Source organism: Myodes glareolus, chromosome X (assembly GCF_982192425.1).
Source record: "Myodes glareolus chromosome X, mMyoGla1.1, whole genome shotgun sequence".
Lineage (NCBI taxonomy): Eukaryota > Metazoa > Chordata > Mammalia > Rodentia > Cricetidae > Myodes > Myodes glareolus.
Genome location: NC_142053.1, coordinates 116,076,741 through 116,365,098, shown reverse-complemented (window position 1 = coordinate 116,365,098; position 288,358 = coordinate 116,076,741). Strand labels below are relative to the sequence as shown.

Below are 288,358 nucleotides of genomic sequence, written 5' to 3'. Positions count from 1 at the left end.
TTCTACTGTTTTTGTATTTTCTGTGTCTTTCTACTTTTCTTACTTAACCTTTGCTTGTCCACATTCCCTTCCCTTCCTTTCTTTCCCGTACCCTTCCCATCCTTTCTTGTTGCCAATTACCTTCTCCTGTACCTGTCTTTTAACCTGTGTTTCTTCTCCTTTTATTTCCTTTCCATTCCCTCCTTCTTCCCTATATCACCTGCTTGTTATTCCTCTGCCCTTTAATCATTACATCCCTTTCCCCATTTCCTACTGATGCTCTATTATGAACACAGTTTTATCTGTGTTTTCAACTTTGTCTGTTTCCCCCCTTTCCACTGTATTTCTCTCCTCCCATTCTTAACATTTTATTTTATTTCAAGACAAAGAAGCCTTTCTCACATTTTTCACCCTACTAGATTTTTCTTATTCTTTTTTGTTTTTATTAATCTTTTTTTACCTCTCATGTTATCGTTAATTTTTCTTTATAGTTTGTATTGGTGTTTATTATTAATATGACCATCAGCTTCATTATTACTTTTATTTGACTTTACAGATAGGGCCTGTCCGTGTGCTTCTGGATTTCCTAGAAGTCATTGTGTAGACTAGGGAGTATGCAAAATGACAGACATCCTCCTAATTCTGCCTCAGGAGGCCTGGGATCCAAGTCCTCTGCTGGCATCCTGGCTAGATTTCCATTTTAAAGTCACTCCCATTTCTCCTTTCACAATTCTTTCCATATATCCCACCCTTTTTCTTTCTCTTCCACCTCTTTCTCTTTCCCTACTGCCTTCTTCCTTTTGTGCCTCTTCTCTGTCTGACCCCTTTCCCTTTCCCTTTCACCCTTCCCCCATACTTCCCACATTCCCACAGTTCCTGTCTTCTAAGATTGCTCCTCCTAGTCCAGTTGTTCCTCCCCTTCCCATAGGTTTATCCCTTCCTCACCCATTTCCTATCTGCCCCCTATTTGCAAAAAACCTCGTTTTATTTTTTCTGCTCTTCGGAAATACTTCTTCCCCCCGCCCCACAGCCTCTCATTTCACAGCCCTTTCCCATGTTAAAGGTTTCTTCCCTTGACCCCTCTGGAAGTAGGATGGGCATTTTTCCTTAAAAAAGAAAGAAAGCTCCAGCTCCCTCCCCCTCCCTCCAGGTCCAGGAAGGCGAGTATCCAAACAGACTGGATCCCCAAAATCCAGCATATGCAGAGGAAACAGGTCCCAGTGTCATAGTCAATGGCTTTTCAGAAAGACCCCGGGCCAGCCACAGTCAGAGAATCCGGCCAAATTCCGAGAATCTGGCTAGATCACGTCCTCGTTCAGTCCCAGTCCGACTGGCCCTGGTAAATTCTCATCAGATCCGTTCCCTTGTATCAGTGGGTGATAGCATCCCTCGCAGTACTGATTTCGTCTTTCATGTTCCTCCTCCTTCTGCTCCCCGTCCGGACCTCGGGGGGCTCAATCCGTTGCTCCAATGTGGGCCTGGGGGACGGAGGGGAAGGAGGGGGGGAGTGGGGGGAGTGGGAGGGTGTTGGGAGGGGGGGGCGGAAATGGAAACTTTTATAATTTAATAAAATTTACTAAAAAAAAAAAAGAATCCTGAAAAAAAAAAAAGAAAGAAAGAAAGAAACCCATGAGAAGGGTAGGGAAATTTCTTCATCTTCAGTCTCACTAAACGGTTCTCCTGTGCTTTGCACCTAACCGTTCATTGTAAATCTCTAGTAAGTTCTTATAGTATTCCTGCTACTCCACAGTCAGGTGGGTATTGGCGCTGAGTTCCAATTCCTACATTTCTCCCTACTTAGTAAGCTGGATGGGACCAGCTTCTGCAGCACAGGCTGTGGGCTTGGGCAACAAGCTCTGTGTTCGGCCCTGCCAGGAGGGGTTGATGTAGAATGTTCCTCACTTCCAGTTCCCAGAAGGCCCTGGTGCATTCTGTTTGGCACTTTGGGCCATTGTGAGGGCTGTTGCCCCGAGGTGCTCAGGCCCTTTGGGGTTTCTTGTCCAGCTTGTGGACTCTATCAGAGTTGTGGGCCCTCTCCATGGATGCTGAGTGCTGATTTTGGCCTAGTGGAGCTCTCTGCTCACCATGGCAGTGAGTAGAATGTTTGTTGAGATTCCTCCATGCCAACAGCTCTCTTTCTCCTGAGGAGTCTCACTTTAACCTTTCCTGTTGAGGGCTTTCTGGAACCTTCCTGTTAATCCCAGGGGTTGGACTCGGTGGTGTGCTTTCCCAAGTCGATTTTTAGTACATGTTTGAGTTGTTTATAACCATTCTTTTCATTCTTAGCAGGTTTTAAATGCTATAGCTGAATGTTGGGCTATATCAAGAGCAGTTTCTTTCCCTTGTTTTCCCTATCCATCCTCCTTTCCCCTTCCTCACTTTCCAAAACCTTTAACACGTCTTTAACCTCCCCTCCACTATGCCTAATTCCAGTTACTGTCTGTCCTTCCCAGGGCTTCCTCTGTCCTGTTCAGTCATCATTGCCTTCCTCCTCCCAGTCTATCTGCCCCCAGTTTCTCCCTGCCCAGCCCTCTCTGTCACTATCCCTTCTCCCTGTGTGTCCTCCTCCCCTGCTTTCCCCTGACCACCTCTATTCTGTCTTTCCAACCTCCCTTCTCCTTACCTGTTCCTTTCCATTTTTCTCCCTTCACATTTTCAGGCTTTCCAAGACTCTCTCTTTTCTTTTTCCCTCTCTCACCTTTTTGTCCTATTCCATTTCTGACTATGAATCTGTTCAGCTCCTTTACCTGTCTTCCCATTAGTGTACCCACCTTTCCTATACCTCCAGCCCTTTCCAGCTTACCCATTGCTTTCTGGTTTTCCACTTAATAATACCTGTTTCTACGTTTTTCATCTTCTTCATCTTTGAATCCTTTTACATTTTACCTTCTGTTCTTTTTCTTTCCCACCTTCACCTCCATTGTCATACCTTTACCCCTTTCCAGTTTTGCTATCTCAGCCCTTCTTCCAGATCCATAACAAATTTTCCCTTCACAGGTTTTTTTTTCCCTGCTCCCATTACCTTGCTTCTTCCTATTCATGCCCCACCTCTTCTCTTTCCCTTCCTCTTTCTCAGCACCAGTTCTCCAGTCCTTTTGTCTACCTTTCCCTTTTCTAAACTCTTTCTCCTTTCCAATGCTTTAAACTTTCTTTTCCTCCCCAGCCCTTTCTACCTTTCCTAACCTATCTTGTGTTAGTGTCTTTCCCAGCACGTTGTTTTTTCTAATCCTTTATCCTGTATTCTGTTTAGTACCCTTTTCCCTGTTCCTATTGCTGTCTCTCTCCTCAACCCCTGTTCTCTAGGTTCCTCTTCCAATTTCTGAGTTCTCTGCTTCCTCAAGCACCTTCCCCGATTGTACAGTTTTCCTTCTTCTGTTTTATAAATCCTTTCCAACTCCCTTCTCTTCTTCCAGTCTCTTTGCAGCTCCTTTTCATCTTTCCTTTTGTTTTCTTTTTTCTATTTCTGTAATTCTTTTTATTGATTTTTATTGACTTCTACATTTTTCTCTGCTCCCATCGTTACCTCTCCCCTCCCTTTCAACAGTCTCCCAAGGTTACCATGCTCTCAATTTACTCTGAAGAACTTGTTTTATTTTTTCCTACTACCCATGTTGGTTATCTCTCTCTCTCTCTCTCTCTCTCTCTCTCTCTCTCTCTCTCTCTCTGTCTCTCTCTCTCTCTCTCTCTGGTCCTCATTGCTGTCTAGGTTCTCTGGAATTGTGAGTTGTAGCCTATTTTCTTTTATTCATGTTTAAAAAACACTTATGAGTGAGTACATGTGATAATTGTATTTCTGGGTCTGGGTTGCCTCACTCAAAATGATGTTTTCTAGCTCCATTCATTTGCCTGCAAATTTCAAATTGTCATTTTTTTTCTGTTGTGTAGTACTACATCATGTAAATGTACCACATGTTCCTTATCCTTTTTTTCCAGAGGGCATTTAAGTTGTTTTCAGGTTCTGAATGCTACTGGGCTTTTACACTGGTATAAAGGGTCTAGGGAGTAGGGTACCACACTGGGTGGGTCGTCACTCACCTCTTGATCCTCTCTCTGTGTAGTTACAGCCTTCATTTCAGAGTTCCTCTGAGGTCTCAGGAGATAGGAGGGCTAGGGTCAGAGTGGGCCTTTAGCTTTTAGGGTCCAATTGATGGTATGGTTGTGTTTGATCAGCCTGTCTGTAGGACGATTCTATGCTAGCTTGCTAGAACAGCTGAGCCAGGAGAAAGAAGGGATCTGTCCCCCCCCCCCCCCGGAATAGAGGGCCTAGATAATGCGGTACCCTGCGTGGTAGGTGGTAACTCACTTCATCATCCTCCTAGTGTATTTTCAGCCTGTGTTTCAGAGTTTCTCTGAGGTTGCAGGGTATAGGAGGGTTAGGGGTAGAGTGGGACATGTACCTTATATGTTCTAATGGATGCGATGGGGGTGTTGGAGCAGCCTACCTGCAGGATCCTTGCCTACTGTCTAGCTAGAGAAGCTTAAGTAGGTGGGGTTGGTGCCCAGGACTTTTCCCTGGTTTTGAGGGCCTAGAGAGTCGGGCATCCTGCTGGGTGAGGTGGCACTCACTTCTTGGACATCTCCGTGTAGCTGCGGTCTGTTTATCAGAAGTTATCTGAGGTTAGGGGGACAGGAGGCATTGGGGCAGAGTGGGATAATTGTAGTGTATAAGATTCCATTGAAGAGATCTAGATCTCTTTATTTCAAGGGTGTACTTTTGGGTAGAAGTAATGTAGCAGACCATATATACCTGTTGGAATTGATGATCCTGGCAGGATCAGGTGTTAATAGTCTATATGTTTCCATTTTTTATAATATGTAAAGGATTATTTTTATCTCTGTTCTCATGTCCAGCACTGGAAAGTGCTACTATTAATGTATTTCAGTGGAAAGATGTCACATAGCCTTTGACTGTGGTATTATCTTGAGAGAGACCCTACTCATTAACATTGAATCTCTTGTTTCAGTTTTGTGTTGAATCAGTCCCTCCTCTCTATCCCTTACTTTCCCATCTCACCTTTCCTCCCTCCCTCCCTCCCTCCCACCGTCCCTGCGTCCCTCCCTTCCTTCCTCCCTCCCTCCCTCCTTCCTTATCTCTTTTCCTTCTCCTCCTCTCTCCCTCTCCCCCCCCCCCTCTGTTTTTCTTTGTCTGGGTGTGCTTGTAGGCATGTGTGAGAGAATGAGTTTAGTGTTTCCTTTATATGTCTGCTTCCCTTGGAATGCAAGCCTTTCTACTTATGCCAGGCATATAGGTTCCCAAGGACAGCTTCCTGGAGCTGGTTGTTTGAATCCACAATATAAATTTCTGATTAAACTTCTTTTCCAGTTTTTGTACCATGCATCTTTTTTTTTGAAGCAGTCTCCTTTTGTTTGTTTATTTATTTGTTGGATATATTAACATTTTTTCTCCAGTATCCAGATATTCTTGTCTGCATATCTGAGTTAAGGTCCTAATCCTTTTACCTTTTAATTTTGAGTCTGCGTCTTTTGAATTACCCAGGTCAGGCTTAAAAATGTTCTATATCTAATACTTGTGACATTTTCTTATTGTGTCTTTGGCAGGACTGACAGCCTTTATACTCTGTCCAGTGCCTCTGCAGTACTTTGACTTCAGGAGTCTACCACTCTGGCCACTGTGAAACACTTTTTTTCTATTTTTACTTTTTTTTTTTTTGGACTAGGACTTATGGGTTTAACAGTCCTCACAGTGGGGAAGTTTCTTCATAGTTCAGGGTGGCCTCGAACTCACATATATCCCCATGTTTCTGCTTCCTGAGTGCTGCATTAAGAGGGCCATTTTTGTTGTCCTAAGAGAATGTAGCTTAGAAACTGGCACCTGTGCTGGGCTGTCCTGACCTCATGGTTCACCTGCTGCCCCCTCCATAGTAATTCCATTGTAGGTGTGGGCAGCATGGCCCAGAAGTATTTATTGGTGCTGTTTGTCACCTTCATGTCTGGCACACATGCAGGCCTTGTTACCATCATGATTAAAAATATTTTTTATTTTGTATTTTTCTTAATCCCACTTGGACCTCTCTATGTTTTATATATGGTTGTTTTCTATATGTCATTACATATATGATGTTTGCTATGTGTCTCTGTGTAGTTCTGGGCTATGAGATGAGGTCCTGACACTTCTGAAGTGGTCCGTATTTGTCTCTTGGCTGTAGGAACGTAGTCCTGTGCTTGTCTTTTTGGGAAATAAACCTTGTTTGTTTAGTTCTCCACGGCATGGTGATAAATGTCAATTTCTGGGCTTTTGTTGTCCGTAGAAAATGGAGGGAATGATCCCCATTGTTGCATATTAAGAATATGTGAAGATGCTGAGAGAAAACTTAGATTAAGGAGATAGTCCGTTGAAAGAATATATCATTTCACCCCAAGTACCAGTCCTGCTGTAGGGGGAACACTGGGTGAAGTGTATACTCAGGTTATTCATTTCTTTGACAGTCACACGGTCTCTGAGTTGTTCTTCTACTTTCTCGGCATTTGTTCTGTTTGGATTTTTTGAGTCTGATGTGGAGCTGGCTCAGTTGTTTTACACCTTTCTCATTTTCTATGCCTTTTTCCCATGCAAGTGATATTGTATGAGTTCTTGGCAGGTGAATGGCATTTGTCAGGGTTTTTGTATGCTTTGCTCTTGAAACTTATGACTGTCTGTTTCCCATGCCCTATGGTTGGCTGTGTTTGTAAATGAATACACCATGGAATCAGGAGTTTCCCTCTTGAAAATACAGGCCCATATCCTCGTTATTATAGTGAAAGAACTCAGATTTCCGTGAATGCCAGAGCTTAAGGATTAGAGACCATGCAAACATGGAGGATGTGGCAGGACTCTTTAAAAAGGTCATTATAACAGGGGAATGAATAGTTCAGCTGATTGAATGTTGGATACGGTGTGCCTCTAGACTACGGGTCCCTTCCTAGCTACCTTTGGGAACTGAAAACTATGTTCCTTCATTTATCCTTGAGAGCAGGTCTCTTTTGTTTTCCCAGGTTAGGTCTTACATTGCTGGACTAAATCTATCCATCTCCTCCAGTCTTCCATATTTCTGGGATACAGGGTTCTTTGATATTCCCACATGTAAAGTTTCCCTTCAATTTTTGTGAAATGAAGCAAAGAGATCTACAGTTGTTTTTCAAAGTCTCAGGTTGTGTATTCAGTGAAATTTTATGTCAGACCTGTGTCAAATTCTACATCAAAGAAGCCGTTTTGTGAGTGTGGTTATTTATAGCTCCTATTTTATACCTTTTCTTGTCCCTTCAAACTTATGTATGCATATATGTATGTGTGTGTGTGAGTATGCATGTATGAGTGTATATATATATATATATGTGTGTGTGTGTGTGTGTGTATTTATATATGCATGATGTGCCCAGATTTTTCGGTGCTTGAGATATAGCCAACCCTTTTCCTTCTGACCCTGGTCTCTTTTTAACTTTCCCCATGAGCTCCAGCATTTCACATTTTTTGAATATTTCTAATGTATTTCATTCTTTTTTCATTCTTCAGACCCTATTGTTGCAATTGACTTGTCTGCAGCTTTCTCTGATACACAGATGTGCAGAGAACGAACTTAATTCCTGGTCTAACACGTAGCACACAGGCTTGACAAGTCCAGCAGTGGTCTGGAATTAGGCATCTATCAGGCAAGGAATCTTAGGTCTTGAGAACCCAGACCTTCCCATTATGAGAGACCATGCTTATCATTCCTGTGGACTGTGTGCACTCAGCTTGGGTCTCATTTGGAATATTCTTTGTTACTTTTGTGCATCATTACATGATCAACTTTCTGCTGAGTTTGTCCCCTTGTATGAGAATTTTTGCTGATAGTATCTCCTTTTTTCTTTTAGAAAAACTGGATCTAGAATGTAGAATTTCTTACTTTACCTGCTTGTACCAGCAGTCAGTTTGTGTAAGCACACTCTATCCCAAACTGTATTATCTTCTCTAACTTCTCATCCCCTGGTCATCTCTCTCTCAGGAACCTACCAGTAGGAAACACCCTTCTGATGAAGGACAACCGATTCCTCAATATGGACCGCAGACTACAGGAGGAGGAGGTGGTGCACATGAAGGAGGAGTAAGTATGGTGATAACATAGACAAAAGTAAGAGAAGCCAGACTGAGGGAGGGACTGCCTGAAGGAAGAGGCAGCAGGCTTGGATCAAAAAAAAAAGAAGGAAAGAAAGAAAGAAAGAAAGAAAGAAAGAAAGAAAAGGGAGAGAGAGAGAGAGAGAGAGAGAGAGAGAGAGAGAGAGAGAGAGAGAGAGAGAGAGAGAGAGAAAGACCCATGAGACAGGATAGGGAAATTCCTTCATCTTCAGTCTCCCTAAAAGTTTCTCCTGTGCTTTGCACCTAACTTTTCATTATAAATCCCTAGTAAGTTCTTATAGTATTCCTGCTACTCCACAGTCAGGTCGACATTGGTGCTGAGTTCCTATTCCACCATTTCCCACTTCTTATTAAGCAGGATGGGACCAGGTTCTGCAGCACAGTCTGTGGGCTTGGGCAACAGGCTCTGTGTTTGGCCCTGCCAGGAGGGGTTGATGTAGAATTTTCCTCACTTCCGGTGCCCAGAAGGCCCAGGTGCATTCTGTTTGGCACTTTGGGCCATTGTGAGGGCTGTTGCCCCGAGGCGCTCAGGCCCTTTGTGGTTTCTTGTCCAGCTTGTGGACTCTATCAGAGTTGTGGGCCCTCTCCATGGATGTTGAGTGCTGATTTTGGCCTAGTGGAGCTCTCTGCTCACCATGGCAGTGAGTAGAATGTTTGTTGAGATTCGTCCATGCCAACAACTCCCTTTCTCCTGAGGAGTCTCACTTTAACATTTTCTGTTGAGGGCTTTCTGGAACCTTCCCGTTAATCCCAGGGGTTGGACTTGGTGGTGTGCTTTCCCAAGTCGATTTTTAGTACATGTTTGAGTTGTTTATAACCATTCTTTTCATTCTTAGCAGGTTTTAAATGCTATAGCTGAATGTTGGGGTATCTCGGGAGCGGCTTCTTTTCCTTGTTATCCCTATCCATCCTCCTTTCCCCTTCCTCACTTTCCAAAACCTTTAACAGGTCTTTAACCCTCCCCTCCACTATACCTAATTCCACTTACTGTCTGTCCTTCCCAGGGCTTCCTCTGTCCTGTTCAGTCATCATTGCCTTCCTCCTCCCAGTCTATCTGCCCCCAGTTTCTCCCTGCCCAGCCCTCTCTGTCACTATCCCTTCTCCCTGTGTGTCCTCCTCCCCTGCTTTCCCCTGACCACCTCTATTCTGTCTTTCCAACCTCCCTTCTCCTTACCTGTTCCTTTCCATTTTTCTCCCTTCACCTTTTCAGGCTTTTCAAGACTCTCTCTTCTCTTTTTCCCTCTCTCACCTTTCTGTCCTATTCCATTTCTGACTATGGATCTGTTCAGCTCCTTTACCTGTCTTCCCATTTGTGTACCCACCTTTCCTATACCTCCAGCCCTTTCCAGCTTACCCATTGCTTTCTGGTTTTCCGCTTAACAATACCTGTTTCTATGTTTTTCATCTTCCTCATCTTTGAACCCTTTTATCTTGTTACTTCTGTTTTCTCCTTTTTCTTTCCAACCTCAATATACATTGTAATTCCCTCACCCCCTTCCAATGTTCCCATCCCTGCCCTCCTTTCCAAAACCATCCCCAGCTTTACCTTTCCAGGTTCCTTTCCCTGCTTTCATTACCTAGCTTCTTCCTATTCATGTCCCACCTCTCCTTCTTCCCTTCCTCTTTCCCCATCCTACAACTTTCCTTCTTCTGTTTCATGTTTTTATTTTCAACTCCCTTTCCCCTTCAAGTCCTTTTGCAGCTCCTTTTCCGCTTTCCTTTTTTTGCTAATCTCTACTTTTCTCTACATTTTCCCTACTTTAGATCTCTGTATTCTTTATGATTCCATTTTTTTCTATTTTTGTTTTTTTTTTAAAAAATATCATTTTCATTTTACATGCCAATCCCTGTTCCCACTCGCTCCTTTCCTCCAATTCTGTCATTTCCCCCCATCCCACTTCTATCCAAACCTCAGAAATGGTAAATCATATTGCTTTGTGGAATGTCCATGGTCTTTCCTACTGTGTCTAGGCCGAGCAAGGTATCTATCCAAAGAGAAAGGTTCCAAAAAGCCAGAACAAGTGGTGGGGATAAATCCTGGTGCTCATGTAAGTAGCCCTGCTGTCTGTCCCAGCGATATAACTGTCAACAGTCAACTACATTCAGAGGTTCTAGTTTGTTCCAATGCTGGTTCCTTCCTAGTACATGGGGCATTGGTGAGCTGCCATTAGCTCAGGTCAACTGTTTTAGTGGGTATCTTCATCATGGTCTTGACCCTTTTCAGTGCTTGAGAGATAGCCAACACTCTTCTTATTCTGACCGTGGTGTCCTCTTCCTTTGCTGCTTGAGCTCCAGAATTTTACCTGCCTGTACCAGCAGTCAGTTTGTGTAAGCATACTTGATCCCAAACTGTATTATCTTCTCTAACTTCTCATCCCCTGGTCATCTCTCTCTCAGGAACCTACCAGTAGGAACCACCCTTCTGATGAAGGACAACCGATTCCTCAATATGGACCCCAGACTACAGGAGGAGGAAGAGGAGGAAGAGGAGGAGGAGGAGGAGAAGGAGAAGTAGGAGGAGGAGGAGGAGTAAGAGGAGGAGGAGGAGGAAGAGATGCACATACAGGAGGAGTAAGTATGGCCATAACATAGAGAAAAGTAAGAGAAGCCAGGCTGAGGACTGCCTGAAGGAAGAGGCAGAAGGGTTGGGAGTACAATAGCATAGGACAGCAGGATTCTATAGAGCTCTTTCTCTTCCCTCAGGTGCTTCTGTTGCTTTTGTATTCTAGTTCGTGATGTGTATTGCTCAAACACTTAGAGTCTTTACTTTCAGTCAAGAAGTCTGCCTTTGTTTACCCGAAAATGTTTCTATAAATTTAAAGACATAAGGACATATACTTGAGAGTTTCAAGACAAAATATTTCCTAACAGGTTCAAATGAGTTTCATACTGATAACTTTGTGCTGTCTATATACATGTAAGATATCTTAGACCCATAGTATGTATATGATTTGAATGTTATTTGATACCTTTAGAAATGTGGTCGGTCTAATCCAAGACAAACAGTAATACACAGGAGAAACATAAATATTCTAAACAACAAGGAGATAAGGAAAGGAAACTGCTTAAGATCTTGAATTAGTTTTTCTTCGTGATGCCTCAAGGGACAGGGACAGTGAACCATTAAAATTAAAAAAATATAAATGTGTATATATAATTATGAACATACACACACGCTCGCGCACGTGCGCGCACACACACACACATATTACATTTGTAACATCACCTAAAATGACTTTTATCTGTATATTATTTACCTGGATTTGGAGAAGAAAATAAGTTATTTCTAGTTACATCGGGCCTCAGGGAAAGCCCCAGAGAGGCCTAGGTCTTAACAACCTCCAACCTAGTCCAGGGCATTCAGGACATTTCCATGATCAAAATCCCAATTCTTCTCCATCTTGTGGATTTTAAGTTGAAATATGTTCTCAGCAGTGGCCTAGGTCAGCTCTGTGACTGTTCCGTCACTGGGTGGGTTTGGAAGTAGTCAGTTGTCATGTGCTCTCCTCAGACTCTCAGACAGCTGGCTGGAGCACAGGCCTGAGTCTCCTGCACCAGGTCATAGCCATTCCTTTTAGTACTGGTGTCTTTGAAGAAATGAAAGAATACTGTTTCTGATATTAGCATTCTTACATGTTTAGATGATGTTAACATGTCTGTACAGAATTATCCTTATTTGAAATTCTGTCTGTAATTTATGCACTTTGAAAAACAGCCTGAGCTAGATACCATCCTGATAATGGAATGTCTTCTTAGATTATGAAAACCCTTTTGTGGGTATTTGTGATAACTCGTAGATTTTTGTTATTTTGTCTGCTGATGCTGTGGCATAGGCACCTGACTGTAGAAATCATATGTGACTGTTTCTGAGAGCTGTGTTTGCGAGTCACTGTCTCTTGTATAGCATAGGTTTAAAATGTATTCTAATGTGAGGTTCAATTTCTCCCAGGATAGAACATGTAAAAGATTTCATTGGTCTCTATTCTATTCTTTTGGTCATTGTTCCTGTCTGTCCAGAACTCAGGTAATTCCCTTTTCCCTGCTGATACTTGCCTCCGTGATCTGGATGGCACTGGCCAGCAGTGGTTGAATTTTTTCCTGCTCTTTTATTTTCTGTTCTTTCTCGTTTTCTTCCTTAACCTTTGCCCATTCACATTCTCTTCCCTTCCTTTCTTCTTCTGCACCCCTTCCTATTCTTTCTTGTTGCCTATTTCGTTCTCCTGTACCCGTTTTTTCACCTGTGTTCGATATGGGTCAATTTTCTTTGTTCTTCATGTTGAGAAACAGTTATGCCAGCACTATTTGTTGAAGATTCATTCTTTTTTCATTGTATAATTTTCCATTCTTTGTCAAAAATCAGGTGTTGTGGTTAATACCTGGATCTTCTATTCAGTTTTATTGGTTAACCTGTATATTTTCACGTCACTACCAAGCTGTTTTCATTACTATAGCTCTATAAGAGAGCTTGATGTCAGGGATGGTGATGCCTCCAGAAGGTCCTTTATTGTACAGGATTGTTTTGACTATCCTGGGTCTTTTGTTTTTCCATTTGAAGTTGAGTATTGTTCTTTTAAGGTCTGTGAAGAAGTGTGTTGGTTTTTTTGGGGGGGGAATTGCATTGAGTCTGTACATTGCTTTTTGTCGGATTGCCATTTTTATTATTTGATCCTACCTGTCCTAGAGCATGGGAGATCTTTCCATTTTGTAGTATCTTTTATAAATTCTTTCACCCAAGCCTTGTATTCTTGTCAAACAGGTTTTTCACTTTTTTGGTTAGTTAGTGTTACCCAAAGATATTTTGTGTTATATCTGGCTGTTGTGAAAGATAATATTTCTCTGATTTCTTTCTCAGGTTCATTTTGATTTGTATTTAGTAGGACTACTGATTTTTTGAGTTGCTTATATCCTGCCACATTCCTGAAGGTATTTATCAGCATTAGGAGTTCCCTGGTAGAGTTTTTGGGTTCACTTGTTTATACTATCTTATCATCTGAAAATAGCAAAAGTTTGACTTCTTCCTTTCCAATTTGAATCCCCTTGATCTCTTTTTATTGCTGTAGCCAGAATTTCAACATCTATGTTGAATAGATATTTAGAGAGTGGACAACCATGTCTTGTTCCTGATTTTAGTGGAATCACCTTGAGTTTCTTTCCATTTAATTTCATTTTGGCTGTTAGGAGCTGTATATTGCTTTTATTATGTTTAGATATATTGCTTGTATTCCTGATCTCTCCAAGACCTTCATCATGAAGGGGTGTTGGATTTTGTCAAATGCTTTTTCTGCATCTCATGAGATGATCATATATTTTTTCTTCCAGTTTGTTTATGCGCTGGATTACATTGGTTCACTGTCTTGGTCTACTCTTTTGGTTCACTCTGTGTAGTCACAGCTTGTGCTTCAGAGTTCTTCTCTTGGTTTCTCTGTGTGTGTAGCCTGTGATTCAGAGTTCCCCTGAGGCCGTGGTAGATTGGAGTCTTTGGAGGGGGAGTGGGTCTTGTAACTTACTGGATGAGATTGATGGGGTGGGGATATTGGAGGAGCCTACCTTTGGGCATCTCTGTGTATTTGCAGCCTGTGTTTCAGAGTTTCTCTGAGGTCTTGGGAGATAGGAGGTTTTGGGGACAGAGTGGGAGTTGTAGCTTACAGGGTCCAATTGATGGGATGGTGCTGAGGTTTTACCCCAGTATAGAGGGCCTAGAGTATGGGGTGCACCACTGGGAGTGTGGTCAGTGACCTCTTGGTTCTCTCTCTGTATCGATATAGCCTATGTTTCAGAGTTCCTAGGTCCCAGGGGATAGGACTTTTGGGGGCACAGTGGAACTTGTAGCTTACAATGTACAATGGATGGGATGGGAGTATTATTGGAGTCTACCTGCAGGAAGATTCCCTGCTGGCTTTCTAGAGAAGCTGAGGCAGGTGGGGGAAGGGGCCCAGTTTTTTTGCCCTGGTATAAAAGGATTAGCGAGTGGATACCCTGCTAGATAGTTGGTGTCTCACCTCATAATCGTCTCTGTGTATTTGCAGCCCGTGTTTCAGAGTTCCTCTGAGATTCTTGGAGATAGGAGGGTTGGGGCCAGAGTGGGCCTTGTAGTTTGGAGAGTCCAATTGTGATGGGATGGGAGTGTCAGATCAGCCCACCTTCAGGAAGATTGCCTGCTACCTGGCTAGACAAGCTAAGGCAGGTTGAGGAGGTTCCCTGTGATTTGCCCTTGTATGGATGTTTAGAGAATAGGATGTCTTGCCTGGTGAGTTGGTACTCACCCTTGCACATCTCTGTCTAGTTGCAGCCTGTGTTTCAGAGTTCCTTAGAGGTCCCTGGGGATAGGATTGATTAGGTCAGTGAGGGCCTTGTTGCTTACAGAGTCCAATTGATGGGATCTAGATCTCTGTATTTTTAAACATGTACTTTTTGACTAGAAGTAGTGTAGCAGTGAGTATATACCTGTTGCAATTGATGATCCTGGAAGGATCAGATGTTCTTAGTCTATCTGTTTCCACTGTTAACAATTTGTCAATGGTTATTTTCATTTCAGTTCTTATGTCCAGCGCTGGGTAGTGCTACTATTAATGGCTTTTAGTGTATAGCTGTCATATAGCCGTTTACTGTGGTATTATTTTGAGAGACCGTCCTCATTAACATTGAATCTCTTATTTCAGTTTTGTATGAATCTGTCTCTCCCCTTCATCCCTTACTTCCTGCCACCCTTGCCCCCTCCATTCCCTCCCCCTTTCTCTCTCTTTCTCTTTCTCTCTCTGTCTCTGTTTCTCTCTGTCTCTCTGTCTCTGTCTCTCTCTTTCTGTGTGTGTGTGTATTGTGTGAGTCTACGGTTTTTGTGTGCATTTGTGGGAGAATGAGTTTAATTGGTTTTTTTTTTTTTAATGTCTGCGTCTCTTGAAATTCAAGCCTTTCTACTCACTAGAGGCATATAGGTTCCCATGGACAGCTTGCTGGAGCTGGTGTTTTGAGTCCACAATATAAGAGTCTGATTGAACCTCTTTGCCAGTTTTTTTTTTTTTTTACCATGCATCTTTTTGCAGAAGCCCCTTGAGGTTTTTATTTATTTTTTCTTGTATACATTTATACATTTACAATTTCTTGCGTGCCTCTCTTAGTTAAGGTCCTGTTATTTTTTAAATTACAATTTTGGTTCAGCATCTTTTAAAATTACCTAGGTCTGGTTACAAAATGCTCTGTAACTAAACATGTGACATTGTTTTATTGTGTCTTTGGCAGGACTGAGAGCCTTTATACTCTGTCCAGTACCTCTGCAGTGCTGTGATTTCAGGAGCCTACCACTCTGGCCATTGTGGAAGATTTCTTTTTCTATCTTTATTTTTCCTTTCTTTTTCTTTTTTTGGGGGCAGGGGAGAAGAAGAGGGTTTATCTGTTTCACAGTCCTCGCAGTGTGGAAGTTGCTTCATAGTCCATGCTGGACTCGAACTTACATATATCCCCATGCCTCTGCCTCCCGAGTTCTGCATTAAATGAGACATTTTTGTTTTCTGAAGAGAGTATAACTTAGAAACTGGCACCTGTGCTGGACTGTCCTGACCTCATTGTCTACCTGCTGCGTCCTACATAGTAGTACCGCTGTAGGTTTGGGCCAAGTTTTTTCATGGTGTTTTTCTCCCTCATCTCTGATATTCATTGAGGTCCTGTTCACACCATCTTTTCTTAGTCATGCTTAGAAGTCATTATGTATTATATATCGTTGTTGTTTTCTGTATGTCCTTACAAATAGATGTTTGTTATGTGTCTGTGAGTAGTTCTGGGCTATGAGATAAGGGCTCTTTGATATTTCTGAGGCTTCTGTTCTTGTCTCTTTTAGCATGGAGACCTGTGCTTGTCTTTTTGAGGAAAAAAGAACCTTGCTTTTATTAGTCCTCCACATCATGGTGGTGAATGTCATTATTTGGGCTTCTGTTGTCTGTAAAAGATGGAGGGAATGATCCTCACTGATGTATATTAATAATAGGTGCACATGTTAAAAGAAAAATTCCATTAAGAAGACAATTCATTGAAAGAAACCATTATTCTATCCAAAGTGCTAGTCCTGGTGCACATGGGGAAACACTGAGTGAAGATGTACAGTCAGGATATCAGGCTCTGTGAATAAGATACAATGATGGGACTGTAATAGGTTCCATGGCCCTTGCACTTCCTCTGTGATAAACTGGATGGATGTGTGACTCAGTCTTGTTGGTTATTCAAAGATATGAGTTGTACAGGTTAGCAGATCTATCATGTGGTCCATACACATCTCCACATAGTATGTGGAGAGCTCATCAGATCAGGCTCAGCTGTGCTAATTTTCCAGCCATCAGCTGTCCACACTGGTCCTGTCTACACTGTGTTTTCATTTCTTTGACAGTCACACTCTCTCTGAGCTGTGCTTCTACTCTCTCGGTGTTTGTTCTGTTTGTGTTTTGTGAATTTGACAGGGATTTGGCTCATTTCTTTTAGCCCTTTCTCATTTCATAAGCCTCTTTGACCATGGAAGTGATGTTGTAAAGAATTATGCTAGTGATACCCTCTCACTTGCCACTATTCTGATGCCTTGTTCTTCATACATTTTACTTTTTCCTCAATAACCACCCGAGTTGCTGCTTCTGTTTTTCTGTCTTCTGTGCATCAGCCTATGAGTTCTTGACAGGTGAGTGATGTTTGTCAGGGTTTTTGTATGCTTTGCTCTAGAAACTTGTGACTGTCTGTTCCCCACGCCTTATGATTGGCTGTGTTTGTAAATGAATACACCATGGAATCAGGAGTTTCCCTCTTGAAATTACATGCCCATATCCTCCTTATTATAGTGAAAGAACTCAGATTTACATGAAAACCAGAGCTTAAGGATTAGAGGGGACCATGCAAACATGGAGGATTTTGCAGTACTCTGTGAAAGTGGTCCGGAGATCAGGGGAATATATAGTTCAGCTGATTGAATATTGGATACGAAGTGCCTCTAGAGTATGGGTCCCTTCCTAGCTTCCTGTGTGAATTGAAAACTATGTTCCTTCATTAGTCCCTGAGAGCAGGTCTCTTTATTTTTCTCAGGCTAGGCCTTACATTGCTGAACTAAAGCCATCTTCCTCCTCCGCTGTTCCAAATTTCTGGGATACAGGGTCCTTTGATATTCCCACATGAAAGGTTTCCTTTCAATTTATATGGAACGGAGTAAAGGGAGCTGCAGCTGTGTTTCAAAGTCTCAGGTTGTGTGTTCAGTGCATTTTATTTCAGACCTTTGTCAAATTTTACTCCAAAGATTTTTTGATGTTGTCATTTATAGCTGTTTTTATGTCTTTACTTGTCACTTAATACCTATATATGTATCTATAAATGGGTTCAATCAGTCTCTCCCCTCCATACTTCATCACATCCTTCATTCCTCCCTTTCTTCCCTTTCTCCTACTCTCTCTGTTTCTCTCTCTCTCTCTTGCTGTTTCTCTTTCTGAGTGTGCTTTGTCTGCATGTGTGAGAGAGTAGGTTTAGTATTTTCTTTATATGTCTGCATCTCTTGGAATACGAGCCTCTCTATTTACTGAAGGCATATAGATTCTTAAGGAAAGCTTCCTGGAAATGGTTCTTTGAATCTGTAAGTTTCTGTTTGAATCTCTGCCAGGTTTTGTAACATGCATCTTTTTGTAGATGTCCCGTAGTGAGTAATAGATTGAATAATTGTGAGTTAGTATTTATTGGCAATTACATTTTATAGATTCTTGTATATTGATACAAAGTTAAATTATATTGAGTATTGTATGCATGCATACTTCTACCTTGCTTTAAACATTTTTAATATATAGATATATATTTATCATATTGCAATGTACATTTCTACCTCTGATCAAGATACTTATACACTGTTTACATTTTGAGGTCATTGTCATCATTGGTGCACATTTGTTTATTGCATAATATTCTAAAATGAAGTCTTAGTCTTTAAGTTCTACAGGTAGTAAGAATTATAGATCAGTAGTCATCTATATGTTTGTCATATATTAGTATGACAAACATATAGTTAGACTAATCAAGTTCTTTAGATACATAGAGATTATTTTTTGCATAGATTGATAATCTTCAACCACTTTAAGAGCTGTGGAATATGGCATTTAAATAACATAGGGTTCTGTTGAAGTGAGATATGGTTGCTCTTGGCAAGAGAATGTTGATCACCAAAGATACTCCACTTGGCGCTTGTTTTCTTCTTGGCAAAACTGGCCTTTGGACAAGGAACTGCCCATGTCTCAACTGACAAGATACATGGTATCCAGAAACGGATAAGCAGGACTGTCAAATCTTGCCAAGATAGGGTAAGATGATTTTGAAAAATTTCCTGCCTCTGAAAATGTTATGTCAGTTATTCTAGGTCTTAGCTAAAGGTTGTTGCTTCAACATTGCAAATAAGACTTTGGGTGATTGCCCAGGTAGCCAGTTGTCCCTGTCATTTGTTGCACATTTTGGAAGTTGCTTTATTACCCTTCCTGCTTACTCAAGTAATATTATTTCCCTTGGACCTTCAGTGGGGTTGAAGACTAGATAGTTGTGGTTACTATCCTCTCATGACTTTGCCAAGTTATTTTTATACAATACTTACACTAGTTAGGATAGGATAATTATTGAATATATTTGTTCTTATTGTATATAATTTTGTATTAGGCTTAGAACTCTCTTATTTAAACAAAAAGGGGAGGTGCTGTTGGAAGTCTTACAGCCAATGGTTGCCTGCCCACTGGGGCGTGGCCTCTTATACTATATCTGCTGATGTAGAGCATGCATCTGGTCTCTTTTCTGGCTGCGGGATTCGGTTTCTGATCTCTGTTCAAGTTGAGGATTCTGATTTGTGAGTCTACCCATAAATAAGTATGTGTCTATTTCTCAATTCAGAGCTAGTGTTGGATTTTCTTTTTTCATCCCCTTGAGGTTTTTGTTTTCTTGTTTACATTTACCATTTCTTACATGCTTCACTCAGTTAAGGTCCTGTCTTTATTTTACATTTTAATTTTGAATCTGCATCTTTTCTAATTACCTAGGTCAGGCTTCAAAATGTTCTATATAAAAAACGTGACATTTTCTTATTGTGTCCTTGGAGAACTTAGGTTATTTATACTCTGACTGATGCCTCTACAGTGCTCTGATTTCAGGAGCCTACCACTATGTCCAGTGTGGAACTTTTCTATATTTTTATTTTTTAATTTTTTGTAAGAGTCGTTGCAGTGTGGAAGTTGCTTCATAGTTAAGGCTGGCCTTGAACTCACAGATATAACCTTGCCTCTCCCTCCCTGGTGCTAGATTAAAAGTTCCATTTTCGTTTTCCTAAAAGAATAAAGCTTAGAAATTGGCACCTGTGCTGGACAGTCCTGAGCTCATGGTTCACCTGCTACCTCCTCCATAGTAGTTCCATTGTAGGTGTGGGCTGCATGACCCAGAAGTATTTTTTCATGCTGTTTTTTACCCTCATTTCTGGTATGCATGCAGGCCTTGTTCCCTTACTCAAGCTTGGAATTCACTATGTATTATATATTGTTGTTGTTTTCTATACAGCATTACAAGTAAGATGTTTGCTATGTGTCTGTAAGTAGTTCTGGGCTATGAGATGAGGTTTTCTTGACAATTCTGAGGCATTTTGATTTTGTGTTTTGGCTGTAGTAACCTAGACCCGGGTTTCTTTTATTGGGGGAAAAAAACCCTTGCTTTTATTTGTCTTTCACTTCATGGTGGTGAATATCATTGTCTGGGCTTTTGTTGCCTGTAGAAGATGGAAGAAATGGTTCCCACTGTTGCATATTAATACGCAGAGCTGCTGAAAGAAAAAATAGTTTCAGAAGAAAGAAAATATTATTTCACCCCGAGTACCAGTCCTGATGCAGGGGGGAAACTGTGGTTGAAGGTGTACACTCAGGATATCAGGCTCTGTGAAGAAGATACAGCACTGGTGGACTAAAGCCATCTTCCTTCTGAAGTATTTCATATTTCTGGGACACAGGGTCCTTTGACATATGCCCATGAAAGGTTTGCTTTCAATATATATGGCATGGAATAAAGAAAGCTCCAGTTGTATTTCAAAGTTTCAGTGCCATTTTATTTCAGACCTGTGTCTAATTTTATTCCAAAGAAGCATTTTAAGAGTGTGATTATTTGTGTCTCCTTTTTTATCCCTTTTCTTTTGACTTGAAACCTATACATACACACACACACACACACACACACATATATGTAGTGTATATGTATATATTGATGTGTATGTATACATACACCACAAGCGTCAATTTTTTCAGCCAGCCCTCTTCTTTTGATCCTGGCCTCTTCTTCCTTTGCTACCTGAGATCCAGGATTTCAGACCCAATGTATTTATAAATATTTCTTTTGTATTTCTTTCTTTTTTCATTCTTCATACCCTGTTCTTGTACTTTGTCAGCAGCTTTCCTGAGACACAGTTGTGAGGAGAAGGAACTTAATTCCTGGTATTAAAGCAGGAACACACTTGAAAAGACCGGCAGCGGCGTGGAGTCAGATCTAATCTTTGGGTCCTGAGAACCCAGGTCTTCCCATCCTGAGAGGCCATGCTTATCATTCCTATGGACTCTGTGCACTCAACTTGGGTCTCACTTGCAATACACTGTGTTTCCTTTGTGTATCATTACTTGAATGACTTACTGCTAACTTCTTCCCCTTGTAGGAGAATTTTCACTGACAGCATTCCATTTTTTCCTTTCAGGAAAACTGTGTATAGCATGTAGAAATTCCTAGTAGTCATCTTGTGTAAGCATGCCTGGAACAAACTTTACTATCTTCTCTAACTTCTCATCCCCTGGTCATCTCTCTCTCAGGAACCTGTCCGTAGAACACGACCTGCTGTTTTAATAAGACAACCGACTTTTATATATCGATCCCAGACTACAGGAGGAGGAGGAGGTGCACATGCAGGAGGAGTAAGTATGGCCATAACATAGCGAAAACTAAGAGCAGCCAGGCCAGAGGGCCTGCCTGAAGGAAGAGGCAGAAAGAAAGGGCATCGAATATATTTTTAAAGTGTCTTTCCACCATTTGGAATTCTTCTGATAAGAGTTCTTTGTTTAGATCTGTGCTATCGTTTTCATTGGATTATTTGAATTTTGATGTCTAATTTATTGAGTTCTTTGTATATTTTTAGGTAAATCATCTGCTTGATGTGGGGTTTTGTGGAGATCTTTTCCCATTTAGTCAGCAGCCTGTTTGTCTTATTGACTGTTTCCTTTGCTTTTCAGAAGTTTCTTAGCTTTAGGAAGTCCCATTTATTTATGGTTGCTCTCAGAGTCTGTCCTCCTGGGGTTATATTTAGGAAGTGGTCTCCTGTGCCCATGCATTGAGGACTACTTTCCACTTTCTCTTCTATCAGGTTCAGTGTGGTCAGATTTATATTGAGGTCTTTAATTCTCTTGGACTTTTGTTTTGTGCATGGAGATAGATATGAATCTATTTTCATTCTTCTTCATGTTGACATCTGGCTATTCCGGCACCATTCGTTGAAGATACTTTATTTTTTGCATTGTATAATTTTAGCTTCTGTGTCAAAAATCAGGTGTTCATAGGTATGTGGATTAATATCTGTGTCTTATATTCAATTCCATTGGTCAACCTGTATGTTTTCATGTCAATACCAAGCTGTTTTCATTACTGTAGCTCTGTAATATAGCTTGATGTCAGGGATTGTGATACCTCTGGAAGTTCCTTTAGTGTACAGGATTGTTTTGGCTATCCTAGGTTTTCTATTTTTCCATATGAAGTTGAATTCTGTTCTTTTGAGGTTTGCAAAGAACTGTGTTGGGATTTTGATGGGAATTGCATTGAATCTGTAGATTGAGTTTGGTAGGATTGCCATTTTTATTATGTTGATCCTTCCAATTCAAGATTGTGGGAGATCTGTCCATTTTCTGGTATCTTCTTCAATTTCTTTCTTCAAAGACTTAAAGTTCTTGTCATATAGGTCTTTCACTTCTTTGGTTAGTGTTACCCCAAGATATTTTATGTTATTTGTGACTATTGTGAATGGTGATGTTTCTCTGATTTCCCTCTCAGCTTTTTATCATTTGTGTATAGGAGGGCTTCTCATTTTTTTTGCGTTGATCTTGTATCACTGAAGATATTTATCAGCTGTAGGGGTTCTCTAGCAGAATTTTGGGGTCACTTATATACACTATCATATCTTCTGCAAATAATGAAAGTTTGACTTCTTCCTTTTCGATTTGAATTCCCTTGATCTCCTTTTGTTGTCTTATTGCTATTGCTAAAACTTCAAGAACTATGTTGAAGATATATGGAGAAAGTGGACAACCTTGTCTTGTTCCTAATTTTAGTGGAATCACTTTAAATTTCTCTCCCTTTAATTTGATATTGGCTGCTGACTTACTGTATATTGCTTTTATTATATTTGGATATTTTTCTTGTTTCTCTGGTCTCCAAGACCTTTGTCATGAAGTGGTGTTGGATTTTGTCAAAGGCTTTTTCATCATCTAATGAAATGATCATATGCTTTTTTCCAGTTTATTTATATGATGGATTACATTGATAGGTTTTTGTATGTTAAACCAGCCCTAATGATTCTCTGAATTTCCTCAATGTCTGTTGTAATGTCCCCATTTTCATTTCTCATTTTGTTAACTTCATGATTTCTCTCTCTGCCTTTTGATTAGTTTGGATAAGGGTTCATGTATCTTGTTGATTTTCTAAAAGAACCAACTCTTTGTTTCATTGATACTTTGTATTCATGTCTTTGTTTTTATTTTGTTGATTTGACCCTCAATTTAATCATTTCCTGTCTTCTGCTCCTCCTGGGTGAGTCTGCTTCTTTTTTATTCTAGAGGTTTCAGGTGTGCTGTTAAGTCAATATTTTTATTGTATTTGTTTCTTTTTTCATGCTTCACACCCTCTTGCTGTACTTGACCCATCTGTGGCTTTCTCTGAGACAGATACACAGATGTGTGGAAAAGGAACTTAATTTCTGGTCTAAAACCAGGCACACAATAACAAAGCCAACAGTGGCCTGGAGTCAGACCCTATTGGGAATGGTATCTTTGGGTCCTGAGAACCCAGGTCTTCCCATCCTGAGGGGCCACGATTATCATCCCTATAACCTCTGTGCACTCAGCTTGGGTCTCACTTGCAATACTCTGTTACCTTTGTGCATCATTACTTGATCAACTTTCTGCTGACTTTGACTCCTTGTATGAGAATTTTTTCTGACATTATCCCATTTTTCCTTTCAGGAAAACTGTATATAGGAAGCAGAATTTCCTAATAAACCTGGGTGTACCAGCAGTTAGCTTGTGTAAGCATGCATGATCCCAAACTTTACTATCTTCTCTAACTTCTCATCCTTTGGTCATCTCTCTCTCTCAGGAACCTGTCAGCAGAATAGAACCTGCCAGTGTAGGACAACTGATTCCTCAATATATACCCCAGACTACAGGAGGAGGAGGAGGAGGAGCATATGCAAGTGTAGGAGGAGTAAGTATGGCCATAGCACAGAGAAAAGTAAGAGAAGCCAGGCTGAGGGACTGCCTGAAGGAAGAGGCAGAAGGGTTGGGAGTACAATTACATAGGACAGCAGGATTCTAAGGAGCTCTTTCTCTTCCCTCAGGTGCTTCTGTTGCTTTTGTATTCTACTTCTTTGGGTGTATTGCTAAAGCCCTTAGAAAGAGCCCTACTTTCAATCAACAAGTCTGTGTTTGGTTACCTGAAAATGTTTCAACAAATTTAAAGATGTGAGAACATATACTTGAGAGTTTCAAGACAAAATCTTTCCTAACAGGGTCAAATGCTCTTCATATTGATGGGTTGAGCTGTCTATGTATACACAAGATTGCTTAAACCCATAGTATGCATATGATTTGCCTCTAATCTGATTCCCTCATAAATATGTTTTGTCTAATGCATAGCAAAGAGGGGTACACAGGAGAAAAATTCAAATTCCACACAACAGAGAAAGAAGGGACTGCAGAAAAGAAAGCAGCTTAATATCTCAAATTAGTTTTTGTTCGTGATGCCTCATAGGACAAGAACACTAAATCATTAAAATTAAAATATGTATATATGTATATATTCTTATAAACATATGTATATTTATGTCTATATATTGTAGTTATGAGAGCATGTAAAATGACTCTTACCTGTATAGTATACACCTGGAATTAGACAAGAAACTAAGTTAATTTTTTCCTGCATGGAGCCTCAGGGAAAGCCCCAGACAAACCTAGCTCTTAACCTCCAACCTAGTCCATGTTCTTCAGAACAACTCTATGAGTAAACTCCAATTCTTACCCATCTTTTGAGTTTTATGTTTGAAATACGTTCTCAGCAGTGGCCCAGGTCAGCTCTGTGACTGTTCTGTCACTGGGTGGGTTTGGAAGTAGTCAGTCGTCATGTGCTCTCCTCAGACTCTCAGACAGCTGGCTGGAGCACAGGCCCGAGTCTCCTGCACCAGGTTATAGCCATTTTTTAAAAAGTGGTGTCTTTGACAAAATGAAAGAATGCTGTTTCAAATATTGGATTTCAAACACATTCAGATAATGTTAACCTATCTGTACAGAATGGTCTTTATTTGGTCTCCTGTCTGAAATTTATTTACGTTGTAAAGCAGGCATACAAAGATACCATCCCGAGAATGCATGTCTACTGAGATTTTAAAAAACGATTTTTTTTTTTGTATTTGTGATAACTTGTTGAGTTTTGTCATTTTGTCTGCTGCTGCTTCAGGAATAGGCACCTGACTGTAGAAATCGTATGTGACTGTTTCTGAGAGCTGTGTTTACGAGTGACTGTGTCTTGTATAGCATAGGGTTAAAACTTAATCTAAAGCGAGGTTCAGTTTCTGGCAGGATCGCATGCGTAAAAGATTTCATTGGTTTGTATTCTTGTCAACTCTTAATGCTGTCAGGATATTAAGGTTTGCATTTAGGACAGGTTTTGGTCAGTGATTTTTTTTTGCATCTCTGAGTCCTTGACAGTGTCCTAATGTGTATGTCAGCAGTTGAGGTCATTTACACTGCTTTATATGCTTTCTGATCCCCCACGGAGGCCTCTTGTTCTGCTCTCTTCGTCCACTCTGTGCAGCCACAACTGTGCTTCAGTGTCTCTCTCTTTGTCCTCTCTGTGTATGTGCAGCCTGTGCTTCAGAGTTCCTCTGAGGTTGTAGCAGAATGGAGTGCGTGGAGGCAGTTTGGGACCTGTTAGCTTGTAGCGTTCAGTTGTTGGGATGGAGCCCAGAGTTTTACCTTGGTCTGGAGGACCTAGACTTTGGGTTCCCCCACTAGATGGCTGGTCACTCACCACTTTGACTTCTCTCTGTGTAGTTACATTCCAGCCTGCATTTCAGAGGTCCTCTGAAGTTTTGGGGGATAGGAGGTCTTTTGGGGTTAAAGTGTAACTTGTGCCTTACAGAGTCCAGTTGATGGGATGGTTCTCTTAGAGCAGCATAAGTGCAGGAAGATTCCCTACTGGCCGGCTAGGGAGCTGAGGAAGGTGGGAGAAGGGGCCGGAGGTTTTGCCCTGTAATGGAGAGCCCAGAGAGTGGGGTACCCCACTGTATAGGTGGTAACTCACCTAATGATCCTCTCTATGTATCTGCAGCCTGTGTTTCAGAGTTCCTCTGAAGTCATGGGGGATAGGAGGGTTTGGGGGCAGAGTGGAACTTGTAGCTTACAGAGTCCAATTGATGGGATGGGGATATTGGAGCAACCCAACTGTAGGTAGTTTGCCTGCTGACTGGCTAGAGAAGCTGTGGCAGACAGTGGAAGTGCCTGGGGTTTTACCCTTGTATGTAGGTTTGGAGAGTGGGGTACCCTGCTGGGTAGGTTGGCACTCACCTCTGGGATATCTCTGTGTTGTTGCAGTCTATCTTTTAGTGTTCCTCTGAGGTCAGGTGGGACAGGAGGGCTGGGGGCAGAGGGTGACTTGTAGCTTACAAGGTCCCATTGGTGACATCTAGATCTCTGTATTTTTAAGGGTATACCCATGGAATAGTAGTATAGCTGAGGATATATACCTGTTGAAATTAATGATCCTCGTAGGATCAGGTGGTAGTAGTTGATCTGTTTACACTTTTAATAATATGTAAAGGATTATTTTTTTCTCTGTTTTTACGTCCAGCACTGGACAGTGTTACTATTAATGTATTTCAGCGCAAACATGTCACATAGCCTTCGACTGTGGTATTATCTTGAGAGACCGTCCTTATTCACGTTGAATCTCTTGTTTCAGTTTTGGGTTGAATCTGTCTCTCTCCTTCTTAGCTTACTTCGTGCCATCCTCCCTCCTTTTCTCCCTCCTCATACTCTCTGTCTCTCTCTGTTTTTTTTTTCTCTCTCTCTGTATGCATCTGACTGTGTGTGGTTTGTGTGCATGTGTGAGATAATAGGTTTAGTGGTTCCTTTATATGTCTGCATCTGTTAGAATGCAAGCCTTTCTACTTACAGGGGGCATAAAGATTCCTAAGGACAGCTTCCTGGAGCAGGATCTTTGAATCCATAATATAAGTTTCTGATTGAATCTCTTTGCCAGGTTTTGTACCATGTATGGTTTTGAAGATGTCCCCTTGAGGTTTAATTTTCTTGTGTGCATTTATAATTTTTCTACTCTGGAGGTTTTTATTTTCTTGTATACAGTTACAATTTCTTGCATGCTTCCCTTAGTTAAGGTTCTGGGTTTTTTTTTTACATTTTTAATTTGAATCTGTGTCTTTTAAAATTACCTAGGTCAGGCTTCAAAATGCTCTGTATCTAAAACGTGACATTTTCTTATTGTGTCCTTGGAGGACTTAGGTTGTTTATACTTTTACCAGTGCCTCTACATTGCTGTGATTTCATGAGTCTACCACACTGTGTAGTGTAAAAATTTATTTTCTATTTTTATTTTTTTTATTTGTTTTTTGGAACAGGGTTTCTCTGTGTAACAGTCCTTGCAGTGTGGAAGTTGCTTTTTAGTTCAGGCTGGCCTTGAACCCACAGACATCCCCATGCCTCTGCCTCCACAGTGCTTGATTAAAACGGCCATTTTTGTATTCCTAAGAGAATGTAACTTAATAACTGGCACCTATGCTGGACTTTCCTGACCTCATGGTCCACCTGCTGCCTCCTCCATAGTAGTTCCCTTGTAGGGGTGGGCTGCATGGCCCAGAAATATTTTTCATGGTGTTTTTGCCCTCATCTCTGGTATGCATGCAGGCCGTTTCCCCATCAGGTTTTGTTAAGCTGTTTGTGCTGTTCTTAGTCATGCTTAGAACTCACTGTGGATTATATACTTATATATATTGTTGTTTTCTATATGTTCTTACAAATAGTTGTTTGCTGTGAGTAGTTCTGGGCTATGAGATGAGGTCTCCTTGACACTTCTGAGGTGTTCTGTTTTTGTCTCTCAGCTGTAGGAACATAGACGTTTGCTTGATTTTTGGGTGAAAAACAAACCTTTGTTTTATTAGTTCTCCACATCATGGTGGCGAATGCCATCGACTGGGCTTGTGTTGTCTGTAGAATATGGAGGGAAAGTTCCCCACTGATGCATATTAGGAATACATGCAAATGCTGAAAGAAATAGTAGATTAATAAAACAATCCATTGACGGAAAATATTATTACACCCCAAGTACCTGTTGTGCTTCAGGGGGAAAACTGTGGTTGAAGGTGTACAGTTAGGATATCAGGCTCTGTGAACAAGATACAGCACTGGTGGACTAAAGCCATCTTCCTCCTCCACTATTCCATATTTCTGGGATACAGGGTCCTTGACATTCCCGCATGAAAGGTTTCCTTTCAGTTTATATGGAATGGAGTAAAGAGAGCTGCAGTTGAGATCTCTTCTGATAGCAAACTTCTGGCTGCTGGATTTGACAATTCCTGCATACATAGAGCTCTGGGGCTTACTATACAAAAAGCTGAAATCAGATCCCCACTTTGTGGACACATCTCATATCTGTCTCGCCTGTGACACTTTGGAGGGTGAGGAGAATGAAGAAGATAACACAGGCTCAGAGATGAAGATCCTGCGGGGGCACTGTAACCCAGTATACAGCACACAGTTGCTCGCAGACAACTCAGGGCTGCTCTCTTGTTCTGAAGATATGTGCACCAGGTACTGGGACCTGGTGAGCTTCACCAACACCGTACTGTATCAGGGACATGCCTACCCTGTATGGGACATGGATGTCAGGCCCCTACAGCCTGTATTTTGTCAGTGGGTCCCATGACCGTACTACCAAGCTTGGTCCTTTGATTGAATGTACCTGCTGAGGTGTATATGCAGGAAACCAGGCTGACATGGACTGTGTCAAATTCCACCCCAACTCAAAAGAGAGCTTCCTTTGTGTTTCAAAGTCTCAATTTGTGTACCAGCACCATTTTATTTCAGATCTGTGTCAAATTCTACTCAAAAGAAGCTGTTTTTTTTAAGTGTGGTCACTTATAGCTGCCATTTTATGTATTTTCTTGGCATTGAAAACCTACATATTTATATATTTATGTATAAATTGTGTTTCTAGCTGTGTGCATGAATATATAAAACATGCATCGATTTTTCAGTGCTTGAGAGATAGCCAACACTCTTCTCCTTCTGACGCTGGCCTCTTTTTCCTGTGCTTCCTGAGGTCCAGGTTTTCAGGCCAATGTACCTTTATAATTATTTCTTTTGTATTTCTTTCTTTTTTAATTCTTCCGACCCTGTTCTTCTACTTGACTTGTCAGCGGCTTTCTCTGAGACACGGATGTGCAGAGAAGGAACTTAATTCCTGGTCTAAAACTAGGCACACTCAAGAGAAGGCCAGGATGGCCTGGAGTCAGGCCCTAACAGGGACGGTATTTTGGGTCCTGAGAACCCAGGTCTTCCTATTATGAGAGGCCGTGCTTATCATTCCTGTGGACTGTGTGCACTCAGCTTGGGTCTCACTTGCAATGCTCTGTGTTACCTTTGTGCATTTTTAGTGGATCGACTTACTGCTGACTTTGCCCTCTTGTAATAGAATATTTGCTGACACTGTCCCATTTTTTTTTCTTTCAGGAAAACTGTATATTCAGGAAAACTGTATATAGGCTGTAGAATTTCCTAATAAACCTGCTTGTACCAGCAGTCAACTTGTGTAAGCACACTTAATCCCAAACTTTACTATCTTCTCTAACATCTCATGCCCTGGTCATCTCTCTCTCTCTCAGGAACCTGTCAGCATAATACAACCTGCCATTGTAGGACAACTGATTTCTTTTTATGGACCCCAGACTACAGGAGGAGGAGGAGCATATGCAAATGCAGGAGGAGTAAGTATGGTGATAACATAGAGAAAAGTAAGAGAAGCCAGGCTGAGGGACTGCCTGAAGGAGGAGGCAGAAGGGTTGGGAGTACAATAACATAGGACAGCGGGAGTCTATAGAGCTCTTTCTCGTCCCTCAGGTGCTTCTGATGCTTTTGTATTCTAGTTCTTGGGGTGTATTGCTAAAGCACTTAGAAAGATCCCTAGTTTCAATCAAGAAGTCTGCCTTTGCTTTTCTGAAAATATTTCCATAAATTTTAAGATATAAAAATATATAGTTGAGAGTTTCAAGATAAAATATATCCTAATATGGTCAAATGTGTTACATATTGATAGGTTTGAGCCGTTCATGTATACATAAGATTGCTTAGACCCCTAGTATGCATACGATTTGACTGTAATCTGATACCCTCATAAATGTGGTCAGTCTAATCTAAAACAAACAGGGCTACAGTGGTGAAAAATAAAAATTCTAAACCTAAGGGAGAAAACGAACTGAAGAAAAGGAAGCAGCTTAAGATTTCAAACCATTTTTTCTTTGTGATGCCTCAGAGGATAAAAACACTGAATCATTAAGTTAAAAAAACATGTGTGTATATATACTTACAAACACACACACACACACACACACACACAACCGTTATGAAATCACCTAAAGTATAGTACGTACCTGAAGTAGGACAAGAAACTAAGTTATTTCTCCATAGACTGGGGACTCACGGAAAGCCCCAGACACACCTAGCTCTTAACCTCCAATGTAGTCTGGAGTATTCAGGATGTTTCCATGAGCCAAATCCCAATTCTTATCTATCTTTGGGAAATATATTCTCAGCAGTGGCCTAGGTCAGCTCTGTGACTGTCTGTCACTGGGTGGGTTTGGAAGTAGTCAGTTGTCATGTGCTCTCCTCAGACTCTCAGACAGCTGGCTGGAGCACAGGCCTGAGTCTCCTGCACCAGGTCATAGCCATTCCTCCTTTCAGTAGTGGTGTCTTTGAAGAAATGAAAGAATGCTGTTTCTGATATTAGCATTCTTACACGTTTAGATGATGTTAGCCTGTCTGTACAGAATTATCCTTATTTGGTCTCCTGTCTGTAATTTATGTACATTGGAAAAAAGGGTTTAAAAAGATATCATCCCGACAAGACATATTTACTTAGATTATGAAAACCCTTTTGTGAATATTTGTGATAACTCATAGTATTTTGTTATTTATGTGATGCCTCTTTGGGAATAGGCACCTGACTGTAGAATATGTATGTGACTGTTTCTGAGAGCTGTGTTTATGTGTGACTGTTTCTTGTATTGCATAGGGTTAAAACTTATTCTAATGTGAGGTTCAATTTTTTTTCAAGAATAGGACATGTAAAAGATTCTTTTGGTTTGTATTGTAGTCATCATTTAATGCTGTCAGGGTATTAAGATTTGCCTTTAGGAGACCTTTTTGCTTGTCATTTTTTGCATCTCTGATTCTTGAACAGTGTCCTAATGTGTATATCATTAGTTTAAGTCATTTTCACTGCTTTATACACTTTCTAGTCCCCCTTGTCCCAGTGAGATCCCTTGTATGTCCTTTATTCGTTTCTTCATTCAGTGCTTCATTTGTTCACTGGTCCTGTCTGTCCAGAACTCACAAATTTTCTTTTTTCCTACTGATGTCTGCCTCCCATGAGCTGGATGCACTGGCCAACAGTGGTTGAATTTTTCTCCTGATTATTTATATCCTGTGTTTCTCACTTTCTTCCTTAACCTTTGCTTCTCTACATTGTCTTCTCTTCCCTTCTTCTTCTGCACCTTTCCCATCCTTTCTTGTTGCCTGTTGCCTTCTCCTGCATCTCTTTTGACCTTGTCTCCTCTCCTTCTGCCTCTTCTTCTACGTCCTTCTCCTTCCCTGATTCCTTCCCTGTAAGAACTGCCCATTCTTCCTTTGCCCTCTAGTCATTACATCCCTTTCCCTATTTCCTCCTGCTTTGCTCTATTTTGAGCACTGATCCATTTGTGCCTTCTTCTTTTTCATCCTTCCACATTTTCCAGTGTACCTCTCATCTCCCATTAAAAAATTTTAAACTGTGTTTCCATTTCAAGGCAGAAAAACCTTCATCACATTTTTTTCCTCTTCGGAATTTTTCCTTTCTTTTCTTTCCTTCCTTCCTTCCTTCCTTCCTTCCTTCCTTCCTTCCTTCCTTCCTTCCTTCTTTCCTTCCTTCCTTCCTCTCTCCTTCTTTGTTTCTTTTGTTTTTCATTCTTTCTTTGAATTTTTCTTCCTTCTTTTCATTCCTTTTTTCTTTATTACCCTTCTAGCCAAAGTTAGTTCTCTATTCTATTTTGTTTTGTTGATTATCATTAATATTATAATCATCATCATCATCATCATTTTTATTACTTTTATTTGCTTTTACAGATAGGCCTGTCCGTGTACTCCTGGATTTCATGGATGTCCTTGTGCAGACTAGGGTGTTCTCAAACGGACAGAGTTCCTTCTATTTCTGCTTCAGGAGGCCTCAGTTTCAAGTTCACTGATGGCATCCTGGCTAGATTTCCATTTTAAAAAGTCACTCCCATTTTTCCTATCACAGTTCTTTTTCTTTATTTCCCACCCTATGTCTTACTTTCCCACCTCTTTCTCCCTTTCTACTGCCTTTCTTCCATTTGTGCCTCTTCTCTGTCTGACCCCTTTCCCTTCACTTTTCATCCCTCCCCCATACTTCCCACATTCCCTCACTTCCTTCTTTCTCTTTTTTTATTGATTTAATTGAGCTCTACATTTTTCTTTGCCACCCCTCCCTCCCTGCCTCTGCCTTCTGCTTCAACCTTCTGTCATGGTCCCCATGCTCCCAGTTTACTCAGGAGAGTTTGTCTTTTTCTACTTCTCATTTAGATTAGATCCATGTATATCTGTCTCTCTTAGCATCCTCATTGTTGTCTAGTTTCTCTGGAACTGTGATTTGTAGGCTGATTCTCTTTGATTTATGTTTAAAAGCCACTTATGAGTGAGTATATATGATAATTGTCTTTCTGGGTCTGGGTTACCTCTTTCCATATGATGTTTTCTAGCTCCACCCATTTGCCTGAAAATTTCAAAATATCATTTTTTTCTGCTGTGTATTACTCCATTGTGTAAATGTACCACATTTTCCTTATTCATTCTTCAGTCAAGGGGCATTTAGGTTGTGTCCAGGTTCTGGCTATGACAAACAATGCTGCTATGAACATAGTTGAGAACATGTTCTTGTGGCAGATTGAGCATCCTTTGGATATATACCCATAAGTGGCATTGCTGGGTCTTGAGGAAGCTTGATTTTTAATTTTCTGAGACATTGTCATACTGAAATCCAAAGGGGCTTTACCAGCTTTCATTCCCACCAGCAATGCAGAAGTGTTTGCTTTACCCCACCACCTTTCCAGCATAAGTTTTCATCAGTTTTTTGGTCTTTGCCATTCTTACAGGTGTCAGATGGAATCTCAGAGTTGTTTTGATTTGCCTTACTCTGATGGCTAAGGATGTTGAACATTTCCTTAAGTATCTTTCAGCCATTTTAGACTCCTCTGTTGAGAGTTCTCTGTTAAGGTTTATACCCCCTTTATTCTTGGATTATTTCTGTTTTGATACTCAATTTCTTTTTTTCTTTCTATATTTTTGAGATCAGACTTCTGTCTGATGTGGAGTTGGTGAAGATCTTTTCCCATTCTGTAGGCTGCCATTTTGTCTTGTTGACCGTGTTATTTGCTTTACAGACGCTTTCAGTTTTGAGAGGTCTCATTTATTAATTGTTTCTCTCAGTGTCTTTGCTACTGGGGTTATATTTAGGAAGTGATTTCCTGTGCCAATGCATTCAAGTGTGCTTCCCACTTTCTTTTTCATAAGTTTCAGTGTTTTTGGTTTTATGTTGAGGACTTTGATCCATTTGGACTTTAGTTTTGTGTGTGATGATCATTATGGATCTATTTTCATTCTTCTACATGTTGATATCCAGTTATGTCAGCACCATTTGTTAAATATTTTTTTCTTTATCAACAATTATGTGTTCCTTGGTGCATGTAGTAATATTTGAGTCTTTGATTTGATTTCATTGGTCCTCCTATCTGTTTTTAGGCCAACACCAGGCAGTTTTTAGTACTGTACCTCTGTAGTAGAGTTTGAAATCAGGGATTGTGATGCCTCCAGAAGTTCTTTTTTTGCACAGGATTGTTTTGGCTATCCTCAGTTTTTTGCTTTTCCATATGAAGTTAAATACCATTCTTTTGAGGTCTGTGAAGACCTTTGCTAGGATTCTGGTAGGCATTGCATTGAATCTGTAGATTTCTTTTGGTAAGATTGCCATTTTTACTATGTTAATTCTATCTACCCTAGAGCATTGGAGATCTTTACATTTTCTGGTGTCTTCTTTAATTTCTTTTTTCAAAGATTTGAAGTTCTTGTCGTACAAGTCTTCCACTTTTTTGGTTAGAGTTACTCCTAGATATTGTATGCTTTTTGTGGCTATTGTGAAGGGTGATGTTTCTCTGATTTCTTTTTCAGTCCATTTATCACCTGTGTATAGGTGGGCTACTGATTTTTTGAGTTAATCTTTTATCCTGCTACATTACTAAAAGTGTTTATGAGTTGTAGAAGTTCCTTGGTAGAATTTTGTGTTCGCTTATGTACACTATCCTATCATCAGCAAATAGAGAGAGTATGACTTCTTTCAGATTTGTGTCCCCTTGATCTTCTTCTGTTTCCTTAATGTTTTGATTTTCTCTCCATTTAGTTTCATGTAGTCTGTTGGCTTGCTGTATATTGCCTTTATTATAATTAGATATGTTCCTTTTATCCCTACCAGTCCTGCTGCAGAGTGGGAAACACTGGGTGAAGATGTATAGTCAGGATATCAGGCTCTGTGCACAAGATACAGCGCTGGGAGTGTTATAGGTATTCCATCACCTTTGTGATAAACTGGACAGATGTCTGAATCAAGTCCTGTTGGTTATTCAAAGATAAGAATTGTACAGGTTAGCAGATCCGTCATGTGGTCTATCCACATCTACTATGTGGAGAGCTCATCAGATCAGGATCATTTATCCTTATTTTCCTGCCATCAGTTGTCCCCACCGATTGCATCTACCCCATGTTTTCATTTCTTTGACGTCACACTCTTTCTGAGTTGTTCTTCTATTCTCTTGGCATTTGTTCTGTCTGTGTTTTGTGAATTTGAATGGGAGTTCGCTCATTTGTTTTAGTCGTTTCCCATTTCCTAAGCCCGTTTGGCCATGCAAGTGATGTTGTAAAGAATTAAGATTGTGATACCTGCTCACCTGCCTCTATTTTGATGCCTTGCCTTGCATACATCTTTACTTTTTCCTCTATAACCACCCCAGTTGCTGCTTCTGTTTTTCTGTCTTCTGTGCTTCTGCCTATGAGTTCTTGGCAGGTGAGTGGTGTTTGTCAGGGTTTTTGTATGCTTTTCTCTTGAAACTTGTCTTTCTTCTCCTGGTCTTATAATTGACTGGGTTTGTAAATAAATAAACCATGGAATCAGGAGTTTCCCTCTTGAAAATACAGGCCCATATTCTCGTTATTATAGTGAAAGAACTCATATTTCCATGAAAGCCCAGAGTTTAAGGATTAAAGGAGACCATGCAAACACGGGGGATTTTGCAAAAGTGTGAAAAATTTCAGGAGATCATAGGAATAAATAGTTCAGCTGATTGAACATCGAATAAAGAGTGCCACTAGAGTTACCTGTGTGAACTGACAACTATGTCCCTTCATTTGTCCTTGAGAGCAGGTCTCTTTAGTTTTCCCAATGTAGGTCACACATTTCTTGACTAAAAGCTGTCTTCCTCCTCCAGTATTTCAGATCCTGGGCTACAGAATCTTTTGACATTTCCACAAGTAAGGTTTCCTTTCAATTTATAAAGATTGAGTAAAGAGAGCGACATTTGTGTTTCAAAGTCTCAGGTTGTATGTTCAGATCCATTTTATTTCAGACCTGTGTCAAACTCTACACGAAAGAAGCTGTTTTGTGAGTGTGGTTAATTAAAGCTGCTATTCTATGTCTTTTCTTTTCTTTTCTTTTCTTTTCTTTTCTTTTCTTTTCTTTTCTTTTCAAAACTATATGTATGTATGTATGTATGTGTATGCATCTATGAGTTTATGTATGTATATGTGTGTATGTATACATACATCACGTGATTTGATTTTTTTATTTGGAGTTGAGAGATAGCCAACTTTTTTTTCCTTCTGAACCTTGTCTCTTCTAACTTTCCCCTTGAATTCCAGCATTTCAGACCCAAAACATCTTAGAATATTTCTAATGTACTTCTTTCTTTTATCCTTTTTAAGACCCTGGTGTTGAACTTTACTTGCCTGCTGTTTTGTCTTTGACACAGATGTATGAAAAATGAATTTAATTCCTGGTCTAAAGCCAGGCACACTCTTGACAAGGGCAGAAGTAGCCCAGATTCAGGCCTTAACATGGCGGTGACTTAGATCCTGTGAACCCAGGTCTTCTCATCGTGAGAGGCAATGCTCATCATTCCTATAACCTCTGTGCACTCAGCTTGGGCCTCAGTTGCAAAACTCTGTGTTACCTTTGTGCATTTTTAGTGGATCGACTTACTGCTAACTATACCATCTTGTAATAGAATTTTTGCTGACACTGTCCCATTTTTCTATACAGGAAAACTGTATAGAGGCTGTAGAATTTGCTAATAAACCTACTTGTACCAGCAGTCAGCTTGTGTAAGCATGCCTGATCCCAAACTTTACTATCTTCTCTAACTTCTCATCCCCTGGTCATCTCTCTTGCACAGGAACCTGTCAGCAGAATACAATTTGCCATTGTAGGACATCTGATTCCTCTTTATGGACCCCACACTACAGGAGGAGGAGGAGCATATGCAAGTGCAGGAGGAGTAAGTATGGTGATAACATAGAGAAAAGTAAGAGAAACCAGGCTGAGGGACTGCCTGAAGGAAGAGGCAGAAGGGTTGGGAGTACAATAGCATAGGACAGCGGGATTCTATAGAGCTCTTTCTCTTCCCTCAGGTGCTTCTGTTGCTTTTGTATTCTAGTTTGTGACATGTATTGCTAAAGCCCTTAGAAAGAGCCCTACTTTCAGTCAACAAGTCTGCCTTTGGTTACCTGAAAATGTTTCAATAATTTTAAAGACATGAGAATGTGTGGTTGAGAGTTTCAAGACAAAATCTTTCCTAACAGGGTCAAATTTGTTTCATATTGATGGTCTTGAGCTGTCTATGTAGACACAAGATTTCATAGACCTATAGTATGCATATAATTTACCTGTAATCTGATACCCTCATAAATGCGGTCAGTCTAGTCCAACACAAACAAGAATACACAGGCAAAAATTAAAATTCTAAACATGAGGGAGACAAGGGATTCAAGAATAGGAAGCAACTTAATATTTCAAATTATTTTTTCTTTGTGATGCTTCAGGACAAGAACAGTGAATCATTAAAATTAAAAAAATATATTTTGTATATATACTTATACATATATGTACATGTATTACAGCTACAAAATCATGTAAAATATCTCTTACCTGTATTGTATTTGCCTGGATTTGGACAAGAAAGTAAATTATTTCTCCATGGATTGGGCCTCAGGGAAAGCTCCAGACAGGCTTAGCTCTTAACAACCTCCAACCTAGTCCAGGGTATTCAGGACATTTCCATGAGCAAAATCCCAATTCTTACCTATCTTTTGGGTTTTACGTTGAAATATGTTATCATCAGTGGCCTAGGTCAGCTCTGTGACTGTTCTGTCACTGGGTCTGCTCTCCTCAGACTCTTAGACAGCTGGCTGGAGCACAGGCCCAAGTCACCTGCCCCAGGTCATAGCCATTCCTCTTTGGCGCCTTTAAAGAAATGAAGGAATACTGTTTCAGATACTAGCATTCTTACATGTTTAGATGATGTTAACCTGTCTGTACAGAATTATCCTTATTTGGTCTCCTGTCTGTAATTATTCACGTTTCAAAACAGGCTTAAAAAGATACCATCCCAAAAATGTGTGTCTATTGAGATTATGAAAACCCTTTTGAGATTATTTGTGACAACAAATCATAGAGTTTTGTTATTTTGTCTGTTCCTGCTTTGGGAATAGGCACGTGACTGTAGAAATTGTATGTGCCTGTTTGTGAGAGTGGTGTTTACAAGTGACTGTCTCTTGTATAACTTAGAGTTAAAACTTACTCTGAAGTAAGTTTCACTTTTTCCAAGGAGAGAACATGTAAAAGATTCAGTCGATCTGTATTCTCCTCTATTCTTAATGTTCTCAGGCCTTTTTTAGGTTTTCTGAAGCTCTCCCATATTTTGTCCCTTTCCCACGTTCCTGTCATATTACATTTCTAACTGTGGAACTGTTCAGCTCCTTTACCTTCTCCCAATCATTTATTCACCTTTTCTATTCCTCCTTCCCCTTCCAGCTTAGCCACTGCTTTTCTGTTTTCCACTTAACAATACCCATTTCTATGTTTTTTGTCTTGCTTATCTTTAGAAAACTTTTACCTTCTTCCTTCTGTTCTTTCATTTCTCTGTCCCACCTTAACCTCCATTGTAATTCCCTCTGCCCTCCTTTCCAAAACCATCATCACCAGTTTTCCCTTCACAGGTTCCTTTCCCTGCTCCCATTACCTTGCTTCTTCCTATTCATGCCCCACCTCTTCTCTTTCCCTTCCTCTTTCTCAGCACCAGTTCTCCAGTCCTTTTGTCTACCTTTCCCTTTTCTAAACTCTTTCTCCTTTCCAATGCTTTAAACTTTCTTTTCCTCCCCAGCCATTTCTACCTTTCCTAACCTATCTTGTGTTAGTGTCTTTTCCAGCACGTTGTCTTTTCTAATCCTTTATCCTGTATTCTGTTTAGTATGCTTTTCCCTGTTCCTATTGCTGTCTCTCTCCTCAACCCCCTGTTCTCTAGGTTCCTCTTCCAATGTCTGAGTTCTCTGCTTTCCTAAGCTTCTTCCCCATCCTACAGTTTTCCTTCTTCTGTTTCATGTCTCCTTTCCAACCCCCTTCTCCCCTTCCAGTCCCTTTGCAGCTACTTTTCCTCTTTCCTTTTGTTTTCTTTTTTATTAATTAATTAATTAATTAACTAACTAAAAAATTCCACCTCCTCCCCACCTCCCATTTCCCTCCCACTCCCTCAGTCTCCCTCTCACTCCCTCTCCAGTCCTAAGAGCAGTCAGGGTCCTCACCCCTTCATCCAGGTCTAGGAAGGTGAGCATCCAAACATACCAGGCTCCCACAAAGCCAGTCCATGCAGTAGAATCAAAACCCAGTGCCATTGTCCTTGGTTTCTCAGTCAGCCCTCATTGACAGTCACATTCAGTGAGTCCGGTTTGATCACATGCTCCATCAGTCCCAGTCCATCTGGCCTTGGTGAACTCCCATTATATCAGTCCCACCATCTCAGTGGCTGGACCCACTCCTCGCGGTCCTGACTTCGTTGTTCATATTCGCCCTCCTTCTGCTCCTCATTTGGACCTTGGGACCTCTGTCCAGTGCTCCAATATGGGTCTCTGTTGCTATCTCCATCCATCGCCAGATGAAGGTTCTATGGTGATATGCAAGATATTCATCAGTGTGGCTATGGGACAAGGCCAGTTCAGGCACCCTCTTCTCTCCTGCCCAAGGAACAAGCTGGGGACATCTCCTTGGACCTGGGAACCCCTCTAGAGTCAAGTCTCTTGCCAACCCTAAAATGGCTCCCTTTATTAAGATATCTACTTCCCTGCTCCCATATCCACCCTTCCTCCATCTTAAACATCCCATCACCCCAAGCTCTCCCCAATCCTCCCCTTCTCCTTTCTCCCTCCACATCTCCCCTTACACCCACCCCACTCCCACCCCCGTGGACCCAACTTTTGCTTGGCAATCTTGTCTACTTCCAATATCCAGGAGGATAACTGTGTGATTTCCTTTGGGTTCACCTTCTTATTTAGTTTCTCTATGATCACAAATTATAGGCTCATTGTCCTTTATTTATGGCTAGAGTCCACTTATGAGTGAGTACATACCATATTCATCTTTTTGGGTCTGGGTTATCTCACTCAGTAAAGCGTTTTCTATTTCCATCCATTTGCATGCAAAATTCAAAATGTCATTATTTTTTACCGCTGAGTAAAACTCTAAAGTGTATATGTTCCACACTTTTATCCATTCTTCTACTGAGGGGCACCAAGGTTGTTTCCAGGTTCTGGCTATTACAAATAGTGCTGCTATGAACATAGTTGAACAAATACTTTTGTAGCATGATTGGGCATCTCTTGAGTATATTCCCAAGAGTGGAATTGCTGGGTCCTGAGGAAGGTTGACTGCCAGTTTCCTGAGAAACCGCCACACTGATTTCCAAAGTGGTTGCACAAGTTTGCATTCCTACCAACAATGGATGAGAGTTCCCCTTACTCCACATCCCCTCCACCATAGGCTATCATCGGTGTTTTTGATTTTAGCCATTCTGACAGGTGTAAGATGATATCTCAAAGTTATTTGATTTGCATTTCCATGATCGCTAATGCAGTTGAGCTTGACCTTAAGTGTCTTTTGGCTATCTGAATTTCTTCTGTTGAGAATTCTCTGTTCAGTTCAGTATCCCATTTTTTAATTGGGTTAATTAGAGTTTTAGTGTCTAGTTTCTTGAGTTCTTTATAATTTTGGAGATCAGACCTTTGTCTGATGTGGGGTTGGTGAAGATCTTCTCCCAATCAGTAGGTTGCCTTTTTGTCTTACTGACAGTGTCCTTTGCTTTACAGAAGCTTCTCAGTTTCAGGAGGTCCCATTTATTCATTGATTCTCTTATTGTCTGTGCTACTGGGGTTCTACATAGGAAGTGTTCTCCTGTGCCCATGTGTTGTAGACTACTTCCCACTTTCTCTTCTGTCAGGTTCAGTGTGGTCAGATTAATACTGAGGTCTTTAATCCATTTGGACTTGAGTTTTGTGCATGGTGATATATATGAATCTATTTTCATTCTTCTACAGGTTGAAATTCAGTTATGCCAGCACCAATTGTTAAAGATGCTTTCTTTCTTCCATTGTATAATTTTAGCTCTTTTGTTGAAAATCAGGTGCTCATAGGTTTGTTGATTAATTTCTGGGTCTTCGGTTCGATTCCGTTGGTCAACCTCTCTGTTTTTGTGCCAATACCAAGCAGTTTTCATTACTGTAGCTATGTAATAGAGCTCGAATCAGGGATGGTAATGCCTCCGGAAGTACTTTTATTGTATAGGATTGTTTTGGCTATCCTGGTTTTTTTGTTTTGCCATATAAACTTTATTATTGTTCTCTCAAAGTCTGTGAAGAATTTTGGGAATTTTATGGGGATTGCATTGAATCTATAGATTGCTTTTGGTAGAATTGCCATTTTTACTATGTTGATTCTCCCAATCTAAGAGCTTGGGAGATACTTCCATTTTCTGGTATCCTCTTCAATTTCTTTCTTCAAAGCCTTAAAGTTCTTGTCAAATAGATCTTTCACTTCCTTGGTTAGAGTTACCCCAAGGTACTTTATGCTATTTGTGGCTATCGTGAAAGGTGATGTTTCTCTGATTTCCCTCTCTGCTTCTTTGTCCTTTGTGTATAGGAGGGCAACCGATTTTTTGGAGTTGATCTTGTATCCTGTCACATTACCAAAGGTGTTTATCAGCTGTAGGAGTTCTTTGGTAGAGTTTTTGGGGTCGCTTATGTACACTATCATATCGTCTGCAAATAACGCGAGTTTAACTTCTTCCTTTCCAATTTGAATCCCCTTGATCTCCTTATGCTGTCTTATTGCTATTACTAGAACTTCAAGCACTATAGTGAAGAGGTATGGAGAGAGTGGACAGCCTTGTCGTGTTCCTGATTTTAATGGGATGGCTTTGAGTTTCTCTCCATTTAATTTAATGTTAGCTGTCGGCTTGCTATATATTGCTTTTATTATATTTAGGAATGAACCTTGTATCCCTAATCTCTCCAAGACCTTTATCATAAAGGGGTGTTGAATTTTGTCAAATGCTTTTTTAGCATCTAATGAAATGATCACATGTTTTTTTTTCCCTTCAGTTAATTTATATGATGGATTACGTTGATAGATACTCATATGTTGAACCAGCCCTGCCTCTCTGGGATGAAGCCTACATGATCATAATGTATAATTTTTGGATGTGTTCTTGGATTCAGTTTGCCAGTATTTTATTGAGAATTGTTGCATCGATGTTCATGAGTGAGATTGGTCTGTAATTCTCTTTCTTGGTTAAGTCTTTGTGTGGTTTTGGTATCAGGGTGACTGTAGCCTCATAAAAGGAGTTAGGCAATGATTCTTCTGTTTTTATTTTGTGAAACACATTAAGGAGTATAGGTATTAACTCTTCTTGGAAATTTTGGTAGAATTCTGCATTGAAACCATCTGGTCCAGGGCTTTTTTTGGTAGAGAGGTTTCTGATGACAGCTTCTATTTCCTCACGATTTACAGGTCTGTTTAAACTGCTCACCTGGTCTTGACTTAATTTTGGTATATGCTATTTGTCTAAAAAAGTGTCCATTTCTTTCACATTTTCTAATTTTTTGACACACAGGCTTTTGTAGTAAGATCTAATGATTCTATGAATTTCCTCTGTGTCTGTAAATTTGCGTTTGATTAGTTTAGATAGGGGTGTGTCAATCTTGTTGATTTTCTCCAGGAATCAGCTTTTTGTTTCATTGATTCTTTGGATTGTTTTCTGTGTTTCTATTTTGTTGATTTCTACCTTCAGCTTGTTTATTTCCAGTCTTCTCCTCCTCCTCGGTGAATCTGCCTCTTTTTTTTTTTTTTCTAGAGCAGGTGTGCTGTTAAGTCTCTAATGTGTGCTTTCTCCGTTTTCTTTATATGGGTATTTAGTGCTCTGAATTTTCCTCTTCGCACTGCTTTCATAGTGTCCTATAGGTTTGGGTATGTTGTGTCTTTAATTTCATTGAATTCAAGGAAGACTTTAATTTTTTTCTTTATTTCTTCCTTGACCCATGGATGGTTCAGGTGTTGGCTGTTCAGTTTCCATGAGTTTGTAGGCTTTCTGGGGTTAGAACTGTTGTTGAATTCTAATTTTATTCTATGATGATCTGATAGTACACAGGTGGTTACTACAATTTCTTTGTATCTATGGATGTTTGCTTTGTTATCAATTACGTGATCAATTTTTGAGAAGGTTCCATGAGATGCTGAGAAAAGTATATTCTTTTCTGTTTAGGTGAAATGTTCTATATATGTCTGTTTGGTCCCTTTGGTTCATTACATCTGTTAGTTCTCTTATTTCTCTGTTAAGTTTCTGTCTGGTTGACCTGTCCATTGGTGAGAGAGGAGTGTTGAAATCACCCACTACTAGAGTGTGGGGTTTGATGTATGCTTTATGTTTCTTTTACATATGTGTGTTCTTTTATATTAGGGGTGTAGATACTCAGGATTGAGGCTTCCTCCTGATAAATTGTTCCTGTTATGAGTACAAAGTGTCCATTTCCATCTCTTTTGTTTGATTTTAGGTTGAAATCAATTTTGTTAGATATTAGTATAGCCATACCTGCTTGTTTCTTTGGTCCATTTGATTGGAAAACCTTTGCCCAACCCTTTACACTGAGGTAGTGTCTGTCTTTTTGTTTGAGGTGTGTTTCTTGTAAGCAGCAGAATGTTGGATCCTAATTTCGTATCCATTCTCTTAACCTGTGCCTTTTTATAGGTGAATTGAGTCCATTGATATTAAGTGATATTAATGACCAGTGCTTGTTAACTCCAGTTATTTTTTCTGGTGGTAGTGTTTCTATCAGTTGCTGGATGAAGTTCCTATGGTGACATTTAAGACAATCATCAGTCTGGCTCCTGGGAAAGGTCAGTTCTGCACTATTGCTTAGGGTCTTAGCTGCAGCTATCCTTGTGGAATCAAGGAATTTTTAGTGCCAAGGTTCTTGTTAAGCTCATAATGTCTCCCTTAATCTAAATATCTCTTTTTTTTGCTCTCCATTTCTGCCCCCTCCATCTCAACGATCCAATTCCCTCACATTTTCCTCACCATTCCCATTCTTTCCTTCCCTCTACTTTTGCTTTTCATCGCATTCCCATTCTTCCTGTTATGTTAGGAGATTTTGTCTATTTCCCCTTCTTAGGGGGTCTATATATGTTTGTATTAGGGTTCACCTTGTTTCTTAACTTCTCTAGAGATGTGTAGTATATGCTAGTTTTTCTATTCTTTACAGCCAGTATCCACCTATGAGTGAGTATGTACCATGTTCACCTTTAGGGTCTGGGTTATCTGTCTCAGGATTGTTTTTTTTTTAAGTTCCATTCATTTACATGCATATTTGAAGAGATCATTTTTTTAATGGCTGAGTAGTACTCCATTCTGTAAATGTACCAGATTTTCTTCATCCATTTTTCAGTTGGGGTCTATCTAGGTTCTTTCTAGTTTCTGGCTACGAAAAATAATGCTTATATCAACATTGTTGAACAAATTAATGTCCTTGTAATATGGTTGAGCATCCTTTGGGTATATGCCCAAAAGTGATATTGCTGGACTTGGTTCCCAATTTTCTTAGAAACCACCATACTGATTTCTAGAGTGGTTGTACAAGTTTGCATTCCCACCAACAATGGAGGAGTGCTTCTTTTACTGCACATCCTCTCTAGAATAAGATATCATTGGTGTTTTTCATGTTAGGCATTCTCAGAGGTATAAGATGGTATCTCAGAGTCATTTTGATTTGCATTTCCCTGATGGCTAAGGATGCTTAACGTTACTTAAGTGTCTTTCTGTCATTTAAAATTCTTCTGTTGAGAGTTCTCTGTTTAGATCTTTACTGTATTTTTTTAAGTGGATTATTTGGAATTTTTGTGTCTAATTTTTTGAGTTCTTTGTATATTTTGTTTATAAATCCTCTGTTTGATGTGGGACTGTTGAAGATCTTTCCCATTCATTAACCTGCCTTTTTGTCTTATTGACTGTCATTTGCTTTACAGAAGTTTCTCAGTTTCAGGAGGTCCCATTTAATTATTTTTGCTCTCAGTGTCTCTGCTACTTGTGTTATAGTTAGGAAGGGGTTTCCTTGCCCAGTTTTGAAGGCTATTTCCTACTTTCTTTTCTGGGGATAGGAGGGTTTGTGGACAGATTGAGACTTGTTGCTTACAGGGTCCAATTGATGGGATGGTTGTGTTACAGCAGCCTACTTGAAGGAATATTCCCTGCTGGCTGACTAGATAAGGTGAGGGAGGTGGGAGACTGGGACCAGTGATTTGCCCTAGTATGGAGTGTCTAGAGTATGGGGTACCCTGCCATGTAGGTGGTAACTCACCTCATGTTCATCTTTGTTTATTTTCACCCTGTATTTCAGAGTTCCTTTGAGGTTGTGGGCTTTAGGAGGGTTTGAGGGCAGAGGGGGACTAGTAGCTTATAAGATCCTTTTGATGAGATCTATATTGCTGTATTTAAGGGTATACTTTTCTGGTAGAAATATTATAGCAGAGAGTATATACCTGTTGCAATTGATGATCATGGGAGGATCAGGTTAATAGTCTATCTCTTTCTACTTTTAACAATTTCTTAATGATTATTTTCATCTCAGCTATTATCTTCAGCACTGGATAGTGCTACTATTAATGTATTTCATTGTATAGCTGTCACATAGCCTTTGACTGTGGTATTATCTTGTGGGACCATCCTCATTAACTTTGAATTTCTTGTTTCAGTTTTGGGTTGAATCTGACTCTCCATCCATTCCTTCCTCCATGCCTCCCTTCTCCTCTTACTTTCTGTCTTTTTCTGTCTCTCTGTTTTTCTCTGTGTATATATGTGTGGTTTTTCTTATATACATGTGTGAGAATATGAGTTCAGTGTTTCCTTTATATGTCTGCATCCCTTGGAATGCAAGCCTTTCTACTTATTGGAGGCATATAGAATCCCAAGGACAACTTCCTTGATCTGGTTCTTTGAATCCACAATATAAGTATATAATTGAACCTATGCCTGTTTTTGTACCATGCATCTTTTTTTATATGACCCCTTCATTTTTTTGTAGTATACAGTTACAGTTGTTCTACCCTTGATGTTTTTTCTTGTGTACATTTACAATTTCTTGCAAGCTTCTCTTAATTAAGGTTTTATTTTTTAATATTCAAATTTTGAATCTGTGTCTTTTCAAATTACCTAGGCCAGGCTTTAAAATGCTCTGTATCTAAAACATGTGACATTTTCTTATTGTGTCTTTGGCAGGACTGAGAGTCTTTATACTCTGTCCAGTGCCTCTGCAATACGTTGATTTCAGGAGTCTACCACTCTGGCCACTATGGAACACTTTTTTTCTATTTTTACTTTTTGTTTAATTTTTTAGAACAGGGTTTCTGTGTATATCAGTCCTCGCAGTGGGCAAGTTTCTTCATAGTTCAGGGTGGCCTTGAACTCACATATATCCTCATGCTTTTGCCTCCTGAATGTTGATTAAAAGGGCCATTCTTGTATTCCTAAGAGAATGTAACTTAGAAACTGGCACCTGTGCTGGACTGTAATGAGTTCAAGTCCACCTACTGCCTCCTCCATAGTAGTTCCATTGTAGGTCTGGGCTGCATGACCCAGAGGTATTTTTTCATGCTGTTTTTCACCTTCACGTTTTGTACACATGCAGGCCTTGTTCCCATCATGTTTTGTTAAGTGGTTTGTGCTGTTATTACACATGTTTGGAACTCAGTATGTATTTTATATTGTTTTTTTTTCTATAAGTCATTACAAATAAAATGTTCGCTGTCTGTGTGTGGTTCTGGACTATGAGATGAGGTCTTGACACTTCTGAAGTATTCTGTTTTTGTCTCTCTAATGTAGGAACCTGGACTCGTTCTTTTCTTTTTGGGAACCAACCTTGCTTTTATTATTCCTCCACAACATGGCGGAAAATGTCATTTTCTGGGCTTTTGTTGTCTGTAGAAGATGGAGGAAATGATCCCCACTGATGCATGTTAAGAATACATGAAGATGCTGAAAGAAAAATTAGATTAAGGAGACAGTCCATTGAAAGAAAATATTATTCCATTCCAAGAAACACTCCTGCTGCAGGGGGAACGTTGGGTAAAGGTGTACAGACAGTATATTGGGCTCTGTGAACAGATACAGCCCTGGGACAGTAATGGGTATTCCATGGCCCTTACACTTCCTCTGTGATAAACTGGATGGATGTGTGAATCAGTCTTGTTGGTTATTCAAAGATATGAGTTGTACAGGTTAGCAGATCTATCATGTGGTGCATACACATGTAGTATGTGGAGAGCTCATCAGATCAGGCTCAGCTGTGCTAATTTTCCAGCCATCAGCTGTCCACACTGGTCGTGTCTACACTGTGTTTTCATTTCTTTGACACTCGCACTCTGTCTGAGCTGTGCTTCTACTCTCTCGGTGTTTGTTCTGTCTGTGTTTTGTGAATTTGACAGGGATTTGGCTCATTTATTTTAGGACTTTCTCATTTCCTAAGACTCTTTGGCCATGTAAGTGATGTTGTAAAGAATTATGCTTGTGATACTGCTCACTTGCCTCTATTCTGATGCCTTGTTCTGCAAACATCTGTACTTTTTCCTCAATAACCACCCGAGTTGCTGCTTCTGTTTTTCTGTCTTCTGTGCATCAGTCTATGAATTCTTGGCAGGTGAGTGATGTTTGTCAGGGTTTTTGTATGCTTTGCTCTTGAAACTTGTGACTGTCTGTTCCCCATGCCTTCTGATTGACCGTTTTTGTAAATAAATAAAGCATGGAATCAGGAGTTTCCCTCTTGAAAATACAGGCCCATATCCCCGTTATTATAGTGAAAGAACTCAGATTTCCCTGAAAGCCAGAGCTTAAGGATTAGACCATGCAAACACGGAGGACTTTGCAGAACTCTATGAAAATGCTCCAGAGATCAGGGGAATGTATAGTCCAGCTGATTGATTTTTGGATCCGGAGTGCCTCTAGAGTGCTGGTCTCTTCCTAACTACCTGTGTGAATTGAAAACTATGTCTTTTGCTTTATCATCGAGAACAGGTCTCTTTAGTTTTCCCGGGCTAGGCCTTACATTGCTGGACTAAAGCCATCTTCCTCCTCCACTATTCCATATTTCTGGGATACAGGGTCCTTTGATATTCCCACATGAAAGGTTTCCTTTAATTTATGTGTAATGGAGTAAACACAGCTGCAGCTGTGTTTCAAAGTCTCAGGTTGTATTTTCAGTTCCATTTTGTCTTAGACCTGTGTCAAATTCTACTCCAAATAGGCTAATTTGAAAGTGTGGTCAATTATAACTTCTATTTTATGCCTTTTCTGGGTACTTTAAACTTATACATGAATGCAAGTAGGTATGTAAGTAGGGACATATGTATGTGTGTGTGTGTGTGTAGGTTTATGTTTATGTATACATATAAACTCATCCCTGCATTAATTTCTCAGTTCTTGAGAAATAAGGAAACCTGATCTTCTTCTGACCATGGTTTCCTCTTCTTTTGTCCCTTGATCTCCAAGATTTCAGGCGCAAAACATTTTTATGAGTATTTCTAATTTCTTTCTTTCTTTTATCATTCTTCAGATAAAAGAAGTACCCTGTTGTTGTACTGACTTGTCTGTGGCTTTCTCTGAGATACAGAAGTGTGGAGAAGGAACTTAGTTCTTGGTCTAAAACCAGGCACACTCTTGACAAGGCCAGCAGAGACGTACAGTTAGGTCCTAACAGGTGCAAAGTCCTTGGGTCCTGAGAACCCAGGTCTTCCCATTTTGAGAGACCATGCTCATCATTCCTATGGCCTCTGTGCACTCAGCTTGGGTCTCAGTTGCAATACTTTTTGTTACCTTTGTGTATCATTACTTGATCAACTTTCTGCTGACTTTGTCCCCTTGTATGAGAATTATTACTGTTAGTATCTCATTATTCCTTTAGGAGAACTGTATATAGGGTTAGAATTTCCTAATAAACCAGCAGTAAGCTTGTGTAAGCATGCCTGATCCCAAACTTTACTATCTTCTCTAACTTCTCATCCCCTGGTCATTTCTCTCTCTCAGGAACCTGTCAGCAGAATACAACCTGCCAGTGTAGGACAACCGATTCCTCAATATATATCCCAGACTACAGGAGGAGGAGGAGCATATGCAAGTGCAGGAGGAGTAAGTATGGCCATAGCATAGAGAAAAGTAAGAGAAGCCAGGCTGAGGGACTGCCTGAAGGAAGAGGCAGAAGGGTTGGGAGTACAATAGCATAGGACAGCGGGAGTCTATAGAGCTCTTTCTCTTCCCTCAGGTGCTTCTGTTGCTTTTGTATTCTAGTTTGTGACGTGTATTGCTAAAGCCCTTAGAAAGAGTCTTTACTTTCAATCAAGAAGTCTGCCTTTGGTTACCTGAAAATTTAAAGACATGAGAACCTATAGTTGAGAGTTTCAAGGCAAAATATTTCTGAACAGGGTCAAATTTGTTTCATTTTGATGGGTCTAAGCACAAGATTGTTTAGACCCATTGAATGTATATGATTTGAATGTAGTGTGATACCCTCATAAATGTGTTCAGTCTAATCCAAAACACACAGGGGTGCACAGGAAAAACTTTAAAATTCTAAACAAGATGGAGAGAAGGGACTGAAGAAAAGCAAGCAGCTTAAGATGTCAAATTATTTTTTCTTCATGATGCCTTAGAGGACTGAAACATTAAAATTAAAAAAAAATGTGTGTATGTATACTTACAAACATGTGTACATATATATGTATATATATATATATATATTACAGTTATTAAATCACGTAAAATGTTTCTTACTTGTATTGTATGTTCCAGAATTTGGCCCAGAAAGTAAGTTATTTCTCCATAATCACAACCTCAGTTAAAGCCCCAGACACGCCTAGCTCTTAACAACCTCCAACCTAGTCAAGGCTATTCAGGATATTTCCATGATTAAAATTCTAATTATTACCCATCTTTTGTTTTTTTATGCTTGAAATATGTTCTCAGAAGTAGCCTTGGTCAGCTCTGTGACTGTTCTGTCACTGCGTGGGTTTGGAAGTAGTCAGTTGTCATGTGCTCTCCTCAGACTCTCAGACAGCTGGCTGGAGCACAGGCCTGAGTCTCCTGCACCAGGTCATAGCCATTCCTCCTTTCAGTAGTGGCGTCTTTGATGAAATGAAAGAATGCTGCTTCAGATATTAGCATTCTTACATGTTTAGATGATGTTAACCTGTCTGTACAGAATTATCCTTATTTGGTCTTCTGTCTGTAATTTATTCACGTTGTAAAACAGGCAAAAAAGATCCATCCTGAAAATGCATGTCTACTTAGATTATGAACCCTTTTGTGGGTATTTGTGATAACTCATAGAGTTTTTTGTCATTTTTTCTGCTGTTGCTGTGACATAGGCACCTGACTGTAGAAATCATATGTGACTGTTTCTGAGAGCTGTATTTATGAGTGACTGTCTTTTGTATAGCACAGGGTTAAAATGTATTCTAATGTGAGGTTCAATTTCTCTCAGGATAGAACATGTAGAAGATTCTGTTGGTTCATATTCTTGTCAAGTCTTAATGCTGTCAGGATATTAAGGTTTGCCTTTAGGAAAGTTTTTTTGTCAGTGATTTTTTGCATATCTGATTCTTGGACCGTGTCCTAATGTGTATATCATGAGTTTCAGTCATTTTCACTGCTTTATACACTTTCTGATCCCCCTTGTCCCAGTGACACCCCTTGTATGTCCTTCACTTGTCTCTTCATTCAGTGGTTCATTTGTTCATTGTTCCTGTCTGTCCAGAACTCATTCATTTCCCTTTTCCATACTGATGCCTGCCTCTCATGAACTGGATGGCATTGGTCAGCAGTGGTGTAATTTTTCTCCTGATTTTGTATTTTCTGTGTCTTTCTCCTTTTCTTACTTAACCTTTGCTCATTCACATTCTCTTCTCTTCCTTCCTTCTTCTGTACCCTTTCTCATCCTTTCTTGTTGCCTATTTCCTTCTCTGCCACCTTTCTTTTCACCTGCATTTCCTCCCTGTATGCCTCTTCATCTGCCCGTTCTTTCTTTGCCCTTTAATTATTACATCCCTTTCCCTGTTTTCTATTGCTTGCTTTATTATGTGCCTTCCTCTTTTCCTCTTTCCCCCATTTTCCATTGTAGTTTTCTCCTCCCATTAAAAGCAATTTAAACCGTTTGCCCATTTCAAGGCAGGATAACTTTTCTCACATTTTTCCCTTCTAAATTTTTCCTTTCCTTTTTTTCTTTTCTCTTTCCTTCTGTCCTTCCTTCCTTCCTTCCTTCCTTCCTTCCTTCTATCCTTCCTTTCTCTCTTTTTTTCTTTCTTGTCTTTCAGGCCAAAGTTATTTTTCCATTATATTTTGTTTTGGTGATTATTATTAATTTCATCATCATAATCATTTTTATTACTTTTATTTACCTTTACAGATAGGCCTGTCCATGTTCTCCTGGAATTCCTGGAAGTTCTTGTGTAGACTAGGGTGCTCTCAAACTCACAGAGTTCCTCCTATATCTGATTCAATCCTGTGCTGGCAGCCGGGCTAGATTTCCATTTTAATACGTCACTACCATTTCTCTTTTCACAATTCTTTCCGTATTTCCCACTCTTTTCTCTCTCTCTTCCTCCTCTTTCTCTTTCCCTACTTCCTTTCTTCCTTCTGTGCCTCTTTTCTTTCTGACACCTTTCCCTTCTCCTTTCACCCCTCCCTCATACTTACCTACTTTCCTCACTTTCTTCTTTCTCTCTTTTTTTAATAGATTTTATTGAGCTCTACATTTTTCTTTGCCCCCCTCCCTGCCTCTGCTCTCCCCTTCAATTCTCTGCCATGGTTTCCATGCTCTCAATTTATTCAGGAGATTTTGTCTTTTTCTACTTTCCATGTAGATTAGATCCATGTATATTTCTCTTAGGGTCCTCATTGTTGTCTAGCTTCTCTGGGATTGTGATTTTAGGCTGAATTTCTTTGATTCATGTTTAAAAACCACTTATGAGCGAGTATATATGATAATTGTCTTTCTGGGTATGACAAACAATGCTGCTATGAACATAGTTGAGCACATGTCCTTGTAGCTCGATTAAGCATCCTTTGGTTATATGCCAGAAAGTGGTATTGCTGGATCTTGAGGATGTTTTTTTCCCTAATTTTCTGAGACATCACCATACTGATATCCAAAGGGTCTGTACCAGATTGCACTCCCACCAGCAATGGAGGAGTGCTCCCTATACACCACAACTTCTCCTGTGTAAGTTGTCTCATTGTTTTTGATCTTGGCCATTCTTACAGGTATAAGATGGAATCTCAGAATTGTTTTGGTTTGCATTTCTCTGATGACTAAGGATGTTGAGCATATCTAAGAGTATTTCAGCCATTTTAGATTCCTCTTTTGAAAGTTCTCTGTTTATGCTTGTACTCTATTTTTTGTTGGATTCTTTGTTGTTACGATTACCAATTAATTGAGTTCTTTGTATATTTTAGAGATCAGACCTCTGTCTGATGTGGGGCTGGAGAATATATTTTCCCATTCTGTAGGCTGCTGTTCTGTCTTGTTGAACATGTCCTTAAAAATATGTAAAGGATTATTTTTATCTCTATTCTTATGTCCAGCACAGGATAGTGCTACTATTAATGTATTTCAGTGTATATATGTCACATAGCCTTTGACTGTAGTATTATCTTGAGAGACCATACTAATTAACATTGAATCTTTTGTTTCAGTTTTGTGTTGAATCTGTCTCTTCCCTCTATCCCTTACTTCTTTCTTCTCTCTTTTCCTCCCTCCTTCCCTTCTCCCTTATATCTCTCGCTTCCTCCTCCCTCCTTCCCCCTTCTCTGTCTCTCTGTCTTTCTCTGTCTATGTGTGTGTTGTAGACATGTGTGAGAGAATGAGTTTAGTGTTTCCTTTATATGTCTCTGTCCCTTGGAATGCAAGCCTTTCTACTTACGTCAGGCATATAGATTCCCAAGGACAGCTTCTTAGAGTTGGTTTTTTGAATCCACAATATAAATTTCTGATTAAACCTCTTTGTCAGTTTTTGTACCATGCATCTTTTTTGCAGCAGTCTCTTAGGGTTTATTTATTTTTTGATACATTAACAATTTTTCTCCAGTATCCAGATGTTATTGTCTGCTTATCTTAGTTAAGGTCCTAGTTGTTTTACATTTTAATTTTGAGTGTGCATCTTTTGAAATTACCTAGACTGTAACTAAAACATGTGACATTTTCTTATTGTGTCTTTGGCAGGACTGAGATCCTTTATACTCTGTCCAGTGCCTCTGCAGTACTTTGTTTTCAGGAGTCTACCACTCTGACCACTGTGGAACACTTTTTTTTCTATTTTTACTTTTTGTTTAATTTTTTAGAACAGGGTTTCTGTGTATATCAGTCCTCACAGTGGGGAAGTTTCTTCATAGTTCAGGGTGGCCTCGAACTCACATATATCCCCATGCCTCTGCTTCCTGATTAAAAGGGCCATTTTTGTATTCCTAAGAGAATGTAGCTTAGAAACTGGCACCTGTGCTGGGCTGTCCTGACCTCATGGTTCACCTGCTGCCCCCTCCATAGTAGTTCCATTGTAGGTCTGGGCTGCATGGCCCAGAAATATTTATTGGTGCTGTTTGTCACCTTCATGTCTGGTACACATGCAGGCCTTGTTACCATCATGATTTTTAAGCTGTTTGTATTTTTCTTACTCACGTTTGGAACCCACTGTGTTTTATATATGGTTGTTTTCTATACATCATTACATATATGATGTTTGCTATGTGTCTGTGAGTAGTTCTGGGGTATGAGTTGAGTTCTCCTTGATACTTCTGAAGTATTCTGTTTTTTTCTCTTGGCTGTAGGAATGTAGACCTGTGCCTGTCTTTTTGGGAACAAAATCTTGCTCTTATTAGTCTTCCACATCATGATGATGAATGTCATTTTCTGGGCTTTCGTTTTTCATAGAAGATGGAGGGAATGATCCCCAGTGATGTATATTAAAAAAGGTGAAGATGCTGAAAGAAAGAAAGAGAAATGTTATTTCACCCCAACTACCACTCCTGCTGCAGGGGGAACACGGGGTGAAGGTGTACAGACCGTATATTGGGCTTTGTGAACAGATACAGCGCTGGGACTGTAACGGGTATTCCAATGCCCTTGCACTTCCTCTGTGATAAACTGGATGGATATGTGAATCATTGCTGTTGGTTATTCAAAGATAAGAATTGTACACGTTAGCAGATCAATGATGTGGTCCATCCACACATAGTATGTGGAGAGCTCATCAGATCAGGCTCTTTTATCCTTCTTTCCCGCCATCAGTTGTCCACACTGGTTGTGTCTACCCCGTGTTTTCACTTCTTTGACAGTCGCACTCTCTCTGAGTTGTTCTTCTACTCCCTCGGCATTTCTTCTGTTTGGATCTTTTGCTTTTGACGTGGAGCTGGCTCATTTGTTTTACGCCTTTCTCATTTCCTATGCCTCTTTAGCCATGCAAGTGATGTTCTATGAGTTCTTGGCAGGTGAATGGTGTTTTTCAGGGTTTTTGTATGCTTTGGTCTTGAAACTTGTGACTGTCTTGTCCCCATGCCCTATGATTAGCTGGGTTTGTAAATAAATAAAGCATGGAATCAGAAGTTTCCCTCTTGAAAATACAGGCCCATATCCTTGTTATTATAGTGAAAGAACTCATATTTTCATGAAAACCAGAGCTTAAGGATTAGAGGGGACCATGCAAACATGGAGGATTTTGCAGAACTCTGAAAATGTCGGGAGGTCAGGGGAATATATAGTTCATCTAATTGAATGTTGGATACAGAGTGCCTCTAGAGTGTGGGTCCTTTCCTAGCTACCTGTGTGAATTAACAACTATTTTCATTCATTTGTCCTTGAGAGCAGACCTTGTTAGATTTCCCAGGTTAGGCCTAATATTGCTGACTAAAGCCGTCCTATTCTTCAAGTATTCCATTGTTCTGGGATACAGGGTCTTTTGACATTCCCACATGAAAGGTTTCCTCTCAGTTTATGTGGAATGGAGTAAATAGAGCTTCAGTTGTGTTTCAAAGTCTCAGTTTGTATGTTTAGTGCAATTTTATTTTAGAACTGTGTCAAATTCTATTCCAAAGAAGCTGTTTTGTGAGTGTGGTTATTTATAGCTGCTATCTTATACCTTTTCTTGTCCCTTCAAACTTATGTATGTATGTATGCATGTATGTATGTATGTATGTATGTAAATATGCAAGTATGAGTGTATTATGTATATGTATATATGTGTGTATATGATGTGCACTGATTCTTCGGTACTTGAGGTATAGCCCACCTTATTTTCTTTTTGACCCCGGTCTCCTACTTTTCCCATGAGCTCCAGCATTTCAGGTCCAACACATCTTTTTGAATATTTGTTTCTTTTTGATTGTTCAGACCTTATTAATGCACTTGACTTGTCTGCGGCTATCTCAAAGTCACAGATGTGCGGGTAAGGAACTTAATTCCTGGTCTAACAAGTAGTACAGGCTTGACAAGTCCAGCAGTGGTCTGGAGTCAGGCATCTAACAAGTGTGGTATCTTAGGTCCTGAGAACCCAGGTCTTCCTTTTGTGAGAGGCCATGCTTATCATTCTTGTGGACTGTGTGCACTCAGCTTGGGTCTCACTTGAAATACTCTGTGTTACCTTTGTGCAGCTTTACGTGATCAAATTTCTGCTGACTTTGTATCATTGTATGAGAATTTTTGCTGATGATATCTCATTTTTACCTCTAGAAATACTGTATAAATGATGTAGAATTTCCTAATAAACCTGCTTGTACCAGCAGTCAACTTGTGTAAGCACGCCTGATCCCAAACTTTACTATCTTCTCTAAATTCTCATGCCCTGGTCATCTCTCTCTATCAGGAACCTGTCAGCAGAATACAACCTGCCATTGTAGGACAACCGAATCCTCAATATATACCCCAGACTACAGGAGGAGGAGGAGGAGGAGGAGGAGGAGGAGGAGGAGGAGGAGGAGGAGGAGGAGGAGGAGGAAGAGAAGCACGTGCAAGAGGAGTAAGTATGGCCATAGCATAGAGAAAAGTAAGAGAAGCCAGGCTGAGGACTGCCAGAAGGAAGAGGCAGAAGGGTTGGGAGTACAATTACATAGGACAGCGGGATTCTATAGAGCTCTTTCTCTTCCCTCAGGTGCTTCTGTTGCTTTTGTATTCTAGTTCGTGATGTGTATTGCTAAAGCACTTAGAAGAGTCTTTACTTTTAATCAAGAAGTCTGCCTTCTGTTACCTGAAAATATTTCAATAAGTTTAAAGACATGAGAACATATAGTTGAGAATTTTAAGACAAAATATTTCTTAACAAGGTCAAATGTGTTTAATATTGATGGGGTTGAACTGTCTATGTAGACACAAGATTTCTTAGACCTATAATATGATTTTGATTGAACTGTAATCTGATAGCCTCCTAAATGTAGTCTTTATTATCCAAAACAAATAAGGGTACACTGGAGAAAATTAAAATTGTATACAATAAGGGTGAAGGGACTGAAGAAACTGAAGCAGCTTAAGAACTAGAATTATTCTTTCGTTTTGATTCCTCAGAGGACAAGAGCAGTGAATCATTAAAATTAAAAAATATTTGTTTGTATATATACTTAGAAACATATGTACATATATATGTATATTTTACAGTTATGATATCACATAAAATGTCTCTTACCTGTATAGTATGTACCTGGATTTGAACAAGAAAATAAGTTATTTCTCCATACGTTGGAGACTCAGGGAAAGCCTCAGTCAGGCCTAGCTCTTAACAGCCTCCATCCTAGTCAAGGTTATTCAGGAAGTTTCCATGAGCCATATCCTAATTCATCCCCATCTTTTGAGTTTTAAATATCAAATATGTTCTCAGCAGTGGCCTAGGTCAGCTCTGTGACTGTTCCGTCACTGGGTGGGTTTGGAAGTAGTCAGTTGTCATGTGCTCTCCTCAGACTCTCAGACAGCTGGCTGGAGCACAGGTCTGAGTCTCCTGCACCAGGTCATAGCCATTCCTCCTTTCAGTAGTGGTGTCTTTGAAGAAATGAAAGAATGCTGTTTCAGATATTAGCATTCTTACACGTTTAGATGATGTTAACCTGTCTGTACAGAATTATCCTTATTAGGTCTACTGTCTGTAATTCATGTTGCAAAACAGCCTGGAAAAGATCCATCCCGAGAATGCATGCCTGTTTAGAGTTAAAAACCTTATTGTGTGTATTTGTGATAACTCATAGAGTTTTCTTACTTTGTCTGCTGCCTCTTTGGGAATAGGCACCTGACTGTAGGAATCATATGTGACCGTTTCTGAGAGCTGTGTTTATGAGTGACTGTCTCTTGTATAGCATAGAATTAAAACATATTCTAAAGTGAGGTCCAGTTTTTCCCAGGATAGATCATGTAATAGATTCTCTTGGTCTGTATTCTCCTCAACTCTTAATTAAGATTTGACTTTAGGAGAACATTTTTTCTGGTTTTGTTTTTGTTGTTTTGTTTTGATTTTTTTGCTTATCTGATTCTTGGACAGTGTCCTAATGTGTATATCATCAGTTTAAATCATTTTCACTGCTTTATACACTTTCCCCCTTGTCCCAGTGACACCCCTTGTATGTCCTTCACTCATTTCTTCCTTCATTGGTCCATTTGTTCATTGGTCCTGTCTGTTCAGAACTCACGAATTTCCCTTTTCCCTACTGATGCCTGCCTCCCATGAGCTGGATGGCAGTGGCCAGCAGTGGTTGAATTTTTCTCCTGATTTTGTTTTTTCTATTTTTTCTTCTTTTCTTACCGAACCTTTGCTCATCGACATTCTCTTCCCTTTTCTTTCCTGTACCCTTCCCATCGTTCCTATTGCCTATTTCCTTCTCCTGTCTTTCCTTTTCCTGTCTTTGACCTGTGTTTTCTTCCCTTCTGCCTCCCCTTCTATCTCCTTCTTGTTCAGTCATTTCTTCCATATATCATCTGCCCATTCTTCCTTTACCCTTTAATCATTACATCCCTTTCCCCATTTCCTACTGCTTGCTCTATTATGAGCACAGTTCCTTCTGTCCCTTCCCTTTTCCTCATCCCCCCCTTTTTTTACTGTATTTCTCTCCCTCTCCTCCTGTTAAAAAATTAACTTTATTTATTTATTTATTTATTAAAAATTTCCACCTCCTTCCCGCCTCCCCATTCCCTCCCCCTTTCTATTTCCCCCTCCCTTCCTGTCCAAAGAGCAGTCAGGGTTCCCTGCCCTGTGGGAAGTCCAAGGTCCTCCTCCCTCCATCCAGGTCTATAAAGGTGAGCATCCAAACAAACCAGGCTCCCACAAAGTCAGTCCATGCAGTAGAATCAAAACCCAGTGCCATTGTCCTTTCCTCCTGGATATTGGAAGTAGACAAGATAGCCAGGCAAAACTTGGGTGCATGGGAGTGTGGGGGGTGGATGTAAGGGGAGATGGGTAGAGAGAAGGGAGAAGGGGAGGATTCAGGAGAGCTTGGGGGAATGGAATGGGTGGGATGGTGTAACATGATGGGCCGGCTTGTTGGGGTTTCTGTCCCGCTGGGTACCCCACAGCCGGCACTCCCAAGGAAAATCACACACAGGACTCCATAAGGTCATAAACTGATTGGCCCATTAGGTCAGGCTTCTTGTTAACTCTTATAACTTATGTTACCTCATTATCTTTATCTACATTAGCACATGGCTCAGTACCTTTTCCAGCGGGGCAGCTTACATCTTTCCTCTCCGGTGGTCTGGGCAGAACTGCAGAGGAACCTCCCTGCTTCCCAGAATTCTCCTGTTCTCATTGCATCACCTCTACTTCCTGTCTGGTTTTCCCGCCTATACTTCCTGCCTGGCCAATCAGTGTTTTATTAAAATATGATTGACAGAATACAGACAATTCTCCCACACCAGGATGGAGGAAGGGTGGATATGGGAGCAGGGAAGTAAATATCTTAACTTTTTTTCTTATTTCCAGGCAGGAGAAACTTTCTCACATTTTTCTCCCTGCTAGATTTTTCCTATTCTTCTTTGTTTTTATTTGCCTTCTCATTTGTCTCTTCTGTTATTGTTAAGATTCCATAATATTTTGTATTGGTGTTTATTATTTATATCATCATCAGCTTCATTATTACTTTTATTTGACTTTACAAATAGGGTCTGTCATGTCCTCCTGGATTTCCCAGAAGTCCTTGTGTGGACTAGGGTGCTCTCAAACTGACAGAGTTCCTCCTATTTCTGCTTCAGGAGGCCCGGGATCCAAGTCCTCTGCTGGCATCCTGGATATATTTCCACTTTAAAGTCACTCACATTTCTCCTTTCACAATTCTTTCTGTATTTCCCCTCCTTTTTCTCTATCCTCCACCTCTTTCTCTTTTCCTACTGCCTGAAGGGGCATGGTCGATTGGTAGTTAAAAATTAACCAGACTAGCTTAATATAAAAGATTTATCCTTAATAAACAGAAGAAAAGAAAACTTACAAAACCAAGGTTCCAGCGATCTGAGAACACAGGGGGCAAAGAGAGGAAGCAAAGAGACTTCAATCTTTTATTTGTTGTGTGTGGCCCCAGGGGGGCACACCCTAAGCAGAATGTGATTGGCTGAGGTTCCCCATCATCTCCCCCTTTGTCTAAACAAGATTGAACTAAACCCAGTATAACCATATATAGTAGGAACAGATACCAAATATAAAATTACAAACAACAAACAATATTAAGCAAGAAACATATAACAAAAGTTTTACTAAGGAGTCTAAATAATGTAGAGGGTAACTACAACTATCTAATCTTCAACTCCATCAAAGTTTTAGCGTTGAGAAAATTCAAGGTTAATAAAGCATTGTGTAACCTATTTCTGGGGATATTTTCCACCCCCTTTTGTTTGTTTAACATATCCTTTATAGTTCGATTTGATGTTTCTATAACTGCTTGACCTGTAGGATTGTGTGGTATACATGTTACATGCTTAATATTGTAATAAGCAAAAAACTGTTTCATTTTCCTAGAGACATAAGCTGGACCATGATCCGTCTTTATTTGTGCAGGTATACCCATGATGGCCATAACTTCTAAAAAATGAGTGATTACTGAATCAGCTTTTTCTGAGCTTCAAACAGTTGCCCATTGAAAACCTGAATACGTGTCAATGGTGTGGTGTAGATATTTCAATTTGCCAAATTCTGCAAAGTGGAACACATCCATTTACCAGATTTCATTCCTTTGAGTACCCTTTGGATTAGTTCCTGCAGGCAGTGGTGTTTGGTTATAGAAAGAGCAAGTAGGGCATTTCTTTACAATCTCCTTAGCTTGCTGCCATGTAATAGAGAACTCTTTCTTCAAGCCTTTGCTATTGACGTGATGTTTTTTATGAAATTCAGATGCCTGCATCATGCCTCCAATCAATAATTGATCAATGTCTGCATTACTTTGTGCTAGAGGATCTGGCAGACCCGTATGGGATCGGATGTGTGTTATATACATAGGGCAGAGTCTATTCCTGATCATTTCTTGTACCTGGATAAACAATGAATTCAGTTCTATATCATCTGGTATTAATCAGCAGTTTCAATATGCAAGATAACTCTTTCAGCATATTGTGAGTCAGTAACTACGTTAAGAGGTTCTTTAAAATCCCTTAGCACCATAAGAATGGCATATAATTCTGCCTTCTTGACAGAATCATAAGGACTTTGTTCTACCTTACTCAATTCTTCTGATTTGTAACCTGCCTTCCCTGATTTATTAACATCAGTATAAAATGTACGGGCTCTGGTTATTGGAGCGTCTTTGAGGAAGAATCCAAGAAGTTCTCTTTATAAAGTTAAGCCTATTGCTTTTGGGATACTTGTTATTAATTTCTCCCAAAAAAATTAGCACAAGCTCTTTGCCATGGTTCATTGTCTTCCTAATAACTTTTTTTATCTCATCAGTAGTGAAAGGCACTATAATTTCTGCTGGGTCTATGTCTGCTAGTTGATGAAGTCTCAATTTACCTTTTATAATTAATTCAGAGACTTTTTCCACATACGTTTTTAATTTCTTACTTGGTTTATGTGGTAAAAAGATCCATTCTAAGATAATATCATCTCTCTGCATTAAGATTACTGTAGGAGAAATTCTGAAAGGCAATATGACAAGAATTCAACTAAGCTTTGGATTCACCCTATCCACATGTGCCTCTTGTAATTTTTCCTCAATCATTGTCAGTTCCTTTTCTGCTTCAGCTGTTAATTCTCTAGGACTGTTTAAACCTTTATCACCATTCAAGGTTTTGTTTAAATGAACTATTAGATCAGGTGTTATCCCAACAGCCAGCCGTAGCCTGGAAATGTCTCCTAACAATCTTTGGAAATCATTAAGAGTCTGTAACTGGTCTCTCCTAATTTGTGCCTTTTGGGTCTTAATTTTTTTGTAAACCTACTTTATAACCTAGAAAATTGACAGAATCTCCTCTCTGTATTTTCTCAGGAGCAATCTGCAATCCCAATTTAGGTAAAGCTATCTTTATTTCTTCAAACAGTCTTTCTAAGGTATCTATATTTGAATCAGACAACAGAATATCGTCCATGTAATGGTAAATGATAGACTATGGAAATTGTTTGCGTATTATTTCCAATGGCTTATTCACAAAATATTGATACAGGCTGGGGCTGTTTAACATGCCCTGTGGGAGGATTGTCCACTGGTACCTCCTAAAAGACTGAGAGTTATTATAAGTTGTTATAATAAGTGCCTTATTATAAGGCACTGTGAAGGCAAACTTTTCTCTATCTCCAAAGCTCCCAATTATGTTAGGAGATCTTGTCTATTTTCCCATCTTAGGGAATTTATATATGTTTGTATTAGGGTTCACCTTGTTTCTTAACTTCTCTAGAGATGTGTAGTATATTCTTGTTATTCTTTTCTTTACAGCTAGTTTCCACTTATTAGTGAGTAATACCGTGTTCACCTAGGGTCTGGGTTATCTGTCTCAGGATTGTTTTTTTTTAAGTTCCATCCATTTATATGCATATTTGAAGGTATCATTTTTTTAACTGCTGAGTAGTACTCCATTCTGTAAATGTACCAGATTTTCTTCATCCATTCTTAAGTTGAGGTGTATCTAGGTTATTTCCACTTCCTGGCTATGAAAAATAATGCTTATATTAACATTGTTGAACAATTGTTCTTGTAATATGATTGAGCGTCCTTTGGGTATATGCCCAAATGTTTGTATATCTTCTTGATTTTCTCAAAGAATCAGGTCCTTTTTCCCTTGATTCTTTTTATTGTTTTCTTTGTTCCTATTTTGCTGATTTCAGGCCTCAATTTGATTATTTCCTGTCATCTACTTCTCCTCTTTTTGTTGTTGCACTTTCAAGTTTGCTGTAAGTCACTAATGTGAGATTTCTCCACTTTCTTTTTGTAGGCTTTCAGTGATATGAACTTTCCTCTTAGCACTGCTTTTATTGTGTTTCATATGTTTGGGTACATTATGCCTTCATTTTTGTTGAATTCTAGGACATCTTCTTTTTTTTTTTTCTTTCTTTTTTTTCTTTTCACGATAGTGTTTTCCTGTAGCTTTGGAGCCTGTCCTGGAACTACCTCTTGGATACCATGCTGACCTTGAACTCACGGAGTTCTACCTGCCTTTGCCTCTGGAGTGCTAGGATTAAAGTCTTTCACTACCACTGCAGAGACTAATTTCTTTCCTTATTTCTTCTTTCACCCAGCATAGTAAATTGAGCACTGTTCAATCTTCATTAATTTGTAGGATTTCTGCAATTAATGTTGTTTTTAAATTCTAACTTTAAAGTATGGTGATCTGAAAAGTTTTTTTTTTGTATCTGTCAATGTTTAATTTGTTACCAAGTATTTGATCAATTTTAAAGAAGGTTCCATGAGGTACTGAGAAGAAGGTATATTCTTTTGTGTTTGCGCGGAAGGTTCTGTAGCTGTCTCCTAAGCCCATTTGAATCAAGACATCTGTTTCTCTCTTATTTCTCAATTAATTTTCTGTCTGGGTGACCTTTCCATTGTGGAGAGTGGGGTGTTGAAGTTTCCTACTCTTAGTGTGTGGGGTGTGATTTGTGATTTAAACTTTAACAATATTTCTTTTACATATGTGGGTGCTCTTGTATTTGTGGCTTAGATGTTCAGGATTGAGATTTCATCTTGATGGATTGTTCCTGTGATGTGGTATATATTGTCATATAAAGTGTCCTTCTCCATCACTTCTGATTGATTTTAGTTTCAAGTCCGTTTTTTTAGTGTTAGGATAGCTTATCTGCTTGTTTCTTAGGTTCATCTGATTGGAAAATCTATTCCTAACCTTTTATTCTGAGGTAATGTCTGTCTCTGAGGTTAAGGTGTGTTTCTTGTGTACAACAGAAGGATGGCTCCTTCTTTCATATCCACTGTCTTAGGTTGTGTCGTTTTATAGGTGAATTGAGTCCATGGCTATTAAGAGATATTAATGACAAATGATTATAAATTTCTGTTAATCTTTTAGTGGTGGTGTTTGTGTGTTTCCATTCTTTGGGGTTTGTTGCTATAATGTTGTCTGTTGTCTGTGATTTTGTGGGTGTATTCAGCTTCCTTGTGTTGAAGTTTTCCTTCAGGTACTTTGTGTAATGCTGGATTTGTAGATAGGTATTGTTTCAATCTGGGTTTCTCATGGAATGTTTTCTTTTCTCCATTGATTGTGATTGAAAACTTTGCTGAGAATAATAGTCTTGGTCTGAATGTGGTCTTGTAGTGTCTGCAGCAATCTGTCCATCACCTTCTCATTTCATGGATTCCATTGAAAAGTCAGGTTGAATTCTGATAGGTCTCTCTTTATATGTTACTTGACCTTTTTCATTTGCAGATCTTAATAGTCTTTATTCTGTATGTTTTGTGTTTTGATTATTATATGGCAAGGGGAAATTTTTATTTTGGTGCAGTGTACTTGGTGTTCTGTAAGCTTATTATACCTTCATAGTGATATCCTTCTTTAGGTTGGGATTTTTTTAATGATTTGTTGAGTATATTTTCTCTGCATTTGAGCTGGAGTTCTTCTCCTTCTTTTATTCCTATTATTCTTAGTTTTGGTCTTTTCATGGTGTGTCAGGTTTCCTGTAAAATATGCATCAAGAATTTGTTTGGTTTGATGTTTTCTTTGACCAGTGATTCTATTTCCTCTATAGCATCTTCAATACCTCAGATCTCCTCTTCCATCTCTTATATACTGTTTGTTGTGCTTTCCTCTATAGTTTCCCTTTGTTTACCCAGATTTCCCATCTCCAGAATTCCCTTATTTTGTGTTTTCTTTATTGCCTGTCTTTCAGTATTCAAGTCTTGAACTGTTGGACTATTTGCTTCTCCAGTTTGACTGTTTTTTCTTGGTTTTCTTGGATTTTTCTTTAATAGATTTTTTTGATTTCTTCCAGTTGGTGCCAACAGTGTTGTTGATTCTTGGTCCAATCCTAGCATTGGCTGTCTGTGTTTTGGGGAACCGTTCTTGGTCTGCTCTGTATTGTCAGTGCTTGTGTCTCATGGAGCCACTGAGGGCTCTCTTTACCTGCTCTCTAGGTCCACTTTCTTGGTCAGCTCTCTTGGTTTGCTCTTTGTGTCCACTCTGTGCATTCACAGCCTGTGCTTTAGAGTTCCTCTGAGGTCGCAGGAGATTAGAGTGCTTGGAGGCAGAGTGAGACTTGTAGCTTACTGGGTCCAATTGATGGGGTGGGGATTTTGGAGGAGTCTACTTCTTGGACATGTCTGTATTTGCAGCTTGTGTTTCAGACTTCCTCAGAGGTTGCGGGGGATAGGAGGATTTGGGGGACAGATTGGGACTTGTTACTTAGAGGGTCCAATTGATGGGATGGGGCCCAGGGTTTTACCCTGGTATGGAGGGCCTAGAGTTTGGGGTGCCCCGCTGGTTGGGTGGTCACTCACCTCTTCTCAGAGTTTCTCTGAGTTCCTGGGGAATAGGAGGTCTTGGGGGCAGAGTGGTAGTTTGCATGGTCCAATTGATGGTACGGTTGGGTTTTATAGTAGAGCAGCCTACTTGCAGGAAGATTCTCTGATGTCTGGCTAGATAAAGTGAGGGAGGTGGGAGATGGGAACCAGGTATTTGCCTAGTATGGAAAGCTTAGAATGTGGGGTACCCTGCCTTGTAGGTGGTAACTCACCTCATGTTCGTCTTTGTGTATTTTCATCCTGTATTCCAGAGTTCCTTTCAGGTTGTGGACTTTAGGAGGGTTTGAGGGCAGAGGGGGACTTGTAGCTTATAAGATCCTATTGATGAGATCTATATCTCTGCATTTAAGGGTATACTTTTCTGGTAGAAGTAGTGTATCAAAGTGTATATACCTGTTTCATTTGATGTTTCTGGGATGATCATGTTAATAGTTTGTTTCCTCCTTTAATAATATGTAAAGAATTATTTTCATCTTTATTTTTATGTCCAGCACTGTATAGTGCTACTATTAATGTATTTCATTGTATAGCTGTCACATAGCTTCTGACTGTGGTATTATCTTGTGGGACCATCCTCATTAACTTTGAATCTCTTGTTTCAGTTTTGGGTTGAATCTGACTCTCCATCCCTTCCTTCCTCCATGCTTCCCTCCTCCTTTTACTCTCTGTCTTTTTCTGTCTCTCTGTTTTTCTCTGTGTGTATATGTGTGGCTTTTGTATGCATGTGTGAGAGAATTAGTTTAGTGTTTCTTTTATATGTCTGCATCCTTTGGAATGCAGGCCTTTCTACTAATTGGAGGCATATAGAATCCCAAGGACAACTTCCTTGATCTGGTTCTTTGAATCCACAATATAAGTATATGATTGAACCTATGCCTGTTTTTGTACCATGCATCTTTTTTTATATGACCCCTTCATTTTTTTTGTAGTATACAGTTACAGTTGTTCTACCCTTGAGGTGTTTTTCTTGTGTACAATGTGTTACAATTTCTTGCATGCTTCCCTTAGATACAGTTCTATTTTTTAATATTCATATTTTAAATATATGTCCTTTAGAATTACCTAGGCTAGGCTTTAAAATTCTCTGTATCTAAAATGTGACATCTTTGTTTCCGTCCTTGACAAGACACATGGTCTTTATACTCTGACCAGTGCCTTTGTAGTGCTCTAATTTCAGGAGTCTACCACGCTGGCCACTGTGGAACACTTTTTTCTATTTTTACTTTTTGTTTCTGTTTTTGGAACAGAATTTCTCTGTGTTGCAGTCCTTGCCTTGTGAAACTTGATTTGTAGTCAGGCTAGCCTCAAACTCATAGATATCCCCATGTCTCTGCCTCCCTAGTGTTGGATTAAAAGAGCCATTTTTGTATTCCTAAGAGAATGTAACTTAGAAGAAACTGACACCTGTGCTGGACTGTCCTGAGCTCATGATCTGCCTGCTGCCTCCTCTATAGTAGTTCCATTGTAGGTGTGGGCTGCATGACCCAGAAATATTTTTTCATGTTGGCTTTCACCTCATCTCTGGTATGCATGTAGGCCTTGTTCCTATCATGCATGTTAAGCTGTTTGTTTTGTTTTAATACATGTTTTCAACTCACATGTATATATATATATATATATATATATATATATATATATATTGCTGTTTTTTTCTATGTATGATTACAAATCAGATGTTCGCTATGTGTATGTGAGTAGTTCTGGGCTATGAGATAAGGTCTTGACACTTCTGAGGTTTCTGTTTTGTCTCTTGGATGTAGGCACGGAGACCTGTGCTTGCCTTTTTGAGAACAAAACCTTACTTTTATTTGTCTTCCACATCATGGTGGTGAATGTCATTTTCTGGGATTTTGTTGTCTGTAGAAGATGGGAGGGGATGATCCCTACTGATACATATTAAGAATATATGAATATGCTGAATGAAAAACTAGATTAAGGAGATAGTTTGTTGAAAGAAAAATTAATCCACCTCAAGTTCCCAGCAGGGGGAACACATGGTAAAGGTGTACAGACAGTATATTGGGCTCTGTGAACAGATACAGCCCTGGGACAGTAATGGGTATTCCATGGCCCTTACACTTCCTCTGTGATAAACTGGATGGATATGTGAATCAGTCTTGTCGGTTATTTAAAGATATGAATTGTACAGGTTAGCAAATCCATCATGTGGTCCATACACATCTAGTATGTGGAGAGCTCATCAGATCAGGCTCAGTTGTGTTAATTTTCCAGCCATCTACTGTCCACACTGGTCGTGTCTACACCATGTTTTCATTTCTTTAACAGTAGCACTCTGTCTGAATTGTTCTTCTATTCTCTCAGCATTTGTTCTGTATATGTTTTGTGAATTTGACAGGGCTTTGGCTCACTTGTTTTAGCCCTTTCTCATTTCCTAGACTCTTTGGCCAAGCAAGTGATGTAAAGAATTATGTTAGTGACACCCGCTTACCTACCTCTATTTCGATGCTTTTTCTGCAAACATCTTTATTTTTCCCCCATTTACCACCCGAGTTGCTGTGTCTGTTTTTCTGTCTTCTGTGCATCAGCCTATGAGTTCTTGGCAGGTGAACGCTGTTTGTCTGTGTTTTTGCTTTGCTCTTGAAACTTATGACTGTTTCCATGCCTCATGATTGGCTGGGTTTTTAAATGATTACACCATGGAATCAGGAGTTTTCCTCTTGAAAATACAGGCCCATACCCTAATTATTGTAGTGAAAGAAATTATATTTCCATGAAAGCCAGAGCTTAAGGATTAGAGGTGACCATGCAAACACGGAGGACTTTGCAGAACTCTATGAAAATGCTCCAGAGATCAGGGGAATGTATAGTTCAGCTGGATGATTGTTGGATCCGGAGTGCCACTAGAGTGCGGGTCCCTTCCTAGCTACCTGTGTGACTTGAAAACTATGTCTTTTCATTTATCCTTGAGAACAGGTCTCTTTAGTTTTCCCAAGTCAGGCCTTACACTGCTGAACTAAAGCCATCTTCCTCCTCCACTATTCCATATTTCTGGGATACAGGGTCCTTTGACATTCCCGCATGAAAGGTTTCCTTTAATTTATGTGTAATGGAGTAAACACAGCTGCAGTTGTGTTTCAAAGTCTCAGGTTGTATTTTCAGTTCCATTTTGTTTTAGACCTGTGTCAAATTCTACTCCAAATAGGCTAATTTGAAAGTGTGGTCAATTATAACTTCTATTTTATGCCTTTTCTGGGTACTTTAAACATATATATGGGTGAAAGTAGGCATGTGTATAGGGACATATGTATGTATGTGTCTGTCTGTGTGTGTGTATGTATGTATGTATGTATGTATGTGTTAATGTATACATACACACTCACCTGTGTATTGATTTCTGTGTGCTTGAGAAATAAGGAAACCTGATCTTCTTCTGACCCTGGTCTTGTCTTGTTTTGTTCCTTGATCTCCAGGATTTCAAGCACAAAACATTTTCTCTGAGTATTTCTAATGTATTTATTTATTTTATCATTCTTCAGACCCTGTTGTTGGACTTGACTTGTATAAAGCTTTCGCTGAGACACAGATGTCCAGAGAGTGAAGTTAATTCCTGGTCTCAAGCCAGGTACCCTCTTGACAATGCCAGCAGAGGCCTATTGTTAGGTCCTAACAGGTGCAGTGTCTTTGGGTCCCGAGGACCCAGCTCTTCCCATTCTGAGAGGCCTCTGTGCACTCAGCTTGGTTCTCACCTGCAATGCTCTGTGTTACCTTTGTGCATCATTACTTAATCAACTTTCTGTTGACTTCGTCCCACTATAATAGAATTTTTGCTGACACTGTCCCATTTTTCCTTTCAGGAAACCTGAATATACAATTTCGCATTTCCTAATAAACCTGCTTATTCCAGCAGTCAACTTGTTTAAGTATGTCTGATCCCAAACTTTGACATCTTCTCTAACTTCTCATCCCCTGTTCATCTCTCTCTCTCTCAGAAACCTGCCAGTAGGAAACTACCTGCCAGTGTAGCACAACCGATTCCTCAATATGGACCCCAGACTACAGGAGGAGGAGGAGGATTTGCAGGAACAGGAGGAGTAAGTATGGCCATAGCCCAGAGAAAAGTAAGAGAAGCCAGGCTGAGGACTTCCTGAAGGAAGAGGTAGAAGGGTTGGGAGTACAATTACATAGGACAGCGGAATTCTATAGAGCTCTTTATCTTCCCTCAGGTGCTTCTGTTGTATTCTAGTTCATGACGTGTATTGCTCAAACACTTAGAGTCTTTACTTGCAGTCAAGAAGTCTGCCTTTGTTTACCCGAAAATGTTTCTATAAATTTAAAGACATAAGAACATATACTTGAGAGTTTCAAGACAAAATATTTCCTAACCAGTTCAAATGAGTTTCATACTGGTAAGTTTGAGCTGTCTATATACATGTAAGATATCTTAGACCCATAGTATGTATATGATTTGAATGTAATTTGATACTCTTAGAAATGTGGTCAGTCTAATCCAAAACAAACAGTAATACACAGGAGAAACATAAATATTCTAAACAACAAGGAGATAAAAGACTGAAGTAAAGGAAACTGCTTAATATCTTGAATTAGTTTTCCTTCATGATACCTCAAGGGAGAAGGACTTTGAATCATTAAAATTAAAAAATATAAATGCATATATATACTTATGAATGAATATATATATACATGTGTATATATATATATATATATATATATAACAATTATGAAATCACCTAAAATGACTTTTATCTGTTTATTATGTACCTGGATTTGGACAAGAAAATAAGTTATTTTTACTTACATTGGGCCTCAGGGAAAGCCCCAGACACGCCTAGCTCTTAACAACCTCCAACCTAGTCCAGGGTATTCAGGATGTTTCCATGATCAAAATCCCTGTTCTTCTCCATCTATAAGTTTTAAGTATGAAATATATTCTCAGCAGTGACCTAGGTCAGCTCTGTGACTGTTCTGTCACTGGGTGGGTTTGGAAGTAGTCAGTTGTCATGTGCTCTCCTCAGACTCTCAGACAGCTGGCTGGAGCACAGGCCTGAGTCTCCTGCACCAGGTCATAGCCATTCCTCCTTTCAGTACTGGCGTCTTTGATGAAATGAAAGAATACAGTTTCAGATATTAGCATTCTTACACGTTTAGATGATGTTAACCTGTCTGTACAGAATTATCCTTATTCGGGCTTCGGTCTGTAATTTATGCACTTTGAACAGCAGGCTGAAAAAGATACCATCCTGATAATGGAATGTCTTCTTAGATTATGAAAACCCTTTTGTGGGTATTTGTGATAACTCGTAGATTTTTGTTATTTTGTCTGCTGATGCTGTGGCATAGGCACCTGACTGTAGAAATCGTATGTGACTGTTTCTGAGAGCTGTGTTTACGAGTTACTGTCTCTTGTATAGCATAGGTTTAAAATGTATTCTAATGTGAGGTTCAATTTCTCCCAGGATAGAACATGTAAAAGATTTCATTGGTCTCTATTCTAGTCAACTCTTAATGCTGTCAGTGGTTTTTTGCATATCTGATTCTTTGACAGTGTACTACTGTGCATGTCATCATTTTAAGTCATTTTCACTGCTTTATATGATTTCTGATCACCCTTGACCCAGTGATTCATCTTGTATGTTGTTCACTCGTTACAATATTCAGTGGTTCTTTTGGTCATTGTTCCTGTCTGTCCAGAACTCAGGTAATTCCCCTTTCCATGCTGATACCTGCCTCTGTGATCTGGATGGCACTGGCCAGCGGTGGTTGAATTTTTTCCTGCTCTTTTATTTTCTGTTCTTTCTCCTTTTCTTCTTTAACCTTTGCCTGTTCACATTCTCTTCCCTTCCTTTCTTTTTCTGTACCCCTTCCCATCCTTTCATGTTGCCTATTTCCTTCTCCTACACCTATATTTTCACCCGTGTTTCACCTGTGTTAGATTTGGGCCAATTTTCTTTGTTCTACATGTTGAGAAACAGTTGTGCACGCCTTAGCACCTTACCATGAGCTTGGGGCGAGGTTCTGGGGGGTTAAACACAACACAACACACACACACACACACACACACACACACACACACAGAGATCTGGGTCATTCGCCAAGAATAGTTGAATGCCAAGTTTAATTTGCTTCTGCCAGGTTAATATATCTCTTTTCCCAGGAGAGAAGGACCCCCTCCCAGCCAGGAGTGAGATCACAGTGTTGAGAGCCTGGTGCCGAGTGGCTGGTACTTCCAGGCAGGGGGTACCAAGCTGGGAGCTGTGACAGACAGTTAAGGGAAGATTTAGGCGCTGTGGTAACCCTCTTTTGCAGATGAAATTACCATGCCAAAGACGAAACAAGGCTCTATGCTAATCCCCCAGGCTGGCAGAATTGAGCAGAGAAGTTAACAGGAAGCTAGGCTGGTTTAGCATAAACAGTTCTTGCATCCTGTGCTTTGGCCTTCAGGAGCAGGGGAAAAACCTGGGATCCAACAGGTCCCCCTATTTTATATAAAATATGATGACTAGGCCTGTCTTGGGCGTCAGGCAAACCCTTTACTCATCATGGGAGAGTGTCCAGGTCTAAACACATTCCTGTCTTAGGTTGAGGTAGCCCCCCAAAGAAACCTTACCCGTATTTGGCCCATTAGCCATACATTATCGAGTTTAGCCAGATTTACGTTGAGAGATACTCCGAGGCGAGTGTCAAAAAGACTTGCCACGTGGCAGCATTGACCTGAGTAGCCACTGACTCTGGCACCATGAGATCATGAAGATGACGCTCCAGCGCATACAAGCATTTTTAGTGGAGACTGTGCCTGCACAATCCTTAAAAAGTCTGTTTAGAATGGAGTCCTTTAAGTAAGGACTTCAACACTGGTGAAAAGAACCCCTGGAATAGCTAACTAGAATAAATGACAGCCAAATAGTAAATCTTGTATTCCAGGGTCCATGAGAAAAAAACAAAAAGCCTTTTTTTGTGACCAGCAGTGGTAAAAAACCTATACCAATCTGTAAAGATTAACTTCGGTATTCAATTGTAAATGTAGCTCAATTTGAATGACCATGGCATTTCAGCCTGTCCTGAGAAGATACCCACAGCGCCCAGAAGAATCAGCTGACAGGATAAAGAAAATAAAAGGAAAAACTGGTACCAAGCCGCTTCTGGCGGCTACAGCAATGACTGACAGATCAAGGGGAGGGTGCGGGGGAAGGTGGAGTCCATGCACTGGACCGCTTTAGCCAGCTTTTCAGTAACCCCACAGCTCTAGTTGGCAGGTCAGTGTCACTGGATCTCTCTCGCCAGTGTCTGTTGGACCTCATGGTTCTGTCCCGTCTTTAGGCCTCTGGGCAGGAGACTCCACAGCATGCACAGCACAGCATAGCGCAGCATGCATCAGTATCCAAATGGATGTCAGCGTTCCTTAAAAAGACACAGACAAAGCTCCTCTCCCAAATTAATGTATGAACTGGACCACATTATATTTTCTTGGCTAGGTGAGACATCCTGGGGAAATAATCCCCCTTTTTTGTTTATGTAAATAAGTCTTGAGTGTACGATGTATTTGTTTTATTATAGTCTGTTTTTGGAGACTATAGGGTATATCCGAAATGAGAGTAATAAAAAACGCAGAGCAAAATTTAGTAGACCCAGCGTTGATGTAGGCTGGTTTTGAACTTACAGAGATCTGTAGGTCTCTGTCTTTAAAGAGCAAATCCTACTGGCCTGCGCCATCACAGCCAGCCTTTTGTTTTGGGCTTAATAACCAACCCTTAAACGACTTTTAGAACTAGTTTTGCCTGGAAATTTTCCAGGGGCAGAAAACAATTACCTGAATTTTTTTTTTAGAATCTAACACGTTGAGTGTCATCATATAATCGGATAAAATTGTCATTTTATGGGGGCACATAGCCTCCCGACAGAAAATTTGTCAGCCTTTTATAGGCTAACCGTTTTAAGGCTGGTAAAGCTGAGTGTATATCTTTAAAAATACAACTCTAAGAAAATGGCTCTCCTGTTTTTTTTGTCTGGACAAACAATCTTTTTTTTTTTTTTTTTTAAAAAAAGAGAAAGCACCAGATCTTAAAACAGATGGTTGTGAGCCACCACGTGGTAGCTGGGAATTGAACTCAGGACCTTTGGAGCCATAGTCAAAGCTCTTAACCTCTGAGCCATCTCGTCAGCCCCTTTGTCAGGCAAAATTTTTTTGACCTTAGTAGCCGTGGTGCTCTGATCCCTGCCCGCCACTGCAGGCTACTGTGTCTGCCTCTGTTGTCCAGGATATGGGCCAAAGGAGAGCGCGGGGCGTGGGAACTGTTGCATTGTCTCCAAGCGAGCCCAGACGCGGGCGCGCATAGTTGGCGAGAACTGCCCACCATTTAGCCGCGGGGCCCAGTGGCCTTTGACCTGGCATGTTTAATCCTGAGGCCTTTTTAACCACTCCTGTGCCCAGCCCGTAGCCACCATGCCTTGGCCGTCAGCGCCCCGCCGCCGGAGCCCGCCAGGCGGACCGCGTCCAGCCTTAGCATGCAGGCTCATTAGCTGGGGTCGCCACCACTGCCCGCCAGCCCATGTGGCCAGCCCCTCTCAGCCATTTCATTTTTGCTTGCAACTCTCTCGCTCACTGGCTCTATGTGCACCGACTGCTGGCACTTTTGCCTAGCCCGACGTGGCTCCCTAGCTATGGCGAAAATTTTTGGCCCTGTTCCAGGGGCTTTGTGCACCTTGGCTGCATCGTGGCCTGCCCTTTTCTGTCTGAGCCGTCTGCCTCCGTGGGGCCCTCCAAGCTCTCTCTGCTAACTGTGCTCCTTCTCACGCCATCTGGCAGCCCGCCGCTCTGCTCTGTCTTTAGCAAATTTTAACTTTTTGTTTTTTTAAAACTTTTAATAGAACTTATAGCTATTGTTTTCTGAATCTCCTCTCATCCCGAGGCCCGCATTCCCATGAGCCATCCGCCATTTGCTAGCCGCCAGCTGCTCCGGGCTCTGTTGCCTTGGAAACAGACTCCTGCTGGGTGCTAGTCGCGCCAACTTGTTCTCTAGTAGAAATTAAAGCCCCCCCCCCCCCGCAAGTAAGAGCCAGGGACTGAATTCTCTTAAAAAATTAGGCATTTAATCACCTTATATAAAAGAAAACTCTCTTAAGGAACTCTCGTGTTGTCTACATTAAAAATATTGGTGCTCATTCTCTCCCAAAGACCTAACAATACCTGTTTACCTGGCCATTACTCTGGAGCAGAAGTTCCCGCACCCATTTGCCAAATCCTGGCCAATTCACCCTCGGTACTCACTTATTTACTTATAATGCTAGCCAGCCTCCTGAGGGTGACTCCACAGTTTCTTACCTTCCCAAAAATTTGCGGGTGGGTTCACAGACGAGCAGAATGCAGCTGTTTTTTCTCCGATCCCAGCAGAGCCTCCAGATGTTACACCTGGGTCTGTGCTCCCTCCTCCCGATGTGGATCACGCACCCTCCGCACCTTACCACGAGCTTGGGGCGAGGTTCTGGGGGTTAAACACAAGACACACACACACACACACACACACACACACACACACACACACACAGATCTGGGTCATTCGCCAAGAATACCTGAATACCAAGTTTAATTTGCTTCCACCAGGTTAATATACCTCTTTTCCCAGGAGAGAAGGACCCCCTCCCAGCCAGGAGTGAGATCACAGTGTTGAGAGCCTGGCGCTGGAACTGGCTGGTGGTACCAAGCTGGGAGCTGTGACAGACAGTTAAGGGAAGATTTAGGCACTGTGGTAACCCTCTTTTGCAGGTGAAATTACCATGCCAAAGACGAAACAAGGCTCTATGCTAATCCCCCAGGCTGGCAGAAATGAGCAGAGAAGTTAACAGGAAGCTAGGCTGGTTTAGCATAAACAGTTCTTGCATTGTGTGCTTTGGCCTCCAGGAGCAAGGGAAAAACCTGGGATCCAACAGTTTGGAAGTTGCTTCATAGTCCAGGCTGGCCTTGAACTTACATATATCCCCATGCCCCTGCCTCCTGAGTTCTGTATTAATGAGACATTTTTGTTTTCCGAAGAGAGTATAACTTAGAAACTGGCACCTGTGCTGGACTGTCCTGACCTCATGGTGTACCTGCTGCCTCCTACATAGCAGTACTGCTGTAGGTTTGGGCCGAGTTTTTTCATAGTGTTTTTCTCCCTCATCTCTGGTATTCATTGAGGTCCTGTTCACACCATGATCTTTTTAAGCTGTTTGGTCTTTTCTCAGGCAAGCTTGGAACTCATTATGTGTTATATATCGTTGTCGTTTTCTCTTTGTCCTTACAAATAGATGTTTGTTATGTGTCTGTGAGTAGTTCTGGGCTATGAGATAAGTGCTCCTTGACACTTCTGAGGTTTCTGTTTTTGTCTCTCTTCTTTTAGCACGGAGACCTGTGCTTGTCTTTTTGAGAAAAAAAGCCTTGCTTTTATTAGTCCTCTACAGCATGGTGGTGAATGTCATTATTTGGGCTTCTGTTGTCCGTAGAAGATGGAGGGAATGATTCCCACTGATGCATATTAATAATACATGCACATATTAAAAGAAAAATTCCATTAAAAAGACAGTCCATTGAAAGAAAACATTATTCCATCCAAAGTACTAGTCCTGGTGTGATTATTTGTGGCTGCATTTTTATGCCTTTTCTTTTTATTTGAAACCTATACACATATGTATGTATGTATGTATATATATGTGTGTGTGTGTGTGTGTATGTATACATATACCACATGCATCAATTTTTTCAGTGCTCAAGAGATAACCAGCCCTCTTCTCCTTCTGATTCTGGCCTCTTCTTCCTTTGCTACCTGAGATCCAGGATTTCAGACCCAATGTACTTTTATAAATATTTCTTTTTGTATTTCTTTCTTTTTTCATTCTTCAGACCCTGTTCTTGCACTTGACTTGTCAGCGACTTTCTCTGAGACACAGCTGTGAGGAGAAGGAACTTAAATCCTGGTATTAAAGCAGGAACACGCTTGAAAAGACCAGCAGTGGCGTGGAGTCAGATCTAATCTTTGGGTCCTGAGAACCCAGGTCTTCCCATCCTGAGAGGCCATGCTTATCATTCCTATGGCCTCTGTGCACTCAACTTGGGTCTCACTTGCAATACACTGTGTTTCCTTTGTGTATCATTACTTGAATGACTTACTGCTAACTTCTTCCCCTTGTAGGAGAATTTTCACCGACAGCGTTCCATTTTTTCTTTCAGGAAAACTGTGTATAGCATGTAGAAATTCCTAGTAGTCATCTTGTGTAAGCATGCCTGGAGCAAACTTTACTATCTTCTCTAACTTCTCATCCCCTGGTCATCTCTCTCTCTCAGGAACCTGTCCGTAGAACACGACCTGCTGTTTTAATAAGACAACCGACTTTTATATATCGATCCCAGACCACAGGAGGAGGAGGAGGCGCTCATGCAGGAGGAGTAAGTATGGCCATAACATAGCGAAAACTAAGAGCAACCAGGCCAGAGGGACTGCCTGAAAGAAGAGGCCGAAGGATTTGGCGTAGAATATATTTTTAAAGTGTCTTTCCACCATTTGGAATTCTTCTGATAAGAGTTCTTTGTTTAGATCTGTACTATCGTTTTCATTGGATTATTTGAATTTTGATGCCTAATTTATTGAGTTCTTTGTATATTTTTAGGTAAATCATCTGCTTGATGTGGGGTTTTGTGGAGATCTTTTCCCATTTAGTTGGCAGTCTGTTTGTCTTATTGACAGTTTCCTTTGCTTTTCAGAAGTTTCTTAGCTTTAGGAAGTCCCATTTATTTATGGTTGCTCTCAGAGTCTGTCCTCCTGGGGTTATATTTAGGAAGTTGGAAGTGGTCTCCTGTGCCCATGCATTGAGGACTACTTCCCACTTTCTCTTCTTTCAGGTTCAGTGTGGTCAGATGTATATTGTATTGAGGTTTTTAATCCATTTGGACTTGAGTTTTGTGCATGGTGATAGATATTGATCTATTTACATACTTCTTTTTTTTTAGAAAGTAATTTTATTAAATTATAAAAGTTTCCATTTCTGTCCCTCCTCCCAACACCCTCCCACTGCCCACACTCCCTCTCCTCCTCCCTCTTCGTCCCTAAGGGCAGTCAGGGTTTCCTCACCTGTGGGAAGTTCAAGTTCCTCCCCCCTCCCTCCAGGTCCAGGAAGGTGAGTATCCAAACAGACTGGATCCCCAAAATCCAGAATATGCAGAGGAAACTAGTCCCAGTGTTATTGTCAATGGCATATCAGAAAGACCCCATGCCAGCCACATTCAGAGAATCTGGTTGGATCATGTCCTCGTTCAGTCACAGTCCAACTGGCCTTGGTGAATGCTCATTAGATCAGTCCCCTTGTATCAGTGGGTGATCGCATCCCTCACAGTCCTGATTTACATTTTCATTTTCTTCCTCCTTCTGCTCCTCATTTGGACCTTGGGGGGCTCAGTCCGGTGCTCCAATCTGGGTCTCTGTTTCTATCTCCATCCATCGACAGATGAAAGATCTATGGTGATAAGCAAAATATTCATCAGTATGGTTATTGGCCAAGGCCGGTTCAGGCACCCTCTCCTCTGTCCAGAGAACAATCTGGGGATCTCTCCTTGGACCTGGGATCCCATATATAATCAAGTTTCCTGTAAACCCTAAAATGACTCCCTTAGTTGAAATATATTCTTCCCTGATCCCATATTCATTCTTCCTCCCTCCCCCCCATCCCAGTCCACCGAGTTTTCCCCAATCCTCCCCTACTCCCTTCTCTCTAACCCTCTCCCCTTCCAACAACCCTCCCATTCCCCCATGCACCCGAGGTTACCTGGAAGTCTTGACTATTTCCTACCTCCTGGCGGATAGCTAAATAATCTTCATCAGGTTCATCTTCTTATTTAGCTTCTCTAGGATCACAAATAATAGGCTCAAAGACCTTTAATTATGGTTAGAATCCACTTATGAGTGAATACATACCGTGTTCCTCTTTTTGGGTCTGGCTTACCTCACTCAGTAAAGCGTTTTCTATTTCCATCCATTTGCATGCAAAATTCAAGATGTCATTGTTTTTTTACCGCTGAGTAAAACTCTAATGTGTATATGTTCCACACCTTCTTTAACCATTCTTCTATAGAGGGGCACCTAGGTTGTTTCCAGGTTCTGGCTATTACAAATAGTGCAGCTATGAACATAGTTGAACAAATGCTTTTGTAGTATGTTAGGGAATCTCTAGGGTATATTCCCAAGAGTGGAATTGCTGGGTCCTGAGGGAGGTTGACTCCCAGTTTCCTGAGAAACCACCACACTGATTTCCACAGTGGCTGCACAAGTTTGCATTCCCACCAACAATGGATGAGTGTTCCCCTCATTCCACATCCTCTCCAGCATAGGCTATCATTGGTGTTTTTGAGTTTGGCTATTCTGACAGGTGTAAGATGATATCTCAAAGTTGTTTTGATTTGCATTTCCCTGATCGCTAAGGAGGTTGAGCATGACCTTAAGTGCCTTTTGGCCATTCGAAGTTCATCTGTTGTGAATTCTCTGTTCAGATCAGTACCCCATTTTTTAATTGGATTAATTAGGGTTTTAGTGTCTAGTTTCTTGAGTTCTTTGTATATTTTGGAGATCAGACCTTTGTCTGATGAGGGGTTGGTGAAGATCTTCTCCCAGTCGGAAGGTAGCCTTTTTGTCTTACTGACAGTGTCCTTTGCTTTACAGAAGCTTCTCAGTTTCAGGAGGTCCCATTTATTCATTGTTGCTCTTATTGTCTGCGCTCCTGGGATTCTGCTTAGGAAGTGGTCTCCTGTGCCTATATCTTGTAGACTACTTCCCACTTTCTCTTCTATCAGGTTCAAAGTGGTCGGATTAATGTTGATGTCTTTAATCCATTTGGACCTGAGTTTTGTGCATGGTGATATATATGAATCTATTTTCATTTTTCTACAGGTTGACATCCAGTTATGCCAGCACCATTTGTTAAAGATGCTATCCTTCTTCCATTGTATACCTTTAGCTCCCTTGTCAAAAATCAGGTGTTCATAAGTTTGTGGCTTAATACCCGGGTCTTCTATTCGATTCCATAGGTCGACTTCTCTGTTGTTATGCCAATACCAAGCTGTTTTCAACACTGTTGCTCTGTAATAGAGTTTGAAGTCAGGGATGGTAATGCCTCCAGAAGTTCCTTTATTGTATAAGATTGCTTTGGCTATCCTGGGTTTTTTGTTTTGCCATATAAACTTGATTATTGTTCTCTCAAGGTCTGTGAAGAAGTTTGGTGGGATTTTGATGGGAATTGCATTGAATCTATAGATTACTTTTGGTAGAATTGCCATTTTTACTATGTTGATTCTCCCAATCTAACAGCAGGGGAGGTCTTTCCATTTTCTGGTATCCTCCTCAATTTCTTTCTTCAAGGACTTAAAGTTCTTTTCAAATAGGTCTTTCACTTCCTTGGTTAGAGTTACCCCAAGATATTTTATGCTATTTGTGGCTATCATGATAGGTGATGTTTCTCTGATTTCCCTCTCTGCTTCTTTGTACTTTGTGTATAGGAGGGCAACCGATTTTTTGGAGTTGATCTTGTATCCTGCCACATTATTAAAGGTGTTTATCAACTGTAGGAGTTCTTTGGTAGAGTTTTTGGGGTCGCTTATGTACACTATCATATCGTCTGCAAATAACGAAAGTTTAACTTCATCCTTTCCAATTCGAATCCCCTTGATCCCCTTATGTTGTCTTATTGCTATTGCTAGAACTTCAAGCACTATATTGAAGAGGTATGGAGAGAGTGGACAGCCTTGTCGTGTTCCTGATTTTAGTGGAATAGCTTTGAGTTTCTCTCCGTTCAATTTGATGTTTGCTGTCGGCTTGCTATATATTGCTTTTATTATATTCAGGTATGATCCTCGTAAACCCAATCTCTCCAACACCCTTATCATAAAGGGGTACTGAATTTTGTCAAATGCTTTTTCAGCATCCAATGAAATGATCATATGGTTTTTTTCTTTCAGTTTATTTATATGATGGATTACATTGATAGATTTGTGTATGTTGAACCAACCCTGCATCTTTGGGATGAAGCCCACTTGAGCATAATGGATGATTTTTCTAATGTATTCTTGGATTCGGTTTCCCAGTATTTTATTGAGTATTTTTGCGTCGATGTTCATGAGTGAGATTGGTCTGTAATTCTCTTTCTTGGTTGTGTCTTTGTGTGGTTTTGGTATCAGAGTAACTGCAGCTTCTAAAAAGAGTTTGGCAATGATTCTTCTGTTTCTATATTGTGAAATACATTAAGGAGTATAGGTATTAGCTCTTCCTGGAAGTTCTGGTAGAATTCTGCATTGAAACCATCTGGTCCTGGGCTTTTTTTGGTAGGGAGATTTTTGATAACAGCTTCTAATTCTTCACGACTGACAGGTATATTTAGATTGTTCACCTGGTCTTGGTTCAACTTTGGTATATGATACTTATCTAAAAAAATGTCCATTTCTTTTACATTTTCCAACTTTGTGACATATAAATTTTCATAGTAAGATCTAATGATTCTCTGAATTTCCTCTGTGTCTGTGGTTATGTTCCCTTTTTCATTTCTGATCTTATTAATTTGTATGTGCTCTCTCTGCCGTTTGATTAATTTGGATAGGGGTTTGTCAATCTTGTTGATTTTTTCCAAGAACCAGCTTTTTGATTCATTGATTCTTTGGATTGTTTTCTGTGTTTATATTTTGTTGATTTCAGCCCTGAGTTTGATTATTTCCAGTCTTCTAGACCTCCTGGGTGTATCCGCTTCTTTTTTTTCTAGAGCTTTCAAGTGTGCTGTTAAGTCTCCAATGTGTGCTTTCTCCGTTTTCTTTAATTGGGCACTTAGTGCTATGACCTTTCCTCTTAGCACTGCTTTCATAGTGTCCCATAGGTTTGAGTATGTTGTGTCTTTATTTTCATTAAATTCAAGGAAGACTTTAATTTCTTTCTTTATTTCTTCCTTGACCCAGTGGTGATTCAGTAGTTGACTGTTCAACTTCCATGAATTTGTTGGCTTCCTGGGGGTAGCACTGTTGTTGAATTCTAACTTTAATCCATGGTGGTCTGACAAGACACAGGTGGTTACTAATATTTTTTTGTATCTGTGGAAGTTTTCTTTGTTACCCAGTATGTGGTCAATTTTCAAGAAGGTTCCATGAGCAGCAGAGAAGAAGGTATATTCTTTCCTATTTGGGTGGAATGTTCTATAAATATCTGTTAAGTCCATTTGATACAATACCTCTAATAATTCTCTTATTTCTCTGCTAGGTTTCTGTCTGATTGACCTGTCCATTGGTGAGAGAGGAGTGTTGAAGTCTCCTACTATTAGTGTCTGTGGATTGATGACTGTCTTGAGTTCTAGAAGTGTTTCTTTTACATATGTAGGAGGCTTTATATTAGGGGCATAGATACTCAGGATTGAGACTTCCTCCTGATGAATTGTTTCTGTTATGTGTATAAAATGTCCATCTCCATCTCTTCTGATTGATTTTAGTTTGAAGTCAATTTTGTTGGAAATTAGAATGGCTACACCTGCTTGTTTCTTATATCCGTTTGCTTGAAAAACCTTTTCCCAACCCTTTACTCTGAGTAGATGTCTGTCTTTGTGGTTGAGGTGTGTTTCTTGTAAACAGCAGAATGTTGGATCCTGTTTTCGTATCCAATCTCTTAGTCTGTGCCTTTTTATAGGTGAATTGAGTCCATTAATATTAAGTGAAATTAATGACCAGTGGTTGTTGACTCCGGTTATTATTATTTTTTGTTTGTTTGTTTAATAGAGTTTGTATGTGTCCCTTCTTTGAGTTAAGCTCGTGAAGGGTCGCTAGATGTCTGAGTTATTGTAGGCAGTGTTGGCAATGTTGGATTCCTTGGATTGTGATTTTCCTTCTATTACTTTCTGTAATGCTGGGTTTTGTTAGAACCCGCCTTCCAGTGGATACCCACACCCGATTTAGGCGCGTGCCTTCCCGAACTCGGGCCCACGAGAATGGATGATTGTCCTGAGGGTTTAAAACAGACACACACAAAAAGAGACCTTTGCTCATTTACCAAGAGTAAATGGCAACTTTATTAAACTCAAGTAGGGTATTTATACCAGTGGTCAACCGGGATCAAAAGGGCAAGGCCTCCTCCCATCCAGGAGCAGGAGGAGAAGATTAAAGGCCCCCGGCGCCTCAGGCAGAATCAGCTGGGGGAGGCAGGCTATGGGCCCACTGCTAGAACCTTGAATACAGGTGAAATCACCATAACAAAGAGAGCCAGGTTCTTGCTAAGCTATCCCCTCAAGCCAGTGGTAGTGCAGAATCTCCAGGGAGCCGGAGGTCACATGGTCCTGCGAATCGCCAGGAGAAGGGAAAAAGACCTTGGTAGCTACAGGGTTTGTGCCTACAAATTGTTTAAATTTGTTCTTATCCTAGAATATTTTGTTTTCTCCATTGATAGTGAATGATAGCTTGGCTGGGTATAGTAGTCTGGGTTTGCATCCATGGTCTCTTAGTTTCTGCAGTGCCTCTATCCAGGACCTTCTGGCTTTCGTGGTTTCCATAGAGAAGTCTGGTGTAAGTCTGATAGGTTTACCTTTATAAGTTACTTGACCTTTTTCCTTTGCATCTCTTAATATTCTTTCTTTAATCTGTATGTTTTGTGTTTTGATTATTATATAGCGAGGGGATTTTTTTTTTGATCAAGTCTATTCGGTGTTCTGTATGCTTCTTGAACCTTCATAGGAATATCATTCTTTAGGTTGGAAAAGTTTTCTTCTATAATTTTGTTGAATATATTTTCTGGGCCTTTGATCTGCAGTTCTTCTCCTTCTTCAATCCCTATTATTCTTAGATTTGTTTTTTTTTTTATTGTGTCCCAGATTTCCTGAATGTTTTGTGAAGAGAATTTGTTGAATTTGCTGTTTTCTTTGATCTGAGCATTTATTTTCTCTATGGTATCTTCAGACTCTGAGATTCGTTCTTCCATCTCTTGTATCCTATTGGTTATGCTTGATTCTGTAGTCTCTGTTCATTTACCTAGATTTTCCTTATCCAGCCGGCCCTCGTTTTGTGTTTTCTTCCTTGCCTCCATTTCAGTTTTCAATTCTTGAACTGTTTCCATTACCTGTTCGATTGTTTTTTCTTAGTTTCCCAGTGTATCATTCATGGATTTACTCATTTCTTCAAACTTTTTGTTATACTTCTCATCCATTTCTTTACTCATTTCTTCAATCCTTTTGTTGTACTTCTCATCCAGTTCTTTAAGGGAATTATTCATATCCTGTTTAAGGGACTCTATTGCTTTCATCATGGCATTTTTTTTCCAATTCTTCTGAATTAAGAGGTTCAAGTCCTTCTATCGTAGGGTCGTTGGGATCTGGTGATTTCATGTTGTTTTTTAGATTGTTGAAGGAGTTCTTGCCTTGGCGTCTGCCCATCTTTTCCTTCAACTGCTCTATATTGGATCTTCTGGTACCAGATCAGGTTCCCTTGTTGAGCAGGGACTTCACTGACAGAAAGTCTACCTTTCCTCAGGCAGTCTATTGAAACACAGGCACTCCCTCCTGCCGGGTTGCACTCACAGCCCTGGCCCAGCACGCAAGGGAGCAGCTGTGGGGAGATCTTGTGGCCCCAGGGGGAAGGGGGGAAGAGAGGAAGGTGTACCTGGATGAAGGCTGGGATGGGATTCGGGAGAGCTCCGCAGGGTGGAGCCACCACTGCAGGGCGACCAGAAAGTCAAGGAGGGTGGGGAAAGTCTGAATTCCTCCTAGCCGAAGCCCTCGGGCCAGGAGCAAACTCACCCCTCCTCCAATGGATGTCTGCTAGAAGATCACTGTCTCTTGCTGACCAGGAATGTGGCTGAGGTGATTCAGGGCCTGCCTGGCTGAAGGCTGGGATGGGATTGGGGAGAGCTCCGCAGGGTGTAGCCACCACTGCAGGGAGACCAGAAAGTCAATGGGGGCAGGGAAAGTCTGAATTCCTCCTAGCTGAAGCCCTCAGGTCAGGAGCAAACTCACCCCTCCTCCAATCTATTTTCATTCTTCTTCATGTTGACGTCTGGCTATTCCGGCACCATTCGTTGAAGATACTTTATTTTTTGCATTGTATAATTTTAGCTTCTGTGTCAAAAATCAGGTGTTCATAGGTATGTGGATTAATACCTGGGTCTTATATTCAATTCCATTGGTCAGCCTGTATGTTTTCATGTCAATACCAAGCTGTTTTCATTACTGTAGCTCTGTAATAGAGCTTGATGTCAGGGATGGTGATGCCTCCAGAAGTTCCTTTAGTGTACAGGATTGTTTTGGCTATCCTAGGTTTTCTATTTTTCCGTATGAAGTTGAATTCTGTGCTTTTGAGGTTTGTGAAGAACTGTGTTGCGATTTTGATGGGGATTGCATTGAATCTGTAGATTGGGTTTGGTAGGATTGCCATTTTTATTATGTTGATCCTTCCTATTCAAGATCGCGGGAGATCTTTCTATTTTCTGGTATCTTCTTCAATTTCTTTCTTCAAAGACTTAAAGTTCTTGTTTCATAGGTCTTTCACTTCTTTGGTTAGTGTTACCCTGAGATATTTTATGTTATTTTTGACTATTGTGAATGGTGATGTTTCTCTGATTTCCCTCTCAGCTTCTTATCGTTTGTATATAGGAGGGCTACTGATGTTTTTGAGTTGATCTTGTATCATGCCACATCACTGAAGGTATTTATCAGCTGTAGGAGTTCTCTGGTAGAATTTTGGGGTCACTTATATACACTATCATATCATCTGCAAATAATGAAAGTTTGACTTCTTCCTTTCTAATTTGAATTCCCTTGATCTCCTTTTGTTGTCTTATTGCTATTGCTAAAACTTCAAGAACTATGTTGAAGAGATATGGAGAGTGTGAACTGCCTTGTCTTGTTCCTTATTTTAGTGGAATCACTTTAAATTTCTCTCCCTTTAATTTGATGTTGACTGTTGGCTTGCTGTATATTGCTTTTATTATATTAGATATGTTCCTTTTTTTTCCTCTGGTTTCTCTAAGACCTTTGTCATGAAGGGGTGTTGGATTTTGTCAAAGGCTTTTTCATCTTCTAATGAAATAATCATATGTTTTTTTACAGTTTATTTATATGATGGGTTACATTGATAGATTTTCGTATGTTAAACCAGCCCTAATGATTCTCTAAATTTCCTCAGTATCTCTTGTAATGTCTCCATTTTCATTTCTCATTTTGTTCACTTCATGTTTTTTTTCTCTCTGCCTTTTGAATAGTTTGGATAAGGGTTCATGTATCTTGTTGTTTTTCTAAAAGAACCAACTCTTTGTTTCATTGATTCTTTGCATTCATGTCTTTGCTTTTATTTTGTTGATTTCACCCTCAATTAAATCATTTCCTGTCTTCTGCTCCTCCTGGGTGAGTCTGCTTCTTTTTTATTCTAGAGGTTTCGGGTGTGCTGTTAAGTCAATATTTCTATTGTATTTGTTTCTTTTTTCATGCTTCACACCCTCTTGCTGCACTTGACCCATCTGTGGCTTTCTCTGAGACGGATACACAGATGTGCGGAAAAGGAACTTAATTTCTGGTCTAAAACCAGGCACACAATAACAAAGCCAACAGTGGCCTGGAGTCAGGCCCTAATGGGAATGGTATCTTTGGGTCCTGAGAACCCAGGTCTTCCCATCCTGAGAGGCCACGATTATCATCCCTATAGCCTCTGTGCACTCAGCTTGGGTCTCACTTGCAATACTCTGTTACCTTTGTGCATCATTACTTGATCAACTTTCTGCTGACTTTGACTCCTTGTATGAGAATTTTTTCTGACATTATCCCATTTTTCCTTTCAGGAAAACTGTATATAGGAAGCAGAATTTCCTAATTTAACCTGGGTATACCAGCAGTCAGCCTGTGTAAGCTTGCCTGAACCCAAACTTTACTATCTTCTCTAACTTCTCATCCTCTGGTCATCTCTCTCTCTCTCAGGAATCTGTCAGCAGAATACAACCTGCCAGTGTAGGACAACCGATTCCTCAATATATACCCCAGACTACAGGAGGAGGAGGAGGAGGAGCATATGCAAGTGCAGGAGGAGTAAGTATGGCCATAGCATAGAGAAAAGTAAGAGAAGCCAGGCTGAGGACTTCCTGAAGGAAGAGGCAGAAGAGTTGGGAGTACAATTACATAGGACAGCGGGATTCTATAGAACTCTTTCTCTTCTTTCAGTTGCTTCTGTTGCTTTGGTATTTTAGTTCTTGGGGTGTATTGCTAAAGCACTTAGAAAGAACCCTAGTTTCAATCAACAAGTCTGCCTTTGGTTGCCTGAAAATGTTCCAATAAATTTAAAGACATGAGAACATATGGTTGAGAGTTTCAAGACAGACTATTGCAGAACTGGGTCAAATGTGTTTCATATTGATGGTTTTGAGCTGTCTATGTAGACACAAGATTGCATAGACCTATAGTATGCATACAATTTACCTGTAATCTGATACCCTCATAAATGTGGTCAGTCTATTCCAACACAAACAAGAATAGACAGACAAAAATAAAAATTCTAAACCAGAGGGAGAGAAGGGATTAAAGAATAGGAAGCAGCTTAAGATCTCAAATTATATTTTCTTCATAATGCCTCACAGGACAAGAACAGTGAATCATTAAAATTAAAAAATATATTTGTCTATATATACTTATACATATATGTACATATATATGTACATATATTACAGTTATGAAATCATGTAAAATGTCTCTTACCTGTATTGTGTTTGCCTGAAATTGGACAAAAAAGTGACTTATTTCTCCAAACATCTGAGCCTCAGTGAAATCTCCAGACAGGCCTAGCTCTTAAAACCCTCCATCCTAGTCCAGGGTATTCACAATGCTTCCAATAGCAAAATCTCAATTCTTCCCCAATCTTTTGACTTATAAATTTGAAATATATTCTCAGCAGTGGCATAGGTCAGCTCTGTGACTGTTCTGTCACTGGGTGGGTTTGGAAGTAGTCAGATGTCTTGTACTCTCCTCAGACTCTCAGACATCTGGCTGGAGCACAGACCTGAGTCTCCTGCACCAGGTCGTAGCCATTCCTCCTTTCAGTAGTGGTGTCTTTGAAGAAATGAAAGAATGCTGTTTCAGATATTAGCATTCTTACATATTTAGATGATGTTAACCTGTCTGTACAGAATTATAATTGTTAGTTCTCCTGTCTGTAATTAATCCACATTTGAAAGCAGGCAGAAAAAGATACCATCCTGAGAATGCGTGTCTATGGAGATTTTAAAAACCGTTTTGTGACTATTGGTGATAACTTGTAAAATTTTGACATTTTGTCTGCTGCTGCTTTGGCATAGGCACCTGGCTGTATTAATCCTATGTGACTGTTTCTGAGAGCTGTGTTTACGAGTGACTGTATAACATTGGGTTAAAACTTATACTAAAGTAAGGTCAATTTCTCCCAGGATAGAACATGTAAAAGATTCTGTTGGTCTGTATTTTCATCCACTCTTAATGCTGTCAGGCTATTAAAGTTTGCCTTTAGGATTTCTTTTTGTCAGTGCTTTTTGGTTATCTGATTCTTCGACAGTGTCCTACTGTGTGTATCATCAGTTTATGTCATTTTCACTGCTTTATATGCTTTCTGATCTCCCTTGTCCCAGTGATACCTCTTGTATGTCCTTCACTCATTTCTTCATTTAGTGGTTCATTTGTTCATTGGTCCTGTCTGTCCAGAACTCAGGTCCAGAACCCTTTTCTCTACTGGTGCCTGCCTCCCATGAGCTGGATGGCACTGACAAGCAATGGTTGAATTTTTTTCCTATTTTTTTATCTTCTGCATCTTTCTCCTTTTCTTCCTTAATCTTTGTTTTTCCACATTCTCCTCCATTTCTTTTCTTCTCCCACACCCCATTCCATCTTTTCTTCTGGCCTATTTCCTTCTACTGCACCTGTATTTTCACCTGCATTTCCTCCCCTTCTGCCTCTTATTCCAAGTCCTTCCTGTTCATTCATTCCTTCCCTACATCATCTGCCTGTTTTTTCTTTACCCTTTAATCATTACATCCCTTTTTCCATTTTCTACTGCTTGCTCTGTTTTGAGCACAGTTCCTTATGTCCCTTTCCACTTTCCACTGTATTTCTCTCCTCCATTTAAAAACTTCTTAATAGATTTTCTTATTTCAAGGTGGGAGAAGCTTTCTCACATCATTCACCTTTCTAAATTTTTTATATTCATTTTTGTGCTTACTAGTCTTTTTTGCCTATTGTTACTTTTAATTTTCTTAATATTTTTAATTTTGGTATTTATTATTAATATCATCATCATCAGTTTTATTACTTTTCTTTTTCTTTTACAGATAGGCCTGTCCCTGTGTTCCTGGATTTCCTGGAAGTACTTGTGTAGACTAGGGTACTCTCAAACTGACAGAGTTCCTCCTATTTCTGCTTAAGGAGGCCAGGGATTAAAGTCCTCAGCTGGACATCTGGCTAGATTTCAATTTTAAAGTACTCCCATTTCTCCTTTCACAATTCTTTCCGTATTTCCCACCCTTTTTCTCTCTCTTCCACCGCTTTCTCTTTCCCTACTGCCATTGTTCCTTTTGTGCCTCTTTTCTGTCTGACCCCTTTGTCTTCACCTTTTACCTTTCTCCCATACTTTTTCACATTCCCACATTTCCTGTCTTCTAAGATTGCTCCTCCTCCCTCAGTGTTTCCTCCTGTTCCCATACCTTTATTTCTTTCTCACCTATTTCCTCTCTGCACCCCATTTTTTAAGTACCTAGTTCTATTTTTTGTCTCTTTGGAAATACTTCTCTTCTCTCCCCCCACCCCGCTGCCTGTTATTTCACAGCCCTTTTCATGCTAAAAGTTTGTTACCATACACCTTTGTATGTATGGTGGGCATTGTTTCTTTTTAAAAAAAAACAAAAACATGAGAAGGGATATAAAAATTTTTTCAGCTTCAGTCTCCAGTAAAAGACATTCCAGTGCTTTTCATCTATCCCTTTCTTATAAATCCTGTGTAAGTTATCATAGTATCCCTGCTACCCCATAGACAGTGGGGTGCACAGGCCTGAGTTTCAGTTCCTCCATATCCCACTTTTTATTAAGCAGGATAGGACCACCGTCTGTAGCACAGGGTGTGGGCTTGGACAACTGGCGCTGTGCCCCAGCCCTGCCAGTAGGGGGCGATGTAGAACGTTGCTCACTTCCGGTTCCCAGAATGTCCTGGTGTCTCTTCGGCCATTTTGCAGGCTGTTGCCCCGAGGCGCTTAGGCCCTTTGGGGTTTCTTGTCCAGCTTGTGGACTCTGTCAGAGTTGTGGGCCCTCTCCATGGATGCCGAGTGCTGATTTTGGCCTAGTGGAGCTCTCTGCTCACCATGGCAGTGAGTAGAATGTTTGTTGAGATTCGTCCATGCCAACAACTCCCTTTCTCCTGAGGAGTCTCACTTTAACATTTCCTGTTGAGGGCTTTCTAGAACCTTCCCGTGAACCCCAGGGGTTGGACTCGGTGGTGTGCTTTCCCAAGTCGATTTTTAGTACATGTTTGAGTCGTTTATAACCGTTCTTTCCATTCTTAGTAGGTTTTAAATGCTATTGCTGATTTTTGGGATGTCTCAGGAGCGGTTTCTTTTCCTTGTTTTCCCTATCCATCCTCCTTTCCCCCTTCCTCACTTTTCAATACCTTTAACACATCTGTAACCCTCCCCTCTACTATGCCTAATTCCAGTTACTGTCTGTCCTTCCCGGGGCTTCCTCTGTCCTGTTCAGTTGTCATTGCCTTCCCCCTCCCAGTTTATCTGCCCCCAGGTTGCTTTCTTGCTGCCCAACCCCCTCTCTATCACTATCCCCTCTCCTTGTGTGCCCTTCTCCCCTGTTCTCCCGGACCACCTCTATTCTGTCTTTCCAACCTCTCTTCTCCTTACCTGTACCTTTCCATTTTTCTCCCTTCCTCATTTCAGGCTTTCCAAGACTCTCTCTTCTCTTTTTCTCTCTCTCACCTTTCTGTACTATTCCATTTCTGACTATGGATCTGTTCAGCTCCTTTACCTATCTTCCCATTAGTTTACCCACATTTCCAATACCTCCCTCCCAGTATCACCTTAACCATTGCTTTTCTGGTTTTCCACTTAACAGTGCCGTTTCTAAGTCTGTCATCTTGCTTGTCTTTAGAACCCTTTTACCTTGTTCTTCTGTTCTTTCATTTCTCTGTCCCACCTTAAACTTCATTGTAATTCCCTCTGCCCTCCTTTCCAAAAGCATCATCACCAGTTTCCCCTTCCCAGGTTCTTTTCCCTGCTCCCATTACCTTGCTTCTTCCTATTCATGCCCCACCTCTTCTCTTTCCCTTCCTCTTTCTCAGCACCAGTTCTCCAGTCCTTTTGTCTACCTTTCCCTTTTCTAAACTCTTTCTCCTTTCCAATGCTTTAAACTTTCTTTTCCTCCCCAGCCCTTTCTACCTTTCCTAACCTATCTTGTGTTAGTGTCTTTTCCAGCACGTTGTTTTTTCTAATCCTTTATCCTGTATTCTGTTTAGTATGCTTTTCCCTGTTCCTATTGCTGTCTCTCTCCTCAACCCCTGTTCTCTAGGTTCTTCTTCCAGTGTCTGAGTGCTCTGCTTTCCCAAGCTTCTTCCCTGATTGTACAGTTTTCCTCTTTCTTTTTCATGTCTCCTTTCCAACCCCCTTCTCCCCTTCCAGTCCCTTTGTAGCTCCTTGTTCACTTTCCTCTTCTTTTCTGATCTCCACTTTTCTCAACATTTTCTCCATCCTCTGATCCTCTCTGTATTCTTCATGATTTTATATTTTTTCTTTTTTAAAAGATAAAAACTGTATTTTTTCATTTTACAAAACAATCCCTGTTGCTGCTCCCTCATTTATTCCCATTTTCTCTACCTTCTCTTCCACCCCACTTCTGTACACTTCTCAGAGAAGGTAAGGGACATTGCTTTAGGAAGGTCCAATGTCCTCCCTATTATATCTAGGCTGAGAAAGTTATCTATTCAAATATAACAGGTTTGAAAAAGCCAGAACAAGCAGTAAGGATAAATCCTGGTGCCCCTGTCACTAGCCCTGCTGTCTGCCCCAGCCATACAACTGTTACCCACATTCAGAGGGACTAGTTTGGTCCAGTGCTTGTTGCTTCCCAGTCTGGCTGGAATTGGTGAGCTCCCATTAGCTCAGGTAAACTGTTACAGTGGGTATCCTCATCATGGTCTTTACCTCTTTACTCATATTTCACTCCTCCCACTCTTCAACTACACTTTGGATGCTGAGCTCAGTTTTCCACCTCAGGTCTCTGCCTCTATTTCTATCAGTTGCTAGACCAAGTTTCTATGGTGACATTTGAGACAATCATCAATCTGACTCCAGGGCAGGGTCAATTCTCCACTATTGCTTAGGGTCTTAACTGGGCTCGTCCTTGTGGATCCATGGGAATTTCTTTAGTGCCAGGTTTCTTGCTAGGCCCATAATGTTTCCCTCAATCAAAATATTTCTTTCCTTGCTCTCCATCTATGCCCTCCTCTATCTTACCTCCTATTTACTCAAGTTTTCCTCCCCACTCCTATTCTCTCCTCCCCCTCTTCTTTCCCCTCTCTTTTCTCCCCACTACCATGCTCCCAATTTTGTCAGGAGATCTTCTTTATTTCCCCTTCCCAAGGTGTCTATATATATTTTTATTAGGGTTCACCTTGTTACTTAACTCTCTAGCGTTGTGCACTATATGCTTGTATGAAGTTGAGTATTGATCTTTCATGGTCTTTGAATAATTGTGTTGAGATTTTGATGGGAATTGTATTGATGTCTGTTAGTTCTCTTATTTCTCTGTTAAGTTTCTGTCTGGGTGACCTGTCCATTGTGGAGAGTGGGATTGAAGTCACCTACTATTAGTATGTAGGGTATGATGTGCGATTTAAACTTTTAAACATATTTTACATATGTGGGTGCTCTTGATTTTGAGGCTAGAAGTTCAGAATTGAGACTTTATCTTCATGGATTGTTGCTGTGATGAGTGTAAAGTGTCTTTTTCCATCACTTGATTGATTTTAGTTTGATTCCCCACATTTTACTCTGAGATAATGTCTGTCTTTGAGGTTGAGGTTTTTTCTTGTATACAGCAGAAGGATGCATCCCCCTTTCTTATTCATTCTCTTAGCCTCTCTCTTTTTATATTTGAATTGAGCTCATTGATATTAAGAGATATTAATGACCAATGATTGTTAATTCCTGTTATTTTTTTTGGTGATAGTGTTTGTGTGTTTTCATTCTTTGGGGCTTTCTAGTGTGAGGTTGTCTGTTGCCTGTATTTTTGTGTGTGCAGCTATCTTCTTTGGATCAGAGTTTTCTTCAAGTACTTTGTGTAGTAATGGATTTGTATATAGGTATTGTTTAAATCTGATTTTCTCATGGAATATCTTCTTTTCTCCATCGATAGTAATTGAATGCTTTGCTGGGTATAGTAGTCTGGACTTGCATCCGTGATCTTTTCGTGTGTGCAGCAATTTGTTCAGGACCTTCTGGCTTTCATGGTTTCCTTTGTGAAGTCTGGTTTATTTCTGATATGTTTGTCTTTATATGTTACTTGAATTTTCTTTTTTTTTTCAAATGAATTGATTCCATACATGGAGCTTCATTGCTTGTTTCCACTGTTGATTTCTTTTCTTTTGTTCTTTTTTATTACTTTATAAATAATACCAATCAAAATTTCCACTTCCTCCCCTCCTCTCACTTCCTTCCTATTCCCCCACTTACCCTCCCAACCTCCCCCTCTAGTCCTAAGAGAGGTTAGGAGGCAGAGTGGGACTTGTAGCTTACTTGGTCCAATTGATGGGGTGGAGATTTTGGAGGACCCTACTCTTGGGCATCTCTGTGTAGTTGCAGCCTCTGTTTCAGAGTAGCGCTGAGGTCTCGGGGAATAGGAGTATTTGGGGGCCGAGTGGGACTTGCAGCTTACAGGGTCCAGTTGACAGGATGGAGGTGTTGGGTCAGCCTATCTGAAGGAAGCTTGCCTGCTGGCTGGCTAGATAAGCTGAGGCAGGTGGTGGGGGTGCCCGGGGTTTTGCCCTGGTATGGAGGGCCTAGAGAGTGTGGTGCTCTGCCAGGTGGGTTGGCACTTACCTCTTGGACATCTGTGTGTATTTGCAGCCTGTGTTTCAGAGATTTTCTGAAATCTCGGGGAGAGGGTTTGTGGGCAGAGTTGAACTTGTAGCTTACAAGGTCCCATTGATAGAATCTAGATATCTTCATTTCTAAGGGTATACTTTTGGAGTAGAAGTAGTGTAGCAGAGCGTATACACCTGTGGCAGTTGATGACCCTGGCAGGATCAGTTGTTAATCGTGTATGTGTTTCCACTTTTAATAATATGTAAAGGTTATTTTCATTTCTGTTCTTATGTCCAGCACTGGATTGTGCTACTATTAATATATTTCAGTTTATAGGTGTCACATAGCCTTTGTCTGTAGTATTATTTCGAGAGACCATCCTAAATCTCTTGTTTCAGTTTTGAGTTTAATCTGTCTTTCCCCTCTATCCCTTACTTCTTCCATCCTTTCCTTTCTGCCTCCCTCTCTCCTTCTTTTATCTCTCTCCCTTCCTCCCTCCCTCTCCCCTCTATGTCTCTCGGTCTTCTGTATATTTGTGTGAGTATGTGTTTTGTATGCATGTGTGAAAGGGTAAGTTTTGTGTTACTTTATATGTTTGTGTCCCTTTGAATGCAAGCTTTTCTACTTATTGCAGGCATATAGGTTGCCAAGTACAGCTTCCTGGAGCTGGTTTTGTGAATCCACAAATTAAGGTTCTCATTGAACCTCTTTGGCAGTTTTTGTACCATGTATCTTTTTGCAGCAGTCTCCTTGAGTTTTTTTAATTGTTAATATACATTACATTTATACATTTTTATTATTATATATACATTTTTATTGTTAATATACATTAACAATTTTTCTATGTTGTCTAGATATTCTTGCATGCTTGTCTTAGTTAAGGTCCTGGTTCTTTTACCTTTTAATTTTGAGTCTGCATCTTTTTAAATTACCTAGGTCAGTCTCCAAAATGCTCTGTATCTAAAACATGTGACATTTTCTTATTATGTCCTTGGCAGGACTGAGAGCCTTTATACTCTGTCCAGTGCTTCTGTGGTACTTTGATTTCAGGATTCTACCACTCTGGCCATGGTGAATTTTTTTTCTATTTTTATTTTTTGGAAAAAGGTTTTCTCTGTGTTGGAGTCCTTGCAGTGTGGAAGTTCATAGGTCGAGGTGGCCTCGCACTCACATATATCCCCATGCCTCTGCTTCCTGAATGATGGATTAAAAGAGCCATTTTTGTTTTCCTAAGAGAATGTAACTTAGAAACTGGCACCTGTGCTGGACTGTCCTGAGCTCATGGTCCACCTGGTGCCCCCTCCATAGTAGTTACATTGTAGGTGTGGGACACATCACACAAAATATTTTTCCATGCTGTTTTTCACCCTCATAGCCCATTCTCATGCATGCCTTGTTGTCTGGTACCATGTCTGGTACACGTGCAAGCTTTGTTCCCATCATGTTCTGTTAAGCTGTTTGTGCTGTTCTTACTGACATTTGGAACTCACTATGTATTATATTTTGTTGTTTTTTTTCTATATGTCATTACAAGTAATATGTTTGCTATGTGTGTGTGAGTATTTCTAGCTATGAAATAAGGTCTCCTTGACACTTCTGAGACATTCTGTATTTATCTCTTTGCTGTAGGAACCTAGACCTGTGCTTGTCTTTTTGGGAACAAAACCTTGCTTTTATTAGTCCTCCACAGCATGGTGGCAAATGTCATTTTCTGGGCTTTTGTTGTCTTTAGATGATGGAGGTAATGTTCCCCACTGATGCATATTAAAAATACATGAAGATTCTAAAAGAAAAATTAGATTAAGAAGACAGTTCTTTGAAAGAAAATATTATTCAACGAAAAGTACCAGTCCTGCTGCAGGGCAGAAACCCTGGGTGAAAGCTACAGTCAGGATATCGGGCTCTGTGAATAAGATACAGCCCTGGGACTGTAATAGGTATTCCATGGCCCTTACACTTTCTCTGTGATAAACTGGATGTCTGGATCAGTTGTTTGAATCAGTCTTGTTGGTTATTGAAAGTTCTGAGTTACACAGGTTAGCAGATTCATCATGTGGTCCATACACATCTAGTATGTGGAGAGATCAGGCTCAGTTGTACTTATTTCCCTGACCTCAGTTGTCCATAATAATCATGTCTATCCCGTGTTTTCATTTCTTTGAGAGTCGCACTCTGTCTGAGGTGTTCTTCTACTCTCTTGACATTTTTTCTGTCTGTGATTTTTTTAAAAAAAGATTTCTTTATTTATTATGTATACAGTATTCTTAGTATTTTGCATGTATACCTACAGACCAGAAGAGGGCACCAGATCTCATTACAGATGGTTGTGAGCCACATGTGGTTGCTGGGAATTGAACTCAGGACCTCTGGAATAGTAGTCAGTGCTCTTAACCACTGAGCCATCTCTCCAGTCCTTCTATCTGTGTTTTGTGAGTTTGACAGGAATTTGGCTCATTTATTTTAGGACTTTCTCATTACCAAAGCCTCTTATCCCTGCAAGTGATGTTGTAAAGAATTATGTTTGTGATACTGCTCACTTGCCTCTATTCTGATGCCTTGTTCTGCAAACATCTTTACTTTTCCCTCAATAACCACCAGTGTTGCTGCTTCTGTTTTTCTGTCTTCTGTGCATCAGCCTATGAGTTCTTTACAGGTAAATGGTGTTTGTCAGGGTTTTTGTATACTTTGCTCTTGAAACTTGTGACTGTCTGTCCCCCATACCTTATGATTGGCTGGTTTTGTAAATGAATACACCATGGAATAAGTAATTTTCCTCTTGAAAATACAGGCCCATATCCTCTTTATTATAGTGAAAGAACTCATATGTTGATGAAAACCAGAGCTTAATGATTAGAGGGGACCATGCAAACACGGAGGATTTTGTAGAACTCTGTAAAAATGGTTAGGAACTCAGGGGAATATTAGTTCAGCTTATTGAACATTGAATGAGGAGTCCATTACTAGCTACCTGTGTGACTTGAAAACTGTGTATGTATGTATGTATGTATGTATGTATGTATGTATGTATGTATGTTTGTGTCTATGTATACATATATCACATGTATTGACTTTTCAGTGCTTGAGAAATAGCCAAAACTTTTCTCCTTGTAATCTTAGCCTATATTCCTTTGCCCCTTGAGCTTCAGGATTTTAGGCCCAATGTATCTTTACGAATATTTCTATTGTATGTGTCTCTTTTATCATTCTTCTGACCATATTTATTCACTTGACTTGTGTATGACTTTCTCTGAGACACAGATGTACAGAGATGGAACTTAATTTCTGGTCTAAAAGCAGACATACTCTAGACAAGGGCAGAAGTGATCTGGAGTTAGGCACTGTTGGGGGGGTGTCTTTGTGTCCTGAGAATCCAGGTCTTCTTATTGTGAGAGGCTGTGCTAATCAATTCTATGGCCTCTGTGCACTCAGCTTGGGTCTCACTTGCAATACTCTGTTACCTTTGTTCATCATTACTTGATCAACTTTCTGCTGAGTTTGTCCCCTTGTATGAGAATTTTTGCTGACAGTATCTCATTTTTCATTTCAGAAAAACTGTATATAGGATGTAGAATTTCCTAATAAACCTGCTTGTACCAGCAGATAGCTTGTGTAAGCATGCCTGATCCCAAACTTTACTATCTTCTCTAACTTCTCATCCCCTGGTCATCTCTCTCTCTCAGGAACCTGTCAGTAGACAACAACCTGCCAGTGTAGGACAACTGATTCCTCAGTATGGGCCCCAGACTACAGGAGGAGGAGGATTTGCAGGAACAGGAGAAGTAAGTATGGCTATAGCATAGAGAAAAGTAAGAGAAGCCAGGCTGAGGGACTGCCTGAAGGAAGAGGCAGAAGGGTTGGGAGTACAATAACACAGGACAGTGGAATTCTAAAGAGCTCTTTCTCGTCCCTCAGGTGCTTCTGTTTTTTTTATTCTAGTTCTTGGTGTGTATTGCTAAAGTCCTTAGAAAGAGTCTCATTTTCAATCAAGAATCTGCCTTTGGTTACCTGAAAGTATTTCTATAAATTTACAGAGATGAGACCATATAGTTGAGGGTTTCAAGACAAAATATTACCAAACAAGATCAAATATGTTTCATGTTGAAGGGTTTTAGATATCTTTGTAGACACAAGATTGCTTAGACCAATAGTATGTATATAATTTGACTGTAGTCTGATACCCTCATAAATGTGGTTAGTGTAATCTAATACAAATAGGCCTACAATGTTGAAAAATAAAAATCATAAACAACAGGGAGAAAAGGGACTGAAGAAAAGGAAGCAGATTACAATCTTGGATTAGAGTTTTTTCATGATGTCTCAGACGCCAAGGAAATTAAATCATTAAAATTAAAAAACATAAATATGTATATATACTTATAAACATATATATTTATAATATTATTGTTATGAAATCACCTAAAATGACTCCTACCTGTATATTATGTACCTGGATTTGGACTAGAAACTTAGTTATTTCTCCATACATCGGAGCCTCAGGGAAAGAGTTAATCTTAACAACCTCTAACCTAGTCCAGGGTATTCAAGAAAGTTTCCATGAGGAAAATCCCAATTCTTATCCATCTTTTGGGTTTTAAGTATGAAATATATTATCAGTGGCCTATATCAGCTCTGTGACTGTTCCGTCACTGGGTGGGTTTGGAAGTAGTCAGTTGTCATGTGCTCTCCTCAGACTCTCAGACAGCTGGCTGGAGCACAGGCCTGAGTCTCCTGCATCAGGTCATAGCCATTCCTCCTTTCAGTAGTGGCGTCTTTGAAGAAATGAAAGAATACTGTTTTAAATGTTAGCATTCAAACACACCTTGATAATGTTAAACTGTCTGTACAGAATGGTCCTTATTTGGTCTCCTGTCTGTAATTTATTGCCATTGAAAAGCAGGCATACAAAGATACCATTCCGAGAATGCATGTCTACCGAGACTTTGAAAACCCTTTTGTGAATATTTGTGATCACTCAGAGTTTTGTTATTTTCTCTGCTGCTGCTCTGGGAATAGACATCTGACTATAGAAATCATATGTGACTGTTTCTGAGTGACTGTATCTTGTATAGCATAGGGTTAAAACTTAATCTAAAGTGAGGTTCAGTTTCTTCCAGGATAGAACATGTAAAAGATTCTGTTGGTCTGTATTCTCATCAACTCTCAATACTGTCAGGATATTAAGGTTTGCCTTTAGGACAATTCAGACTTTGGTAGCCTGGTGTATCAGGAAAAGGGGGCACTGTATAATGTGCTTCTGAAAGCAGGCAGGTAGCTTAATTGAACATGGGGCCCTTCGGTGATGGTGGGAAAGAAAGATTCTTTTATTTCTTGCACTTCTGTCAGAACTTCTCTACCCCGGAGAGAAATATTGTGGTGGGCAGACGGTGGGCCTCAGCACTTGAGTTGGTTTTCCAAGGTTCCATCGTTAGCACCATGAACAAAATTATAATAAAGAGTAATTTTGAATAAGTTACAGGATAGACTTCAGAAGTACTGATGACTGTTTATTCTGGGATGTGACTTTCTGGTATCTTTCTCCCTCCAATGCTTTCACCCTCACTGCAGTACCAGTGCAGTGAGTCAGAGCAAATCATGAGTGCACACTCACAAGCATCATACCATGCTCTATGGACAGAGGACGTTCTGATGCTATGGACAGGATTAAATATTTCTGTTTTCTGAGAAGACTTATGTTGTATTTTGTTTTCTATTAAAATGTATTTAGTTTAAAAAAAAGAGCTGCCATTTTATTTCAAAGTCTCAGGTTGTGTGTTCAGCGCCATTTTATTTCAGATCTGTGTCAAATTCTCCTCAAAAGAAGCTGTTTTTTGAGTGTGGTCATTTATAGCTGCCATTTTATGCCTTTTCTTGGCACTGAAAACCTACATATTTAGGTATTTATGTATATGTTGTGTTTTTAGATGTATGCATGTATATATATACCACATGCATCGATTTTTTCAGTGCTTGAGAGATAGCCAACACTCTTCTCCTTCTGACGCTGGCCTCTTCTTCCTATGCTTCCTGAGGTCCAGGTTTTCAGGCCAATGTACCTTTATAAATATTTCTTTTTTCTTTCTTTCTTTTTTAATTCTTCTGACCCTGTTCTTCCACTTGACTTGTCAGCGGCTTTCTCTGAGACACAGATGTGCAGAGAAGGAACCTAATTCCTGGTCTAAAACTAGGCACACTCAAGGGAAGGTCAGGAGTGGCGTCGAGTCAGGCCCTAACAGGGGCGTTATCACTTGGTCCTGAGAACCCAGGTCTTCCTATTGTGAGAGGCTGTGCTCATCATTCCTATGGCCTCTGTGCACTCAGCTTGGGTCTCACTTGCAATGCTCTGTGTTACCTTTGTGCATTTTTACTTTATCAACTTAATACTAACTTCATCCCGTTGTAATAGAATTTTTGCTGGCCCTGTCCCATTTTTCCTTTCATGAAAACTGTATATAAGATGCAGAATTTCCTAATAAACCTGCTTGTACCAGCAGTCAACTAGTATAAGCATGCCCGATCCCAAACTTTACTATCTTCTCTAACTTCTCATCCTCTGGTCATCTCTCTCTCTCTCAGGAACCTGTCAGTAGACAACAACCTGCCAGTGTAGGACAACTGATTCCTCAGTATGGACTCCAGACTACAGGAGGAGGAGGATTTGCAGGAACAGGAGGAGTAAGTATGGCCATAGCATAGAGAAAAGTAAGAGAAGCCAGGCTGAGGGACTGCCTGAAGGAAGAGGCAGAAGGGTTGGGAGTACAATAACATAGGACAGTGGAATTCTAAAGAGCTCTTTCTCTTCCCTCAGGTGCTTTTGTTGCTTTTGTATTCTAGTTTTGGCCCTCATGTGATTCAGTTGGTTTTGTATTCTAGTTCCTGGAGTGCATTGCTAAAGCACTTAGAAAGATCCCTAGTTTCAATCAACAAGTCTGCCTTTACTTACCTGAAAATATTTACATAAATTTAAAGACATGAAAACATATACTTGAGAGTTTAAAGTCAAAATATATCCTAACAAGGTCAAATATGTTTTATATTGATGGGTTTGAGCTATCTATGTAGACACAAGATTACTTAGACCCATAGTATGTACATGATTTGACTGCAATCTGATAACCTCATAAATGTGTTCAGTCTAATGCAAAAGAAACAGGGCTACAATGATAAAATATAAAAATTCTAAGCCAATGGAAAAGAAGAAACTGAATAAAAGGAAGCAGCTTAAGATCTCAAATTATTTTTTCTTTGGGATGCCTCAGAAGACAAGAACTCTGAATCATTAAAATTAAAAAATATATGTGTGTATATATACTTACAAACTTATATATATATATATATATATATATATATATATATATAAATCAGCTAAAATTGCTCTTACCTGTATAGTATGTACCTGAATTTGGACATAAATGAAGTTATTTCTCCATTCATTAGGGTTCATTGAAAGCCCCAAATAGGCCTAGCTCTTAACAATCTCTGTCCTAGTCCAGGTATTCAGGATGTTTTCATGAGCAAAATCCCAATTCTAACCTATCTTTTGGGTTTTAAGTTGAAATATGTTCTCGGCAGTGGCCTCAGTCAGCTCTGTGACTGTTCTGTCACTGGGTGGGTTTGGAAGTAGTCAGTTGTCATGTGCTCTCCTCAGACTCTCAGACAGCTGGCTGGAGCACAGGCCTGAGTCTCCTGCCACAGGTCATAGCCATTCCTCCTTTCAGTAGTGGCGTCTTTGAAGAAATGAAGGAATGCTGTTTCAGATATTAGCATTCTTACATGTTTAGATGATGTTAGCCTGTCTGTACAGAATGGTCCTTATTTGGTCTCCTGTCTGTAATTTATTGATGTTGAAAAGCAGACTTACAAAGATACCATTGTGAAAAGACATGTCTATTTGATGAAATCAGGAGTTTCCCTTTTGAAAACACAGGCCCATATCCTCGTTATTATAGTGAAAGAACTCATATTTCCAAGAAAGCCAGAGCTAAGGGTTAGAGGGGACCATGCAAATCCCCCAGGATTTTGCTGGCTCTGTGCAAATGTTTAGGAGATCGGGGGAATAAATGGTTCTGCTGATTGAGCGTCCAGAGTGTGGGTCCCTTCCTTGCTACCTGTGTGACTTGAAAACTACTTCTCTTCATTTGTCCTTGAGAGCAAGTCTCTTTAGTTTTCCCAGGTTAGGCCTCACATTTCTGCACTAAAGCTGTCTTCTGCGTCCAGTTCCATATTTCTTAGATACAGAGTCTTTTGACATTCCCACATTTAAGATTCCTTTCAATTTATATGGAATGGAGTAAAGAGAGCTGCAGTTGTGTTTCAAAGTCTCAGGTCGTGTGTTCAGCGCCATTTTTTTCAGACCCATGTCAAATTCAACTCGATAGAAGCTGTTTTTTGAGTGTGGTTACTTATAGCTGCCATTTTATGCCTTTTCTTGTCACTTCAAACCTATTTGTGTGTATTTATCTCTCTTCTGAATTTGTCCCTTATATAAGAATTTTTGCTGACACTGTCTCATTTTTCCTTACAGACAAACTGTATATATGATGTAAAATTTTCTAATAAACCTATTTGTACCTGCATTCTGCTTGTGTATGTATGTATGTATGTGTGTATGTATGTAAGTATGTATGTAGGTGTCTATGTATACATATATCACGTGTGATGATTTTTCAGTGCTTGAGAAATAGCCAAAACTCTTCTCCTTTTGTCCATGGCCTTTCTTACTTTGACCCTTGAGCTCCAGGATTTCAGGCCCAATGTATTTTTATGAATCTTTCTATTGTATTTCTTTCTTTTATCATTCTTCAGACCCTGTTGTTGCACATGGCTTGTCTGCGGCTTTCTCTAAGACAAATGTGTGTGGGGAATATACTTATTTCCTGGTCTAAAATTAGGCACACTCTTGACAAGGCCAGCAGAGGCCTAGAGTTAGGTCCTAACAGGGGCAAAGTCTTTGGATCAAGAGAACCCAGGTCTTCTCATCCTGAGAGACCATGCTCATCTTTCCTATGGCCTCTGTGCACTCAGCTTGGGTCTCACTTGCAATGCTCTGTGTTACCTTTGTGTATCATTACTTAATCATCTTTCTTCTGAGTTTGTTACTTATATGAGAATTTTTGCTGACATTATCCCATTTTTTCTTTCAGGAAAACTGTATATAGGATGTAGAATTTCCTAATAAACCTGCTTGTACCAGCAGTCAGCTTGTGTAAGCATGCCTGATGCCAAACTTTACTATCTTTTCTAACTTCTCATCCTGTGGTCATCTCTCTCTCTCTCTCAGGAACCTGTCAGCAGGAAACATTCTGCCAGTGTAGGACAACTGATTCCTCAGTATGGACCCCAGACTACAGGAGGAGGAGGAGGATTTGCAGAAACAGGAGGAGTAAGTATGGCCATAGCATAGAGAAAAGTTAGAGAAGCCAGGCTGAGGACTGCCTGAAGGAGGAGGCAGAAGGGTTGGGAGTACAATAACATAGGACAGCGGGAGTCTAAAGAGCTCTTTCTCTTCCCTCAGGTGCTTCTGATGCTTTTGTATTCTAGTTCTTGGCGTGTATTGCTAAAACACTTAAGAGTATTTACTTTCAATCAAGAAGTCTGCCTTTGGCTATCTGAAAATAAATATTTAAATTTAAAGACATAAGAACATATGGTTGAGGATTTCAAGACAAATTATTTCCTAACAGTGTCAAATGTGTTTCATATTGATGGGTTTGAGTTGTCTATATAGACACAGGATTGCTTAGACCCATAGTATGCATATGAATTGACTGTAATGTGATCCCCTCATAAGTGTGGTCAATCTAATCCAAACAAACAGGGGTGCACAGGAGAAACATGAATTGTAAACAACAGGGAGTTAAGTGACTGAAGCAAAGGTCGCAGCTTAATGTCTTGAATTAGTTTTTCTTTGTGAAGCCTCAGAGTAGAAGAACACCGAATCATTAAAATTATATATATATATATATATATATATATATATATATATATATATGTTTGTTTTGAAATATCTCTTATCTGTATAGTATGTTTCTGGTTTTGAGCCAGAAACTAAGATAATTCTCCATATGTTGGGGTCTCAGGAATAGTCCCAAGCAGGCCTAGCTCTTAACAACCTCCAACCTAGTTTAGGCTTTTCAGGATGATTCCATGAGCAAAATCCCAGTTCTTACTTATCTTTGGGTTTTAACCATACAGAGTAGATTTGATGGGATGGTTGCATTAGAGCAGCCTACCTGTAGAAAGATTCCCTGCTGGCTTGCTAGAGGATCTGAGGCAGGTGGGAAAAGTGGCCCAGTGTTTTGCCCTGGCATGGAGTGCCTAAAGAGTGAGTTACCTCTGTTGATCAGTGGTAACTGGCCTCATGGTCTTCTCTTTCTATTTGCAACCTGTGTTTCAAAGTTCTGAGTTCGTGTGGGTTAGGAGGGTTTGGGGGCAGAGTGGGACTTGTAGCTTTCATGATCCAATTGATGGGATGGGGAAGTTGGAGCAGCCTATCTGTAGGAAGCTTTCCCGCTGATTGCCCAGAGAAGCTGAGGCAGGTGATTTTAGGTGCCCAGGGTTTTTTCCCTGGTATGGAGGGCCTAGAGAGTGTGGTACTCTGTCAGGTGGGTTGGCATTTACCTCTTGGTCATCTCTGTGTTTTTGCAGTCTGTGTTTCAGAGATTTTCTGAGGTTGCGGGGAGAGGGTTTGTGGGCGAAGTGGAACTTGTAGCTTACAAGGTCCCATTGATAGAATCTAGATATCTTCATTTCTAAGGGTATACTTTTGGAGTAGAAGTAGTGTAGCAGAGCGTATACACCTGTGGCAGTTGATGACCCTGGCAGGGTCAGTTGTTAATCGTGTATGTGTTTCCACTTTTAATAATATATAAAGGTTATTTTCATTTCTGTTCTTATGTCCAGCACTGGATTGTGCTACTACTTATGTATTTCAGTGTATAGACGCCACATATCCTTTGACTGTGGTATTATCTTGAGAGACTGTGCTCATTAACGTTGAAATTCTTGTTTCAGCTTTGGGTTGAATCTGTCTGTCCCCTCCATCCCTTACTTCTTCCAACCCTTCCTTCCCCCCTCCTCCCTCCTCCCTTTCTCTGTCTCTGTCTGTCTGTCTGTCTGTCTGTCTGTCTGTCTGTCTCTCTCTGTGAGTGTGTGGTTTTTTTGTGTGCATGTGTGAGAGAATTTATATGTCTTTATATGTCTGCAGGTCTTGAAATGCAAGCCTTTCTACTTACTGGAGGCAAATAGATTCCCGTAGACATCATCCTGGAGCTGATTTTTTGAATCCAAAATATAAATTTCTGATTGAACGTATTAGTTTTTGTACCATCATTTTGCAGATGTCCCCTTGAGGTTTTTTTTTTTTGAATAGCTTGATAATTTTTCTATCATTGAGGATTTTTTCCTTGTATACATTTATGATTTCTTGCATGCTTCTATTAGTTAACAGCCTATTTTTTTTACATTTTAATTTTGAATCCGTGTCTTTTAAAAATTGCCTAAGTAAGACTTCAAAATCTCTGTGGCTATATCATGTGACAGTCTCTTATTGTGTCCCTGACAGGACTGAGAGCCTTTATACTCTGACTGGTGCCTCTATGGTGCTGTGATGTGAGGAGCCTACCACTCTGTACACTGTGGAACTTTTTTTCTATATTTAATTTTTATTTATGTATTTTGGAACAGGGGTTCTCTTTGTAATAACCATGTCTGATTGGAAGTTGCTTTGTAGTCCAGGCTGGACTCAAACCCTTAGATATTTCCAACCTCTGCCTCCCTAGTGCTGAATTAAAAGGCCATTTTTAATTAATCCTAAGAGAATGTAACTTAGAAACAGGCACCTGTGCTGGACTTTCCTGACCTCATGGTCCACCTGCTCCTCCTCCATAGTAGTTCCATTGTAGGTGTGGGCTGCATGGCCCAGAAATACTTTTTCATTCTATTTTTCACCTTCATCTCTGGTACTCATGCAGGCCTTGTTACTGTCATTTTTTGAAAAGGTGTTTGTGCTGTTCTTAGCCATGCTTGGAACTCACTATGTATTATATATTGCTGTTTAGTATATATCATTACAAATAGATGTTTACTGTGTGTCTGTGAGTAGTTCTGGGCTATGAGATGAGGTCTCCTTGACACTTCTGAGGTGTTCTGTTTTTGTCTCTCTGCTGTAGGCCTCTTAATTTTGCTATGTTAGGCCTTCCATTGCTGGATTAAAGTCATCTTCCTTCTCCAGCATTCCATATTTCTGGGATGAAGTGCACTTTGACATTCCCACATGTAAGGTTTCCTTTTAATTTATATGGAATGTAGTAAAGAGAGCTGCAGTTGTGTTTCAAAGTCTCAGGTCGGATGTTCAGCGCCATTTTGTTTCAGACTTGTGTCAAATTCTACACCAAAGAAGATGTTTTGCGAGAGTGGTCATTTATAGCTGCCATTTTATACATTTTCTTGTCACTTCAAACCTATATATGTATGTAAATATAACTGTGTGCATATATAGATGTGTATATATACATACAAACCATACACTATTTTTTCAGTGCTTGAGATAGCCAACCCTCATTTCCTTCTGACCCGAGCTTCTTCCTTTGCCTCTTGAGTTCCAGGCTTTCAAACATATTGTACCTTTATAATGTTTTTCTTTTGTATTTCTTTCTTCTTTCCTTCTTCAGACCCTGTTGTTGCACTTGACTTGTCTGCGGCTTTCTCTGAGACACAGATGTGCAGAGAAGGAACTTAATTCCTGGGCTAAAAACAGGCACAGGCTTGACAAGGCCGGATGTATCCTGGAGGCAGGCCCTAATGGGGGCACTGTCTTTGGTCCTGATATCCCAGGTGTTCCATATTGAAAGGCCGTGCTATGGCCTCTGTGCACTCAGTCTGAGTCTCACTTGCAATGCTCTTTCTTATGTTTGAGCATCATAATGTGATCGATTTCCTGCTGACTTTGTGCCCTTGTATGAGAATTTTGGCTGACACTGTCCCATTTTTCCTTTCAGAAAAACTGTATATAGGATGTAGAATTTCCTAATAAACTTGCTTGTACCAGCAGTCAACTTGTGTATGCATGCCTAATCCCAAACTTTACTATCTTCTCTAACTTCTCATCCCCTGGTCATCTCTCTCTCAGGAACCTACCAGTAGGAAACACCCTTCCGGTGAAGGACAACTGATTCCTCAATATGGACCCCAGACTACAGGAGGAGGAGGAGGATTTGCAGGAACAGGAGGAGTAAGTACGGCCATAGCATAGAGAAAAGTAAGAGAAGCCAGGCTGAGGACTGCCTGAAGGAAGAGGCAGAAGGGTTGGGTGTACAATAACATAGGACAGCGGGAGTCTAAAGAGCTCTTTCTCTTCCCTCAGGTGCTTCTGATGCTTTTGTAGTCTAGTTCTTGGGGTATATTGCTAAAGCACTTAGAGTCTTTACTTTTAATCAACAAGTCTGCCTTTACTTACATGAAAATATTTCCATAAATTTAAAGACATGAAAACATATACTTGAGAGTTTAAAGACAAAATATATTCCTAACAGTGTCAATTGTGTTTCATATTGTTTGGTTTGAGCTGTCCATGTAGACACAAGATGGTTAGACCTATGGTATGTGTATGACTTGACTGCAATCTGATACCCTCATATATGTGTTTAGTCTAATTCAAAACAAACAGGGCTACAATGATGAAAAATAAAAATCTGAACAAGAGGGAGAGAAGGAACTGAAGAAAAGGAATCAGTTTAATAGCTCAAATTGTTTTTTCTTTGTGATGCATCAGAGAATAAGAACATTGTATCATTAAAATTAAAAATACATATGTGTATATATACTTAGAAACATATATACCTGAATATATATAACCATTATGAAATCACCTAAAAGGACTCTTACCTGTATTGTATGTACCTGAATTTGGACAAGAAACTAAGTTATTTCTCCATACATCAGGACCTCAGGGAAAGCCCCAGAGAGGCCTAGCTCTTAACAACCTCCAGCCTAGTCCAGGGTATTCAAGAAAGTTTCCATGAGCAAAATCCCAATTCTTACCCTTCTTTTGGGTTTTAAGTATGAAATATGTTCTCAGTAGTGGCCTAGGTCAGCTGTATGGCTGTTCTGTCACTGCGTGGGTTTGGAAGTAGTCAGTTGTCATGTGCTCTCCTCAGACTCTCAGACAGCTGGCTGGAGCACAGACCTGCGTCTCCTGTACCAGGTCATAGCCATTCCTCCTTTCAGTAGTGGCGTCTTTGATGAAATGAAAGAATACTGTTTCAGATATTAACATTCTTACATGTTTAGATGATGTTAATCTGTCTGTACTAAATTATCTTCATTAGATCTCCTGTTTGTAATTTATTCACATTGTAAAACAGGCTGAAAAAGATCCATCCAGAGAATGCATGCCTACTGAGATTATGAAAACCCTTTTGTGAATATTTGTGATAACTCGTAGCATTTTATAATTTACCTACTCCTGCTTTGGGAATAGGTATCCGTTCTTCCCCAGCCATACAACTGCCTTCCATCTTCAGAGTATCTTGTTTGGTCCAATACTGGTTCCTTCCCAGTCTGACTGGAATTGGTGAGCTCCCATTAGCTCAGCTAAACTGTTACAGTAGGTGTCCCCATCATGGTCTTAACCTCATTGCTCATATTCTCACTCCTCCCACTCTTCCACTTTTGGCATTTTGGGAGCTCAGGCCATTGCTCTGATGCAAGTCTCAGCCTCTGCCTCCATCAGTTGCTGGATGAAGGTTCTATGGTGATATTTAAGATATTCATCAGTCTGACTACATGTGAAGGTTAATTCAGGCACCTACTCTACTATTGCTTAGGGTCTTAGCTGGGATAATACTTGTGGATTTCTTCAGAAATTCTCCATTATCAGATTTCTTGCTAGGCCCATAATGGCTCCCCCCAATCAAAATATCTTTGTCCTTCCTCCATCTCGCCTTTCTCATCTCGCCCTCAAGTTCTCCTCCCCCTTCCCTTCTCCCCTCCTCTTCTGACTTTTGTTCTCCACCCCCCCCCCCCAATGCTCCAATTTTGTCAGGAGATCTTGTCTATTTCCCATTTCCTGGGATATCTATATATGTTTCTCTTAGTGTTCACCTTGTTACTTAGCGTCTCTAGGGTGATGGACTATGGACTTGTTACATTTTGCTTTATGTTGCTATGAACATAGTTGAGCAAATTTCATTATAGTATGATTGAGCATTATTTGGGTAGATGCCCAAGAGTGGTATTGTTGAATCCTGAGGTAGGTTGATTCCCAATTTTCTCAAAACAAAACAAAACAAAACAAAAATGCCAAACTGATTTCCTGAGTAGTTGTACAAGTTCCCATTCCCATGAATAGTGGAGGAGTGTTCCTCTTACTCCACATCCTGTCCAGCATAAGCTATCATTAGTGTTTTTTATTTTATCCATTCTGATTGGTATACAATGGTATCTTAGAATCATTTTGATTTGAATTTCCCTAATGGTTAAGAATGTTGAACATTTCCTTAAGTGTCTTTTGAAAATTTGAGATTCTTCTGTTGTGAGTTCTCTGTTTAGATCTGTACTCCAGTTTTCAATTGAATCATTTGGAATTTTGATGTGTAAATTATGTTGGCCTTCATATATTTTGTATATAAATTCTCTGTCTGATGTGGGACTGGTGAAGATCTTTTCCCCATTCATTCAACTGTGTTTTTGTCTTATTGACTGTATCCTTTGCTTTACAGAAGTTTCTCAGTTTCAGGAGGTTCTATTTATTTATTGTTGCTCTCAGTGTCTGTGCTACTGGTGTTATAGTTAGGAAGGGGCCTCTTATGCCCATGTTTGAAGGCTACTTCCCACTTTCTCTTCTATCAGGTTCAATGCGGTCAGAAATACATTGAGTTCTTTTATCCATTTGAACTTGAGATTTGTGCAGGGGTAGATATGGGTCAATTTGCTTTGTTCTACATGTTGAAAAGCAGTTATTCCAGCAGCATTTGTTGAAAATGTTTTCTTTTTTCCATCGTGTAATTTTAGCTTCATTGTCAAAGATTAAGTGTTCATAGGTATGTAGATTAATATCCATGTCTTCAATTTGATTCCATTGGTCAACCTTTATGTTTTTATGTCAATATCAAGCTGTTTTCAATATTATAACTCTATAAGAGAGATTGATGTCAGGTATGGTGATGCCTCCAGAAGTTCCTTTATTCTACTAGGTTGTTTTTGCTATCCTGAGATTTTTGTTTTTCCACATGAAGTTGAGTATTGTTCTTTCGAGGTTTCTGAATAATTATGTTGGGATTTTGATTATTACATTGGGATTGTAGATTGCTTTTGGTATGATTGCCATTTTTATTATTTTGATCCTCCCTATTCAAGAGCATGGGAGATCGTTCTATCTTCTGGTATCTTTTTAAAATTCTCTCTCCTGAGGCTTAAATTCGTATCAAACAGGTTTTCCTCTTCTTTGGTTAGTTAGTATTACCCAAAGATATTTAATGTTATTTCTGACCATTGTGAAAGATGATGTTTCTCTGATCTCTTTCTCAAGTTCTTTTTCATTTGTATATAGGAGGACTACTGATTTTTTTTAGTTGATCATATCCTGCTACATTAGTGAAGGTATTTATCAGCAGTAGGAGTTCCCTGGTAGATCTTTGGGGTCACTTATTATACTATCATATCATCTGAAAATGTCAGAAGTTTGACTTCTTCCTTTCCAATTTGAGTCCCATTGATCTCCTTTTATTTTATTATTGCTCTAGGCAGAACTTCAAGATCTATGTTGAATAGATATGTAGATAGCAGACTACCTCGTCTTGTTCCTGATTTTAGTAGAATCACTTTGGGTTTCTATCTATTTAATTTGATGTTGGCTGTCGGCTTGCTGCATATTGTTTCTATTATGTTTAGATATGGTTTTTGTATCCATGATCTCTTTAAGACCTTTATCATCAAGGGGTGTTAGATTTTGTCGAATGCTTTTTTAGCATCTAATGAGATGATCATATGTTTTGTCTTCCCATTTATATGCTGGATTACATTGATAGATTTTTGTATGTTGAGCGCCCCCCCTGCATCTATGGGATGAAGATGACTTGATTATGGTGGATGAGTTTTCTGATGTGTTCTTGGATTCTCTTTGCTAGCATTTTACTGAGTATTTTTGCATCTATGTTCATGAACGAGATTGGTCTGTAATTCTCTTTGTTGGTTGAGTCTTTGTGTGATTTCAGTATCAGGGTAACTGTAGCCTCATTAAAAGAGTTTGGCAATATTCTTTCTGTTTCTATTATGTGGAATGTTTTGAAAAGTATAGGTATTAGTTCTTCTTTGAAGTTCTGGTCAAATTCTTCCCTGAAACCATCCATCCCTTGGCGTCTTTTGGTTGGGAGGCTTTTAATGACTGCTTCTATTTCTTTGAAGGTTATAGGTCTATTTAAATTGTTCACCTGGTCTTGATTTAATTTTGATATGTGGTACCTATTCAGAAAATTATCTATTTCTTTTACATTTTCCAATTTTGTTGTGTACAGCTTTTTGTAGTATGATCTAATGATTTTCTAGATTTCCTTGGTGACTGTTGTTGTGTCCATGTTTTCATTTCAGATTTTGCTAATTTGGATGTTCTTTCTCTGCCTTTTAATTAGTTCAGTTAAGGGTTTTTCTATCTTGTTCATTCTTTGCAATACTAGGGGTCATTTGGGCCTGCTCCCACAGGGGTTGCTTGCTTGGTGCTCTTTCTGTTGAGTTTGCTGCCTTGGGCCTACACTGGCAGAGGTCGTTTGCTCATGCCTGCTCTGGTGTAGTTTGAAGGATAGGACCTCCTCAAGGGAATGTCTCTGGCACAGGCCTGCTATCTCAGAGATTGCTAATTCATGCCAAGTCCAGCAGAGGTTCAGGCCTGTTCCCTCAGAGATGACTCCCTTGTACCTTCTCCTAGTCCTGCAGAGGTCTCTGACTTGGATCTGCTCCCTGGGAGGTAATTACCTTGTACCTGCTCATGTAGAGTTCACTCCTTCAGTCCTGCTCTGGCAGAGCTCACTTACTCAGGCCTGTTTTCATAGATGTTTGTTGACTTGGGTCTGGTCCTGCAACGTTCTCTGGCTCAGGTCTATTCCTTTGGAGGTCACAGACCTCTGAGGTCCTGGCTCAGGTCTATTCCCTTGGAGTTTACAGGTTTGTTCCCAGACCTGCAGAGTTCTCTGGTTCCAGCCTATTCTATCGGAAGTCCCAGACTTGCTCCTGAACCAGCAGAAGTCTCTGGATCTGCCCTGCTCCCTCAGTGGTTGCTCCTATGGAGTTCGCTGCCTGAGGCCTACTCCGGCCTAGGTCACTGGCTCAGACCTGTTTCTGTAGATGTCCCCGGGCTGGGCCTGCTCTCATAGAGGTCCCTGGCTTGGGCCTGGTTCCAAATATGTCTCTGGCCCCAGTTTACTCCCTGGGAGGTCTCAGACTTGTGCCCAGACCCCCAGAGGTCCTGGCTCCAGCATACTCCCTCCAGGGACTCAGAGTCAAGCCAGGACCTGGACCTGCAGAGTTCTCTGGTTCCTGCCTACTCCCTTGGATGTTCCCAGACTCATCCTGGGATCCACAGAGGTCCTGCTCAGGCCTACTCCCTTGGGGGTTTCAGACTTGCACCTGGACCCACAGAGATCTCTGGTTCTGGCCTAATCCCTCAGTGATTGCTCACTTGTACATGCTTATGTGGAGTTTGCTGTCTCAGGCCTGCTCCAGCCTAGGTCGCTGGCTCAGTCCTGTTTCTATAGATGTGACCAGTCTGGGCCCATTCCCACAGAGATCCCTGAATGGTCCTGCAAAGGTCTCTGGTTCCAGTCTACTGCCTCAAAGATCCCAGACTTGCACGAGGACCCAGAGAGATCCTCGTTCAGGCCTACTCCCTCAGAGTTCCCAGCTCACCACTGCTTTCATAGTGTCCCATAGGTTTGGGTACATTGTGTTCTTCATGTTTGTTGAATTCTAGGGCATCTTCAATTCATTCTTCCTTCTTTTCTTTTCTTTTCTTTTCTTTTCTTTTCTTTTCTTTTCTTTTCTTTTCTTTTCTTTCTTTCTTTTAGACAGAGTTTCCCTGTAGCTTTGGAGCCTGTTCTGGAACTAGCTCTTATAGACCAGGCTGGCCTTGAACTCACAGAGATCCACCTGCCTCCTGAGGGCTGGAATTAAAGGCCTCCACCACCAGTGCCCAGATCAATTTCTTTCTTTACTTCTTCCTTGACCCAGGGGTGATACAATTGAGAATGGTTCAATATTCATAAATTTGTAGACTTTCTGAAATTAGTATTGTTAACTTCTAATTTTAAAGCCTGTGCTTCAGAGTTTCTCTGAGGTCGTGGGGCATTGGAGTGCTTGGAGGCACAGTGGGACTTGTAACTTACTGGGTCCAATTGATGGGATGGGGCCCGGAGTTTTTACCCCAGTATAAAGGGCCTACAGAGTGAACTGCCCCACTGGGTGGGTGGTCACTCACCTCTTGGTCCTCTCTGTGTATAGTTCCAGCCTGTGTTTTAGAGTTTCTCTGATGTCCTGGGGGATAGGAGGGCTTGGGGCAGAGTAGGACATGCACTCTACAGAGTAAAGTTGCTGGGGTGGTTGTATTAGAACAGCCTACTGTTGTCAGAGTTTTCACCATTTGTTGACCGAGATTTCTATCCTGCCCTGTTCCCTCAGTCATTAAATTCCAAAGAAATCACACAAGAGGTCTACATTAGTTATAAACTGATTGGCCTAGTAGCCCAGACTTCTTATTAACTCATAACATATTTTAGCCCATTATTCTTGTCTATGTTAACCACATGACTCGGTACCTTATTCAGAGGCAGTCACATCTTGCCTTGTATGTGGCTGGGTCACAACTGCAGACTGCTCTTCACTCTTCCTAGCATTCTTGTTGTCCCACCTATACTCCCTGCTTGGTGGCACTGCCTATACTTCCTACCTGGGTACTGACCAATCAGCATTTTATTAAACAAGTATAAGAAACAAATGTTTATAGGGTAAAACAACTGTCCCACAGCAGCCTACCAGCAGGAAGATTCCCTGCTGGCTTGCTAGAGAAGCTGAGGCAGGTGGGAGAAGGGACACAGAGTTTTGCCCCGGTATAGAGTGCCTAGAGAGTGGGGTAACCCAGTCAGTCAGTGGTAACTGACCTCATGGTTTTCTCTTTTTATTTGCAGCCTGTGTTTCAAAGTTCCTCTGAGTTTGTGTGGGTTAGGAGGGTTTGGGGGCAGAGGGGGACTGGTAACTTACAAGTTCCAATTAATGTGATGGGGGGGGGGGTGGTTGGAGCAGCCTATCTGCAGGAGACTTGCCTGCTGGCTGGCTAGAGAAGCTGAGGCAGGTAGTGTAGGTGCCCAGGGTTTTTTCCCTGGTATGGAGGGCCTAGAGAGTGAGGTGCCCTGCCAGGTGGGTTGGCACTCAACTCTTGGACATTTCTGTGTAACTTGCAGCCTCTGTTTCAGAGTTTTTTGAGGTGGCGGAGAAAGGAGGTTTTAGGGGTAGAGTGGAACTTGTAGTGTACAAGGTCCAATGATAGGATGTAGATTATCTGAGTTTTTCAGGGTATACTTTTGGAGTAGAAGTAGTATAGCAGAGAGTATATACCTGTTGCAGTTGAATTCTGGGAGGATCAGGTGTTAATAGTCTATCTATTTCTACTATTAACAATATGTAAAGGATTATTTTCATCTCTGTTCTTATGTCCAGCACAGCGTAGTGCTACTTCTAATGTATTTCAGTGTATAGATGTCACATATCCTTTGACTGTGATATTATCTTGAGAGACCATCCTCATTAATGTTGAATTTCTTGTTTCAGTTTTGGGTTGAATCTGTCTGTCCCCTCCATTCCTTATTTTCTCCAACCCTCCCTTCCCCCCTCTTCCTTTTCTTACTCATTCTTTTTTCGTGTGTGTGTGTTTCGTGTGTATGTGTGAGAGAATGAGATTAGTATTTCTTTATATGTCTGTGTCTCTTAGAATGCAAGCCTTTCTACTTACTGGAGGCATATAGGTTCACAAGGACAGCTTCTTGGAGCTGAATTTTTAATCCAAAATACAAGTTTCTGATTGAACCTCTATGTCAGTTTTTCTACCATGCATCATTTTTGCAGATGTCCCCTTGAGGATTTTTTTGTATCCATTTACAATTTCTTGCATGCTTCTCTTAGTTAAGGTCCTGTTTTTTTATATATTTTAATTTTAAATCTGTGTCTTTTAAAATTACCTAGGTAAGGCTTCAAAATCTCTGTAACTATATCATGTGACATTCTCTTATTGTGTCCCTGACAGGACTGAGAGACTTTATACTCTGACTGGTGCCTCTATGGTGCTGTGATGTCAGGAGCCTACCACTCTGTACACTGTGAAACTTTTTTCTATTTTCATATTTTGTTTATGTATTTGTAAGAGGGTTTCTCTGTGTAATAGCCATGACTGTTTGGAAGTTGCTTCAGAGTCCAGGCTGGCCTCAAACTCACAAATACCCCATCCCTTGCCTCCCTAGTGCTGCATTAAAAGGGCTATTTTTGTTTTCTGAAGAGAATGTAACTTAATAACTGGCACCAATGCTGGACTTTCCTGACCTCATGGTCCACCTGCTGCCTCCTCCATAGTAGTTCCATTGTAGGTGTGGGCTGCATGGCCCAGAAATATTTTTTCACACTGTTTTTCACCTTCATCTCTGGTACTCATGCAGGCCTTGTTCCCATCAGGTTTTGTTAAGCTGTTTGTGCTGTTCTTAGTCATGCTTAGAACTCACTGTGGATTATATTGTTGTTGTTTTCTGTATGTCATTACAAAAAAAACCCCAATGTTTGTTATATGTCTGTGAGTAGTTCTGGGCTATGAGATGAGGGCTTGACACTTCTGAGGTGTTCTGTTTTTGTCTCTCGGTTATAGGTACGTAGTCCTGTGTTTGTCTTTTTGAGAATAAAACCTTGCTTTTATTTGTCCTCCACAGCATGGTGACGAATGTCAATTTCTGGGTTTTGTTGTCTGTAGAAGATGGAGGGAATGATCCCCACTGATGCATATTAAGAATATATGCAGATGCTGAAAGAAAAATTAAATTAAGAAGACAGTCCATTGAAAGAAAATATTATTCTACCCAAAGTAGTAGTCCGACTACAGGGTGGAAACACTGGGTGAAGGTGTACAGAAAGTATAATGGGCTCTGTGAACAGATACAGCACTGGGACTGTAATAGGTACAGTCCTTTTACTTCCTCTGTGATGAACTGAATGGATGTGTGATTCAGTCTTGTTGGTTATTCAAAGATATGAGTTGTACAGGTTAGCAGATCCATCATGTGGTCCATACACATCTAGTATGTGGAGAGCTCATCAGATCAGGCTCAGTTGTGCTAATTTTCCAGCCATCAGCTGTTCATACTGGTCCTGTCTACACCATGTTTTCATTTCTTTAACAGTAGCACTCTGTCTGAGCTGTGCTTCTACTCTCTCGGCGTTTGTTCTGTCTATGTTTAGTGATTTGACAGGGATTTGGATCATTTGTTTTAGCCCTTTCTCATTTCCTAGACTGTTTGGCCATGCAAGTGATATTGTAAAGAATTAAGGCTGTGATACCTGCTTACCTGCCTCTATTCTGATGCCTTGTTCTGCAAACATCTTTACTTTTTCTTCAGTAACCACCTGAATTACTCCTGCTGTTTTTCTGTCTTCTGTGCATCAGCCTGTGAGTTCTTGGCAGGTGAATGGTGTTTGTCAGGGTTTTTGTATGCTTTGGCCTTGAACTTATGACTGTCTTGTTCCCATGCCCTATGATTGGCTGTGTTTGTAAATAAATAAAGCAAGAATTTCACTCTAGAAAATACAGGCCCATATCTTCGTTATTATAGTGAAAGAACTCATATTTCCATGAAAACCAGAGCTTAAGGATTAGAGGAGACCATGCAAGCATGGAACTCCATGAAAGTGGTCAGGATATCAGGGGAATGTATAGTTCAGCTGATTGAACGTTGGATAAGGAGTGCCTCTAGAGTGTGGGTCCCTTCCTAGCTACCTGTGTGAATTGAAAACTATGCCCTTTATTAGTTTTTGAGAGCAGGTCTCTTTAGTTTTCCCAAGTCAGGCCTTATACTGCTGAACTAAAGACATCTTCCTCCTCCACTATTCCATATTTCTGGGATACAGGGCCCATTGACATTCCCACATTTAAGATTCCTTTCAATTTATGTGGAATGGAGTAAAGGGAACTGCAGTTGTGTTTCAAAGTCTCAGGTTGTTTGTTCAGTGCACTTTTAGTTCAGACCTGTGTCACATTTTACACCAAAGAAACTGTTTTTTTTTTTTTTTACTGTGGTTAATTATAGCTGCTATTGTATGCTTTTTCTTGTCACTTAAAACCTATGTATGTATGTATGTATGTATTTATAAATGTGTGTATATAGAGATATGTATATGTATACATACAACACATGCATCGATTTTTCGGTGCTTTAAAGACAGCCAAACCTCTTTTCATTCTAACCCATACCACTTCTTCCTTTGCCTCTGGAGTTCCAGGATTTCAGACCAAATGTACCTTTATAAATATTTCTTTTGTATTCCTTCTTCCGACCCTGTTGTTGCACTTGACTTGTCAGTGGCTTCTCTGAGACACAGATGTGCAGAGAAGGAACTTAATTCCTGGTCTAAAACCAGGCACACACTTGACAAGCCAGCAGTATCCTAGGCAGGCCCTAATTGGGGCAATGTGTTTGGGTCCTGAGAACCAAGGTCTTCTCATCCTGAGAGGCCATGGTTTTCATTCCCATAGCCTCTGTGCACGCAGTTTGGGTCTCACTTGCAATACTCTTTGTTATCTTTGTGTTTAATTACTTGATCGACTTCTTCCTCACTTTGTCCCCTTGTATGGGATGTTTTGCTGCCACTGTCCCATTTACATTTCAGGAAAGCTGTATAACATGTAGAAATTCCTAATAAACCTGCTTGTACCAGCAGTCAACTTGTATAAGCATGCCTGATCCCAAACTTTACTATCTTCTCTAACTTCTCATCCCCTGGTCATCTCTCTCTCTCTCTCTCTCTCTCTCTCTCTCTCTCTCTCTCTCTCTCTCAGGAATCTGTCCGTAGAAGACAACCTGCTGGTGTAGGACAACTGATTCCTCAGTATGGACCCCAGACTACAGGAGGAGGAGGAGGATTTGCAGGAACAGGAGGAGTAAGTATGGCCATAGCATAGAGAAAAGTAAGAGAAGCCAGGCTGAGGGACTGCCTGAAGGAAGAGGCAGAAGGGTTGGGAGTACAATTACATAGGACAGCGGGAGTCTAAAGAGCTCTTTGTCTTCTCTCAGGTGCTTCTGTGGTTTTTGTATTCTAGTTCTTGGGGTGTATTGCTAAAGCACTTAGAAAGAGTCTTTACTTTCAATCAAGAATTTGCCTTTGATTACCTGAAAATGTTTCAATAAATTTAAAGATATGAGAACATATAATTGAGAGTTTCAAGGCAAAATATTTCCTAGCAAAGTCAAATGTGTTTCCTATCGATAGGTTTGAGCTATCTGTGAGATGCACGATTGCTTAGACCTATATAGTATGCATATGATTTGACTGTAATCTGAAACCCTCATAAATGATGTCAGTCTAATCCAAAACACACAGGGATTCACAGGAGAAATATAAAAATTCTAAACAACAGGAAGAGAAGGGACTGAAGAATGGAAGCTGCTTTACATCTCAGATTAGTTTTTCTTTGTGATGCCTCAGAGGACAAGGACATTGAATCATTAAAATTAAAAATATATATGTATTTTTATTTACAAACATTTGTACATATACTTGTGTATATATTAGTTATGAAATCACCTAAAAATATCTTTTTGCCTATATTGTATGTTCCTGTGTTTTGACAAGAAACTAAGTTATATTTCCATACATTTTGGCATCAGGGAATGCTTCAGACACGCCTAGTTCTTAACAACCTCCAACCGAGTCCAGGGTATTCAGGATATTTCCAGGAGCCAAATCCCAATTCTTACCCTTCTTTTGGGTTTTAAGTTTGAAATATATTCTCAGCAGTGACCTAGGTCAGCTCTGTGACTGTTCTGTCACTGGGTGGGTTTGGAAGTAGTCAGTTGTCATGTGCTCTCCTCAGACTCTCAGACAGCTGGCTGGAGCACAGGTCTGAGTCTCCTGCATCAGGTCATAGCCATTCCTCCTTTCAGTAGTGGTGTCTTTGATGAAATGAAAGAATACTGTCTCTGATATTAGCATTCTTACATGTTTAGATGATGTTAACCTGTCTGTACAGAATTATCCTCATTTGGTCTTTTGTCTGTAATTAATTCACGTTGAAAAGCTGACTTAAAAAGATACCATCCTGAGAATACATGTCTATTGAGATTAGGAAAACCCTTTTATAAGTATTTGTGATAATTTGTAGAGTTTTTTTTTTATTTTGTCTGCTGCTGCTTTGGGAATAGGCACTTTACCATGCATATTGTATATGACTGCTTCTGAGAGCTGTGTTTACTAGTGACTGTCTCTTGTAGAACACAGGGTTAAAACTTATCCTAAAGTGAGGTTCAGTTTCTCCCAGGAAAGAACATGTAACAGATTCTGTTGGTCTGTACTCTGATCAACTCTCAAAGCTGTCAGGCAATTAAGGTTTGTTTTTAGGGGAGTTTTTGTCAGTTATTTTTTTGTATATCTGATTCTTGAACAGTGTCCTAAAGTGTATATCATCAGTTTAAGTCATTTTCTCTCCTTTATATGGTTTGTGATCCCCCACTGAGGTCTCTTCTTGGCCCGCTCTCTTGTTCAACAGTCTTGTTCTGCTATCTTAGTTTGCTATTTTGGTCCACTCTGTGTTGTCAGTCTGTGCTTCAGAGTTCTTCTCTTGGTCCTCTCTGTATAGTCGCTGCCTATGCTTCAGAGTTCCTTTGCAATCATGAGAAATTGGAGGTCTTGGAGGCAGAGTGAGACTTGTTATCCTACAGGGTCCAATTGTTGGAATGGGGTCCAGGGTTTTACCTTGGTATGCAGGGCCAAGAGGTTGGATTCCCCACTGGGTTTTTGGTTACTTACTTCTTTGAGTTCTCTCTGTGTAGTTACAGCCTGGATGTACAGATCCTCTGATGTTCTAGGGGATAGGAGGACTTGGAGGCAGAATGGAAATTGTAGCTTACAGAGTTCAATTGTTTGGAAAGTTGTGTTAGAACAGCATGCCTGCAGGAAGAATCCCTATTGGCTGTCTAGGGAAGCTGAGGAAGGTGGGAGAATGGGCTGGGAGTTTTGTCCTGTTATGGAGAGCCTAGGGAGTGGGGTACCCCGCTGTGTAGTTGGTAACTCACCTCATGATCCTCTCTGTGTATTTGCAACCTGTGTTTCAGAGTTCCCTCTGAGGTTGTTGGGCATAGGAGAGTTTGGAGGCAGTGTGGGACTTATCGCTTACAGGGTCCAGTTGATGGGTTGGGGGTATTGGTGCAGCCTACCTGCTGGAAGCTTGCCTGCTGGCTGGCCAGAGAAGCTGAGGCAAGTGGTGAAGGTTCCCGGGGTTTTGCACTTGTATGGAGACCAAGAGAATAGGGTGCCCTGCCGGGTAGTTTGGCATTCACCTCTTGGGCATCTCTGTGTATTGGCAGCCTGTGTTTCAGAGTTTTTCTGAGGTTACGGTGTATAGGGGGTTTGGGAGCAGAGTGGGACTTGTAGCTTTGAAGGTACCATTGATGGAATGTAGATCTCTGTATTTTTAAGGGTATACTTTTGAAGTAGATGTAAATGTAGCAGACCATATATACCTGTTGCAATTGATGATACTGGGAGGATCAGGTGTTAATAGTCTATCTGTTTCCACTTTTAATAATATGTAAAGGATTATTTTCATCTCTGTTCTTATGTCCAGCACTGGACAGTGATATTATTAGTGTATTTCAGTGGAAAGATGTCACATAGCCTTTGTCTGTAGTATTATCTTGAGACACCCTCTCATTAATGTTGAATTGCTTGTTTCAGTTTTGGGTTGAATCAGTCTCTCCCCTCCATCCCTTACTTTGTCACATCCTCCCTCCCTCCTTCCCTCCCTTTCTTCCCCTTCTCCTACTCTCTCTCTCTCTGTTTCTGTCTGAGTATGCTTTGTGTGCATGTGTGATAGAGTAGGTTTAGTGTTTCCTTTATATGTCTGAATCTCTGGGAATGCAAGGCTCTCTATTTACTGGAGGCATATAGATTCCCAAGGACAGCTTCCTGAAGCTGGTTCTTTGAATTCATAATATAAGTTTCTGATTGAACCTCTTTGCCAGTTTTTGTACCATGCATCTTTTTATAGATGTCCGCTTGATGTTTTTTTCCTTGTATACATTTACAGTTTTTCTACCCTTGAGGTTTTTGTTTACTTGTTTACATCTATAATTTCTTGCATGCTTCTCATAGTTAAGGTCCTGCCTTTTGTTTTTTACGTTTTAATTTTGAATCTGTGTCTTTTCAAATTGCCTAGGCCAGGCTTCAGAATGCTTTGTATCTAAAACATGTGACATTTTCTTATTGTGTGCTTTGCAGGATTTAGGGTCTTTGTACTCTGTCTAGTGGCTCTTCAGTGCTGTGATTTCATGAGCCTACCTTTCTGTTCAGTGTGGAAATTTTTTCCTATTTTTGTTTATTTTTTGGAATGGTGTTTTTCTATGTAACAGTCCTTGCAGTGTGGAAGTTGCTTCATAGTCCAGGCTGGCCTTGAATTCACAGATATCCCCATGCCTCTGCCTCCTGAGTGCTTGATTAAAAGTTTCATTTTTGTTTTCCTAAAAGAATAAAACTTAGAATATAGCACCTGTGCTGGACTGTCCTGAGCTCATGGTCCACCGGCTGCCTCCTCCCTAGTAGTACCGTTGTCAGTGCGGGCCACATTTCCCAGAAATAGTTTTTATGATGTTTTCCACCCTCATATCTGGATCGCATGCAGGCCTTGTTCCCATCATGTTTTTGTAAGCTGTTTTTGTTATTCTTACTCAAGTTTGGAACTCACTATGTATTATATAATATGGTTATTGTCTACACATAAGTACAAATAAGATGTTTGCTATGTGTCTGTGAGTAGTTCTGGGCTATGAGATGAGGTCTCCTTGATATTTCTGAGGTGTTCTGTTTTTGTCTCTCTGCTGTAGGAACCTGTGCTTGTCTTTTTGAGAACAAAGCCTTGCTTTTATTAGTCCTCCACATCATGGTGACAAATGTCATTTTCTGGGCTTTTGTTGTCTGTAGAAGATGGAGGGAATAATCCCCACTGATGCCTAGTAAGAATATGTGAAGATTTTGAAAGAAAAAATAGATTAAGAGAACAGTCCATTGAAAGAAAATATTATTCCACCCCAAGTACCAGTCCTGATGCAGGGGGAAAACTGTGTTTGAAGGTGTACAGTCAGGATATCAGGCTCTGTGAAGAAGATACAGCACTGGTGGACTAAAGCCATCTTCCTCCTCCAGTATTTTATATTTCTGGGACACAGGGTCCTTTGACATTCCCCACATGAAAGGTTTCCTTTCAGTTTATATGGGATGGAGTAAAGAGAACTCTAGTTGTGTTTCAAAGTCTCAGGTTGTGTGTTCAGCGCCATTTTATTTCAACCTGTGCCAAATTCTACTCCAAAGAAGCTGTTTCATAAGTGTGGTCATTTATAGCTGCTATTTTTTACCTTTGCTTGCCACTTGGAACCTATGTATATATGTATTTATGTATAAATGTGTGTATATATAGTTGTATATGTATACATACAAAAAATGCATCAATTTTTCAGTGTTTGAGAGGTAGCCAACCCTTTTCTCCTTCTGAGCCAGGCCTCTTTTTCTTTCTGAGGTCCAGGATTTCAGGCTCAATGTACCTTTATAAATATTTCTTTTGTATTTCTTTCTTTTTTCCTTCTTCAGACCCTGTTCTTGCACTTGACTTGTCTGTGTCTTTCTCTGAGACACAGATGTGCAGAGAAGGACATTAATTCCTGGGCTAAAACCAGGCACAGGCTTGACAAGGCCAGCTGTGTCCTGGAGGCAGGTCCTAACGGGGGCGGTATATTTGGGTTCCAAAATCCCAGGTGTTCCATACTGAAAGGCAATGCTTATCATTACTGTGGCCTCTGTGCACTCAGCTTGGGTCTCACTTGCATTGCTCTGCTTTACTTTTATGCATCATTACTTAATCAACTTTCTGCTGACTTTGTCCCCTTGTAATAGAATTTTGGCTGACACTGTCCCATTTTTCCTTTCAGGAAAATTGTGTATAGAGCATGTAGAAATGCCTAGTATTCTTGCGTGTACCAGCAGTCAACTTGTATAAGCACACCTGATCCCAAACTTTACTATCTTCTCTAACTTCTCATCCTCTGGTCATCTCTCTCTCTCAGGAACCTGTCAGCAGAAAACAACCTGCCAGTGTAGGACAACTGATTGCTAAATACGGACCCCAGACTACAGGGGGAGGAAGAGAAGTACGTGCAGGAGGAGTAAGTATGGCCATAACATAGAGAAAAGTAAGAGAAGCCAGGCTGAGGACTGCGTGAAGGAAGAGGCAGAAGGGTTGGGAGTACAATTACATAGGACAGCGGGAGTCTAAAGAGCTCTTTGTCTTCTCTCAGGTGCTTCTGTGGTTTTTGTATTCTAGTTCTTGGGGTGTATTGCTAAAGCACTTAGAAAGAGTCTTTACTTTCAATCAAGAATTTGCCTTTGATTACCTGAAAATGTTTCAATAAATTTAAAGATGTAAGAACATATAGTTGAGAGTTTCAAGGGAAAATATTTCCTAACAGTGTCAAATGTGTTTAATATTGATTGGTTTGAGCTGTCCATGTAGACACAAGATTGCTTAGACCCATAGTATGCATATGAATTGACTATAACGTAATTTCCTCATAAATGATGTCAGTCTAATCCAACAGAAACAAGGCTACAATGTTGAAAAATGAAAATTCTGAACAACAGGGAGGGAAGGGACTGAAGAAAAGGAGGCAGCTTAAGATCTTGAATTAGTGTTCCTTTGTGATGCCTTGAGTACAAGAACATTGAATCATTAAAATTAAAAAGTATGAATGTGTATATAAACTTATAATCATAAATACCTATGTATATTTGTGTATATTTATTACTGTTATAAAATCATCTAAAATGATTCTTACCTGTAGAGTATGTACCTGGATTTGAACAAGAAACTAAGTTATTTCTTCATACATTTTGGCATCAGGGAAAGCCCCAGACATGCCTAGTTCTTAACAACCTCCAACCTAGTCCAGGGTATTCAGAACGTTTTCATGAGCAAAATCTCAGTTCTTACCCATCTTTTGTTTTAAGTTGAAATACATTCTCAGCAGTGGCCTAGGTCAGCTCTGTGACTGTTCCGTCACTGGGTGGGTTTGGAAGTAGTCAGTTGTCATGTGCTCTCCTCAGACTCTCAGACAGCTGGCTGGAGCACAGACCTGCGTCTCCTGCCCCAGGTCATAGCCATTCCTCCTTTCAGTAGTGGCGTCTTTGATAAAATGAAAGAATACTGTTTCAGATATTAGCATTCTTACATGTTTAGATGATGTTAACCTGTCTGTACAGAATTATCCTTATTTGGTCTCCTGTCTGTAATTTATTCTCAGTGAAAGACAGGCATACAAAGATACCATCCTGAGTATGCATGTCTACTTAGTTTATGAAAAATCCTTTTGTAAGTATTTTTGATAATTCATAGAGTTTTGTTGTTTTGTCTGTTGCTGCTTTGGGAATAGGCACCTGACAGTAGACCTTGTATGTAACTGTTTGTGAGAGCTGTGTTTAATAGTGACTGTCTCTTGTATAGCATAGGGTTAAAACTTATTCTAAAGTGAGGTTCAATTTCTCCCAGGAAAGAACATGTAAAAGTTTCTGTTGGTCTGTATTCTTGTCAACTTTTAATGGTGTCAGGCAATTAAGGTTTGCCTTTAGGAGAGTTTTTGTCAGTGAATTTTTTTTCATATCTGACTCTTTGACTGTTTCTTAATGAGTATTTCATCAGTTTAAGTTATTTTCACAGCTTCATACACTTTCTGATCCCCCTTGTCCCAGTGATAACCTTTGTATGTCCTTCACTCATTTCTACATTCCGTGGTTCATTCATTCGTTGTTCCTGTCTCTCCAGAACTCAGGAATTTCCCTTTTCTCTACTGATGCCTGCCTCCTATGCGCTGGTTGACGTTGGCCAGAAGTGGTGGAATTTGTCTCCTGATTTGGTATTTTCTGTGTCTTTCTCATTTTCTTCCTTAACCTTTCCTAGTCTAACTTCTCTTCCCTTCCTTTCTTCTTCCGCACCCCTTTCCATCTTTCTTGTGCCTATTTCCTCCTCCTGCATCTCTTTTGACCTGCATTTCTTCCCCTTCTTAGGGGAAGTTCTTGCCTTTCCTCCTAAGCCCTTCCAATTCCCTCATTCCTTCCCTATACCATCTGCCCTTTCTTCCTTTGCCCTTTAATCATTACATTCCTTTCCCCATTGCTGACTGCTCTGTTACAAGCACCATTCCATCTGTGTCTTCCCTTTTTCCCAATTTTTCACTGTATTTCTCTCCTCCCATTTAAAAAATTCTAAAACATTTTTCTATTTTAAGGCAAGAAAACCTTTCTTATATTTTTCCCCTTTGAAACTTTTTCCTTTTCTCTCTTTCTTTCTTTCTTTCTTTTTTTCTTTCTTTCTTTCTTTTTTGCCTTTCAAGCCACTCTTAGTTTTCCATTATATTTTTGCTTATTAATATTAATTTCATCCTCTTCCTCATCATCATTTTATTACTTTCATTTGCTTTTACAGATATGCCTGTCCATGTGCTTCTGGATTTCATGGAAGTCTTTGTGTAGAGTAGGGTTCTCTCAAACTCACAGAAATTCTCCTACTTCTGCTTCAGGAGATCCGGGATCCAAGTCCTCTGCTGGCATCCTGGCTAGATTTCCATTTTAAAGTCACTCCCATTTCTCCTTTCACAATTCTTTCTGTATTTCCTACCTTTTTTCTCTCTCTTCCACTGCTTTCTCTTTCCCTATTGTCTTTCTTTTTTATGTGCCTCTTCTCTGTCTGACCCCTTTCCCTTCACCTCTCACCCCTCCCCCATACTTCCCATGTTCCTGTTCCCACAGTCCCTGTCTTCTAAGATTGCTCCTCCTCCTTCAGTGTTTCCTCCCCTTCCCATAGGTTTATCCCTTTCTCACCCATTTCCTCTCTGTACCCCATTTGTAAAGAACCTAGTTCTATTTTTTGCCTCTTTGCAAATACTTCTCTTCCCCCACCCTCAGCCTCTCATTTCACAGCCCTTTCCCCATGTTAAAGGTGTTTCCCCTGACCTCTCTGATAAAGGAAAAAAAAACAAGAGAAGGGATATGGAAATTTCCTCATCTTCAGTCACTGGTAAAAAGTTCTCCTGTCCTTTTCACCTAACCCTTTGTTATAAATCCTATGTAAGTTTTTGGGGTATCCCTGCTACCCCACAGTCAGGTCAGTATTGGGACTGAGTTCTAATTCCTCCATTTCCCCCTACTTAGTAATCAGGAGGGGACCAGCTCTTCTGCAGCACAGGCTGTGGGCTTGGGTAACAGGCTCTGTGTTCGGCCCTGCCAGGACAGGGGCGATGTAGAATGTTGCTCACTTCTGGTTCCCAGAATGCCCTGGTGTCTGTTAGGCAGTTTGGGCCATTGTGTGGGCTGTTGCCCTGAGGCCCTCAGGCCCTTTGGGGTTTCTAGGCCAGCTTGTGAACTCTCTCAGAGTTGTGGGCCCTCTCCATGGATGCCAAGTGCTGATTTTGGCCTAGTGGAGCTCTCTGCTTACCATGGCAGTGAGTAGAATGTTTGTTGAGATTCGTCCATGCCAACATCTCCCTTTCTCCTGAGGAGTCTCACTTTAACGTTTCCTGTTGAGGGCTTTCTGGAACTTTTCTTGTTCTCAAACTTTTGCCTAACCCCAGGACTTGGACTCTGTGGTGTACTTTCCCAAATCAATTATTAGAACTTGTTTGATTTGTTTATAACCACTTTTTTCATTCTTAGTAGGTTTTAAATGCTATTGATGATTATTGGGAGTTTCTTTTCCCTGTTTCCCCTATCCAACCTCCTTACCACTTCCTTACTTCCCAAACACCTTTAATATGCTTTTCACCCCTCCCCTCCACATTGCCTAATTACATTCTCTGTTTCCTCCTTCCCCTGGCTTCCGCTGTACTGTTCAGTCATTATTGCCTTCCCCCTTCCAGTTTATCTGCCTCCAGTTTGCTTCCTCCCTTCCCAACGCCCTCTCTCTTACTATCCCCTCTCCCTGTGTGCCCTCCTCCCCTGTTCTCCCAGACCACCTCCATTCTGTCGTTCTGACTTCCTTTCTCCTTACCAGTACCTTTCTGTTTTTCTCCTTTCCCTTTTTCAGGCTTTTCAAGACTTTCCCATATCTTTTTCCCTCTCCCACCTTCCCGTACTATTCCATTTCTGATTTTAGTACTGTTCAGATCTTTTACTTCTCTTCCCAATTGTTTACCTAACTTTATAATACCTCCTGCCCCATCCAGCTTACCCATTGCTTTTCTGGTTTTCCACTTAACAATACTTGTTTCTAAGTTTTTCATCCCACTAGTTTTTAGGACCCTTCTTCCTTGTTCCTTCTTTTCTTTCTTTTCTCTGTCCCACCCTAACCTTCATTGTTATACCCTTACCCATTTCTAATTCCTCCATCGCTGCCCTCCTTTCCAAAAGCATCATCACCAGTTTTCCCTTCCCAGGTTCCTTTCCCTGCTCCCATTACCTTGCTTCTTCCTATTCATGCCCCACCTCTTCTCTTTCCCTTCCTCTTTCTCAGCACCAGCTCTCCAGTCCTTTTGTCTACCTTTCCCTTTTCTAAACTCTTTCTCCTTTCCAATGCTTTAAACTTTCTTTTCCTCCCCAGCCCTTTCTACCTTTCCTAACCTATCTTGTGTTTGTGTCTTTTCCAGCACGTTGTCTTTTCTAATCCTTTATCCTGTATTCTGTTTAGTATGCTTTTCCCTGTTCCTATTGCTGTCTCTGGAAGTTCCTTTTATTGTAAAAGATTGTTCAGGCTATTGTGGATTTTTGTTTTTCCACATGAAGTTGAGTATTGTTCTTTCAAATTCTCTGAATATTTGTGTTGGAATTTTGATGGGGATTGTATTGAGTCTGTAGTTTGCTTTTGGTAGGATTGCCATTTTTATTATGTTGATCCTACCTATCCAAAAATATGGACGACCTTTCCGTTTCTGGTATTTCTTTTATTTCATCAAACACTTAAATTTCTTGTTCAACAGGTCTTTCACTTCTTTGATTAGTGCTACCCCCAAGATATTTTATGCTATTTGTGGTTATTGTGAATGGTGATGTTTTTTTCTGATTTCACTTTCAGCTTCGTTTTCATTTGTATATAGGAGGGCTACTGATTTTTTGAGTTGATCTTATTTACTGCCACATTACTGCAGGTATTTTTCAACTGTAGGAGATCACTGGTAGTTTTGGGGGTCACTTATATATCATCTACAAATACCAAATATATCAACTAAATTTTGGCTTCTTCCTTTCCAATTTGAATCCCTTTGATCTCCTTTTGTTGTTCTATTGCTCTAGCCAGAACTTCAAGAACTATGTTGAAGAGATATGTAGGGTGTGGACAGTCTTGTCTTTTTCCTGATTTTAGATTAATCACTTTGAGTTTCTCTCCATTTAATTTGATGTTGGCTGTTGGGTTGCTTTATATTGCTTTTAATGTGTAGATATGTTCCTTGTATCCCTGATCTCTGCAAGACCTTTATCATGAAGGGATGTTGGATTTTGTCCAATGCTTCTACTCTGTACTGTCAGTGCTTGTGTCTCAGAGAGCCTTTAGATATCTTTTGGTCCACTCTCTTGGTTCACTCTCTTGGTTTGCTCTCTTTGTCCACTCTGTGCAGTCACAGCCTGTGCTTAAGAGTTTTTATTTTGGTCCTCTGTGTGTAGTTGCAGCCTGTGCTTCAGAGTTCCTCTGAGGTCGCGGGAGATTAGAGTGCTTGGAGGCAGAGTGGGACTTGTAGCTTACTGGATCCAATTGATGGGGTGGGAATTTTGGAGGAGTCTACCTATTGGACGTGTCTGTGTTTTTGCAGCTTGTGTTTCAGACTCCCTCAGAGGTTGCAGGGGATATGAGGGTTTGTGGAAAGAGGGGCACTTGTTGCTTACAGGGTCCAATTGATGGGATGGGGCCCAGGGTTTGACCCTGGTATGAAGGAACTGGAGTTTGTAGTGCCCTGTGGGTGGGTGTTCTCTTACCCCTTTTAAGAGTTCCTCTGAGTTCCAGGGGGAAAGGAGGGCTTGAGAACAGAGTGGGACTTGTAGCTTACAGGGTCCAATTGATGGGATGGGGGAAGATTCCCTGCTCGCTGACTAGAGAAACTGAGGCAAGTGGGAGAAGGGGCCCAGGGATTTGCCCTTGTATGGAGTGTCTAGCGTATGGGGTACCCTGCTCTGTAGGTGGTAACTCACCTCAAGATCTTCTTTGTGTATTTTCACCCTGTATTTCAGAGTTCCTTTGAGGTTGTAGGGAATAGGAGGGTATGCGAGCAGAGTAGGAATTGTAGCTTACATGGTCAAATTGATGGGATGTGGATTTTGGAACAGTCTACCTGCAGGAAGCTTGCCTTCTGCTTGGGTAGAGAAGCTGAGGTAGATGGGGGAGGTGCCTGGGGATTTTTCCTGGTATTGAGGGCCTAGAGAGTTTGGTGCCCTGCCAGGTGGGTTGGCACTCACCTCGTGGACATCTCTTTGTAGTTGCAGTAAAAAAGGTCGGGCATGTTTGTTTGTGTTTTTTTGTCCTGCCCGGTACCCCCGGCTGTTTAGTCCCAGAGAAAAATCACACAGAAATCTCTATAAGTTATAAAGCTGATTGGCCCGTTAGGTCAGGCTTCTTACTGGCTAACTCTCACATCTTGTTTAACCCATTTTTCTGATCTATTTTAGCCATGTGGCTCGGTACCTTTTCCAGTGGGGCAGCTCACATCCTGCTGCTTTGGTGATCTGGGCAGGAGTGGGAGGAATCAACTTCCTCCTCCCCAGAATTCTCCTGCTCTCCTTGCGTCATTTCCACTTCCTGTCTGGTTTTCCCACCTACACCTCCTGCCTGGCCAATCAGCATTTATTTAAAACATGATTGACAGAATACAGACAATTCTCCCGCACCACTTCCCCCTCTTTTTTTTTTTTTTAAAAAAAAAAAAAACAAAAGAAAGGAAAATATCCATAGTCCATATTTTGGGAATGTGGGCGTAGTAGTATTCCAGGCTACTTCCAGCTATTTGGGGGTGCTCATAATTTTATGGGGACCTAAAGGAAGTTTAGAGTTATGGTCAAGTCCTGACTGAAGTATTCTGTAAGTCTTGATCATCGCAGGCAGCAGTCTTGAACCTGTTCTGGATGAAGAACTCAGACATCTGGGCCATCTGTTCCTACTGGAGATTTCTCAGGTGGTCTCCCTTGGTCAAAGATGATTTTTATTAACTCAGAAGAAATCCACAGCCTCTCATTTTCTGTGGAAACAAAAGCAAAATCTCTTCTCCAAAGTAACATACCTTTTGACTTCAATTTTGAAGCCAAGGTATTTTCAAAATACCTATCTTGGATTAATTCTGCAGCATTTATAAGCAAATATCTTTTAGCAGCTGTTGTTACTTCCTCAGCATTTAAACAATTCAAAGAGAGCATAATAGCATACAGTATCAAGATTCTCTGTGTATTTTCCATCTTTACGTGGCTTTATTTTAACCTCTATTTTCTTTTATTTTTACTTTTATCTTTTGGCTTTTTGAGACAGGTTCTCTGTATATCTTTGTCCTGGAACTCCCTCTGTAGACCAGGCTATCTTTCAACTCCCAGAGATCCATCTGTCTCTGCCTCCCAGGCTACTCGTTCTTTCTCTCTCTCTCTCTCTCTCTCTCTCTCTCTCTCTCTCTCTCTCTCTTACTCTGAGAACTTTAACCTTTAGCCTGTATATATTTTTAACACAATGTAAACCATTTAGAGGTTTTCTTACTCTTTGAATCTCTCTTTACTGTATATCTCCCTTTTTCTGACCACATGGGTCTTTAATTTGCTAAGGAATATGGAGAAAACAGCACTCAAAAGCTCCTGTGGCTTTTCAAGGTCCTTGCCAGGAAGCAAGCTGCAACATTTTATCCATAGTCCGGACTGCCTGCTTGAAAGTCTGCAGTTTTCCCTGGCAAGACGGCCCAGAAAGCTGGCATTTTAAAACAGCATAGTTTTTTTTCCTGCCACTGCTGAAAACCAAAATGCTTTACTCTAGTTTTTCCCAAGCTTTGTCAGGCTTTCTGTGGATGCAGTTATCCATGTGGGTGCCATTCTGTAACATGAGGGGTACTTTTTGTTGGGGATTTCTGTCCCCGCCCAGTACTCCACAGCTGGCAAGCCCCAGAGAAAATCAACCACACAGAGATTGAGAATTGTCTGTATTCTGTCAATCATGTTTTAAATAAACGCTGATTGGCCAGGCAGGAGGTGTAGGTGGGAAAACCAGACAGGAAGTGGAAATGATGCAAGGAGAGCAGGAGAATTCTGGGAAGGAGGAAGTTGATTCCTCCCACTCCTGCCTAGATCACCGTAGCAGCAGGATGTGATCTGCCCCACTGAAAAAGGTACCAAGCCACATGCCTGAAATAGATCAGAAAAATGGGTTAATCAAGATGTGAGAGTTAGCCAGTAAGAAGCCTGACCTAACGGGCCAATCAGCTTTATAACTTACAGAAATCTGTGTGGTTGATTTTCTCTGGGGCCTGCCGGCTGGGAGAACCAAGCAAGACAGAAAACACAAACAAGCAGGGCCCCCTCATTGTTACAAGGAGAGCAGGAGAATTCTGGGGAGGTGGAAGTTGATTCCTCCCACTCCTGCCCAGATCACTGAAGCAACAGGATGTGAGCTGTCCCACTGGAAAAGGTACAGAGCCACATGGCTAAAATAGATCAGAAAAATGGGTTAATCAAGATGTGAGAGTTAGCCAGTAAGAAGCCTGACCTAATGGGCCAATCAGCTTTTATTTAAAACATGATTGACCGAATACAGACAATTCTCCCGCACCAGACGAGATCTAAATCTCTGGTTTTAAGGCTATACTTTTCAGGTATAAGTAATGTAGCAGAGAATATATATACCTGTTGTAATTGATGATCCTGGGAGGATCATGTGTTAATAGGCTATCTGTTTCCACTTTTAATAATATGTAAAGGATTATTTTCATCTCTGTTTTTATGTCCAGCACTGGATAGTGCTATTATTAATGTACTTCAGTGTATAGATGTCACATAGCCTTTTATTGTGGTATTATCTTGAGAGACCGTCCTCTTTAACTTTTAATCTCTTTTCTTCAGTTTTGGGTTGAATCTGTCTCTCCCCTTCATCCCTTTCTTCTTTCATCCCTCCCTTCTCTTCCTCTTTGTCCTCCTCTGTCTGTCTGTCTCTTTTTCTATGTATGTGAGTTTGTGTATTTTTTGTGCATGTGTGAAAGAATGAGTTTAGTGTTTTCTTTATATGTCTGCATCCCTTGGAATGTAAGTCTTTCTACTTACTGGAATCATATAGATTCCCATGGATAGCTTGCTGGAGCTAGTTTTTTGAATCCACAATATAAGATTCTGATTGAATCTCTTTGCCAGTTATGTATCATGCATCATTTTGCAGATGGTTTCTTGATGGTTTCTTTTCTAGTATACATTTATAGCTTTTCTACCCTTGAGGTTTTTTTTTCTTCTATACATTTACAATTTCTAGCATGCATATCTTAGTTAAGGACCTATTTTTAATATTTAAATTATGAATCTGTGTCTTTTAAAATTACCTAGGCCAAGCTTCAAAATGCTCTGTATCTCAAATATGTGACATCTTCTTTTTGTATTCTTGACAAGATTTATGGTTTTTATACTCTGGCCTGTGCTTCTGTAGTGCTGTGATGTCAGAAGCCTACCACTCTGTTCACTGGGAAATTTTTTCTATGTTTATTTCTTGTTTATTTGTATTTTTTTGGAACAGGATTTCTCTGTGTTACAATTCTTCAAGTATGGAAGTTGATTTGTAATCCAGGCTGGCCTCGAAGTCATAGATATCCCCAAGCCTCTGCCTCCCAAGTGCTGAATTAAAAGGGCCATTTTTGTTTTTCTAAGAGAATGTAACTTAATAACTGACACCTGTGCTGGGCTGTCCTGACCTCATGTCCACCTGCTGCCTCCTCCATAGTAGTTCCATTGTAGGTGTGGGCTGCATGGCCCAGAAGTATTTTTCATGGTGTTTTTCACCCTTATCTCGGGTACGCATGCAGGCCTTCTTCCCATCATGTATTTTTAAAGCTGTTTGTGCTGTTATTCCTCACGTTTGGACCTCATATGTATTATATTTTATTGTTGTTTTCTATATATGATTACAAATGAGATGTTTGCTATGTTTCTGTGAGTAGCTCTGAGCTATGAGATGAGATCTTGACACTTCTGAGGTGTTCTGTTTTTGTCTCCCTGTTGTAGGAACCTAGACCTGTGCTTGTCTTTTTGAGAACAAAACCTGTCCTTTTTTTGTCTTTTATTAGTCTTCCACATCATGGTGACGAATGTCATTTTCTAGGCTTTTGTTGTCTGTAGAAAATGGGTGGAATGATCCCCACTGATGCATATTAAGAATACATGCAGATGCTGAATGAAAAATTAGATTAAGGAGATAGTTCGTTGAAAGAAAATATTATTCCACTCCAAATACCACTCTTGCTGCAGGGGGAACACTGGGTGAAGGTGTACAGACAGTATATTGGGTTCTGTGAACAGATACAGCTCTGGGACTGTAATAGGTATTCCATGGCCCTTGCACTTCCTCTGTGAAGAACTGGATGGATATGTGAATCAGTCTTGTCGATTATTCAAAGATATGAGTTGTACAGGTTAGCAGATCTATCATGTGGTGCATACACATCTAGTATGTGGAGAGCTCATCAGATCAGGCTCAGCTGTGCTAATTTTCCAGCCATCAGCTGTCCACACTGGTCGTGTCTACACTGTGTTTTCATTTCTTTGACAGTCACACTCTCTCTGAGTTGTTCTTCTACTCTCTCGGCGTTTGTTCTGTCTGTGTTTTGTGAATTTGACAGGAATTTGGCTCAGTTGTTTTAGCCCTTTCTCATTTCCTAGACTGTTTGGTCAAGCAAGTTATGTCATAAGGAATGATGTTAGTGATACCCGCTTACCTACCTCTATTTTGATGCCTTGTTCTGCAAACATCTTTACTTTTTCCTCATTTATCACCGGAGGTAAATGTTTTTCTGTTTTTCTGTCTTCTGTTTTTCTGTCTTCTATGTATCAGCCTATGAGTTCTTGGCAGGTAAATGGTATTGCCAGGGTTTTCTTGTTTTGTAGGAGGCTGCTTGTTTATTTCTGGCTGTACAGTCCTGAAATAATCACAAAAATTGTATTAATTAAACCACTGCTTGGTCTATTAACTCTAGCTTCTTTTCGGCTAACTCTTGCATGTTAATTTGACTCATTTCTATTAATCTGTATATTACCACGTGGCTGTGGCTCCCTATGTAAATTTCCAACATATCTCTCTGGTGGGGCTACATGGCTTCTGTCTGACTCTGCCTTCTTTCTCCCAGCATTTAGTTTTATTTTCCCTACGTAGCCCTATTCTGCTAAACCACTGGCTGAAACAGCTTTTTTATTCCTTAACCAATAAAAGCAACATACATACAGAAAGATTTCTGACACCATTTCCCCTTTTCTGTTTAAATAAAAAGGAAGGCAAATAATAAAATTACATATAACAAAACAGACATCAAGTCTACTTTATCTTTTATCATCACTAAGGAAAACTATAACTATTTTTCAACTCCATCAAATACTCCATAAGGATATAAACAGGAAGTACGTTTTAAGCAACTTTCAAACCTCTAGAATTGACAGAGTTATCTTGCTGCCTGGACCTTCACCCAAGGTTCTTCTGTAATGTTAAACACATACATCTTCAGCCCACAGGCCCATTGTATCTGGCAGACTTTTCTACGAGGCAGGAAATTTCAAAGACAGTTCTACCTATATTGACAGTTTGTCAGTAACTTTCTTGTGTCCTGCAGAAATGTCTGGCAGTGTATTTTATGAAGCAGGAACCCCAAAGGATGGTCTCACCTTTAGGAAAGGTCAACAGTCATTTCTTAGTGGGTCTTTCATGTCCAGTTCACATAGCATACCATCAAGCAGTCCACGCAAGAGCAGTTTCTTGCCCAAATGACTAACAAACTCCATGAAGATCCTCTTTGATGCCCATCATCCTCTTGAAGTAGATTGGTGCTGCCCGGAGCAGATGTGCTTCACTGACATGAAAAGTCTTAAGTTCTTAAAGCATTTTAAATGCCATACTCTAAAGTCTTTGAAAGATCTGAAGAATACTTATCTAACTGAAATAAATCTGTATATCTAGAAAACTTAACTAACATGACTAAAAGCTTGAATATTACAGATGATTATCTAGTAACCTATATTTTTAATTATACATTACATTTTTAATTGAGCTGGACAAACACAATACCTTAATCAAGATCAGAAATACGTATACAGAGTAGAACAAAATTGACCTTACATTTGTATCAATAAAGCAAGTTCCATACCAATGCAAATATCTACAGCATATCCCCCTTTAAATGTAAACAAACATTTATAAACAATATTTGGGTATACGAGCACATTTCTCTCCAAACTGTATCCTGCTTTTTGTTGAGGGAAGTAATTTTTGGGGGGTGTTTATGGTGACCTTTCGGGGTTATTGGTACTTCAACCTGGAAGAATTCCACAGGTTCTCATCTTCTGTGGAAACAAAAGAAGATCCTCTTTTCTAAAGCCACATATTCTTAGACTCAAATTTTGAAGTCAAGAAACCTTTAAAACATATGTGTTGTTTTTGCTTAGCATTCTTCAGAATCAAATTTCTCTCTGCAGTCAAAAATTTAGAAAACACAATAATACACATAATCCAGACCCTCTCTGTATATTTCATCTTTACATGGCTTATTTTTCTTACTCTATTACTTTTTCTACATGTTTCATATTTATTTTTATTTTCTTTACTCCTTTAATCTATGACTGTCTGCAATGTCTCTTTAAAGACTTTGTTTTATTTTAAAAAAAAACATTTACTTCTTTTTGTAACTCTCTATACTCGTTCTTCTCTCTCTGAAGCCTACATACATTTATCCATGACTGTGACCCATTTAGAGGTCTTTTCCATCTGAATTTGTCTTTATTGCATATCTGCTGTTCCTTTCTGACCAGAACCACTTTTTAAAATGTTAAATGTCTTGACTAGTACTAAGGCTTCTTTGCCTTTTGGCTCTTCCCAGTCCAACATGGCAGAGACATGTTTGCTATTTCTGAGAGCCACACACATTGCTTCAGTTCTAGGTATGCCTGGGGTCTAAGTTGTGTCGTTAAGCAGATTGTAACCCACTGCTTACAAACCACATTCAGGTGTTCAGCCTCCTGAATTAGGCAGAGTTAGTGCTGGCAGCATGACCCAGGAAGCTGCCATTTTGAAACTGCATGTTTGTTCCTGGCTGCTCATCCCCAAAGTAACCACACAGAAACTGTATTAATTAACTCAGTGCTTGGTCTATTAATTCTAGTCTCTTATCACCTAGATAATACATGTTAATTTAACCCATTTCTGTTAATCTGTTTATTGCCATGTGGCTGTGGCTGACTGGGTAAAGTTCCAACATCTGTCTCTGGCAGGGCTACTTGGCTTTTCTCTTTCTCTGCTTTCTTTCTCCTTGCATTCAGTTTAGTTTTCCCCACCTAGCTCTAGTCTGCTAAGCCACTACCCAAAACAGCTTCTTTATTCATTAATCAATAAAAGCAACACACATACAGAAGGACCTCCCAAACCATCTTTGTATGCTTTTCTTTTGAAACTTGTCACTGTTCCCCATGTCTTATGATTGGCTAGGTTTGTAAATGAATAAACCATGTAATCAGGAGTTTCCCTCTTGAAAATATAGGCTCATATCCTCATTATTATAGTGAATTAACTCATATTTCCAAGAAAACCAGAGCTTAAGGATTTGAGGTTACCATGCAAACATGGAGGATTTTGCAGAACTCTGTGAAAATGATCATGTAATCAGGGGAATGTGTAGTTCAGCTGATTGAATGTTGAATACGGAGTGCCTCTAGAGTGCGGGTCCCTTCCTAGATACTTGTGTAACTTGAAGACTATGTCCCTTCATTTGTCCTTGAGAGCAGGCCTCTTTGGTTTTGCCAGGTTAGGCTTTACACTGCTGAACTAAAGCCATCTTCCTCCTCCACTATTCCATGTTTCTGGGTTACAGGGTCCTTTGACATTCCCGCATGTAAGGTTTTCTTTTAATTTATATGGAATGTAGTAAAAAGAGCTACAATTGTATTTCAAAGTCTCAGGTTATGTTTTCAGTGCCATTTTGTTTTACACCTGTGTCAAATTCTACTCCAAAGAGGTTGTTGAGAGTGTGGTCATTTATAGCTGCTATTTAATGCCTTTTCTGGGTACTTTAAATCTATATATGGATGCAAATAGGCATGTATGTAGGCACATATGTATGTGTGTGTGTGTGTAGGTATGTGTTTTTGTACACACACACATGCACCACCTATGCACTGATTTCTCAGTGCTTACAAGATATCCAAAGTTGTTGTTCTTCTGACCCTAGTCTCTTTTTCCTTTGTCCCTTGAACTCCAGAATTTCAGGCCCAACAATTCTTTATAAATATTTCTATTGTATTAGTTTCTTTTATCATTTTTCAGACCCTGTTGTTGCACTTGAGTTGTCTGCAGCTTTCTCTGAGACACAGATGTGCAGAGATGGAACTTAATTCCTGTTCTAAACCCAGGCACAATTTTGAGAAGACCAGCAGGGGCCTAGAGTTAGGCCCTAACAGGGGCACCTTGGTCCTAGAACACAGGTCTTCCCATACTGAGAGACCATTATTATCATTCCTGTGGCCTCTGTGCACTCAGCTTGGGTCTCACTTGCAATGCTTTGCTTTACCTTTGTGCATCATTACTTAATCAACTTTCTGCTGACTTCATCTCCTTGTAATAGATTTTTGCTGACACTATCCCATTTTTCCTTTCAGGAAAATTGTGAATAGCATGTAGAAATGCCTAGTATTCTTGCATGTACCAGCAGTCAGCTTGTATAAGCACGCCTGATCCCAAACTTTACTATCTTCTCTAACTTCTCATCCTTTGGTCATCTCTCTCTCTCTCTCTCTCTCTCAGGAACCTGTCAGTAGAAAACAACCTGCCATTGTAGGACAACTGATGCCTCAGTATGGGCCCCAGACTACAGGAGGAGGAGGAGGAGTCACAGGAACAGGAGGAGTAAGTATGGCTATAACATAGAGAAAAGTAAGAGAAGCCAGGCTGAGGACTGCCTGAAGGAAGAGGCAGAAGGGTTGGGAGTACAATTACATAGGACAGCGGGATTCTATAGAGCTCTTTCTCGTCCCTCAGGTGCTTCTGATGCTTTTGTATTCTAGTTTTTTGGGGTGTATTGCTAAAGCACTTAGAAAGAGTATTTACTTTCAATCAAGAAGTCTGCCTTTTGTTCCTGAAAAATTTTCAATAAATTTAAGACATGAGAACATATAGTTGAGAGTTTCAAGACAACATATTTCGAACAGTGTCTAAACAGGGAAAGAAGGGACTGAGGATAAGGAAATAGCTTAAGGTCTTGAATTAGTTTTTCTTTGTGATGCCTCAGAGGACCTTAAGGACATTGAATCATTAAAATTAAAAAAATACATACATGTGTATATATACTTATAAACATATTATATACTTATAAACATATAATATTTATGAAATCACCTAAAATGATTCTTACCTGTATAGTATATACCTTGATTTGGACAAGAAAGTAAGTTATTTCTGTATACATCGGAACCTCAGGGAAAGTCCCAGACAGGCCTAGATCTTAACAACCTCCAACCTAGTCCAGGGTATTGAGAATGTTACCATGAACAAAATTTCAATTCCTCCCCATCTTATGTGTTTTATATTTGAAATATATTCTTGGCAGTGGCCTCAGTCAGCTCTGTGACTGTTCTGTCACTGGGTGGGTTTGGAAGTAGTCAGTTGCCATGTGCTCTCCTCAGACTGTCAGACAGCTGGTTGGAGCACAGGCCTGAGTCTCCTGCACCAGGTCATAGCCATTCCTCCTTTCAGTAGTGGCGTCTTTGATGAAATGAAAGAATACTGTTTCAGATATTAGAATTCTTACACATTTAGTGATGTTAGCCTGTCTGTACAAAATCATCCTTATTTGGTCTCTTATCTGTAATTTATTCGAGTTGAAAAACAGGCTTATAATGATACCATCCCGAGAATGCATGTCTACTTAGATTATGAAAACCCTTTTGTGAGTATTTGTGATAACTTGTAGTGTTTTGTCATTTTGTCTGCTGCTGCTTTGAGAGTAGGCACCTGACCATAAAAATCATATGTGATAGTTTCTGAGAGCTGTGTTTACAAGTGACTGTCTCTTGTATAGCATAAGGTTAAAACTTATTCTAAAGTGAGGTTCAATTTCTCCCAGAATAGAACATTTATAAAATATTCGATTGGTTTGTATTCTCATCAACTCTTTTTTAAATTGATTTTTATTGATCTCTACATTTTTCTCTGCTCCCCTCCCTGCCTCTCTCCTGCCCTTCAACCCTCCCCCTTGGTTCCCATGCTCCCAAGAATGGACGGAGCTAGAAAACGTCTTTTTGAGTGAGGTAACTCAGACACAGAAAGACAGGTATCATATGTACTCACTCAGATGTTTTTTTAAAAAAAAATAAAGCAAAGAAAACCAGTTCACAAATCACAATCCCAGAGAAATTAGACAGTAAGGACCCTAAGAGAGACATACATAGATCTAATCTACATGGGAAGTAGAAAAAGAGAAGATCATCAACTCTTAATACTGTCTGACTTTTAGTGTTTGTCTTTAGTGATTTTTTTTTAAATCTCTGATTCTTTGACAGTGTCCTACTGTGTGTATCATCAGTTTATGTCATTTTCACTGCTTTATATGCTTTCTGATCCCCCTTGTCCCAGTGATACCTCTTGTATGTCCTTCACTCATTTTTCATTCAGTGGTTCATTTGTTCATTGGTCCTCTCTGTCCAGACTCAGGAATTTCCCTTTTACCTACTGATGCCTGCCTCCCATGAGCTTGTCCCTTTTCTTCCTTTGCTCATCTACATTTCCTTCTCTGCCGTTCTTCTTCCACACCCCTTTCCATCCGTTCTTGTTGCCTATTTCCTTGTCTTGCACCTGTCTTTTGACCTGTGTATCTTCACCTTCTGCTTTTTCTTTTAAGTCTTTCCTGTTCCCTCATTCCTTCCCTATATCATCTGCCCTTTCTTCCTTTGTCCTTTAATCATTACATCTTTTCCCCATTTCCTACTGCCTTTCTCTATTTGGAGCACCGTTCCATTGGTGACTTCCCCCTTTTCCTCTTTTCCCATTTTCTACTGTATTTCTCTCCTCCCATTTTAAATATTTCCATTTCAAGGCAGGAGAACCTTCCCCAAATTTTCCCCCTTCTAAACTTTTTCCTTTTGCTTTTTCTCTTTCTTTCCTTTCCTTTCCTTTCCTTTCCTTTCCTTTCCTTTCCTTTCCTTTCCTTTCCTTTCCTTTACAGCCACCATCAAATTTCCTTTATAATTTATTTTGGTGTTTATTATTAATATCATCATCATCATCATCATTTTATTACTTTTATTTGCTTTCTCACCCATTTCCTCTCTGTACCCCATTTGCAATGTACCTATTTCTATACTTCCTGGCTCTTTGCAAATACTTCATTTTTTCCCCTTCCTGCTGCCCTTCCCAGTCCTTTCCCCATGGTAAAGTTTTGTTCCTGTCGCCTTTGTAAGTAGGGTGGACATACTTCCTAAAATAAGAAAAACCATGGAAAGGATATGGAAATTCCTTTAGCTTCAGTCTCTGTTAAAAGGTCCTCCTATGCTTTTTACCTAACCTGCCATTATAAATACTATGTAAGTTCTTGTAGTTTCCCTGCTACCCCACAGTCAGGTGGTTATTGGGGCTCAATTCCAATTCCTCCATTTCCCCCTACTTAGTAATCAGGAGGGGGCCAGCTCTTCTGCAGCACAGGCTGTGGGCTTGGGCAACAGGCTCTGTGTTCGGCCCTGCCAGGACAGGGGCGATGTAGAATGTTGCTCACTTCTGGTTCCCAGAATGCCCTGGTGTCTGTTAGGCAGTTTGGGCCATTGTGTGGGCTGTTGCCCTGAGCCCCTCAGGCCCTTTGGGGTTTCTAGGCCAGCTTGTGAACTCTCTCAGAGTTGTGGGCCCTCTCCATGGATGCCAAGTGCTGATTTTGGCCTAGTGGAGCTCTCTACTCACCATGGCAGTAAGTAGAATGTTTGTTGAGATTCGTCCATGCCAACAACTCCCTTTCTCCTGAGGAGTCTCACTTTAACGTTTCCTGCTGAGGGTTTTCTGGAACCCTAGGGGCCAGACTCGGTGGCATGCTTTCCCAAGTCGATTTTTAGTACATGTTTGAGTTGTTTATAACCATTCTTTCCATTCTCAGTAGGTTTTAAATGCTATTGCTGAGCGTTGGGGTGTCTCGGGAGCATTTTTGTTTGTTTGTTTGGTTGGTTGGTTGTTTTTTTCCCCTATCCAATCTCCTTTCCCTCTTTCTTACTTCCCAACAACTTTATCAGGCCTTTCATCCCTCCCCTCCACTATACCAGTCTCTGTTCCTCCTTTCCAGGCCTCCTCCTCTCCTCATATGTCATTATTGCCTTCCCCTCCTAGTTTGTCTCTAATTTGCTTTCTCCCTCCCCAACCCCCCCTCTCTCTCACTATCCCCTCTCCCTGTGTGCCCTCCTCCCATGCTCTCCTCTGCTTTCCCCTCACCATTCCTAAGTTTTTCATCCCACTAGTTTTTAGGACCCTTCTTCCTTGTTCCTTCTTTTCTTTCTTTTCTCTGTCCCACCCTAACCTCCATTGTAATTCCCTCACCCCTTCCAATGTTCCCATCCCTGCTCTCCTTTCCAAAAGCATCATCACCAGTTTTCCCTTCACAGGTTCCTTTCCCTGCTCCCATTACCTTGCTTCTTCCTATTCATACCCCACCTCTTCTCTTTCCCTTCCTCTTTCTTGTCACCAGTTCTCCAGTCCTTTTGTCTACCTTTCCCTTTTCTAAACTCTTTCTCCTTTCCAATGCTTTAAACTTTCTTTTCCTCCCCAGCCCTTTCTACCTTTCCTAACCTATCTTGTATTAATGTCTTTTCCAGCACATTGTCTTTTCTAATCCTTTATCCTGTATTCTGTTTAGTATGCTTTTCCCTGTTCCTATTGCTGTCTCTCTCCTCAACCCCTGTTCTCTAGGTTCCTCCTCCAATGTCTGAGTTCTCTGCTTTCCCAAGTTTCTTCCCCATCCTACAGTTTTCCTTCTTCTGTTTCATGTCTCCTTTCCAACCCCCTTCTCCCCTTCCAGTCCTTTTACAGCTCCTTTTACTCTTTCCTTTTGTTTTCTCATCTCTGCTTTTCTCCACATTTCCCCATCCTTAGGTATCTGTATTTCAGGGTACTTTTGGGGTAGAAGTAGTGTAGCAGAAAGAATATACCTGTTGCAATGGATGATCCTCAGAGAATCGGGTGTTAATTGTGTGTTTTCACTTTTAACAATATGTAAGGTATTATTTTAATCTCTGTTCTTATGTCCAACACTGTGGATTGTACCAGTATTAATGTGCTTGTTTCTGTGTATAGATGTCACATAGCCTTTGACTGTGGTATTATCTTGAGGGGGGGGTCCTCATTTAGGATGAATCTTTTGTGTTAGTTTTGGATTGAATCATTCTCTCCCATCCCTCCCTAGTGCCCTGCCTACTTCCCTCCCTCTTTTCCTCCCCCTGTTTTTCCCCACTCTGTGTCAATTTCTGTCTGTCTGTCTGTCTCCCTCTCTGTCTCTCTCTCTCTCTCTTTCTCTCTCTCTCTCTCTCTCTCTCTCTCTCTCTCTCTCTCTGTGTGTGTGTGTGTGTGTGTGTGTGTGTGTATGTGTTTTGTATATTCTCTGCTGTTTTCAGTATTTGTGCCTGACCATAAGAGCCACTGGGAATGGTTTTAGAGGTGTGTTTATGAGTAGTATGTATGAGACTGAAGTTGACTCTTGTATTCTATAGCGAAGGCTTACAATATTTTCTAAAGTGAGCCTAGGCCTTTTTCTTAAGAATAATATGTAAGGGTTTCTGTTATTCTATATTCCTATCATCACTTAATATTGTCAGGCTTTTATGTTTTGCCAAGTTATTTGCTGTATATAATGTGTTGTTTATGATATCTTCTGTACTTTATAATTGCGTGCGTGTACTCCAAGAAGTTTTATCATTTTTAGTTTACCTACAACTTTTCTCAGTGTCTTCTTCCTGCTGAAACCTTTCTTCACCCAAAATACCTTTTCTGCCTCTAAACGTTTCTCTTTTGTGTGTGTATTTCCCAGTGTAAAAAGAATCTTACCTGCGAAAGATTTGCAAATCACCAATTTGTGGGCATAATCCTGGGTATTTAGCTGGCTGTTCGACAAAAGGTGGTTCTTTGAATTCCCATCCTCAGCTGTAATGTTGAACTTTAATTTCTCTGCATACAGCCTGACTTAAATACCCTTGATAAGAATGATTCTCCTTTGGGGGAATTGGCTCTCACTCTTTTACTTAGAAAAAAAAAGCTTTATTAGGAAATTCAATAGAAAAAGAATGGTGAAGGAGGCACTTGCTTTGATAGCCAGTTCTGACTGACTTTGAATTTTGTGCTTAAGGAATCCTTTCTCATTGGCTTTCTAAGGATCTGGAAGTGTATGTCAGGGTCAGTGAGGCCCACTCTCAGTTTTTGTTTTCTGTTATCATGGAAAAGATTAAGATCTTCAATTTATTTTTCTGAGTTTTTTTTAAATACTTTTAGTCAATGTAATTACATGATTTCCCTCTTCTTTTTTCCTTCCAGACCTTACCATATATTTCTCCATGCTGTCTTTCCAAGTCATGACTTACTTTTCATTAATTATTTTTACATATATATATATACATATATATATATTCATTTATTTTTAAATCTCATAGACTTTGTTATTTTGTTTGGCACCATTTTTTAAACCTCATTGTGAAAGTCTTTTGTTTTTTATCATTATGTTGTGTGTCTGTGCTTTTGTGTGTCATAGAATGTATGTTGAAGTCAGAGCACAAATTTTTGGAGTCAGTTTTTACCTTGAAGCAACATCTCCCTTGTGTTTGTAGCTGCGCTGCATAGTTCATGCTAGCTGTCTGGGGAGTTTCTAGGCACTTCTACTATCTTCACCTCCCATATCCCCATAGGATTACTGAGATTACAGGTATGAGCCCCAGCATCTAGCTTTTTATGGGTTCTGGGACTCAAACTCTGGTTGTTAGGTAGGTAAAAATTTTCCTTGCTTATGTCCCCTCTGAATAAAAGTCTCAAACCCAGAAGACATTTTTTCCAATTGTTATCTTTTGTAGCAGTTTTTCTATGCCTGTCCATAAGGATCCTGGAAATTACAAAAACAAAAAAACAATTCTAAGTATTATAGCAATATGACACCTAGTTAACATGTTTGTTAAAGCATAGATCTATAGCCAATTATCTTCTTTAAAAGACCAAACTAGGTATATCTGTTGTTTATATCTGAAGACTGAATGATATAGATTAGTTGAGTTTGTTTTTATTTTTGTTTGTTTTGTTTTGTGCTTGTTTGCTTTAGTTTTGTTTTGTTGTTCGTTAGGGTCTTGCCACACAGGTCAGTCTTATCTCAAACTTTCAATCTTTCTGCCTCCTTCTCCTGAGCATGCATTGCTTCAACTCCTGGCATGAGCAATTGTTCATATCTCTATACATATGTTTTATGAATCTCTTCAATTTTATGCCAAATTTTCTTCATGTGTGTGTTTTGTTTTTATTATGGTTTTTTTGCCTGGAGTCATTGTGCATTCCTTTAATCCTAATACTCATAAAGTACAGGCAGGCTGATTTCTATGAATTCATGGCCAGGTGTGGTCTACATATTGAGTTCACAGCTAGCAAGGGCTACACAGTGAAATCCTGTCTCAAAAAAAATTCTGAGTTTAATATACTATGACATTTTGTTACACTGTACTGTTCAAAGAGTGCATCTTACTCTTGTAAGGTACCCAGGTTCAGTTCTCACTACCAATATGGCAGTTGCATTTATAGTTACCATTGTAACTCTAATCCCTGGGGATCTGACACTCACTTCTAGCCTCCTTGCACATAGCAAACAAGTGATGTACAGATACCCATCAAACAAAACATACACATAACATTTTCAACAGTGTAAATTTTTTAACCTAATTACAAATTAGGTTTCTAGTTGATTTGAAGCCAAGGTAGATCTTGAAGTTGAAATACTTTTTCCTCAAAGTCTTAAATAGCCGAAACTACAGCACCTATTTTGTTTTCTGGTTCTGAATGCATGCATGTAAATTTTTATTATTTACTATTAATATTGATACTTCCATTTTTATTCACTCTTTGCATCTCATTTATAGGATTGTGATTTCTTCATAAATAAGTAGTCTTTTGTCATGGAAGTTCATATATATATAGCTGTTAAAATTGTGTGTTTTATTGTGGTTTTACGATTGATTGTTTGTTAACAAATAATATAATTTGGAAAAGATATGTGGGGATCTAAAAAAATATGAAACCTCATTTTCATTATGAAACGACTAATGATTTTTCTCTGAGGACCAAGACTCAAAATATAGATGAAACCATTTAGAGTAATATATGGTATGCACTCAAAAGTTTATAAAATGTTCAGTAAAAACTAGGTTAATACATTGGCTTATGAAATAAGGTATCAGGATCCTTTCCGCCACATTTCTGAGAACCCTTTATAGCTTACCATAGCAATACCATAACATGTTTGAATGTTATTTCTCTTATTTGTTTCTTTGAAGTTGTCGGGGACCAGACTCGACTAAAATACTACTCACCAGGGTAGATCTTAGGCATTTTTCCTAATGCGAGCTCTCTGCCAACGCAAAAATCCCAATCAAGCCAAATAACAACAAGCCAAATTAAAAAAATATCCGAGTTTAATGGGATTCCTCTGTTCTCGGGTGATTCCAAGGGGGATCCAGGAGGACACTAATGCAACTACCAGGGGGAAGGAAAAAAGAGACCACGAGGAAACTTTCCAACAAAGCAGTTTAGATAGACTGAGGGCATGGTCAAGATTTTGGCAGACTCGTCTTGATCCTACTCCAGGGATGGGTCAAGACTCGGTGGGCACAGGGATAGGGCCTCCAAAGCTCCAAAGATGGAGCCAGAGACCGGGGCTTACATTCCAGACTGTTTGTATAAGGGGTAACAGGAAGCTGAGGGGATATTGTGACTAACATTTAGGCTCTCTTAGGAAAAAGGGGCATTGACTCAAGTCTGGCTACTTCCTGCAGGCATAGGGCAACATGGGAAAAGGGAGAGCTAGGTGTTGGTGTTTCCACGCTCAGCGAGAGCTGGAAAGACATTCTGTGTACTATCATCCCAGAGACTTCAGGCATCTGTTCCTTGGGAGAGGTGAGAAGACAGGTGTCAAGTGTTGTGAGTAGGTGCCCACTTGAGCCTGGAGAGATGGTACCATCATGGGTGTCCCAGGAGCTTGGCAGCCGGGGTGGTGGTGAGGATTGCCATGTGAGGTCCTATCCATCAAGGTTCGAGAGACCTAGGGGTTAACTGTTTGAGGAGTACTCTGTCCCCTGGGGAGAGCAGGGCAGGTTTAGGGACATTAGGGTCCACTGGTGTGGGGGCAGAGAGACAACTGTTAGTATGTGAATGGAGAAGGGACTTTAAAAGGGAGAGGTAGGGTAGGTACCCCGCCAGTGGAGGAGTTTGGACTGAGAGGTAATGGTTAAGGAGAAAGGGCCTGCCATAAAGCAGCTCAAAAGGGCTCAGGTCCATAGGGGAACATGGGGTGGTCCTGAGGCGAGTAAGGGCAATGGGAAGAAGGGAGGCCAAAATAACCTGAGTTCAATGGAGAGCTTGGTTAGTTGTTGTTTGATGAATCCATTGGCCCTCTCCACTTTTCCCGAGAATTGTGAATAGTAGGGGGTGTGGAATTTCCAGGAGATGTTGAGAGCTTCTGACATGAGCTTCATGACCCTGGCAGTGAAGGCTGGCCCATTGTCCATCTGCATGGTTTGTGGGACACCAAACCAAGGAATGGTGTGGTCCAGGAGTACCTGAGCCACTACATCTGCTGTTTCTCTGGAGGCTGGAAACGCTTCTATCCATTCAATAAAAGTGTCTACAAGTGTTAAGAGATAGCAGAGTTTTTAATGAGTAGGCATATGAGTGAAATCAACCTGCCAATCTTCACTTGGTTGGTGTCCACAAAGCTGGTATAGAGACTGACATATGTGGAGAGCCTGGGAACATGTCTGGCAAGAGGAGTGAACCTGTAAAATAGAATCTCGGAGATGGGTGGGGTCAAAATGGGACTCTTGAGAAGCGGCACAAAGTTTTGGGGAAGTGGCTAAGAATATCTTGACCCAGTAAAGGTGCTGGGCAAGCAGGTATCACTAAGAAAGAATGAGAGAAAAATTGTCCTGCAAGAATGCAGGGCAGTGGCAAAGTTTTAAGTGGGAGTTTTAAGTTTTAAGAGGAACGGGTCCTATCTACCCCCATAACTGAAAATGGTGAGGGGAACGTAAGGCCCGAGTGAGACGTTAGAACAGAATAGGTAGCTCCCGTGTCCAAAATAAAAGTAATGAACTTACTTGCTACCTGTAGCTTTACCCTAGGCTTGGATAGGGTTATGGGATATACCAAGTCTAGGCAGTGCCAACCCTCTGCAAGACAGAGAAGTTCAAAGGCTGGCACAGTTTCACTTGCCCATGTTGGTGAGGCCAGATCTCTGTTGTGTGGCATAGAGGACAAGCCCGCATGAGGGCATTGTGATTTCTAGTGTCCAGCCTGCTGGCAGATAGAACATAACGTCGGAGGAGGCGTAGTGCAATATTGTGCCCATGACCATTTAGGCCACACTTGAAACAGCTTGCCTGTGAGGTTGACTTAGGCTGGACTCTATCAGGGTAGAGCCCTGTGGTTGGCTTCCCTTGTTCCCCTTCCTGTAACCTTAGGGCAGCTGCTAAATTAATTATATATTATAGGTAATAGTAATTTTGTATAATATTTTTAATAATGTGCATGAAACAGGTTTTCATGTTATGGATTTTTCTTGAAACATTATCATGTTTTCACTGTTTTTGGATACTGGTACATTTTAGATTGTTGGTTTCAAGCTAAAGACATTCAACTTATACTATGCTAGGGTAATAATAGAAACATGAAATTTTAAATTATTTTAAAATTTATTATGAACTGATTTATAATGCAGAACTAGTAAGTGTCTTATGCTTGGATATTAAATATAATATTAGATTTATACTCTTAGACTTTCGTATTTTAATTTTAATGCTACTTACATAATAAAAAGTTTTCATAAGTAAGTTCTTATCCCTGCAATACGTGGTTTTCTTAATTCTTGGGTATCTTGAATCATCCTATGTTGAAGTTCAATAGCCCTACCACTATTGAGATTTCATTTATTTTGTTCATCAGTCCTTAGTCACTGGAATTTGCTGGCCTCACTTCCAAGAGAAGGACTTTTTTTTCTTTAGCTTCAGGGTTATTTCTACATTTTTTTCAGGTTTAAGTATTTTCATATTCTCCTGTTTTTCTGTTTTCTTTGGATATTCACATTCTCAAAGCATATTTTAAGATAGGCATAATTTAATTATCCACTTTTCAGTTTGATGCTGTGGTACAGTTTTGTGGTGTCTTTTTACAAAAATAAGTAAGCACAACCTCTTTGCTCTTCCTTAGTTTCTGTCTGTTTCCTTGTAGTAAACTTTCCAATTTTACTATGCTTGAAAAATACCTGCTATAAGTTGTTTTCGAGGAGTATGGAAAGTTAGATGCATACATTGTGCTCTTACTTGACATTAACCACAAAGCATTTTTTCAGGTAATGCAGTCCCTTGAGAAAAATGAATGCCTAAACCTGATTTTTCTTTAACCCCTGCAGTGGCCTGGACATTATAGGCCTAATGAGGATCAGGCACAGAGACCAGGTGGGAGCAGTAGAAGTATTTCTGGATCTCCTTGTTAAAATTTTAAGTATATTTTAATTAAACTTTCTGTGTTTAGTACCAAGGTTTGAACCTAGAGTCTCCCACATGTTAGGCAAATGCTCTGCCACTTAACTAAATTTCAGCCCAATTAATTTAAATTTAATTTTAAATATCCACATGTTGCTAGTGCTGTTATAGTAGAAGCCACATTTATTACTTGTTTCAAGATACAGGGGTAGGAAAAGTGTACTGTAGAATCATTTTAGGTTCATAAGAGATATAGTTTCTCATTTCTTCAGTGACAAAATCAGCCTGCTCATGTTGTAAAGACCGTATGTGTTCTTTCTGAAAGTCTCAATAGTCACATTGTCTTTATAATGATTTCAAGGAAATAAAAATTTATTTATATTTTTTTCTTGGGGGGTATGCTACTATACACCTGTGAATCTCAGAGGTCCTCAGGCCTGTGCTCAGGCGCCTCTACTAACTGAGTCATTTTGTCAATTCTGGTTCCTAAAAAATATTTCATTTCAATTTATGCAGTTTTTCTTCTAAAATTTGTCTCTCACTTAGAAATTTTCCAAAGTCACCAATGTTTAAGAAAATGAAATAGCATAATTCATTTATTTTTAATGTCTATTATTAAAATATTCACCCTAAAATAATACTGAATATTCAATTTATAAATAGTAAAACATACTTGAGATGGTTGGTCACTTTGTTTACCATGGATTTTAATTATTTAAGGATATTCTCACCAAAACACATTTGTAGTCATTTGTAGAGATCTCCAGAAAACTGCCTCATCCTACACTGCCAAAACATTTTATGAAGCTGTTGTACTTGCCTGTTGTTTGTGGAAACTGTGCTAGCAAATGCTAGATGACAAGAACCTGATTGTTCCTGACACTAAACCTTTAATTTGTTATACATTGAAATTTTGCAGACTTCAGCTTGGTGTATTTTTCTTTACCTTTATTATCTGGTACTGCATAATAAAGAAGGTTTCCCACTGTGAGTTTATTCAAAGCATCCCACGAAGTTTCAGATGTAGTGAGGGGCTGCTGGCAGGCCTGCTTTTCATCCCGCCCGGCTCCTGCATGGCTAGCTTAGTCCCAGAAATAACAACACACAAATTGTATTCATTTAAGCACTGCCTGGCCCATTATCTCTAGAGAGTTAGTTACTGACTAACTCTCATATCTTGATATTAACCCATTTCTAATAATCTGTAGCACCACGAGGTGGTGGCTTACCGGAAAAGATTCAGCATGTCTGACCTGGTGGCTGGCTCCATGGCTTCTGGCTCATAGCCCTCTTCCCAGCATTTTGTTCTGTTTACTCCGCCTACCTAATTTTCTGTCCTATCAAGGGGCCAAGGCAGTCTCTTTATTGACCAATGAAAATAACACAATAGACAGATAACCCTCCTCCATCATTCAGATTTCCATCTTCTTTTCTCAGTCATATGGGTTGAAAGTCCCCACCACTGTAGGGGAAAAGATAGAATAGTGACCAATTCAAGGCCGTTGAGACCCCAATCTCTAGACTATGTAGGTGACTGAGTGACTCTAACTGCTCAGAGCCAAGGTTCAGAAATACAACTTACTGGGGGTTTGTAAGGAGAATCTTTTTATTTTTTTTTGAAATTTCTAAAAAACAAGGGGCCAAAATACTTTGAGGGAAGTGTTTTTTCTATGAATTTCATGTTAGCTTCTCTAGTGTTACTATATTCTTCATTAAAAGAACTGTGTTTTGCATGAAAGGCTACTTTTATTTATTTACTTTAACTCACCTGCTGAGTCCTATTTGTACCTATAAACAATACATTGATTTAATTGAGAACTTGCCATTGAAATCTCTTACTAAGGATATTATGACTCAGTGATAAGTATAACAGTAGCTTTTCATGTCTGAGCCCCATGATTTGATTTTTGGTATACCTACCCCACCATAATCACTTGTTTATTTGTCTGAACTGTGTATTTAGTACAGGTATTTTTTATGATTTTTTTAAAAAATGCTGCAAGACCCCCAGTGGCAGTAGGCAGCAGAAATACTGTAGGTTCCAAATGGTGGTAGCGTGCCATGTGGCGGCAGGCAGCGGGCTCTAGGAGCAGCCAATCCCAGGCAGAGACGGCTGCCGGTCCCCGAGCAATGGCTGGTCCCAGGCAGGGAGACACATGGTGGGCGGGCAGGAGACAGAGACATGGATAGACAGGACTTGCAGAGTGAGGTTGAATATTTATTCAGGGGGTTATGGAGGGGGAAGGGAGAAGGGGAGCAGAGAGAGAGAGAGAGAGAGAGAGAGAGAGAGAGAGAGAGAGAGAGAAGAGGAGAAAGAGACAGAGAAGGGGGAAGGGAGAAGTAGGGAGAGAGGCAGCTTCTGCCTCTTTGAGAGGAAGATGGAAAAAGAAAGTAAGCTCAGGCCAGAGGCTGAAGATCAGCCTGCCTCAGCGAATGGGGGAGGGAGTGGGCGTGGCTTGTCTCTTAAAGAGACAGAACAACCATTACAGTATTGGACCATGGTAGGCTCAGCAGCTACTACTGCTTGACTAAAGAGAGAATATGCATCATGTTCCACGTAGATGCATTACAGTTTTAGAACTGGTTTTAGCTCACAGTTATTTTAAACAGCCTGGGGATGCTAATATCTGCTGGGTTGTTCAATGTGCATCTTGGTTTATTTTGCATCAGTCACAATTCCAGAAAGGAGCAGAGCCTACTTTAACTGCTTCTGCTTTGTTTTGCTAGTCTCATGAGAGACCCTAGATGTTCAAAAACAATGCACATTGGATATAAAGCTACTGGTACAATACGCGTATAGAATTTTCTTCTTTGAATTTTTGCTGTATTTTTTAATCCAAGTGTTCAAATGCCACTCTGACTAAAACATTGCCCATTGATTTCATCCTCTTGTTTATTAAATCAACATTGTTGTGAGATATCTGTTTATGAAAAGTTATTTGTAAATTGCAGTGAGTGATACTTTGAAAGCGTCTGTAACTTAACCTGAAATTTCTGAGTAATTTTAAATGTTAAACCTTTCTGTTTGAACTTCTGTTGTGGTTTTGCTGCTAAAGTGAGATTGATTACATATTTGTACTTTTCAATTCCTCATTTAATGTTGTAAGGATCCAAGAAAGTGAGAATGTCAAATGAGCAAAGACATCAGTGTGTTCAAAGAACAAAAGGTGAATTTGAACTAATCAAGGAGAAAAAATATGTCATCCTTCATAGGACAAAAAAGTGCTATTTACTATCTTTTAGACCATGAGTTAAGAGTTTAGATAGGTGACAGCTTCTCTTTACCATATTACTTCTTTTTCTCCCCCTTTCTATTCACTTGAGCTTTATAGTCTCTAATTATACCTTTTCTTTTCCCATCTTAATTTGACTTTCTGCCCTTTCAACTAATTTCTTTTGATTATTTCCTTTGTAATTTGCTTACTTTGGCAATAAAAGAGCAAACAAAAATGTCTCTTTTATGAAGTGCATAGAAAGTAAAAAAAATTCTGAATGTTTGTCCACTCAACTATTTTATTGGATTACATATCTGTTTCAGACAGTGAACTCATAAGGAAAAGAAAGGTTATAGTTGATTTATATAGTACTGTTTATAAGTACAAAATAAAACCTGACCTTGACTATGAATAAGCAAAGGTCCAAAGATACCTAAGATAGCTAATATTTAGTGTAGCTGGAGGTCAGACTATAGCCTTAGAGAATTTATTAACAGAAGATTACATTAATTAGAAGACAAACTCCAATGAAGTTTAGCCCAAACCACATCTTGTGGGATAGGGATATAGTCAAGTTATCTGAAACACTTGCTAAAAATGAGCATGGTGCTTTACCAATAGGAATGAATTTGAAGGACAAATGTTGAGTGAAAAGAAGACAAACATGGGGTGGAGAGAGGGCTCAACAGTTAAAAGCACTTGCTACTTTTGCAAAAGATGTGGATTTGGTTCCCAGAACCCATACCAGGTAGCTCACAGCATTAACTCCAATTCCCTAGATTTGATGCCTTCTTCTGGCATCTTTGGTTACAACACACTTCTGGTATACATACAGTCAAGCAGAGTAACACACACATACACATACCATTTGAAAAAAGAAACAAAATACTGTATATGTATATTCATGCTCATTAATAAGATATCAAGAAAAAGCATAACTAATTCATAGTGATAGGAATGAGAGTAATATCATTTGAGTTGGAATGATGTTCATCACTGGGAGGAATAATGAAGAGATTTTCTGGGATCTAGAAGAAAGGAGGGGATGATGACTCAGATGGAGAATAAACATCATGAAAAGAGTAAAATCAAAGTTAGTGTGTTTTGTTGTGTGTTTTTATGTTCAAAGGACCCCTTTTCAGCTGATAAAGTACCTTTCCATTTCATCCAGTATTCCATGATACAGGTTCCTTTCAAACTGATACATGAAGGATGCGATATTTGGTCCTACTTCCTTTTACCAGCTCTTATAACATCTTTCTCTTTTCTCCTTCTCAAAATTTCTCATTCATCTTGCTGTCTCTATTTCTAACAAAGCTGCATACAGTGAGAATTTAATAAATAAACTGTTTGAATAAAGGACTGAGTGATTATATTGAAGGCTAAATGTAGTATAATGTAGTATTCATGGAATCCATTCCAGTTTTCACAGCCTGTAAAACACTCGACTTGGCTAGTTAGCGCATATGTCAGGTATTTTGCTATTACAGACTAGTACACTTTTACAATGTGAGGACTGATTAAACAAAATCCATGTGGTTTTCTGATCAGTTTGACAGTATTTTCTCATCTATGACTTAAATGCCATTTATTTCTTTACCACTGTTTATAATTTTTTAAGTAGAGGCATAGAATTGGTTGTAAATAAATAACTAATTGATGGAGCTTGGAACTTGGATTTTAGACAATAATTAAGAGCTCCTAGTACAGTCATGTCTTCCTTTCACCTGTTCGGCTAGCTCTATGGCTTCCTAGCTGAATTCACTTTGTGTTCCTTTTCCAGAGAAATTACTGTTTTGAAGTTATAAAAAAACTTGTTAAAACCAACAGTAATGCTAAAATCAACTCATAGCTTTTTGATATGTGCTTTCAGTTTAATAATGATATTAAAAGTTCTTTAAGAATCTAAAGGTATTTGTAAACTTAGTTAATAGTTATTTATTGCCTACCATGTGGTTTTTATCACCAAGGTGGAAATAGACAAATGCTGTTTACTAATTACAGCTTGAATCTCTAATTTCTGCCTTTTGTGTTGTAATAAGAAATGCATGATGTAGGAAAAACATTTTTTATTAACTCATTCTAGATTGTTAACTTTATGTTTGCAAATAGTACTCAGAATAAGCTATAGCATGTGTATTGATAAAATTATGGGATAAACTTACTTAGAAAAAAACTATCTTTTTATTCTGCTTGATTAATATTAAACACTAAAGAAAATTTCAAAAGGAACTAACCAAACACACGCGAGATACAGGATTTTGCAATGGATTTAGATTAAGACAAGAGTGTGGTAAAGCAATGTGTCAATAAAGTCATAATAGGTTTTGGTCTGAGTCAAGAGAACTATCAGAGAAAATTAATAGGAGTAAATCTGTTGCTTACTTGATAAATCATGAAAATGTGGATTGTTTCAGCCTTAGTTCTTATCCTTTCAGTCCAAAGAGTCTATTTAATTAATTAATGAAATTTGTTCTTTGATGACTTTACACACGTGTGTAACACATACTGACCTCTCTCACCCCAGACTCTCCCAAGTACCTCTGACTTTCCTCCTTCTTTACAAATCTTTTTTTTTATCATTTTAATGTCTGTTCATTTTGTTTTGTGACTCACTAAGTTTAACCAGAAATATCAATGTGATCATAGATTCAGGACTAAATCCTGCAGCCTGGTGGGCCAAGCTGTAGGTACATAATTCAAGACAATGACTCCCCCCCCCCCCGCTTTTAATAATGTATCGGTAGTTACTAGTTTAGCAGTGAAGGCTAGAGGCCTGTGAGCCCCTTTCATGACTGGTTGTTGACAGGTCCAGTCTTTTTGTGGGGGATCCAGTTTAGGTAACTGCAGTTGCTATCGGTTTGATTTCAATGGTTGTATCATGGCTAGAAGATGACATTTTCAATACTTTACCCTATTTTCTGGCTTTTACATATTTTCTGTCCCCTCTTCTGTATTGTCCCCCAAGCCTTCGATGAGGATGGCATAAATGTCTTGTTTTATGTTTGAGCCCTCAGCTATGACTTATACTCACTGTTCATGGGGCTAGCAGAAGTTGTGACTCAAGAGTCTTATTCCTAATTTTCTAGACAATATTTATTCAACATCATAATGAAAGTATTTATTCTTCCAGTTTATAAATTATCAGATTCTTACTACATATAAAGTGCTATCATATAACATAAAAGAGTGATGCTCTGATCTTTGCTAACATTATTTATAAAAGCAGTCTCTATTTTAGCAAAGGAGGGAAAATAGGGTATAAGTAGCCCCAAATAATTATTATTGAAAGTTTATATGTATAGGATATGATGAAACCATATGACTGATGACAAAATTGGAAGGTTTTTTAGAAAATGTTCTAAAGTATGTTCAGAAACCAGCTCTGACACTTAGCTTGCTGTGTGAAATTCATTTTCCTCATCTAGAATGTGAGTATAAGAATATCTAACCTCATAACATTTAAGATATTTTAGGTTTAACTTCATTTTTAATTCAATATTTTTCTATATCTGTGGTTTGTAGTGTGTACATGCTTGCATACTATAGCACTCATGCACAGGTCAGAGGACAGCTTACAAGAGTCTGTTCTCTCCTTCCAACATATGGGTCCTGCAACCAGAACTCAGGTCGTACGGTTTGGCAGCAAGTGCCTTTGTCCACTGAACAATCTGCACTGACCTAAGAGGTTTGAGCACAGGAGCTCAATAAATGCAGTTGTCATTGTCAATAATATACTTAATATGATAGTCATTTCTATAAGTTCTTTGGTGAGATGAATTATAGTTAGTGAGAAGATGTTGTTCTAATGTATATGATGCAAATCACATTTTCAGAATAAGGAATTCAATAATTATGCTTGAAAGAACAGCAGTTGCAGTGAGGTATCCGTGAGAGGAAATTTAGCAATAAGTACAAATTAATAAAGATATTTACATTCAAAGAAGTGATAGAAAGGCAAATCTTTCACATAGAGACTTCAGAGCTGAATTTTCAAATGTTCAGGATTAGAAAGACAGTGACCACTGATTAAGGATTTAAATTCATCCAATTTTATAATCTGTAAAGGGTTTGCTTAGAATAAAACTGTTCAATTTGTATTCTGCTAAAATCTTTCTGGCTTAAAGAACTATTGAATCTTTCTCTTAGATAATGGAAACATTCTTTATATAACAGTTGATGTGACCAGATAGTTCTTTAATGTTTATCTATCATTGATAAAATTTTTACTTTGAATTTTATATTGACATTGACTTCATTCAGTTTAAAAGGATTTGAAAACAGAGTACTTTAACATGACTTTTGTTTATATTTGTTTTTGAAATAGTGGTCTTACTATATAGCCCAAGTTGACTTTGAATAGAAGAAAAACTATAAAATTACTGTAATTCCAAAACAACTCAAAACTACACACACACACACACACACACACATACACACACACACAGAGTTTCTTCTCATTCAGTAATGAAAACAGTGAAAAAAGAATTTTCTGTAGCATACAACGTAGACTTTTATGTTTTGTTTAAATATCTCAATTCCCTTTTTGTATATATACTATGTATAGTAATTCTTAGATTTAAGTGTCTTAATAATACTTGAATACTTTCACATAACTACTTTTTTGAACTTGAAATGGCCTCCTATCTGAAATTCAATAAATAAATGTCCTCTGAAGGAGAAAATTTCCATACTATTCAAGATTTGATTTTATGTTTAATAAAGTTCCTGTAAATATGATCATCTTCAGGAAGAGAGGTTGCCAGTTACTAGGAAGAAATAAAGAATTTTTAATACCACACCGTTTTGAAAATCTTCAGGTGGCAGGCCTCTTCTGTTTCAAGAGTAGGTATACCAGATAGTATATTCTATTTTACTGTCTTAGGAACTGCTGGCTTCTTCTTAGGGAGAACAAAATTATTTCCCTGTTGCCCCTAGAACTAGCAATGCCTGATACATAGTGTGCTAACATCTTTGAGGAGCTTGCATTTGTTTGGTACTATAAAAGCTGCATATGAAAATAATTTTATTTTATACTTTAGAAAATGGATATACTCTTTGTTGTGAATATATGCTTTTTGTTTTAGGCTCTAACTTCAGAATTATAGTTTTGAAAGTCCATTATACATTAAGGTAATAACAGATACAATATCTACGCTCAGTTTTGGAAAAAGTTGTAGAGAGAGGAGAAGACCTATCAATAGTTTACTTTTGGTTAACCTGGCAATTGTGTATTTTCCTAACAAAACTTTGAAATTGGCTTATAATAAACTCAGAACTAGAGGTGCATACTTTCTCTGAATTTCTCTTTGATATATGTTGAGCAGATTGATGGGGTGTTTTAAGTCATTTTTTCCTTCCTCTCTTCAGAGTGATCTTCACTTATGCTACAGGTTCTTCCCAGGTTAGAAAGCCTGTGTAGGGGCAATTCCAAATTACACTGTGTATGACTCTTCTGGGCACTCTCCAATGTGAACAAACGGTTTCTGTCACTAGGCTGTGTAGTGTCTTTTAGCTTAAGCATAAATTAAGAAGAAGAACAAAATCCAGAAAGTGGGACTAGGAGAGCATTGGTGTAAAAGAAAAAAACTATGGTTAAGAGGGATAAAGGTGAAAACGTTGGAGCCACAAAAGGATGGAGTGAGTGCCTTTGCTCAAATTCCTATATAGGAGCTGAGCTGAATTTTCCTTGCTCCTTGGACTTGATTTCCAGGGGAAGCATTTACATTTTGGGGTCAATGGCCAAAGTAGGAGTTGGCCAGGAGTCTGACAGGCTGATGGGAGTGAGTGTCCAGGATGGAACTTGATGCTAGACTCCAGGGTTCTTGGGTGCAAGGGCTGCTGCTAGGTTTTTTTTTTTTTTTTTTTTTTTTTTTGGTTCTGGCTGATAAGGAAAAACTGCCAAAAGGACTTTTCAGGGTCGCCATGTCTCTATGATGGCCACTGCTTGGATAAACACAAGCAGGTTGCTGGGTCCAGGTCTCAAGCTCCATCGCGGCAGCCCTCTGAGGGTGTGTTTGCAGCCAACACAGGACACATAGCCTGCTGTGGGAGGGCGGGGTGGCTATATCGGTTGTGGGGCATGCGCGGCTCTGAGCGCGGCTTCTCAAAAATGGCGGCGGCAGTGTGAACTCTGGTGTCTGCTCCGGGAACTAGCATGACAGAAGTTTTGTTGCTAGGGCGGAGGAGACCCGAGGTGCGTGGTGCCCCCGGCCCCCCATGGGGAGTGGCTACTAAGTCCTGGTGTTGCAGTCCTGATGGCTGTCTGCAGGGCGGGCGGTGGGGGGCCTTAGGGGCACGTCCTGCGCTGGGAACGCCCCCTTACTGCCGCGCCAGCGTCCCGCCTCAGTTTGTCCCGACACCCCTGTCTCACACCCCTGGACTCTTTACCCCAGATGCCACGGCTGCCGTGTCTCGTTTAGTGTTCACTGTAGGCCACTTTGGCTGCTAGAGCGCAGTGCTGCCCTTCACACTTGCTCGGAGCCCCTCTACCGGCCCGTCTTGCTGCAGTCATTCTGGCCCCTGGCCCAGCTCCCTCCGAGGGCCCCTCTCCTGCAGTGCCGACAGCGCCCTCTGCGATTCTCCCCAGGGTAGGTGGGACCAGGCTGAAGCCTGGGGGCTTGGAGGGTGGTTGGTAGGGTTGAGTGGGGCAGGGGTTGACTTCTTGGCAAGGTTTGTGTTCAGATCAGGAGTTGGGAGGAAACTTGGATTTTCGGAGGGGGATGTCAGCCTAGAAAGATGCGCCTGTGGCCTGGAGCCCGCGCGGGTCTGGTGCCAGGTGTGTGCCTTGGGGCTCCTCGCGGGGGTGGGGTGAGGTGGGGGTGGGGGTGGGGGAGTGTTAGTCCTTTAGAGTGGATACCTCCTGGATGAAGTCGAATGGGAAGGCATGGAGAGACTCCTCCTGAAAGGGTTTAGGCGAGGGGATGTACTCAGTCAAGGTTTGAGAATAGTGACCACTGTTCCTTTGATTTGAAAACAGCTCTGTAAAGGTTTCTTGCCTTTATTGATTTTTTTTTTTACCTGACTAGTATTCCAAGAGTCTGGAAAAAAAGATATGAGATATTAGAAGAATTTGGAATCTAATCTAACTCTTTATTTATTTATTTATTGGTGTCTTGAGCTATATATGTAGCTTCAAAGACTGAAGAGTAACTGCCCCTCTCGCCTCCCCTCCCCTCCCGTCCTGTGTTGTATGTGGGCAGCTCACATCCTTACTTATAGGTTCCCATCTGAGAGTAGTGATGTTTTAAAGAAGGTTGTTAAACATTTGTCATTCATCACAAAGTATGATTACGATTAGAAATGTCTATTTTTGAAGAATGAGAACATTAACCTTTATGATGTACCTTTAGGGTGACTTTAGAAATGTCTTTTGAAAGTAAATAGATTGGTTAGCAAGGGTAAATTGAGGCAGGGAAAATGTGGTTTGCTGTATGATTTTCGAAAATATTGGAGATGCTTTTTTCTTAGAGAACTTCAGCTGTTGCAGTGTCGGTGTTTCCAGGGGCATTATTATTTTCAGTTTGAGGAAGAATATTGGAAGATGTTCTTGAGTACAAGGAGGGTTTTTTTTAATAGTAGTTATTGGCACATACTTAATTTTGTCTAATGATTGCTTTGAAATGTTTTCACTAATGTCAGTTTTACCTTTTTTTTGCCACTCCGTTTTTCTTCATTAAGTAACCCTTTTGTAATGATGGGTTCTTTTAAGCTGTTTGTGGTTTTCTGTATTTAATGGGAAGAATGTGAAAATAAGCTTCTGAAAGTGAGTCTAATTAGGATTTTGAGAAGACAGTGAGTTTGTTACCTTACATTGATCTATAGCTTTATCTATCATTTAAAAAACAATCTGAATTTATAAAAGGACTTAGTCAAATCATTAAAAATAGCTTTGAAAATTTTGAATAAGATGTCTGTCCTCAAACTATGTAAGTTCCTTATGCGCCTGTTTACCCCAGAGAACTGCTTTGCTTTAGATTTGTAGTTAGGGGAAGAAAAGAATGCCATAACTGGTTTTGCACTCTCTGTATGAGGCTGTTTTAAAATTGATGATGTCATGAATGTACACAGTTGCTCTTAAACATCGATTCTTATTTGTCACGAGGCATTTGGTCAGCCTTTTTGATTTATGGCTCAGTTAACAGGTCTTCATTAAGCACCTGTGCTTTTTTATTTTATGGAATTCACTCAGTTTGAGGTGTATTTATTCAAAGCCCATTTTGTGTTTCAGTTTCTGGGTGTTTAAGGTGACCAGTTCCACTAGTAGTACCTTATTCCTGTATATTCCAAGAATGCTAAGGAAATTATAATTGATGTAGAACATGTATTTCTACATGTTCTTTGCCTAACGGTTAAATTCGAGTATTTTTGCCACTGTTCTTTACATTTTGGTTGTAACCAAGAATTATTTCTGATTAGGCCTGTGGGAGACTGGTATATTTGCTAGTATTAGTTAAAATCAGTATGCACATTGGAAATTGGGTATTTTTAAATGATAAACAATTGCACATTTATGACCAAGTAGCTTAGGTTATAACTAGACTTAAACAGTACTTTATTTCAAAATACATCTTAAATCTCCCTAAAGCCAAACTAATAAGGCTTATGATGGTCAGTTACAGACTAGATGTGACTCTCAGTTTTTTGAGTTTGTTCCTTTTTAGCTGCCTGCCTGTTCCTCCCAGATGCTTCCTATCACCCCTTTTCCTGCCCCTGTTCTCTTCTGTTGCTGTCTGTTTCCGCATTAGTGAAATGGTCTGGGTAATCCTGGGCTGTCTCAAGGAGAAATAATTGATGATGGTAAAGTGCCTTAAAAGACTGAGTAAATACTAGGTCTTTTGAATGGAAATGACTTATCCCCTTGTTCCATTATAAGTTAGTTCCAAATACAAACTTTTAGTTTGAATTCTTATGGAGGGTATTTTACTTGAGATTTTTATTGCCGCTATCTTTGGGTTAAGTGGAATACTGGGGTGAATGCAAGAGGATCCTCTGTTCTTTGAGCTACTAGTCACCTTTTAGAAACAAAGTCATTATTAATGTCATAGAGTTAATACATGGGATCTTCAGATTAGAAGCGATTGTAGAATTTGAAAACCTGGAAACTTGGCAATAGTCAATGTTGGTGATTTTAAAAGTTCACCTTTAATGGAAAGTCTTGATACTCTTTTTTCCTGAGGGATACAGAAGAATGCCAGTTTCACTTACTAACTCTAATGTTGTATAATTTACTTATTTAATTTTATAAATATAGGAATAAAATAGTGTTAAATATGTTTTTCAGACTTAGTAGCTTGGGCTTTGGTTACTTAAGGCATAGAAATACCTTTACCTCTAATGTCTTATTTGCATAAAGTCTAACAGAAATGATAGTAAATTTGAGAAACAATCTAAGATTTGAAATGGGCATATGTTGTTGGGTTTTCATGAGTAAGGCATTTTTGGTTATTTTGCCTTTGTTATCTGGCATAAGTAAACCTTGGTAGCCATAGAAATAATAGTGATGGTGTTTATATCGTGATTTCTATTAAACATAATGTCCCTAAATCTTTCTTCTGCTTTTGTTTTGGGCATCTGGTGTGATTTTTTTAACATGAAATAAGGATAACTTATTATGTGAAAAGTTGAGTGATTTTGAGTTCACATAGCAGTTGGATATGATAGTGTTTTAGAGACTATATGAACTCTTTAAAGAGTTAAAAAGTGGACTAAACTTGTTGAATTTTTGTGTGAGTAAAGAGCTGGGAAATATTTGAAGATAGAGAACACTTAACTCCTCTACTTGTAACTTGTGTTTATGGCTGTGGTTCTGCCCCTTCCTAAGTTTATAGGACCAAATTGTTCTCAGAGCGGAAAGAGAGTGCTCACCTTTTGTAGTAACTTACCATTGTAAACTTCCAAAGGGACAGACACGCTGCAGTTCTATGATATACTTGAGGATACTTTTGTTTCTTGGGGAACAACTTGCATGTCTTGTCTTCGGAATACACATCACAGTTTTCACAGCTTTTGTTTCTCAAAAGGATTAGCTAGTTCAGAATTCCAGACATAAACAACTCTATTTGATATGTACCTTATAGCCTTTATTAGTTATTTAAGAATGAATGTTGTCAAAGTCCTTGGTTTTAATATTTGGTCACTTTTTCTACCTTTCATCAGTTTTGGCTAGCTTTTATTTTTATTTATAAATACTTAAATTCAAACACTAATTCAAATGTACTTAAGTTTTCTTACTTTTGAACACAGAAATATCCTTGTTGCTGTGGAACCGCTTTTTTTCTTTGAAAATAATTTAAAGAGTATTATTTGGAATGTTTTTTATTATACTAGTTATTTGGAAGTAATGTTCATATTCAATTTTAACTGACTTGGTAGAGTTTCATAAATATACTCAGATAAAACAATCTTTGTAGTCATTGTTGAGATAAAATAGCCAATAGAGACAAATACATGTGTGTATTCCTTAACTTTATATTACTTTATGATCAGGTTTTTTTCATTTTAGATTTCAGAAGTTATAGAGATATTTAAATGAGTAGTTTGAAGATACCTGCTACATGTTTGTTATAGTGTCAGGGATGTTTCGTTTTCTAGTCACTTTAGATTTTAGTTTATTGCATGCTTTTCTACACTGTTGTTTAGTAGGCACTGCTGTCATCATTTCCATTATTTCTTGTTGGGCTGGTGTTAGAAACCATAAATCTAGGGTGCACTGATAATAGAAGCAGGCTGTAACTTGATCTACTTCTTTTGTCAAAGTACAACACCATGAGCTGCCTGTAGTAAATTGACATGCCATGCCATTAACTCTAGCCCTTCACAAATGTCAGTGGGCAGCAGGTCTTCGGGTAATTATCTTGTGGCTGTGCTTTAAAACCTTAGGAATTTACAACTATAAACTGGAATTTTGGCAACCCTTGTCTTGTATTTCATTTATCTATTCTCTGATATAAAATGCTGCCTAACTGTGTACAGAACTTCCACATAAATAATTTTAAAATGGCAAGTGATTCTTTAATTTGTAAGTTATAATTTTTAAATAACTTAAAAATATGACTAATGAATTCTCTTGCTTGCGCTCGCTCTCTCTCCCCCTCTCCCTCCTTCTCCCCCCCTCTGCCAGGACCTCAGTAGCTCCCACTGACCTTGAACTCCTTATCCTCCAGTCTCCACCTTCCAAGTGATGTTGGATTTATTTTGACACACAAAAAGACTAATTTCTAATTTCTTGGGGGTAGATCTTGCTAAAAGATTGCTAAAATATTTCCTATAGAATATCTTATTTCCTTTGGGAGATTCAGTTTGATGCAAATCCTTACTACCATAATATTCTAAGAATTGGTGAGTCACCAATGGAATTTTTTATTCCATTTTATCCTTAGTAATATTTTACTTTTGAGACATAGTCAGTTTCCCTATTTGTCATGTTATCTTCTTGACTCCAGCACATGAGAAGCTAAGTCACCAATTCTTAGGCTTTTTCTTTTAGGCCATCAACCAGCTCCCAAACCATGACACAGAGACTTATTATTAGTTGTGATTGATTGGCCTAGCTTAGGCATGTTTCTGGCTAGCTCATATTTATGTTTTTATTTGTTTTTTTTTTTAAAATACAAACTTTTTTATCGAATCTTTAGAGGTTTCACATCATGCACCCCAATTGTGTTCACCTTCTGGTCTCCCAGTATTCCTCCCCATCCCTGTTGCATTCTCTCAAAAAACAAAACAAAGTAAGCAAGCAAGCAAACAAAACCAAGAACAACAACAACAAAACAATAAATCAAAACAGAATAAAAACCACACCTAAAACTGAAAAATCTCTGCTTTGCCTTCTCTCCTGACTCTTCATCACCTCTTCATCCATCCAGATGGGCTTGGAGGCTTCTGTGTGTCATTTAGTATACTCCTTTGTCCCATCAGCTTGACTGGCAAATGTCCATTGCAGTGAGTCATTGGTCTGATTCAAGGCCTCTGGTCTTTGGTACACCATCCTCACTGGATCCTCACCAGAGCTCTTCTGGGTTATCTTGTGTCTTGGCGGTCTTGCTGTTATAGTTTCACAGGACTAGAGCCCTTTCACAAACTCCAGCAGGTCCTAGATGGGGTAGATGCTAGGGTGGGTCAACCCAAGGCCCAGCTGTGAACCTGGGCGTTCTGCTGTTTAATTATTAATCTGTTTCTATTTATCTACATTTTGCCCCAGGGCTTAATACTTTTATTACTTTTGTATATCTTATTTTCACTGCTTCTCTATGTCTGGGTGGCTGGCATCTGCTTGACTTCTTACCCTGGATGTGTCCCTTGTTCTTTCCTCCTCCTCGTCTCGATTCTTCCTCTCTCTTGAGCCTAGATTTTTCTTCCTATTTCTTATTTCTGCCTGCCAGCTCCACCTATCCCTCTCTCTGCCCAGCTATTGGTCATTCAGCTCTTTATTAAAACAATCAGGTGCCTTAGGCAAGCAAGGTGAAACAAATGTAACATATCTTTATATAATTAAACACACATCCTTTCATCATTAAATGCAGTGTAAACAAAAGTAACACACCTTTACACAGTTAAAGTAATATTCTGTAGCGTAAACAAATGTAACACATTTTGTCTTAGTTAAAATAATATTCCACAACACTCAGCTTTTAAAAATATAGCTCGCATGCATGCCCATTTGTCTGCCTGCCTGCCTACCTGCCTGCCTGCCTGCCTGCCTGTTACCATGTTTTGTGTTTGTGCTCTTGTCTGTCTTACGTTGTTGGAGTCAGAAGATGGTTTCAGATCACTTGGAGCCGTAGTTAACAGCATCTGTGCTCCCGAACATGTTTTCTGGGAACTTCAGTATATTGTAGTATATTGTAAGAGTTCTTAACCACTGACCCATCTCTCTAGCCCTCAAATCCCAGATTTTATGTGGTAAACTGTGTATCGCAGCGCCCCCCCCATTCTTTTTTTCCTTCACTCACTGGTCTTGCTGGGTACCAAAGCTGGTTTCAAATTCACGAATCTCCTATTTGAGCCTCTTAAGTGCCAGGATTATAGGCATATTCTCCACTACTAACTCTAGAGTGTGTATCTTCTATCCACATAGTAATACCAAGCACATCATAGGAATTATATCAGTATTTATTAAGTAAATGAATAAACCAAATCTAGAATCAGATACTTGTATTGACTAAAGAAACAGGAAAGCTTTCAGGAAATAGGTTGGATTTATTGATGGTCTCTAAGAACTGGTAGTATTTAAAGAAGCAGAAAAGGAGAAAAGGGTATTAGATGTAGTCAAAACAAGATGAGTCATTGAAACAAAAATCTTTTTCAGTTAGTGTATATGGTGTGTTTGAGTGATACATGTCTGGTGATTTTGAAATTGAGGAGGATATTAGCATTAACCATAGAAAGCTCTGGATTTTTTTCTTAATTGCATAGCCAATTGAAGCCGGAGGGTGATTTAGGAGGAAAACAGCCCAGACTGTATCTGACATTATGCTTTATTATGGTAGAAAAGTATACCTATGGCAAAAGTTGAACAGCTGTGTTACTACTCCAGGTAGAACTGAATGAAAGTAAAGACCGGTGAGTGTCAAGGGGAAGGGTAATTAGGTGTGTAGTCTATTGTTGGCCACTGAACGAAAGAACAGGTGTACAGCTAAGTCTTGAGAGAATTATTGGTATTGGTGAGAGAAAACTATCAGAAGAAGCAAAGTTTGGGGAGTTGAGACTTTAAATGCAAATAAATCTCTTGGGCTAGAGATATAAAAATCTTTCTGCGTAACTTCATAAATACATTCCCTTAATTACCAAGTTACATTCAGTCTGTACACCATCACATCTTAACAACAGGCAAATATATGCACCTGATCTTTTTCCTAATGCTTATTCTGTGTTTTAGTAATATTTCTTGGATTGGACTCTTTTCGTAGAAGAACGGTCTAATAAATATGTTTTAGAATATGGGGCATGTTGAGGTCATGCAGGAAAAAACTAATTAGTAGTAGTTTAAGTCAATCAGGCCTCCTAATAAGCAGTTTGCCACTAAAATGAATTTACTTGAATTTTGAGACAGAATCTCACTATGTAATCCAGGACGACTTTAAATTTAGGATTCTCTTGCCTCAGCTTCCTGAGATTATAGGCCTATTCCACAGTAGTTACTTGTCTCTTAACAGGTAATAATTGTTAGAAGATTTGATCTGTGGAACTTTTCATTGCATTTATGATTTTTCTACTTCTCACCAATGTTATGTGGACTCTGTTATAGGCCTTAAATCAAAATTCAGTCACTGCCAATCTACCGTCATCTCTGATTTACCCCTTCATTTTTGATACCCTTAAACAAAGCCCTGTACTTACCCGTGTTCCATTAGCAGCTGTTACTCATACACATTTTTTTTCTAGCTAGTAGCTTTCTTTTCATTTTATTCAAGTATACGACTCTGTAATTCATATTTTTGCTACTATTACATCTCAGAAATTTATGGTACTTAAGGCATTAATTGTTTTGCTTTTTAGGAAAATAGAGCAGAAGGGAATAGCATGGGACAAACAGTGAATGAAGGTAAGACTTGCTTATCTAAAGATTGTTTTTAGCTGTTTATAACAAGTATCTTAGCATATACTGAACTTGTGAAATAAAGCCTTTAATATGTTCCAACAAATAACATAGTATTAAACAATTACCTGCTGATTCGACCCTTTTCCCTATCGAATACTGTCATGCTCTCTTTCTAGTATTTTCCTTCCAGAATTATTTTCTTTTTCATATTTCAAAGAAGAAATGCTTTCTTAGATTTTTCTGTAGACATATTTTATTGACAATTGATTAGGATACAGCACCTTTATTTAGAAGGTAATCATCAAGTTATTGAGGACCTAAATTGCTCCTAATCTCAGTAAATTCTTTGCTACACACTTGGAATTCTTATATTCGTTTCTTAAAGTCGGTTTTATTGCCCTTATTATTCTGTTGTCCCTTACGGGATTTAGGTAAAGTCTTCTTTTAAAAATGTTTTTTACTTTTAATTACATGTATGTATGTTATGTCTTTGTGGATATGTGCATGTGAGTGCAGTTGCCTATGGAAGACAGAAGAGGACATCAGATTCCCTAGAGTGTAGTTTCAGGCAGCTGTGAGCCACCTAAATAGGGTGCTATGGTGGTCATCTGCAAGAGTAGTAATTCCTTTTACCTGCTGAACTTTCTCTATGGCCTCCAAATAAGAAAACCAAAAGTCTTGGAGGTAACTGAACAGGTCTTACAATAGGGTTTTACAAAGCCAAAGTAAGAATAGAAATATCCTGGGCTGGGGATGTAATTTCGGCATTAAGAGTACCTGCCTAGCATGTAAAAGGCACTTTTTTCAGGTCACCCTACCAAACAATAAAATTAAAAATAGTAGAAAGTAGGAACTAAAAAAGGAATAAATAGAATTCAATTCTTTTAACTGTAATATGAATGAATAATTCTTTCATCCTGTATTTCTCTGTAGAAGTCTGCTTATTGACTCATTCATATGCCACGCCTCTTTGTACTTTGTTGCACTTTATTTGCCATAATACATTCTTCACACATTTGCCTCTTTATCCTAGTTCAAGTCTTGTCTATCTTATTGCTTTCTTCTGATCACATGTTGAGTGCTGAATGCTGCCCTTTAATTTTGTTTAGTTTATTTGTTTGCTGACCTTGGTATGGTATAGTATTTATAAATAGATTGTTGGTTTCCTTAGAAAAAGACCCATGCTGTTAACATTTTTGTCATAGAAATTCTTACTATAGAACTATTTAGTAAATTTTGTAAGTGTGTGATTTCTTCAGACAAGTTAAACAGAAGATAACTATATATCTCCCTAAAGTATTCTTAGACATTTAAGGATTTCTTAATCAAAACCTGAAATACATATCAATCATTGCTATATGGAAACTCTGAGTCCTGAGATTCAAGCATTCACACTTAAGACGATGAAAGACATTTGAAAAACTATGATACTGTTGATTATTTAATGATATTAAGACCTTAGGATATTTTAGCATTATATTTTATATTTATTTCTTTCATATATACTCTAATTTGTCAAAGTGAATGATATATTTTAGATTTGGTGACGTCTCAAGAATTTTGTGCCCTCATTGAAATATTTAGTTTAGCATAGAGAAAAACCTGAGTAGTTCATTGAAGTACATTGTATTTTTTTCTAGCTTGCATGTGATATTTTTGAAACACTTGAAAGCATCACTTATTTCTAGGAAATTATTTTAAGCAGTGTAAGGATCCACCAGCAGTTCATTTAACACATTCACTTAACACATGTTTAAGTGCATTATGTATCCCAGATCCTGGTCTATGTTATAAACATGTATTACTGAGCAACACGGACAGAATTAAATACTTATTTTTTTATGAAACTCTCATTTTAGTAGTGAAAAATACAGTAAAGAAAACGAACAAGTAAATTATAAAGTGTAGAATGCGCTGGAAAGTATTAGGACACATAGCAAATGAAGATAATCATAAAATTTAAACATGTTCCCATTTAAATATTAAATTAATTTTATAATCTTTGAAGTGTCTTTCAGACTATTCCAATATTATTTTCTTTCTCTTTGGTTAGAATCAATGGATGTCAAGAAGGACAATCAAGAGAAAACTACTCATTCAAGTACATCTTCTGTGCGAAGCAGTAGGTTTTTAAGTAATTTAATACATGATTTTTCTTCCTCTTTCAGTGTTATAGTGAACTCATGTTGCTTCTGGTATAGTATGTATATACTAACTTCCAATACCTTAAAAAGTTTAGCGATAGAAAGAGTCAAAATGTACTGTGATATTTTAACTTTTAATTTATTTAAAGATGAATTGATAAAGATTGCATGAAATTACAATTTTATATTTAAGTGCAAATTTGTCCAATTTTTAATGGTAGAAATTTGTCATTTAAAATTATCAGAATTTTTATATATAAATGAGATTACCTAATCAACTAGGCAATTATATGAATATATTTTCAGGATCTAGACCATGGCGTTTCATTTTCGTAATCAGTGAATTACTGTTAGAGGTAAATTCTCTCTCTTTTTTTTTGGATAATTCTTGACACATATTAATGACCCATGCAATAATCTAGTGCCAAACAGAACATATATGATTCCTGCTTTCTCTGATCTTAAGTGGGCTGGTAGATAGTAAATACCTAGCTATAGTTGTAATGAATGCTATGAAATAATGTATGGTGTTCATTAAACTGAGAGATTTCATCTAAGATATTTTTTGCTCATCATCTTCACATAGCATATGAACCCATGCCTGGCCCTAGTAAAATACATTATAATTCTGATCCACTCCAGAGAAAATCAAGGAGGTTGATAGAGATTATATTCCATGTTCTACAATGTGTTAGACCTAATGTATAATTTAGAGTATAGGCTAATATGAAGAAGGACTCTGTGGATGTGTGTGTGCACTAGTCAGATCACACAGTCATGTATGTGCATGTACCTGTCCTTTGAAGAGATACATCAGTTTCTAGATATCTTCCCCAAGAGAAAATGACTTCAACTTCTCCTATTCTAATGAGAACATGACACAAAGGCAGAAAAAACTTCAGGCCGACTTTTGGTTGCTGGTTAGGAATTTCAACTGTGGTGTTGATGTAGGTGTTAGGTGTGTTAAGTCTAAACTAATAAATATTGGATCCATGTGTGTTTCCATTGTGTTAATGGTAGTGATTATCACATTGGAAGCCAAGAACAATTTTGATAAAGCAAAGTAAATCTCTGGTATATACTACAGATTGACACTGGCTAACAATATGATAGAAAATGTCCATGCTAATAGAACACTACTGGATAGAAATTGGTAACTCAGATTATAGCCAAGTCAGATACAAATGAAGATAGAATATTTACAAATTGTGTAGGAAGATTGAGTTTGAGGTCAGCCTAGACTATGTAGCAAGACTTATCTCAAAATTTTTTTGATCAGATGCATTAAATATTTTCTCATTTCACTAAAATCTTTATAGATACTGCTTCAAAGAAGAGGATTAGCGTAAATGGGAAAAGATTGTAGTCATTGTTTTCCTTTTTGAGGTGTCATAATCTTAACTATATCTTAGTCTTTTGTTGTTTGTAATTTATGTTTTATTTTGTTCTTTTATTGCTCTGTTGGATCATGTGGTGTTAGAACTTCAGTTAAAATTGTAGCACTTCGCCCGGCGATGGTGGCGCACGCCTTTAATCCCAGCACTCGGGAGGCAGAGGCAGGTGGATCTTTGTGAGTTCGAGGCCAGCCTGGTCTACAAGAGCTAGTTCCAGGACAGTCTCCAAAGCTACAGAGAAACCCTGTCTCGAAAAACCAAAAAAAAAAAAAATTGTAGCACTTCTGATTTTTATGTTAGGAGACCATGGGAATATTTTGACAATTTAATTGTGGACTTGGATCTCAGTTTTTACTTTGTACAAAGCTAAGTATTTACAACTTTAGGGACAATTTTAACATTAATCTTTTACTGTACACTATTTAGTACTCATAGGCATTACTTCATTTAATTCTAAATACACGTGGTACATTTCACATATTGTAAATAAGGTAACTGAGGCAGAGAAAATGAAATGATATGCTCAGGGTTATATAATAAGTCGTAGACTCGTACAGAAAACAGGGAGATCTGATTCTGAAGTACTTGTTCTTGACACTTTGCTTCATTATTTTCAGTACTGTGGTAGTACTCACTTTACTAGAAGCAGGATCAAATTGTAATTTTAGATTATTGACTGAGTTTAATTAAAACTTCTGTAACCTTACATATAACATGTGCATTACATATGCATAGATATGTGAATACTTATAATATTTTATGGTATACAGGGGATGGCTCATACTAACTTGAAGGAGCTAGTTGTACACATCTTCCCTGAACTTAGTGGTTAATAAGTTTGGTTTGGCATACTGCAGTCATCCATGGTGTCAATATTTATATTATAGAAATTCACAGATACTTAAAGCCAGGTTTTATTATTTGTATTTTCTAGAAAATTGATTGGTAAGCAATCTCTATGTGCAGATATCTGTGCTATCCTTTGAAGGATGTAAGATCCTACTCTGGTAGATGCTTGAAACTGGATAGCAATGGATACTTTACATATAAATATGTGATAATTATTTGATTTATAAATAAGGCACAATAAGTGATTGACAGCTATTAGCATAAATATCAGGACCCTCAGCATAGTACTTTTCTTTCATTGTTGAATGCTTTTACCTTTTCATTTAATGAAAGAATAGCCCTTTATGGTTTCTCTCTGGCATATCTGAATTACCAAGTATCAATATTCTTGCACTTTGTGGCCATTGTTAAGTTGAAAGTAAGGTAAGATATTTGAATACTGTCTATTTGTTACCTTAGCAAGCCGCCTGATGACAAGTTGTTGCTAAGTGATTAGCAGACTGGTTGCATTTGTGGCATAAATCGCTTGAGTGGGATAGAGTGTGGCTATGTGAAATTTCATCACACTACTTACAGCAACTGTATAATTTAAAACTTACGAATTATCTCTAGAATTTTCTCTTTAACATTTTGGATTGTAATTGAATCAAAATAGTTGAAATCATACATAAGGGAGGCTGAGGATAAAAAAGTAGCACTGCATATCAGAAACTGGTAATGCAGATTCACCTTGGGAAGAGAAGTCAGAAATTTATAGTGTTTAACAAGAACATAAAAACTTTCTGTTTGCTGAAAATTAGACTCTATATATGAATATGTATTTTGTAGTATTTCTAGTCAGTTTTTCAAGTGTTCTGACGGTCTGGCTAGCATAATGAAATTGTTCAATCCAGGAAGAGACACTACTTTCTGATAGCACTGTAGCATGTTATAAAGACTCTTGAAAGAGCACAGCAAGAATCTCTAGAACATGTACAGCACTAAAATCATCCATTTCAGTGACCACACTGTTCAATGTTTACTGCTCTATCTTAACAGCATGTTTTTGACACTGTGGATGGAAATTTAATAGCCCACTAAGAGCTACTTGCTTCTCAGAATTTTCTTTTAGTAAAACATTGCAGTGTTAAAGTTAGAATACATACTAAGCACTTTTAGCTCCCCCCTCAAAAAAACCCAAAGTGCCCTCATATTAATGGGATGGTATAATGTCAACAATATTGATGATCAAATGTATATTTGACACATATGCAAATTTTCTAGTCTATAAAGTTTTCTGGTTGTTTATGGTATACACACCCTTTTTTTTTGCAGTGTAAAGTCTTGAACCTCTACTTCTACTTCACATCCCCAGCCCATTCCTTCAAAATCACTCTTCTTTAGTCCACAATTCATTGAGGAGGATATGGGTATAATTTCCATTAGGATCATTATTATTAGGAAGTTTTATTTCTTGCATAGCTGAATATAAATTGAGACGTTTGAACTTGATTTGTAGAAAGTATTGTTTCTCTTTTTTAATTTTTGAGATTATAATGTAAGTATAACACTTCCCCCTTCCCTTTATACCCGTCAGAACCCTCCTATATCCCTCCTTGTTCTATGTATGTATTAAAACTTACTTTATTCAGAGAAAAAAATCATTAACTATATACTTCAAATCAAACCTGTTTTTTTTTCCCAGATTATTTTGACTGGGACAAGTATTTGAAAGAAACTGGTTCTATAAGTGCTCCTTCAGAGTACTTCAGACAGGTATGCCAAAATTCTGTTGAGACATCATACATTAATGTACAGTATTAACATGTGGAAGATTAACTGTGATTTCAGGTTTCTGGTAGTATGAGGAGAAAGTAGGATTATGTTTGTGCTACCCAAAACCAAGTGATCTATTTGCAGTTATTTTGCTAGCTATAATAAGCCCTTAAAATTGCCCATGTAGAGGGAAAGACAAAAATAGCAAATATAACAAACGTAATAACTCGTACTGAGAGAGCTCCATGGAACAGATGCTATTTAAGATTGTTAGAGTGAGAAGAAAGAAAACATGCAAATAATTTAAGTATTAAGAGATGGCACAGAGTAGCTGGAATGCAAGGTAGATAGAGCACTGTAGGATCAAGACTAAAGGTGTGTAAGGTGTTTGAAGTTTGTTGGAGAGTTTAACTTTATCATAGACTTTGATAGGACTTCTAGCTTGTTAATTTCAAGGGGAATACCTGAATAGGATTCTTATATTTTAATGTCTTTCAGGATGTATTTTATAGACTATATTTGTGTTTTCTGGATATACAGATGTGTGAGAATAATGATAGCCAGCAATTTTTTTTGGCATGTTAGTCAAAAGGGAGAGTTTTCCTCAAGCCTTGTAACACTGGCCTCATTTACCTGCTGTGATGCTACCTAAATAATGTCTCCTAAATATTCTGGTAACTTAATTTGCCATCTGTTTTTCTTATAGTTCACGCATTTTAACACAGTGTTGTTTTTTTTATATATATAGTCTAAGATTCCACCAACTAATGAATTCCAAGTTGGCATGAAATTGGAGGCACGTGACCCTCGCAATATTGCTTCGGTGTGCGTTGCTTCTGTTATTGCAACTACTGGTGCCAGATTGCGTTTACGACTGGATGGTAGTGACAATAAGAATGATTTTTGGAGACTTGTTGATTCATCAGACATACAGCCTGTTGGGACCTGTGAACAGGAAGGAGATTTACTTCAACCCCCACTGGGTAAGGAGAAAGAAACAGCTCTTGAACATAGTCTTACTAGTAAGCTAAGCTATTCACTAGAGGTGGTTTAAAGTATCTTTTTTATAAAAAAAAAAACCACTTAGGCCAGCCAGGCAGTGGTGGTGCATACCTTTAATCCTAGCACTAGGGATGCAGAGACAAGCGGATCTGTGAGTTTGAGGCCAGGCTGGTCTACATGAGCTAGTTCCAGGACAGGTTCCAAAACTGTCTGTAGAGAAGCCCGTCTCGAACTCAACACCCTCCCCCTCAAAAAAAAAAAAAGCCACTTTGGCCTTCTTACATGTTTATGGCCAGGGAGTTACAGTAGAGGATATATGATGTACTGAGACACTTTCATACATACTGCATAAGTGTGCTAAAAGGCCTCATTTTTGAGCAAATGTTACAATAATCTTCAGATTTAAAACAGCAAAAGAAATTTTCTTATACCATGCATGTAAATTTAGAAACTCCTTTAGAAAAGAAGCTGTTATACATCATATGAGTGACACACCTCTTGATACTGTCCATTGAGCCATTCAACACTTTTGGTATGAAGATGAGGATAGGAAGAATGTGAGTTTTACATTATGAGTTGAGTACGAGAATCAGTACCTTTTAGACATTGAGAGAGTTCTTTCAGTCCTAATCATTAGACACCTAGTTACTGTTAGGCATAGAAAAAAAATGAGAGAATGGAAATTTTAGCAAAGGGCTTAAGTTTACGCACATGTAGTGTTTGGTTGGACCATGTTTTTAAAATACAAAATGGTTACAACCTATTTTAGAATAAAACCCTGTAAGAGTTGTAGAATATGCATATAATCTGTAGAAAAGAAGTGTTTAGTTTATTTAGTCATCATTCTTCATTCTAAGTGAATTTCAGATGTTAGTTTTCATATTCTTTACACTGTTTAAAATAAAAATTAATGTAAAACTCACAATGATTTTTTCCCTATTAGTAAAATATTTCTCAAGAATCAATAATATATAATATTGAGAATAATTACTTTAGTATTATCTTTTAAATTTTTGTTAATTAAAATTGATTTAGTTTAAGAACTGGAAGGTAGCCCAGTGAGAAGAGCACATACTTAACATTCACAAAGAGCTTATTATCAATTCTTATTACCAAAAATTATTTTAAAGTAATTTTAAAAGAGATTCAGTGAAACTTAGTGACAAGTTTTTTGTTTAGCAGTCCCCCTTCATTGGTTTTTTTTACCTGTCCGAGATAGGTTTATTTCAATGTTTTGGGGACTGTATCTCAGTAATGTAGCTCATGTTGCCCTTGAACTATATCGATCCTCCTGTTTCAGTTTCCCAAATGCTGAGATGATAGGTATGTGCCACTACAAAAAAAGTTGTTTTTTAAATTTTTGCCTTGTTTTTATTTCTTTTACATTTATTTATTTAGTGTGTGTGTGTGCGTGTGTGTGTGCATGTGTGTGTACACATGTGATAACTTTGGGTAATCAGTTTTCTTCCTTGTACCATGTGGTTTCTGGGTATCAAACTCAGGTGGCCAGGCCTGGCAGTAGGCATTAGTAACAACCATTCCATTGACACCATTTTTTTTCCTAGTTATATTTTGGGGAATTCAGTAAAAGTTTATTTGAGGATGACTTGGTCTATCTTAACATTTTTGCATATGTTGCCTGTTGATAGCTCTGTTGTCAGTGATTCACATGCACCTCTATCTTAGTGAATGAATTCATCAAGAGGTCATAGAAACATTTTTCCAATTCTAGCATTTTAAGGAGGCAGGTTTTCAGTGAAAATGGTTGCTTCAGAAAACAGGCTAGCAAACTTATAGTCCCTGCTGTATATGCAAAATTCTGATATAAGTTGGTAAAATTTCTAAACAAGCCTATTTTGGTCACTTCTCTTTTAAGTTTAAGATCATATCTAGTATGTGTAAAGGAAGAGAAGTCTTTTTCCTAATATTTTATAAAAGTTTCAGACATATGCAAAATGTAAAAGAATTTTATACTGAGTATCCATAGACTCACTATGTCATTATTTTACCATATTGATTTATTATTTATGTGTTCATCTGTCGAATTTTTATGTATCCCAGAATAGTTGATATTAAATATACTTCCCTTAAATACTTAAGCATGCATATTGTTAGCTAGAATATATATTATAATTTTTCACCTTTAAAAATTTAAAATAGGATGTATTTTGTATATGTACATTTGTAAAGTTCAACAGACATGATCTTTTTGAAAGTCAGGGGCTCCAAGGAGAAGGCTTTTGCCACCTTTTCCCATTCTTGTGTGGTTTTTGGTTGTAGAATAAAAGGCTTACTGAACTACAGATTGTATCAACTGTATTATACTGGCCTGTCCCCAACATAAGTGTGTTTGTTGGCAAACCCTATCCAATGGCTGCTCTAAAATGAAAATTTCTGGTTCTACTTTGACTTTGTTGCCAAATGTCAAAGCGATGGTTGTAGCTACAAGAAGATTAATTTCCTTTTACTCAAGTCCTTAGAAAGTCATTCTTGGAAGATGATATGTGAATGTAACCCATTTTCCTTTATTACCATAGTTTTACAGGTTTTTTCATATCTAATTTATAAAACAGGGTACAGAATGAATGTTTCATCATGGCCCATGTTCTTACTACGAACACTCACTGGATCTGAATTGGCACCTGCAGTGCTCTTTAAGAAAGTAAGGAAAGCATTACAAGAAATCTCTGTCCTCTATCACATGATTTTATTTTCTAATGGAAATGTTTAATACTTTGTCTTTTCTCACATAGAAAAAAGTTTTTTTTTTTAAATTGCAGGTTAGCAAATACTTTGTTAGGGCCACTGTAACAAAGTGGAGTAATTTATACAGTTAAATATATTTCCTCACAGTTTGGAGGCTAGAATAAGAATTAAGGTGCCTTGAAGACTGGTTTAGAGTTGACCATCTTCTATTGTCTTTTATGAACTCTGTGTGTGCACACGTAGTGGGTTTCATTATTATGTCTCACCAGTCAAACTGGATTAAGGCTCCATTTTCAAATGTGTTCATATTGGTAATACTTCAACAGAAGTTTGGTATAGAACAGGCACCATTCATTTTGTAATAGTAACTGTAGAATCTGATAGACCCATCACACCCAGAAAGATTCTGTTTTGCTCTGGTTCTTTCTGACCTCTGACTCTTAGAATCTTCCTGCCTTTCTTTTCTGCAATGGCTCCTGAGGCTTGTGGTGGTGGGATGGTGGGATGTGGTTATCCCGTTCATAGTTGAGAACATTTATTCTCTGCACAATGACCAGTTGATTAACAGTTTCCTTTGTAGTATAGAGGCTTTTTAATTTCATAAAGTCAAAATTGTTGATTGTTGTATTTATCCTGGATGATTGGAGCCCTGTTGAGCAAGTTTCTTACCTCAGTCAATATACTCAAGTGCATTACTTGCCCTTTCTTCTAGAAGTTTTGTAGTTTCTGATCTATCATTGAGATTTTTTATTCATTTGGCTTGATTTGTGTGCAGGTTGAGAAAAAAGGATCAAATTTCATTTTCCATATGTATGTAGCTAGATTTCTCAATACAATTTGTTTAAATAGCTACCTTTCCCCTAGTGTATGTTTTTGGTATCTTTGTCAGGAAACAGGTAGTTGTAGGTACATGTAATTATACCTGGGTCCTCAGTGCTCTTCCATTGCTCACTGTGTCTGTTTTCTTGTCCTGGTACCATGCTGGTTTTACTACTATGACTCTATAGTGTAACTTGAAATGAGGAATACTGACACCCTCACCAGTGTTGTTTTTTATTATTCAGAGCTGTTTTGACTATCTAGGGTATTATTTTGGGCTTTCATATAATTTTAAGATTTTATTTCAGTTTATGTAAAAAATATTTTTTAGACTATTGGTAGAGATTCCACTGAATCTGTAGATTGTCTTGGTAGGATAACCATTTTTATAATATTAATACTGCCATTCTATATGCAGAAGAGGTCTCCCTTTATTATATCATCTTCAGTTTTTTTCTCCAGTGTTTTCAAAACACTATGTTTTCACTGTAGATGGCTAGATTATTTAAACATCAGTTCTAGATTCAAGTCTGACTTGACGGTGCAGACAGCACTTCTGAAGCTTTCTGGATTTCCATACATGATCTTTCTGTGTCATCATGCTTTTCCACAGCCTTACTGTTTTGTGTCTGACTTCCAGAGCGATTCCTATTTTTATCTCTTCAGAATAAAATATATCTTTGATATCCTGACACTTCTTTCCTGAAAACAGAGAGGAAGCTTTTTAAAGTGATACTTCTCTAGAAACAATATTTAATATTTTTTGTCAGTGAGTCTTAAATTTCTGCCATGTGATGGAATATATTTCTTGTGAGTGGATGGATCAGGCTAGTTTTGTTTCCTTCTAGATTCTTGGCTTTGCAGGGAAAAAGTAAAAAGTTAAAGGAATAGTTTAAGATTTTTAAGAATACCTTTCTTTCTGATAAATATGAAGTCTATGTTTGGTTGCTAAGGATTATAAAAGAACACACTGAAAAGATGGTTCTTAATATACCTTATCTGTGAAAAATTTAAAAATGTTTTTGTAGGAACCACCACCACCACCCCTAAATAATTTTAAAGTTGGAATGAAGATTGAAGCTGTCGATAGAAAAAATCCATTTTTGATCTGTCCTGCCACCATTGGAGCTGTCAGAGGAGATCAAATTCATATTACCTTTGATGGATGGAGTGGAACATTTGATTATTGGTGTAAATATGACTCCCGGGACATCTTTCCAGTTGGATGGTGTTGCCTCACAGGAGATGTTTTGCAGCCACCAGGAAATATTGGTAAGCTAATTATATATTCTCTTATTTTAGATCTTATTTTGGTGGCAGTGTGTTTAGTAGTGGTGATCTTAGTACTTGGTGCCAAATTAAAATGGTAGGCAGATCATTAATAACATTCTATAGTCTTGGTACTAGAGATGATGGAAGTTTCAAATTAGGATAATTAGAATTCTTGAGAATTCCCCATGTATCTTATGTTGCAATTCATACTAAGAGTATCAGCAAAGCCAAAAGTCACATTAAGAATATTGGAACTGTGTTGTTATAAACCTTGGCTATGTATAGGAGATGGTTATATTTAAAATTGCTTTTGTAATTATTATTCAATTAAAATGTATACTTGAGTACTGGGGATATACATGGCTCAGTATAGAGTAAGTGTGTAGCATACACAGGGCCCTGGATTCTATTCTCAACACCAAAGCCTTTTTAAAAACATTTGCACATGATATTTCATAAGTTACATCTCAACCATAATTTTAAAAATTGAACATAAGTATTGAATATATTTTACATGGCTCTGTTTATATTTTAAAGATAAACTGGTACTCTGATAGTCTCAAGTAAAATCTGTATGCAAATAAACTTTCTGACTCTGTGGTAGCTCTTGTAGATTTCTGTTCAGTAATTGCAGTATTCGTCATTTGTAATGGTATTTCTAGATCGAATACTGTGATCATGTAGATTCCTTTTTGCAGAGAAATGAAATGTCTGCAAAATATCAAAGCTCCTTGCAACTCATCCAAGGGCTTAAGCAAGCCTGATGTGGTCTTTGAAGTAACACTGCTGAGATATACTGGCCTTGAGTTTAATATAAATTTACTGCTGGAATCAAATGTAAACATGATTAAAGTTTACCTCACTAAATGTTATCTGTATCTTGAAAAAGAAATATAAAATAAGTAGATAAGTTATATAGTGGAAGTTAGGGGCTAGAAAAAGGCTTATAGGTATGTTTTTATTGTAACCGACTGCCCTTGAAGTCTTTTGTGATTTAACACATCCCATTATAGTACAGTAATACTTACCAGTTTATTGCTGCTGTATCTAGCAAGTAAATGTTAGTTGTCAATTTTGGTAAATGTTTCTGTTACACAGATCTATTTATAATACTAAGGTGGTTAATACATATATGTGCTCTTACAAAATTTATCTTCAAGTGAAGAGAAATGGACTGAAGGGTATACTTGTTAAAATTACAAAAATAGAAAAGTATGGTAAATATGGAAATAGCTCAAACTCTGGAGAGAATGCTGATTGAGTAAAGAAAAGCTTCAGAGAAATATATGACTGTTGAGAGAGGAGAAGTAATTTGCTATGCAGAATAGAACTGTAGGGAGGTATTACAGGTATAAGCTTTGAATTTACTCTGAAAATGGATGAATTTTGCATAAAACATGGTTGAGTTTGGAATGTGTGAATAAGAATGTTTTTTTCTCAACATTTTCTTCTCCAATGAGCTGCATCCCCAGTCATGTGGCAGTGGTTCTGGTTATGATTTGGTGGTGATAGAAATCATACCCAGGATCACCGCATATGAATTATGTCCGGAGTCCCTTTTGGCTTCTTTCTTTATGTAATAACAAGAAGATATTTGTACATTACTTTGTGCTTTAAACTTTCAGGTTGAAAGAGATTATCCTGAATATTCTATTTACTTGTTTATTTTTCATACTATTATGACTGTGTAGATGATCCCTAATTTAGGATGACTACATTTACAAGTTTTGTCAGTTCAATTTAGTGAAAGCAATAAACATTCAGGAGAAACCATACTTTGAATAGTAAAATTTAATAATTTTCTAGTCTAGTAATATGTGATCAAATATTTTATCGTGCTAGGCACTGGCAGTGGACCAAAAGGGGGAAAATGCTCTTCTGGTGTTGGTAGTGGATATGATTCTATTGGAGGCTGTTCATGTTTTCACAGCTGATGATATTTGAAAAATGCCTATATGTATCTCTTATATCCATATATACTTTCTGATTTTTACTCTGAGCACAGTTTTTAACAAATTAATAAGATATTCAGTTTTTAAAATAGGATTTTTTTGTTTAAGTTACATAATTTTACCCAACTCTATAAGCCAATATAAATCTTCTGAGCATGTTTTAAGATAAATTAAGTTTAAGTTTAAGCTATGATGTTCAGCAGGCAAAGTGTATCAAATGCATTTCAACTCTCAAAATGCAATCCCATCATATCTTGAACAACACATATATTCCTTTATGAAACATATCCCTACAAATTTCAATTTCATTCTACATGCATTCTATCTTATGACTATATGTAATTAATTAAATTTCCAGTTTGTTAGATATTGAAATCCTTTGACTTGTATGTATGTTATTAGACTAGATGCTATAAGTACTTTTATTTACATATATTTGCATTTTTCCATATTTCATACAATAATTTGCTGACATAGAGAATATGTTTTTAAGCTGGCAAATTGTCTTTCTCCTGAAAGGCAACTCATATTTGTATTTATTGCCCTAATAAATTGGTAAAATATTTTTCTCCATCCTGTCCAACCTTGGGAGAAAGATGTTTCTAAATTCATTATTTTCACATTTTTCTTCTTTAACTTATTTTACAGACCAACCAATTTCCTCTTTCTCCTCTCCTTCTGCCCCCCCCCCATTTACCACCCTCTCCATACACTCCTCAGTTTCTATTCAGAAAGGGGCAGGTCTCCATGGGCTTCAACAAAGTATGGCACATCAAGTTGAGGCAGAGCTGAGCTTTTCACCTTACACGAGGCAGTGTCAGGTAATCCAACATGGGGGACAGGTTACCAAAAGCCAGTTAAATGTCAGAGAGAGAGAGTCCTGCTCCCACTGTTAGAAAGAAATCTTACAAAGAGACCAAGCTACAGGATTGTCACACACATGCAGAAGGCCTAGGTAGGTCCCATTCAGGCTCCCTGACTGTTGATCCAATTTCCATGAGTTCCTGCAATCCTAGGTCAGCTGTCTCTATAGGATCCCCAATCATGACCCCTCTGGCTGGTACAATCCCTCCTCCCTTTCTTCCACAAGACTCTAGGAGTTCAGGACAGTGCTTGCTTGTTAATCTCTACCTCTGCTTCTGTCAGTTACTAGATAGAGTGTCTCTGATAGCAATAAAGGAAGTCATCAGTCTGCTAACAGTATATGGCCAGTTCAGGCACCCTCTCCACCATTGCTAGGAGTCTTAGTTGGAGTCATCCTTGTGGGTTTCTGGGGGTTTTCCTGGCACCAGGTTTCTCCCTAACCCCAGTTTGACCCTCCCTTAAAGACCTCTCCTTTGTTACTCTCCCCTCCATCCTGCTTCCAACCTGACTCCAGCATCCAGCCCACCCAAGCCTCTCCTTCTTCTTCCCATTCCCTCCTTCCCCCTAACCTCTACCCCCAGTTACCAGGAGATCTTTTCTACTTCCCCTTCCCAGGGAAATCCATGTGCCCCTCTTTGGGCCCTCCTTGTTACCTAGCCTCTCTGGGACTGTGGATTATAGGTTGGTTATCCTATCCTTTACTCCTAATAACATCTATGAGCAAGTACATACCATATTTATCATTCTGGGTCTGGGTTACCTCAGTCAGAATGATTTTTTTTCTAGTTACATCCATCTGCCTGCAAACTTCATGAGGTCATTATTTTTTTTACAGCTGAATAATATTACCATTGTATAAATGTACCACATTTTCCTTATCCATTCTTTGGTTGAGGGGCATCTAGGTTGTTTCCAGGTTCAGGCTATTACAAATAATGCTGATATGAACATAGTTGAGCATGTATCCTTTGGGTATGTTCCCAAAATTGGTATAACTGGGTTATGAGGTAGACTGATTCCCAGTTTCCTAAGAAACCGCCATACTGATTTCCAAAGTGGCTGTACAAGTTTGAAGTTCCACCATCAGTGGAGGAGTGTTCCCCTGATATCCTCTCCAGCATAAGTTGTCATCAGTATTTTTGCATTTTTCATTCCATAATTTGCTAGGGAGTTTAAAGCCTTTTCCTTTTATATGTTTTTTTATTAATTTTCCTTTATAATTTGTCTACTAATCGCCTTTTCTCATTTTTCATCTTAGAATACTACTTTTTTTTTTTACTATTTCTTTGTTTTGTTTACTGCATAGCTTAGAGAGATGGCTCAGTAGTTAGAGCACTGCAGCTCTTTCAAAGGTCCTGAGTTCAATTCCCAGCAGCCACATGATGGCTCACAGCCATCTATCGTGAGATCTGGCGCCCTCTTGAGGAAGAGACCTGGTCAGTCATCCCCATCAATTTAGACCATTGAAACCTAATGGACAAGTTCAACAGAACAGCCATATACAGGCAGCTCATGCATACTTCAGCATTGCCAGGGCATAAATTTCATTCATTCATTCATTTCTTCATTCAAATCCATGTTCTCCAATTAAAAATATTTCCCTCAGTCATTTGATTTTTTAATATGATAGTCTTTTTTCAACTAAAACATTTTATTGTCTTAAATATTAAATAATTTAAGGTCTTACTATTTTCAAAAGGCATAAATGATATTAAATTAATCAGATTTCTTAAATTAAAAATTTATATTTTCAGTATTTCTTAAATATACTAGAATTGTCTTTCAACTTATAAGCAGTTTCTTTTTTATAGCACCGAAAACTTGAAAAATAATCACTAAACACAGTATGGTTGCAGTGTTTTAGAAAAGTACAGTGAAACATGAATGCTATTTAATTTGGAGAATAGTAATATAGTTTAATTTTCTTTACAGCTTATTCCATTTTTTTTAAGCTCCGAACACTTCTAGGTTCAGAAAATAGTGGAGTTTTTAATTGGTCTTTGCAGGGGTAGATGAGTCTGTATTTTTTCTTATTTATCCACATTTTCTTTTCCAGGCTCTTGTTATGACCCTGTGCTCTTTTAAAGTTCTTTGCAATATCACAGCTGATTAAATTTCTTTCCAAGACTGTCAATACAGGGTGTCTAGTGAAAAAAAAAAGCAGAGCTGCATGTGTATTGCTATGTTCGTAGCAACTTGGAGGAGACTATCATATAAGTGAAAACAAGGCTTATTGCGGGTTTTCTTTCAACAATTTTATCTTGCTGTTTTCTTTTTTTCTTTTTCTCCTTTATCTTCTGTGTAAATCTCAGTTTCCTTTTGATTATTTATATGCTGATAGAAATTTAATGATTCCTTATAAACTATTTATTTTTCTCATATTGCCCTTTTCATGACTCCAGCATGTTGTAGGAGTTTATCACTAGCCATTAATACAGGAAGGAACAAACGCGATATTTTAGTATTTCTTTCTCTTTTTGAATGAGGATATACATTTGTCACTTGAGACATTCAGAAGAATAAGATACTGTTTTAAAAAGTGCACCAGGGTCTAGAAAAATGGCTCAGTGGTTAAGAGCACTGACTGCTCTTGTAGAGGACTTGAGTTTTATTCCCAGCACCTTTATATCAGCTCACCACCTTCTGAAACTCCAGCCCCAGTGTATCTGACATCCTCAGGTCTGCTGAGAACACTATGCATGACATGCACATTATGCATAGACATACATGTGGGCACAATATACATAAACATTAACATTTTTGCCACAGTAATTTTCCTAAGATTATGAAATTATTCAGTCTTTAAGAAAGTTTTATTGTATATGTTTTACTTTGCTTTAACAATTCTTAAGTACTTTAAACATAAGCTATATAAATTAAATTTGAACCTAATTTCCAAAGCAATGAATTTTTAAAATTTAGCTATGTATTAATATACTATTGGTTGTAATAATGATCTTCAGTTGTCTGAAGTTGTCTTTCCCAATGATTCTTTAATCAATTATAATACGTTCATTTCCACACTTCTTCGTGTTGTCCTTGATTTGTTTAAGGGATTTGCTCATTTTCTATTTAAGTGCCTCCATCATCTTCATAAGAGTGAATTTAAAGTCATCGTCTTGTGGGTCCGCTGTGTTGCTGTAGTAGGATAGCCTTGCTCTGGTGATGCAATATTTCTCTGGGTTATTGATTGTGTTCTTATGGTGGCCCTACCAGTCATCTGGGTCTGGGTGCTGATTTTTGAGTTTATCCGCTGTCGGATGGGTGCTTTCTGCTTCCTCTCTGGTCTTCTGGCCCGAGTGCTGAGTTGTGACACTAGAGATTATCATTAATTGCAAAAAGCAAACTTTCACAACATTTGGGTCCAAAGTTACAGTATCTCTAAGGTATGGAAGAATTCCTTCTGTCCAAGAGGAATTGTGGAGGAGGGACAAACCTAAATTCAGCATGGTGTAGCTATGCCTTGCTATTTCATTTGTATCATTCCTAAGGTTAAAGTAAAAGAAAAATGAAGGAGATAGTAACTATAATTATCTTTGTATTATTTACTATTTCTTTGAAAGTTTATTCTATGCTTTCATGCAGGAGTGCATAAATAACTTAGTTTTTTAACTAAAAATATAATGTAGTAGATTTTGGTATCTAAATTTGATCCTCTAAAAATGTGTAATTGATTCTTTATGTAAGTCTTTCCTTATTTTGGAACAGTAGCATTTAGCATTTTCTCAACTGTTTCAAAGTTTGTGTCTTGGGAAGTATTTTATATCTTTAATTTGCAAATAAGAAACAGCTTTATTTTCTCCTTTATTACTCCCTACACACCAAAAACATAAATCATGGCTGCCGGTTTCTTTGTTCAAAGGAGTATATATGTTCTACAACTTACTCTTTACCTCTCTAAATTTCAAACTTAAGATTTTGTACATTTTAAAGCATTTCTTTATCAACTTTATTATTATAGAACTGTGTGTGTTTAGTTAAAAACTACATAAAGTAGTTTTCTGTCAGATAGATCAGACAATGGTAGTGTACATATAATGAAGGCTATAAAGAGTTCAAGATAGTTTTGATCATATTGACTGACATTCAAACACTCATTTAGATTTTTGCTCTTAATATGCTTTATAATACAGTATAGGCTAATATACTTAGTACATTGAACATTCTTTTCGTTAAGTATGAATGAAATTGCTAGAGATGCTATCAACCCAAAAGGCTTGAAATCTAAAACATGATATTTTACATGAACAGCTTGGATCAAGTGTTTCACTTGTGTGAAAGAGGAAGCTATTATAGTACAAAGAAGTAGCTTGTAATGAATAAAAAGGCTTTTTTTCTGATGTAAATATTTCTTACTAAGTATTATGGTAATTACAAGCAATGTCTACACTTTTAAATCTTCCTTGGTTCTGTGCTATGATATATTTTAGGAGGGTTCTCTTAAGGCTATTAAAAATGCCTTGGTTAAAGGAACATGCAGTTCAGCAGGGATAACTTTCTCAACAGACACAATGGATTGATAGTTAGATTTTGTGTGTCTTTTCATTTCTTTCCAAATTCTCTGACCCAGGGTAACCTTTGGTCCTTCTTGGAAGGCTAAAATGAAGGGAGTTTGAGCAGGTGACTGATGATCCCTGTCTCAACAGCTCACAGACAATATACAAATTACATTACCAGCCCCCTTTATCTACTCCCTTCACTCCTCCCTCCTTAAATCAACAATGCAAATAGCTCCATCCCCATTTGCTAGAAATTCAGGCTTGCTCAGGCAACATGGGCTTTGTTGTTGAGTCCTTTTCTCTAGAAATTCAATTTTAATCCTGGTTAGGAAGAGTAAGACTATGAAGTGGAACCTAAGTCACTTTAACGGTAAATCCAGGCGCAGCTTGTCTTTCTGGGGTCTTTATAAAGGTAGGAATTGTCTTTATATTGTAGCTAAAATCTGGGTAAAGAAATCTATTGTCTGCTTTGTTAGTTTTTGTGCACTACATATATTAAAGACTTTAGTTAGACGGTCCTATTTTAAATATTATTTATTGAAACTTTTAACACTATTATTTGAATAGTCACTTATAAAAGTTCTTTTTAAAAGGCTTTGGGAGAAATTCAGTCTTTGCTTATTTCTACCATAAAAATGCTTGTATTTTTTTAAAAGCAAGGAGCAATCTGATTATAAGTAATATTTAGTTATTTAGAATACTAGTTTATAATAAAAGAATTCTAATTTTTCTCTTAAGTTTTAGGAATATGACCGTAAATAATTTTCCACTGACGTTGAATGAGATATACTAAAAAAAAATATGCTATGGAAATATAAATAGCATTCTGCTGATTATTTTTAAATATTTAAATTTTTATGAAAATTGTTTCAATACCTGCTGTGATTATTTTGAACAGTACAGCGGAAGTCAGTGTTAAAAATTGTTAGGGAGGAAAAAAGATACTATGTTTTAAAACTCAAGTGATTTTTAAAAGCTTATATTGTTAGGTGAATTTCAAATTGACCTAAAACTGTTTCTTTTGTGTGTGTGCAATTTCTTCTGAAAATATTAAAGATTATAGATATTGTGCTTTTTAAAAAAATACTGTCAGGTATATATTAGTAGCAGTTGTGAAATAAAATAGTCACCATGGAAAGTATTCCCCCAGAGAAATGAAAGGAATAAGTTACAGTGTTTCTGTGGTCCACAGGCAGAAAGCACATACACTTTTAAAATATATCTCTAAAGCCCTTCTAAATTCTGGTTGTGATTTCTTGCTTATTGATTTTTTTTGCTTCTTTCCTAGGTTGAATATTTATGAGACACAACCATATAACAGGACTGAAAAAGCATGTAGATGTTGTTATATCTAGTTTTATTTTAGTATAGAATGTATGCCAAGGGGAAAGGAAGCGTTTGTTTTTGTTTTTCAAAGACAAGATCTCACTCTGTGATATAGGCTAGGCCTGAGCTCACAGCAGCTTTTCTGTCTCCCTTTCCCAAGTGCTGGGATTATAGGCCTCAATAACCATTCTAGTTTTTCCCTTCAGTAACCTTTAAAAATAACTTAAATCCATAAGCCCAGTTTTGAAATAGGATTAAATCAAAGCTGTAGATAGAGCCTTTAAATATAGTTGAATTTTGGCTTAGTTATCTAGGCATAATGGTTTAAAGCTCTTAAAAATGGCATGTTATTGCTTCTCAAATGATAATGCTATATTTGACACTTTCCAAAGTAAAAGTCGTTTCGATGAATCCTTAGTTTTCTGAATGTGTCATTTTCTTTTATATAAGAGTCACTTTTTATTGTGTGTTTAGGTAGTTTTGGTACTGGAAAATGTTTGTTGATTGCTAGAGAGAAATCTATTTGAGTTATCAAAGAGACTCAGGAAGGATGATGGAGGAGGTAAGGTCTAGACTTGTTATTATTAGGGTCTTAGAGTGTGGGTGATAAATAAATGAGCAATTAGCGTAAATCTTCAGATCAGAATTGAGAAACTGATGCAAGACCTGCCAAGCTTTAAAGTAAAAACCTGGGACAGTTACTACTAAATTTTAAAAACATTATTTTCCTTTGTAGCTATTTCTTTTTTTCTTGTAGCAGATTGTAAATATTAATAAATATTTGATAGATGGCTGAAACATAACAGAGAATACCGACTCTTGTAAATAGAGGTAACATTATGTGTTTGTAGAATTCAACTACCTGGACAACAGAGAGGTCTTCTCCTTTATGGAATGCCAAGTCAGACTGTTTGAATGACTTCTACCTAACACAGTCAGTCTACAACTGAATTCTAGAATTGCTCCAGACTGAGCAGTAGATTACTGTGTATCAGTTTTGAAGACTCTAAAGATAACTGCTGACATGCACTGAAACTATAGACAGTCTCCCTCAGTGTCCTGAGGGAATTGGTTCCTTGGACTCTAAACAGCAAAATATGAGTATGTCCAAATTCTATATAAAATGGTGGAATGTTTTTATAGAACCTATTTATACCATCCTTTATATTTAAATCATCACTAGATTGCAAACCTTGTCCAAAATAAGTGCTACATAAATAGTTATCTTTTAATAAATAATGACAAAAGTTTGTATATGTTAAGTAGTGGTACAGATTTTTTTTCTCAGTGTTATCTGTCCATTGGTGATCAAATCTACAGACTTACTATAGGGCCAGCTATATGACTACTTAAAGGCAATGTTATGCTTTATCAAATATTTTTTTAGAATATCTAATTCTGTTATTTATAGAAGTGGCTAGATTATCTTTTTTGAGACATTTTTCAATCTAAATTACAAATTGGTGTTTATTACAGAACATTCAGAAAATAAGATAACAGTGGTCAGAGGATAATCTAAAATTGTATATATTCCTTCCTTTTAGAAATAATGAATGCTAATATTTTAGCATATAAGCTTTAGAATATTTTAATTAAAACTTGGAATATTAATTTCCAGTACTCATAAGACCAGTTGGAGAATCTTACAGAGCATGTATTGTATTGTCATGTGTATAGTTATAGTGACTTGATTCTATTTGCTTAGATATTCTATTATTATTATCATTAGTAGATAAACTTTCTCTAAGAAATATTAAAGAAGCAAGAAATTTGTCAGCAAGTATTATCCAAATATTTGGTGCAGGTTTTTAACTTTATGTATAGTTATAGTCAATATATAAAATGGAAAACAATTTTGCTTTTACTCAAAGTAATTATTTTGATGTCAAACAAAATAAACCTTTATATCAATATGAAGAAAACCTAAACATTGTCTTACTGAGAACACATTGGTGCTTATTTCCAACACTACTTTAAATTGTATTCCTTTGATGTTTGCATGTAAACTTCCTCAAATTTGAACATAAAAAGTTTTTGCCCTCATTACTTAATTCTGTAATTTTTAAATCCTTTGGATTTTTAGTGTTTTATATTATAATATTATCATTTTTATCTCAAATTTTACTAATTTGTGGCTTCATTGTTTTGGTTAGCTTAAAGGTTTATCAGTTTTATTTGTTTTTCAAAAAAGCAAATATTTATTGTTTTGGGGTTTCCATTTCATTAACTTTAGGGCTAGTCATTTTCCCTTCTAGGAATTTTTAGTTTGACTGTTTTTACTTTTCTTTCTTTCTTTCTTTCTTTCTTTCTTTCTTCCTTTCTTCCTTTCTTCCTTTCTTCCTTTCTTCCTTTCTTCCTTTCTTCCTTTCTTCCTTTCTTCCTTTCTTCCTTTCATCCTTTTTTTTTTCGAGACACGGTTTCTCTATAGCTTTGGAGCCTGTCCAGGAAACTAGCTCTTGTAGACCAGGCTGACCTTGAACTCACAGAGATCTGCCTGCATCTGCCTCCAGAGTGCTGGGATTAAAGGCATGCACCACCACTGCCCGGCTCTGTTTTTACTTTTCTAAGACCTTTAGATACATCATTAGGTTATTAATTTGATATCTGATTTTATTGTAGGCGTTCTTAGCTATAAAATTCCATCTTGCTTTATATCAAAAGTGTGTGTGTTTGTAAGTGTATGTGTGTGATCGCTATCAGCCAAACAATTTTAGAATTAATAATGTTTACTATGTAAATTATAGATTTTCTACAAAGGAAATTGTCATGGCATAATTAGTGAAATATCAGTTTCTAAGCCGGACATAGACACAAATTATCTGGTAGATTATCTTCACACACAATATTAAAATTGTATGTATTATGACACCAGGTAACTAGAAGCTATATATCATATGAGAATAAATTTCTTTTAATGATGACACTGTATTAGCATGTATAAATTATTTATTAGACGCTTTAATATTTGGTATGCATGCAGGAACCTAATGTATTCTAGCTTTTAAGTGCACATAATTTTCTTCATTTTATTTCTCAAAAAAGCTGAAAGGAAACCAAGGAGCAAGGCAGTGACTAAACCTTGGAAAGATGGAGCCACAGCTTTGGAAAATGAAGAAGCAGCTCCAGGTGATTGACTTTTTTTCTACACCAATCTGCAAGATGGTTCCTCTACATTGAATAATAGTGTAGTGTTTTCGGAAGGAAGGGCTCTTTTCTGTTTTAAGAAAAGTAGACCAATGTATAATTGCTAGGAATTTGCGCTAGGATAAGTCAGTGGTGCTTGGTATTTAATGAAAGCCTACTTTTGAAAAAAAAATAGACTATTTCCTGGCTATATGAAATTCTAATGTACCTAAACTTCCATTTAAGGTTAAAATATTTTTTGGTTTTTTTAATGCTTTTCTTCGAGAATTTCATATAATTTATTTTAATCATATACTTTCCCTGCCCCCAATTCCTGCAGGAGCTTCCCATACCTCCCTGTCCACCTAAATTCCTGCTTTTTACACTATTAAAAGAGAGTGAAGCATATAAAACTGGAAATCTGATATGTGTCTTCAGACTATTCTTGAACATGGGGCCTGCCTTGGAATGATACCTGGTACCATTCCAGGGTCCAAATCTGATCTCTTATCTAGCAGTTCTCAATTATAAATTGCTTCTTGGCTAGGGCTGGGACTTTGTTCCCACTTCACCTGTGCCACTCTAGGATTTTATCAGGTTTGAACTTGTGTAAGTATTATACATTCCGTTACAGTCTTTCTCTGTTCCTTTCTGCATCTGCCTTGTTAGGTCTTGAAAGCCCTGTCTCCTTGAAGACTTCTTCCATCTCTGGTTCTTACAGTCTTTTTTGTCCACACTTCCACATAGATCCTTGAGCCTTGACAGTAGGGGTTTGATACAGACATCCTGTGTAAGGTTGACTATTTAAAACTCTCACTTTCTTCAAGTGGTCCACTTCTGGTTTCTATGTTAATTACCATACATTGCTGATAAAGGTTTTCTGACAACATTTGAAGGATTCACAGATCAATGAATATGTAATTAAAAATCATTTTATTGTATTTAGCATACTAATAATGGAAGATTTTTCCCTCAGGGCCCAAGACATATCTAGTCACAGGCCAGTAGGTCTCATTGGCATGAGATGATCCTTCAGTCCAATGAAAATCTGGTCCATTCCATAACATTCTTGCTACTACTGTACCAGTGAGCATACCTTGAGGGCAGATGGCTATTAGAACTCAGAGGGGCCATAGCTCTATGAAATTGATGGTTTCTTTTTTCTGCTGGCAGTATCTATAGATATGAACCCTAGATAGTAAGGGTGACGCTTCCAGTTGAGTACCGGCTGGTTTCTCTATGTACCATGACATCAATATGTAGTGTGTTCAGCAATTTAAAACTACCTTGAAATTCTTGTCAAGTTGTAGGTTACCAATAGCATAGGCAATGGCCTCTTATGTTAGGTATTGGGTCTATGAGAAACCTTTGGCCACTACCTCAAAAAGAAGTTCCATGTACTAGGGTTTTTATTGCTAGCATTTTACTTAAATTCCATTGAATTCAAATTTTTATTCAATTTTTCTTTGCCTGTATCTTTTTTTTTTTTCAGAACCTCTGAAAACCTATCTGTTTGCTAGATTTTGTATTATAGTTGTTGAGTATCTCATCATCCTATCCCTGAACTGCCTGACTGAATTTATTTACATGTTCATTTAAATCCATTTTGAGGTCATTAATCATCTGTAAAAGTAGACTTTTGAATTCTTTGTCCCAAAGTTTCACCATTTCAACATCTTGGATTAGGTTATATGGTAGCTGGAAATTTTACACACACACAAACACATTCATATCTCTCTCTGTGTGTGAATGCGTTTTGCAAAAGCATGTAGATACAGACACAGAAAAAGGCATTGGATACTCAGCAGGTGCAGTTACAGACAGTTGTGAACCACTTGATGTGATGTTGGAAACTGAACTCAGGTTCTATGGAAGGGAGGCAGAAAATACTTTGAATTGCTGACCCATTTTTTTAAGGCCCAACGAGAATTTTTTAAACATTTATTTATTTATTTATTTATTTATTTATTTATTTATTCTTTTTTATTGATTTTTATTGAGCTCTACATTTTTCTCCGCTCCATTCCCCCCTTCAAGGTACCCGTGCTCCCAATTTACTCAGGAGATCTTGTCTTTTTCTACTTCCCATGTAGATTAGATCTATGTAAGTCTCTCTTAGTGTCTGCATTGTTCTCTAAGTTCTCTGAAATTGATGTTTGTGGGCTGGTTTTCTTTGCTTTATGTTTAAAAACCACCTATGAGTGAGTACATATGAAAAATTGTCTTTCCGTGTCTGGGTTACCTCACTCAAAATAATGTTTTCTAGCTCCATCCATTTTCCTGCAAAATTCAAGATGTCGTTATAGTTTTAAGATGGTATAATGGAATATGTAGGTTCACTTCCAGAGATGGCCTTTAAGCTTCAGATAAAGTGGAGGGTTGGAACATTTGTTGAATGTAACAGAGAGATGGAGGTGGGAACTTAAATAAAAGAAAACATTGTAATGGGTGACTATACTTAGAGACTGTCTGTAACAGCCATTCCTTCGTACCATATCCAGCTCATGTAGCTGTGTGATGAGATTGCTTTTTAATGTTCTTTGGTTTGTTATTTTATTCTTTAAAGTATACAAATAATGTGACTGACACAGAGACCATATGTATCTTTTGGAATGTTTACTGTGTAGCTCCTTACAAAACAAAATTGCCAACCTCTTGTGACTGAGAGGCAGGAGCTGACTCATTGCTCAGGAGTGATATAGGAAGGGACACTTAACTTAGAAGTATTGGTAGAGATGGACAATTGTGTAAGTTGTGTAAGGTGTAGAGCCAGACGAAACATAATGGATCGAATGACAATACAAGGAACTAGGGGTAAACTTTGCAACAAGAGTGTAAAACTTGATCAGTTCATGTAAAACAACAGATAGCAAATAAGAGAGTTGAAGCGTGGGCAAGGGGACACTGTTATCTTGGAGATAAAAGAGTTCCAGAAATTGACAGGAATAACCATTCCCAGGACCTTAGCTGGACTCTTCAATTGAAAACGTCAATGTGAAGCTCTGTACTGGTCAAATCCTGAAAATCATGACAGGGAGACAGTGTAAAAAAATGTAATGTGAGTAATATCACTAGAGTTATGTAAAAAATAGTGGACCCATTGAACCAAGAGTTTAAGGTAGTTCTTAAAATAAGAAGACTGGGTTATATGAGTGAATTAGTTGTAAATAGAGGGTGAAGTTATGCCAATCGTTAAATGATCTTGTATTTGCCTTGGTAACTGAGGACAGACTACTTCTATTCAGTATTTCATAGAACTAAAATAAGAAGGGCTACAGAAAGATGGGATGTTTGCTATCACAGCGCTTGTTATGCAAACCGTATGGTCTTTGGGTAAGGAAGAAACAAGTAGCAGACTGTTTTAACTTACGAAGTTCTGAGAATGAGAGCAGTCGAGCTTTAAATACAAGGGTATTTATGTGGGGTTGTATGTGTCTCATATAGCTCCTTAGGAAAGAATTTTTATTTAGAATTACTAGTTTTTAACTATAAAATAATCTCCCTAAAATAACCAAATTGTGAAGGTATTAATACTGAAATAGCTCTCTTTTTTAAATTGTAAACATAGACACAAGTAACCTGGGAGGTAATTTTCACAAAATAATTAAAATTACCTGAATTTGGCTACCAGGCAACCTATCACATGAGCATGATGGTAGCTTTTTCAAAACAACACTACAGAATCATCTATATTTTATAATAGGAAGCTTTATTATTTGGCATGCAGGAACACAATGAAGTACACTGATTATATCAATTGTAATCATATATCATTTTTATTTTTCATTAAATAACCCCCCCCAAACTGCAAACAAAAACTCCCAAGGGCAAGTGTATTCACCACCCCTTTGGAGGTTGAAGACAGACCTCTGAAAGATTATCAAGCAGCTCTAGGCCATTGCTTTGGTTTTTATATTGATTTGCAAGATAATTCCTGTACATTAAATAGTGCTATTGGAAGGAAAGAATCTTTTCTGTTTTAGAAAAACAAATACAGAAAGTATTTGCTGGTCCAATATTTTTCTTTTAGTGAAAGATTCCTTTTTATAGAAATAGACTATTGCTTCCTTTTTGGAGAATTAGACTATTTCCTGATTATGTGAAAATTTAGGGTATATAAATCTTCATTTATGTGACATATTTGTTTAAAATTGTTTTCTTTTATGTCAATGCTTTTATTTATCCTTCGAGAATTTCATATAATTTATTTTTACCACTTTCCTTGCCCTCCCTTAACTCCTCCCAAATTGACTACCACCTCTTCATTCTGTGGGCTTCATGTTTTCATTCTCTTAAACAAATGTGGAAAAAAAACATAAAAAATTGGAGTCTAATTTGTGTTAACTAACTACTTTTGAACATATGACCTGCCTTGGTGTGTGTTGATAAAATCATACTGCCATGGGTTTTCATCTGACTTTTTTTGAAAGAATTTTCTTTTTAAACTTGGAGTGTAAAGCAGTTGTTAAAAGTGAATAAGTGTTTAGTGAATAAAGTTGAGATATGAATGAAGAGTAATATTATGGCAGCAATTAAATTCAATTAAATAATCTTTATAAGTCTGATATTTGTCCTGGTACTTTAAAATAGACTTCATCCTTTACTGTGAACAGACAAAGTGGCATAAAAAGGTTCTAGAAAAATGGGACATTTGTTTTCATATGCCATGTTTATTCATATTTTATGTATGATCTTTTGACCCAGAAGAAGCAGTTCTGTAGACTGTTTCACATTGTCAAATAAACCCCTCAAAAAGTATAACTTATGTTTGAATATATATATTTGTGTGTGCGTATGTTTTAAGTCTCTTTCTACAAAGAATTTTATTTACAAATACTACTTTTTAACTAAGTAAAATTCATTTTTCTAATAACCACATGGTGAAGGAATTAGTTATGAATTTTTTCTCTTGCTAAACTAGTAACAGAGACACAAATGTCCTGGCAGGTATTCCTCACAGATAATATTAAAGTTTTATCTGAATTGATCTATCAGAAAACTGGAACTCACGAATCACATGAGCATGATTGTAGCCTTTTATTGACAACACTATAGGAGATTCTGTGCTTTATTTAGGAGAGTTTATTATTTGGGATACATAAAGCACCATAATGTGTTCTTGCTTTTAATGTAAATTATTTTTATTTTTATTTCATATCTTCAAGAAGCTGCAGAAAACCCCAACAGCAGTGTATTCACCAACCCTTTTGAGGATGAAGACAAAGATGATCAAGCAACCACAGGTGATTGCTTTAATTTTCCATATTGATGTGCAAGAGAATTCTTGCACAGTGAGTAATGGTGCAATATTTCAGAAGGAAAGACTCTTTTTCTCTTTTAAGAAAACTTTTAGAAAGTAGCTTAATGGTGAATTGTTAGAATTTTTAGTGTTCTAGTCCAAAGTTTTTGTTGTTTTAAATCAATGCTAATTATATGAAATTCTTCATATTATATGAAGTTAGATGTAAATATTCATTTATATATAGCAACTTTGATTTAAATTATTTTGTTTAGTGCTTTTATTATATAATAATTTTTAAACATTTTTATTTTGTTCCTATTCTTTGCTCTCCCCCAAAGCTTCCCAAATTGTTCTCCATGCCTGCAATCTCTGGACTTCATGTTCTTACTTTCTCTTAAACAAACATGAAAAACATATAAAAATGGGAATCTGATTTGTGTAAGAACATGTAGCCTACCTTTGTGTGTGGTTCATATAATTAGCGTTATTCCATTACAGAAAATGGGTTTTCCTTTTCTCACAGCTATCAGTTCTTGGATAGGGCTAGAATTTGTATGCCCACTTCCCCTTCTCCATGCTGAGATTTTGGCATGCTTGAGAATGTATAAGACGTGCATTCAGTTGTGGTCTTTGTGAATTCCTTTGTATACCTATTCTGTTGTGTTTTTATTTTTTATTTTTTTATTTAAAAATCTTTTTTATTTTTAAAGAAATTCATGTAGTATATTTTGATCATATTCTTTCCCTTACCTCAACCCCTCCTTGATTTGGTTCTTCTCTGTTGTGTTTTTAAATGCTGTCTGGGGGACATCATTTTCCAGCTCTAGCTCAACTCTTTCTGCCTGTTCCTCTATATAGATCCCTGAACCTTGAGGGGAGGGATGTGATACAGACATTCAATTCATGGTTGAGCACAGCAGTCTCTTGCTCTGTGCATGTGGTCCACTTATAAGTCACTGTCTTACCATCACTTTAAGGAGCTTCTCTGGTGATGCTTGAGTGATGCACTGATCAATGAGTATAGCAGTCTGTCATCGGAGTCATTTTATTGCTATGTCCATTCAGCAAAATCATACTAGTAGGATTTTCCCTAAGGCTTTTTACTTGCATAATCTCAGGTTCTTGGGCTAATTAATAGTGTCAAGTATGGGGGCCATTTAATGCTGTTTGTTTTAAATCCTTTCAAACGTGCTTTGTTACTTCCATAGCATTTGATCTATCTTTGCACCAGTATATTTTGTAGGAAGGTTGATTTCGTATATCACTAGGTTAGTATATGGGTCAGATTGGTGATTTCTTTGCCCCTTTGGCTAGTGTGTGTAGCCCCTTTCGGCACTATGAAACATAGCCAGTTAGAGCAAAGTTTCCATTTGAGTACCAGCTAGTTGTTTCCGTGTTCCAAGACATAAATTTATGATGCATTCTGCAAATTAAAACTACCTTGAAATCTTACTGTCAAATTTTTGAGAATAACCAATAGCATTAACAGTGGCTTGTAGTGTATTAGGGTGGACACAGAGACACTGTTGTCTTGAAGATATAAGAGATCAAGAAATTGCCAAGAATAACCATTTCAGGATATAAGCTGGAATCTTTTTTGATGATGTCAATGGGTTGAGGCATCACTGGTATGGTCCTGGTTAACAAGAAAAAGTAATGTGAGTAACATTACTAGAATTACTTAAATTTGAACCTGGGGTGTAAGTAAGGTAGTTGTTAAGAATGAAATAAGAAGAGTCTGGTGTATATAGTTGAAATTAGTTGTAGATGAAGTATAGAGTTTGGTGGCAGTTATCTGATCTTATATTTGCCCTGGTAACTGAGGATGGATTATGTCCCTTTTGATGAGTAGAAGTAGAATAAAAATGCTGCAAAAAGATGGGAGAGCTTTTATCACTGGTCCTATTTATGAATACTTTTGAACACAGAAGTAAAACTGTAGATTGTTTTAAGTTATAAATCCCATAAAATGAGAATAGTTAATCTTTGAACACAGTTGTATTAGGGTGTGTGCATATATTTGTGTGTGTGTGTTTCATAGCTCTCCTTATTTATAATTGGTACATTTTGCTATATAGAATCCTTTTTATCTGATAACCAAACTGTAAAAGTGTTGATGTTGAAATATCTCTTCTTTTATAAGTGTGAACATTGACACAAAGAACATGACAGATGCTCTTAACACAAAGCATTGAAATTGTCTACATTGGATTACCAGATAACTAACAGCTGTGTATCATGTAGGTGTGATAGTAGCCTTTCCATGACAACATTATAAGAGAGTCTGCATTTTATTATAGAAAGTTTTATTTGACATCCATATATGAGAATAATATGGTTTAACTTTAAATGTACACCTTTTTTTTTTCATTTTATATCTCAACAAAGTTGTGAAAAAACCCAAGGGCAGAGGATCCACCAAACCCGGGAAAGATGAAGCCAGACCTGGAAAAGGTGCCCAAGCAGTTCCAGGTGATTGTTTTTCTATTTTGATTTGAAAGATATTTCCTCTATGTTGAATAGTGGTATAGTATTTCAAAAGGAAAGACTTTTCTGTCTTAAAGAAACAAATACAGAAAATAACTCATTGATTAACTGCTAGAAATTCTCACTGTTTGTTCTAATAAACGCCTTCTCTTTGAAGAGTTAGACTAAAATGAAGGGCCTTCATTTTAGATAATGAAACTAGTTCTTGATGGTATCAAATTGTATTGTATATAAAACTTTGATTTTTGTGGCATTTTGGGTTAAAATTGTTTTTCTGTATTTAATGCTTTTATTTATTCTTTGAAAATATTATACAATTCAGACACACAAAAATAGCTTAGTCAAGCATAAATGTATGAAACCATGCCTAAAAAAATGTTTGTGAGACTGCTTAAAATAAAATAAAGCCCAAATAATAAGATATGGAAAAAAGTACTTCAATGCAAAGTTTTTAATAATTAAACCCTATGGTGATGCATATCTGTAGTCTCAGCCCTTGGGAGGTAGAGGCAGTGACATTCACCAGTCCAAGGCAAGTCTGGGCTACATAATAAGACCCCCCCCCCATGTCAAAAAAATACCAAGGTTTATATGTAAAATAAATTCTGTCCCTAATTATACACATAGCTGAAGTTAACAAAAGAAAAAGTATCCTTTAGGGCATATTTATACTGATGATTGGCAGTTATGAGACTATAAATATAATAGTTCTCCTTGGGCAGGATAACTGTATCTTAGACAGTGTTTTAACTTTCCCAGTTTGTTCTATGTGATTAACTACTCACCTATAATTCCCTTATTTGCATCATCTCCCCTATGTTCCTTTCAAGAACAAACCATTTGTGCTCAAATTCTCATCCTAGAATCTTAGATTACTTTAAACCCCAAAGACCAAATGCGTCTCTCTTATAGAAAAGGAAAAGTGGATGTCAGACCAAGGAAGTCCTACCCTATCTGTTGTCTCTGGTGAATCCAATGGTCTTCCCTAGCACCCCAGGGAAATCCTCTGGTGTGTTATTATGCAAGATATGTATAGCCATCATTGATAGACAGCTTACATTTATTAACTGTCTTGTGGAAAAGAGGTGGAAGTCCCTAAATTTTTTCCTTGGTCAAAAATACCAAGAGTTAGCTGTTATGGTTTGAAGAAATAAAGCTCACATGTTTGAATACTTAAAAAAAAAAAGAAAATCTTATACAATTCAATTTGATCCTATTCTTTCCCCTCCCCTAACTCATCTCAGATTATCTTCCACCACCTTGTCCTTTAATCTTCATGTTTTTCCTCTCTCTTAAAAATAATGAAAATCACATAAAAAAATTGGGAGTCTGACTTGTGTTAGCCTACTGTTTCTGAACATGTGGCCTGCCTTAGAGTGTGGTTGATATCCCTACCTAGTGTTACTCCATTGGAGAAAACTGATTTTCTCGTTCCCAACAGCTATAAACTGTGAATCAGTTTGCTAGGACTGGAACTGTGTGCCCACTTCCCCTCACCCATGCTAAGAATTTGTCAGGTTTGCGCTTATACTCATCTTGTACATTCTGTTACAGTCTTTCTGGTTTCGTGTGGTTGTCTACTCAGTTGTTTCTGAAAAAAAAATATTGCCTGGTGGAAGTTCTTTTCCACTTCTGGCTAGAATCTTTTTGCCTCACATTCCACATAGAACCCTGAGCCTTGAGGGGAACATTGTGATACAAATATCCCATTTGAGGTGCAGCACTCCAAAGTTTCTCACTCTCTGCAGGTTGTTCAGCTGTTGGTCCCTGTATTGATTAATATACACTGCAAGAAACTTCTCTGAAGAGGATTAAGAATTATCGTGATCAATGTTCATAATATGTTTTTAATGGTCGCTTTATTACTGTGTCCATTTAGCAGAGTCATAGGAGTGGGATTTTCACTAAATCTTTTAATCTTATCTACATTAACAGTATCAACTATAGGTTCCATCTCATGAAATGGGCCCTAATTTCTATAAAAAAGGTTGATTTTCCCTATAAAAGTCGTATCACTATTGCACTAGTGTACAGTGTACAGTGCCAGGAGGTTGTTATAATAGGTCACAGGATTAGTATATGAATCAGGCCGATGATTACTTTCCTTCTCTGATAGTGTGTGTAGCAATGTTTACCACTATAAGTCATAGCCATTAGTGCTGAAACTTCCATTTGAATAGCAGCTAGGTTTCTCCATGCTCTATAACAGAAGTTTGTGGTTTGTTCAGTAAATTAAAACTATCTTGAGATTCTTGCCATCAAGTTGATGAGGGTAATTAATAGCTTTGTCCGTGGCCTATAATATTAGGAGTGGGTTCTCTGGAACATCTTTGTCCAACACCTCAAAAACTGGTAACCCATTTCTTGCGTTGGGGGGATTTTTGGTAATACGTGTTTTCTAGTTAGGGTTGTTTTCCTCTATTACATGCAGATTTTACTTAAACATTTTTATATACGTGTGTGAATGTGTATATGTTTCAGGAAGCTTCTAATATAGTAGTTTCCTTATGGTTTTTTTGAGAGGCTTTACTGTTAGATATTCCTCCCCACCTTCCTAACTCTGATCTTTACTCCTTTCTCCTACAACCTTTAATCTATACAGTTTTGAAATTTAGCCTGCTTGATTAATCTTACAAATGTGCCTCTGTCCATTCACTTTGTTGCAGATTATCTTCATTACTTATAGATGTGCTATGCAACTGGTGATTCCTCCTGAAGGAGATGAGATGTGGCCCTCACAGTCCATGTCTAGCCTTCTACACTCACCATCTTCAGGCCCATATCTTCTCTTCCCTGCCTGGGACCAGTGGTCTATTGAGTTTTAAATTTTGATTTAATGTTTTCTTTGCCTAAATAATTTATTTGGAATCACTATTTTCACTTTTCTATGCAATGTGCTAAGTTTCTGATCCGATTACTGAACTGACTGCTTGAATTTGGAATCATTAGTCATCCTTAAAACTGGACTTTTGAATTCTTTATCCCAAATTTTTACCATTTCAGTGTCTTTGAATTTCATTGTGGAGGAGTTAGGACCTTAATAAAATGACGTATTTCTTTTGATCATCTGTCTGCATGTTTGTTTTTACACTTACATGCAGGTATCTTCAGAGGACAAAACAGGATATTGGAACCTTTGAGTTGTAGTTACAGGCAGTTGTGAACCATTTGATACAAGTGTTGGAAATAAACTCTGGTCCTTGTAAAGGCAGCATCTTGTGCTCTTAACTGCTAATCCACCTCTTTAGTCCCCAGGAATGTTTTAAGATAGTGTGATGGAATAGTTCAGGTCATTCACAGAAACAGATGTTAATCTTTATATACAGTGGAAGGTTGAGTCATTTGCTGAATGGACCAGAGAAAGATAGAGGTCGTAACTTAAGCAGAAGAAAACACTAGAGAATGAGAATATACTTAAAAATCAATTACAAGAGTGACTCCTTCTTGTCGATGTGTGGAATTTTCATAGAGCCCATGAAATTGTGACACAAGATTGTTTTTTATATCACTTGGCTTTATTTATTTATTATTTATTTATTTATTAATAAGTAATAAGTAATTACTACTTACTTATTAATTATTTATTTACTTACTTGCTTGCTTATATTTTGCATACCAACCACTCTTTCTCCTTCCATTCCTTCCCCCCCACCTCCTTTTTACCTCCCCCATCCACTCCTTCTCTGCCTCCATTCAGATGGGGTAAGGCCTCTAGTGGGAATCAATAAACTATGGTATATCAAGTTGAGGCAGGACCAAGTTCCTCCCAGCTGCATCAAGGCATCCCACCATAGGAAATAGGTTCCAAAGAGCTAGTTCATGCATCAGGAACAGGTCCTGGTCCCCCAGCTAGGGACCCCACAAAAGACCAAGCTACACAACTGTCACCCAGATGCAGAGGGTCTTAATTTGGTCCCATGCCAGCTCCCTAGCTGTCCATCCAGAGTCCATGAACTTCCACATGCTCAGATTCGCTGTCTCTGTGGGTTTTCCTATCATGATCTTGACCTACCTCCTTGTTTGTGTAATCCCTCTACCCTCCCTTCAACTGGACTCCTGGAACTCGACCCAGTGCTGTAGATCTTTGCATCTACTTCCATCAGATACTCAATGAAGTCTCTATGATGACAATTAGGGTAGTCACCAATCTAATTATAGGGGAAGGCCAGTTCAGGCACCCTCTTCACTATTGCTAGAAGTCTTATCTCTGATCATCCTCGTGAGTTCTTGGGAATTTCCCTGGCACCAAGGTTTTCCCTAACCCCGTAATGGCCCACTCTATCAAGATATCTCTCTCATTACTCTTAACCCCTTCGTCCTGTCCTCCAACTTGACCATCCTGATCCCTCATGTTTCCATTCCCTCATCATTGGTTTTATTTTTAACAGCAAGCACACAAATATGTTTATGTGACAGACTGTATATGGCCTTTAGAATGTTTACTATTTACAAATGTCTAGCTCTTTACAAAACAAGATTGCTGACCACTTTTCTGTTGATTCTGCTAGAGGACGTGATGACAAGTGACGTGGAGGTGAGAACTGATAGCTCAGGAACATTGAAGGAAGGGAGACTTCATTTAAGAAGTATTGGTGGAGGTAGACAGTTGAGTGCAAGTTGTGTCAAAAGTAGAGCAAATCCTGAAGGAGCCTAATTATAGCTTGGCCCTAACATCCTCGGGGGAGGGAGTGAGAAGGCACTGCATCAATGACTCAGACACTAGGAATCAGGTAGAAGACATATAGCAGACTCATTTATTTAGCAATGTGGAAAACTTTATATACCCTCCCAGCACCCAGGCATTCTGATCTGTTATCATTGTGTGGTTGCCCCTTATTGGCTAGGCATGAACAGGACCTCTGACAGCAACTGTTGCTAGCCCCTCAGGCAGACTCCAGGTTGACTCATCTCTCATCTCAGCCTTGTAGGCTTTTTCTTCCTACTCCTAATGACTTGAATAAAAATAGAGGGAACTGTGGCTAAACTTGGCAGTGAAAGTAAAACAGTCTCATTGGTCTGAAACTAAAGGTAGCAAGTAAGGGAGTTGAAGGTGGACAAAGGGACATGGTTGTCTTGGGAATAAAAGATTCAGAAATTGCCAAGAATAACAAAAGGGCCACTGGAATCTTTAGTGATAATGTCAGTGTGATGGAGTATCAGTGGTCTGATGCTGATGAAAATCCTGATATTGATGACAAAGAGTGTGAGTAATATTACTAGAATTCTTTTAAAATAGGAGTTTTCAACATGAAATATAAGGCAATTTGTAAAAATAAATAAGTATAGTCAAGTATACTTAAGTGAATTAGTTGTAAATAGGGAGGTAAAGTTATGACTACAGTTAAATGGTCATATTTTTCCTGGTAGCTGAGGGCAGATATGTGTGTCTATCTTTCATATCTCTACTTGTAAATAATTATTAGTTGAATTCAGTAATTTTTGCTATGTAAAATTCATTTATCTTATAACTAAATTTCAAAATCATTGATTCTCTCTCTCTCTTTCTCTCTCTCTCTCTCTCTCTCTCTCTCTCTCTCTCTCTCTCTCTCTCTCTCTCTCTCTTTCTGTGTGTGTGTGTCCTGTGAACATAGCCACCTATAACCTGGCAAGTAATCTTTACAAAAAATACTAAAGTTTTTTGAATTAGACTACCAGGCTGTATGTCACAAGAGCATGGTTGTAGCCTTTTCATGTTATATGAAGCTTTATTATTTGGCATTCCTACAGGAACATAATGAGTTCTATTTGTAAATATACATCATTTTATTTTTTATTTCATACCTCACCAAAGCCGGGAAAAAACCCAAGGGCAGAGGATTCACCAAAACTTGGGAAGAAGCCAGACCAGGGAGAGATGTCCAAACAGCCCCAGGTGATTGCTTTGGTTTTTTTATATAGATTTGCAAGATAATGCCTCTATATTTAATATTCTGTTTTAAGAAAGCAAATGCAGAAAGTAGCTCAATAATTAACTGCTAGTAATTTTCATCATGCTGGTCTAATGTATATGGTTGTTCTAAGAAGAGCTTCCTTTTGGAGAATTAGACAGTTTCTTGATTATATGAAAATCTACTGTATGAGAAACTTCAATTTTGTTGTACTTTTGTTTGAAAATATTTTATTTTTCTTCATTTAATTCTTTTATTAATTGTTGAAGATTTTCATGCTGTTTATTTTGATCATACTCTTTTCCCTGTCCCACCTCCTCCAAAATTGTTCTTCATATCCCTGTCCTCCAATTTCATGGTCTTTCTATTTCTTAAAAAAGTGAAAGACATAAAAATGGGAGAGTGATTTGTGTTACCTAGCTACTTCTGAATATGTGGCCTGCTGTGGAATGTGGTTGGCATAACCAATGTTACTCCATTGAAGAGAAATGATTTTCCCTTTCTCAGAAACTATCAATTATTGAATAGTTCTGCATTTTATATCCACTTCCCTCCTTCATGCTGGAATTTTGTTTGGCTTGAACTTGTAAAGACATGGACATTCTGTTTGTTTTTCTTTTTGAGTTCCTTTATGCATCTGCTATTTTGTGTTTGGAAAGCACTGTAATCGTCTAAGTTCTTTTCCACCTCTGGCTAAAATATTTCTGCCTACTCTTCCACATCAGTAGCTGAACCTTGAGTGGGGAGGGCTGTGTTATAGAAATCCCATTTAGAGTTGAGTGCTCCAAAGTATCTCATTCTCTGCGGATTGTTGGGTTGTAGGTCTGTTTCTTAATTACCACCCACTGCAAGAAGCTTTTCTGAAAAGAATTGGGTGTTGTAGTAATCAGTGAGTATAACAGTAAGTCATTAGGAGTCATTTTATTACATTATCCGTTTATCACAGAACTTATCTAGTCTCAGGTTCTTGATATCATTAACAGTGTCAGATATTGGCTCTATCTTATGGAGTAGTCTTTAAATCCATTTAAAACATGGTTGTAAACTCTCATAACATTGTGTTAGCGTTATGCTATTCAGCATGTCTTCTGGTCATGTGGTTATTACAGCTCACGAACTTGACAAAAATTTGTGGTATGCTCAGAAACTAAATGTACTTTGAGATTCTTGCCATCAGGTTTTAGAATGTAACCAGTATCATTGGCAATGTCCTGTAGCAGTGGTTTTCAACCTTCCTACTGCTGTGACTCTTTAATACAATTTCTCATGCTGTAGTGATGCCAACAGAAAATTATCTCATTGCTACTTCATAACTGTTATTTTGCTACTGTTATGAATTGTAATGTAAGTATCTGATATGCAAGATATCTGATATGCAACTCCTTTGTGGGTCATGGCACAGATTGAGAACCACTGACCTATAGTGTTAGGGGTAAAGCAATTTGGCCAACATTTACAACTCATTGCTGGCACGTATTTTTTTTTATTTTATTTTATAACGTCTTGTCTGTTTGTGATGGCTTCCTTCCAGTACACGGTCACTTCATTTAAAATGTTTTTATATGTGTATATGTTTAATATTCAGGACTTAGAAGGGTTCTGCAAGGCTTTTTTGAAATGCTTTTCACTTTATACATCCCTCCCCAAATTCCTTCCTCTACTCTTTGCTCCTATCCCCAATTTCCTTCAATCCATATATTTTGTTTGTTTGTTTAATTGTTTGTTTGTTTGGTCTATAGGATAAATCATTAAGGGTCTGCTTATGACCATTTGATTTGTAGGTGGTTTTCTTCATTATTCATAGAGTAATTATTCATTATTCATGTGATGTACAACTGGGGATTCCTATTGAAGGAGATGAGGTTTGATATTCAAGTCTCTGCCAGGCCTTCCATACTCAGGACCTTCAAACCTATATCTCCTTTCCTAGGGCCTGTGGTTCACAGAATTTTAAATTTTGATTTATTAAAATTTTCCTTGCTTAGCTCTTTTTTCATAATCTCTGTCTACTGAATTTTGTATGCAAGTTGCTGAATTTCTCATCTTAGCCCTGAACTCTCTGTATTTGTTTGTTCAATTGAGAACAATTTGAAGTCATTAATCATTTTTAAAGCTAGACTTTTGAATTCATTGTCCACAATTTTTACCTTTTAGCATCATATTTATACATGGAAGATTTATTTTTAATTGATTTGTATTTATTTTTGTATATGCATTTCATTGTCATAAGAAGACAGAAGAGTATTATTTCTCTGGAAGTAACACTACAGGCAGTTTTGAGCCATTTGATGTAGATATTGGAAATGAACTGTGGTCCTCTGGAAGGGCAATCACAAGCACTCTTAATAACTGTCCATCTCTTCAGCCCTAAGGAATGTTTCAAGATAGTGTAACGGTATAGTTAAGGTCATTCACAAAGACAAATTTTAGTCTTCATATAAAGTAGAAGGTTGAATGCTTTGCTGAATGGAGCAGAGAAAGCTAGAAGTAGAAACTTAAGCAGAAGGAAACATTGTAGCCTGGATATATACTTCAAAGTCAAGTAAAACAATGACTCCTCCATAGAAATTAGTTTGGACTTTACATAGAATAATATACAGCCTATGTAGTATATGTGATGAAATTGATTTTTATGTTCTTTGATTAGTTTCTAAGCAGTCAGACAAAGAAGAATATGTGAAAGATACCATATGTGATCATCGGAATGTTTACTGTTTAGCTCCTTACAGAACTAGATTGCTAATCTATATACTGTTGCTTCTTATTGAAGGAAGTAAATGAGTGTGTGACTTAGTCAGGAGCTGACTTACTGCTTGGGGTGACAAAGAGATACTTCATTTTGAAGTATTGGTGGAGGTGGACAGTTGAGGACAAGTTGTATCAAGATTAGAGAAAACCAGAAGAAATCTATGAGAACTATGGATAAACTTTGCAATGAATGTGTAAAACATGATCATTTGAAAACTAAAGGTACTGAGTAAAGGAGTTGAAGGTAGACAAAAAACACTGTAGTCTTGGAGATAGATCCAGAAAATTGTCTAGAATAACCAGTTCTGGGCCTTTGCTGAAATCTTTAATGATGATGTCAATGTGATGAGGTGTAGGTGGTCTGGTCCAGGTCAACATCCTGAAACTGATGGCAGGAAGACAGTGTAAGAAAGAATAATGTAAGTAATATTACTAGATGTTTTTTTGTTTTGTTTTGTTTTGTTAAACTGGAAGTTTTAAACCTAGAGTGTAAGCTAATTGCTAAGAATGAAATGAGTCTGGTGCATATAGGTGTATTGATTATAAATAATGGATACATTTATAATGCCAGTTAAATGATCTTAATTTACACTCACAACAGAGGATAGACTCTGTCCTTTTTTGCTGAGTAGTAGAAGTGGAAGAAAAAGGCTGGAGAAAGATGAGATATTTGCTATCCAATATCTTGTTTATACATACTCTGTGATATTTGGGCAATGAAAAAAATAAAGCAGTAGACTGTTTCAACTTAAAAAATAAAGCCCTCAAAATGTTAGTATTTGTGCATGTGTGTGCATGTACATGCATGCATGTCTCATATCTACCTGCAAAGCATTTTAAATTATACTTAGTAATATTCACTATGTAAAATTCATTTTTCTTAATAACCTAAATTTGTAGGCATTGATACTGTTATTTTTTTTAACTCGAAAACACTTACAAAATTAACCAGGTAGTTATCTTCACAGAAAATATAAAATAATCTAAACTGAGCTACCAGGCAGTTGGAAGCTGTGTATCATATGATCATGATAACCTTTTCATGACGACATTGTAGGAAGAGAACCTATATTTTATGATAAGAAGCTTTATTGTTTGGCATACATACAGGAACATAATGAATTCTAGCTGTAAATATAAATCATTTTTATTTTGCATTTCATACCTCAACAAAGCTGGGAAAAAGCCCAAGGGCAGAGGATTCACCAAACCTTGGGAAGAAGAAGCCAGACCAGGGAAAGATGTCCAAGCAGCCCCAGGTGATTGCTTTAGTTTTGTATAAAGATTTGCAAGATAATTCCTTCATATTTAAGAATGGTATAGTATTTTGGGAAGGAAAGTCTCCTTTCTGTTTTAAGAAAAAATATGTAAGCCAGGCTGTGGTGGCACGTGCCTTTAATCCCAGCACTTGGAGGAAGAAATAGGCAGATCTCAGTGAGTTTAAGGCCAGCCTGCTCTATAAGGCAAGTTCCAGTACAGCCAGGACTTTCACACAGAGAAACCCTGTCTTGAAAAATCAAAAAAAAAAAAAAAAGAAGAAGAAAAGGAAAAAAGACAAGTAAGAAAAAAAAAATAAAAGCAGTAAGTAGCCAAATGATAAACTGCTAGAAATTTTCACTGTGCTGGTTCAAATTTGCTGGTTGTTTTCATGAAAGCTTTTTTTTTTCTTTTTGGTGGTGGTGGTGAAGATTAGACTAGTCCTTAATTATATGAAATTTTAATGTATGTTAAACTTTGCTTATGGTGCATCTTTGCTTAAAAGTATTTTCCTTTGTTTAATGCTTTTATTCCTATTTTGAAAATTTCATGAAATTTAATTTGATCATATTCTTTTCCCTCCCTAATTTTCAAATTATGCTCCACATCTTTATCTGCCCACTTCATTTTCTTTCTCACTTGAAAAGAAATGAACCCCTCCCAACACACACACACAATAGGAGTCTGGTTTGTGTTAACTGACTACTGAGCATGTGGCCTGCCTTGGTATGTGGTTGATATACTCAATATTACTTCATTGAAGAAAACTGATTTTCCCTTTTCTAGCAGTTATGAATTCTTGGCTAGAGCTGGGAATTGTGATCATTTCCCCTCCTCCATGCTGCTGATTTGTGAAACTTGAGCTTATATAAGACATATGCATTTTGTTAGTCTTTCTGAGTCCTTATGTTCATGTGTTGTTTCTGAAAAATGTTATCTGGGAGAATTGCTTTTCTACCCCTGCCTAGAATCTTTCTGCCTGCTTTTCCACATAGTTTTCTGAGCCTTAAGGGGAAGGATGTGATACAGACATCCTTTTTAAGGTTGTGCTCTCCAAAATCTCTCATTCTCTGATTGTTGTTCAGTTGTAGGTGTCTTTGCTAATTACTATACACTTAAAGAAGCTTCTGTGATCATGTCTGAGTGATAATTAATGAGTATAGCAATATGTCATTAGGAGTTGTTTTATTGCTGTACCCAGTTAGAAGAACCTTGGTAATAGGATTTCTCCTTTGAAATGTGACTTCTTGTCACAGGTTCTTGGACTCATTAACAGTATTGGGTATAAGTTACATCTCATGGAGTGGACCTTAAATTCAATCAAAAAGTACTTTGTTAGCCCTATAACATTTGTGCTATTATTGTACCAGTAGGCATGTCTTAGAGAAAGCTGGTTTTTGTAGCTCACAGAGATAATAGACCTGTCCTTTGATTACTTTTCTTCTGTGGTAATGTTTATAGCACTGCTTAGGAATATAAACCATAGGGAATAGGACTGAGGCTTCCTGTTGAGCATCAGCTACGTTTCTCATTGGGGCATGACATACATCTATGGTATGTTCAGCAGATTAAAACTAACTTAAGATTCTTGGTGTTATGGTATAGAATGTAACCAAGAAATCATAAGTCTGAAGTGGGCAGTAGTTGTTTAAAATGAAATAAGATGAAGCTGGTTATAAATAGGTGAACTAGTTATAAATGAGAGGGAAAGTTATAGTGGCAGTAAAAGGACGTTACATTTACCATGGCAGCAGAGTATAGACTGCTCCTCCCCCTTTTTAGTTATTAAATGTTTGACCCATTATCTCAGGCTTGTTATTAACTCTTATAACTTATATTAACCCATTATTCTAGTATATGTTAGCCACATGGCTTGGTTCCTTTTTCAGTGAGGCAGTCACATCTTGCTTCCTCTGTGGCTGGGTAAAGGACTGCATCCTCGTCCCAGAATTCCCCTGTTCTAATCGACCCGCCTCTACTTCCTGTCTGGTTGTCCTGCCTATACTTCCTGCCTGGCTACTGGCCAGTCAGTGTTTATTTAAAATATAATTGATAGAATATAGACGATTGTCCCACACCACTTTCCCCTCTTTCTTTTTTTTTTTAAAAAAAAACCAAGAACTCTGAATCTAATATCCTTTGTTTAGCTTTTCTCCTGACCATTATCCATAACAACTTATAACCAACATTCTAAACAAAGGAAAATATTCATAGTCCATTTTTGGGAATGAGAGTGTAGTTTTCCAGGCTACTTCCTGCTGGTTGGGGGCACTGATAATCTTATGGGGACCTAATGAAAATTTATAATTATGATCAAGTAATGACTGGAGTATCCGGTGAAGCTTCATCATTTCTGGCAACAGTCTTGACTCAGTTCTGGATGAAGAACTCAGACATCTGGGTGATCTGTTCCTTCTGGATAGTTCTCAAGTGGTCTTCCTTGATCAAACCTGATTTTTCTTAACTCAGAATGAATCCACAGCTTCTCATTTCCTGCAGAAACAAAAGCAAAACCTCTTCTCCAAAGTAGCATACCTTTTGACTTCAATTTTGAAGTCAAGGTATTTTCAAAATATTTATGTTTTATTAATCCAGCAGCATTTATATTTAATGTATTTTATCAGCTATTGTTTCTTCCTCAGCTGTCAAGCAATTCAAAGACAGCATAATAATATACAGTATCTATACTCTCTGAGTGTTTTTCTTCTTTACATGGCTTTATTTCAACCTCTATTTCTTTTATTTTTACTTTTAATTTTTGGCTTTTTGAGACAGGTTCTCTGTGTATCTTTGGCTGTCCTGGAACTCCCTCTGTAGACCAGACTGTTTTTGAACTCACAAAGATCTCCCTGCCTCTGCCTCCCAAGCGTTGGGATTAAAGGTGTGTGCCACCACTCCCAACTACTCTCTTTGTTTTATTTTAAGGGCTTTAACCTTTTTCTTTTCTCTCCCAAGCCTGTATACATTTTTTAAACACACTATGAACCATTTACAGGTTTGCTTTGTCTTTGAATCTATCTTTACTGTATATCTCTCTTTTTCTGGTCACATGAGTCTTTAATATGTGAAGCAGTATGGAGAGAATTAAAGCCGTGGCTTTGATGGCTGGATCTAGCCCATTCCTTAGCTTTCTGAGATTTCAGCCTCATGGCAGAGGTACAACCGGAGCCATGTTTATTGCCACGACTCTATGGCATTTCAAGTTCCCTGCCACCAATCAAGCTCCAGCTGTCTGCTCACAAACCACATTCAAATGCTCTGTAGCTGGACCTCCTGCCTGAAAGTGTCAGATTTTGCACTGGCAGGATGGCCCAGAAAGCTGGCATTTTAAAATGGATTGGCTTTTTTCCTGGTATGAATGAAAACCAAAAAGCATGCAGTCAGCTTTTCATCAACACCATTTAAGTGTTTCATGGCAGGACCTCTTAAAAGAGCTGCAGGGTTTTGCAGCTAATACTGAGTCAGGAAGCCTCTTTTAAATGAGAGCGCTTACCTCTAGCAAGCAGAGCCCACTAGAGAAAATGTTGCTATTAATAAACCATGCTTTACTCTTACTATTTTTTGTCTAGTATTACTTTTTAAGCTCTCTCGGGCTTTATGTGGATGCAGTTGTTCACACGTTGGGCACCATTCTGTTGTCAGGATTTCTGTCCTGCCCAGTTCCCACAGTCAGTAAGTCCTAAAGAAATCACACAGAGGTCTACATTAGTGATAAACTGATTGGCCCATTAGCTCAGGCTTCGTAGTAACTCTTAAATCTTATATTAACCCATTATTCTAGTATATGTTAGCCACATGGCTTGGTGCCTTTTTCAGTGAGGCAGTCACATTTTGCCTTCTCTGCAGCTGGGTAAAGGACTCGACTGTCCCCTTTTTGGTGAAAAGTCAAAGTAGGATGCCAAAGTTGCAGAAAAATTTGATACTTGTTATCAAAAGTTTATTGTATGCATATTATATCATCTTTAAGTATGGAAAAAGTAAAGCAATAGACTGACTACTCTTTAAGTTTGTGAAGTAAAACTCCAAGTAAATGTAGTTGAGCTTTGAATATGTTTATAGTTTCATATCTCTCCCTCAAAAGCTTGTTTATTTAGAAAAAGTGAATTTTAGTATATAAACATTATTAAGTTGTTAAGGTGTTGATACTGAACTATCTCATTTGTTTATTTGGTTATTTATTTATTTATTGCTGGTAACATAATCAAAATTAGCCTGGCAATCAGTCTTCATCCAAAGTATTAAAATGGCCTAAATTGGGCTGCCAGGTAGCTAGAAGCTGCATATCAATATCATGAGCATTTTCTGAATCTGTATAGCATCTGAGTCTTTTCAAGACAACACTGTCTTAGAGAGTCTACATTATGAGTAGAACCTTTATAATTTGCCATACCTATTCAAAATAATGTGATCTAGCTTTAAATGTACATAAAATTTGTCTTTCATTTCATAACATAACAAAGTTGAGAGTAAATCAAAGTGCAAGAGAGTCACCAAACCTTGGAAAGAACAGGCCACACCTTTTGAAGATGAAGCAGAAGCCCCAGGTGATTGTGTTGCTTTATCTGTCTGTATTGACTTACAAGATGATTCCTGTGTACTGAGTGAATAATGATGTAGTGTTTTCAGAAGGAAAGACTTTTTCATTTTAATAAAACAAATTTTAGCCGGGCATTGGTGGCACATACCTTTAATCCCTACATTCGGGAGGCAGGGGCAGGTGGATCTCTGTGAGTTCAAGGCCAGCCTGGTCTACAAAGTGAGTTCCAGGACTGCTAGGACTATTAAACAGAGAAACCCTGTCTCAAAAAAATTTTTAAAAGAAAAGAAAACAAATTTTTAAAAAATGATAATTTTATAGAGATTATCACTGTGATAATTTAAATTAGATAATTATTCTAAGAAACTCATCCTTTTGAGAATTAGATGGTTTTCTGATTATAAACTCCTTTGGTTTTTAAAAAAGAAAATTCTTTGTTCCAATTATAATTTAAGTCTAACCTTTCTCCCTTCCTTTAACCTCCCTCCAAACTCTACCATATACCTTTCCTGCTCTCCAAATTCATGACCTCTTTTCTCACTAATTGTGAGAAATATACTGCATGCATATGTCCATGTGTATATAAATATATAATGTATTTCCAAATATAACCTGTCTAGTCTGTACAATGCTACTTGTATGTATGTTTCTAAGGCTGGCTTTTTGGCACCAGACAACTAATTGTTGTGCTTTTCCTTGAGGAAGGCCACTTCTCCAGTTTCCAGCTTTCCTCGGTTGCTGATAGTTCACTGTATAGAGTTGGCACATTGTGGACTTTGCTCTTTCCAGTTTGGCATATGAGTAGTGAACACAAAAATAATCTGTAGGTGTAAAGGCAAATGTTTATAGATTTTCGTTAGAAATTATGCTGGTTTAGCAAATTAGTGGTTGTAGATTCTCCACCAATAACAATCACTTCACTAGCACAGAGGTTTTATGTCGGTTTCAAATAGCAGGCATAGTCTCCCTCTTGTTGAGTTGTAGGTCTTACGTCCAAGTAAAGTGCTATTGGTTACTGCCAAGGTATGTGTGTCATTAATACATCCTTAGGGTTATCATGTCATGATGGGCATTATGACATATCAAATGATAATAGGACAGCCTTTTCATAACTATACTGTAGTAGAAGGTTTTTGGCATACACACTAAATGGAACATAATACCTTCTCGCTTTAAGTGGACATATTTTTTATTTTTATTTCATACCTCAATAACCCTGAGAAAAATTATGTGTATTGATTTACAACCTGACTCCTGCATATTCAATAATGGTATAATGTTTTCTGTATAGAGTTGCAGTCTGGTGGACTTTTCTCTGTCCAGTTTGCATCCATATAGATATCACTTTTATTCAGCTCTTGTTTGATCAGTCATGTTGATGAAACTTTATAGGTACTATTTCTTATATTACTGAATGACACAGTCTTACAGCAAACTCCCCTATATTCTGACCCATCAAATCTTTCTACTGCCTCTTGTACAGTGTTCCCTGAGCGTTTCCTAAGGTGCAGGAGTATTTTGTAGATGGATTCATTGTAATTGAGTTCCATGTCTCTGGGTTTTGAAATGTTGTGGATATTTGTGGTGATGTTTGTGATTTGCCAAGAGAAGTTGCCCTAATGAAGAGTACAGACTACTTTTGTCTTAGGATATGAGGATAAATGTTTATGAATTGTTGCTAGGGATTATCTTGTTTAGTAAATCAGTGCTTGTAGATTCTTTTCTAATAATCATTTCACCAAGCACAGAGTTTTTACTGACTTTCCGGTACCAGGCATTCTTGCCCTGTTGTTGAACGAGTCTTAAGTCCAACTAAAGAGCTGTCGATTACAAAGAAGGTATGCATGCCACTGCTCTATACTTAGAGTTGTCATACCATGAAGGACATTGTTACATTTCAAGTGAGCTTGATGGTAGCCTTCTTTAGAACGTATGCATTACCATTAGATGTTTTATTATTTGGCAAGCATAGTGGATTAAACATGATGTGTTCTAGCTCTCAATGTATGTGTTATTTATGTTCCATTTTATATTTAAATAAAGCTAAGAAAAAGCCCAAGGGCAAGACAGTCACCAAACCATGGAAAGACCAAACCGAACTTTTTGAGTATGAAGAAACAGCTCCAGGTGATTGTTCTGTTTTTACCTATATTGTTTCATATAATGTTTGCCATATATTTAATAATGATATAATGATTTTAGGAGGTAAGACTGTTTTTACCTTTAAATAAACAAATGTAAGTACCAAATCATAAATTTTTAGGAATTTTCAATGTTATAAGTCAAAATTGTTTCTTAGTATAAGAAATTCATTCTTTTGGAGAATTAGATTGCTTCTTGAATACAGATTTATTGAGATTATCATTTAATTACAACCTTTCTCCATACCCATTCCTCCCTTGAAAACTTCTCATTTTAACCACCTTCTCTGTGCCATAATTCATGACCTCTTTTTACAGTAATTCTTAGTGATTGTATTTTAGAACGTCTTGTGTACTCATACAAACACACATATTCTTAAATATAACCTGCTAATTCTGTATAATAATACCTGTATATATGGTTTCTTGGCTGGCTTTTTGGTACCAGTGATTTGATGTATTCTTTCTGGGTATTCCCACACCTCCTGATGATTGTTTCCTTCAGTTTTCTATCATCTTTTGAGTAGGGTTGAAGCCTCATGGACTTTTCTCTGCCTAGTTTATATTTGTATTGGTGCTACTCTTCTTCACTTTGGACAGTGATGTTTGTCAGCTTTTACATTTGTTTCTCCTGATATTACTAAGAGACACAGTCATAGAGCAAATTAACTCACCTTCTGCTCTGATGAACTATCAGGCCCTTCTTGGATAGTGGTCCCTGCGTCTTATCTCAGGTGCAGGCGTGTTCTGTACCTGTATCCACCCTGATTGTGCTCCACTACTCACTCTCTGCTTTGATTGATTGTGGATTTCTGTAAGGGTCTTGGAGTTTTTTAAACCAGAGTTTTCTTGATGAGGAGTAAGGCCATACTTATCTTTGGGTATAAGAACAATGTTTATAGATTTTTCTTAGGAATTTTGCTATATTAGTAAGTTGGTGGTTGTAGATTTCTTCTTAATCATCATATCATTTTACCAGCATAGAGTTTTTAGCCGGGTTTTTATTACCAGGCATGCGCTCCCTCTTGTTGCAAGTTAAAGTGCTATTGATTACAAAGAAGGTATGTGTTTTGATTCTACATAATTTGATTTATCATGCCATGATGGGCAATGTGGTAGTAGCCTTTTTTACTACAATACTATATAAGAGCATATGCTTTAGTATTGGAAGATTTATTATTTAGAAACCATAGTGGATTAAACATAACATGTTTTTGCTGTGGAAGAATGTAGCATTTTCCCTCCCTTCATGCATCATGTCACTGAATGCTTTTTTATCAGAGTTCCTTTCAACCAGTATATCATGTCTGGACTTTAACAAAAAGTTACATGACCTACTACACATCTGGAAGAGATGTAAGCATTATAACAAACTCAAAAATTCACTAGACTACCATAAATGTTGAAATGCTTTCTAAGTTTCTGGCAGGCCCAACTGGTAAGGATTTTTTCATCAGTTACTAGATGTTCTAGTTTTAAATGTACATAATCTTTGTTTTTCATTTCATACCTCAATAAGATGAGACAAAACCCAAGGGCAAGAGAGTAACCAAACCATGGAAAGACCAAGCTGGACTTTTTGAGTATGAAGAATCAGCAGCACCAGGTGATTGCTTTTTTTGTTTTGTTCTTATCTATATTGATTCATGTGATGTTTGCCAAATATTGAATAATGGTGTAATGTTTTTAGAAGGCAAGACTGTTTTTCATTTTTAAGTAATCAAATATAAGAAACACAATGATAAATTCATAGAAATTTTCACTGTGATAAGTTAAATTTGTCTCAGTATAATAACTCCATCCTTTTGGAGAATTAGATTGCTTCTTGATTACAGATTCTTTTCATGTTTTCATGAAAAAGTATCATTTTTATGAGATTATCATTTAATTGCAACCTTTTTCCACATGCTTTCTTCCCTTCAAAACCTCCAATTTCAACCACCTTCTCTGTGCCATAATTTATGACTTCTTTTCACAGTAATTCTTAGTGATTGTATTTAAGAACATCTATGTGTACACACACAAACACACACATGCACACACGTTCATAAATGTAACCTCTTCGAATCTGCATAATACCTATATATATATTTTTTTTTTCATGACTGGCTTTTTGACACCAGGCAGTGATTCAGTATTTTCTTCACTGGGTAGTTCCAACTTTCCTCTTACCAGTTTCCTTCAGTTTTCTGTTGTCTTTTGTGTAGGGTTCAATCCTCATGGACTATTCTCTGTCCAGTTTGTGTATGTATTGGTACCATTCTTGTTCAGCTGATGTATGGACAGGGATGTTTGTGAGTGTAGTGGGAGGGAATGGCGGGCTGCGTTCCCGCCTGGATCCTGGCTAGCTTATCCCCGAAATAATTACACAGAAACTGTATTCTTTTAAACATTGCCTGGTCCATTTACTCCAGCCTCTTATTGGCTAATTTTCACATCTTGCTTTAACCCATATTTAGTAATCTGTGTAGCACCACGAGGTGGTGGCTTACCAGGAAAGATCCTAATCTGTGTCCTTCTCGGAGAGTTATGGCAACTGCCTGACTCTGTTTCTTTCTCCCAGCATTCTGTTCTGTCTTCCCCGTCTACCTATATTCTGACCTATCAGGCCAAGCAGTTTTCTTTATTAATTAGCCAATGAAAGCAACAGAAATACAGAAGACTCTCCTATATCATTTCCCCTTTATCTGTTTAAACAAAAAGGAAGGCTTTAACTTTAACATAGCAAAATTGCATATAATAAAACAGTTATAAAGCAAGAATTACAGTTATAATATTTATATCTATTTTATCTTTTATTATAACTAAGGAAAACTATAATTACCTATTTATTCTTCAACTCCATCAAAGACTCCAGAAGGATATAATATTACCTAATTAAGCAAGAAATAAGCAACTTCCAAATTCTAGAAATGACAGAGACATCTCGCTGTCTAGACAGTCACCCAAAGTTCTTTTGTACAGTTGGGGCATCCATCTTTGACCTACAGGCCCATAGTATCCAGCAGACATTTTCATGAAGCAGGAAATTTTAAAGACAGTTCAGTCACTTTCTTTTGTGTCCTGCAGAATGTCTCGCAGACTCTTTTATGAATCAGGAACCCCGAAAGACCATCTCACCTTTAGACAAGTTTAGCACTCCTCTCTCTGTGGGTTCTTTACGTCCAGTTTATGCAACAGTCCAGGCAAGAGCAGTTTCTTGCCCAAATGGCTATAAAACTCCATAAGGAGCCTCTTTGATGCCCATCTTCTTCTTGAAGTAGATTGGTGTTGTCAGAAGCAGACATGTCTCATTGTCATGAAAAGCCCTAAGTTATTAAAACATTAAATGCCATATTCTGTAGTCTTTGAAAGATATGAAGAATGCCTATCTTACTGAAATATATCTCTATATATCTAGAAAATCTAACTAAAATGACTAAAAGCTTGACTATTATCGATGATTATCCATTGACAACCTATATTTCCTAATTATACATTACATTTTAAAATGAACTATACAATCACAATACCTTAATCAAGATCAGAAATACATATACATATAACAAAATTGACTCTCCTATATCATGTGAGGTCTTATGTGTGGTTTTTCCTGATATTGCTAGGATATACAGTGTTAGAGCAAATTCCTTCATGCTCTGGCTCTGATGATCTTTCAACCCTCTCTTGCATAGTGTTCCCTGAGCTTTATCTTATGTGCAGGAGTGCTCTGTAGATGTAGCCATTCTGATTGGTTTCCACCACTTTCTGCTTTGATTGCTTGTGGATTTCTGTAATAGCCTCTTGCTGTTTGAAATCAAAGTTTTCTTGATGAAGTGTAAGGCAACAGTTATCTTCAGGTATAAGAATAATGTTTATAGATTTTCGTTAGGGATTATGCTTTTACTAAGTTAATGGTTGTAAATTCTTCTCCAATAATCATCATTTGAAAATCACGCAGTTTTTGGCTGGGTTTCCATTACCAGGCTAACCCTCTTTTTGAGCAAGTTAAGTCCAGTTAAGAGTTCTTAGTTACAAAGAAAGTATGTGTAGCACTACAGCATACTTAGAGCTATCATGTCATGATGGGCATTGACATACATCACATGAACATAATGGTAGCCTTTATAACAAGGCAATAGTAGAGCATATACATTAGTATTAGAAGCTTTATTAATTGGAAAAGTAGTACATTAAACATAATGTATTCTAGCTTTCAATGTATATAATCTGGTTTTTGTTTCATACCTCAATAAAGCTGAGAAGAAACACAAGGGCAAAAAAGTCACCAAACCATGGACAGACCAAGCTGGACATTTTGAATATGAAGAAACAGGCCCAGGTGATTATTTTGATTTGTTTTTATCTATATTTATTCACATAATATTTTCTGTATATTGAATAATGGTGTGATGGTTTTAGAAGGCAAGACTAACTTTTAAATAAACAAGTGTAAGTATCACAATTATAAAGTCAGGAATTTTCACTTTGACAAGTCAAATTTTCTCTTATTATAATAGGTTCATCATTTTGAAGAATTAGATTGCTTTCTGATTACAGATTCTTTTCATGTTTTCAAGGAGACTGTTCTCACTGTTTGTGAAATTATCACTAAGTTTCAATCTTTCTCCTTACCCTTTCTTCCCTCCAAAATCTTCTGTTTCAACCACCTACTCTATGCCAGAATTCACGGTCTCTTTTCACATTAATTGTTAGTGCTTGTATTGAAAAATACCTCTGTGTACACACATGCACACATGCACACACGCACACACACACACACACACACACAGCAGAGAGAGAGAGAGAGAGAGAGAGAGAGGGAGAGAGAGAGAGAAATTCAAAAAATAGCCTGCTCAGTCTGTGTACTAATACTAATACTTATATATGTATTTTCATAACTGGCTTTCTGGTACCAGACTCTGAATTAGTGTATTCTTCCTTCCCTGGGTATTGCTACCTCTCCTATTCTCAGTTTTCCTTCACTTTGAGTAGGGTTGAAGCCTCGTAGACTTTTCTCTGTCCAGTTTGTGTATGTATTGGTGCCATTGTTGTTCAGATGATGTGTGGACAAGGATGTTTGTGAGGTTCTATGTGTGTTTCTCCTCATATTTGTAGGAAATTTAGCCTAGGGCAAATTCCCTCACCTTCTGACTCTGACGATCTTTCAGCCCCTAAGTTGGGGAGTGTTCTTTGAGCCTTATGTTCAGGAGAGGTAAGATATATTTGATCTGATTGGGCTCTGCCGCTCTCTGGTTGGCTGTAGAATTCTGTAATAGTCTCTGGCTGTTCCAAACCAAAGTTTTCTTGACAAAGAGTAAATACTACAATTATCTTCAGGTATAAGAACAATGTTTGTAGATTATTGTTAAGGATTATGCTGTATTAGTAAATTAGTAGTTGTAGATTTCCTCACCAATAATCATCATTTGATCAGCACAAGGTTTTTAGCTAGGTTTTCATTACCAAGCATGCTCTTCCTCTTGTTGAGGAAGTCTTAAGTCTAATTAAGGGCTTCTGGTTACAAAGAAGATAATGTGTTCTAATGCTACGTACTTGGAGTTATCATGCCCTGATGAGCATTGTTACAAATCACGTGAGCATGATGGCTGCCTTCTTTAGGAAAAGGCTAAGTCAGAGCATATGCTTTAATATTAGAAACTTTATTGTTTTAGAAAACATAGTAGATTAAACATAATGTATCCTAGCTTTCAATGTACATAATCATCATTTTTCATTTCATATCTAAATAAAGCTGAGAAAAAAATCAAGGGCAAAACAGTCACCAAACCATGGAAAAACCAAACTGGACTTCTTGAATATGAAGGAACAGCCCCAGATGTTTGCTTTGTTTTGATCTACATTGATTCATATCATGTTTGCCAGATATTGAATAATGGTGTAATGTTTTTAGAAGACAAGACTCTTTTTCATTTTAGAGGAAACAAGTATAAGTACCACAGTGATGAATTCATACAAATTTTCATTGTGATATACCAAATCCTTCTCTTAGTATAATAAATTCATCTTTTCAGAGAGTTAGATTCCTCCTTGATTACAGATTCATTTCCTGTTTTCAATGAGATTGATCTCATTTTTTATGAAATTATCATTTAATTTCAACATTTCTCCATACCCTTTCCTCCATGCAGAACCTCTCATTTCAACTCTCTCTCTATGCCAAAATCATGGCCTCTTTTCATACTAATTGTTAATGATTGTATTTAAGAATGTCTATGTAAATCTGGGCAGTAGTGGCACATGCCTTTAATCTCAGCACTTGGGGGGCAGAGGTAGGCAGATTTCTGTGAGTTCAAAGTCAGCCTGGTTTATAAGAGCTAGTTCCAGGACAGGCTCCAAAGCTACAGAGAAACCCTGTCTCACAAAACCAACCAACCAAACAACACCGAAATAAAAAATAAAAACAGGAATGTTTATGTAAATGCACATACACACTCCTAAATATAACTTGTGCAATCTGTATAATAATATATGTTTCATGGCTGGATTTTTGAAACCACACAGTAAATTAGTATATTCTGTCCTGGGAATTTCCACATCTTCTTTTGTCCATTTCCTTCAGTTTTCTATTGTGTTTTGAGTAGGGTTGAAGCCATATGTCCAGATTGTATAGGTATTGGTGCCATTCTTGTTCGACTTATGTTTGAGCAGTGATGTTTGTCAGGTTTTATGTATGTTTCTCCTGATATTACTAGGAGACACAGCCGTAGAACATACTCTCCCACTCTCTGACTCTGGAGATCTTTCAGTCCCCCATCTTGGGTTGTGTTCCCCGGGCCTTACCTTATGTACAGGTGTGTTATGTAGATGTGTCCACTCTGATTGTGCTTCACCACTCTCTGATTTGATTGCTTGTGGATTTGTGCAATAACCTCTTGCCATTTGAAACCAAAGTTTTCTTGATGAAGAATAAAAACTACAGTTATCTTCAGGTATAAGAACAATATAGATTGTTGTTAGAGATTATGCTGTTTTAGTATATTAGTGGTTGTAGATTCTTCTCCAATAAATATAATTTCACCAGCACTAAATTTTTAGTTGGGTTTCCTTTATAGGTAATCTCTCCCTCTTGTCAAGGAGTCTTAAGTCTAATTATGATCATCTGGTTACAAAGAAGTCTGTGTTCCAACGCTACATACTTAGGAGTTATCATGCTATAATGGGCACTGTTACATATCACTGGAGCATGATGGTAGCCCAATACAAGGCTGTATTAGAGCATATATATTAGTATTGAAAGCTTTATTATTTAGACATCGTGTATTGAACATAATGTGTTTTGGATTCAGTATACATAATCTTTGTTTTTCATTTCATACCTCAATAAAGCTGAGAAAAAACGCAAGGGCAAAAACGTCACCAAACCATGGACAGACCAAACTGGACCTTTTGAATATGAAGAAGCAGGTCCAGGTGATTGCTTTGCTTTGTTTTGCTTTAAATCTATATTGACTTAATGGTCTCTAGCTATTGCAAACCAAGGTTTCCTTCATGAAGACTAAAGACTACAGTTATCTTCATGTATAAGAACAAGGTTTTAGAGTGTTGTTAGGGATTATGCTGTTTTAGTAAGTTAGTAGTTGTAAAATTTCTTCACCAATAATCATCACTTGATTAGCACAGTCTTTTTTAGCTGGGTTTTCATTACCAGGCATGCTCTCTCTCTCTTGTAAAAGTAAAGAGCTCTTGATCACAAAGAAAGTACATGTTCCACAGCTGCATACTTAGAGTTATCATGCCATGATGGACATTGTTACATGTAGCATGAGCATGTTGTAGACTTCTTCATGACAAGGGTATATTAGAGCATATGTATTAGTATTGGAAGCTTTACTATTTGGAAAACATAGTGGATTAAACATAACATGTTATAGCTTTAAATATACTTAATCGTTGTGTTTCATTTCGTATCTCAATAAAGTTGAAAAAAAACCCAAGGACAAGACAGTCACCAAACCATGGAAAGACCAAGCTGGACTTTTTGAATATGAAGAAGCTGCTCCAGGTGATTGTTTTTAATATATATACATATACATTTTGTATATACATTTGTATATGTATATTTTATAAGCATCAATCATACACAAAAAGTAATTATATATATGAATAAATATAAATATTTAAATATATTTAACCACATTGTGAACATAAATATAATGTCATTATATATCATGATCATGCATCTATACACATAAACATAGTCATTGTATAATGTATATACATACATAAACACAAATCTATATTTATATATAATTACTACATGTATTCAGAAGGTGTTTGCCATATATTGCATGGAATAATGTTTTTAAAAGATTTTTTTTACTTTTTGTAAAAAAATAGAAGTATCACAATAATAAATTCATAGAAATTTTCACTGTGAGTGGTCATATTGGTTAAAATAAGTTCATCCTTTTTGAGAATTAGATTGTATCCTGATTATAATTTTCTTCATGTTTTCAAAGAGAAAAATATCTTTTATTTTGAAATTATAGTTTCATTTCAACCTTTTTCCCTATCTGGTCCTCCTCCCAAATTTCCTGTATACCTCCCATTCTCCCTGCCAAATATATGACTTTTTTCCTCGCTTAGTATTTAGTGCTTGCATTCAAGAATATCTACATACATGTATAACCCTGAATATAACTTCTTTAGTCTATTTAATAATACCTGTATTTTTGTTTTCGTGGCTATCTTTTTATGCCTGAGAGTGAATTAGTATGTTCTTCCCTGGGGATTCCCACCTCTCCCGTATCTTCCATTTTCTGTCGTTCTTTTCTTTGGGATTTAGACCATGGGCTTTTTCTCTGTTCAGTTTTTATATGTATTGTCATTCTTGTTCAACTCATGTTTGATAGTAATTTCTCCTGCTATTACTAGAAGATGCAGTCTTAAACTCCCTCACCCTATGGCTCTTAAGATCTTTCTACACTCTTTTGAGCAGCGTTCCCTGAGCAGTACCTTATGTGCAGGATCGTTCTGTAGATATCCATTCTGATTGGCCTCTTCCACTGTTTGCTTTTATTGGTTGTGGTTTTCTTTGATGGTCTCTGTCTGTTGCAAACAAAAGTTCCCTTAATAAAGAGTAAAGACTACAGTTATCTTAAGGCATAAGAAAACTGTTTATAGATTACTGTTAGGGATTATGTTGTTTTAGTAATTGAGTTGTAGGTTCTTCTCTGATAACCATCATTTGACCAGCCCAGAGTTTTTAGCTGGGTTTCTGTTACCAGGCATGTACTCTCTCTTTTTTAACGAGTCTTATTTCCAAGTAAAGTGCTGTTGGTTATAGAGAAGATATGTGTTCCACAGCTACATACTTAGAGTTATCATTCTATGATGTGCATTGTTATACATGATGTGGGCCTGATGGTAGGCTTCTTTATGACAAGGCGATATTAGAACATGTGCTTCAGTATTAGAAGCTTTGTTATTTGGTAAACATAGTGGATTAAACATAATGTGTTGTGCCTTTAAATGTGCATAATTTTCATTTTTATTTTCATATTTCAACAAAGGTGAGAAAGAACGCAAGGGCAAGACAGTCACCAAACCTCGGAAAGACCAAACAAGACGTTTTGAATATGAAGGAGCTGCTCCAGGTGATTGCTTTGTTTTTTTTTTTGATGATTTTTAATCTATATTTATTATCATGTCTGCAATATATTGAATGATGGTGTAATGTTTTTAGAAGGAAAAACTGCTTTTTACTTTTAGGAAAACAAATATAAGAAGTAGCATGATAAAATATTCATAGAAATTTTGAGTATGATAAGTCAAATTTGTCTTCTATTATAGTAAGTTCATCACTTTGAAAGATTAATTTTTTCTGATTATAGTTTTTTTCATGTTTTAAGAGAGAACATTTTCTTTTTTCAGTTAATAATTAAACTCTAACCTTTCTCCTTTCCCCATTTTCCTCCAAACCTCCCATATGCCTTCATCTCTCTGCCAAATGTGTGGCCTCCTCTTTTAATAATTGTTAATGCTTGCATTAAAAAATATCTATGTATACATATCGTCCTGAATATAACTTGTTCTGTCTGTATAATAGTAACTGTATTCTGTTTTTATGGCTGACTTTTTCACACCAGATTGTGTACTTCTTTCTGGGGTTTCCCATCTCTCCTGCTCCCCATTTTCTTCAGTTTTCTATAGTTCTTTTCTATGTGATTGAGGCTTCATGAGCTAGTTCTCTGTATTAATGTCATTCTTATTCATCTCATGTATGAGCAATGATGTTCATGAGATTTTATGTGTATTTCTCCTGATATTACTAGGAGATACAGTTTTAGAGCAAACTCCTCACCCTCTGGCTTTTTGCAGTCTTTCTACCTCCTTTTTGACAATGTGCAGAAATATTCTGTAAAGGTATACATTCTGATTGGACTCCACCACTCTTTGTTTTGATTAGTTTTGGTTTGTTATAATGGTCTCTGTCTGTGGCAAACAAGTTTTCTTGATGAAGAATGAAGACTACTGTGGGTGTGAAGAGAAATGTTTAGAGATAGTTGTTGGGGACTATGCTGGTTCAGTTAAATTAGTGGGTGCATATTATCCTCCAATAACCATTAGTTCTCTAGCGCAGAATTTTTACCTGGGTTTCCAGTACCAGTCATGGTTTCCCTCCTGTTGAGTGAATCTTAAGTCCAAGTAAAGAGTATTTGGTTACTGCCAAGGTATGCAAGCCACTACTGTACAACTGTGCCATGTTGTGCATTGTTAAATGTCATGTGAGTATGATGATAACATTTCATTCATGACTATTCTGCATTAGAAGCTTTTATTGTTTAGCATGCACACTGGAATGTAATGTATCCCAGCTTTAAGTATACATAATAGTTGCTTTTCATTTCATAACTCAACAAAGCTGAGAAAAGACGCAAGATAGTCGCCAAACCTCGGAAAGACCAAGCAAGACGTTTTGAATATGAAGAAACCGTCCAAGGTGATTGCTTTGGTTTATTAAATCCATGTTGAGTCACAAGATGTTTATCATATATTTAATAATGTTGCAATGTTTTTAGAAGACAAAACTGTTTTTCACTTTTAAGGAAACAAGTATAAATACCACAAAGATAAATTCATAGAAATTTTCACTGTGATAAGATTTGTGACTATGGTGCATTAGATGCCTCATTATTTAACATGCAGACTGGAACATAATGTGTTCCAGCTTTAAGTGTACATAATTTTTGTTTTTTCTTTCATATCTCAATGAAGCTAAGAAAAAACGCAAGAACAAGAGAGTCAGTAAATTTTGGGAAAACCAAGTCAAACTTTTGGAAGATGAAGAAGCAATTCCAGGTGACTGCTTTGCCTTATTTTTTTCTATATTTACTGATAAGATGCTTCCTCAATATTAAATAATAGCATCTTCCTTCAAGAAGGAAAGAAATCTAGTACAAGAAATAGCACAATGATAGATTTGTATCATTTTCAATGTGCTAAATCAAATTTATTGGTTATCCTAATAAATTTTTCTTCTTTAGATAATTAAATTGTTTCCTGATTATTATAATCTAATGTACCTAAAATTTCATTTTGACTGACATTCTTGTTCAATCAGTGTCTTATTTTTTTAATGATTTTATTCATTGTTAAAAAATTTATGCCTTATATTTTGATCTTACTGTGTACCTTCCTCCAACTCTTCCAGTGTCTTTCCTCACCTTGCTTTGTATATGATATTAAGTTCCTTCTCTTTCTTAACAAAAGGTAAACTTTAAAAATAGGTTTCTAATTTGTGTTCCCATGTTACTTCATATTGTGCCTGCCCTAGAGTGGCTCATATGTACCATGTCATTCTATTGAAGAAAACGTTTTTCTTTTACAGCAGCTATCAATTTTGAATATAGATTCTTAGCTAAAGGCTGAGACTTCGTATGTACTTCACCTCATACATGCTGGAATATTTTTCTGACTTGAGCTTGTGTATGTCCTTTGCTTTTCGCCATGTTCTTTTCAAGTTTGGATGTGTGTCTTCTCTGTTGTTTCTGGAAAATACCCTCTCATCAAAATCCCTTTGCCCCACTGGTTAGAATCTTTCTGCCTGTTTTTCCACATAGATAACTGACCATTGACGGGGATGGGAGTGATACAGACATATCATTTAGGGTTGAGCGTTCCAAGGCGTCTCACTCTCTTCAGGTGGTCCACTTGTGGGTCTTTTTGATAATTACCAACCACTACAAGAAGCTTCTCTGAAGAGGGTTGAGTGCATCACCAATAAATGATTAGTGATCGTTGCTAATCAATAACACTGTGTCATTTAGGAGTCATTTTATTTCTATGATCACTTATCACACTTATCAGAATTATACTAGTAAGATTTCTCCTGTGACATTTGGGCTATCTTGTCACAGTATTTTTCCCCTCATTGCCAGTATCAGTTTGGGTTCCTTAACATGGGGCCTTGGATCCAGCCGAAAATTGGTTGGTTACTCCAAAGAAAAAAGAATTTTTTTTTTTTCGAGACAGGGTTTCTCTGTAGCATTGGAGCCTGTATTTTGGAGATCAGACCTCTGTCTGAAGTGGGGTCAGTGAAGATCCTTTCCCATTCTGTTGACCGTGTCCTTTGCTTTACAGAAGCTTTTCAATTTCAGGAAGTCCCATTTATTAATTGTTTCTCTCAGTGTCTGTGCTGCTGAGTTTATATTCAGGAAGTGGTCTCCTGTGCCCATGCATTCAAATGTACTTTCTTTCCACTTTCTCTTCTATAAGGTTCAGTATGGCTGACTTTATGTTGAGGTCTTCAATCCATTTGGACTTGAGTTTTGTGGAAATGGTTTTTGTTGATTTTTTATTTTTAATTTTCACCATTTAGAAGGAATGTTGATGTGTAAGCTTGTTATAAATTGCCTTTATTATGTTGAGATATGTCTCACATATTCTCGGTCTCTTCAGGACTTTTATCAGCAATGTTGAATTTTATCAAAGACCTTTTCTGTATCTTTTTGAGATGATCATATGGTTTCTGTCCTTTGGTCTATTTATGTGGTGATTTATATTTATTGATTCATATACGTTAAATCATTCCTGCGTCTCTGATATGAAACTTACTTAATGGTGGATAATATTTTGATGTATTCTTGAGTTTGTTTTATAATATTTTATTGAATTTTTATTTATATTCATAATGGATATCTGTCTTTTTTTATTTTTTTGAGTCATTGTGTGATTTTGGTATCAGGGTAATGTTGGCCTTATATGAAGAATTTAGGGATGTTTCTTCAGAGTTTTTTTTTAGAATAATTGAAGACTAATGTCATTAATTCTCTTTTTAATACCTGGTATGATTATATGTTGAACCATCTGTCCATGGACTTTTTGTAGTTGGGAGATTTTTAGTTACTGCTTCTATCTTACTAGGGGTTATGAATCTATTTAAATTACATTTACTTTATCTTGATTTAACTTATAGATTGTATATCTTATGAAATTTATTTCCTTTAGGTTTTCCAGTTTAGTGGAATACAAATTTTTTTAAAAGTATTCTTTTATGGTTATCTTGATTTTCTTAGTGTCTATTTTAATGTCTTCATTTTCATCTCTAGTTTTGCTTATTTGGATCTTGTTTAAAATAATTTCAATGAGTACCCTTTGGAAAGTTTTAAAGATAAGCTTAAACTTTTCTCAGTATATGATAGTGTTTTACATTTCCTTTAATTTCTGTTGCTAAGCTCTTTTCTCAGCTCTTTCAGTCAAGAGTGCAGAGAACACACCGCCTTCCTCTTGTAAACAAACAAAATCTCCTACCTCTGCGAAAGCAAAGTCTTCCACCTCCAAAGGGGCTCAATCTCCGAAAAACAAGTCTCCACAGAAAACAACTCCTGTACTACCAATACCAAAGACCGGCAAGAAATCAGGAAAAACTAAACCAACTGGAAATACTTCAGCTACAACGAAGGGCGTTACTTTTCAATTTGTTTTGCCAAAGAAAAGAGGTAGAAAGTCAGGAGGAAAGGTTAGTCATGTTTCTTGCTAATTTTTCTTGTCTCTGTGTTGGAGTATTATTTTTAACACTCAGTTTAGCAATTTGCTAAGACTATGCTGAATTTTTGAGGACTGTTTTAAAGGTATAAAGCTCTTTTTGTCTTAGTTAGGTTTTCTATTGTGGTTAAATGAAAACAATTTATGAGGAACTTACACTTCTGTATCACAGTTCATTATCAAAGGCAGTCAAGGCCAGAACTCAAATAGGGCAGAGAGTGGAGCTGGAGTGGGGGTGGAGCAAAAGTAATATCTAAAGTAAAGTGGTCATTGAACATAATTAACTGGTAATTTCTGGTGATAAAAGAACAAAGAGTAAATGAATTGGAGAATAGAATAGAAACTATCCAATGTGAAAAACTGATACAGAATTTAAAATAGTGAGAAAGACAGCAAGTTGAGATTTTCTTAATGTGTAATTAGTCCGGAGGAAGAGAAGGAGGGATAGAATTGGGCAGGAAAATACTGAAGTTTTTTTTATAATCATTTCTAGTCCTGTACAGTTTATATAACAGATACATATAACTACATAAACAATTTACATTATTAAAGCCTGAATATAATTTTAGTTTCAACATTTTTGTGCAAAATGATACATCATGAATTTTTGAGGTAAAAATTTCTCAACAGTATTATCTTATACATCCAGTATTTCCATATGATACCAGAAGAACATTGTGTCTATGAGTACTTTCCATGTGAACAAAATAATGTCATCTTGTTTTTTAAAATATTTGCACTACTATTTCTTTTTAAAACATCTAAAATTTATAAAAATCAGTATGAGATATTTGTAAAAATATGATAAACATAAAAAATATTTTCCTAAAGCAATAATGTTTTAAATTGGGAAATAAAATTAAGAAGTCAATCTTGAAATTTAAAGTTAAAATACACATTTGAAAACACATTTTCAGATGCTCAGAAAGTTATATAATATTAGTGATAATATCTTTTGATTCTTATATTTTCTAGTATCAACACTAATATAATTTTGAAAAGGTATTTTGGTAAACATTTAGTGATAGAGATAAAGAACAATAGTATAATTCATAATTTATATTTTTTCAAAATTGTCAATTCAGTTCACTATCATCTAACTTCATTATTTCATAATAAAAATAAAGATGTTCACAGTTTTAATAACTGATCAAGTTTTTGAGCTTCATAAAATATTCTTAGAAGATTCCTTTGTGAATTGTCATTTTCTTCCTTCATTTAAGATTTTAACACAGGGGCTAAAGATACTGTTTAGTGGTTAAGAGCACTGACTGCTCTTCTTCAGGACCTGATTTTGATTCCCAACATTCACATGACAGCTCACATCCCTTGGTAGCACCAGTTCCAAGGATCAAACGCCCTCTTCTGTCTTCTGTGGGCACCAGGCATGCAAATGGTCCACGGACATATATGCAGGCAGAACATTCATACACATAAAATTTAATTAAATTTAATTTTAGAAACTTTTAAAAACATATGTTAGTACATTTTCTAAATAAATGTATTTACTTGGGTTGGTATTAAACATACTATCTTGCATCAAAGGGTTCAGAATTTTGAAAAATGAAATTTGTAATTCAATACTTGACATGATTTATGAGATCACTATGAATCCAGATAACAGTCATTAATTTAAAACATATTGCAGAAATCTTAAATGATACTTTTGTTTTACTCTTTTGTCTTTTGTCATAATTGTTCTGGGCACAGGAGTACCTTTTGTGACACTGCAGAGTAGTTTGAAAGTAGTTCCTAGAAAAATCCCAACATTTCACATCATTAGAATACTAGTAATATTCACCAGTGTTTAAGATTTATTTGTCTCTTACATGCAACAAGCAGTCTTCACCAAATTATTTACAATTTTATGAAGTTTATTGCTGGCTAGAGCCAATAGGAATAAACAGCTGCTTTCTGAGGTCCTCTGCCTTTTTGTGGTTATTTTTGCTTATGGGAAAAGAGATTTATAGAATTAACAGTGATTTAAAAAGCATATTTTGTCTGATGGTGGTACCGCATGCCTTTAATCCCAGCCCTCGGAAGGCAGAGGCAGGTGGATCTCTGTGAGTTTGAGACCAGCCTGGGCTACAAGAGCTAGTTCCAGGACAGGCTCCAAAGCTACAGAGAACCCTTTCTCGAAAAATAAAGAAAAAACAAAAAACAAAAACAAAAAAAGCATGTCTTGCTAGGAACCTCAGAAATTTTTTGAAGTTAACAGGTTTTGCACAGTTAACTATTTTGATTAAGGTATCATCAGAAAATAGGATACAGAATCCTACCTAGGCTTTGGTCTCTTTCTCTGGCACCTGAAAAGCTTGTGGGCCTGAGTTCAGTTTGCAAATCACTGCAGTTCTTGGTACCCAGAAAGTTTTCAACCATTTTTTTTCTTTTTTTTTTTTGCACAAGTCCGTCTTTATTTGTAAAAAATAATATGTAACTAAAGCTAACTTGATTTTTAAAATCAAAGTTCATTTAGTGATAATGTACATTTTATAATAAAATTGTAGTAAAATACTGACATTTGATTTCAACCATTTTTTTAACTGATGATTTTGTGATCCAGAGATGCCAACCTTTTTTTTTTCTAATCTGGAAGCTTTTAAAAGAGAACATTACCTGCATTCTTTGTTCCTTTTTTTTTAAGCAGGAAAAATGTATTCCAGTTGTTTCTTCTACATCTAAAGCATCTCTCAGTTCACTAATGAGAAGCTCTTCGTCTAGTAAGTCTTCTGTGGGGCCATCTAAAATAGTGATGTCTACAGGTAAGTTAGTACTTTCAAAACAGTAGTAAACATTACATATTTTATTCAGCATTGATTTGAGTGTTGTTACAGTACTGGAAATGAGTAAAATATTAATGTATTTTGTTAAACTAATAGTTCAGCTTAATGTTAAGCAAAAACAGTATGTGTAAATCTGTCACCTGAAAGTAAATATCCAACATTTTGAATTTGTGTCATTATCAAATCCTTATTATTTCAAAGTATTTTGTCATTTCATATTATATGTGTTTTCCAAAATAACTCATACCTTTTGAAAATAATTTTTCTGTCAAAGGACATGGTGATATTAAATTCTTCTCTGGTATGTTTCAAAGAGCACAGACCAAAGCAAATCCTTTTTTATCATCCCATATACATTTTATTAATCTTTTTGCATTTTAATTTTCCTTTCATTTTATTTTGTATGTATGAGTGTTTTGCCTACATTTGTATTTGTGCAACCATGTATCTGCCTCGTACCCAGAAGAGAATGTCAGATCCACTGGGACTAGAGAGATACAGAATGTAATATGATTTCTAATTGGTCTTAATAATAAAATCCCAGAGTCAGATATTAAGGGTGAAAACTGAAAGATCAGAGAAGCAGAGCAGCCAGCCACTAGTTCTTCCCTCTATAACATCCTCAGACCAAAGTGGGCAAGATCCTGCCTCCACAAATCCTCAGACTGCTCCTGTCTTCTCCCACCTTATATTCCTCTCTCTGCCCAGTCATATCCCTTTCTATTTCCACCTCCCTAGTGCTGGGATTAAAGGGATGAGACACCACTACTTTGCTTTATTTCTCTTTTAGACTGATTCAATCTTGTGTAGCCGGGGATGATCTTTAACTCAGAGATCCATCTGCCTCTGTATCCCAACTGCTGGAATTAAGGGTGTGTGCCACCACCTGGCCTGTATGGCTAATTAGTGGTTTGCTTAGCACTCTCATTCTCAGGCAAGCTTTATTTGTTATAGTACAAACAAAATATTGCCACAACAGACAGTTGTAACTGTCATGTATGTGCTGGCAAGTAAACCCAGGCCCTCTGGAAACAACAGTCAGTGCTCTTGAGCTATCTCTCTAGCACCCCTTTAGTGGTTTTAAATTATGCCCTATTCTTTTATATCCTGAATTACCACCTTTATGCTCTTATTTTCCTTGAACTCTTCCTTATCATTTTTCTCACTTAAAGGAAATTATTTTTAAAATACCACTTGTTTCTTAAAGGTTCATTTAACACACATAATTTCTTATTTCTTACGATTTTTAATACACTAGCTAAATGAATACAAGTTGATAATATCTAATCCAAGAATGAACCTATTGAGTACTAACATGACACAAGTAAAAATCACCTGTTTTCGTATGATGAGTTGCAATCAAAACACAAGTACCACAAAAGTATGATATCAAACTACCTCAGGCTTTGTGTATTAAGTTTTTATGAAGTATACATGAAGTTTATGCTCAGACTTATGTTCCATCCCGAAGTTATCTCATTATGTTTGAAATATTCTGGTACCAATGATTTCTTCTAAGGGATCTCAACATGTACAGCAGAAATATGATAAAATATTGAAATCCTTTTGCTTTACCTTCTGAATGTATCTGTGCTATTATCACCTTGGGTTAGGTTTGAATCACTGTTTCATTTCTGTGAGAGAGGCTATCCTTCCTCTGACTGTTGGGACAAGTCAAATTATCATATTTCAACCCAGTAAAATTGACAATATGGTTTTTAGTTTACTAAATAAGTGTGTATGTAATTTTTCAGTACAAATTAAGTTTAAATGATTTCAGTACTAATAAACCTGCATGATTTTCTAGTATTCATTGATTTGCATTTGTCAATTTAAATTATCGACACTTGACACCATAATTATACATGAGAAACTTCTGTACTATATGATTTTATAGTACAAAGAAAGTGGTTTAAAATTTTCCTCAGTGAGCCTAGTCATATATAGAAGGAAATTTTTATTTTCATATTCAAACTTTGTCATTACAACTTACTATTATATATACCGTAAATCATTTTATTGCTTTAGAAAATGCAGTTGAAGTACACTGTTAGTGATTTACAATGAGTAAGGATGAGCAATTTTCAAAGGAGATTTATATATTGTATGTACAATGAATTTGGGTAGGTAGAGAAGTGGGAAAGCTCTAGGAGGAGTTGGAGGGGGAAAGATCAAAATTTAAAGGATAACATGAAATGACTCTTTAATTTTTTATCATTTCTTGCAATGCTAAATTAAGAATGATTATATGATGCCCTTATGTCTTCTCAAACATATTATTTTATATAATCAGTTTGAGTAGAAGTCATAAATGCTACATAAGCTATTTTTGGATTACTTGAATGTTCAATATCTTTATATAAATATGATAATATATCTACCTGCATGTTTTCAGAAATGGTCAATGATATGAACGATATTTAGGTTTCCATTAAGTGAAATCACTAGTAGGATATGACAATTATGTAATATTTTCAGAAAATTTGTTTTAATTCATCTCATTGTTTATATACTTTTTTTTCTCCTCAAGTCTGTGTCTATATAAATAAACATGGAGATTGTGGTCCCTACCTGAATCCACAGAAAGTTCAACAGCTGCCTGACCATTTTGGCCCAGGTCCTGTGAATGTGATTCTCCGGCGGACTGTGCAGGCCTGTGTGGATTGTGCCGTTGATTCCAAGACTGTGTTTTTATTTATTAAGCCAGATAATCGAGGAGGAGAATTAATAACTGGTATATTAATCTAATTCTTTATTTCTGTTCTAAATTTGATTTGAGGTTTAGAGAAGCAGACTATTATTGCATCGAGATTACTTATGTATATTCTACTATAGCACTTTATTATACTGTTGTAATAGAATAAGTTTAGTGGTTATATGCTTACAAAATTTTAAATCTCATTTGGAAAGTTTACTTTTATCAAAGCAGACAGATATGCGCCAGGTATTGTGGCACATACCTATTCTCCTTGTACTCAGGAATCTGAAACAGGAGGACTACTGTGACTTCAAGGGTGCTCTGGGCTATAAGTAAAGTACCAGGTCAGCCAAGGCTATATAGTGATACCCTGTTTCACACAAACAAACAGAAAACAAAATAGATAATAGTCAGTGTAGTACTATAAGTTTAAGTAAAAGATACTAATTTTTTTCTTGTATATGCTTTGCTAAGCTAGATGTTTAAGCATAGTACCTTGGCTATTAAAATGTTTTATTTTTTGGAAAATTTCTAATAAACTTTAAAGAATGATGTGACTCAAAAGAAAATCTTATTAAGATAAAATGAAAAGGCTAAGGATTGTAGCTCAGGAATAGTATGCTTGCCTTCCAGGTACAAGGCCTTGAATTTAGTGCTCAGCACCATAAAAAAATTTTCAAAAAAAAAATAGGAGAGAAATAAGTTGTAGCTATTGTCTATCATAATTCTATAAACAGATATCATAACATTTGTACTCATGGGATGTGGAAGAGTTACTATAAACCAAGCCATTTCTGTTGCACTGTTTATATATACTTAATAGTGTTTTATCAATTCCTTTTAAATTTCAAAACCCAGAAAGTAAGCTTAAAAGTACATTTCCTGAATTGATTTCTTTTGTTATTTTATTTCTCATCTGTCTATGAGATGACTGATGACTGACCTTACCTCCCCGCTTCATAGCCTTCTTTGATGAGAAAGTTCATAGTGTTCAGCTCCCTCCAGTGAATAGTGCATCATTTGCGCTTCGCTTTCTTGAAAATTTCTGCCGCAGCATGCAATGTGATAAGTTTTTGAGTAGTCAACCTTTCAAGTCTAAGGCTCATATTCAAACCTCTACTACAGACCTTGATCAAAACAAACCAGGTAAGAAAAATAAAAGTTTTTTATACTGTATATCTAAGAAAGTGGGGAGGGGATGCTGGGAGCATTGCGCATATGGAGGCCAGAGAGTAAGTTCATAGAATCAGTTCTCCCCTTCCACCTTTGCATGGATTCCAGGAATTGAACTCAGATCACCAGGATTGCATAGCAAGTGTCTTTATCCGCTGACCCCCTACTATGCTTTTATTATGCATTTTATACTTGGGAATCTATGAGTATTTCAGAGTTTTCCTTTCTGTCATCAAACATTTTGCCACAATGAACTAATGAAAAATATGTAGTATATAATTATGCTTTCTTCACTTAAAGTGAGAAATTAATGTCTTAGCTGTATTCCTAGTGAACTTGAGGATCAAAGCCAGTGTGCTATGTTTTGCTTCTTTATGAATAGTTGATATTTGACATATTCTGTTAGGTAGAGGTATGACTTTAACATTATTGACCTTAATCTAAAGAAAGTAGCAAAGACTATTGAGCCCATAGATAATAAAGAATGATTTTCTCAAAATTAGCTACCTGTCTTCCATAGACTCTCAAATTGATGACTGAATAAAAATATGAGTGCAATGTTGTCCTATAGAACCGCAGGTGATATTCTAATCTCTACGGTGAAAAGGTTGTTTGAGCTTTTTGTCCATTTTTTGGATGTTTGTTGCTCTTTCATATGACTATTGACAAGTAACCATATTCTGGTTATAATAGAAGTTTATGTATGTCTCAAGAGTAGCTGTAAGTCCCTTATTAAAGCTGCATTGTCTTCTTGTCAAATGCTATCAATTCTGGAACTAGAATACCATCATATACTTAATGTGTTTAAGTCCAGTATATTCCAGTCAGGTAGAAAAACGGGGTATCATCTCCAGTTACTCGTTTTCAGGCCTTTCTGAATATTCTCATTTTTTCCTCATAAACTTTATTGCCTCTGTTTCAGTGAAGTGTCTCCTCTCTATTCCTTTCTCTCCCATTTTCTTGCCACAGCCCTTATCCCATTTAGAACCCTATTGCCCCACCCCTTTTCTGGCTTAGTAAAGTGATCTCCTAATTGGAGTCCCATTTATGGTTTCTCCATGCTGGTATAACTACCTAGTGAATTGCTCTGAAATAAAGTTATGATACAGGAAGTCCTTACATGAAAGTACAATAGTCATTGTCATAAGGTGTTGGAATTCATCAAATCTGGGTTCCAGTGCTGACTGTGTATGTAACCTGTACACTATAAGGACATGAAGTCTGGCAGATATAAATTTTAATCCAAGGCTTGCTGTTAATTAGAATTATACTTTATGGACAAAGTACTGAACCTCCCTGATTCTCAGTTTGCCTTTCTACAAAGTAGTTACTTTCTGAATTATGAGGAAATATGTACAGCCATGTCTGTTGACATAGACCTGTAATCTCAACTACTGGAGATTTTGAAGCAATCTAAGGCCTATGTGAGAAAAATTTCAAGCCTAGCTTAGACAGTTTAGTATCAGAATAGAAAATAAGTAGGGGATATAGCTCAGTGGTAGAGTGTTTGCCTGGTATGTGATCACAGGATTAATAAAATTTAGACATATCTTTCTCTAAATGCTTCTAAATTATTCAAAATACACACATAGACAAACACAAGATTTTTTTTCGAGACAGGGTTACTCTGTGTAGCTTTGTAGCCTGTTCTGAAACTTGATCTGTAGAATTGACTGGCCTCAAACTCACAGAGATTTACCTGCCTCTGCCTCCCGAGTGCTGGAATTAAAGGTGTGCACCCCCACCGTCCTGCTGAACACTAGAATTTATTTATGTATGTATGTGCATTAAAGTGCTCACAAAACCCAGAAGAATGCATCAGATCTCTTGGAGTTTACAGGCTTTGTAAGCTGCCTGCTGTGGGTGCTGGGATCTGGTCTCTAGTGCTTTGATAGGCTCTTAACTTCTGAGCCATCTCTCCAATCCAACTCTTTAATAGATTATTTCAGTAGAAATACATAATAGGATGCAGTGAACCTGTTATTATAGTCAAATAATTGACACTGTTGTTGAAGTCATAGTCTGCAAATTACTTTGATGCAGAAGTACTTCATACAGATAATACAAAAATACCTGACTATAGTAATTATAACATGTACCTTTTTTTAAAGCAGTAAATGAGGAACTAAAGGAAAGGAGAAGACTCAAACGATTTTCTCAACGACCTCTACCTTTTGCTTCGGTCTCATCAAAGGTTCCCAGAAAGAGTGGGCGGGCCTCTAAAGGTAAATGGCATTCACACACACCAGAATTGAGAAAGTCAGTCCCTCAGTCACCACCTATGTGTGCTCTTGGTGTGATGGTTTTGAGGGTAGGAAGCTAAATTCACCCATGCTTGACAATTACATTATTACTTTGGTCACTGAGCACTGTATTCCTTTCAGAAATATACTTTTGTCATTTTTCCCTGGACTAAAAAAGACTTAGAGTAGCACTATCCATTCTGCTTTGCATTGCTTATAACCAGGAAAATGAGTGAGAGAAAAGCTAATGTGTTTTCTCCAGTGAAAGTGTAAGCAAATATGAGAAAATAACAGTATGGTCATAAGGAATATTTCTGAAGAATTGTGCTCCTAAGAAGAAATGTTTTTTAGAAGTTTACAGCTTTGGTTGCAAGAATGGAAAGATATACTAAATTGTCATGTAAAACATAGATGATGGCCTAGAATCAATGTGGATTTTAGGAGTGTCCATTTGTATGATGAAAAAGAGTTGTCCATGTATTTTGTATTAGAAGTTTGCCATTCAATAGAACACTAAGTGGTCTGTTATTGGAAATAAGGTATTTTCCTTAAGAATTGCATACATGTATGTAATATATTTTAATCAAGCCTTACCTCATTCTCCCCCCTCCAACTACTCCTCTACACCTACACAACAGTTTCCTCCCAATTTCATGGATTCACTCCCTCTGTTGTTGTTGTTGTTATTTCAACCCACAGAGTCTACATAGTTCTGCTATTATGTGCATACATACAGGACTATCTGCTGGAGCAGAGATTCTCAGGGGCTGCATCCCTGAAGAAAACTGATTCTCCCTCTCTCAGTAGCAATCAGTTGTTAGTAGTTCCTTGCCTAGGGGTGAGATGTCCTAAGTCCCTTTCATATCCATGCTGAAATTTTTGTCTGATTTGATCATGTGCATGAAGTCACAGATGTGAATTTATATATGCAGTTGCCAAATTGTATCTAGAAAATAGTTTTTTGTAGTTATTTACTGCCTCTGGCTCTCATAATCTTTCTGCCTCCTCTTCTGAGATGATTACTAGCCTTGTGGTCACAGTATGATATAGCTCTCTGCTAATCTTTATCTACTGCAAAAAGGATCTTCTCTGAGGAGACTTAAGAGATACACTTATCTGTGTATAAATCTCTAGGAGTTAGTTTAGTACTGTGTACTTTTAGCAGAAAAAGTTCTCCTCTAGGTCTTGTAACCTATACTCAGGTCCTTGGCCTCATTAACATGCCAAGCTTGAGTTCAATCTTCTGAAGAAGACCTTAAATACAATAATACAATACAATCATTAAGTGATTGGTTACTTCCATAGCATTCATACCATTATAGTAACAGTAAATGTATCTTGACCATAACTATAATAGTTTGTAGGGTTCATACCTTTGTAGGACTGTTGATTATTTTTCTCCCTTAATAGAGTGCCCAGCACCACCCAGCACAGTGAAAGCTAGCCAGTAGCTTACAGGCCAGAACAGCTTGATTTCTCTATGTTCTATGTGGTATCTTTAGCAAGTAGGGTCTTATGTGACCTCATAACCTGACCTTAAGTTCTGGGGGGTATCCAAGAACAGTGGTAATAACCCTGCTTATATTTACTGGTCTATGAAGCCCCACTGACCATCCATTTCTAAAGAAGTAACATGTTCCTGGCACTGAGGTTTTGATAGATTATCATGTCTGTAAGGGGCCCCATTTGAACTTTGAACTTTTAGTGTGTGTGTGTGTGTGTGTGTGTGTGTGTGTGTGTGTGTGTGTGTGTGTTTTAGGAAGCTTGTACAAGTAGTACAAGTAGGTTTCCATTTGGCTTTTTCAAAAGCCTTTTGTGTTAGTTATCTCTCTGAAAACTCCCTTCGCTACTCTGCCCTCCAACCCCTAACCCACTTAACCCTTCTTGCTCCATTATTCCCTGTTCTCTTACTGTTTTCCTGACTTCTATGTGTACTCCAAGTTAAGCACATATATCTGGAGATTCAAAGCTAGAGTTCACATAAAAGCAAAAATGTGAAATATTTGTCTCTCCAAGTCTAAGTTACCTCACTAATGGTTATTTCTAGTTCCATCCTTTACTTGGGAATTTCTTGTTCATTTTTCATAGCAGCTTAATAATATTCCATTATGTAAGTGTACCACATTATCATTAGCCATTCATCAGTTGATATGCACCTAGGCCATTTCTATTTCCTTTCTCTTGTGAATAGAGCAGCAGTGAACATGGATGAACTAGTATCTCCGTAATAGGATATAGAGTCCTTTGAGTATATGCTCAGGAGATTTATAGCTGAATCATATGATAAATTTATTTTTAAGGAACCTCTACACTTATTTCCATACTGGTTGTACCAGTTTATACTCCCATAAATAGTGTATAATTATGCTCCTTTCCCCACATCCACATCCAGAATTTTTTGTCCAACTTATTTTTAACTCTTAGCCATTCAAACTGGGGTACAATAAAATCTTAAAGTAGTATTAGTTTGCATTTCCCTATCACTAAAGATATGGAACCATTTTTGAAAGTTTCCAATCCATTTGTATTTGTCACTTGAGATCTTTATTTGGTTACATGCCAAAATTTTAAATTGAGTTTGTTTTTTTTTAGTTCTTTTTATAATCTACACACTAGCCCTCTATGAGATGTAGAGCTTGTAAAGAATTTTTTTTCTCATTCTATAGACTGGCTCTTCACTCTAATGATAGTATACTTTGCTGTACAGAAGCTTTTAATTTAAGCAGGTCTCATTTGTCAATCACTGATCTTAATGCCTGCACTACTGGCATTCTGTTAAGAAAGTCCTTGCCTGTACCTAAAAGTTGAAGTTTATCCCTGGTGTGGGAGGTCCTTCTGTCTGTGTGTTGCTTTCATTGGTTAATTAATAAAGAAACTGCCTTGGCCTGTTGATAGGACAGAACTTAGGTAGGTGGGGAAAACTAAATGGCATGCTGAGAGAAAGTAGGCAGAGTCTGAGAGACGCCATGGAGCCTCCAGAAACAGACGCTGGGAATTTTACCCAGTAAGCCACTGCCACGTGGAAATACACAGATTAATAGTTATGGGTTAAATTAATATAAGAGTTAGCCAATAAGAAGCTAGAGATAATGGACCAAACTGAATACAGTTTCTGTGTGGTTACTTTGAGGCTAAGCTAGCCAGGCAGCCGGAACAAACAAGCGGGCCCTCCTCCTACATATTCCTACTATTCCCTCTAACAGATTTAGTGTATTGGGTCTTATGTTGACATCTTTTATTCATTTAGAATAGAGTTTTGTTCCTTTTTCTACATATTATCTATTCAGCTCAACCAATACCATAAATTGAAGATATCTTTTCTCCAATATATATATTTGGCCTCTTTGTTGATAGCCAGGTGGCTGTAAGAGGGTCAAATTGTATCTGGGTCCTCAGTTCTATATTACTAATTGATGTGTTTTGATGACAATACCATGTTGTTTTTATTGCTATACTTCTATAATATTTCTTGAAATCAGGAATGCTGGTACCTCCAGCCAGTCTGTTTATTATTTGGAATTTTTTGACTATCATGGGTCCTTCTGTGTTTCCATGTAAACTTTAAGATCCTTTTTTCAGTTTCTGTGAAGAAATTGCATTGGTATTTTGATGAGGATTACCAATTGCATTGAATCTGTAGATTGGTTTTTCCATCTTCTGTTATCTTCTTTGATTTCTTTCTTTAGTGTCTTATAGTTTTCATTATACAGATATTTCACTTTGTTAGATTTATTGGAAGATACTTTAATTTTTTAAGATAAAGTCTTACTGTTTAATTCTGGCTGGCTTGAAACTCACTATATAAACCATTCTGGTCTCAAACTCAGAAAGATATGCCCTTCCCTGTCTCTTCAGTAGTAGGATAAAAGGCACAGTAGGAAAACAAGATAAGTTTTTGGTCTTTGTGGTCGTTTGAATGAGAATGACCTCCATAGGCTCAGATATTTGGATGTTTCATCACCATTAGGTGGAACTATTTGGGAGGGATTAGGAGTTATGGCATTGTTGAAAGAGATCTGTCACCAGGGTAGGCTTTAAGATTTCAAAAGAGAGATTCATACAGTGTGACTGTCTCTGCCTTGTTGTTGTGTTTCAATATGTATGCTCTCAGCTATTGCTCAAGTGCCATGCCTGCTTGCTTGTTGCCATGCTCCCCATCATAATGATTATGAGCTCTTAACTCTATAACAGTGAGCCCCAAAATTAAATGCTCTCTTTTCTAAGTGTCTTTGGTCGTGGTGTTTTTTCTGGGCAATAAAAAGTAACTAAGATAGAATGTGGTACCACAGAGTGGGCTAGTGTTGTAACAGGCCTGATGATGCCGTTTTTTTCAGAGGGATGTGAAAGACTTTGGGATTTTGAACTAAGAGCATGCTTGAATGCTATAAGTGGAACTTAATGGGCCATCATAGTAGGAGCTTAGAAGATATTAATGCTGAGAATGATGTGAACCCACTCAAGAGATTTCAGATGAGAACAATATTAGCAACTTGGCTAGCTGTTTTGGTGATATTTTGGATAAGAATGTGGCTGCATTTTGTCCTTGTCTAAGCATCTTCATGACACTAAATTGAAGAGTTCTGGATTAGTTTCATTTGCAGAAGAGATTTCAAGACTGCCAAATATTGACTCTGTCATGTGGTTACTAGTGATCACTCTTATGCTGATCTGCAATGAAAAAGAACAAGCAGGGCTACAAGAAATACAAAATACACAGTTTGAGGAGAAAAAGACCAACAGGAAATTTTATGTTAGAGCCTTGGTTTGTGCTGAAAGAGATAAGGAGAAATGGAATAAAGGGAAGGGTGACCTCAGGGCAAGATGCCACCCAACTAATTCTATAACTTGTGAAAAGGCCTAAGGTATTATCTGTTCCTAAAAAGCAACAACAAATCAAAACTTATGTAAATATTTCAAGGAAGGGGCCAGGTTTCATCCTGATCCTGCAACAGAACTTGGCAGCCATGGTCTGGCTTTAGAGTCAAGAAGGATACAAGAATAAAGGGTTTGTGGAGTCTTCCTACACCATTAAAGAAAGCTACTGAGGTCAGGAGTGTTGCAGGGAAGTCTCTGCATGCAGACCCAGAGAGGCCATTGCACGAAGCTGTGAAAGTGAAGCCTGGATATGTATTGGAGACCCCAGGATGTTGGGGATGTCAGAGCTGTAGGATATCTGCCAAGGAAAGCTGCATACAGTGAGTGGAACCCGTTCAAGAGAAAGAAATGTGTTGCAGTCAGCAAAGCTGGAAGGGCAGAGCCATCTAAGCCCTTTGACAATCCAACATAGATCTGCAGGATTTGGAGGATGCCCTGCTAGGTTTTAGTCTTGCTTTGGTCCAGTATTATATCACTATGCCCCTATTCCTCCCTTTTGGAATGGTAATGTGTATTTTGTGCCATTGCATGTTGGGTATATGTAATTTACTTTTGATTTTACAGGGGCTTACAGTTAAGAAACTGCCTCAAACCTCAAAAGAGACTTTGGACTTTTAAATAGTTTCATTGTTGAAAAACTGTTGAGACTTTTGAAGTTGAATGAGATATATTCTGCTTTATGATATTGCTGCAAGCCTGTGGGGACCATGGAGTGAAATGTGGTAGAATGAGAATGGAACCCAAAGGCTCATAGAGTTGAATATTTTGTCCCCAGTTGCTGGAGCTCTTTGAGAAAGATTAGAAGATGTGACCTTTTTGGAGAAGATAGGTTGCTGAAGGAGGGAGTTGAGGTCATAAAAGCTTACACCAGTCCCAGTTAGCGTTAGTGCTCTCTCTCTCTCTCTCTCTCTCTCTCTCTCTCTCTCTCTCTCTCTCTCTCTCTCTCTCTCTCTTCCTCCCTCCCTTCCTCCCTCCCCTCCCTCCCTCCCTCTGCCGCTTGCTAATGGATCAGATGTAAGCTCTCAGCTCTCAAGTACTGCTCCAGCACCATGCCTATTCCTACGTGTCCCCCACCTTGATGGTCATGAACTCTCTCTCTTGAACCATGAGCTCCCAGATTAAATGGGTTTGTTTTTTTTGGGGTTTTTTTTCCCTTGTCATGGTGTTTTGTCGTGGTAATGGAAAAGTAAGACATCCTTCTAAAAGAATTTGAGCTGTTGAAGATTATCTCTTTTCCCCCTATATGACATGAAAGGTTTTCTTGAAACTTCTGAGAATTCATCAATAGGTGATTTCTTGTATCCTGCGTATACTTCAGTCTCCAAGAGTGTTTCTGAGATTGTGTCAAATCCATCAAGTACATCTATAGTTATGAAAAAATCGTCTACCTTGAAGACTTATAAGCACATTAAATACTAATGGAAAAAGAAAAATGAAGGTATATTCAAGAATAGTGTTTCTCAGTCAGTATGTTTATCTTTTTCCTTGAGGATTACGTCCCTGACCATACCAGCTGATCACCTCTTAAAATGTCAAAATTAGAGAGGTCATGTTCTCTCTTCCACATTGCCGGGGACAATACTGTTGTGGCTGTTCCTGTCCTCATAGCATCACAGAACTGTCTCTGGGACTTTGACTCACCAGCCGTATTAGATAGAGACTTCTCTGATTAGTAGTTCTCAAGCAGGTGTAAACAATTCCTCAAGTGCTGCGAGAACTCTTAACCTCTCATGGCTATTTCGGCCAAGAAGGACACATTCCTTCTCCTTGTTTCTGATGTGCTGCCATATCTGTTGAGACCTTTCCTGGTACCAGCCTGTGTGTGGCTTTTGAATCAGGTCTCTGGCATCCTGTTTCTGTAACCACATCATTTCCCTAATCATCATATCCACTGTCATTCTATTAGATCTGCCAAGAAAAGGTGGCATCTTCTTTGAAAAGAAAAATATTACATAGCATTTCCTGCTGCTACTACTTAACCTTTTAAGGGCTAAGAGTGTAGGAGAGTGAAGGAGATAATAAGTGTTCTGTCCATTTTCTTTAGACTGGGTTGAAGAGTAGAGAACATAAAAAAGCAATGACCTTGGTTTTTTTTAATCATGGATGTTATCTATGAGCAACCTCACTATACACATCTATGACACATTTAATGTTGTCTCTTCTATCCTACACCACCTCCTTTAGTGATTGTTTGTTTTTAAAGTGATATTGTTTACCAAAGTTCTAAAAATGGATATTTAGTCCATAAGAACTAATATGAAATGTTAATTCTAGGTTCACTAAATATCAACTTGTGAAAAAGGCTTTCTTAGTAAAAGATTGTAAAATTTTCTGATTTTAAAATTTCTAATGCTAGTTATCTGACTTCCAAATGTTTGAGTAATGCTACATCCTAGGAATGGAGAGATAAATAGTAATGATATTGCTTATTAGTGCTTTGTGATGCTAGAAATAAGTCATCATCATCATGTGACATTATGTGCCAGGCATATATTTGATATGGCTTCATCTACATAATTTTTAAAACTCCTTGAAGAATAGCTACTAGTAAACATTTTCAGTGAAAAAAAATCTCAGAAGTCACTTGGCTATGATTCCTGAGACAAAAATGTGGCTAGGCCAATTCTTGAATCTAGACACTGATTGCCTGCACCTCTAGAGAAAAGATAACTATTTCATTTCAAAACTTTCTAGATTTGTCATTATTTTCTTTCAGGTTCTGTGACTATTAGTTTAAGCACCATTTATCACTGTTGCTGACACAACTCTTATTGTATTATTCTTTCATTATTTGAATAAAAGAAAATTGTTCATCTTTACATTATGAAGAAATTCCATGATAGTCAGGAGAAATTAAATCACTTTATTTCAGGTATATTTATTGTTACCCCCAACCTCTAAAGACAGGAAAAATTATACCTGAACTTTGTTTTCTAATGATTAGTTTGTTTCATATTTGAGTAGTAGTCATGTAGTGTTTACAACCACCTCTGATCATTTTGAAGATGCATCCTCAATTTTGTTTCAGTAATAGAGTGAAGACAGAAGATCTTATAGTCTTAATTTGAAATTAATTTTATGCCAGAAATCATACCTTTTCACACAGTCTAGCTGTAAAGTAGTTACATGTTATACAAGACATAACTATACCAGATTCTGATGACAGAAACCTTTTTAAAATCTAGGTTGGTTTAGAAATATAATTAATCTTGTAAATATTTTAATATTTATGGCATTGTTGAGTAAAAGATAACTTCTGATTGTCCTAATCCTCAAATGGTACAACATTGTCTGTAGACTTGTCCAGCCTGGGACTCATGGGTCACAAGTGTGCCAGGATAGTTGAGAATATAGCCCAACAGATTTGTAAATGACATCATGTTGCAGTATCAAATGTTGGAAACTCCCAGCTACATTATCACCAGTTTTACCTAAATTAATGAAGTCCAGCAAATTTTTATTTATGTTTTCTGAAATTTTAAGGCTAGGATGTATTTTAGTAGATATTTATTTCCCTTTACAGTTGTGGTTTTGTAAAGAAAAGAAAAAGTAGAACTACTCACAAAATCATTATAATTTTGAACACATTTTCTTTACTTTTTTATACTTCTTGGGGTAAATACTCAAAGCATCCATATATTTGCCATGACCTGGATGATAAGGAACAAATTAAATACCTTTGACTAATTCATACCTAGAAATATAAACAGATTTTTCCTAGAAAAGTTCAAAACCTTCTTTATCATCACAGTTCAAAACCTTCTTTATCATCACACACTCAGTAGGAAGTTGAGCATTCTCCTTAAGTTAATGAGTATTTGAACACAAATTTCTACACGACTTAGTGAACACCTCTAAAACCTGAACCTCATCAGATGAATACCGTAGTTGTATTTTGTCTTGTTGCCTTTTTATTAAATGTCTAATCAAAATATCTATTGCTGTATAGTGAATCATGAAAGAGGGATCAAATAAAAATACTACTAAAGCTACTTTCTGACAGAGCTGAACAGGAAATAATTTTTTTCTTTAAAATTGAGATTAACATTTAAGCCAGAGATGAGAATCTATAGTGTAAAAGTGATGCTAAAAATGACCATACTGAATTGAGGAGAATGCTTCCAATAACTGATCTCCTTTTCAAACATAATGGGATTGCTGAAATATATTAGTTAAGTTGAAAAATATAAGGATTATAAATCTGTAAACTTGAAAGGCCCCATCATATTTAACAAGATAACATTAATTTAGAAGAAAAAGAAATTAAAAGAGCAGCTTGTGCGAAGTTTGTTGGATCTGTTCAAAGAAGACAGTACTGAATTAGCTCAGCTTATCCCAATTTAATCCAAGTAGCACCTTTTCCTGTACTTGCTTGTGACCTAAGAGGCCTTGGATTGCTACACGTGTTTCATGAACATGGAAGCTTTGTACTTTCTGTGTAAAGTTGTTCTGTTCTTTGGGGAGGTCCAGTGACATACTCTGTGCAGCACTCTGCAGATCATCTTCCTTAAGGCTCTCATGAGATTTTACAGTTGGAATCTTGAGTCCTTACTTAGGTACTGAAGAGAAGGTTCCAGGGTGAGACCATTACTTTCTACCTAACGTCTCTTCTTTCAGGATTATGATCAGGTCAAGTATGATTTGTTTTTTTTCCCCTCCCATTGAAGCTTCAAGTTATATAGCTGTACCTGACCCCAGTGTCCTGAAACAAGGCTTCTGTAAGGACCCTTCAACCTGGTCTGTGGATGAAGTGATACAGTTTATGAAACATACAGATCCTCACATATCAGGCCCCCTCGCCGACCTCTTCAGGCAACATGTAACGTATCTTTTGATCCGGTTTTCCTGCTGCCCTTATGCCTTTGAATGACCTCTGTGCAGGCCTTTCAGTTTGCTACTGAGTTGTATGGATGGTGGGGGAACCATATCAACTGATCTTTTTCATTTGGGAGAAAGATTGCTTTGCCCAACATTCAGGCCTTAAATGGTAGGTTAACTGACTGTTCTTTAAATGGGTATCTAAGAATCTCATACACTAAACAAACTCAAGTTTTCAAGAGGTGGTATTATAGGATTGCCACTCTCATGTAGACCACCCCTTCTTGTAATGACAAATACAAGAACCCTCCCCCCAACCTGCTCCCTGTTCTATTCTAGGACCACGAGTAGGAGGGGTTAACCCACAGCATATACCAGGGTGACCTTCTCGTGATACCCAGTGAAAACAGCAACTTCATTATAATTTGAATAACAAATAGGCTTTTATGAAATAAATTGTATACTTACAACAATAAAAAAATTTTAAAAGGATTCCTTGTGACTGTTAAGTAATGTGTTCACAACATTTTATAATATAAAATCATTGGTTTAATGTCTGGTGTACACTATTTTATGCGTGCGTGTGTGTGTACACATGTGTGTGCAGGTGCAAATGCACATGTGTATATATATATGTCTTATGGGAGCCAGAGGACAATCTCAGGTATCACCTTCAGTAAGGCTATCAAGCTTCCTTTGACACAGGGTCTCTCTTTGCGATCTGGGGGCTTATCAACTAGGTTACACTGATTGGCCAGCACACCCCAGGGATTATCATGTCTTTACCTCTTCGTTGCTGGAATTTAAGTACATGCCACCATGTCTGGCATTTTTACGAGGATTCTGGATATTCAACTCCAGTCTTCATGTTTTCAACACAAGTGTTTTACTGACTGAGCAATCCTTCCAAGCCCCTCTTCAATATTTTAAGTAAATCAATATTTGTTTCAACACCTAACTAGCTTCAGACAGCTGATTAGCTTTTAACATGAAGATGAAACTGTATAGCATGTTTGCAGTTTACACTGATAATGACATACTCCTCTCCCTTCTCAGAAAGTTAATAACATATGAAATTTATTTCTACTATTCTTAGTCTTTAACTATTTGTCATAAATATGTGCTAATATTTTGTTTAGTACACAGTAAAGTCAGATACTTTGGTACTTAGAACATATATTGGAAGTACGGGGTTAAACCTTTTTCTTAAAAATTTAATTAAGTTTGTAAATTGTCAAATGATGCTCCATTGTACAAATCAAATTTTATTAGTTTTCATAGAAATATATCCAGAGAATGAATATATATACATATATATGTATTTATATGTATGTATATATAGTACAATACTGTATAAACTATGGAAGGATTCTTATTATAATTTTCTTCTCTCTATAGGAAATTGATGGAAAAGCTTTGCTACTACTGAAGAGTGAGCTGATGATGAAGTATATGGGGCTGAAACTAGGACCAGCATTAAAACTATGTTACTACATTGAAAAACTTAAAGAAATAAAATATAATTGAAAATGTGAAAATTTAGATTAGAGACAATTCTCAGGTATACTTAAAATGTTTTACTTTAAAAGTAATTTCCTTCTCATCAGTTTGTATTTTATGAAAGGTTTTTATAAAAATATTTTATCAAAATTGTAGTACAATTACATTGATAGTATGCTCTTACTCTTTAAACGACACTGAATATGTTTTATTAGCATACTTATAACTGGCAATTTATTATTTATGTCTTTAATTATTTTTATTGTGTTTACAAGTGTACGTAATGTAGCAAACAGAGGAAAACCTTTTATTAGGATTAATTTTTATATCTAGAACCAAATAGCTAAACCCCAAAGGGGAAAATACCAGCAACATAATCTATTACAAAACCATGACAATTTTCTCTCAAAAGAACTTAATGATGCACTTAAGCTCCCGTCTCCTTCCCCATTATTCTATTCATGATATACTACTTCTAGAAAGGAAAGAGCCATATAAATTATTCTCCTTTGTTTTCATGACCTTGCTGGTGTATCTGTTCATACAAAGGGGAAAACACAAGTTTATAAGCTTGCATAAAGTGTTCTTACTAGTCTTTGATATTTTTAGGATAGATTAAAGTGAATAAATTTTGTTTATTCTACCAGAGTATATTGGATGGATTGGATAAACTTTATACCTATTTTACAATTTTCTGAATTTTTGCTAAGCTCAAACATTAGACATCCAATCCTGACATGTCTATTTTCAAGATATTTGTGTCCAAATTTTAAAAAATATTTTATTTTGTGTTTATTACTCATATGGATACTTTAGCATATTTATGTACTCTTCTATATTTGTGAGAATACACAAGTGATCTTTTGATTTATTATGGCACTTTACACTGCCACAAAGGTAATAAAGAACTATATATAGATGTTTATTCCATCAAAAATATGTACATCATTTTACTATTATCAGTACCTCTCAGCTTATTATTCAGGTGTTAAGAAACTCTACTTAGATTGGCTCCCACATAGGGAAGCTCTTTATCCTATGCAATATTTCTAATTAATTTACTTATTGAGCCATCAATTCTACTACATTTTAAAAGATTGGTGCTCTATTTTTATAAATGAGAGCTTTCAAAGGAAAATGATGCTACATGCCATTACATTATATAGTGATGTAATACATACAAGCTGTGAGAATCAGTTATACATGTATTAGCCATTTGTTCTAAATGTCAACAAAATGTTCACCAGGACAAGAATGTCCATTTTCTCTTTAAAATACCAAATGTGTTTTATATAACAACAGAAATGTATAAGAGATTATTTCACCTATGTCATATCTGATACAACTATATTCTTAAAATTGATCTTCTTGCAAATTGTTTGTATGAAGATGCTATGTTCAGTTGAGTGATCGTCAGGTGTTTGTAATACTATGTTTTGTTATCTTCAAATTTGAAGAATATAATAAAGTTAAATAAGCACAGCAATTAATACCTAAGTCTGAGATTTTATTTTACTTTCCTTCTCCACAGTGTATTAATATGTGGGCTTGTTGGTCTTGTAAAAAGGGACTTTGAAACTACTTAGTACTGTACTTAAGAGTAAAACCCTGGTTTTCCATACCACAGAAGAGGTTTTACTTGCAGTTTTCTGTGTAAATGAGGTGGGTTGAAATCTCTGGGGCTCATTCTACAGGCTGAAGCTGTCACATCTTATGAAGTCCCCTGAAACTGATCCAGTGTGAAACAGTGTAGGATAGAATATATACATACACAAATGCTCGCCATCAGAATACACCATCGGACAATCTTTCTTTCCTCTACTTCCTTTGTTTTTTAGAATTTCACATGAACAGAAAATATTTAGGATATCTTTCTCAAAAGTGCTAAGAGTCAAACCCAAAGTCATCTATCACTAAACTATATCTCCAGTCATTTCGTGTTTTCAGTCTCACCTATATAACTTAAATTGACCTTAAACTCACAATGCTTCAGCCTCCGTGGTGCTAGAATTGTATGAGTGTGCTTAATCTCTGCTTAGATATTTATTAGTTGGTATTAATATTATTTTATTTTTAAATAAAAAGGTAAAGTGAGGATATGGAGACATTAGAGCCCTTATATGATAGTGGAGATTTAAAATATAGTTACTGTGTAAAACAACTACTATGTTATATATCAAATCGCAAAATTTTTAGAAAGCATCCAATGCTTAGAATATCAGTATTCCAAACAGTCTAAAGGTAAAAACGAATCTTTATCATCAGGTGAATGAAGTATGAAACACACTCTGTGTGTGTGTGTATGTGTGTGTGTGTGTGTGTGTGATTTATTCTTTAAAATGAATGAAATTTTGACACATACTGCCAGATGAATTACATTAAGCCAGGCACAAGGACAAATTCTGTATGAATCCACTTACATGAAATTTAGAAATAGAAGTTACCAGGTGGTCATTAAAAAGGAAATGGGAAGTTACTGTTTCATTGCCCCAGAATTTCAGTATGGAATGAAAGAAAAGTTGTGGCTTTAGATAGTACTAATGGTTGTACAACATTGTAGATATATGTAATGCTCACTCATTGTATATTTACAGTAGCAAAGTAGTAAATTTGTGTATATTTATCAAGGTAAATTAGAATAAAAGAAAACAAAGTTGAAGTAATAGATGTGAAAAGATAAAAAAGCATTTTTTTTTCTCTACAAACACTCTCAGGAATCATGTAGAAGAGTTCAATTTTAAAGATAAGCCATTCTTAAAGTATCTAGGCTGATTTATTTCATCAGTCCCTCTTGCAATCCCATGTCTCTTAGCAGCTGTCTTTTGCTTATCAGCAATCAATCAAAAAAAGGCAAAACCGATTCCCTGTGTATTTCCCATCTCAAGTGGCTTTTTTATTTTTATATTACTTTTATTCTCTTTAAAGACTTTATTATTTTTAAACAATTTTTTACATTTTAAAGATTTTATTTATTTATTATGCATACAGCGTTCTGCCTCCATGTATTCCCTCACCCCAGAAGAGGGCACCAGATCTCATTACAAATGGTTGTGAGCCAACATGTGATTGCTGGGAATTGAACTCGACCTCTGACTCAACCTCTGAGCCATCTTTTAAACAATGTTTTCTAACTGTCTATACCCTTTCTCTTTTTTTAAGCCTATGCATATTATTAAACACCTTTTTAGAGGATTTTCCATCTGGACCTCTTTTACTGCATATCTTTTAGACTTTTTTGAGTGCATAAACCTTTAAATTGCTAAGTGGTGTGTCTAGGACCTCCGCATGGCTTTGGTGGCTGGCTGTGCTTGCTTCTTTGGTCACGAAAGCCAAGCCTAATGCCCAGTTGGAGGTTCGTTTGAGCAGGAACTGCATTTAACCCCCACACACACACACCCCAACTCCGAAATGCTGATGGCTTGCACTGTGGCAGGCATTTTTTTTAATTTAGCTTTTTTGTTTTGTTTTGCTTTTATTTAATGTACTTGCTGCTCAAGGGCTTGCTCTTAAAGAAGCTGTATCTGTTTTTTGCTGTTTAGTGTTTTTTTAAAGCTTTCTCAATCCCTAGGTGAAAATATGGGGCCCATGGTGAAATGCCAAAATGTTGTTGGTTTTGGGGTTTTTTATTTGTTTGTTTTGTTTTTACTCTTTGACTGCCACCGAGTTCCCAAATAATTGCATGGAGACTTAACATTTTCTTTTGCATGTCCAGCCTTAGCTTGGCTTATTTATAGCCTGCTTTTCTTAAATTATCCCATCTACCTTTTGCCTCTGGGCTTTTACAACTTTCTCTATTTCTGTATCTCTTTTCTTTCCTTCTTATTCTGTGTCTGACATCTTTACATCTTTAAACAAATTCTCCACAGCATAAACAAATGTAACAACACATCTTCAACTAATATTCCACAACAGTGCTATATCCCATGTACCTCTGTAGCTTTTCTCACTTTTAAAGCAGTGTATCCTTTATGGTGATTTGGAATCTCAGGTTCCACATTGTGATCCATAATTTTCTTGGACCCTGGGATCCTTTGTCACCTTTGTTTCTATTGCTGTGGAATTTGGTTAGGGGCCCACTCCTCACTCTAACAGTGTTTGACCAAGAAAATGAGGAAATGGATCTTTTGTAAATGAACTCACCTGCTATTGATCCCAATAACACAGCACATGCCTTCTTTAAACCTGTCAAATCCCCATTCCACTTCCAGTGTACCAGTATACCTGCCTCCTTCCAGCCTCTGCTTTATTTTCTTTAACCTTGTGAATTTTTATATTGTCCCCAATTGATATTGCATCCCATCATGAACCCTTGTTTATCTAATGGGCACAAGGACCTTAAGAATCCAACTAGAATCTTTAAACACTGGCAATAAATGAATCTCGGATGTATTTGATTCTGTCACGAGAGTGGTTTACACCAAATTGCTGCTACCTAAAGACTGGGTTGGGCTGTTGACAAAAATGACACTGAGCTAAAAGCATCTTCATAATTATTGTTGTCAATTATTATGTGTCACTGGGATATGGGTACTTCTGTGGCTAAAATATATGGTGATATATAACTAATACACTTCATTACATCATAAGATTAGTTGTACATTGACTGTCTTTTCCCACTAAAGTGAATTCTTCAAGGGCAGCCAGTGAGTTTCATTAGTTTGATTATTGGTATCTAGCACATACGTAACCCAGTCACACATTGAATGAGTAATTTTAGGACCCAAATATAAGTTGGTGTTTTAGTACTAAATATATATCTTTCCACATATAAGTAATGCCATAAATTGCTCTTTAGCCTTTAGATTATGTTTGAATGGTTTTGCTTTCTGTTTTAAATATATACTATAAGGCACTGAAGCAATAGGAAGGAGTGAGTAAAAGTCCCAGTCAGTCATCTGACTTTAACAGGATGTTTTGCTGGCAGTCCCTGGAGTACTCTAGCTTTCTCATTAAATACTTGAATGAAAATGAAAACCATGGTGGGCAGACAAGATTTTGCTAAATCTTTCAAATATTCCCACAGCTCAAAGGTCAGTGATACCAGATTGAGAAGATGGGTACACCACTGATGCATGATTAATTAAAAATTCAGAGACTGAAATTGGGGTTCAATCTGAAGATCAGGAAAGCAAAGCAGCCAGCCACTGGCTCTTACCTCTACCTCAGACTTAAATGGCAATCCTGCCTCCAGGAATCTCAGAATGAGACTGTGTTGAGAGCTGTCCTCCTGTTTCATAATCTGGTATTAAAGGCGTGCACCGCCCAGTTTCTATGGCAACTAGTGTGGCTACTGAGATTAAAGGAGTGAGTTACCATTGCCTAGTCTGTAAGGCTGACCAGTGGGGCTTTTTTACTCTCTGATCTTCAGGCAAGCTTTTTTGATTAAAATGCAAATGAAATGTCACTACATATCACCAACTCAGAGATGCCCTGCCCCCACACCCAGATACACATGAATATGTCTGATTTCTGGATACACTTTAGCAACACAGCTTCAGATTCCATGAAGTATGATGATTAGTGGCTTGGCCATGCTTCACCTTTTGATTTTTCTGTTATTCAAAACACCCTTCAGACCCTAGCCAAGGAAGCAGAGAAAACTGGTTGTAGTTCTTGCATCATGAGACTTGTGCATCCAGTCTTCGTAAGTAGACAGTACACTAAAGGAAGGTACTAAAGTAAAAAACAAAACAAACTAACAGGATCAGTGGCTACATTCTCTCTCTCTCTCTCTCTCTCTCTCTCTCTCTCTCTCTCTCTCTCTCTGTGTGTGTGTGTGTGTGTGTGTGTACACAGTGTCAAGGAACTAGAATAAGAATATGGGTTAGTTACTTGTTGCAGCGACAAGAAGCAACAAGAGGGAAAGGAGTATATTTAAGATATTTTTTTGGTCAGGAATTAGAGGACACAATCCATCATAGTGGGAAAAGTGATGACAGTAGTTCATGAACAACTGTGGAGCCATAACATGCTCATGTATGAGAAGACCAGGAAGCAGAGATAGGAGGAAGCATGGTCAGTCTATCAGCTTCAAAATCTACCCCACAGTCGGGTGGTGGTAGCACACACCTTTAATCCAAGCACTTGGGGGCAGAGGCAGGCTCATCTCTGTGAGTTCAAGGCCAGCCTGGTTTATAAGAGCTAGTTCCAGGACAGGCTCCAGAGCTACAGAGAAAATCTATCTCAAAAAAAAAGATCTACCCCACAGTCACCCAGTTTCTCCAACTAAGACCCACCTCCCAAGCTGCCACAATCCAAAACAGTGTTCACACATTTAAGCCTGTAAGGGAGATTTCACATTCAGACAATTGTAAGGTTGGAGAAATTGATCCCGTGAAAGTACTGAATAATGGCTGTCATTTTAGCATGCAGAAGTAAACCAGATAAGCCTTGATTCAGGGAACATGCAGCAGGTCTTGGGAAAGAACACTAAAAATAAAACTACGTAAGTAATCTGTAAATGTAAAAAGTCCAGCAAAAATGAAGTAGCCATGTAAAAGTAGCCTTTACATGGTGAAGAGTACAGCCTGAATAAGTATTGATTTCACTAAGAACTGTGGGATGACAAGCAAGTGCAAAGGAGATGTGTATTGAAGGCAATGGCTAATAAGCATGAGAATTTCTAGTAATATATACCTCTATCTTCTCTAGTAGGTGTGTGGATTTCTTTTAAATGGGTCATAAATACATTTGATGATCATTTTGGAAACATTTTCTATTTTTCTCCCTATAGTAACCAAGTATTCCTATGTCACTGAGTGAATAATTTGCCAAATGTTACATAATGCTAAAAATAGATAAGACTTCCATGAATAAGAAGGAAAAGGTTTGTTTTTACTATTACTTTGTATTTATTTCCAATATGTTTTCTCTTGAACATACAAAATAAAGGCTTCATTGTGTCTCATATTATGTTCTTTGCTCATATTCATCCCCTATTACCCTCTCTTATTCTCACTTTTCCTCTCACTGGGCTCCTTCCTCCTCACCAGTAGTCCTCCTTTTATATCATATTTGTTTAAATCTTGACTATTTGAGTGAAAGAAAATGTTATATTTGTCTTTCTGAATCTGACTTATTTCATTTACTATGACTCCAGTTTGATCTATCTTCCTGAAAATGACACAATTCCCTTCTCCTTTGCTGCTGAATAAGGTTGAATTGTTCATAGATATATTTTCTTGGCTATTGATCTTATCTGCCTAAGGTGATTCTGTATCTTATTGTTAATAGTGCCACAAAAATATGGGTATATAGTTATTTTTATGGATGCAGACTTAGATTTTTTGAGGTGTATAACAAGTAGTGGTATAGCTGGACCAGATACTAGTACTGTTATTAATATTTTTCAGGAACAAAATACCAATCTTCATAGTAACTACATTAATTTGCATTCCCACCAGCATTGTATAAAGATTCCTTCTACCTCCATCCTTGCCTATTTTCTTCATGATGGCCATTCTGACTGGAAAGAGATGGACTCTCAACAAAGTTTTAATCTTCATAGCTAAGGACGTTGATTGATTTTTTTTCTCAGAGATAAAACATCCCAATGTGGTTTCTTGACAAAGGCACATACCTCAGCTATGGATTCCCATTTTCAGACCCCATCTGCTTGCTGAATAAGAAAGTGTAGTGGAGCCAAGGAATCTGTTTGATAAACCTTTCAGAAATACTGATGCACCATCATTTGTGAGAACCATTTCTGGGGTTTAGGAGCCATATAAGATTTAATTGTGTTTTCCCTCCAAGACCCAAATTCTCCTATTTGAGAGAATTTGAGTGAACTTGCAAGATGTGATGCTAAGGGGAAGAAATCTGTCTCCAAACATGAGCAATATAAATTAATCAAACTCACAAAAAAGTAGAGCAATTTTCAAGGACCAGAGGAACAGTAAATGGAATGCGTTATGCTAAAGCTATAAAGTTTTGATTGTGAAAGATAGGTCAGAGAGTTCTCCAGAAAAGCCCAGTGATCATAGTAAACAATACTGTAATGTGCAGCCAAACACTTGCTAAGGGGGTCCACCTTAACTGGTTTCAGTTACTGATGTGACTGTGACCAAATACATGACAAAAAGGAATGGGCTTATTTATGCTCATGATTTCATCTATATATTTAACATCTGTTTACAAATGACAGTTACAGCAAAACTGATGAGCTGAAAATTATAAAGCATAAAACTTAGTAAGATTGAGGTAGTAGGGAAAGCCTTGGACCTTCCCAAAAGCAATGTGCCTTATCCTGTCTATGGAGTGTATGGGGGGTAGCATGAAGGGGTAAGTGTAGGGAATGGGAACTTGGATTGGTATGTATAATGAAAAACTATAGTTTTTTCTTTTAAAAATAAATAGAAAAATTTCAAAAAGTCAAATATAGAGTGAGGCAGACTTGTTAGTGGAGATACAGTAGGAGAAACCATGTGGAGATTTGGGGGGACTAAGAAATGCTGAGAGAAGGCCATTGGAAAGGAGTTTAGTGGTCTGAGTCCCTGTTCATGATAGGTGTAATGACTATTGAATATTGGGGATTGTTTCCAGTATTGTTGGTTCTAGAATTGTTTATATGAATGCCTCCCCAGTTTAGTATAGGGCATAAGCCTAGCTAATAAACTAGAAGTGTGGAGTGATAGTAATTAGAGAATTGCAGTATCCAGAGAAGAAAAACAATGTAGCCTAAAAGGAATAAAACATGTCTTTGGCCAAAATATAAATGAAGGAAAACTCAAACCCTTGCTGCAACCTGCACAGTGGCAATTAAGAGCAGAAGAAAGGACAGATACATGTAGCAAAAATCTGGCATTAGGTGGGTTGGGCACTCTGATTGAGATGCACCAGCAGCATGGAAGCTCAGTACTTTTTAAAAGAAAAAGTTAGCTTTTTTTTCATTTATTTTACATACCAACCAATTTCTCTTCCCTTATCTCCTGTACCCTCCCCTTTATCATCTACCACCCCTCCCCATTCTCTCCTCCTCCATATCCATTCAGAAAGGGACAGGCCTCCTATGGATTTGCACAAAGCACAGCACATCAAGTACTGAGCTCCTTATATTGAGACAGAGCCAGGTAATCCAGCATGGGCAACAACAGGTTACCAAAATCTATCTAAGCACCAGGGCAAAAGAGGTCCTGCTCCCCTTGTTCTAAGTCTACTTAGAGATGACGCTACACAGTTGTCACACACATGCAAAGAGCCTATATAGTGATATTTCATTGGTATTTTAATGAATAAAGCCTGAGGATCAGTGTTGGGGGAAGGATTGCTTGTTATTCCTGGCTTCTCAGCCATGAAATAACCATTCAGAAAGCCATATTATTTGTAATACTGTTTGGCCAATAGCTTAAGTGTCTTTATGGCTAAACTCATATCCTAAACTAACCCATCTCTATTATTTTGTGTATCACCACGTGGCTGTGGCTTACCAGCGAAAGATCCCAGCATCTGTATCAGGCAGTGGATTCATGGCTTCTCTTAACTCTGCCTTCTTCCTCCCATGCTATAGGCCAAGCAAGTTTTCTTTATTCATTAACCAGTAAAATCAACACATAGACAGAAGGACCTCCCACACCAGATCAGAAAAGTAAAGCAGCCACACTGGTCAGCCTTACAGACCAGGCAGCAATGACATACATCTTTAATTCCAGTAACCACAACGACACACACTAGTTGCCATAGAAACCCCAGCTGGTAGTGTAGTAGTCTACACCCTTAATCCCCAAACTAGAAAGGATTATAAAACTGCTCTCAGTCTCATTCTGAAGTTTCTTGGAGGCAGGATCACCATTTTCAGACTGAGGTAGAGGTAAGAGTCAGTGGCTGGCTGCTTTGCTTTTCTGTTCTTCAGGTTGACCCCCAATATCTGTCTCTGACTTTTTATTAATCATACTTCAGGCCTAGGTCGGCCATGCAGGCTCCCTAACTGTTAGCCCAATGTCCATGAGCTCTAGTGAGCTCAGGTCTACTGCATTTGTGGGTTTCCCCATTATAACCCCCTTGGCTCATACAATCCCTCCTCCCTTTCTTCTGCAAGACTTTCAGAGCTCAGTGCAGGAGTTTTATTATATATACAATTGAGAAAGAGGGTTAATTTTCTATACAGAGCTGGAGAAGGAGGAAGCAAGTTAGATAATCTCTGTAGGGGCATAGTTTTAGGTTGCAGTCATCTGTGTGGAAAAGCTGTGATTGAGAGTTTCTATATGCATTGATTTTCCATAAAGGTCAATCATTTATAATATCTATACATGAGTCAGAAAAAGGCTATGTCATTTCTCTGAGCTTGATTTGGGGAAGGTTTTGCCGTTCCCTTGGATCTGAGGCATTGGGGTTCCTGACATAGCTGTGATCATGGTAATACACATTCACTCAGGACTTAAAATCCCCACAAACCCTCGATTTTTATTTGTTTTAGTGGCTTATTCTTAAAGTAACTAAATTGGAGGAGCTGGAAAGATTTCTCAGTAGGTAAAGGGCTTGCTATGCCTGCATGAGAACATGAGTTCAGATAACCAGAATCCACATAACATAGCAGAAATGACTAAGTTTACCTGTAATCCCTGCAGACACAGGGGAGGCAGAGACAGAAGCATTCCTGGGGCTTGCTGGCCAGTCAGTCTAGCCAAATTTGTGAGCTCCAAGATCAGTAAAATACCTTATCTCAAAAAATAAGGAGGAGAGTGAAAGAGGAAAATATCAAATATGGGTCTCTGGCCTACACACACACACACACACACACACACACACACACACCACATGCACACTTTGGAGGTCACACAACTGGACAATATGTAATTAATCCTTCTATAGCTTTGCTAAATATGTCACATCTGATGCATGTATGTTAACAAGATAACAATGGTTTGCAGTCCTTCCCCGTTTTCTGTGCTTTTTGTATGTTTGTGTATATCCATCAAGTCCACAATTCTATTTTTACAGTAGAAAGGGTTTATTCAGCTTATGGTTCTAGATGGATATGAGTCCATCATGGCAGAGAAGCAAGGCAGCAATCAGCAGACTTGTCAGCTAGAGAAGAACCTGAGGGCTCATGTCTTAAACCACAAACGTGAAGCAAAAAGAGCAAGTCCATGTTTTGATTTTTGTTGTTGTTGTTGTTGTTGTTGTTTGGTCGTTTGATTGTTTTAGTTGATTGGTTTCTCTGTATAGGCCTGGTTATCCTGGAACTTGCTCTGTAGATCAGGCTGGCCTCAAACTCGACGATCGATCTGCCTCTATCTCCCAAGTGCTAGGATTAAAGATGTGCACCACTGATGTGGGATTCCCCTCTGTATGCTGTAAATATGTTTTATTGCCATTGGTTAGTAAAGAAACTGTTTCGGCCAGTGTCTTAGCAGAATAGAATAAGGCAGGAATTCCAAGCAGATAAAGGAGGAAAGAAGGTGGGGTGAGGGAGACACCATGTAGCTGCTGGAAGAGGAAGATACAAAGATGTGAACTACCAGGCAGAACCTTGCCAGTAAACCACAAGCATCATGGTAAAATATAAAATAATAGAAATGGGTTAATTTAAGATGTAGGAGCTAGCTAAAAATACGCTTAAGCTATTGGCCAAGCAGTATTATGATTAATAAAGTTTCTGTGTGATTATTTTGGGTCTGGGTGGCTGGGAAATGGACAAGTGGTCTACGTCTACATGCCATCACTGCCCAGCTGAGTCCATGTTTGTTAAACTGTGATTCATAACTAAAAATGGAACTGCAGAACTTATTGTACTGTCACAAAGACTTACCAACAGTAAAGGATTTCTGAATGCCCAATGATAAAATGATTAGTTTGAAATCTAGTACATAAAGAATCTGGGGTGTTACTGCTAGCATATGCCTGTTTCATCTCTGTATTTTCTTATAACCTTAATTCTAAAATGTCATGTGCACTTTGCACTGTTCATTTTTATTACATCATGCAGTGCTTACCAAACACTCCCTGAAACAGCTCAGCTCAGATGCAAGACCACTGTATGTTATTGACTGCAGTGTTTTCAACTGTACATACAAAATTTTCTATTTTCATAGAAACATAATGGTTGAATTATGTAAAATAATACTTTAATATAGTTCCTACTGTGATAATCATTTTTTGTAAACAACACAAGCTAAGAGTAGTCTGGGATGAGAAAACTTTCATTGAGGAATTGCTTCCATCATATTGACCTGTAGGCAAGCTTGTGGGTCTTTTTCTTCATTAATAATTTATGTGAGAGCATCTATCCCACTGTGGATAGTGTCACCTCTGGATCCTGGGTTATATAAGAAAGAAAACTAAGCAAACCATTAAAAGCAAAGCAGTAATTAACATTCCTCCATGACCTCTGCTTCAGTTTCTGCCCTTAGGTTCCTGCTTTGAGTCCTTGTCCTGACCTAAGAGTTACAAGATGAAATAAAGCATTTTCATACCTAGTTTATTTGTCTAGTGTTTCACAACAGCACAGAGGCAAACTGAGACACCCACCATCATTCTTCAGTATGTATCAAATTAGCTTGTCATTTAATTGGATTGTGTTAGAATGTTTGATTTTTAAAATCTCTGTTTCAAATGGATCATATAGCACAATCTTTAAATCCAACACTCAGGAGAGCGAGAGATGAGTGACTGAATTTGAGACCAACCTGATGTACCTTGCTAGTTCCAGGCCAGCCTGGCCTACATAGTGAGAGTCTGCCTTTAAAAAAATGACGCCATGCTACTTACTGTTTTGTACTATGTATTTATGGAAAGTGATGTTCTCAGCATTAATGATTATGAAATCAAAGTATTGATCAAATATCAAATTATTCAGCTAAGATTTAAGAGCACATTTATTTAATTATTATACAAATTTGCCTTCATCTTTGATAAATAGATGAATTGTATGTATAGCAAATGATTATTTTTATTTTTTAATTGATTTTTATTGAGCTCTACATTTTTCTCTGCTCCCCTCTCTGCCTCTACCCTCCCCCCTTCAACCCTCCCGCAAGGTCCCCATGCTCCCAATTTACTCAGGAGATCTTGTCTTTTTATACTTCCCATGTAGATTAGATCTATGAAAGTTTCTCTTAGTGTTCCCATTGTTATCTAAGTTCTCTGGGATTGTGGTTTGTAGGCTGGTTTTCTTTGCTTTATGTTTAAAAACCACATATGAGTGAGTACATGTGATAATTGTCTTTCTGTGTCTGTGTTATCTCAGTCAAAATAATGTTTTATAGCTCCATTAATTTTCTGGCAAAATTCAAAATGTTGTTATTTTTTCTGCTGTGTAGTACTCCGTTGTGTAAATGTACCACATTTCCCTTATCCATTCTTCGGTCAAGGGGCATTTAGGTTGTTTCCAGGTTCTGGCTATGACAAACAATGCTGTTATGAATATAGTTGAGCACATGTTCTTGTGGCACAATTGAGCATCTTTTGAATATATACTCAAAAGTGGTATTACTGGATCTTGAAGAAGGTTGTTTCCTAATTTTCTGAGAAATCACCACACTGACATCCAAAGGGGTTGTACCAGCTTGCATCCCCACCAGCAATGCAAAAGTGTTCCCTTTTCCCCACAACCTCTCCAGCATACGTTGTCATCAGTGTTTTTGATCTTGGCCATTTTTACAGGTGTAAAATGGAATCTCAAAGTTGTTTTGATTTGCATTTCTCTGATCACTAAGGATGTTGAACATTTCCTTAAGTGTCTTTCAGCCATTTTAGATTCCTCTGTTGAGAGTTCTCTGTTTAGGTCTGTACTCCATTTTTTTATTGGATTATTTGTTCTTTTGATGAAAACAAGTGGAAGACTTGTATGACAAGTACTTTAAATCTTTGAAGAAAAAAATTGAAGAAGACACCAGAAAGTGGAAAGATCTCCCATGCTCTTGGGTAGGCAGAAATAACATAGTAAAAATGGCAATGTTACCAAAAGCAATTTACAGATTCAATACAATGCCTATCAAAATCCCAACAAAATTCTTCACAGACCTCAAAAGAATGGTAACTTCATATGGAAAAGCAAAACAACAACAACAACAAAACAGGATAGCCAAAACAATCTTGTACAATAAAAGAAGTTCTGGAAGCATCACAATCCCTGATTTCAAGCTCTACTACAGAGCTGCAGTACTGAAAACAGTCTGGTATTGGCATAAAAATAGACAGGAGGAACAATGGAACTGATTCAAACATCTGGATATTAATCCACACACCTTTGAACACCTGTTTTAGAAAAAAGAAGCAAAAAATAATCAAATGAAAAAAGAAAGCATATTTAACAAATGGTGCTGGCATAACTGGATATCAACACGTAGAAGAATGAAAATAGATCCATATCTATCACCATGCACAAAACTCAAGTCCAAATGGATCAAAGACCTCAACATAAAGCCAGCCACACTGAACCTTATAGAAGAGAAAGTGGGAAGTACATTTGAACTCATGGGCACAGGAGACTACTTCCTAAATATAACCCTAGCAGAACAGACACTGAGAGAAACAATCAATAAATGGGACCTCCTGAATCTGAAAAGCTTCTGTAAAGCAAAGGACACGGTCAACAAGACAAAACAGCAGCCTACAGAATGGGAAAAGATCTTCACTAACCCCACATAAGACAGAGGTCTGATCTCCAAAATATACAAAGAACTCAAGAAATAGTTATCTTTAAACAAATTTCCTTGAAACATCCTCAGCAAATGTTTTATTTGAATATCTGAGTGTATATATATATACATACATATGTGTATATATATATATATATATATATATATATATATATAGGGCTTTTTTAGCTGACACTAACTTGGTACAAGATAGGCTACTTGCTAGTTTGTTGTTGTTTATTTTGATTTAACTTTCATTTTACATCCTGGGCCCAGTTTCCCCTCCCTCCTGTCCTCCCATTCCCTTTCCTCCTGCTCCCCCCAATATACTCCTCTGTTTCTGTTCAGAAAAGGGCAGAACTCCCATAAGTATCAACAAAGCATGGCATATCAAGTTACAGGAAGAGTAAGTACCTCCCCTTGTATTAAGGCTAGGCAAAGCAATACAGTATGAGGATATGAGTATTTAGAATCTAATATACAATGGTAAGGATTTATAATCCCCTATGAGGGGTTTCACCACTGATGCACTAAGCCAAATCAAAATGAATTAATAAGACAGGTTTAATCTGAGTAAAGCACGCCCAGGTGATCTCAGGGGAGGGGAGGAGAAATTACCCCACTGCTCCCCAGGAGGGGAGCTTAAATACTCTATGGTGTAGTCTTTGAGCAGCACCAGAGGAGGAGTTGCTGCTTGAAGGGCTTTCTGAGGGCAGGTTATGGAGAGGAAGAAGTGGGACTGAAGCAGGATTCCCAGCTAAACACCCACCGAGACTGAAACTGCTCAGATAGTAGCTAAAAAGCTCCTCCAAGAACTGGTTCCCTGATTTATCAGTCCTCTCTGAGCAATATGGTCTTTGTTTACTGATGTCCACTTTAAGTTGTATTGGAGAAAGGAAAGATAAGGGGGTTTATCTTTTAAAACAGAAATACAGAGTTTACAAGTTTACGTATGCCCTATTTTCCACTCTTAGCAAAGTCAACCACTTAGTTGAAATCAGCCAGGATTTCTGGTTATGCTTAGATCCTCAGTTCCTATCCTACATAGATATAGGGACTAACCAGACTGTTGGCCCAGCGATTGATAAAACTCATGGTGACTGGGAGCAATCCAAATTACCATTAGAGGACTTTCAGGGAGTTGGAACTTTATTAGCAGCCAAAACCTTTAATCTAGGCACTTCCCCTTATTCTGAAGCCTGCTAGTCTGCCATATGGGTTAACTCATCTAGACAATAGCAATATAGCTGGGCTCCTGAGAGTATTTGGTGGCATGTACCAAATGACTAAATATGCTTCTTCTGATGCTTTTCAAACTGTGCATGTTAGTACACATTCTTCCCCAGGTATAGCTATATAATAGGGAAGAAGGGAAAATACACTTTAATACTTGACTACAATGAAAAAAAAGTACATGTGTCTGTCCTCACCCTACTCCTGACTAGAGCCACTGACAAACAGTCATAAACATATTAGCCTTTATAATGGGAGATAAAACCTTTAAAACTAAGTAGACAAGTTGATCAGGACCTAGAGGTATTGAAAGTTTATATTTCTTTTTTTTTCTTCAAGTAAGGGTTTCTTTATAGCTTCGGAGCCTGTCCTGGAACTAGCTCTTGTAGACCAGGTTGGCCTCGAACTCAGAGAACTGCCTGCCTCTGCCTCTGCCTCTGCCTCTGCCTCTGCCTCTGCCTCTGCCTCTGCCTCTGCCTCTGCCTCCCGAGTGCTGGAATTAAAAGTGTGTACCACCACCACCCAGTGAGTTAACATTTCTAAATTAAATTAACAGATTTCCTTGCAGGATGGTCCAACAAAATTGGAGAGGTTTAGATACTTCTCATGAGACAAGGGGGACTATGTATGGCTTTGGAAAAAACCTCTTGTTTCTATGCTAATTGATCAGTAGTAATTAGAAAAAAATCTTGCCATGGTTGGGGGATTCCTCAAAAATTTTCCTCAAAAAGAGAAAAAGACAAATGTATAAATGAGTTGTTTGATAAGAGTCTCTGTTCTCTTGGTACCCCTGGCTAGCGTGACTCTGCTATCAGCACTGACTGGGTCTTTAATTCTCATCCTGATTGGATTAACAGAAGGGCTCTGCACTTAAACTATATATATATGATACTTCCTTAGAGCAGGATAGGTCCAAGATTTGACTCATCCACTAAGACCACTTGGGGGATATTATCAGCCTCCAAACCACAGTAGGCCCTCAAACCTTAGCATAACTAACTCCATGATGGAAATGCCATTTAGGCCGTGAAACTCAGCGTGTATATAGTACCATCTGCTAAAATGAAGACAAAACCTATTTCTTCAAAGTCCATAGTTCTGGTAAAGTCTCTAAATATACTAACCTTGCCTCTTGGATTCTGAAGATCTATTTCTGGATAACTATCCTTATTAGGATGAAATATGTTAATGTAATATATAGTTTATCTGAAAGATTCTCTTTTAGAGACAGGGTTTCTCTGTAGCTTTGGAGCATGTCCTGAAACTAGCTCTTGTAAACCAGGCTGGCCTTGAACTCACAGAGATCTGCCTGCCTCTGCTTCCCGAGTGCTGGGATTAAAGGTGTGTGCCGCCACCACCAGGCTAACCCAAGATATGGTTTATATGCTTAAAAATCTCACCCTGAGAAAGGCTGGGTGCTATACTGGGATCACAAACTTCCAGTGTGATCACTGGCTGGCTAATAAAGAATTTCTGTTTAGCTTAAACACTGTGTCCAAGTAGTCTTCTGTGGTGAATACTCCACAACAGAGGCATCCCTTGGGTGACCCATAATACAAAGACTCCTCTACAAGTGCATGTTGTAACATTAACACAAAGTCAGAAATTAAAGTAGTGAAGGATTTAAAACTTCCCACTTTTATAACTAAATATCGGTTTCAGTTCTCTGAGATGGGCAAAATACATTTCTCCCCAACAAAGGGCCATTAATCAGCAACACACTTACATTCAGGGACAAAGAGAGAGCATGTGCAAGGCCCAAGTCAGCCCTACAATGTCTCAAATCCTGCAAACCCCCTGCTGGGTCATGTTGGAACTTGCTCAAGTATGTCCCAAAATGGTAAAACTGAACCTCATCCAATTAAAAGTATACTAACATAACTGATGCTTGCTTAACTAATTATGTTTGAGGTGACCTGATTGCCCCTGAAATTCCTCTAGCTGTGCTTAAAAGGAACCTGCATGCTCCTCTTGGGGTGATCGCTATTTTATACAGGTGTTTAACTCTGCATGCTACTAAATAAGTGCTCTTTGTTCTCGAATACTATTTGAGTCTGGGGTCTTCCTTCAGCATTTTCTTGAAACTTTACATTTGGTGCATTGTCTGTGGAAAAGTAGGGACACCCAACTCCTTATTGGAACATTTTAAGGGAGCACAATTTGTTCTCCTTTGATTAGTAAGTCTGAATATGTCATTTTCTAATCTTTGTTTTGATCTGGTGTCTGGATACAAACTTGAGACCCATGGAGGCAGGGCAGATATGCCATTAACTTCCTCCTTGTGTATGTGTGTGTCGGTGGGGGGATGGTTCAGGGAATGCTTCAGACCTGCACTTTTGGTGGAGCAAGAGAGTTCCTGTTGGAGGATGAGGCCGCTTGTTCTTTTTGGCCACCCAGCTAGCTTAGCCCCAAAATAACCACACAGAAACTATATTAATTTAAACACTGCTTGGCCCATTATCTCCTGCTTCTTATTGGCTAACTCTTACATATTAATTTAATCCATCTCCATTAATCTGTGTATCACCACGTGGCTGTGGTTTACCAGGTAAAGTTTCCAGGTCTGTCTTCAGCAGGCTACGTGGTTTCTCCACAACTCCACCCTTCTTTCTCCCAAAATTTCATTTAGTTTTCCCAGCCTATCTAAGTTCTGCCCTATCAACAGGCCAGGGCAGTTTCTTTATTCATTAATGCTAATCACAGCACATAGAGGGGAGTTTTCCCAGCCTACCTAAGTTCTGCCCTGTCATCAGGCCAGAGCAGTTTCTTTATTTATTAATGCTAATCACAGCACACAGAGGGAAATCCCACATCAAGTTCCAGTCTGTTGAGCTAGAAAACTCCAGCCTGAATCTGGTTCTTGTAGTTACTGATAAGTGGCTCCCATCTGCTGGCAGCACTGGAAAATGGGACAGATTGCTATCTGCATCTTTCCAATTCCTTTTTTGAACACCACTGTAACATGAGGGGCCAGTTTGTTGGGGTTTCTGTCCCGCCCAGTACCCCACAGCCGGCAAACCCCAAAGAAAGATCACACACAAGACTCCATAAGATTATAAACTGATTGGTCCATTAGGTCAGGCTACTTATTAGTTCTTATGACTTATGTTAACCCATTATTCTGATCTATGTTAGTCACACGGGCTCAGTACCTTTCTCAGTGTGACAGCTTACATGTTGCCTCTTCGGTGGTCTGCACAGGAATGGCAGAGGGAGCTTTCTCCTCCCTAGCCTTTTCCTATTCTCATTGCCCCGCCTCTACTTCCTGTCTGGCTGATCTGCCTATACTTCCTGCCTGGCCAATCAGCGTCTTATTAAAATACGTGATTGACAGAATACAGACAATTCTCTCGCACCATTTCCCTCTTTTTTTTTAAACAAAGGAAAATACCCATAGTCCTTTTGTTGGGAATGTGGGCGTAGTATTTCAGGCTACTTCCTGCTGGTTGGGGGTGCTGATAGTCTTATGGAGACCTAAAGAAAACTTAGAGTTATAATCAAGTTGTGACTGGAGTATCCTGTGAGTCTCGATCATCTCAGGCGGCAGTCTTGAATCTGTTCTGGATGTAGAATTCAGACATCTGGGCCATCTGTTCCTGTCGGAGATTTCTCAGGTGGCCTTCCTTAATCATACTGGATTTTTCTTAACTCAGAATGAATCCACAACCTCTCATTTTCTGTGGAAACAAAAGCAAAATCTCTTCTCCAAAGTAACATACCTTTTGACTTCAGTTTTAAAGCCAAGGTATATTCAAAATACCTATCTTGGGTTAGTTCAGCAGTATTTATAAACAACAGTCCTTTAGCAGCTGTTGCTCCTTCCTCAGCGTTCAAACAATTCAAAGAGAGCATAATAGCATACAGTATCAAGATTCTCTGTATATTTTCCATCTTTATTTTAACCTCTATTTCTTTTATTTTTACTTTTACTTTTTGACACAGGTTCTCTGTATATCTTTGTCCTGGAATAACTCTGTAGACCAGGCTGTCCTTGAACTCACAGAGATCCATTTGTCTCTGCATCCCCAATGCTGGGATTAAAGGTGTGTGCTACCACACCTTGAACACTGGGATTAAAGGTCTGTGCTACCACACCTTGAACTCACAGAGATCTGTCTGTCCCTGCCTCCCAGGCATTGGGATTAAAGATGTGCACTACCGCACCTTGAAGTCACAGAGGTCAATCTACCTCTGCCCCTTGAAGTCACAAAGGTCAATATACCTTTGCCTCCCAGGCATTGGGATTAAAGGTGTGTACCACCACACCCTATGTCTCCCTTTTTGTCTTTTTTATTTTTAATGATTTTAACCTTTAGCCTGCATATATTTTTAACATACTGTAAACCAGTTAGAGGTTTTCTTCCTCTTTGAATCTCTCTTTACTGTATATCTCTCTTTTTCTGACTACATTAGCCTTTAATTTACTAAGTAATATGGAGAGCCGTGGCTTTGACGGCTAGATCCAGCCCATTCCTTAGCTTTCCAGCCTCATGGCTGAGATACCAGCCAGAGTTGCAGTTCACTGCCACAACTCTATGGCGTTTCAAGGTCCTTGCTAGCAAGCAAGCTGCAGCATTCTGCTCACAGACCACACTCAGTCAGACTGTCTGCCTGAAAGAGTCAGAGACTGCCCTGGCAGGACAGCCCAGAAAGCTGGCATTTTAAAACAGCGCAGCTTTTTTCCTGCTACGACTGAAAACCGAAAAGCATGCATTCAGCTTTTCATCAACACAGTTTAAGTGTTTTGTGGCAGGACCTCTTAAAAGAGCTGCAGGGTTTTGCAGCTAAAGCTGAGTCAGAAAGCCTCTCTTAGATGAGAGCGCTTGCTTGCCTCTAGCAAGCAGAGCAGACCTGAGAAATTGCTGCTACCAAGAAAACATGCTTTACTCTATTCTTTCCCAAACTTTCTCAGGCTTTCTATGAATTCAGTTATCCACATCTGGGCGCCATTTGTAACATGAGGGGGCTGGCTTGTTGGGGTTTCTGTCCCGCCCGGGTCCCCACAGTCGGCAAAACCCAAAGAAAGATCACACACAAGACTCCATAAGATTATAAACTGATTGGTCCATTAGGTCAGGCTACTTATTAGTTCTTATGACTTATGTTAACCCATTATTCTGATCTATGTTAGCCACACGGGCTCAGTACCTTTCTCAGTGTGACAGCTTACATGTTGCCTCTTCGGTGGTCTGTACAGGAATGGCAGAGGGAGCTTTCTCCTCCCTAGCCTTTTCCTATTCTCATTGCCCCGCCTCTACTTCCTGTCTGGATGATCTGCCTATACTTCCTGCCTGGCCAATCAGCGTCTTATTAAAATACGTGATTGACAGAATACAGACAATTCTCTCGCACCACACCAGTGGGTTTGTCTTTGTGTGTGTGTGTGTGTGTGTGTGTGTGTGTGTGTTCTGTTTGTCCTATTTTGCAATCTTGAAAAATACTATTATGGGGCAGACAGCGAGCTCCACCCTCCTGAAGCTAGTCTGATCACATTTCAAGGACTTCAATCACCAAGCCGAGACTCTGGGGCTATTTGTATGGCCAGGGAAGTTAACAAACTTTTGCAACAATGAATGGCCAGCCTTCAACATTGAATGACTAGAAGTGGGTACCTTCCACTGCCCCATCATATATCAGGTTAAAGATATTATGTATTCAAGAACCCTGGATGCCCTAGCCAGGTCCCCTACATCACCACTTGGCAATATTTGGTGGAAAGCCCCCCTTCTTGGTTGAAGCACTTCCTGCCACCTGCCCCAACAGTCTTGCAGGTGATAGAAGCAGAGTCAAAGGATTGTAAACCAGAGGTCCTACCCCCTTCTGTGCCAGAGGAGGAGCTTTACCCACCTCCTTAATGTTCCTGTGTCAGTCTCCACACAAGCCCCCAGCTGCCAGATTGCTACAGGTGAACCTAGCCCCAGAGAAGGTGAAGGAGGCATGGCAAGTCCACCTCACACCTGATCCTGGACTAAAACATATGTAGCACAGGTAGCAAGGCAGATTCCATGATAGTTGCCCTACCTCTAAAGACAACTGCCATCCCCCTAAACAGGATGGCGGGTAATATATGATACATATCCTTTTTGCCACTAGTGACATTTATAACTTGAAAATGTAAAACTACAAGTTTTCAGAGAAACCCTCTGCCCTGCTAGACTTATTAGACACTGTAATGAACATTCACGAGCCCACTTAGGATGATTGTCAGCAGCTCTTGCAGGTACTGTTTGTTAAAATAATCTTAAGAGGAACCTCTACACTGATACACATAATTTCAATCAGACTAGATTAGACCAAATCAAAGATGCCCTAATTTAATAAATGCAGTACTCCTAGGTGACTGGGAGAGCATGGCAAGGAGAAGGGAGAGACAGAAGGGGGAGACTTACAAAACCTAAAACCACATGTTGCTTCTCTGGGTCATAGCCTAAATAGCCTGTGGGAGTGGTCCTGACCCTCCCTGGGAAGGGGTCAGTGTTTGGCAGGCTTTTCTGGAGGTGGAGTCCGGACCAAGGCAACTCCCAGGGGGAGGGAGCTTCCAAAGATGGATGCCGGGTATTATATTCCAGGCTCTTTGCATAAGGGTTAACAGGGAGCTGAGGTGATGCTTATGACCACTATCTTATCTTAGGCTCTCTTTGGATAAAGGGGTGTCAGCTCAAGTCTGGCTACTTCCTGTAGTCATGGAGCAATGTGGGAGAGGGGAGAGCTGGGAGGTAGGCTCATGCTCAGTGAGAGGTGTGGCTGGAGTGGCATTCGGTTTACTGTTATCCCGGAGTCCTCAGGCAGCTGTTGTTTGAGGGAGATGAGAAGGCAGGTGGCTAGGAGAAAAAATATTGTTATTATTGGCCCTATAAAATGGGGCTAGCCATGGGAAGTCATTAACTGCCACAAAGAATAGAACAAGGAAGTGCCCTGGTTGTAGAGGTAAGGCTCAGGTGTATAATTGGGACACAATAGCATATAAAAGCAGATTTTAGTTGGTAGGTGTCCTTGATCCAGAAGAGTTGGGACCAATGGTGAAGTCCCAGGAGTTGGTGAAGGTGTTTGGCTGTAGTAGGAGGGCCTGCTTTTTTGTCCCAGTCGCCCTGCTAGCTTAGACTCGAAATAATCACACAGAAACAGTATTAATTAAAACACTGCTTGGCACATTAGTTCTAGCTTCCTTTTGGCTAAGTCTTACATCTTAATTTAACCCATTTCTATTAATCTGTATATCACCACGAGGTCGTGGCCTACCAGCAAAGTTTCAGAATGTCTATCTCTGGCAGTGGCTCCATGGCGTCTCTCTGACTCTTCCTTCTTCCTCCCAATATTCAGAGCCATCTTCCCTGCCTACCTAAATTCTGCCCTGCACTAGGTCCAAAGCAATTTTCTTTATTCATTAACCAATAAAAGCAACACATAGGCAGAAGGACTTCCCACACCATTTGGCATTGTCTGGGGAGTGCTTTGTAGGTTGGTCTTGGTCCAGGAAGCAGGAGTGCACTGTAAAATACACTTGAAACTGGCTCTGGAGACTGTTAGTTTTTTTTCCAGACCTGAGTTTTGATAAGAGAACGGGAACAGATTTATGCTGTAGGACATTGGTCTTTTATCTTGTCACTTGTATTATTTTTAATAAAAATGCTGATTGGTCAGTAGCCAGGCAGGAAGTATAGGCATAGCAATCAGGCAGGAAGTAGAGGCAGGGCAATGAGAACAGGAGAATTTTGGGAGAGGAAAGCTCATTCTGCAGTCGTGATCCAGACACAGAGATAGCAAGATATGACTGCCTTGCCAGAAAAGGTACCAAGCCACGTGGCTAACACAATCAAGAATTATGCACTAATGTAAGTTATAAGAATTAGTTAATACAAAGCCTGAGATACTGGGCCAATCAGTATATGATTAATGTAGACCTCTGTGTGATTCTTTGGGACTTAATGGTGGCAGGACCAGGAGGGACAGAAAACCTTGGTTAACAGATTTACATCTTGGTGTCATAGCAAAAGGCTATTGTTTTAGGTTAAAAGGTATGGACATTTTAAAAGACAATTAAAGGAATTGGGAACCCTGGATTTTTAAGGATACACCTGAAACCTGTTAATCCTGAATTATGAAACCTGTGAAAGAGGCACACCTGTCTTTATTTAGCAGGAAACTTAGCAGATAGCTTAAGTTATCAAATACATTAGACAGATCTAGGAGGAATAAATGAGCAAAAATGAGACAGGTTTGTAGCTACGCAGTCAATCCCAAATCCTCTCTTTAGTCCTTGGAGAACACCAGCCTTAGAAGCAGTGCTTGCTGTTAGCTGCTGAGCACAAGAAGCCCAAAGATTTTTCTGTGGGGGAAGATTTGGTCTACCTGTCTTGGCAGGGTGAAAAGATTGATTACCCAGGTGAAGAAGCATCCAGGAGGCTGAAGAGGTGGAAGGTCGCTTTTTGCTACATGAGTGGCTTTGCCAAGGCCAAGGGCAAGCCTGGAGGCAGAAGGTCATTCTATAACCACGCATCTTCTTGGAGGAGCTATAGTGTGCTGCAGAATCTGCATGTCTCTGTGTTCTTTTGTTAAATGCCATACCCTCAGATCTGTAAAGGCACTTGAGAATTGGATACTCTTACCTGTTATTTTAAACTGGGCATATAAGCTAAATTTAGGTGTGTATTTTTATCCAATTAGTTATAGTTTACCAATGCTAGTAAATGTAAGAAAATTAAAAGGAATATTTTAATAAGTCAAAGAATTTTAAAACAAACATACAAATACACAGAAACATAAATCCACATACTTACACAAGCATACTGTGGCCATATTATTCTAACAGACAGACAAATAGGACATTTTTAGAAACCTGTGTCAGCTGACCAACTTAAAAATCCTGGCATAGGTAGATGGCAAAAGCCAGAAAAACACAGAGGTGATGTCATTAAGAACCAGATTAGCAGATGCTGTAAGAGGGAATAGAAACATAAGGGTGAAACCTTTATACAGTTTTAGAGTGAAAGGACATGGGGAAAATGGATCTATTATAGTCTCAGTGTGAAACAAACAGCAAGCAGTTGGGGAGGGCAGAATGGGAGTGATTCTGGAAGGTAGGTGGCTGAAGCCCAGGGAAGCACAACAAACAGCTAAAGGGTGGAGGGGATGGGGCCCAGAGTGATCCCAGTGTAGGTGGCAGAAGCCAGGAAAGCATGACAAACAGCTTAGAGAAGCAGGGGTGAAGCGGCAGAGGACACATCTAGAAGCAGTGGGTTACAGAGAAGTGGGCCAGAGAGAAGCAGAAGGGGTTGCGGGAGAAACCATGGGCTATGGAGAAGTAGAGAAGGAGAAGCTGAAATGGCGACAGGAGTACACATCTAGAAACCACTGGTTATGGAGCGTTGTTTGCTTTGTGTTAGTCTCAATTTAAAAGGATTTTGTAAAAGGCCACCCAAGGGCATTTGAGTAATCGGCTTTGAATTGCAAGGATCCATTTGGATGTACATACCTATTGGAACTTAAGCCTGTTGCAATGCATCCACTGGGACAACCCTTGAGTCAAAACAGGAGTACATGAGAAATGAGTGGGTGCATCTCCAAACACTCAGATCTCATCTCAGCGCTGTGTGGGTCAGGCTTCCAGCACAGCCGCAACTTCAATGGACAACCTGAGAAGCAAATGTGTCACCCTGGAGACCCTACAGGCCATGTACTTCAAAAGGGGGACCTTACCTGAAGCTGATCTTGCCAGGCAGAGGGCTCGCAAAGGGTCTTTTCCAGCTACAGCACCGAGGCCATGTGAAAAACAGACCCATTGGATGGGAAACCTCCATTTGTTAAAAATAATCTTAAGAGGTGTCTCTCCCCAAATGCACATAATTTCAATCAGTCCAGATTAGACCAAATCAATGATGCCCATGTTTAATAAATGCAGCACTCCTGGGTGGCTGGGGGAGCATGATGAGGAGAAGGGTGAGACAGAAGAGGGAGACATACAAAATCTGAAACTGATGGAGGAGGGTCATCTGTCTATGTGTTACTTTCATTGGTTAATAAAGAAACTGCCTCAGCCTTTTAAAGGACAGCAGCTTAGATAGGTGGAGTAGACAGAACAGAATGCTGGGAGAAAGAAGCAGAGTCTGAGAGATGCCCGCCATGAAGCTGCCAGGTCAGACAAGCTGAATCTTTCCCAGTAAGCCACGACCTTGTGGTGAGATACAGATTATTAAAAATGGGTTGAATCAAGATGTGAGAGTTAACCAATAAGAGGCTAGAACTAATGGGCCAGGCAGTGTTTAAATGGATACAGTTTCCGTGTAATTATTTCGGGAATAAGCTAGCCGGGATCCCAGTGGGAATGCAGCCCTCTGTTCCTTCCTTCTACAGAGTGATGCTCAACGTGGTAACTAACTCCACGTAAAACCTAAAGAGGGCTTTAAAAGGAATTCTACACACAAATATAGAGTTTAATACAGCTTTTTGCTGTTTGCTAGGACGTGCCGTAGAGAGATTTCCTGATTCAGCAATAACGGCAGAAAAAAAGCTGCGTTGCTTTAAAACGCAGCTTCCTGGGCTGTGCTGCCAGTACAAACTCTGGCTTTAAAGCATTTTAATGGCTTTTATGGGACTGGATGTTTGTGTGACTGCTCGGGATCGGGAAGAAAGTACTCTGAGACCATGCCAATGACTCAGCGCTCCCCGCCTGCACCTGGGCAGACAGTAGAATCAGGCTTAGGCAGGCAGGAGAGCATGGCGGATTCCTGCTACCATACAGAACGATGTTTCCAGGTTGTGCAGTGCTCTGCGCGTCAGATTTGGCTGTAACTTGGAAGAAAAGAGTTTCTGTACTGCGCACTCAGTCTCAGAGTTAAACTGCTGACTGTGGCTCCTACCTGGCGGCCCCAGAGCTAGCAGAAATGGTACATTCACCATTTTGAAATTGGAGAGAGGTGGAGCCAATATCCAGAGCAGCCTGCCACTCTGTGACTCAGAGGCGCAACTGGTTCAGAGTCACAAGCAGCTCCATCATGTTGGACTGGGCGGGGAAAGCCCGCAGTACCTGTTTTTGACCTAGGAATGTCACAGCTTAGATTCTTAAGTGCTTAGTGATTTAAAAGTACAAAGCAAAAAATGTTTCTGTACAGTAAAAAATTACATCTTCACAATAGAACAGACTCAGACATAAAAGACCTCTAATTGGGTCATAGTGTTGGATGACTGTACGTAGGCTTGGGAGAGAGAAGAAAAAGAATATAGAGAATGAAATCAATGCCTTTTAAAAAAGGGTAAAGTCTTTAAAGAGACAAAGTAAGATAGCTATAGATTAAAAGAAATAAATAAAAATAAGCCACGTAAAAATGGAAAATTGACAGAGAGTCTGGATTATGTACATTGTGTTTTCTTTAAAAATTTTGACTGTGAAGAAGCTAAGTACAGAGAGACATTTCATTATATGGGCTGCCAAGCTAAACCAGAATGGATATCATAAGGGTATAATGACTTCAGAATTTCGGTCTAAGAATATGATGCTTTGGAAAGGAGTTTCTTTTTTTTGTTTTCACAGAGGATGAGACCCTATGGATTGCTTCTATCCCAATAATATGATAGACCACATCCTCCTGAAAATTACTTCGCTCAACTGTAGACTGAGATGAAGCTGGCACACAGGATACATGATAAAAGACCTGATTGACAGCGCCCCTATACAGCAGGAAGTAGTATGGAGAGAAATAACTACATCCATATTACCAAATATTGTTTATAAATGTTCTTTTACATTTAAAGGAGGATATGATATAGATATGAATAATTTGCATTGGCATGGACTTTAAGGTTAATTTTGTTATATGTATATGTATTTCTGATCTTGATTAAGGTATTGTGATTGTGTAGTTATTTAAAAATGTAATGTATAATTAGGAAATATAGGTTGTCAATGGATAATCATCGATAATAGTCAAGGTTTTAGTCATTTTAGTTAGATTTTCTAGATATATAGAGATATATTTCAGTAAGATAGGCATTCTTCATATCTTTCAAAGACTACAGAATATGACATTTAATGTTTTAATAACTTAGGACTTTTCATGACAATGAGATGTGTCTGCTCCTGGCAGCACCAGCTACTTCAAGAGGAAGATGGGCATCAAAGAGGCTCCTTATGGAGTTTGATAGCCATTTGGGCAAGAAACTGCTTTTGCCTGGACTGTTGCATAAACTGGACACAGAGAACCCGCAGAGAGAGGACTGCTGAACTTGCCTAAAGGTGAAATGGTCTTTCGGTGTCCCTGATTCATGAAAGAGTCTGTGAGACATTCTGCAGGACACAGCAGATAGTGACTAAACTGCCTTTGAAATTTCCTGCTTCATGAAAATGTCTGCTGGAAACTATGGGCCTGTAGGCTGAAGATGGATGCCCCAACGATACAGAGGAACTTTGGGTGACTGTCTAGAAAGCAAGATATCTCTGTCATTTCTAGAGTTTTGAAAAGTTGCTTATTTCTTAGGTAATATTATATCCTTCTGGAGTCTTTGATGAAGTTGAAGAATGATAGTTTTCTTTAGTTATGATAAAAGATAAAATAGATATAGATATTGTAACTGTAATTCTTGCTTTATAACTGTTTTGCTATATGTAATTTTACTATGTTAAAATGAAAGCCTTCTTTTTTGTTTAAACAGAAAAAGGGGAAATGATGGAGGAGAGAAGGACCACGTGGTCCTTCTCTGGGTCGCAGCCTAAACGACCAGTGGAAGTAGTCCTGACCTTCCCTGAGGAAGGTTCAGCATTTGGCAGGCTTTCCTGGAGGTGGAGTCCAGACCAAGACAACTCCCAGGGGGAGGAGGCTTCCAAAGATGGATGTTGGGTATTACACTGTTCACAACTGAGGGGCATGATGGATTCTAGCTGCTGCTCAAAAGTTTGTTCCAGGGCAGAATGGCCAGCCTACAACTATTCAGTCCCATATCAATGAGGTATTTCCCTTAACCTTCCCTGAATCGGATCACAGTGATCATGCAGGTAAGAAGAGGCTGAAAGTCTATTGGCAGATTCTAATGGGGGAATCTCTGTGAGACTGCAAGAAGACCCACAAATTTGTCCAAGGTAGCATGAGACTCTGGAAGCTTTCCTGGAGTGGCCGATGGAGACTTACAGAACCTTCATTCCTTTTGGCCCAGAAGCAAGAGAAGATCAGTCTGCTGTCAATATGGCTTTTGTGACTCAGGCAGTACTGGATATCCAATGGAAATTATAGCAACTGGATGGATTTGCAGGTAGGCAATTGGTTGAGCTTGGAGCAATAGAAGAAAAAGTTCCTAACAATAGATAAAATCCTGAAGAAAAACAGAGTAAGGGGCTTGCCAGATTATTGCTGGTAGCCACAGGGAAAGAAAGGCCAAATGCAAAGGAGTTTCAAAGCATGAGAAAAAGGACAGGAGACAGGCCCCTTCCCAAGAAGAGACATGGGCACACCCCTACCTCCAGAGAGACCAATGTGCCTATTGCAAGGAAATGCAAGTATTGGAACAACAAGTACCCAAAGAAACAAGGAGTGAAATGGCCATAGGTCTTTGAGATATAGGAACTTAGTGACCAAGGATTTTGGTCCTCATGTCTCCTCCATGAGCCCTGGGTAACCTTAAATGTAAAAGGGAAGCCAGTAGACTTTCTAGTGGACACAGGACTCTATTCTAAAGCAGTCCATGGGACCCTTGTCTGATAAAAATACCTGGACATAAGGGGCCACTGGAACTGACTGATGCTCATGGACTACCCAAAGAAAGGTCAACTTGGATGTGGGACAGGTAACCCCCTCATTTATGACCATTCCAAGATACCTGTATCCACTCTTGGACCATGACCTCCTGAAAACAAATGGGAGCAGAGATCCATTTTGGGCCCCAGGAATTGCAAGTCCCATACATTTTTTAACCATGGTACTGGAGAAAGAATATAAGCTCCAGGTCACATGCTTTCTAGACACTGGCAATAATCCATTCCTGGAGAGACTGTGGGAAGAGATTCCAGGGTTATGGGTGGAGAGAAATCAGGTGGTACTGGCTAAACACCAGGCCCAAATCCTGGTGCAGCTAAAAGAAAATATCTGTCTGGCTAGAGTCCACCAATATCCCATGCCCCAAGAGGTCAAAATGGAAATGAAGCCACACATAAATTGACTCTGTTCCAGTCGGCTTGGAACATTCCCCTCCTCCCAGGTAGAAAGCCCCATTCCAATGACTACTCACCTTTACAAGACTTGTAAGAAGTTAACAAAAGTGTTGAGGAAATATACACCACAGTGTTCAATCCATAAACTTTATTAAGTAGCCTCTTATCTGAATGGGTCGTTTATACTATGCTGGATCTCAAGGATGCCTTCTTCAGTCTGCAACTGGTCCCAGACAGCCAGCCTCTGTTCTCCTTGAAATGGAACTACCAAGACCATGGTTTTAATGGACAACTGACCTGAACCAGGCTGTCTCAAGGATACGAGAACTCACCTACCATTTTCAGTGAGGTTCTCCACAAGGATTTGGATGAGTACAGATGATCTCATCCCCAAATAAACCTCTTGCAATTTGTATATGACCTCCTTATAGTTGCTGTGGATGAGAAAATCTGCCACATGGAGACCACCACCATGCTCAAGGAGCTGGACCAGATGGGGTACCACAAAGCACAGATTCACAAGAGAGGGTGATATATCTTGGGTACATACTCAAGAGGAGGCATGTATGTTATACTAGGCTTGGAAAGAGACAATTCTTTTTTTTAATTTTCCTTTTTATAGAAGAAAACAAGCTATCTTTTTTCATTTTACATATCAGTCCCAGTTCCCACTCCCTCCCCTCCTCCCAAACCCTCTACCTTTCCTCCCACACACCCCACATCCACAGGCCAGAGAGGACAAGGCACATTGCTCTGAGGAAGGACCAAGGCCTTCCCACTATATTCAGGCTGAATAAAGCATCCCACCAAAGATAATGGGTTCCAAAAAGCCAGTACAAGCAGTAGGGACAAATCTTGGTGCCACTGCCAGTGGCGTCACAGTCTTCCCCAGCCATACAACTGTCACCCACATTCAGAGGGACTAGTTTGGTCCTATGCTGGTTCCTTCCCAGTCCGGTTGGAGTTGGTGAACTCCCATTAGATCAGGTAAACTGTTTCAGTGGGTGTCCTCATCATGGTCTTGACATCTTTGCTTTTATTCTCACTCCTCCCACTCTTTTTTTGGAGTATAATAAAGGGTTATTTATTTAAGGGTAGACACACAGATCACAGTCCTCTGCTCGAATGAGGAAATCTAGTTGCTGGAAGAGAGCTCTCCTCCCACTCTTTAACTGAACTTTGGGAGCTCAGACCACTACTCTGCTGTGGATCTCTGCCTCTGTTTCCATCAGTTGCCGGATGAAAGTTCTATGGTGATAAATATTTAAGATAGTCATCAATCTGACTACAGGGCAAGGCCAGTTTGGGCACCTTCTCCTTTATTACTTAGAGTCTTAGCTGGGGTCATCCTTGTGGATTCCTGGAAATTTCTCTAGTGCCAGGTTTCTTGATAGCCCCATAATGGTTCCCTCAATCAGAATATCTCTTCTCTTGCTCTCCTTCTCTTTCCTTCCCCCATCCTGACTATCCCATTCCCTCAAGGTTTCCTCCCTATCCCCATCTCCCCTCCTCCTCTCCTTCTGCCCTCCCTTGTCTCCCCACCTTCGCAATTTTGTCAGATGTTTTATATTTCCCCTTCCCAGTGGGAATATATATATATATATATATATATATATATATATATATATATGTTCCTCTTAAGGTTCACCTTGTTACTTAGTTTATGAAACAATTCTTAACATTCTGATCCCAAAAACTCAGAGACAGATTTGAGAGTTCTTGGGATCAGCAGGATTCTGTAGGCTCTAGGTACCAGGACTTGCAAAAATTACTAAGTCCCTCTATGAGGCCACAAGAGGGTAGGAAAACTCCTTGGACTGGTCTCCTAAAATTGATGAGGCTTTCCGTAGCTAAAGGAGGCCCTCCTAAAGTTCCTGGCCTTGGTCCTACCAGATATCTGCAAACCCTTCCACTTAAATGTGGATGAGAATAAAGGCATAGTTAAAGGGGTATTAACATAAACTCTGAGCCCTTGGAAGAAACCAGTGGCCTAATTGTTCAAGAAGCATGGCTAGTCTGCCTTTGCATTGTGACAGGCATTGTATTATTGGTTAAGGACACAGACAAAAATCACCATAGGACAAGGACTGATCATTACCACCTCACATGTCATCTAAGCGACTCTTAAAAACCCATCAGATCAATGAATATTTAATGCCCGGTTAGCCCAGTACCAGGTGCTACTCCTGAATCTACCCAGGATCTGATACAGCTACTGCTCTGCTCCTAATCCAGCCACTCTGTTGCCTGACCCTGACTTGGATATAAACCATGATTGCTCAGTGGTTCTGAGCCAAGTCCAAAGCTTGAGGTCAGACCTGACAGATATTCCATGGCCAGATGCTGAGGTAGTCTACTTCACAGAAGGGGGCAGCTTCACGTAGGATGCTGCAGTGGTAACCCTTAACTCCCTAAGATGGGCCTCTGCCCTACCACCAGAGACCTTGACTCAGTGGGCCAAACTGATTGTCCTGACCCAGGCCCTTAAGATGGCCCAAGACATGATTACTAACATTTTCATGCACAGTTGGTATGCTTTCACCATGACTCATGCCCACAGACTCATTTATAAAGAGAGAGGGTTGCTTATAGCAAAAGGAAAAACCATTAAAAACATGGATGAAATCCTGGCCTTACTAGAGGCAATTTGGCTACCTCTTAAGATAGCCATCATCCACTGACCAGGGCACTAAAAGGGTTTGGATGATAGGGCCAAGGGAAATAGAGACTGGCAGATGAGGCTGCTTAAGGGGCTACACTGGGCAGTGCCGTGACTGCGCTGATAACAATGGTTTTCCCCGGACCTTTCCTCAGCCCCTTGTTATAGCCCAGAAGATAAGAAGGACAATGAGAAATGTCAAGGACTTTATCAAAAGGACAGATGACTCCATATAGCAGATGGTTGAATGGCCCTTCTCTCAGATTTTGCTAAGCAACTTATTCATCAGATACACCTAAATATCCACTTAGGACACAGGAAGCTTAAAGAACTGTTGAGAAATGCCAACTACAAGATCTTTCACCTGGGGTCCCTAGTGGACAATATGATTTCACACTGCAGTAAACCCAAGGGACAAGGAGGCCTAGGGGTCAGGCTGTGTGGACAGCAACCAGAGGCCTCCTGGGAGATAGAGTATATGGAAATCAAACTGGGTTTGTATGGGTATAACTACCTCCTAGACTTCATAGATACATTTTCAGGTTGGGTTGAGTCATTTCCCACTAAGAAACAGCCAACATAGTGGCCAAGAAGCTGCTAGAAGAGATCATTCCCAAGCTATGGACTACCTACACTGTTAGGATCTGACAACGGACCTGCCTTCATCTCTCATGTAACACAATCGCTTGTTAAGATTATGGGGACAGATTGGAAACTCCATTGTGCATACTATCTCCAGAGTTCTAGCCAGGTAGAAGTAATGAATCAGACTTTGAAGGAGCTCTTAACTAAATTAACCCTAGAAACTGGCAATGACTGGGTAGCCCTCCTTCCCTATGCCTTATATAAAACAAGAAATACCCTCTATACCCAGGGTCTGACCCCATTCAAGATCATCTGTGGGAGGCCTCTTACCCTTCTGCCTAACCTTCAATCTGAGATTCTTGCAGAATTTGAGCATCAAAGGTTCCTGAAATCCTTGTAGGCCCTACATAGAGTCCAGAAATGGCTTTGGCCTGATATATGCCAGACCTATTAATTAGCTCCCCCTTGTAACCCCCATTGCTTTGAACTATGTGATGAAATCTGTGTTAAGAGACATAACCACAAGACACTTGAGTCTCATTAGAAAGGCCCTTACACATTTATCCTGACAACACCCGCAGTTGTAGAAGTTGGCAGGATTAGGACTTGGATTCACCACTCCTACATCAAGTTTATGGGACTAGAGACAACCTAACAGTTGAGCCACAGCCACAAGAGCAATAGACTGTCAGGCCAGCCTAAGACATCAAGGTGGAGAGTCTAGCATCTAAGGTGAGTCCCCGAGACCCACTGAAGGTAAGACTCAAATGCTCCTAATCCTCTTTGTGCTATGTTATTACATACTTACAGCCCCAGCTAATGCCAACCCACACTTCCCATCAACATCACTTGGATACTGTCCAAAGTTTATACCAGGACAATGGTCTGCTCCATTTCAAAGGTAGCTACTCTCAACACATGGTTTCCTTATTTCAAACCTGATGGGAGGAATGACAGGCCTTTGACTGGGAAGGGTGTAATTATTCAGCCACCAACAAGGCTGCACTTCCAGGTTCTAAAGGCAGGTACATGCAGCCTGACCCTCAGGAACAAAGCCCCGCCCTGTAGTCCATGGGCGCGCATGCGTGGTTACCTCCAACTAAACCCTGTGCGCATGTGTGAGTCGCCCAGCGTATAATGTAGACACGCCAATCCCCTGTGCGCATGTGCTAGGCAGCTTTTAAAAGCTGGATGTGCCATTTCTCCCTCTCTCTCTGCACACTGTTCCCCAGGGCTTACGCACCCGCCTCTAATAAACTCCTAACTGGGTTTGTTTGTGTCTTGTGCTTTCGTCTCACTCGCGCCAGATAATTCCAAAGGGACCTATGGATGTGGTGGTGGGGGGGGGGAGAAGGGATGACCATACACACCTAAATAGATATTTATGTTTGCCTTGGGAGTGGACAATTTCAAGCCCAAGTCAATAATTGTGGTAGTTCACATGATCATTAATGTGCACAATGGGGCAGTGAATCTACCATGACTGTGCCATGGGACCCAGTCATCAAAAATGATCTTATCAAGGCCACAGAATCTTAGGAGGGGAGCCTTGCCTACCCCTGACCTATAACCCACTTCTTATACAGTTCACTCAGAAAGGAAAAAACACCCCAAGATGGGAGAGAGGGAAGACCTGGGACCTAAAGTTGTACTCAAAAACAGGCACTGATTGTGGATGGTCACTTACCATACAGTGCATTTTTTAAACTGAGAATCCCTCTAGGGCCCAATCCTATCCTGCCATTGGCACTCCAAGCTCAGGTTTCCTCTCAAAGGTCGGCCACAAATTCCCACTACAATGATCCCCCTGATTCGTCCTGGGACTGATGTCTCTGTGCTCACTCCCCTGACTGGATATACTCCCTGGGACCTCCTTAAGGCCACCTATATGGTCTTGAACACCTCTCAGTCAGGATAGACAGCAGACTGTTGGATTTGCTTGGACACACAACCCTATTATCATGAGGGTATAACTGTATCGGCTGACTATATACAGACTCCAGAAAAATCCTCTTGTAGGTAGGCTCAAGGACAAGCACCAGGTGTCACCTTAGAGATGGCTCATGGCATGGGTACATGTAGTTGGTCAAAGAAAACAAATTCCCTGAACCCATGGACACCTTTGTAATGAGACTCAGGTCATCCCTGAAGGAAATCTTTACGAAAAATGGTAAAACTGAACCTCAGCCAATTAAAAGTATACTAGTGTAACTGTTGCTTACTTGACCAATTATGTTTGAGATGACCTGACTGCTCCTGAAATTCGCCTAGCTGTGCTTAAAAGGAGCCTGTACGCCCCTCTCAGGGTCATCACCATTTTGTACAGGTGTTCAACCCGGTATGTTGATAAATCTGTTCAGACTATCTGACAGACCCTGATCATGACTGATAGGCCTGTTCATCAGGTCTCATCCCCCATGTTCACTCCCAGATACTACATCAAATGGGGGAATTCTGTGTCTTGGTTCAGCTCACACCTTGTATTCTCTACTACACCAATGAGAAAATAGAGAGGCAGCTCTTTTCCTCCCTTCAGACCAGATATAGATGGGCCATAGGAATAGCTACTGTTTTAGTTTCAGCTTTACTCGGTCTAGGGGTGACTTGGTCAACAGGTCTGGGAGTTTCAGTCCTTGTACTACAGGATACAAGTTAAAACACCCTAAGAGAATTTGTAACATGAATTCTAGTTGAGTTTAATAAAAAAAACCCAGCCAGATATAGGGTTAATGATGAAGATCATAGAAGCAGTGCAGCCAAACACTAGAGAGACCTTTTACCTCCACCAATGCTCAGAACAAAGGGGCAATTCTGTCCTCAGACTATCTCCTCAGACTGCATCCTTAGACTGCAACTATCTCCACCAAACTTCAGACTGTTCTGAGCTCCTTCTGTTTTATATTCCTCTCTCCACCCAGCCATATCACTCCTCTCTTCACCTCTCTAGTGCTGGGATTAAAGATGTGTGGTCCTAAGTGTTGGGATCACCTTTGTGTGAGCTCTTTAATCCTAACACCCGGGAGACAGAGGCAGATGGATCTCTGTGAGTTCAAGGCCACCGAGGGCTACATGAGATTGACTCAGCCTAAAAGAGAAACATAGCTAAGCAGTGGTTTCTCACACCTTTAATCCAGCACTAGGGAGGTGGAGATAGGAAGTGATATGGCTGGGCAGAGAAAGGAGGCAGGAGGAGACAGGAGCTCAGGATTCAGTCTGAGGTTTCATAGGCACGACATTCAGCCAACTACCAGTGACTTTAATCTATTAGCAAAGAGCCTCTTATTGTGTTTCCTTCCCTTTCCTAAAGGATCCCTCTCTAGGATCCTCCAGAGCATCCTGTCTGTTCAAGAACATCTTTGAGGGTTTCAATAGTTTTAAAAGAAAATATTGACCCCCACCCTCTTGGAGTTGGACCAACACAACTCTGCCAGGTTCTGAAGGCCAAACTTTGGCTATATTGTTTAAACAATTGCTTTTTCATTGGTAAAATGAAGATCACCACTCCCTGTAGGAGGGTAGCAGTTCAGGGTGGTGAGAAGAGGAAGCATCTTGAGACATAGGTGCTGGAACTGGTCCTTTATCTGTATTTTCTTTCTTTTCTGACTCCAGCATATTGAGATTAATGGTAGGCTACCACACCTGCCTAACTTTTGCCCTTGGGTTCTGAGCATCTCAATTCTGGTCCTATAGAATCATCTTCATACTCCCACAAGATCTAGCCTGGATGAAAGGAACGCTTCAGAATTCGAGGCTTGAGTGCCTGCCTGCCAGGTTTAGCTGGCTTCTTTTCCCTATGGTTAAGCCTCTTTGCTGAATACTTGAACTCTTTGGGACTTTTTATCTAAATGGTTGTTTTAAGGTAGTAATTAGCTTCTTTCAGGGGACCGTAGTCACTGGCTAGTAATCTACCATGACAAGCACTTTCTTGTGGTTGCTGAGAAGCAAAAACAATCAAGAAAGAGTGACATAAGAGACTATATTCCTCTAGCATGCCTGCATCTTTTTGCTTCTTTCTCTTGCAGTGGTTCTGTTTTGTTTTGAGACAGGATTTCATGTAGTTTAGCTCCTTGGAGTCCTGGTCCTTCTGCTACCTCAACCTCCTAAGTGCTTTGATTACAGGCATGTACCACCACACCCTGGTCTCCTGCTGTCTTCTCTAACTGGTTTTATTTCACTTTAGGCTGAATATTTTACTTAAAACTTATTTGTAGAGACAAATTGACATTCTATTCCTAGACTAAAGATTTTTACTTGCTTTTTGTTGGTGGGTAGAGACTCAAAAACCACTCAGCAGGATCAAAGGCAGAATTGAGAGTCTTTATTAGGCTTCTGGAAACGATTCTACAGAGAAACTTCTCACAAAATATCCTCAAATGAATTTTTCAGGGAGATTTTTAAAGGCAAAGAACATAAAAAAAGCTAAATCCTGATTGGCAGTTGCAGGTGGAAGAAAAACAAGTGAGCCTGAGGCTTTAGAACATGATTGGGTATTTCCAATGGGACTTTTCATGGAGCGTGAAGGGGAAAGGGGAGGTAAATCCAAATCCAGTTTCAGGTTAAATCAAAGATGGCTTCAACTGAGACAGGGCATGGCAAAACCTTTGCCCTGTTGCACTTTCTGCCAGTCATTTCAGGTGACCATGTGGTGTAGGAGGTCCTTCTGTTTGTGTGTTGCTTTCATTGGTTAATGAATAAAGCAACTGCCTTGGCCTAGTTGATAGGGCAGAACTTAGGTAGATGGAGAAAACAGAACTGAATGCTGGGAGGAAGAAGGGCAGAGTCAGAGAAGCCATGAATCCTACACTGGAGATGGACGCCAGTTAGAATCATCGCTAAGCCATAGACATGTGGCAATACATAGGTTAATAGAAATGGGTTAAATCAATATGTAAGAGTAGCCAATAAGAAGTTAGAGCTAAAGGCCAAACAATGTTTTAATTAATACAGTTTCTGTGTGGTTATTTCAGGTGTAAGCTAGCCAGGTGGCCAGGATGAACAAGCAGCCTCTCCTTGTAACAACCATGCATTAATAATTTTTACTTGGAATGCAAGTCTTTTTCTGGTTCCAGTCTGAAGCAGGGGATGGTGAAAGGCATTGGGGTAGTTCATTCCAGTGGTTAGTGTTACCACAATTCAGGTAGAGTTGCTGTGTTTTACCTATCTTTTTGGAAACCACAGGGTTCCCGTTAGGAGTGGGAATGTCTCTTTAATGGGAAGTTTAAAATTTTTAAATGTTATGTTTAACAGATCTCTGAAGAGTTTGAGGACCATCTATTAAGTATAGCTGATTTGGGGCTTAACTTTGAAAACGTACATAGAAGGCTAAATAAAATTTGTTTGTGTAGTGGCAGTTCTTTAGGTATGGGAGGGGGAGACATGTCCAAACCCAGAGTGAGGAGGAGTTGGGAGGAAATAAATTTGGAGAGACCTGGCTTGGTACTGCTTCAAGTCACATGTGTGTGCCAACATTCCCTGCTGGACTGGGCCATACAGAATAGGTGGGCCCAGGCTGTACTGGCCAGAAGAAGAATTGTGGGGGGAGAGCACAATCAGAAGCAGGGACATTTGGGAGCATATAGAGTAACATGAATCTGAGCTGGGCCATGCAAGGAGAAGGGAGGAAGAACCACTGACCAGGAGGGGTGGAGCAGAGGGAAGAATAAAAGGACTGAGGGGAAGGTGGCTGACAAGGAGGAAAAGAGCTGGAATAGTGAGGGCATTTATCAGCAGTAGGAAGTGGAGGAAGCTGCAGGTAGAGGCAGGCTCTGGTGAGCTTCCAGAGCAGAAGTGGATTCCAGTGGCACAGTAGGGACAGAGGCAAGTTCTCAGGGAGTCCCAGACCAGAGTAGACAGCAGCTGTGGCTGCAAGAGAGGCCTTTTGGAACAGGGCAGCCAGGACAGGCTCCTAGAGCTGTGTGGGCTGGAGTAGTGGAGGAGGTGGTGGGTAGGAGCCATTGGAAGGGCAGCAACAGGCCTAGGGAGCAGACTCAGAGTACCATTTGGTGAGTCATGATGCTCCTGTGGCAAGGTGGGAAGGCTTGGAGCAGAGGTTAGAAGAAGGCCAAAAGCAGGTGGAGACTAAGAATATCCAGAAAGTTTTTCCATGTGCCCACAAAATTGTAAAGATTGTCACTTTGTTTGATTTTTCTGGGGAGCATAAGGGCCACTCTTGAGTGTTAAGATGCACTAGTAATGTTGGGTGTTGATTGGAGTCTTTAAGAGACATCCCCAAAGTGTATCATTCAGAAGACCCCCTTGCTAATGGTGACTGGGATCCAAGGTTGAAAGCCAAGGGCATCCCCAAAGGTCTTGAGTGCCTGAAAGAGAGGTCTCTGGGAGGGAAGTGTCATCACCCAAGCTCTCTCACCAATAGAGGGGCACAATATTCCAAGGAGAAATCTGTGGACAGTATTTTCTGACAGTTAGCCAACTTCCTGCAGAACAGTCACCAAAAGTAAAAGAGAAACTGCCATTCTAGCCAAACTGAATGGAATGTGCCTGCCAGCCATCCAAGAAAGTCTGTCATGGCTGTTGAAGGCCATGGTAAGAATTATTCTCCCCACCCCAAAAAGACAGAGCAGGTATGCCGGAGACTTGATGTCCTGAGGAATGTTTAGGATGGCTAGTAAGGGAAAACTCACCAATCAGACACCATTGTATGGAGTGGCCACCAGATGGTCCAAAAGTTCGATAACTGGGTCACAGGTCCTGTCAACTCGTCACAGTCAAGATCCAATGAAATGGAGCCTCAGTGTTGGCACAGAACACACTAATACATCAAATTCTCACCACAATCTATTTTGTGGGACAAAGTGGAGGGGAGGAGGCTGCCCCTGGATTGGACAAAGACAGTAGCAGGTGTCTCTGCAGAAGTGGTTTTTAAGGAGAAAGGGGAAGTCTGTGCTAGGGTGAGTTGATCAGTCCTGATTGAAAATGTTATCAAGTGTAGCCAAATAATGAATTTTGAGTGATGGACCTTGGTGTTTCGATAGCTGGATGTTACAATTTCAGTCAGGCATAAAGAAGTGGCTAAATAAAGTAACAGACTTTGGGGATTAGCTTTAGGAATGCAATATAATGGTTTAGCAAGGGAGAGGAAAGGAGAGGTGGGCAAAACCTGTTGGTGTCATGTTTGCAATGCTTGGGCTTTTTAGAGAACCCTTCAGATGATTTAGTGACTTCAAGATTTTGATTTTCACCTCAAAGTCTGACTGAAAATGAAACCCATACTCTTCCTTTATCTCCGTACCCAAGAGCAAAAGCAGCCTTCTTAGCTTTTTACATCTCTTCAGCTTTCTGGGATTCCCCAGTTCTTAGCTTAGTAAATCACCCACAGTATTGTAGTTTTTCAAGTTTTATGTTCTTCTTTAATGTTATAATATTTTAGAATATGTGCTATTTAGATTTCTGTGGATAGCTATTGTTCATGAGCCAGTCTGGCATAATAAACAGCAGAACTATCCTGGCTATTGACCAAACACCTGCTCTGTCTGTTGTCTGGTTCAGCTTGTACCTGAGACTAGCTCGTGAGCATTACATGAATGCACTTCTTCCCACTTCTCCCTTGTTGAAAAATTTCCCTCATTTATTGGTCACTGTTGTCCTGCCCTACTCAGGTTAATGCATTTCAGGCAGGCCTGGAAAGGTATCCTTAGGAATGACAGTAAGAAAATTGGTTTCTTTCCTTCATTCTACCTCCTTCATTGGAGAAGAAGAGCCGAGCAGAGGAGTGAGCAAAAATAAAAGTGAAGGGAATTGTTGAGTACATGTTGGATTTTCAATAACATTCCATGAACAAACCATGTGTCTTTATTGAGAACTAAATTCGGGAAAGAAATCCAAAAGGGTGAGTGTGATGGAGGAAGGGGAGGCTTATTGG

The 288,358-nt window shown here is 38.6% G+C and overlaps 1 protein-coding gene across 16 annotated transcripts; it reads left to right on the top strand.

Annotated features, from left to right (window-relative positions):
• Window positions 1–98,842: 98,842 nt before the first annotated feature.
• Scml2 (Scm polycomb group protein like 2) lies at window positions 98,843–248,778 on the top strand. 16 transcript variants are annotated; one of them, XM_085684788.2, is made up of 33 exons: window positions 98,843–98,935; window positions 101,541–101,642; window positions 105,390–105,491; window positions 116,334–116,435; window positions 121,606–121,704; window positions 136,512–136,613; window positions 165,166–165,211; window positions 167,262–167,330; window positions 171,280–171,350; window positions 172,099–172,333; window positions 174,926–175,014; window positions 176,906–177,149; window positions 188,833–188,916; window positions 194,079–194,156; window positions 196,544–196,627; window positions 202,434–202,514; window positions 206,454–206,537; window positions 210,996–211,079; window positions 213,116–213,199; window positions 214,733–214,819; window positions 217,451–217,534; window positions 220,543–220,626; window positions 221,135–221,218; window positions 222,729–222,812; window positions 224,081–224,158; window positions 224,434–224,517; window positions 226,893–227,176; window positions 229,847–229,964; window positions 232,516–232,719; window positions 233,647–233,829; window positions 235,968–236,081; window positions 245,642–245,793; window positions 247,191–248,778. In XM_085684788.2, exons 6-33 carry the CDS (start codon window positions 136,554–136,556, stop codon window positions 247,317–247,319), a joined length of 3,162 nt encoding a protein of 1,053 aa, XP_085540914.2. In that variant the 5' UTR covers window positions 98,843–98,935; window positions 101,541–101,642; window positions 105,390–105,491; window positions 116,334–116,435; window positions 121,606–121,704; window positions 136,512–136,553; the 3' UTR covers window positions 247,320–248,778. The 16 variants fall into 16 exon arrangements, with proteins under 16 accessions (XP_085540914.2, XP_085540920.2, XP_085540919.2 ...); XM_085684794.2 differs by lacking the exons at window positions 98,843–98,935; window positions 101,541–101,642; window positions 105,390–105,491; window positions 116,334–116,435 and having other exon boundaries at window positions 121,612–121,704; window positions 226,905–227,176; window positions 229,850–229,964; window positions 235,971–236,081; XM_085684793.2 differs by lacking the exons at window positions 98,843–98,935; window positions 101,541–101,642; window positions 105,390–105,491; window positions 116,334–116,435 and having other exon boundaries at window positions 121,612–121,704; window positions 226,905–227,176; window positions 229,850–229,964.
• Window positions 248,779–288,358: the final 39,580 nt, after the last annotated feature.

Bases quoted from the DNA above. Each gene is read 5' to 3' on its own strand.
- Scml2 (XM_085684788.2), top strand. From the start codon at position 136,554: ATGCCTCAGTATGGGCCCCAGACTACAGGAGGAGGAGGAGGAGTCACA. The intron at 177,150-188,832 runs GTAAGCTAATTA...TTCTCAAAAAAG, and splicing joins GCAGCCACCAGGAAATATTG to CTGAAAGGAAACCAAGGAGC. The intron at 206,538-210,995 runs GTGATTGCTTTA...AACATAACAAAG, and splicing joins AGATGTCCAAGCAGCCCCAG to TTGAGAGTAAATCAAAGTGC.